The sequence below is a fragment of the Antechinus flavipes genome, chromosome 2 (assembly GCF_016432865.1).
Source record: "Antechinus flavipes isolate AdamAnt ecotype Samford, QLD, Australia chromosome 2, AdamAnt_v2, whole genome shotgun sequence".
Classification (NCBI taxonomy): domain Eukaryota; kingdom Metazoa; phylum Chordata; class Mammalia; order Dasyuromorphia; family Dasyuridae; genus Antechinus; species Antechinus flavipes.
The window spans coordinates 342,915,222-343,137,383 of record NC_067399.1 but is presented as its reverse complement, the minus strand read 5'-3'; the positions used below and the strand labels follow the sequence as shown (position 1 = coordinate 343,137,383).

The window sequence follows — 222,162 nt, the reverse complement described above, 5'->3', positions numbered from 1 at the left end:
GGGATCCTTGAGGGTTGAGAAAAACCACTTCTTGTAATCTACTAATGTAGCATTTTAATGAGATCCTACTATATGCCAAGCATTGCGGATACTTTGGGTATACAAAAAAACAACAGGTGCAAGCAATTATGTTCAAGCATGATAAAATAAATTTGAAATAATAAGTGGAAGTGGAAGGGAAGGATACTTAAGAATTTCTGGGTGTTTTATGCCGAATTCAAAAATACAATAGAATTTCTGTCGCCAACCTTTATTGTATGAAACCGGAATTTTTATATTAAATATTATTCTACATAAGGGGGTTATCAAGTTTATGTCTGGTTGAGGGAAGAGAGCAAAATTGTGAAAAGTTGGTAATTGGCTTGTTCTTTCCTACTGTATTAAGTCCCAGTTTATATGCTTTGTAGGGGGAAAGGAATAAGATTTATATAGTACTTAGTATATTCGAAGGGCTTTAACCTCATGGGAAAGATAGATGCTGTTATTATCCCAATTTTTCAATTAAGAAAAGTGAGTCATGGGGCAGCTAGTTGGTGTAGAGGATAGAGCACCAGCCCTGAAGTCAGAAGGATCTGAGTTCAAATTTGGCTCCGTCGCTACTGGGCAAGTCACTTACCAATTGCCTCAAAAAATAAAATAACATTAAAAAAAGAAAAATGAGGCAAATATCGATTAAGTGACTTCTACAGGGTCACAAAGGCAGAAAATATTTGAGGTGAGATTTGGATCTAGATCTTCCTGACTATAGACCCAGGAACTCTATTCACTGTGTCACCTGGCTACAGTCTCAAATGCCACCACATCATGTAGTAATAAGCACTTGTGATATAGCTATCTTAATTTTCATTGTTTCTGTTGAGATTGTTTTTATTTTAAAATTTTTTTTCCTGGATATACATGTACACATTTCTTTATGAATCATGTTGGGAGAGAAAAATTAGAAAAGGGAAAAATCACTAGGAAAAAAAAGAAAAAGTGAACATTGCATGTGTTGATTTTACATTAAATCTTTTTACAATTTACAATTCGATTCTCTTTCTGGATGCAGATGGTGTTATCTATACAAAGTTTATGGAGATTGCATTGGATCACTGAACTTTTGAGAAGAACCAAATTTTTCATAGTTAGTTGGATCATTGCACAATCTTGATGTTACAGTGTACAATATATTCCTGGTTCTGCTTGTTTGACTCAGCACCAGTTTGTATAAATCTTTCCAGACCTTTCTAAAATCAACTTGTTCATTTTTTATAGAACAATATTATATTACTTTCATATACCATAATTTAACCATTCCCCAAATGATGAGGATCTACTCATTTTCCAATTCTTTGCCACCACAAAAAAAGCTGCTACAAACATTTTTGTACATGTGGGACCTTTCCCCTCTTTTATGATTTCCTTGGTATACAGACCCAGTAGTGGCACTCTTAGATCAAAGGTTATGCACAATTTGATAGTCCTTTGGGCATATAGTTCCAAATTTGCTCTCCAGAATAGTTGGATTATTTCACAACTCCACCAATAGTGCATTAGTGTCCCAGTTTCCCACATCCCCTTAAATATTTATCATGATCTTTTCCTGCTATCTTAGCCAACATAAGAGGTATGAGGTGGTACCTCAAGAGTTGTTTTAATTTGCATTTCTATAATCAATAGTAATTTAGAGAATGTTTTCATATGAATGTAGATAATTTTAATTTCATCATCTGAAAATTATTCATATCCTTTGACTATCAATTGGGGGGAATGAATTCTATTCTTAGAAATTTGACACTTTAGAAATGTGAGCTTTATCAGAAACATTGGCTGTAAAAAAATTTTCCCAACTTTGTACTTCTCTTATAATCTTGTTTGTGTTGGTTTTGTTTGTGTAAAAACTTTTTAATTTAATGTAATCAAATTTGTCCATTTAGTTAATTACAATACTATATAAATATTTGAAAAAATAGGTAAAGGAATCCTGCCAAATTCCTCCTCTTACATAAGTATGGTATTGATGTCTAAACCAGGAAGAGCCAAAACAGAAAGAAAATTACAGACCAATCTCCCTAGTGAATATTAATGCAAAAATTTTAAATAAAATATAAGCAAAGAGATTACAACAATTTATTGCAGGATAATACACTGACCAAGTGGGATTTATATCAAGAATACAGAGCTAGTTCTTATGAGGTTAGTGTTCCTGGTGGTCAGGGAATTAAATGATGAGGTTAGTGGCAGATTCAGGATCCAGGGAACCAAATGAAAAAGTTTGGCTCCCCTAGATTCCCCTAGGATTTGGTGTAGGGCAAGAAATTGTGGGAACCCCTTCTGGCGGCACAGAAGCCCTTTGTAAAGGAATTTACAAACCTGAAAAGCTAGTTTATTAAAGAAGTTTATTATTGGCATCGGGAAGTCAGCCTTTACTATGAATGAATAGGAAAACTGAATTCCTTGGTGGCAAAGTCCCGATAGAGAAGTAAAGTTTCTAGCAGAAAAATCCAGACAGAGAGGTATAAAGTCTTGTTAGAGAAATAGATGAGAAAGAGATAAAAGGTGGGATAATGCTGCTATGCATGGCATGACATATTAGGTCCTCTGCAAGGACTGAGCCCCAAGTTGGCTCATTTTATAATAGAAACCTAGGCTAGCAGCTCTTGATGGGGACTGGATGTAGTTTGAGCTGGAATCTGAGAAAATCTTGGAATTAAATGAGTGTAATCTCCAACTCAGAACTCACCCCCACAGAACTAGCCCCACCTAGATAACAGAATGAAGATGTTTGTCCTGTTTCCTTTGGGGTCTTTTACAGAGGCCAGAATTCAAGGAGGATTTTCTCCTTGAGAAAGATAATATAGGGATAAAGGGAGTTTTCCTTAAAATAATGAGCAGCATCTATCTAAAACCATCAGCAGGCACTATTTTAATGGAGAAAAGCTAGCTACATTAAAGGGTGAAACTAAAGGATGTCCATTATCACCACTGTTATTCAATACTGTATTAGAAATGTTAGCTTTAGCAATAAGGAAAAAAAGTTGAAGAAATTAGAATGGGCAATGAGGAGATAAAACTATCACTCTTTGCAGATGATATGATATACTTAGAGAAATCTAGAAAATCATCCAAAAACCTTCTTGAAATAATCAACAGCTTTAACAAAGTTTCAGGATATAAATTATCAACATTTCTATGTATTACTGCCAAAGCCCAGCAGCAAGAGATAGAAAAAGAAATCCCACTTGTGGCTCAGAATGGTGAGTGGTCACCATTTAATAAAAAATGCTGGGGATATCTCTCGGAACAAAATGGAAGTTTAGTATGGCTTCTTGTGAGAAGCAGGCAACCCTCCAGTTGGAGAAGCAATCAAAAGAAAGAGGTACTTTTTGGAACAGATTTTACACTTTAAATAGTCCCTAACGAAAATACCCCTCCTACCATTGTCCATCATCCTTACTGTCTGAGGGTCTTACATTCTAAACTCTGGAACTACCCAGGAAATTGAACTTTGGCCAATAAGTACATATTATCTGATCGAGGTAGGAAGAAAATGATGTCATGAGAGGGTAAAAAGAACCTTCAGGCCTACTCCAACTTTGAAGTAGATGAAGCCTTACTCAATTTTCAAAACTGTCTTGAGAGAACTCCATCTTGTTCACATTTAAAATAACAAAATATTTGGGTGTTTACCTGCAAGACAATCCCGGGAACTATATGAATACAATTGCAAAACACTTCTCACACAAAGTCAGATGTAAACAACTGGGAAAATATCAGTTGCTTATAGGTAAATACAAATGACAATTCTGCCTAAATTGAACTACTTGAGTGTCATACCCATCAAACTGCCAAAAAAAAAAATTTATAGAGCTAGAAAAAATAACAATATTCACATCTGGAAGAACAAAAGGTCAAGAATATCAAAGGAATTCATGAAAAAAAAAATACTAAGAATAGTAGCCCAGCAGTACCAAACCAAAAACTGTATTATAAAGTAGCACTCATCAAAACCATTTCATACTAAGAAATAGTGTTAGATACACATGACACAATAATACCTAGTATTAGTACTAGTCACCTAGTATTTGATAAAGTCCTAAACTCCAGCTTCTGAGATAAGTACTATTTTACAAAAATTATTGAGAAAACTGGAAAATAATATGTCAGAAACTTAGCATAGAACTACATCTCACATAAGTATGTGATTTGGGCATAAAGGGTGATACCATAAGCAAATCAAGAGAGCAAGGGAAAGTTTACCTCTCAAATCTTTGGAGAAGGGAGGAATTTATGACTAAAGAACTAGAGAACAATATGAAATGCAAAATGGACAACTTTGATTACATTAAAAAGTTTCTGTTGAGATTCTTAACTTTTTTTTTTCATCAGAATTTATAATTCTATAAAACAATCCTTTGGGTTTTGTTTATTGATGTGGCATTGAATAAATATATTAATTTTGTTGGTGTTATAATTGTTATTATACTGGCAATTCTACCCTTGAATAATTAATATTTTAAATCATTTAGATCTATATTTCTATAAAGGAGGAAAGGGCATAAATAGCAAGCATTTATTAAGGGCCAACTATATGCCAAACCTTGTGCTAATACGTTAAAAATATTAGATCATTTTATTTGTAGTTTTATTTATATAGTTCTTATGTTTATTTTGGAAGGGAGACTACCAAGTATTTTATATATTCTGTAATAATATATATTGGAATATCTTGATCTCTTCTTGCTGGATCTTATTATTATATTATCTAGAAATGCTGAACATTTGTGGGGATTTATTTGATAATCTGCAAGTTTGCTGAAATTATTTGATTGAATTAATTTTTGCTTAAATCTAGAATTCTTTAAATACACCATCATGTCATCTGCAAAAACTGATGATTTAGGGTTTTTATTTTGGTTATTCTCTATTTAGTTATTTTTTGTTTTGGCTATTTTTCCAACTCCTTTTTCTTGTTTATTATTATATGAAGTATTTCTAACACCAAGATAGAAATAAATGACAATAGTTATTTTTTTCATTATTGTGTCATTATTGAATTTACTGCCTATTGATTAAGCTAACAGTGCAAATAATGAACTGCCTAAAGGGGTGCACTATTCAAACTGCATGTTTTCCCTGACTTGGAAGCAATATTATATTTTACTTAAGTATAATTTCAAATAAAGTAAATTCAAATATATGACCTGGACATAATGATATCAGAAATGATATAAGAAAAATTGCCCTATGTACAAAAATATTTATAGCAGTTCTTTTTGCATTGGCAAAAAAAAAAAAAGAAAGAAAGAAAAAAAACCAAAGGGATGCTTATAAATTAAAGAATGGTTGAATAAGATAAGTTTTATAATTGTGAAAGGATACTACTGTGATATAAAAAATGAAGAAATAGATGATTTCAAAAGGACATGGAAAAACACATTATAGCTGATGCAGTGTGAAGAAAAAAATTATATTTAGATCAGTATTTTTTAAATGAAAAAATTAAGAAGTTATAAATTAATGAATAAAATGAACAGAACAAGAATAGTCATACTGTATAACCTCTGTGAAATATTGTTATAATTAGCTTGCTAATATTTTATTTTTCCATCAATATTCATTAGAAATACTGGTCTATAAGTTTTTTTCTTTTGTTTTGATTCTCTCTGATTTAGGTTTCAAGAAAATATTTAGGTAGAAGGAATTTGGTGGAATTCTTTTTTTTTCCTATTTTTAAATTATCTTTTAAAATTCAATTTTATTTTTATTTTTATTTTTATTTCCAAATTCTCTCTCTCTTTCTAACCCTCCCAAAATACATGTGGTCATATTAGATGAGCATCCTACCAGTTTGCAATTCTTTGCCATCACAGAAAAAGCTATTGTAAATACTTTGGTGAAAATAGGCCATTTCCCTTTTTTTAAATCGCTTTGGAATACAGACCTGGGAGTAATATTGCTAGGTCAAAGGGTATGCCTAGTTTTATTGCATTATAGCAATTTCAAATAGTTGACAGAAGATAAGTTCTAATAGTTCACAACTCCACTAACAGTATATTAGTGTAGCTCTTTTTTCACATCCTCTCCAACATTTGTCATTTATCGTGTTAATTAATTTTATATGTATAAAATGGCACCTCAGAGTTATTTTAATTTGCATTTCTTTAATTATTAATAATGTAGAGCATTTTTATGACTATTGATAATTTTGATTTCTTTCTCTAAAAACTGCCTTTTTATATTACTTGCTATTCACTAATTGAAAAAGCAGCTTTTATTCTTATAAATGCCTCCGTTCCATATATATACATATATATTTATATTAAAAATAACTCTAACAGAGAAATTTGCTTCAAAAATATTCCTCACTTTTCTGTTTTTCTTCTAATTTTAGCAGCATTGTTTTGTTTATTTTTTAAAAAAACTTTTAAATTGGATGTAACCAAATTTATTCATTTTACATTCTGGGAACCTCTCTTGTTTGGGCATGAACTTTTCCCAAAGATTTGTCAGGTAAATTTAACCATGCTTTCCTAATTTTTTTTTTTTTGACCTTTTAATGTCTAAAATAAACCCAATTTGGGCTTATTTTGATATATCTTGTGAGCTGTTTGTTAGTTTATGCCAAGATTCTGTAGGCTGCTTTCTGGTTTTCCATAACAGTTATTGTCAATAATGAGTTCTTCCTCTAACTACTGGAATCTTTGGGTTTAACAAGTATTAAGTTACATTTATGCTCATTTGCTTTTATATAATAAATTTTTCCATTGATCAATCACTTTTTTTTTTTTTAGACCAGATCACCAAAATGATTACAATTTTATAGTATAAAAATTTGAGATCTGGTACTACTAACCTTTCTTCTTTTACATTATTTTTTTACATTGATTTCCTTGATAGTCTTGCCCATTTATTCCTCCAAATAAATTTTATTACTTTTCCTAACTCTGTAAAGTAATTCTTTGGTAGTTTGATTGGTATAGTACTGCATATGTAAATTTAGGTAGTATTGTCATTTTTGTTTTATTGGCTCAATCTACTTATGAGCAATTAATATTTGCCAATTATTTAGACATTTTTATTTGTGTAAAAAGGATTTTAATTATGTTTATATATATATATATATATATATATATATATATATATATATATAAAAACTGTTTATATAGTTCCTATGTATGGCTTGGCAAGAAGTCCCCCAAGAATTTTATACTATCTGTATCTATTAAGTGGAATTTTCTCCATTTTATCCTGTTGGGGTTTGTTTGTTGTTAATATAATGAAATGTAGGTTTATTTTATATCCTGAACCTTTGCTATCATCTGCAGAGTGATTGTTTTGTTTCCTCATTGGCTATATTTATTCCTTCTATTTCTTTTTCTTTTGTTATTGCTATAGTTATTGTTTCTAGTACAGTACTGAAGAAGAATAATGGTGATAATGGCCATCTTTGTTTTACCCTTGATTTTGTTAGAAAGATTTGTCCCTATTACAAAGAATATTTGCTCATAATTTTACATAAGTATCCTTTCTTGTTTTAAGAAAAAAATCTATTTTTATGTGTCTGTGTTTTAAGAAATGGATGTTAGATGTTGTCAAAATCTTTTTCCCCAACTGATATTTGCTAATTATCTCATATTTTTTGATTTTGTTGTTAATGTGGTCAATTAAGTTTATAATTTTCCTAATATTAAACCAGCCTTACTTTTCTGGTATACATTCAGTCTGGTCATAGCATATGATCATTGTGATATATTTATGAGTGCCTTGATAGCATTATTCTTTAAAAATTTTGCATCAATTAGGGAATCATTAGGGTAATTGGTTTGTGCTTTTCTTTCTCTGTTTTTGTGCAACATTTTAATACATTTTTTTTTTTGAGAGGCAATTGGGGTTAAATGATTTGCTCAGGGTCACACAGCTAGTAGTAAATATTAAATGTCTGAAATCTGCTTTGAACTCAGGTCTTCCTGATTCCAGAACTGATACTGTTATCTACTGTACCATCTAGCTATCCCTCTGTAACATATTTTAGATATCAAAACCATATTTGCATCATAGATGAAATTTTGTATGACTCCTTTATTTTTTTAAATAGTTTATATAGTATCAGAATTAATTGTTCCTTAAATGTCTTATAAATTTTGCTTGTAAGTCCATCCAATCCTAGTTGTGATTTTTTTGGCCATTGGGAATTCATTTATGATTTATTCATTTCCTTTTTCTAAGACAGGATTATTTAAGTATTCCATTTCCTCCCCTGATAATCTGGGCAAATTATATTTTTGTAAATATTCATCCATTTCATTTTTATTAGCATAAAACTGAGCAAAATACCTCCTAATAATTGCTTTTATTCATCTTCATTGATTGTGAATTCACCTTTTCCATTTTTAATACTGATAATTTGGTTTTCTTTTTTTAAAAATCATATTACCCATTGGTTTATCTATTTGCTTGATTTTTTTTTTCTTCATAAAACTAATTCCTACTTGAACTTCATTTTTTTTCACTTATAATTTTTATTAAACTCTCATTTGATTTTTAGTTTTTCTATTTTGGTGTTTGAGGATTTGTTGAATTTTTTTAAGGGTTTTTACTTGCATGTCTAATTTGTTGATCTCTTTTTTCCTTTATGCTATTTATAAGCACTTAGAGATATAGCTTTAGTTGCATCCCACAGATTTTGATATATTGTTGTATTGTTATTATCTTTAATGAAATTATCAATTGTTTTTGTGATCTGTTCTTTGATCCACTCATTCTTTAACTACGAGTTAGTTTCAATTAACTTTTCATCCCAGCTTCAAAGAATTTTATCAAATGTCAGTTTTATTGCACTGTGATAAAAAAAAAAGCTTTTAATATTTCTGTTTTTCTGAATTTGTTTGTGAAATGCCCAAAGATCTGGTTACTTTTTATTAAAGTATCATGTATATCTGAAAATAGGTAAACTCCTCTTTTACCATTCATTATTTTATGGTTTGACTTATCTAAATCTAAGAGATATAAATTTGGATTCTCTTCCTCCAGTAGCTTTATTATGATTTTTAAATTAATTTTATGAATTATTATTAATTTTTTACTGAAATTAATTTAACATTTACTTTAAAAATTTGGATACTATATCATTTGGGGTATACATTCATTATTGATGTTAATTCATTAACTATAGTACCTTTTACCAAAATGCAATTTCCTTGATCAACTCATTTAATTAGGTTTTAATTTTTGCTTGTATTTATTTCATGATTGCTACCCCTGAATTTTTTACTAAAGCTGAAAAATAATTGATTCTGTTACAGCTCATTTTAATAGTGTATCATTTCGTTTCAAACATGTTGATTATACATAATATATTGTTGGATTCTGGTTTTTAATTCAGTCAGCTATCCTTTTTCATTTTATGGGTGAGCTCCTTCTATTCACATTCATAGTTATGATTGCTAAGTATGCAATTCTATTTTGTTCTCTTCTATTTACTTTTTTCTATGAAATTATATACATTCTATATAATTCTATAAATTATATAATATATAAAGTCTCTCTTACACACTTCATTTACATGATAATTTTCCTCATCCTTCCTCTGTTTTCTCCTGTGTATCTTTCTCATCCTTCTTTTCTTCTTTTGAGATCATCTCAACATAAGAAACTCACATAAGGGTTACATGTATCATCATATAGAAATATAAATATTTTAACCTTATCAAATTCCTTATGATTGTTCAACTATTTTTTTTAATGCTTCTCTTGAGTTATGTGTTTGAAAGTCCTCTATTTTCATTAAATATCCATTTTTCCTTAGTAGGATAATAATTTTGCTAGATAGATTATTTTTGGTTATTATTATCATTTCATGGCCATATGGAGAATCACATACTTTTTTTTAAATATAAAATTATAGTAAAATAGTTATTTTTTTAGGTTAAACATGTGCAATTCTTCTAAACATATTTATCATGCTACAGAACAAAAAATCAGATCAAAAAGGGAAAAAAATGAGAAAAAAAAAAAGCAAGCAAGCAAACAACAACAAAAAGGTAAAAATATTGTGATCCACACTCAGGGCCCATACTCCTCTCTCTGGATGCAGAGGGCTCTCTCCATTACAAGTCTACTAGAATTGCCCTGAATCACCCCATTGCTGATGATCTTGTCGTTCCTGTGAACAATGATCTCCTGGTACTGCTCATTTCACTTAGCATCAATTCATGTAAGTCTCCAGATGTTTCTGAAATAATTCTGCTGATCATTTCTTATAGTACAATAATATTCCATAAAATTCATATACCCATAACTTATTTAGCCATTTCCCAACTGATGGACATCCAGTTTGTGGTTGTTCTTCTTCTTTTGTATAATATATAATCATTCTCTCTGGTTTCTTGCGGCAGGTTTCTTGGGGAGGTTTCCTGGAGGCAGTCTTAGTTTCAGTTCCAAGTAATAATCATCTCAAACACAGCCAGCTGATAAAAGTTCAAATCTTTTATTGTCGCTTCCAAAGTAGCCCAGTTAGCTTTCTTTGGTTCTGAGAGCTCTTATTGCTAGCTTCAGTCTCCAGCTCTCTCTGAATCTTGGTTCTGCCTGACTTCAGATTAGCTTTTCAATCTCCTTAACTGACCAACTAACTGACTGAAGCTCTAAGAGCTTCTTATATATGATCTCTTAAAGGTGTGAACTCAAAGGTTGACTCCTCCTCTAAGAGAGTGGGATTATGGGAGGTGTAAATCTCCGGACTTGTGAACTCTAATGTATGAACTTTTATGTAAACTCTCTTAAAGGTATGAGCTCCAAAGATGTGAACCATAAGCATTGTTTCTATCAACTCTAATGACTTAACAACTTGTAAGGATTCTAACACAGTTAATTTCTCTAGTTCCTTGCCATTACAAAAAGAGCTGCTACAAACATTTTTACACATGTGGGTCCATGTTTCTTTTTTATGATTTCTTTGGGGATAGAGACCCAGTAGAGATACTGCTGAATTAAAAGATATGCACAGCTTGATAGCTCTTTGGGCATAGTTCCAAACTGTCTTCAGCATGGTGGAGCATTATATTCTTAGACTTCTATTCTTTTACTGTAGTAACTGCTAAATTTTGTAACATAGTTATGGCTCAGCTTTTGAATTTTTTTTTCTTTCTGGTTAGTTGTAGTATTTTTTCCTTGACTATGAATTTGAATTTTGGCTTTAATTTCCACTGGTCACTCTTGAAAAAAATCTAAAAATGAGTTTTCATTTTTAGATTTTTTTCAGAAATGACCAGTAAGATGTTCTCAATTTCTACTTTGCCATCAGGTTCTAAATATCTTGGCATTTTTCTTTTATATTTTCTTGAAATATGATGTGTAGGATTTGTTGTTGTTATTGTTCATTGATTTTAGGTAATCTAATAATTCTTTAATTATCTCGCCTCCAATTTATTTTCTAGGTCAGTTGTTTTTCCCATGAGATATTTCACACTTTCTTCTATTTTTTCGTTTGGTAAAAAAAAAAAAAAAAAAAAAAAAGTTGTAATGACCGCGTATTTAAAATCATCCGGAGTCAGGAATTCAGGTTAAGGGAAAAAATCTTCAATCTTTATTGAAGTGAAGAGGTGAATAAGGATTGCAATAGCAATATGGGTAAGAAAGATTGCGATAGCAATATGGGCAGCTGCAACAGGAAGCCAGCTAACAAGGGGGGGCGGGGTCTACGCTGAAAAACCGTCGCAATCGCAATGCAAGCAGTTTCTCCTTTTCCTTCCTTTTCTACTCCCTTGCCTCCACCCACCAAAATCGTCATTTCCTATGCAACACATCAAGACTTGCACAAAGAGTGGGTGGGGGCCATTCTTTCTCCAAGCTTATATATTAATAGAGTATGGTCCAATTACTATTTAGCCTCATGTGCTTGGGACCTCAGTGCATCAACTTGAGCCTCAGCCCATTACAAAAAGTGTCCAACACACAGAGAAAAAGTAAAAAAGAAAAATCTTCCAGAAATAGTTAAATGATAAAAGAGTAAAACTTTGCTAAAGAAATTTTTTTTAAATTAAAAATTAAAATATATGAAATGAAACCGTATGCAGTCATTTTTTACTTTTTTACCAAACTGTTACTTCTCATAATTTTTTTGCAGAGTTATAATTTCTTTTCCCATTCCCCTCTCCCCACATTTTGATTTTTAAAAATCAACTTTGGTTTTTTTTAATCTTTCTTAAGGGCTTCTGGATATTCTTGGTGGATTTTTTTCCAATCTGCATTTTTCTCTCTGGCAGATGCTTAGCTTGTAGATGTTTTCAAATCATTATCTACCTCTAAATTTGTGTTTTACCCTTTACTGTCCCCAAAATATTTTTATGGTCAAGTTCTTTTTTTTGCGTTTAATCATCTGTCAGCTTACTTCTTGATTTGAACTTTTATGTTAGAGTTAAGTTTTGCCCATCTCCAATATGTCTTCCTGTTGCTTCCATAACTCAATTGGGAAGAGGGGCACTCTAAGTTTTCATTGTTTCTAATATGATGTTATCCAGGAAGAGATCTGTTCATTACCCTCCTGATGAGTATTCTACTACTTATACAGATACGGTTTCTGCTGCTCCACAACTTGTAAGCTCTCCTTTATGCCCTAGAATCTAGAACAGGACAATGAGTGACATAGCTGCAAGATGGCACCCATTCCTGTTCCTAGTGCAAATACAGCACTCTTTCAGTATAAGAAATCACTTCTTTTACCTTCTCAGGGTATTATGTTGCTCCCTAGCACTGCCTTTTCCACAATCTGGTGCTATCTCTTCTCCCTCAGCCACTCTAATCTCAGTTTCTGTAGGCTTTTTGTCTTTTAAAACTGCCCTGACTTGGAAAAAATGACTTTTTTTTTTCCCCCCCTTGGCTTTTCCACCTACAATTTGGCATTTTCTGTAGTCATTTTTGTAATGAACCTCTTCTACAGAGGTTTGAAGAGGCCTATAGCAAAGTTGTACTTCTCACTAAGTCATCTTATCTTTAACTAATTTAACTTTTTTAAATGATTTAAAGACTTTAATCTATGTGGTATTGTGTTTTTATTATTTTCTGTGTCACTTCATTTTGTAACTTGATTTCAGTCTGGGCATATTATATTTTTATAAATATTCATCCATTTCATTTACATCATCAGTTTTTATTTTGATGAAAAAGTTCCTATTATTTTCTTTTAGTCTAAATTGGTGAATTCAACTTTTTAATTCTTGATACTAGTGATTTAGTTTATTTTTTTTAAAAAATCAGGTTAGCTAATGGTTCCTTTTTTTTTCTTTCTCAAAATAACTCCTAATTTTATTTATTAACTCAGTGAAATTTTTTGCTTTTAATTTTTGTTAATTTCTTCTTTTATATATCCATCACTTGGGTGTTTAATTGGGGATTTTCAGTTTGTTGTTTTTTCTACTTTTTAAACTTACATGCCCAATTCATTTATCTTTTCTTTCTCTCTTCCACTAAGGAAAGTATATAGAGATATACATTTTTCCCTAACTCAAAAATTTTGCTATATTGTCTCATTATTGTCACCTTTAATGAAATTGTTTTTAATTATTTTTTGACATTTTTTAGGATTTTCATATTGAGTCTCCAATTAATTTTTTATCTTTGTTTCAAAAACTCTCATTAAACATGCTTCTTTTATAGGTTACATGCAATAAAAATATTTAATGTTTCTCTTTTTCTGTATTTTTGTCAAGTTTTTAGTACTTTAAAATATAATGAATTTTTGTAAAGGTGTTATGCTGAGAAATAGGCATATTTCTATCCCCATTCAATACAGAGATGTGTTAACACATACTCTCTGGGGGGAAAAAATGGAAGCATGACACATTCAAATTTTAATTTTCATGAACATTTTCTCCATCGTTTCTTTAAGTCTAGATAGTCATCAAAATAAATCAAGCCCTGAATGTCAGTATTTGCTAATTTCTGAGGTATAAATATTTACACTGAAAATTTAACAGTTCTCTTAAGCTAGTTCAAGATGATTTTAGAACATTCCTGATCATATCTACTTGTAATATTCTTCTCTAACTTCTCAATTCATAACAGAACCACTTCCAGGTCCCCTGTCTAATAAGACTAGACTATTTTTGATGATGATGGAGCTCTGAAGGGATATATTTACCATCTTTCCAATTTATATATATGTAAAACAATCCCTTCTGATCATTCACTCATATTTACCTTGTATTTTAGTGCTTCTATTGGTTTCTGTATTTATATTTTCTATTCAACTCTGGTTTTTTCATCAGAAAACCTTGAAATTCCTTTATTTCCTTAAAAATTCACTTTCCCCCCCACCTAGAGGATTATTAAGTTTTTCTTTGTTATAACCTATATTGTTTGTCTTGTGGAATACTGTATTCCAAATTTCTTTTATAATAATGACTGATTTGAATTTCTTCTTTCTGGCAACTTCCAATATTTTTCTTTGACCTGGATGCTCTGGATTCCGGCTATAATATTCCTGGGAGTTTTTTTCAAGGAGATGACTAATAGATTCTACTTCTTTTCTTTTTTTAAAATTAAATTAGTAGTATTTTATTTTTCCAATTGCATGTTAAGATAGTTTTCAACATTCATTTTTGTAAGATTTTGAGTTCCAATTTTTTCCCCTACCTTCCCTACCTCTCCCCTTGGCAAGACAGTAAGCAATCTGATACAGGTTATACATGTATAGTCATTTCAAACATATTTCCATATTAGTTATGTTGTGAAAAAAAAAAAAAAAGAACAAAAGGGAAAAACCATGAGAAAGTAAAAGCAAATACAAGCCAAAAAAGGTGAAAATAGTATTCTTCAATCCATATTCAGTCTCCATAGTTTTCTGGATGTGGATGGCATTTTCGATCTCAAATGTTGTCTTAAAATCACTGTATTGCTGATAAGAGTCAAGTTTATTATAGCTGATCATCACATAATCTTGCTATTACTGTTTTATAATGCCCTCCTGGTAATAGATTCTATTTTTACTTTGCCATGGGATTCTAAGAAATTTGATTGTCTTCTCTTAGGATCTCTTGAAATATGAGGTTAAAGTGTTATTTTGGCAATAGATTTTTGGTGATTGAATGATCTGTTTTTTGTCATTTCTTACAGTGGACTTTTACATTCCATTATTGTCATATTGTCAGATTTTGTTCAGACATTCCCCATTTAATGCACACACACACACAATTTTAGTTCTTTGCTTTCATTTTCCTTCTTCATCCTACCTTAAGTTTTTGTTCATAGAAAGTTACTGTGGTGAAAAGGAAGCTCAAAACACACGCTCAGGAGAAGATAACAAAGTCAAAGCTCCCACATCCAAGTTTGCAAAAAAAAAAAAAAAAAGAACTGGGTTCAGGCTATGGAAGAGTTCAAAAGGGATTTTGAAAATCAAGTAAGAGAGATAAGAGAAAAAACTAGGGAAAGAATTGAGAGTGGGTCAAAGGGAAATATAAAAAGTTAATGAGGAGAATCATATTTTAAAAAGCAAAATTGGCCAATTGGGAAAAGATATACCAAAGCTCACTAAGGGAAATAAGGGGAAAAAAAGTGAACTATCTCATTGGAAAAAACAAATGACCTGGAAAATAGATCCAAGAGAGAGAATTTTAAAATTATTGGTACCTGAAAGTCATTAAAAAAAAAAAAAAAGAACATAGACATCATCTTTCAAGAAATTATCAATGAAAACTGTCTTGATATAATAGAATAAGAGAGTAAAATAGAAATTGAAAGAATCCACCAAATTCTGAAAGAGATTACAAAATGAAAACTCCCAGGAATATTATAGCCAAATTTCAGAACTCTCAGGTTTAGGAGAAAATATTACAAGCATCTGGAAAGAAACAACTCAAGTATGGTGAAGCCACAATCAGTATAACACAAGATTTAGCATCTTCTACATTAAAGGACCAGAGGACTTAGAATATGATATTCCAGAGAGCATTTAAGGTTAAAACCAAGAATCACGTGCCCAGCAAAACAGGTTCAGGGAAAAAGGTACACATGCAATGAAATAGAGGATTTTCAAATATTTGTGATGAAAAGACCAGAGCTGACTGGAGAATTTGCTTTTCAAATAACAGGACTCAGGAGAAACATAAGGAGGTAATCAGCAAAGTGATATTATAAGGGATTTAAGAAGGCTTATCTGTTTACATTCCTACATGGGAGGATGATACTTGTAACTCATTAGAATTTTCTCATTATTATGGCAGTTAGAAGTATATATAAACAGAGGGCACAGTTGTGGGTTGAATATGAAGGTTTAATATCTTTTATTAAAATAATGAAAATAAGGGGTGAGAGAAGAATGTATTGTGATAAAGGGAAAAGGAAAAAGTGCAATGGTGTAAATTATCTTCCATAAAAAAGAGGCAAGAAAAAGCTTTTACAAAGTAGGGGAAGAGGAGAAAAGAGAGAGTAAGTAAGCCTTACTCTAATCAAAACAGGCTCAAAGAAAAAATAACATACACATCAAATATGGAAATACAACACACACACACACACACACACACACACACACACACACACACACACACACACACAATTTTACCTTGCAGGAAAATAAGAGGGGAATGTGATATGGAAAGGGGGAAGGGTGAAAAAAAAGAGGGCATATTGGGGAAGGGTTAGTAGCAAAACACTCGAGGAGGGACATATTGTTACCAATAGCAGTTGTTAAAAGAATCTAGAAGCAAATTTTTCTAAAAAGGTCTTATTTCTTAAACATAGAGGAAACCGAGTCAAATTTATAAAAAATAAGAGTCATGCCCCAATTGATAAATGATCAAAAGATATAATCTATGCCCAAAGAAATATAAATTCATGCATATCCTTTGATCCAACAATAGCATTACTAGGCATGAATACCAAAAGAAATAATTTTAAAAAAAAGAAAAAAGAAAATAAAAAATGTAAAATAAATTGTGATATATGATTGTCGTGGAATATTATTGTTCTATGGGAAATGATGAGCAAGATGCTCTCAGAAAAAACCTGGAAAATCCTCCATAAACTCAAGCAAAGTGCAATGTACTATATACAAAATGATAGCAATGTTCTGAAAAACCAGCTTTAAATAACTTTGCTATTCTCAGCAGTACAATGATCCATGACTACTCTAAAGGACTTGTAATGAAAAATCCTTATCATACCTAGAGAAGAAAACTGATTGGGTCTGAACAGAGATTGAAGCATATTCTCTTTCTCACTCGTTTTTATTTTTCTTGAAGGTTTTTTTTTTTTTTTTAATTAAAGTGGGAGATACATGGTTTCTTTCACAACATGATTTTTATGGAAATGTTTTCCAAAACTTTACATGTGGTTTCTTAATTGGGATTGGAAGTGGGGATTAGGGAGAGAATCTGAAATTTAAAAGTTTAAAAAAAAACAATTATTTTAAATGTAGGAAAAATATTAAATATTTTTCAAATGCATATTTTTTAAAAAGCCCTCTTTCACTGTCCTCAAGACAATACTCGGGATTACATAGAATTTTTTTTTTTAAGTAAATTAATCTTGGTTGTAGGCCTTTTGGAATCTCATACTCTGTCCTCTTTATTCTTAGTTAAATTTTATCTGAACCTGATTATGGTCCCTTAGGACTTGAATTCACTTTTTTCTAACTTCTTGTAGTATACTTTTTTGATCGGGAAGCTTTGGATTTTGGCTATGATATTCCTGGGAATTTTCATTTTGGAATTTCTTTTAAGAGGTGGATTCTTTCTATCTTAACTTTGTCTTTTGGTTCAAAAAAGTCAAGTTTTCATTTAAGATTTCTTCATTGCATTTTTTTCCCATTTCACAAATTTTGTTTTTCAATGAATTGGTGTCTTTTTCATACCTATTTTGTAGGGCATTATATGCTTTTTCCATTCCTTTTTACAATGATCTCATTTCCTTTCCCTATTTTTCTTCTCTTTTTTAAGATCTTTTATGCAATCTTCCAAGAAAGCTTTGTGAAATGGAGACCAGCTGATATCTTCCTTTGGGGCTTCATCTGGAGTTGCTTTGCCTTTAGGAACCTCAGGATTTGAGGTCTGTTCTCTCTCTCCATAAAAGCTGTCTATGGTGACAGTTCTTTTTGGTTTTTTGGTTTAACATTTTTTTTAAGGCTTGAGGTCTGTTCAATGCAAAGGAGTGACAGCTGCTTTAATTTACCCTGGGGCAATTCTGCTGATTGATTTCAGATGCTGGGTAATGGCAGCTAGGTCCACAGTTCTTTTGGGGCTCAGTGGTTTACAATTTGCCTTTTATAAAATGCAAATCTGCCAGACAACCTGCTAGCAACCAGGATAGAGTGGCCTAAGAGGTTCACAGAAGATTCCCAGGTGAGTGGAAGCTGCAATGCTCTGACTCCTCTGCCCCAGTTTCTTGCCCCAGGCTCCCTGTGCTGTGGTCTGGGCTCAGAAAACTATCTCCCTGCCTATTTGAACTCTCTGTTCTGAAGTATCGTCTACTAGAAATGTGTTATACTCCAAATATTTGTGGGTTCTTTGACTCTAAAACCAGTTTAGAGGCTTAATCTGCTATTGGCTTAAGAGAAAAGTCAGAGGATGTCACAGAAAGTCATGTCTACTCTCTGCCATCTTGGCTGCGCTTCCCCTTACCCCCAAGATTTCTTGAAATACAAGGGTTAAGACTTTTGAAAAAAAAAAAAAATTATTTTGTGAGAAATAATTCTATTGAACTTGGGAGGGGTGAAGTTAAAAGTCTTTAATTACACAACTGCTCAAGTGGGTATCCTATCAAATAGGAGTTCTTGGAATTAATACTTGTCCTTTTTTTATATTGAATTGCAAGTCCCTCCCCCAATTCCCCCTTGGCCAAGTATCAGAGGTCACAGTCTATCAAGACTGTCATTGTACAGAGGAAGAAATGAACCTTTAATTGTAAAGGGCTGAAACTCTTGAGTTCATGCACTGAGATTCGGACAACCAAGCACTTAAAGCTGATTACTTATTGAACAGTACTCTATTAGCATATGCTTGGAAAGTGGCCTGCCCCACTATTCTGTGCTGGCTTGATCTGTTGGTGTATACAGAGAATTGGAGGAGGGATTAGAGGATGGAGAAAGACAAGACCGAGTGACTTCTGGCCAGGAGACAAAGAGCAGAGGTGTGGAGATTCCTGTATCCATTCCTCTCACTTTGACAAAGAATAAAGATCAAGGACTTTTGCTTATCCTGACTCCAGCTGATTCTAAGGTATCCAGGGTGCTAACTTGGTCTTCACATTTAATGAAACAGAGGATATCTAAGCATTCTGATAAAAAAAAAAAAAAATCAAAGCCAAGTAGAAAATAACATACAGAAACTATTTTTCTACCTCCCTTTCCTGTAAAACCATATAAATCATTTCTTAAACTCAATTTCAGGAACAACCAGATTAGGTTCTATTGCTCCCCCACCCCATGTTGTAGACTTGCCCAATAAATGTTTCCAGATTTTGCAGTTGAACTGTGCTTCCATTCCCTCTGTTCAGGCAGATATTGTACCTCAACTAAACAAAGTTACACAGTTTATATTTCTATATGGAAACATGATACATGCGATCCCATAGAACTCATCATTATCAGGAGCCAATGAGTAGTCTAGAAGTTTTGTTTTTTTAAATAGTATTTTATTTCTCCAATTACGTGCAAAGATAGTCTTCAATATTCATCTCTGTAAGATTTTGAGTTCCAAATTTTTTGTCTCCTTCCCTTACCTCTCCCCTTCCAAAAGAGCAAGCAATCTGATGTAGATTAAACATGTACAATTATTTTAAACATATTTTCATATTAGTCATGTTGTGAAAGAAGTGATTATTTTATTTTGATGATATTAAAAGAATGGAAAAATAAAGAGAAACTCATTGGGAGATGAAGTCAAAGGAAAAGGAAACAAGGGGAATTTTATCTCACATAATTGGAACAACAAGGAAGGGTTATAGGAGGGAGTAGGGAACCTCACTTTCATCTGAATTGGTCAAAGAAAAATATATCTTATGCAACAAGGAAAGAAAGAAAAGGATTAAAGGAAAAAGAATAAGAGGGAGGGTAGGCCAAGAAAGGGATTAGTCTTTTTTTAAAAAAATTTCTTACAAACAGCTAGATGGCACACTGGATAAGAGCACTGGCACTGAAGTTAGGAGGACCTAACTTCAAATTCAGCCTCATATACTTGACTCTTACAGTGACCGTGGACAAATCTTAACAGTTTCTCCCTCCCTTTTTTCCTCCCTCCTTCTCTTCTCTCTGGCGCACGCTCTCCTCTCTCTCTCTCTCTCTTTCTCTTTCTCTCTCTCACATACACACACATGTATTTGCTCAGTCACTTAGCACCAGTGCTCTACTCATAATCACCACCTAGCTGGCCCAAGACAGAGATTATTCTTAAACAGACTTCTTCCAAGTGAAGGGGAAAAGAAGCAAAGGGCTTTTTGGGAAGATGGCAAAGTAGGTCAGAAATTTCCAGGCTTTCTAGATTTCCTCCACAGGCAGAAAAACTGCCTGAAAAAAAAAAAAAGCAGAATACCAAAAATAAAGAGATAAAGTAGTTCTCCTCCTAAGACAACTTGAAAGGAACCCCGGAAAACACAGGATTTCCAAGGGCTGACATTTGGCCAAATTGTACATGGTAATTTGCAGTTTCATATGGAATCATGTTTTTTATTGTACTTGTGTAATGGAAATGCTTATTTTGTTTCATGAATTGAAAATATCTTTTTTTTTTTTTTTTTAAAGAGGAAAGGGAGGGAAAGAATGAAAAATATAAAAGAATAGGATGGAGCAAAGTACACAATTAGCAATCATAATTGTGAATCTGAATGGGATGAATTCATTCATAGAATGACTGAAGGTAACAGAATGCACTAGGATTGTTGTTTATAAGAAACATATTTGAAACAGAAAAAAAAAAAACACAAAGTTAAAATAAGGAGCTTGAAAAGAATTTATTATCCTTCCAACTGAAGTAAAAAAAATGGCAGGGATTGTGATCATCTCAGACAAAGCAAAAGTAAAAATAAATCTAATTAAAAGAAATAAGAACAGGCAAATTATATTTTACTAAAAAGTGTGAAAAACAACATATGTAGCCAATGGCATGATATCTAAATTTTTAAAGGAAAGGTAAAATGAGTTACAAGAATAGCAAAAATATAACGGGGAAGAACTTCAATTTCTCTTTCCCAATCTGTATAAATCTCCCCCAAAAGAAAAAAAAAAAAGAAAAATATTAATAAAATTTGAGAAAAGATAGATAAGATAGACCTCTGGAGAATATTGAATGGGAATAAAAAGAAGTATTACCGATTGTCAATTGTGCATAATACCTTCACAATTAATAGCCATGGATTAATTAAGCAAAGGCTAAAAATTAGAAACTAACGTAATCCTAAAGAATGGACTGAAAGAGAAAAAAAATCATAGAAAGAATGATTTCATTAAAGATAATCACTATTTCTAAATTGATTTATCAATATAAAGAGCAAATCAACAAACTGAGTATGCAATTTTTAAAAAATTAGAAAATCAATAAATTTTAAAACCTCAAGCACCAAAATGGAAATTCTAAAAATCAAAATGAGAGATTAATAAAATTGAAAGGAAATAAAATAAAACCCCAAGTTAGTATTAAAACTAGAAACTTTTAAAGTTTGATTAAATCTTATTAAAAAACTAAATTACTAATATAAAATTCTTAAAAGGTGTCTTTACAATAAAGAAGAAATTTTTTAATAGTGTTAGGAGTTATTTTGACCTGCTGTTTGCTGATAAAACTATCTTAAATGGATGAATATTTACAAAAATATAAAAAGCCCAGATTAATAAAACAGGAAATAGAGTATTTCTATTACCTTATTTTGGAAAAAGAAAGTGAATAAGCTCTAAGTGAATTCTCAAAGGAAAAAAGTCCCAGAATGAGATGGAATAACAAGCAAATTATAGCAAACATTTAAAGAATAATTCAAAAATTTCATGAAGTGTTTGGAAAAAAAATGAAGAATCAATCATACCTAGTCCCTTTAAGAAAACTACATGCCAATATCCTTATGATTATCTATGGAAAATAAAATTTTAAAAGTCCTAACAAGAAGACTACAGCAGTTTATCACAAGGATCATACATTGTGATCAGGCTGATTCAATATTTTTTAAAAAAGAAAGTATAAGCACAATTGAGAGTATCAGTTCCCAACTCAGTTGAGGTTCAAAGGAAGATCCAAAAAAGTTGGGGTTGCAGACCAGTGTTGCTATGTATCTCAAAAGAATTTGCAGAGTTGAACCCATCTCCAAGTAAAGGGGCAAAGTTTATTGTAATTGTAACCCAAATTAAAGGGGACTAAGTTTCAAAAGGATTTATCAAAGAACCAGGAGCAAAGAGACAAATTTATATACTTCATGTCACTAATATGCTAATTTTATGGCCCAGAGGTAAAAATGAGGAGTAGTCTGTTCACTATTGTCTCAGGAATTTGGTTATTACTGATCAGATTATCTCTAATCTGACAGTAAGCAATATTTGCAGGACTATCCTCTGACCAGAAGACTTTAGAATCCTTGACAGACATATTTATTGCCAGAACAAAAGCATTTGAAGGTCAGGAGACCTCATCCCTGCTATGTTTCCCTTAAAAGCTGCATGCCATCAACTCCACTAGCAATGCATTAGTGACCAGTTTTCCAACATTCCCTGCAACATTTAACATTATCTTTTCCTGTCATTTTAGCCAATCTGAAAGGTATGAGATGGTACCTCAGAGTTGTCCTAATTTGTATTTTTCTAATCAATAGTGACTTAATTTCTTTATCTGAAAATAGTTCATATCTTTTGAACATTTATCTATTGGGGAATAACTTATATTCTTATAAGTTTGACTCTATATATTTTAGAAATAAAGCCTTTATCAGAAATACTGACTGTAAAAATTGTTTCACAGCTTTCTTCTTCCCTTGTAATCTTAACTTGACATTGATTTTGTCTGTGCAAATCATTTTTAGTTTGATGTAGTCAAAATTATCCATTTGTTCATGAACTTTTCCTACTTATAAATATAACAAATAATTTCTCCTATACTCTTGTAATTTGCTTATGATTTCACCCTTTTTTAAAATGATGGGATCATTTGCAGGTTCTTTCTATGTGGTAAGAGATGTTGGTCTATGTCTGATTTCTGTCAGATTTTTTAGTTTGCCTAGCATTTTTTGCCAGATAGTGTTTTTGCTCCAATAACTGGAACTTTTAAATTTATCAAACAATAGGTTACTATATCCATTTATTTCTATCTGCTGTATACTTAATCTATTCCATTGATTAATTACCCTATCTCCTATCAAACAGCAAATTATTTTGATGTTTTGATGATTACAGCTTAATACTATAGGTTGAGATTTAATGCTAGGTCTACTTTCTTCCCTCGAAATTCTTGATCTTGTGATCCTTCAAATAAATTCTATTTATACTTCTATAAATATTTATCTAGTTCTATAATCTTTTTATAATTTGATATGGCACTTGAATAAATACATGATTTTAGGCAATGATATAATATAGCATCTAGAGAAGACAGCTGTAATTTTAAGGTCCCCTGACTTTAGGGGGCTTCTATTCTAACAATCTGTCAGTGATCCTAAAGTCTGCTGGCTTTGGAGTCTATGACCCTGAGGTCTCCCACCCCCAATCTATTGTTTTAACAATCTGTCAAGAAACAGATTGTTTGTCTGCTGTTCAGGGATAACCAAATTCTTGAGACCACTCCTTGATTCTACCATAAAATCAGCATATCTATAACATGAAGAACTAGATAAATATGTCTCCTTGCTTCTGTGTCTTTGCTAAATTCTCTTGGATTTTAGACCACTTGTAATGGAATTACAATTACAATAAACTTTACCTCTTGACTTGGATACAGGTTCAAGCCTGCAAATTCTTTTGAGATACCTTACAACATAAGTTTGTGATCCCCAACCTTTTGGAGTCCCTTCCCAACTAAAACAGTAGTATTGTTTTTGTTATATTGGCTTATATATATTGTAAGTATCAGACTGTTTTAATGATTGATGCTTCCTAATATAGTTTTTTTAAAAATAGCTTTTGTGCTTAGAATGAAAGGCCATATTCTCAGCCAATGAAGATGAGCCAGCAGGGATGAGATGGGGCATAATATTGCATTAGGAAACATATATATTGGCTTAAGCTACAGATGAGCAATGACTATTTCTTCAGTTATTTAGATCTGTCTTTGTGTAACGAGTTTTGTAATTGTGTTTATTTATATTTTATATAGTTCCTATGTCAGGTAGTGTCTGCATTTAGTTGACAATATCAAGAAATGTTGATTTTTTTTCTGGGTTTATTTTGTATCCTGCAACTTTGCTGTAGTTGTTAGTTGGTTCGATTAGTTTTTTAGTTTGTATTCTTAAGTATACCATCATGTTACTGCGGAAAGTGATGACTTTATTTATTCTTCCTCTGCTTAATGATTCTGAAGAGGTGTGAGAAAAGTGGCAAGGCCTGAAAAACCCTAAAACTATTCCAGACAATCTGGCCTTGAGTGCCACAAACAATGCTGGCCAACAGCAGTAATTCTATACTGATTGTGTTGGTCCCCAAGCTGTAGAACTCAATGGTGAGAATTACTCCACCCCTAACATTCCTCAATTATACCTCTAAATCATAATACTAGCATAACAACTTAATCTTTGTTTTTCTTTCCTATGAGTTATCTCCCTGATTCTGCCTCTTTGCTAGACTCCTCTGAAATTAGCCCACTTTCAAGTAGCATAATAAATATTTGCCCCTTCACCTGGAAACTGGGAGTGCGAATTCTTTCACCAAACCCATAAGAGAGGGTGCCTAATCTTATTGGGATGTCTTTCTCCTCGACATTTCTTTTTGTTTTATTGTTATAGCTAGCATCTCTAATATACTGAATGTTATAGTGATGAATAGGAAAAGTTTGATAGTTCTTCAAAAGGAAGCTATAAATTAACCATTGATGCAGTGTCAGTGATGGTGAAGACATGCGAGAATTGGGGTGGGGAATCCCCTCTGGTTGATGCAGGTCCAATGCCAAAGAATTTGCAAACCCGAAATCTGTTTGTGGCAAAAGAAATTTATTGTTGGCACTGAGAAGCCAGCTTTGCTAGAAAGTCAGACTTCTTAGTGGATAAGGTCCTGTCAGGGAAATAACAAGAGTTAACACAAAAAAGAGAATATCAATTTAAGATGCATATAATTTATCATTGTAAGAAAAGCTCCATTTATTCCACTAAATACAATCAGACCACTAAAACAATCAGAAGTCGAAATGTGAGTTGTAGGTAAAAGTGAAAAAGTGTATTTCTTTCTCATGAGAAAGGGTTTGAAGTCTCTGACATACAAGGAGTGGTTTTAAAGAGAGAGACACATCCAGGCAAAGGGCATTCCTTCTTTTATTCCCCAACCAAGCTCCACTCCTCAAACCTCCCTCACCCACCCACCTTTTCCTAATGGATGGGGTTTCTCTAAAAATGAGGTAAGAAAGCCTGAAGCTCTCATATGCTTAATAGTGCAGGGTATTTTTCCACTCAATCCAGTCCCTGCCCCCAAGGAGCTTCCATTCTAGAAGAGAACAAGTGGAAAGCAGAGGGACAAAGAACAAAAGATTCATTTCAAATCTAAGGTTACCACCCCCATTACAAAATCCAGTCCCTGCCCCCAAGGAGCTTCCATTCTTTCTTTTGGGCAAGCTAACCCTAACTCCTGACCACCCTATGGGCTTAATTTTCAAATTGTTTCAAATAAGTTTCACTTACCCTTTTAAATTTTTTTAATTGTAAAAACAAAATAAATCCATTTCTCACACTTGCCAGTATTTTAATAGGAAGGGGTATTTTGTTAAAAAGCTTTTTTTCTCAAAACTTCAAAGGAAGGTGGCCCAACTTTTACCATACCTAAAACTATACTATATTATGGTAGTCACAGTCAGCAGAATCATTTGATACTGGCTAAAAAATAAAGTAGTGGCTCAGTAGAATAGGTTAGATACACAAGACACAATAGGTCAATGACTATAGTTATCTTCTGTTTGATAAAATAAGAACTCATTATTTGAAAAAATGGCTGGGAAAACTGGAAAACATTATGGCAGAAACTTGGCATACACTAATATCTCATAACCTATACCAAGATAAGGTTGAAATGGGTTCATGATTAAGCCATAAAGGGTGATGATGCCATAAGCACAATAGAACAGCAAGAAAAAGTTTATTATTTCACTGGAAAAGAGAGTAATTTATAACTAGAGAACTAGAGAACATTATGATGCAAAATGGATCATTTTGATGACATTAAACTAAAAGGCTTTTTCGTAAACAAAACCAGTGCGGCTAAAATTCAAAAAAAAGCAGGGGTGAGAGGAAGGGAAGCCTTTTCAGAAACTTTCTTTGATAACCTTTAAGCTATTGACAAATGGTCAAATGATATTGTTGAAGTTTAAAAAGAGATCCCAAAAGGTTGAGTTCACAGATTGATGTAATATAGCAATGATTTTGTGGTCTCCTAATTTTAGGGGGGGTTCTAACAGTCTGTAATCCTAAATCTTGTGGCTTTGGAATCTGACTCAGGAAACTCCGGCGCCCAATTGTCTGATTCTGAGTAGACCACTCCTCAATTCACTGCTGACTGATAATCTGGTTAGTGATAATCAAATTCTAGAGACCACTTCTCTAAGCTATAGAATTAGTATGTCTATGATAAAAAGCTGGATAAATGTATTTCCTTGCTTCTGTTTCTATGCTAAATTCTCTTGAAATTTAGTCTGCTTGTGATTGACATTACAATTACAATAAACTTTGCCCCTTGTAAAAGAAATGGGTTCAAGCCTGCAAATTCTTTTGAGATACCTTGAGACCCTGACCCCAAACTTTTGGGGTTCCCTTCCTAACCTTAACATTTGATGGCGTGTTTGGGGCTCTGCTCTGAGGCCAGCTAAAAGAGTATCCACAGGATTATCTTGACCTTAAGTGGACATCTGTCGTCCTTACTATGGGTCCTTGTTGAATTCCTTGCATTGACAGGATTATCTTGACCCCACAGATACAGTACCAATCTGGAGGCAAAGCTACAAATTCTTTTAAGGTCCTTTCCTCACTCACTAATTTTGAATTATTGGAGCTCTGCAGATCTTAAGGCATCCTGAGTTCTTTTGGAACTTTGCCCAATTATTATACATCCAATAGCAAGTTCATTAGGAGCTTGGCTCTCATTATGGCAGCAAGTTCTCTGTGAACTTGATTTGCCTTATGGCATTTTTCCCATTGTTTGAAAATAGCCAGTTCTTTAGGAACTTTGTCCAATTAGTGATTCAAGTTATTCCCATCTTTGTCCTTTGTAATGGTGAGGCTAGCTCCTTTTTAGACCTTAGCCCACTGCCAACAGTGTAATAAAATCTCTGCCTCTTGATCTGGTAATGGTCCGACCTGTGAAAATAATTATGATTTCCATAATTATCTAGGTGATATGTGTAATGTCTATGCCTAATAATTTAGATTTCTCAAAGTTGCCTTTTCTGACATGGGGGTCAAGATTCTTATAATGTAGCTTGAAATGAGTATTTAATTCTTGTTGGAGGCTATGGAGACTGACTGTGGATCAAACCATACTATTTTCACCTTTTTTGGCATGTTTCCTTTTTCTTTCTCATGATTTTTTCCCCTTCTGTTTTGATTTTTCTTTCAAAAGAAGACAAATATGGAAATATATTTAAAAGGATTGTAGATGTATATCATATATTCCTTGCTGTCTTGGAAAGGGAAGAGGCAAAGGAGGGAGGAAGAAAAACTTTGGGACTCAAAATCTTACGAAAATGAATGTGGAAAACTGTCTTTATATGTAATTGGAAAAATAAAATGCAATTGAGAAAAATAATTGACATTTTCACAATGATGGAGAAAATAACAGCTTTGTGAAAAACTCCTAAAAGGGAGACTATAATTTTGTTGCCAAAAATGATATGTCTGTTATCTATAAATACTCATGTTAACACATTTCAAAAACTTGGAAAAATAACTTTCTAATTTGTTTAAAATTTTTCCAGATGAAGAGTTTCAGTGGATTTTGAATCCACTTGTTTAAAATATAAAAATAAGGGGAGCAGAGACAAAATGGTGGAATAAAAGCAGGGACTCGCCTGAGCTTCCCTCAAACCCCTTCAAATACCTTTAAATAATATATCTAAACATATTCTAAGTAACAGAAACCTCAAAAAGAGTAAAACAATTTTCCAACCCAAGACAACTGAGAAAATCATCAAGAAAGGTCTGTTGCACTAGGTGGTGAACGTAATGCAGTCTAGCAGCAGACCATGCTAGCACAGACTAGAAGCAAACTAGAAGCAGGTTTTAGGCTGAATCAATGGCAGTACTGGCAGTTTCCAGACCTCTCAGCCCACAGATGCCAAAGGCACTTTAGAAGGTTAGCAGCAAAGATCTGTCACACATAAGTAGATGGACACAATGGAGCACAGGCTATGCCAGCACAACCCCAGGCCTTAGCAAACCAGGAGTTTTGAGAGTCACTGAATCAGCAGGGGCAGCTACTGCTTCTGAAGCTCTCAGACCACAGATGGTAAGAAGGTTGAACAGATAGAGAAAAGGAGATTGCAAGGGGTTCTTTGCTAGCATGGAGGAGGGACTCTTGTTTCATATATAGATCCAGGGCACAGTCCCAGGTGGCAATCCCAGGTGATAAGTACTAGCACACCAGAATTTGGTGCCACAAGTGGAGTAGGTATCTTCTTCACAATTCCATGCCAGAAAAGAATGTTTGTGGTCACTCACATGCAGAACACAACCCACGAACATGTCATTTTGGAAGAACTGTTCCTTAGAAATATCTCTGAAAACAGCTGCACAAAATCTCTGGAAACAATTGCACAAAACTCAAGTTTGGGATACTGCCCCCTCTACCCTGGAAAGAGCCTTTTTCTAACAGTTAAAAGTCAAGTAATAAGCTGGGAAAATGAGCAAACAACAGAAAAAAAATTCTGACCATAGAAAGTTACTGTAATGACAAGGAAGATCAAAACATACATTCAGAAGAAGAAAACAAAGTCAAAGCTCACACATTCAAAGCCTCCAAGAAAAATACGAATTGACTCAGGCCATGGAAGAGCTCAAAGAGGATTTTGAAAATCCAATTAAGAGAAGTAAAGGAAGAATTGGGCGGAGAAATTAATGCAAGAAAATAATGAAAAAAAAGTCAACAACTTAGTAAAGGAGCCAAAAAAGAAAAATATTGATGAAAATAACACCTTAGAAAAACAGATAAAGCCAAATGGCAAGGTTTTAAAAAAAGCCAATGATATCGTAAAAAGCAGAATTGGCCAAACAGAGAGGCACAAAAATTCACTCAAGTAAAAAAAAAAAAAAAAAAAAAAACTAACTCCTTAAAAAGTAAAATTGGCCAAATTGAAAAGGTACCAAAACTCACTGAAGAAAATAATTCCTCAAAAATTAAAATTGGATATGTGGAAGTCAGTGACTATGAGAAATCAATAAACAATAAAACAAAACCAAAATAATGAAAAAGTAGAAGCCTGTTGTGAACTATCTCATTTGAAAAACAATTAGCCTATTATACCCCAAAGAGATAGTAAAGAAGGGAAAGGGACCTGTACGGGCTAAAATGTTTGTGGCAGTCCTGTTTGTAGTGGCTAGAAGCTGGAAAATGAACGGATGTCCATCAATTGAAGAATGGTTGAGTAAATTGTGGTATGTGAACGTTATGGAATATTATTGTTCTGTAAGAAATGACCAGCAGGATGAATACAGAGAGGCTTGGAGAGACTTACATGAACTGATGCTAAATGAAATGAGCAGAACCAGGAGATCATTATATACCTCAACAACGATACTGTTTGAGGATGTATTCTGATGGAAGTGGGTCTCTTCGATAAAGAGAGCTAATTTCATTTCAATTGATCAAGGATGGACAGAAGCAGCTACACCCAAAGAAAGAACACTGGGAAATGATATAAACTACTTGCATTTTTGCTTTTCTTCCCAGGTTATTTATACCTTCTGAATCCAATTCTCCCTGTGCAAGAACATCTAGGATATACTGTAACCTATTTAAGATGTAAAGGACTGCTTGCCATCTGGGGGAGGGGGGGAGGAGGGAAGGGGAAAAATCGGAACATAAGTAAGTGCAAGGGATAATGCTGTAAAAAATTACCCTGGCATGGGTTCTGTCAATAAAAAGTTATTTAAAAAAAAATTAGCCTAGAAAATAGATCTAGGAGAGATAATTTAAGAATTACTGCACTACCTGAAAGCCATGATCTAAAAAAGGGCCTCAATGTCATTTTTAAAGAAATTATCAAGGAAAATTATCCTGATATCCTAGAGTTAGAGGGTAAAACAGAAATAGAAAAGAATCTACTGATCACCTCCTGAAAGAGATCCTAAAAATGGATACTCCCAAAAATATTATAGCCAAATTCCAGAATTCCCAGGCAAAAAGAAAATATTACAAGCAGCCCAAAAAACAAATGAAACATCCTAAAGCCACAATCAGGATAGACAAGATTTTAGCAGCTTCTACATGAAAGGATTGGAATATGATATTCCAGACAGCAAAGGAGGTAGGATTATAACCATCTTCCTAGCAAAACTTAATATAATCCTTCAGAGGAAAAAATGGATATTCAGTGAAATAGAGGATTTTCAAGCATTCTTGATGAAAACACCAGAGCTGAATAGAAAATTTGACTTTCAAATACAAGACTCAAGATAAGCATGAAAAGGTAAACAAGAAAGAATTTCATAAGGGACTAAAGATTAAACTGTTTACATTCCCACATGGGAAGATTATTCTTGTAATTCATAAGAACTTTCTCATTATTGGTGAAGTTAGAAAGGAGTAAATGTAGACAGAGGCACAAGTGTGAGTTGAATATGAAGGGATAATACCTCCAAACACACAAAATAAGAAGTGTTAGAGGAATGTCATGGGAGAAAGGGAAAATTAGAATGGTGTAAATCATCTGCCATAAAAAAGGCAAAAATTTTTTAAAGGGGAAAAAAGGGGAGAACTAAACCAAGGAACCTTAGCTCTCATCAGAATTGGCTTAAGGAGGGATACAGAAATCTATCTTACTTTACAGTAAAGTAGGAGGGGAAGGGCATAAGGGAAGAGATGGGGTCCAGGTAAAGATAGATTGGAGGAGGAGGGGATAGTCAGAAGCAAAATACTTTTGAGGAGGGACAGGGAAAAAATAGAGAATAAAATAAACAGGGAGAGGAGGAGAGGAAACTGGATGGAGGGAAATACGATTAGCAAAAGTAATTATGAAAAAAATTTTGAGCCAAGTTTTTATGATAAATGCTTCACTGCTTCATGTAAAGAACCAAGTCAAATTTTTAAAAATAGGGGCCATTCCCCAATTAATGAAGTAATCAAAGTTATCTATAACCATAAGCAAAAATGCTTTACTATTCATTAGAAAAATTCAAATTAAAACAATTCTGAAGTACTGGAGAATGGCTAAATAAATTGTGATATGTAATTATGATATATTACTGTGCTATAAGAAATCAGGAAGATGATCTCAAAGAAATCATGAGTTGATGCAAAGTGAAATATACTGTGTGCAAAGTAACATCAGAATTGTAAAATGTGCAGCTGTGAATGACTAAGCTATCTTCCAGTACTACAATGATCCAAGACAGACTGGAGTGGAAAAAGCACCCCAAATGGGACCATGAGAAACATAATCTTGAATCTTTGTAGTTAGCAGTTTATTACTAGTTCTTCACTCCCTGAGGCAGATGATATTTTTAACAACCCAGATGTACTGTCCTGAGAGTCCTGAGTCCTTGACAACTTGATAAGCTTAAAGAAATACTGCTTGTTGCTGCCTGAGAATGACCCCCTTAGAGTGATAACTTTTTTTGCCTCTTGTTTAGAATAGAAATTCCTTTATTATGACAAATGTATCAAGAAACATTTTGATGTCTCTCTCTTCTTTCTATAAATATATGGCCCTGAGGCCACTCATCTTGGTGTTGGGGTTCAGTCGCTAGCTAGCAAAAAATGCTCTTAAAACTTCATTATTTTGGCAGCCCTGTTTTTCTCTCACCTGGGCACTTCAAGACAACTATGAAGGACTTATAATAATAAATGCTATCCATCTCCAGAAAGAATTGATGGTATCTGAATATAGATTGATGCATACTTTTTCCTTTATTTTTCTTGAGGGAATTTTTTGTCTAGTTTTTGTCATTTACAACATGACTGTTATTGAAATGTTTTGCATGATTACATATATATATGCAATTGTTTGCCTTCTCAGTGAGGGGTTTGGGAAGGGAGGAAGGAAGAGAATTTGGAACTAAAAGTTTTAAAAACAAATGTTAAAAATTGTCTTTATATATAACTGGAGAAAAACAAAAAACTAAACAGATTTTTAAAATAAAATAAATATTTTATTTTTTCTTGAATACTGTTCAAAATAAAGAACTTTTCTAACCAAATATCAACAAAAACCTTTGTATGATTGGTATAATACACTGAATTATCACTGTTTACTAAGAATAGCTAGCAACATATTTCTTTCATCTGAAGTTACGTAACTTTGCTTAATGTGAAGGACAACAGGAAATAGTGAACAGAGAGCTAGTCCTTAAGCCAAGAAGAATTATGTTCAATTCCTGCCTCTGACAAAGGCTGTGTGTATGACATTTAGCAAGTCACTTAATCTGTCAGCATTCAAAGATGTCAAGCTGTGTTGGAAGTTTCCTTATCAGGAAGTTTCTTGTTATCAGTCAAATAGAAAGTCGGCTTCTTATTCAAATCTTTGTGAGATGTCTTTTTTTTTTTTTTAAACCCTGACAGCCATTAAAACCAGATAGATAGATATAAAAATAAACAGAACTTAGAACCATTTAAGAATTAAATGAATATGCACATATTGGGGACAAATTTTTTTCTAAATTTTTTTTTTAACAAGATGAAGTGTAAAATAAAAAAAAAAACATTTGGAGCCTACTGGCATCTTTGATAATATATATGTTTATTAGTTTTAATATCAGGCTGACTTTGTTGCAAGTGCCTTTAACACATATTGGACATATGATTCCACTGAGCAAGGGCATAAATCTTTCTGTCCTCCTGAGGAATTCCAATGAAATTAAAGGTCCAGATGAAACAGAAACAATTACAACAAAAACTTCTATTGGCATTGTATAGAATACTGTGCTTGTCAAAACAGTTTGGGAAATACTTTTCTTGATGTCATCTCTATATCAAGAGATAACCATGCAGGTCTTCCAGTTTTCTAAAGAATGTAAGCAACCATGCAGGTCTTCCAGTTTTCTAAAGAATGTAAGCAAGTCCTAACTTGGCATATAATCTTAGAAACTTAAATGTTTTATGTTCCCTTTAAACTAATATTTCCAAATTAGCAAGAAAAGCCTCAAGGGATTTTGCCAGCCATTTTGGCAGTAGAATTGTATCCTGTGTCAGGAACCTGGTTTTGAAACTCACTCTCCCACTTCCTATCTATAAAACTTTTTAGAAACCACTTTGACTCTTTTTGCTTCTATTAACTCATCTATGACAATATGAAAAAGTAAGCCTTCTGGGCTTCCTAAACAGGTCTTAAATATATTAGTCTATGTAATTATAAAAATTTCATTAAAAAATACATTTGCCACTCTGAATTAGTTATTAATAAAGCAAATTATTTTATTTCATTTATAATTGGTAACTAAGAAATTACAGATTTTTCAAACACGTTTCTTAAACATTGTATAAAAGGCATTTCTGATAATGGTTTTTAAAAATTTCTTTGTATTTTGGGATTAAGGACATTTTGAGTTTTCTTTTTTCCTACATAATAGACTCCAAAAATTCTTATATCATCTTTTCTCAACTTTGTCATTTATTCTATTTTTGTTTTTGTATATGTCACTTTCCCCCACTTAACACTGTTTTAACACAAAAAAAAATCACGAAAAAGTCACTAAAAATCCTAATCCTTTTCTATGCTTGTGAAATATTCATTTTCAGTTTAACAGAATGCAGGAATCTTATTACTATTTCTTTGACCAAGATTATTGGAGGATTAAAATAAAGATTTTTAGTTGAGTAATTTAGAATATTACTAATAATCCTGCTAAGTTTCCTAGTGTAGAGGATTCACATATAATACTTTTGGAGTGTTACTTGAATGTGAAGAAAATCCTAATAGACTGAAAATTCTAAAAGAATAAAATCACATATAGATAAATGGGAAAACATTTAAAAGTTGTAAAAGTATGTCTTTCCTTTATTTCTTACCAAAAATATTTTTAATCCAACTTCTTCATTCAATAGAATGCACAAACATACTAAGCATCACTATTTCATTTCTGTAAATTTGCTTTAAATCATTTCTTTTGAGAGGGGGTATGAGAAGCAGAAGTAGAGAATAAGGGGAAAGAGGAAGCAAACCCTACAATATTAAGTTTTAGATAGTACAAGATTCTGATGAGAGTATGATGGTCATGGAAACAAAAGCTGGAGACATTACTTGAAAATTAATATTAGCCAACTGATTATGAGCATCTAAATGAGTTTAAACCTTTATAATGTGACCACTACACCATATCCTAAATGTATAGTACCACGAAGAGATGGTTTTGAGGACAGGAAAACCTACAGGAATACAGTATTAAGACTTATAGATACCCTGTTCTTTATGTCAGGTTAAGGGAACCTTACTTATTATGTAGCCTTGCAGGAACCATCAACACCAATCTTCTAAGTTTCTGGATCCATATTAGCCAAAGAAGTAGAAGAAGAAATTAAGCCTTCTAGAACTAGCTACAATACTACTTCAAAAACAGAACTTAAAAATTGGCTTTGCAGGTTTCTAGAGTTCTTACAGGCCTATTGACATTAAGAAAATCTTGACTATTTGGGCAGTGAAAGTGGAGAATGGAAAGAAAATTCCTAATCACAAGCTACTTTAAATTTGCAGGCTATCAAACGCCTTTTCTGAGTAACAGCATATCTCAAGTCACTAATATGACTTGTCATATAATAGACACTTATTTTAAACAGGGATTACTACGTTTTAAATTTAAAAAAACAACAACAACATAAAAATAAAGATCTTAAGTAACACAGTTTCTCCTGTACAAATTAAAATGCTTATTTTGAAAACAGGTATATACTAAAATAATTGGGGGAAAAAAAAACTTTTTAAAGCCAAAGAAACAGCAATTAGACTTCCAATCACTTTCCAAAGAATATATAAATTCAAATGCTTTTAAAAGAGGTTTCATTAAAACTGGGGCCACACCTTGGTTCCCACTCCAAACCCCTTAAACACTAATTTCATTTCTATTAAATAGTTTTTTAGTCAAATTTAATATGAAAATATGGCCCAACTATATTATGTAGCCATAAAAATTTCTTCTAAGATATAAATCACTTATAAAGATCCTGCATCCAAAATCTGCTATTCAGACTACAAAAATAAAACAAAAAAAAAAATTAGGACTCAAAAATTCTTTGCTCAACTAACACTAATAATGACTCTTAATACTGACCAAAATTAGAAAAAATAGTAATTTCCTATATCTTACACAATAAATAAATTTAGACAAAATATTTCAATGCAGAAAATATAAATTTTATACATTCAAATACACTATTATATATAAAATATATCCCTAAAAACTTTCAGTGATTAGAGATACAACAAACTATATTACAATTTGCATTGTTAATTATATTTCAATGTAGAAATATATAATGCCAATAGATTTCAAAAATAGTTTGGATAATTTCAATTCTGGAATAAAGATCAAGAATGTAGAAGACTCAAATAAAATGGAAGGCTGTGGTCACACATTAAACCTTTAGCACATTCTTTAATTAGGCCTAATTGGTATTACTCTAACCTGCCATTTTCCCATAAGTGGCAATATCAGAGATTAAAGGAAAGATACTCTATGTTCATCACCCGAGCATCCTGAGCATCTACTTCTTATTATTTTAGAGGGAATTAAGGAGAGGAACTTATTTGGAGCTGTTATTGAGTTATCACCTTTCATTTAACATAAAAAATTTACAGGAAGCATTTTTATGAAGCAAATCATATGTTTATAGGACTGTAGATTACTACAAAAATTACTTCTTAATGAACCCACATTACTCACCTAATTTCTACTTTACCCATGTTATCATGTTGTTATACACAAAATTAACTAAATATCTGATACCATTCATCATATCTGCTGTTCTCAGAAACATATGTAAAAAGGCAGATCAGTTCAATGTTTGATATCATTCATCCCAATATTTTTTCATGGCTAACATTAGCAATATTTATTAGGTTATAAATAAAAACTTAAAGATTGTTTGTTACTTGAGAGAATTTATTCTCTCCAAAAATCAGTAACAAAAAGTAAAATATATAACATTTCAGGGCACATGTGTTTCTTCACATTCCTGAAATCCTTAGACAAATCACTCATTTTCCTGAATGTTTTGCATAATATTTTCAGTGAAGATTGAACAATGGAATAAATTCTTATTTTGTATTAGTTACTAGTTTTCTAGAAGAATAACCTTACTACACACACTTATTTGAAAGGTAGCCTGTTCTTAAAATTTTAAGTTCATCTGCCATTCTTATATCTAACATCCATCATTATTATATAATCCCTTCAAAAGTACTTTTTTTTTTTTTTTTGCTGCCAAATACTGTTTTTTCAGGGGGAATACCAGAATTAAAGCTATTAATAGCTTTTCCAAATGTTTTTTCTTTTCCAAAATGTTCAACATATTAAGTGTATATATAGTATATAACAATAACAATTCAAAGATATTTGTCTGTTTCTTCAGTTTTAGCTCTTTGTTCTTGTCGATGATTAGCTGCAGTCCAAAATGTTATTTTTTTGAGAACTTGCTGAAGAAGCTTTGGAGGTAATAAAGTTATCTGACTTTCTAAGATGACAGCATTTTTACCAATGCAGTCGAGACATAACCTATAAAAAATTAGTCATAAGTCTTTAGACTCAGTTTTTAGGCAATCAACAAACATTTAAAACAACAAACATAGTACCCACTATGTGGTAGGCACTGTACTTGTCATTTGGGAAACAAATATAAAAGTGAGATAGTTATTTCTATCAAACAGCTTGCACAAATAAATAAATGCAAAATATTTATGTAATAAATACAAAATGATTAATAGTCATGGGGATTCTAGTACTTCTTCATTCCCCAAAGTACCAAGTCAATACTTGGTACAACTGTAACAGTTTGCATTGATTTGCACATCTTGAGGAAAATAGAAAAATTTTCCATGCTATTCACAGACTATTCAAAGAAGCATATTGTTCTCCAGCAAGAGAAAAATATACCAATTCATTCATTTAGGAAAACTTATGACATAGTTATGTATATATAAAATCAAGAAATAAAGATTAACTTACCTGAGAAGTGAATAAGGTTGAGTTTGAAATATCAATAAATCATTACAATGACCCTAAACAAAACATAATATAAAATTATGTTAAAAGGCAAATAGTGAGAGACAGCCTGATATAAGAGAAAGAATACTTAACTTTGAATTACAAGTTAAGTACAAGGAAGTTCAAGAAAGTACAAGAACTTGAGTTCTTAAGCTGTTTCAGACATCCTGGGAAAAGTCATTAAACCTTTCAGAACCTTAGTTTTCTCAACCAACCACATGGACCAGACTTATTTTTTGTGTTATCAATCAACCACCAAGCATTTGTCAGTTGTTTTCTTATGTCAAGCACTATGTTAGGAATTAAAGAAACAAATACATCTGATGGAAGTGGATCTCTTCGATAAAGGGAGCTAATTTAGTTTCAATTGATCAAAGATGGGCAGAAGCAGCTACACCCAAAGAAAGAACACTGGGAGATGAATATAAACTGCTTGCATTTTTGTTTTTCCTCCCGGATTATTTATATCTTCTGAATTCAATTCTCCCTGTGCAACAAGAAAACTGTTCGGTTCTGCACACATATATTGTATCCAGGATATACTGTAACCTATTCAACATGTAAAGGATTGCTTGCCATCTGGGGGAGGGGGTGAAGGGAGGGAGGGGAAAAATCGGAACAGAAGTGAATGCAAGGGATAATGCTGTAAAAAATTACCCTGGCATGAGTTCTATCAATAAAAAGTTATTTAAAAAAAAAAAAGAAAAGAAACAAATACAAAGCATGAAATGGGGAAGGGAATGAGAGAAACACATGATTTAGGTAGATCAGTATAAAATAAATATAAAAAGAATAAATATGGGGTAGTTGAGGGATAGAATAAATATGGGGTAGTTGCAATGGCAACTACAAGATGACAAAATACTGGGAGACAACCTGTTTTCCAGAGCTAGCTGGAAAAACGATCAAGCTTAATCATAATAACAATCCTTTGCTTTCTCATCCTCTGGATAACTTTAGCCACAGCAAAATCCCAGAATTATTTCATATAATTATTGTACTGCTTTGACCAGCACTGGATGTTCTCTGATCTCAGACAAATACTTCCTGTATCCATGTTCTGATCATGAAGCCCAGCTCTGAATCAAACTTATCTCATTTTTGCTGTTATCTTTCTTGTCGGAATTACAACTCTGTGTGTAGTCATTGGTATAAGTAGTGAGATTTGGCCCCAGTAAAATGGGTCCCCCAACTAGGGATTGGGGCCTGGCACATATGTCTAGTTTGCTAGTTTGCCTCCTTGCTTGCAAGTCATTTCCTTCACTATGATTATGACTATGCATCTCTAATCTCCTCTATTTAGCTCTGGACATCCATAGGTTAGAGGCCAGTTCAGTTTAGTTGACAGGAAAGAATCTGGAAAAACTTCACATAGAAGGTAATGCCTGAGCTGTATCTGGAGGAAAGAGGTGGATTCTATGAGGCATTCTATGTACCTTTAAAAATGGCTATTCTCTTACATATAGCAACTAAAGAAGGGACTATCTGATCTTGAAGGGTTGACTTGAAAATGGGCCTTTGGCCAAGTAACTCTTTGCCACTTTTTTTTTTATTTCCCTCAAGCAGGCTTAAGCACAGTTTTAAGTTTGAGAAATCAGGAGCATCTGGCTCTCAACTGGAGTTTTCTGGCAGAAGGAAAAGTTTTTGCATTTCTATATGATCATCAACAGATTTTTAAGTTGAACAACATGGAAGCAGAGCCAAAATGGAGTAAAGGCAGGGCTACCTGCCCGAGATTTTCCCTAAACCCCTCCAAATATCTTTGAATAATGACTTTAATGTATTTTAGAGCATCAGAACCCACAAAAAGTGGAGTGGAACAATTTTCCAGCCAAGAACTACCCAGGAGGTCCCCAGAAAAGGTCTGTTGCACTAGGGTGGGTAAGCAGTGCAGTCTTGGCCCCAACTATTCAGGAACAGGCTATGGGGCCTCTGATTTAGTGGCAGCACTGAAGATATCCAAACCTCTTAGCCCACAGATATCAAAGATGACTGGGAAGGTTGGCGGGAAGGGTTTGTCTCACTAGGGTGAGAGGGCCTTGGAAAACCAATGGGCCAGGAGCAGGCCTTAGGAGCTATTGAGTTAGCAGTAGCAGCTGAGGTGTCCAGAGAGCTCAGCTCTATAGTAAGGGAGTCAAATAGCTGGTCAGAAGAAAACCTCTTCACTAGCACTGAAGCAGGCTTCTGTTGTTTTGCCCATATTCCTATCTGGGATGTAGTCCTGGCTCACAGTCTCAGGACAAGAAGGAGCACTCAATACTACACTAGAACTTACAGCCAGAGTAGATCAGGGACCCTCTTCAAAGTTCCAGGGAAGAAAAACGGTATTTGTGGTCACTCATAGACTAGAGCAAAGATCAAGAATGTAGTATGCAAACTTCTTGGATCATATCATCTTAGAAGCATTGAAAACGTACAGATCCTTAGAAGAATCTATGCACAAAATCCCTGAAACTGTTGTGCCACAGTTCTCTTTTATTATCCTGACTCAGTTTCCCTAAACTGTCCTGCCTCAGTTTCTCTAATTGTTCTGCCTAGTTTATAATTGTTCTGATCAATCCTGCAAAACCATCTCTCCTTCTTAGTTAGAATATTTGATAAGGATAAAATATCTTATATTTTAGAATATCATAATGCCTATCCCCATACCAAGCTATCAGAATATCAGATACTGTCTTATCAAGATGCCTCTCCCCATCTCCAGGGTGCCTTCCCCCATTATGTCATTCCCATCTCCGGGTGGCTCTCAGAACCCTGACTTCACTCCTGCCTCAGTCTACCCCCTGGGTCTGAGCCATGTGTATATATGTCATTGAGAACTCAAATTGTTTTGCTGGATTCTTGGAGATGATAGTCTCATTCAGCCCTGGGACCAAACCATGGATCCATTTGGTCCCAGTAAATCTCTCGCTTTCAAATAAAATATTAAATACTCTCTAATCTCTATCTTGCCTCAGTTTCTCTGGCATTACAAAGCTTAACATATTGCACCCTCTACCCTGGAAACAGAGGTATTTTTTATTTAATAAAGAGTAAAAAGTCCAAAAAATAGGCTGGGGAAATGAACAAACAACAAAAAAATATTCTGACTATAGAAAGTTACTATGGTGAGAAGAAAGATCAAAACACCCTCTCAGAAGATTAAAAAGTCAAAGCTCCTACATCCTGTAGAAGGCCAGTGGATCCATGCCCATATCAGCTCACCATCTTTTGACCTGTAGAGGGCCAGTAAGTCCATGCCCATACTGGGGTAAATTTAGGAGACTACATGCCACAGGAATGAAGCATTTCAACTGTACTGTTTACTCCTTAACAATGAATTAAGGACATAATTGAGGTAAATACATTTTGATAATTTCTGCTATTTACTACTCTATTTTGACAGGTACTTTGGTATTAATAAAACATCAAAACTATTTGCAATTATGTTGATGAGCATCACAATTAGGCTATTTACAATTATGTGTTGGTAAGATTTTGGTACTGATAATTAAGGTGATTACAGAAATGTCAAAGTATGGAATGTACATTAACCATGGAGGGATATGATGAAGCCAGCTGATGTTGCAAAAACTAGGCTAAATGGGTATATTTAAGCTGGCATTCAAATTAATAAATGAAGATTGCAAAGCCTATCTTCTGCCTGGCCTCGGGTATTCATTTCACACTCTCAGTATTCAGTGGAGCTGGACTCCAATATATCCAAAGCCTCCAAAAAAAAATAAGAATTGGGCTTAGGCCATTAAAAAGCTCAAAAAGGATTTTGAAAATCAAATAAGAGAGATGGAAGAAATATTGGGAAGAGAAATGACAATAATACAAAAGGAAGTTCATAAAGCTCCTGAGGAGAATACCACCTTAAAAAGCAAAATTTTCAAAGGAAAAAGAAAGTATAAAAACTTACTAAGGAAAATAATTCTTTAAAAATTAGAATAGAGCAAATGGAACCTAATGAATTTATGAGAAAGCAAGAAACAATAAAACAAAAGGAGTGAAAAATTAGAAAAGATTGTGAAATATCTCAATGGAAAAACAACTCATCTGGAAAAAAGATCCAGAAGAGATAATTTTAAAATTACTAGTCTCCCTGAAAGCTGTGATTGAAAAAAAAAAAAAAAACCAAACCTATTGTGCCACAGTTCCCTTTTAATGTCCTCACCCAGTTTCTCCAATTGTCCTATTTAGTTACTCTGTCTCAGGTTATAACCTTTTCCTCTTAATGTTTGATGAGATAAAGGTTTTTTATATTTAGGCTATAATCATTCCTTCTTAATATTTGACAGGATAAAGGTCTATCCATTTTAGACATCATTAGATTATCAGTAACCTCTCCAGTACCTCCCTCCATTATGTTATTCTAGATGCCTCCCCTCATTAAGTTATCCCCATCCAGGTACTTCTCCCATTATGTCATTGTTCTTGTTATCCTATAAAAGAGTCTTGCTGTCTGATATTCAGGGTTGGACTCTTTGAGACAATAGTCTCGTTTAGCCCTGAGACCAAACATGGATCATTTGGTCCCAGTAAATCTCTCCATTTAATAAACTATTAAACTGTTCTCTAATCTCTGTCTTGCTCAGTTTCTCTGGCATTACAAAACTACACATCATCTTTCAAGAAATTATCAAGGAAAACTTCCTGATATTTTAGAATCAGAGGGTAAAATAGAAAAGAATCCATTGATCACTTCTTGAAAGAGCTCCCACAATGAAAAGTCCCAGGAATATTATAACCAAATTCCAAAACTCCAAGGTTATGGTGAATATATTACAAGTACTCAAAAAGAAATAATTCAAAGATATTGGAGCCACAAGATTTAGCAGCTTCTACATTAAAGGATCAGAGACTTTGGAATATGCACTGCAACTAGGAATACAACCAAGAATCACCTATTCAGGAAACTGAGTATAAATCCTTCAGGGAAAAAGGTGGTATTCAGTAAAACAGGATTTTCAAGTATTTGTGATAAAGATACTGAATGGAAAATTGATTTTCAAATACGGGACTGTGGAGAAGCATAAGGAGGGGATCAGAAAAGTGGTATCATAAGGGACTTAATAAGGTTTATCTGTTCACATTCCTAGATGGGAGTGATGCAAATTGTGTCCCCCTTGACTTTTGGGGGGAAACAGTGAACTCTGAAACTCTCCCCTGACAGAGAGCCATCCTTCAAGGCAGTTAAATGGTTTCATTAAGATCAGCCCAGGACCACTCCCAGTAGCTTGAACTCCCAGTTATTGAGTGGTTTGAAACTCCCAAGATAAGTATTTTCTTTTCAATTGGAAATCTAGGCCTGGGGGCAATGACAATATTGAAAGAATCTCATTCAATGGAAATCCTATCCCAGACTGCCAATAAAAAGACAATTTTGAATCTTTGCAGAATCCTGAAGCAGGATTATGCTTTGCCAAGAGACTTCTCTACTTGGAAAAGCTGCCTACCAGGAACTCTTGTCTGCTATGAAGACATTTTGGCAGGACCTCTTGCCACTGAAGAGTCTGTCTTCCTAACAAAGGTGGCTTGTCAGTGCCAATAAAAATTGCTTTTCTTGCTACATTCAGATTTCAGGTTTGTGAATCATATTGGACCTGCGCCTGAAGGAATTCCAAAACTCTAAAACTCCTCGAAGGACAAATTCTCCTTGAATCCTGTCTTTGTGGGGACCCCATCTGAGGGCAAGCAGCTTCATTCTGTTATCTGGGTAGGACTGGTTGAGTTTGGAGCTGGAGATACCAACCTTATTCAATTGAAGATTTTCTATTCAATTTCAACTCCACCCACCAGCCTTATCGGGAGGGAGAGCAGGTCTTGGATTACAGCCAAAAACTTCCTTATAAAAAGGGCAATTTTAAACTCATTTCTTTGCAAAGGTCCTAACATGCCATGCCATGCCACGCCATACTATACCAAGGAAACTTCTGCCCACTGGAATAATATTCCCTTTCAGTGCCACCATCTCTTTATCCTCACCTATTTCCTAATGAGACTTTATGCCTCTGTCAGGATTTCTCTAAACTTTACTTCCCAATTGTTGGAATCTTTACAAACTATTAAATCATTAGAGTTGATAGAGACAATAATTATCTAATTTAGCATGGTTCAATATCCTTGATCTAATCTTACAAGGAGATGTTTTAGGCCAGAACCTGAAACAAGGTACTAATTGATATAATGCTTGTGTTCACACCTTTACTCATTGGAGTTCACACGTTTGGGAGATTTCAGAATTTAGTATGAGATATCTGAATTCACACCTCCCTTGAAGCTCTTAGGACCACAGAGCACTATGGGAGAAAACCCATAATTCCACTCTCTGATATATGAGAAGAAAGCAGAGGCCTAGTTAAGGGAGTTCAGCTGAATTAGATTGGAGTGGAACATGCTGGGACAGACACAGAGCACTCTGGGAGATTGAGAGCCAGAAGCCCTCTCTCAGAGGCAAGAGAGATTTATTCCATTTTCCACTTTGCTGGCTGGAAGCTGGAGAAAGCAGAGGCAAAAACAAAGGACAAAGCTGCAAGAGCTCTTAGAACCAAGCAGAGAGATAGGCCTCAACTAACTGGGCTATTTTGGAAGGAGAAAATAAACATTTACATTTTTACCAGCTGGTTGCATTTGGGTGATTATTACTTTTAACTGAAACTAAGGCTGCCTCCAGAAAACCTCCCCTGAGAAACCTGTTCTCTCCCAGAGAGAACTATTATATTTTAAAGAAGAACACCACACCCAATACCTAGAATAAACCTTTTTTTATCAATCTAGGTTTTCAGATTTGTAAATTCCTTCACGAAGAATTTTTGTGCTGCCAGAAGTGGGTACCCAAAATTCCCTATTCATACACCGAATCCCAAGGGGGTATAGGGGAGACTAACCTCTCCATTTGGTTCCCTGAACCCCGAACCTGCCACTAGACCTCATCATTTAACTTCCTAACCACCAGGAACACTAATCTAATCATTTGGTTCCCTGACAATCCTAAACCTAAACCTCATCACATCGACCAGAGAGGATTCTCACACCCCAATTCTCTACCAGGAGGATCCTATATCAGGAGGATGATATTTGTAACTCGTCAGAACTTTCTCATTATTATGGCAGTTAGGAGTATATATAGACACATAAAGAGCAATGGTGTGAGTTGAATATGAAGGGGTAATCTTTTTTTTTTTAATGATAAAATTAGGGGTGAGAGAAGTCATCTTTTAATCATTTATTATTTGAGAAATGACTTATTGTTTTATAAATTTGACTCGATTACCTATACTTTTGAGAAATGAGGCCTTTATCAAAAAACTTGCTTCAAAATTCTTTTCACAATTACAACTACTAATTTTATTTCCTGTTTATTCTATTTTCTCTCTCCTTTTACTTTGCCCCTCATCCAAAGAGTTTTGTTTCTGACCATTATTCCCTCCTTTCTATCATCCTCCTCTGTTCTCATATCCTCTTCTACTTGCCCAACAAGGCAATACAGATTTCTATACCCAACTGAATATGTATGTTATTTCCTCTTTGAGCCAATTCTGATGAGAGTAAGGTTCAGTCACTCTCTCATTTCCCCTTCTTCCTCTCCACTGTAAAAGTTTTTTTTTTTTTTTTTTGCATCTTTTATGGCAGATAATTTATTCCATTCCACTTCTCCTTTTCTAACCTATGACATTCCTCTCACCCCTTAATTTTATTTTTAAAATATTATCTCTGCATATTCAACTCACAACTGTGCCTTCTGTCTATATATACTCCTCCTAACTGCACTTTTGATTGGAGAAATGCAAATTAAAACAATTCTGAGGTATCACCTCATACATATTAGACTGATTAATAGGACTGAAAAGGAAAATAACAACTGTTGGAGGGAATATGGGAAAAATGAAACCTTAATACATTGTTGGTGAAACTGTGAACTGATTCAATTATTCTGTGGAGCAATTTCTAAGTATGTCCAAAGAGCTCTAAAACCATGCAAACCTTTTGACCTAGTAATACCACTACAAGGTCTGTATCCCAAAAGAGATTTTTTTAAAAAGGACCTTCATATAGAAAAATATTGGCAGCTCTTTTCCCAAGGAGAAAAAAATTGGAAATTGAGAGGATAGCCATCAATTGGAAAATAGATGAATAAGGTGTGGTATTTGATTGTGATAGAATACTATTTTGTGAGAAATGATAAGCAGGATGCTCTCAGAAAAATCTGGAAAATCCGACATGAGCTCATGCAAAATAAAATGTACTATGTACAAAATAATAACAATGTTATGGGATGATCATATGTGAATGACTTAGCTATTCTCAACAATACAATGACTCAAGATTACCCTGAAAGACTTATGATGAAAAATGCTATCCATCCCCAGAGAAAGAATTGATTGTGTCTGAATATTGACTGAAGCATACTATTTTTCCCCCTTTATTTTTCTTGGAGGGTTGGGGTTTTTTTGAAGGGAAGAGAAGATTTATATTTTCTTGAACAACAAAGAGCCAAGTACTCCACCAAAGGCCTCACTCCAAATTGACATCCATTCACTAATCAATTTTTTTTTTGGGTCCAAGCCATCAAACAATCTGAAATATTTCTCCAGCTTAACAACAAGGAAAGCTTGGGAAACTTTTTGTTTTATGATGAGTATGATAGAATTAATAGTCCTGCTTTTATTTTACATTATTTTATAGAGAGCTTTATTTGAAATGCTTCCACAAAAGCGATTAGCTCTGAAAGACAGCAATTCATTAAAAGGAGCCATTACTTCATCTGAATTCTTGCTAATTTTAGCAAGAGAACTATAATACTGCATTTTCAATGTCTCATTCTATAGCCTTTTAATTTTAATATTAAATAATCAAAAAATACCTAAATGTACTTACTGTATCCATAAAAAGTAAATCATCTTTGCTCCCACCAAATACCATTACTTCATTTTCTTTTCCCAGACAGGCAGTATGCCATAACCTATGAGTGAAAATTATAAGGAATGAGTTACTAATAACAAACGGATGTCACGATATCACAAAATAACAAAAGGCCATCTATTTCAATAAAGTAGAATGTTTACTTGAATTAATTTTTACTTTTGGCATGTCCTCAAAGGAGTTAGACTAAAGTATTCCCTCCACAGTTCATTTGCTCAAAAGATTTTAATTATAAGCCTTGGAAGTAAATCATTCACTAATGGCACCTTACTGTGTTAGAAAGAACCTTGGACCTGAAATCAGGAAACCTGGTTCAAAACTCAGCTCTGACATTTCCCAGCTGTGTAACAGTAGGAAAGCCACACAATCTCTATGAGTCTCCACTTCTACATTTGTTAAAAGGGGGAGAGAGATAATATTTAGCTATTACCTCCTAAGAATGTTTATGAAGAAATTATATCATAAAAGTGTTTTTAAAATGGGTTACTATTATCATCTCAGCTCTGCCTCATTTTTTTGTCTCTTTTTTCATGACATGTATCTTAAAATTTTGAAAAGTGAACTCATTATCTTTGAGAAAAAAAATGCATGCTTTTGAATTTCCTTTTCAATGGCACTATCTTTCTTCTGATTAATTTCCAGACTTAATATCTTTTTGTCATTTCTAACAGTTTTCTTTTCCTGCCAGATACAATCAGTTATATTTTCTTTGCAGATTCTAATTTGCTCTCCTTCTATTCCATTCCACCACTATAGTCTAAAATCTCTTTACAAGTATGCACTACTACAACAGCCTCCTAAGTCTTACCTTTATCCTCACAATATCCTTCTATTTTCTCATAATTCCAATAAAGAATAATAATCTTCAAATAAAAAATAAAATGATCCTCTTGAAATACTTGTGTGAAGCCATATAGCTGCTCAAGAATATTCAGCATTCCCTAGCATTCTGAGAAACTTTAGCTTTCAAAATTCAATGAATTATAACTTTTCCTCTAACCAAATTTATTTCTTGTTATTTCTCCACCATGAATCTTCCACTCTAGCTGAATTTATCTACTTGCTAATCCCAGCATAACTTATTCATTTTTCTTTCTGAAATATCCAATAGTTTTCCTTTCACTTATCCTGTACTGCCTTAAAAATTTGCTCAAAAATTACCCTCAGAAAGCAGTCAGTACTTTACCTCAACCTGATTTCTTTGTTTACTCAGCTATTTGGTACTTAGCATTTTTGTACACTATCAATTTATATTTTTGATTTGAGGATCTGTAAACATGTTCCTCTCTTGGCCCCACCAACCTTCCAGTCTCCCAGGTTTATTATGCCAGCATTTTCTTCAATTTGTCAATCTCCTTCACCCTATCTAGTCAAACTGTTGTCATTTTGCTGATTCTACAGCTACAACATATTTTGAATCTCACCTTTCAACTCACAGCTAATATTTTAGTTTAAGTTTCTTACCTCTCACCTAGATTATTCCAATAGACTATTAATTGATCTTTTTGCCTCTCTAGCCCATCCTCCAGCTCCCAAAGTGCTTTTAAGTTGAGACCTAACTTTATTACTCCCTAAATTAATCAATTCTAATAGCTTCCTATTGTTTGTAGGATAAAATATAAACTGCTTTTTTTTTTTTAAAAAAACCTTTTAAAGACCTTCAAAACCTGTTCTCAAACTGTCCTTTCATAATCAATGGATATTAGATTATACTCTGCAATACAGACAAAATGGACTTCTCTGTACTGCACACACATGACACTCCATCACCTATCTTCACACCCTTGTTTTGGTCATATTCCATTGTGTAAAATGTAATTGCTTTGTACCTCCTAAGAGTCCTAAAGAAACCTTTAAGACACAACTGAAGCACTCTTATACACGAAACTTTTCCTGATTTCTGCCTCTAAATGCCTAAATCCTAGTGTTCTCCCTCCCAAATTACCTTGTATTTAACATATACATACATACATACATAATGTATATATGTATGTACTTCTCTCCCCTAGTTAGTCTTTCTCTTATTAGAATATATGCTCCTTGTGATTGTTTTATTCTTTATATTTGTATTCCTAGTGCCTAGTCCTACATAGCAGAAGCTTAATATATGCTTGTTAGCTGGTTGGTTGATTTACTTTTGGAAGGAGAAAACAATTTGTTTTTGTATTTCACTACCATATATATTTTAAGTGCTTAATAAATGTTGCAGATAACAAAAGCAACCCAAAAAAAGACTAGTCTTATTTATTTTATTCAGTGTTTTAAATTAGATAATTCTTTCTACAAATCTATGTATAAAGGAGCAGATCATCTTATACCTTGAATGGGGGGTGGGTTTGAAGACTAATATATATCTCTAATTTCAAGGAATATACTTAGGAATTAAAATGTGTTTTTTTTAAAACTTATTTCACATAACTCACCAAGAACCAATTTCACAGTTTTACAGCAACATTATATTTCAGCAAGTTCCAACTCTCAGGGAAAAAAAATGCATGCAAGATTTTAAATGTATTCTCCAATTTTAAGGAATAATTAAAACTTGGATAAAGCCACTGAAAATGCATCTTGACAGCAGAGACCTTTTGAGAAGACTCTTTTATACTTTACTTAGAAATTAATCAAAATACTATTGCAACAATCCTCAAAATAATCATATTATTTCTTATTTTTGTTACCATGTAATTTGAATAGATTTTTTTTTTTTTTGGCTTAGCCTTCATAATAGTACAATACATACAATTTGTACCTCAGGCTAAATTATTTTTTCAAACACTAAAGCACAAGTTCAATGGCAAGTAAGATCACAGATTAGAATTAAGTCATAAGAGTTTACTTTGGGGAATATTCTGCCCAATTCTCCAATTCACAAATCAGTTCACGTAAATCTTCAGTGAAAACTCATCATAAATTTTTTTTTTTAGATTGATATATTTTGTTTTTACATAGTAATAACTTTCTCATCCCCCTATCCTCAACCATTACCACCACCTTAGCTATCCCAAAGCTTCTTTAGTACAAGGCAGAAAGATAAAATGGGGGAAGGAAGGGGGAAAAGCCCACGTATGAGTGGGGTATAATTCATTATCACAGAAAAGAAAACATGTACCTTGGGCATAATCTTTGGGGCAGAACAATGATTCCCAAGGACCTACTCCAATATTTTACTGAGTATCTCTTAGGGACAAAAAGGAAAATTTCATAATTAGTAGTTGTATCAGCTACTATTCAGCTACTGTCTACTCAAACCAAGCATAAACTCTGGTTTAAGAGAATTATGGGGAGAAGAACAAAAGAAATTTCTTCATATTATATATTCTGCTTTGTAAAGCCACAAAGGGAGAATTGGGCAGATTATATTTTTAATTACTTGAAAAAAATTAGCACAAACTGAATTTAGACAAACTAAATTTTCTTTTTCATTAAAAAAATTTTTTTCAGTAAATATTCACTGTTCTCCTTACACTAAACTGTATCCCACCTTTTCTCTTCCTCACCTCATACCTGAAGATAGATCTGCCTCTGTCTTATCTGCCTTAGGAAAATTCTGGCCTGGACTTGATCTTCGAAGAACACTGGAAAGCCTTTCCTGCCTTGATTTTGGTGACATTCTAGCTTGCAACCTGATGTTTTTTTCTACAGACTCTGACAGTTTATGTCCTCTCACAGCTGCTCTAACTTATCACCTAAACATTCTAATAAAGCATATTATTTACATGACATGTCAGCTGAATTAAAAGAAATCTTTTTCTTATAGCTCTTCTACCTAGGATTATATTGATAATAGTTTTGTTATTCTAGTTAATAATCTCTTAATAAGTTCTTAACAAATAGTAAAATATGATATCCCAGGAATAATTAACTTTAAAAAAATACATTTATTTCTACTACCAATCTTATACTTAGCACCATAAATTAAGGAATAAAAAAATGACTGAATTTTCTAGACAAGTTAAAAGATACATTCTGAACAGTTATTACAAATTAAAAACAATGCAGGAATCACATTTCTATAGGCAATGAAAATATGAAAATCTCATTGTGCTTCTGAACTTGATGTATAATTATTTAATGTTAAAGATTTTCAGGCCCTTTTGTTAGATTAGTAAATAATATAATAAATTAAAAATGCTAAAAAATTATTACAATATTTATGTTACTTCAAAAACCTATAGTAAAAAAAAAAGTTTTTGAGAGATATGACATGAAAAAAATCTAAACCAAAGTCCATTACTAACACAATAACAATTCTCAAGGCAGCTAGATGGCACAGTAGATAAAGCACCAGTCCTGGAATCAGGAGAACTTGAGTTCAAATCTGGCTTCAGACACTGAACACTTTCTACCTGGATGACCCTGGCAAGTCACTTAACTCCAATTGCAAGAAGAAAAAAAAATCTATAACAATTCTCATACCACACTTAATAGATTTAAGTTAACATAATTTACTATTAATTATACTAGAAAATTATAAAGCAGAATACAGTCTCAAAATGTTTTTTTATAGTCTAACATTATTTCCAAGATTTTTATGATTTCTAATATATACTTCAAATTTTCTATTCAAGTAATTCAGTAGGATTAAATGTGTTACACAATTATTCAGGAATTATATATATAGTAACGTGCTTTTCCAAATCTAAATTGATTTAAATACAAATTTCTCAATTGATTAGACCTCAAAACATTTCAAAAAGCAAATTTCTACTGCCACCACCCTAACCAATAAAAATTGCTTTAAGAATTGCACATGTTTAATCTATATTGGATTATTTGCTGTCGGGGAGGGAGGGAGAAAAATATGGAACACAAGATTTTACAGTGGTGAATGTTAAAAACTATCTTTGCATGTATTTTGAAAAATAAGCTATTATGAAAATGCTTTAAATATTAAAATCAGCAAAAATTTTCAACATCTTACTGTCTTTATCAAATATGATTATCCACTTAATCTCAAAGAATAACATACTTAAGTATGCAATAAATTAAATGTGGGTCAAATAGTCCTAATAATGGACTATAACTATCAAATGAATTCTCCAGATAACATCAAATTAAGCATTCTGACATTTTATTTTTATATTAACAAATATTCGGATTTTGTGCTATGCTTTAAAACTTTTCAAACATATTCCACTGTGTGTTAACTTTTTAGACTTACCTGGGCCTTGTCTTAGGTAAATGTGTAAGCTGTCTCCAACCATTTGTTACAACATTGTGAATCCATCCATCACCTATAATATCATGCATGACAATTAGAAATAAAGCTTAAGTTACTTTACACAGTTTTTATTTTTCTCTCAATTTGCCTATCATCTTGTCAGAATATGCATATATGAATATATATGATCTTAAGTGTAGATGAGAGAACTGAATAGGACTAAAACAGCAATGAGTCTTTACAATTTATAAAATATTAAAAATTCATTCTCCTTAATTCATAGGTCAGTGACTAGGAATGGAAATGCTAGTTTAGAACAACAGGTAATGTTTCAAATAATTCTTTCCCAAAAAAAAGGGGGGGGGGAGAAAAGAAAAAAAAAAAAAAAAGGAAAAGAAAACCCAAACAATCCTTGCTGAAATGTTGACTGAATTATTTATTATTCTCTAACTTTCTACAAGCGTTGACATATTAGTAAATAAAAAAAAAATAAAATGAAAAAAAAAGGACATATTAGTAAATCACTATTCTATTTCCAAGAACTAGAAAGCACATCACTAAAAAATAACATACCCTAATTTTGTATTAGCTTTCATTTTTTGAATTTAGTATTTCATGATCTTTTTTTTTTTTAATTATGATTCTTTTCTTTCATTAGTAGTCATTTTCTTTCATCATATATTCCCTTTCAAATTTCTCAAATTATGAACCTGCCTCTGATTCTTTGTTACTTAAACTGCTTCTGAATGAATGTAGTGCTTTTATTTCATATGGAAGCTCTACATTAGGCTATGAAATTTCTAGGTTTTTCAGGAAGCGATCAATGGCATTCTACCTTCCCTTTGCCACCTGGCTCAAAAGATCTCTATAGTTTTATTATTTTTTAACATGTAGTGTCTAAGCTTTATCACGATTTTTAGGGAGTTCAATGATTTAAAGTATGTCTTGACTTTTCCTAGTTATTTTTGATATAAAATATTTTATATTTTCTAATTTCCCACTGCACTGTGAGCACCTTGACAACATTTGCTGTTGGTTGTTTTTATTTACTTTCTTGATACCCTCAGAATTTAGCACACTTTCTAGCCCATAGGAGGCATTTAATAAATGCTTGCTGATTTAATGATTGATTGAAATAAGTTAGTTTTCTTTGGTTTAATCAGTCTCTCTAGTTTTAGTTCCTGAATTAGAGCTTTGTACCTGGGCCAGCCTTTGCCCTTTGTTGTACTTATGGTAGTATGGTTGGCTCTGCTTGGTCTTGACCCCAGGCACTGAGGTCTGTCTCTGAGTTGACCTCTACTTCCTAAGGCTAGGAATATCTCTGGATTTTTGAGGATATAAATAGTGCATCTTTAGAGGCCTCAATGTCATCTCAGGACAGGTCCTAAAGGTCCTTAGAATCTTTGGATGTTGATGCTATTCCAGTCTAAAAGACTGCCATACTGCATGGTCAGGCAGTCAGTAGGCATTTATTAAGAACCTTGTGACAGGGACTGTGTAAAGGCTCTGGTTAAATTTTTTTTTTAATTTTTTATTAAAGCTTTTTATTTACAAAGCATATGCATGGGTAATTTTTCCAACATTGACCCTTGCATAACCTTTTGTTGCAAATTTTCCCTTCCTTTCCCCCACCCCCTTCCCTAGCTGGCAGGTAGTCCAATACATGTTAAATATGTTGAAATACATGTTAGATCGAATATATGTATACATATTTATAGTTATCTTGTTGCACAAGAAAAATCAGATCAAGAAGGAAGAAAGAGAAAAACTGAGAAAGAAAACAAAATGCAAGCAAATAACAACAGAGAGAGTGAGGATGCTATGCTGTGTTCTACATTCTGGTCCCACAGTTCTCTCTTTGCGTATAGATGGCTCTCTTCATCACTGAAGCAAGTGGAACTGGTTTGAATCATCTCAATGTTGAAGACAAGGCTCTGGTTATTTAAAAAAAAAAAAGTCTCTGTCCTCAAGGAATTTCTAATCTAATGGGGAACAACATGTAAACAACTATATACAAAAAGCTATATACCTAATAAAAAGAAAATAATCAACAGAGGAAAAGCATTAGAATTAAGAGGAATTGGGAAAGCCTTCTTGTAGAAGGTAGGATTTTAACTGAGACCAGAAGGAAGTCAGGAAACCTAGGGAGGGAAAGATGAGGAGGAAGAACATTTGGGGGTGCCAACGAAAATGTCTAAAGCCAAAAGATAGAATGTCTTGCTCAAGAACAGGAAGGAATCATGCCACTAGATCAAGGAGCATCTGTGGATATTAAGAGAACGAAGAAAGGAAGGAAGCATTGTATAAGGGATAAGAAGACTGGAAAAGTAAGAAGAGAACAATAGAAAGTTCAGAGTTAAGGTAACACAGAAAAACTGCTTTAAAACTAACATTGAATGGAGATTCATAGTTTCATATACAATCACTTGTTCTTTCTATAAGGAAACATTCATGATTCTTGGCAGTTGTCAAATTATAATAACAAAAAATTTAAATTTAAAAAAGGACACTTAAGAAAAAAAGGCAATTCATAAGGGGACATGAACAGGATAATTTTATTATTGTGATGTTAAACTTAAGATATATTTTTAAAAATATTTAATTCAAATATAATTATTTTTTCTTATTTATACACTAAAGTAATCATCTTTATTAATTACTAAGCTCCTAACAAAAACAAAAATGTTACAGATTTTTGAAGCATAAATAGAAAACTGGCTCATTAAAATCTTCTTCAATGAGTCTTCGGAAACATACTAAGTTTCTAATCCCCCATTCTAGTTCCTATTACAATCAAATAGGAGTCACAATTTCCATTTTTGGAAGCAGAGAATCTGAACCAAATTTTTCTTCTGCATATAACGACTTGTCTATTACTACAAAATGCATTCTGTATCTAATTTAATGGCCATTACATTATGTGGGGGAACAATAATTGGAAAGGTTAAAAAAAAAAACCAGGAAGCAATTATAAAGATAGTTTAAAAAAAAAAAAAAGAACTAATGATGGCCTAAAGTTAAAGGGGAAGTAATAAAATAGGAATTAGGGACCAAAGAGCATTTTTACTTACTTAAAGGAATATTCTCTGAACTTAATCCACCAAACAGAAAAAGCTGATCATCAGCAATTGGTGTCAAAGTATGCCAAGACCGATGTTTTGGTTTCTCTCCATTAGTATGAATCCTACATTGAAAGGGAAAAAATTAAGGACAGTGCTTTAATCATATTAACCAAAATGAAAGTGTGTGAATTACCTTATAATTTTTTAAAGTCACTATTTCTTTGAAAATAAGAAAATTTGCAAAATAATCTAAAATTCCTCTTACAAATCACACAAATAAGTGTCAAATAAAACATTTCAAACTCATGTTGAGCTGTCTAGTTATATACCATTTCTGTCTTTTTTTAGTATAATTATATTTCTCTAATTCTAATATTCTCTAATATTCATTGTTCTAAAATATGACATAGTAACAATGCAGTCAACAGAAATGTGGGTTAGATCTTTCAGCAGTATTTCAACTCATTAGTAACTAGACATTTAAAAAAATGCTCATAGATAGTCTAAAAATTACATGACTTTTAAAATATTATGTTTCCTTTTCCATGATTCCTCTACTGTCACTGAAGAATCAGAAGTAACTGAGGGCCAATTTCTATTTCTTTGTTTCTTTTTCTTTTTTTTTTTCTTTTGGCCACAGTCAAACAATTTGTCATCTAGTAGCCACAAACCAACAGGGACTTCACTAAGTTCACTTTTGAAAGGCAGATTCAGCAAACAACTTAATTAAAGGAAAAGAAAGCAATGTAGGTAAATTCTCATATAGGGATGACGAGAGGATAGAAAGCAAGCAATTAATCAACTACTTTAAGTGTAATTAGAATAAAGATGCAATAATTAAAATTTCTTATTAAAGTTCCACTTTAATACTGCATTTTGACATGATAGTGAACTTCTGTTCTTGACACTGAACCACTTTAGCAGAAATTATGGCAGATTCTTTCAAGTGAGGCAGTTTTCAAGGAGGGGCCCAACAAGACAAATTATTGCCTTAGGACCCACCAAATTAAGTTCAGAGAAACTTATCCACAGAGTTGGCCAACAAGAGTTTTTTTGGCCAGAATGACTTATCTACTAAGGCATAGAAGGATCACTTGCTATCTCAGTCAGTAAAAGGTGTTTTCATACTAAAGAAATAACAAATCTAAAGTCATGAAGTAATTGAAACAATTCAAATCTAAAAAAAAATTATGCAGGTCAAAATAAGCATAAAATGACTAGAATAATAATCAATATAAGCACATTATAAACCTACCATATTGCACATATGTATAAATATTAAAGAAAATACTGGTAATAAACTTTTAATATGAAAGCGATGCTCAAATCCACTCACTTATATTAAAGGAATGCATTCTCCAAAGAGCATACTGATACAGCTATCAATACAAAAACAAATCTCACTCGAGTACACCAGCATATTTCTTTTTGCAATTTTCCCTAACAATCATTTTGGCCTATAATTTAGTTAGGGAGCTGGACATTAAGAGATAACTAAGAAGTAATAAAGGTACAAACACATTGATAGAGGAATTTCTTCACTAAAAAGTTCCCTGTATCATTAAAATCACAAGCTGAATGCACACACACACACACACACACACACACACACAAATGTATATGTTTGTAGTATATATATGTATATGTAAATATACAGATATATATATACACATACATACACACATACTGATGGAACTAAAGCCAAATTAAATATAAAAATCATTTGGGGAGTATTCTTAAATTATATGTTTCATATTTAACAAACAAGCGCAGTTAAATATATCTCAACATTTTAAAAAATATTATTGGCTATGCATAAAACCTAGCCTTTCCAAATACTATCTTTCCCTAATCTTTTCCAATTGACAGTTGGAACCACAGACCTTTACCCAAGCAGGGATCATCTAAATTTTGGCCCAAAGTGAAACCTTAATAATAATTTTGCTGTTCTATTCAATTTTGTTATCAATTTAAACAGAACAATAAATTCCAGTCATTCCCCTTTACTTACCAGTGAAATTCTATTGTTTTTCTCAGTGATAGAAATAAAAAATTTATTTTCATCACAATTATTTATTTATTATTATTTATTTTATTTAGAACAATTATTACAACTGTCATATTGCCATTTCAAACTTACCTTCCAGACCAAGTCCAAGTATCTAAGTTCAGACAGTGCAAATCATTCATCCTAGTTTGCTAAAATAAAATAAAGTTAAATTGGGTAGTGAACTAGACAATGTGCTTTCTAAATATTACTAACACACATCCTCATATTATAAGGAAAACACCTTACAAACTTTAAAGTGTGATATGTATGAGTATAGATATATATGTGTGAATAAAGATCTCTGATTTCTATTCAGATTCTGTGAAAGAATCAAATGATTAGAAATGGGATGTCATTAAATTCCATATATAAAATTGGAAACAGAACTAACATTAGTAATATTTTTTAATTATTAAAGATTTTTATTTTAAAAACATATGCATGGATGATCTTTGCATAGTCTTATGTTTCAAATTTTCTCCTCCTTCCCCCAATCCCCTCCCCTAGATGGCAACTAATCCAATATATGATACACATAACATTAGGAATATTAAATTGGGGCAGCTAGGTGGCTCAGGGGATAGAGCACCAGCCCTGAAGTCGGGAGGACCTGAGTCTCTGACCTCAGATAATTAACACTTAATCTGTGTGACTCTGGGCAAGTCACTTAACCCCAATTGCCTCAGCAACAACAACAAAAAAAACTAACCAATACTCGTCCTCCAAAAATATAGCCCTTATTTCCGAGTACTGCACATGTGTGAGCTGCTCGAGGCTGTGGTGGGATTCCATTCTATAAAGAATATAAATAGAACATCATATTTGAAATTAACCATGAAAAAACACAAAACTTTGAAATGAATGTTGCAAAACATGTAATTACATGACTACTTTACACGTCATAAAAAATATTTATAAAAATCCTTCATGTAAATGAGTAATTAAAAATACATTTTAAAAAGTACATATTATATATAAAGGCCATTATTTAAGAATTACTATCCCTGTAGTCTATGTTTTCTTCTTATATATTAAAGATTTGTCTTCATCAGTTATTTTGGCTCATGAATAGCAAAATCATAACTAATTTCATTTAAAAATATGAGGACTTTCAGAGCCAAATAAGCAATGATAAAGAGCTACTCTAAGGAAAGTAAGCCTGAAAGTAACTCTGCTTAATCAGATGATTTGTCTTTGATTAAAAGTACAATGCTACCACAAAAAGCTAATATCTTCATCCTTGCCAACCATTGGTATGAATGAGTTTAACAGCTTTTATCCTAAGGATAGGTCTTATCAGAAAATTTTCCTGCTTTACAATTTTGCCCAGCGCTAGAAAAGCAAACATACATTTGTTCCAGTTATACAGTGACCTGTTTTTGCCAACAACTAGCTTTTTGGTTCTGAGATGGAAACCACTCCAATAAGGGATAATTACTGTCCTACATTCATAATCACAAACATTCAATCCTATACAAATTTTAGGATTTTTTTTTAATTCTGTTCAATTAGCTGCAAGTTAAGAAATTCAGATGCTGCTTGCTATGAAACTTGTACGGCAATAATCAAAAGAAAAGTTTTAACAGAATAATGTCTCTATTTTTTATAATAGCTTTTTATTTACAAGATATATGCATGGGTAATTTTTCAGCATTGACAATTGCAAAACCTTTTGTTCCAACTTTTCCCCTCTTTCGGCCCACCCCCTCCACCAGATGGCAGGTTGACCAATACATGTTAAATATGTTAAAGTATAACTTAAATACAATATATGTATACATGTCCATAGATATTTTGCTGTACAAAAAGAATCAGACTGAAGTAGTATACAATTAGCCTGTAAAGGAAATAAAAAATGCAGGCAGCCAAAAGAGGGATTGGGAACTCTATGTAGTGGTTCATAATCATATCCCAGAGTTCTTTCGCTGGGCGTAGCTGGTTCAATTCATTGCTGCTCTATTGGAACTGATTTGGTTCATCTCATTGTTGAAGAGGGCCACGTCCATCAGAATTGATCATCATATAGTATTGTTGTTGAAGTATATAATGATCTCCTGGTCCTGCTCATTTCACTCAGCATCAGTTCATGTAAGTCTCTCCAGGGCCTTCCTCAAATCCTCCTACTGGTCGTTTCTTACAGAACAATAACATTCCATAACATTCATCTACCACAATTTATTCAGCCTTTCTCCAATTGATGGGCATCCAGTTTCCAGTTTCTGGCCACTACAAAGAGGACTGCCACAAACATTCTTGCACATACAGGTCCCGTTCCCATCTTTAAAATCTCTTTCAGGTATAAGACCAATAGTAACACTGTTGGATCAAAGGATATGCACAGTTTGATAATTTTTTGAGCATAGATCCAAATCATTCTCCAGAATGGCTGGATATAGTCACAATTTCACCAACAATGTATCAATATCCCAGTTTTCCCACATCCTCTCCAACATTCTCCATTATATTTCCCTGTCATTCTAGCCAATCTGACAGATGTGTAGTGGTATCTCAGAGTAATCTTAATTTGCATTTCTCTGATTAATGACTTGGAGCATCTTTTCATATGGTTAGAAATAGTTTCAATTTCTTGATCTGAGAATTGTCTGTTCATATCCTTTGACCATTTATCACTTGGAGAATGGCTTGATTTCTTATGAATTTGAGTCATTTCTTTGGAAATGAGGCCTTAATCAGAACCTTTGACTGAAAAAATGTTTTCTCAGTTTATTGCTTCCCTTCTAATCTTATCTGCATTAGTTTTGTTTGTACAAAAACTTTTCAATTTAATATAATCAAAATTTTCTATTTTGTGATCAATAATGACCCCTAGTTCTTCTGTGGTCATAAATTCCTTCCTCTTCCACAGGTCTGAGAGGTCAACTATGCTATGTTCTTCTAATTTATTTATAATCTCATTCTTTATGGCTAGGTCATGAATCCATTTTAACCTTATCTTGTGTACAGTGTTAAGTGTGGGTCAATGCCTAGTTTCTGCCATACTAATTTCCAATTTTCCCCACAATATTTGTCAGTGAGTTCTTATCCCAAAAGCTGGGGTCTTTGGGTTTGTCAAACATTAGATTATTAAAGATATTGACTGTTTTGTCTTTTGAACCTAACCTATTCCACTGATCAACTAGTCTATTTTTTAGCCAATACCAAATGGTTTTGGTAAGCACTGCTATATAATATAATTTTAGATCTGGTAGAGCTAAGCCACCTTCATTTGATTTTTTTTTTCATTAGTTCCCTTGAAATTCTTGACCTTTTGTTTTTCCATATAAACGTTGTTATTTTTTCTAGGTCACTAAAATAGTTTTTAGGAGTCTGATTGGTATAGCACTAAATAAATAGATTAGTTTAGGTAGTATTGTCATCTTTATTATATTTCCTCGACTTATCCAAGAACACTTAATATTTTTCCAATTGGTTAGATCTGACTTTGTATGGAAAGTGTTTTGTAGTTTTGCTCATATACTTCCTGATTTTTCCTTGGCAGATAGATTCCTAAGTATTTTATACTATCAGTAGTTACTTTAAATGGAATTTCTCTTTGGAACTCTAACTATTGGATTTTGTTAGTGATATATAAGAATGCTGATGACTTATATAAGTTTATTTTGTATCTTGCAAGGTGTGGATTATTTCTAATAGTTTTTAGTAGAATCTTTGGGGTTTTCTAAGTTTACCATCATATCATCAGTAAAGAGTGATAATTTGGTTTCCACATTACCTACTCTAATTCCTTTCATCTCTTTCTGAACTCTTATTGCGAAAGCTAGCATTTCTAATAAAATATTGAATAGTAATGGTGATAGTGAGCAAACTCCTGATCTTTATGGGAATGGTTCCAGTTTATCCCTATTACATATGATGCTTACTGATGGTATTAAATAGATGCTACTGATTATTTTAAGGAAAAGTCCATTTATTCCTATCCTCTCAGGTGTTTTTATTAGGAATGGATGTTAGATTTTATCAAATGCTTTTTCTGCATCTATTGAGATGATTATATGGTTTTTGTTAATTTGGTTATTGATATGGTCAATTATACTAATAATTTTCCTAATATTGAACCAGCTCTGCATTCCTGGTATAAATCCTACTTGATCATAGTGTATTATGCTAGGGATGATTTTCTGTAGTCTTTTTTGCTAATATCTTATTTAAGATTTTAGCATCAATATTCATTAGGGAGATTGGTCTATAATTTTCTTTCTCTTCTTTTCAACCTACCTGGTTTAGGTATCAGTACCATTTCTGTGTCATAAAAGGAATTTGGTAGGACTATTTCATTCCCTATTTTTTCAAATAGGTTATACAGCACTGGGGCTAATCTCTAAATGTTTGGTAGAATTCACATGTAAATCCATCTAGTCCAGGGATTTTTTTTTAGGGAGTTGATTACTAGCTTGTTCTATTTCTTTTTCTGAAATGGAACTATTTAAGGAATTTACTTCCTCCTCTGTTAATCTGGGAAGCCTATATTTTTGGAGGTAGTCATCCATTTCATTTAGGTTATCAAATTTATTGGCATAAAGCTGGGCAAAGTAACTCCTTATTATGCTCTAATATCCTCTTCCTTGGTGGAAAGCTCCCTTTTCATTTTTTCTCCTTTTAATTTTAGAATTTCAAGTTTAGTATTTGATTGGGGGTTTTTAATTTGGTCTTTTTCTGGCTTTTTAAGTTGCAAGGCCAATTCAATGATCTTCTCTTTCTCTATTTTATTCAAGTAAGCTTCCAAAGATATAAAATTTCCCCTTATTACCTCTTTGACTGCATCCCACAAATTGTGGTATGATGTTTCATTGTTATCATTATCTTCAGTGAAATTATTGTGTCTACAATTTGCTGTTTCACCCAATCATTCTTTAAAATGAGATTATTTAGTTTCCAATTACTTTTTGGTCTATCTACCCCTAACTTTTTCTTGAATATAGTTTTTATTATAGCGTGATCTGAAAAGAAAGCATTTATTCTTTCTGCCTTCCTGAATTTAATTTTGAGGTTTTTATGTCCTAATATATGGTCAATTTTTGTATGGGTTTCATGAACTGCTGAGAAGAAAGTATACTCCTTTCTGTCACCATTCAGTTTTCTCCAAAGATCTATTATACCTAATTTTTCTAATATTCTATTTATCTCTTTAAGTTCTTTCTTATTTGTTTTGTGGTTTGATTTGTCTAATTCTGAGAGTGCAAGATTGAGATCTCCCATTAATACAGTTTTGCTGTCTATTTCTTCTTGCAACTCTCTTAACTTCTCCTTTAGGAAATTAGATGCTATACCACTTGGTGCATATATATTTAGTATTGATATTGCTTCATTGTCTATGCTATCCTTCAGCAAAACATAATTTCATTCCTTATCTCTTTTAATTAGATCAATTTTTGCTTTTGCTTGATCTAAGGATGGCTACCCCTGCTTTTTTCACTTCACCTGAAGTATAATAGATTCTGCTCCAGCCTTTTACGTTTACTCTGTATATATCTCCCTACTTTAAATATGTTTCCTGCAAACAGCAATATTGTAGGGTTCTGGCTTTTGATCCAGTCTGCTATCTGCTTCCACTTTATGGGAAGAGTTCATCCCATTCACATTTACATTTAAAATGACTAATTCTGTATTTCCTGCCATCTTATTATACCCAGATTATGCTTTTCTTTTTCTTGCCTCCTGAACTCCCTTTCCCAATATTGAACTTGTGGGCACCACTTGCGTCACGCAGCTCTCTCTCTTTAGGATCCCTCCCCTACCCCCTTTGAATCCCTTCCCCTTTCTTGTACTATTCCCTTATTACACTTTTCCTTTTCCCTTTTTCTCGCCCACTTTTTAATGAAGTAAGAGCAGTTTCTGTGTAAATCAAATATGTCAATTATTTTCTCTTTGAGGCAACTCTGATGAGAGTAAGATGCACACAATGTTCCTCCCCCTCTCTAGATTCCCTCAGATATGATAGGTTTCCTTTGTCTTGGGATGTAGTTTCCCTGTTTTATCTCCCCCTTTCCCTTTTTCTGACACTATCACCTTTCCATTTCTCCTTTCTTTTTTTATGTTATATCAGTAAAATCAAATTATACAGTTACTCTTTATGTATATCCACAACAGAAATATAGTTCTCAAGTTCTTTTTACCTTTTTCTGCTTCTCTTGAGTCCTATGGTTGGAGATAAAAATTTTTTTATAGTTCTGGTATTTTCCTTAGAAATAAATGGAATTCATCTGTTTCATTAAATGGTCATCTTCTTCCATGGAAGAAAATGCTCAGCTTAGCTGGATAGTTTAGTCTTGGCTGCATTCCAAGTTCTTTTGCCTTTCAGAATATCAGATTCCAGGACCTTCAATCTTTTAATGTGGAAACAGCTAGATCTTGAGTGATCATTATTGTGACACCTCAGTATTTCAATTTTTTTCCTGGCTGTTTGTAATATTTTTTCCTTAGTCTGATAGTTCTGAAATTTAACCACAATATTCCTTGGAGTTTTTATTTTAGGGTCTTTTTCAAAAGGTGTTCGATGAATTCTTTCAATGACTATTTTACCTTCTGATTCTATTACATCCGGCCAGTTCTCTTTGATGATTTCCTGTAAAATAGTATCTAGGCTTTTTTTTTTCATCATAATTTTCACAAACTCCAATAATCCTCAGATTATCTCTCCTATTTTCCAGGTCTGTTGTTTTTTCCAAGTAGATATTTAACATTTTTTCTAGTTTTTCATTTTTTTTTTTTGCTTGACTGATTCTTGATGTCTCAATGAATCATTCATTTCTATTTGTTCAGTTCTGATTTTTAATTAGTTATTTTCTTCATTAGCTTTTTTTACTTCTTTTTGTATATGTCCAATTGAATTTTTTATTTTATTTTATAGTAACTTTTTATTGACAGAACCCATGCCAGGGTAATTTTTTACAACATTATCCCTTGCACTCACTTCTGTTCCGATTTTTCTCCTCCCTTCCTCCACCCCCTCCCCTAAATGGCAAGCAATCCTATATATGTTAAATATGTTGCAGTATATTCTAGATACAATATATGTATGCAGAACCGAACAGTTTTCTTGTTGCAAAGGGAGAATTGGATTCAGAAGGTAAAAATAACGCGGGAAGAAAAACAAAAATGCAAACAGTTTACATTTTTTCCCCAGTGTTCTTTCTTTGGGTGTAGTTGCTGTTTCTGTCCCTCAGTGATCAATTGAGACTGAGTTAGTTCTCTTTGTCAAAGAAATCCACTTCCAAAGGGACTTGTATGTGCCAAAAATGTTTGTTGCAGCCCTGCTTGTAGTGGCTAGAAGCTGGAAAATGAATGGATGCCCATCAATTGGAGAATAGTTCAGTAAATTGTGGTATATGAATGTTATGGAATATTATTGTTCTGTAAGGAATGACCAGCAGGATGAATACAGCGAGGACTGGCAAAACTTACATGAAGTGATGCTAAGTGAAATGAACAGAACCAGGAGATCATTATATACCTCAACAACGATACTGTTTGAGGATGTATTCTGATGGAAGTGGATCTCTTCGATAAAGAGAGCTAATTCAGTTTCAATTGATCAAGGATGGACAGAAGTAGCTACACCCAAAGAAAGAACACTGGGAAATGAATATAAACTGCTTGGACTTTTGTTTTTCCTCCTGGATTATTTATACCTTCTGAATCCAATTCTCCCTGTGCAAGAAGAAAACTGTTTGGTTCTACACACATATATTGTATCTAGGATACACTGTAACCTATTTAACATGTAAAGGACTGCTTGCTATCTGGGGGAGGGGGCGGAGGGAGGGAGGGGAAAAATCAGAACAGAAGTGAGTGCAAGGGATAATGCTGTAAAAAAGTACCCTGGCATGGGTTCTGTCAATAAAAAGTTATTTAAAATAAATTAATTAATTAATTAATTGAAAAAAAAAAAAAGAAATTCACTTCCATCAAAATACATCTTCATACAGTATCATTGTTGAGGTATATAATGATCTCCTGGTTCTGTTCATTTCACTTAGCATCAGTTCATGTAAGTCTCTCCAAGCCTCTCTGTATTCATCCTGCTGGTCATTTCTTACAGAACAATAATATTCCATAATATTCATATACCACAATTTATCTAACCATTCTTCAATTGATGGGCATCCATTCATTTTCCAGTTTCTAGCCACTACAAACAGGGCTGCCACAAACCTTTTTGCACACACAGGTCCCTTTCCCTTCTTTAGTATCTCTTTGGGTATAAGCCCAGTAGTAGCACTGCTGGATCAAAGCATATGCACAGCTTGATAACTTTTTGGGCACAATTCCAGATTGCTCTCCAGAATGGTTGGATTTGTTCACAACTCCACCAACAATGCATCAGTGTCCCAGTTTTCCCGCATCCCCTCCAACATTCATCATTATTTTTTCCTGTCATATTAGCCAATCTGATAGATGTGTAATGGTATCGCAGAGTTGTCTTAATTTGCATTTCTCTGATCAATAGTGATTTGGAACACTCTTTCATATGAGTGGTAATAGTTTCAGTTTCATCATTTGAAAATGGTCTGTTCATATCTGTTGACCATTTATCACCAATTGAATTTTTAAATGAGTTGTTTTGTTCTATGGAATTTTTTTTCCATTTCACTAATTTTTTTTTTTTTTTACTGAGTTATTTTCTTTTTCTATTTCACAAATCCTACTTTCTTGGGAGTTCTTTATTTTTTTCAATTCACAAATCCCACTTTCCTGGCAGTTCTTTACCTTTTCCAATTCACAAATTTTATTTCCCTGCACTTACTGGGAGTTCTTTACCTCTTCCAATTCACATTTCAGGAAGTTGTTACTCTCTTGCATAGTTTCTCTTTCCTTTCCCCATTTTTCTTCTAGCTCTCTTTTAAGATTTTTTAATAGTTTCTTTTAGGAGAGCCTTGTGTTATGGGGACCAGGTTACATCCCCCTTTGCAGTTTTGTCTGGAGACTGTCTATTATTAGTCTCCTCAGAATTGAAAACCTGTTCTCTTTCTGTATAGAAGCTATCAATGGTCCTTTTGATTTTTTTTTTTTTACTAATTTTATAAAGCCTGTAGGGCCTGCCTTCAGGGCAAGGAGGTTATCAGCTTCCTGTGCAGAGCAAGGATAGGTACAGTAACTATCCTGCCAATGGGCTGTAAAGAGCGGTTGGGCTGCGGGAGTGCTCTGGGAAAAGCTCCACTGGAAGTGACTCTGGACTGCACGGGCTAGCTATAGAAATGCCCTGCTAAGAGTCCTGCTGTGCAGATTAGCAACTGCCCTGGGGCTAGAGAGTGAGAAACGAAAGTGTCACTACTCCTGCAAAAGCCCACTGTGGGTATTAGCAGTTGCCCTTCCCTGCTTAGCCCATAAGTATCTCTGCTCAGGGGAGCACAGTCTTGCCGTGGAAGTTCTATTGCCCCAGGCCAATCCCCCCACTGGGCAGATTAGAGGCTGCCCCAGGCTGTGCCCCCCTAGCGTGCAGATTTGCGACTGTCCCAAGCAAGCCCTTGCTGCAGAATGCAGCTGCACAGCTGTGCTTGACCTGTGCTGGTTCCCTCACTTCCGGGTTTGGGTGAGTATAGCCTGTAAGGTTCTGGCAGTTTTTAGAGTACCCTCTACCTTTGGCTTTAATTTCTCTGCTGGTCTCCTGCTATCTACCAATCTATGGTAGAGTCCTCTCTGTAAATTTTCCAACCATGGATACTATCCCTGCCCACAGTCTGCTCCGGATGGTAGCTTCTCATTCTATCCCTGTTTGCACTGGTCTACTTCCCCTGCTCAGGACAAACCTCTTCTGGAGATCTTCCTGATTATCTTCAGTTGGTGAGTTGTTGCACTTCCAATCTTCATTAATTTTACCAGTCAAGTGCTATTTTTGAGGCTGAATTTAGTAATTAGTAGTGAGGATATGAGAGAGCTCAGAAAATCACATGTGCCTTCTCCATCATTTTGGCTCCACCCCTCTTCCCCCCAAATAATGCCTCTATTAATAAAAAAAAGATGAGTTCTAGTGCCATTGAAAGATCATATTCTTTGTTCTAGAGATAGGAATAATGCAAGTGGCATAGAGGTATAGAGTTTCAGATAAGATGGGCAATAGTACAAAAGCACCATTAAACATCATTCAAAGTCACAACAAATATACACCTGGAAGTGATGAGACATAGAAAAGAATTGCATTAAAGTTCATTGAGAAATTCTAACCTGTGTTTTAGATAGAGAAGGAAAGAATATGTGTCAAGAAATCTCCTGATCTATAGTTGCCAGGACCCAAAAGCCAGCAACAATAAACACAGATTCCTTTATCTTCAGCAATTAGCAAAAAAAGAGGATGTAAACCTTTATACTGCTTCCCAGCTGTCCTTACTTCCCCAAATTTCTCCTTACCTACTCACTAATACCTAAAATTGAAATTTAATTCCATAATAAAAAAATAAATCTTTCAATAAAAACACTATTTGAAGCAACATCCTGAAGGGAATTCATACTAAAAAGAAATTCCTTAGTAATATTAAAACTGATGATAAATTTTCTCATATTGATAATGGAGAGTCAAGAGGTATAAAGAGTATTGCGAGTCTCACCCAAAATAAACCAACAATGTGGGAAAAGGCAAAATCTAAAAGCAGTTCAATTGAGCAGGACAAATCGAAGGTGTGCTCAAAAGTATTTTGGTCATTTCTTTTACTATGAATATTTACAGATTGATTTTACATGACTTAAGTTTTTTTTTTTTTTAATGAACTTTATTATATAAAGGAACATTGTTTCTACAATACTATTAAATTTAAGTACAAAGGGCAGGCAAAGATAATGGGAGCTTGTTTAAAACATCTTTTCATTAAAAAAAAATTAAACTCAGGGTGCTTTTCCACATTACTGACAAAGATACTCAGGCAAACTAAATTTTCCATTAGAAAATGAGATCTGATGAATTGTTAGTACTAAATAGAAAAACAAATAATGAATATAAATAAAGCTAATAAATATAAAATTCAAAGTTCATTTTACTCACTTTTATTTCTGGTTGAAACCAAGTCTGTGTGTTTGTATCAAAAACATGGACATCATTATGCCAACCCCAAAATATTTGTCCTTCCTAAAACAAATAAAAAAGGAAATAATATTTTAATTCTTATAATAATTATATTACATAATGAATATATTATAATAATTATATAATAATCTATGAATATGTGAAAGAAAAATATAATCAAATCATTATTATCATGGTCACAAAGCTAATGACCATATAAATTTTAAAATTTAGAAAAGGTACTATGTAATCTTCTTAACTGTAAACTTCTTGTTTCAGTTGCAAAAAGCTATGATGGCAACTGTATGGATCAAGTCTCCCCTAAGAAAGGGATATAGAGAATCTAAAATTTATCTGATAAATTTGGCTTGAATAACAAGAGGAAGAGACCTCAGAGGTCATCTAATATGAACTGTTTCTAATCAAGAAAACCCTCTCCAATATGCTCAAATAATCATCCACCCCTTCCTTTAAAATCTACAGTGATGTATAAAGCCCACTGCTTCCCAAAATTAACCATTCTATTTTTTGGATATTTCTACACTTCAGGAAGTTTTGGAGTTTTTTGGGTTTTTTTTTAAACATCAAAACTAAATTTGCTTCTTTTCAACTTTTATCCATTATTCCTAGTAGACCAGCAGAACAAGTGTTCTTTTCACATGACAATCTCCCAAATATTTATAGAATTGTTGAATTTATTTTTTTATTATGGCTTTTTATTTACAAAACATATGCATGGGTAATTTTTTCAATATTGAGCCTTAAAAACCTTTTGTTCCAAATTTTCCCCTTCTTTCTCCCACCCTTCCCCCAGATGGCATAGTCTAATAGTCTAATACATGTTAAATATGTCAAAATAGATGTAAAATCCAACATATGTATACATATTTAGAGTTATTTTGCTGCACAAGAAAAATCAGATCTAGAAAGAAAAAAATCTGAAAAGGCAAACAAAAATACAAGCAAATAACAGGAGTGAAAATGCTATGTTGTGGTCCACACTCATTTCCCATATGCTCTCTGGGTGTAGATGGCTCTCTCTTCATTACTGAATAATTGGAACTGGTTTGAATCATCTCATTGTTGAAGAGAACCACATCCCTCAGAATTGATCATTGTACAATCTTGTTGTTGCCGTGTATAATGATCTGGTTCTGCTCATTTCACTTAGCATCAATTCATGTAACTCTCCAGGCCTCTCTGAAATCATCCTGTTGGTCATTTTCTACAGAACAATGATATTCCATAACATTCATATACCATAATTTATTCAACCATTCTCCAATTGATGGGCATCCATTCAGCTTTCAGTTTTTAGCCACTACAAAAAGGGCTGCCACAAACATTTTTGGCACATGTGGGTCCCTTTCCCTCCTTTAAGATCTCTTTGGGATATAAGCCCAGAAGAAACACTGCTGGATCAAAGGGTATGCACAGTTTGATAACTTTTTGAACATAGTTCCAAATTGCTCTCCAGAATAGTTGGATCTGTTCACAGTTCCACCAACAATGTGGTGAATATAGAGAATCTAAAATTTATCTGATAAATTTGGCTTGAATAACAACAGGAAGAGACCTCAGAGGTCATCTAATATGAACTGTTTCTAATCAAGAACACCCTCTCCAATATGCTCAAATAATCATCCACCCCTTCCTTTAAAATCTACAGTGATGTGTAAAGCCCACTGCTTCCCAAAATCAACCATTCTATTTTTGGATATTTCTACACTTCAGGAAGTTTTGGAGTTTTTTTTTTTAAACATCAAGATTAAATTTGCTTCTTTTCAACTTCCATCCATTATTCCTAGTAAACCAGATCCAATGTGGTATCAGTGTCCCAGTTTTCCCACATCCCCGCCAACATTTGTCATTATCTTTTCCTGTCATTTTAGCCAATCTGAGAGGTGTGTAGGGGTATCTCAGAGCTATCTTAATTTGCATTTCTCTAATCAATAGTGATTTGGAGCATCTTTTCATATGACTAGAAATACTTGCAATTTCTTTGTCTGAAAATTGTCTGTTCATAACCTTTGACCATTTATCAATTGGAAAATGGCTTGATTTCTTATAATTTTGAGTCAATTCTGTATATATTTTGGAAATGAGGCCTTTATTAAAACCTAGGAATGGAAAAATGTTTTCCCAGTTTATCGCTTCCTTTCTAATCTTGTCTGCATTAGTTTTGTTTATACAAAACCTTTTTAACTTAATATAATCAAAATTACCTATTTTGTGATCAATAATGATCTCTAATTCTTCTTTGGTCAAAACTGCCTTCCTCCTCCACAAGTCAGAGAGGTAAACTATCCTATGTTCTTCTAACTTATTTATAATATCATTCTTTATGTCTAGATCATGAACCCATTTAGACCTCATCTTGGTACGGTATTAAGTGTGAGTCAATCCCTTGTTTCTGCCATACTAGTTTCCAATTTTCCCAGCAGTTTTTGTCAAATAGTAAATTCTTATCCCAATGACTGGAGTCTTTAAATCTGTCAAACACTAAGATTGCTATAGTTATTGACTATTTTGCCCCGTGAACCTACCCTATTCCAGTGATCAAGTAGTCTATTTCTTAGCCAGTACCAAATGGTTTTGATGACCACTACTTTATAATATAATTTTAGATCTGATACAGCTTAGGCCACCTTCATTTGATTTTTTTTTTTTCCATTAGCTCCCTTGTAATTCTTGACTTTTTGTTTTTCCAGATGAACTTTGTTATTTTTTTCTAGATAATTAGCGATTCTTGAATTTAGAGCTAGAAGTGACTTTAGAGGTCATATAGTCCCAACTTCCTTATTTTGCAGAAGAGGAAATAGGCCCAGAGAAAGTAAGTGATTTGCCCAAGGCCACATAAGTAGTAAGCGTAACAGCTGGGATTTGAACCCAGTGCTCTGACTTCCAAATCCAGAACTCTTTCTACTACACCACACTGCCAGCTATCATGTACCCTCCCTCCAGAATAAACATTCCCAGTTCCTTCAACTGATCCTCATATGGCATGATCTTGAGGCCCTTCACCATCCTGGTCGCCCTTCTCTGGATGCTCTCCAGCTTATCAATGTCCTTCCTAAAACGTCTTTCCACAGCCTGGGTGCCTCAGACACACTAATATACTGTTGGTGGAGCTGTGAATTGGTCCAACCATTCTGAAAAACAATTTGGAATTATGCAAAAAAAGTCACTAAACTGTTCATACTCTGTGACCATATACTAAACATTCATAACTCCATTCTTTTTGGAAGCAAAAAAAATGGAAACAAAGTGGGAATCCATCAACTGGGAAATGACTGAACAAATTGTTGTATAAAAATGCAATGAGATATTATTGTTCTATAAGAAATGGTGAATACAGAGAATTTGAAGAAACAGTAAGATATGTATGAACTGATACAGAATAAAGAAAACATAACCAGAACATACACAATGACTACAATAATGTGAATGAAAATATTAAAAAGAGGTTAAGTCTAATTAACTGCAATGACCAACCTTGGTACCAAAGAAGAGATAAGGGGATCATGAGATTGGGGGGAATGGGGAGGGGAGATAAGTATGATATCTTGCATATATACTGTAGGCATAGTTTCTTTGTGGATCAATTTTGTTTAAATGTTTCTGTTACAAAGGAGGAATTGGGGCAGAGGGACAGTATATCAGAAAATAACAAAAAAAAGCATCAATAAAACTTTAATTAAATGAGGTGCCCAGAATGCCCACAATATTCCAGATATAGTCTGATCATCACTGCACAAACAATATCACCCTAGTCCTATATACTATACCTTTTTTTAATGCAACTTAATAATACATTTGTATTTTTAGCCATGCCATCCTACTGACTAAACACAAATTCTCTGTGTTGCAAGGCCCTTCTTTAAATTTATGTACAGAGAAGTCTATTCCATTCTCTGAAAATTACAAACAAACCAAGCAAAAATGAGTTATCTAAGGAAATGCTCTGAATTCAGAAACTTTAGGAAATATTCACTAAAAATTCTCCTAGATAAGGAAAAAAACTTAGTGATTCTACTGAAGAAGAAAAAATAGATTTAGATTCAAACAATGAGGAATTAAAATCCTTTCAATTAAAAATTAAAATAATTTTAAAATCAATGAACCCTAAAAATTTGTCTTATAAATAATGTGATATATTTGAGCATGATTCCCTTGAACCAGGAGGAGGGGACAATTAGTCTTCTATCTCTAAGCCCCTAAGATACTAAGGAGGTGTCATTCTGACTCATGAGTAAATCTAATGGCTAAAAAGACCTCTATCTGTTTAATGCTTATTTATGGGTAGATTCTTTTAGTTAGAACACTGCTACCATCTTTCTACTTAGCAGCAGACTTTGAATAGCTTTTGAAGGAAGAAAAACTAAAGTATTTTGCTGGCAGGTGTAAATCAGCTATAGATCTAATTTTAGCTCTTAGCCAAAACTCCTATTGTCTACAATGTATATTGTTATTTCCCATGAATGCAAAGAAGGCTCACTGTTTCTAATACATTAAGCATCCACTTAAAACAAGCAAAAAATGGAGTAAACTCAGATTGGCTAAGATGACAGGAAAAGATAATGACAAATGTTGGAGAGGATGTGGAAAAACTCGAACAGTGATACATTTTTGGTGGAACTGTGAACAGATCCAACTATTCTGGAGAGAATTTAGAACTATGCTCAAAAGGTTATCAAACTGCACATTCCCTTTGATTCAGCAATATTTTTATTGAGCTTATATCCCAAAGAGATCTTAAAGGAGGGAAAGGAATCCACATGTACCAAAAATGTTTGTGGCAGCCTTTTTTGTAGTAGCTAAAAACTGGAACTTGAATAGATGCCCATCAATTGGAGAATGGTTGAATAAATTATGGTATATGAATGTTATGGAATATTATTATTCTGTAGGAAATGACCAACAGGATGATTTCAGAGAGGCCTGGAAAGACTTACATGAATTGATGCTAAGTGAAATGAGCAGAACCAGGAAATCATTATATACGGCAACAAGAAGACTATACGATGATCAATTCTGATGGATGTGGCTCTCTTCAACAATGAGATGATTCAAACCAGTTCCAATTGTTCAGTAATGAAGAGAGCCATCTACACAGAAAGGACTATGGGAAATGAGTGTGGACTACAACATAGCATTTTCACTCTTTCTGTTACTGTTTGCTTGCACTTTCGTTTTCCTTCTCAGGTTTCTTTCTTTCTATCTAGATCTGATTTTTCTTGTGCAGCAAGATAATTGCATAAATATGTATACATATATTGGATTTGACATATATTTTAATATATTTAACATGCATTGGACCATCTGCCATCTAAGGGAGAGGGTGGGGAGAAGGAGGGAAAAATTTGGAACAGAAGGTTTTGCAAGGGTCAATGTTGAAAAATTACCCATGCATATGTTTTGTAAATAAAAAAACTATAATAATAAAAAAAATTTTTAAATTTTAAAAAATGGAGTAAAGTTTCTTACCCAAGATGCATCATGAACATCAAAACAGTCTTGGAGTTCACTGTGTTTCCTACATCCATAACCACCAAAATATATTAACCTAAAAACAAAAATATAACAATAGGATGATGGGTAGGAGTGAGATGGATGAAAGTTAACCAATCTCCTCAAAAATAGAGGTTTTTAGTAACAAATTAAGATTATGGGAAATTAGTCTATTAAATATTAGCCTTTCTTTTCTTCCTGAACTCTAGTCCTATGTCACACAAATGGCTGATAATAATAACAATTAGATATCCCAAAAAACTTCAAATTCAACAGATACAAAACGGAGATTATCATCTTACCCTTCAAATCATCATACCTCTCTTTCTGATTTCTTTTCTGTTCAAGATACTATTATCTTTCTAGTCACCCAGATTCACAATTTCAGAGTTATCCTAACTTTTCATTCTCCCTTACTTCACATGACACATCAATCATCAAGTCCTATCAATTCTACCTCCATATCTCTGACATCTCACCCTTTCCCTCCAATCACACTAGATCTTCTAGTTTAGGACCTTATCATCTCTTACCAGAATTATTGCATTAGAAACAGATATGAACTTCTTTATTTGAAATATAAAGCCCCTTAGCACTTCACACTTCTCAGATTGGCCAAAATGACAGGAAAAGATAACAAATGTTGGAGGGCATGTGGGAAAACTGGGACACTGATACATCAAAATTCAATTTAAATGTCACCTCCTACATGAGGCACATAATGAACTAATACCTCAACAGCAAATGCTTCACACCCAAAATACTTACTGTTTTGTATATTCTTATCCGTGAACATATTCTCTCTCCTAAAATGATGTGAACTCCATGAGGCCAGGGACTGTTTATTTTTATTTATTTATATTACCAGACTGAATGAAATCTTATATGACTTATATGACTAAAATACACTATATAAAGTTAAGGCAGATTAAGCCTCAGAAATATAAAATCGGAACATCTTTGTGACATCTAAGAGGAAACCTTAGTTTTGTGTTTTTTTAAATAAACCTTCAGTGTGTAGAAAATCTCCATGCTCTTCTCTCCTACTATTTGAAACCAAAAGAAGGTTATTTTTATATTACATGATAAAACTTAAAGCTATGTGTCACTGGGGTCCCCACAAAAAAATGTAACCTTTTTCCTTCTGTAACTGTCAAATGTAACAGGATCAATATCTAGGAAAGTCACAACTATGTAGATTGGTTTTTCCTTAAAAAGGCAATCCTCAAGACTTAATTGGCCTGGGGTACTAAAGTTCAACATATTAATGTATCTTCTTATTCTCCCCAGGCATAAAATGCCCCATGTAAAATTAGTTCATTCTCCTCTTGTAATGTACTGCCTATTGAAATGCAAGTCAAAGACCTGATTAAGCTTATCTCCATTTGGAGATTTGACTTATGAACTGAAGATATATTTGTGCTACATTATCCTTTCCATACAAGCTAATTAAATTTCCTTAAATAAATATTATAGACATACCAATTAAACTCCCAAGAAATTATTTTACACATCTGGAAAAAATAATAACAAAGTTCCTCTGAAGGAACAAAAGGTCAAGAATTTCAAAGGAATTAATGAAAAAATGCCAATGAAGGTGGCCTAACTATGCCAGACTTAAAACTATATTTATAAAGCAGCGGTCATCAAAACCATTTGGTCCTGGCTAAGAAACAAAGTAGTCTATCAGTGGAATATGTTGGATTTACAGGACAAAATAGTCAATGACTATAGCAATCTAGTTTTGACAAACCCAAAGACCCCAGCTTTTGGGAAAAGAACTCACTCTTTGACAAAAACTGCTGGGAAAATTAAAAACTAATATGGCAGAAACTAGGCACTGACCCACACCTAACACCCTTTACCAAGATAAGGTCAAAATGATGGGTTTATGATTTTAGACATAAAAAGTGGTATTATAAGCAAATTAGAAGAACAAAGGAATTTTTGACCAAAGAAGAATTAGAGATCATTATTGATCACAAAAAAGATAATTTTTATTATATTAAGTTATAAAGATTTTGTACAAACAAAACTAATGCAGGCAAGATTAGAAGGGAAGCAATAAATTGGGAAAATATTCTTCCATTCAAAGGTCCTGATAAAAACCTCATTTCTGAAATATATAAATATACACATATTTAACATGAATTGAACTACCTGCTACCTAAGGGAGCGGTTGGGGGGAAGGAGGGGAAAATTTGGAACAGAAGGTTTTGCAAGGGTCAATATTGAAAAATTATCTATACATATGGTTAGGAAATAAAAAGCTTTTGTTAAAAAAAAACGATGAATTAAAAAAATAAAATCAAGAGCAGCCCTAAATAAAAGCTGGATTATTAGCATAAGAAAAATTAAAGCTGTCTCTAGAGATTTAGAGATTTTAGGGACATTTAGAGATAGATATGCTTTAGGTCTTTAAGAATCATATTGTGACAGCAGAGGTGCTACTCAAAGATTCAGTCCATATGGAGGAGTTTTTAAAAATTGCTTGGATTAGGACAGTAACCTATGATAAATGTAAAATACTATTTGTTGAATTTTTATGACTTTATATTTTGAAGTGATTATAATCTCTAGGTCTGGTAGCCCTAATAAATGTAGGTCTTCCCTAAAGGCTGTATAATTTTGGAATTAAAAACAATTCTGAGTCAATTGCCTAAGTTCTTTATTAAGACTTTTTCTATATTTGCTTTAAATTTTTTTCAATCCTTAGAAGTACTTGGCAAATATTACATACTGAAATATTTCTTAATTAATCAGAAATCTTTGATGCAGGGCACTGAATACTTGAAAGGACAATGCTTTTTAGGAATGTCTAGTTTAGGAACTCCTGTGTCTCTCAATTGGTTGGCATGGTCTCACCATGAGTGAGAGGTTCCCTTACAGTGACTACATTTCTTAGTGAATATATTGGCAAGAGGAGAAATGAAATCTCTGGTCTTTCAATACTAGAAAACAAAGACTTTTGATAGAGCTATTCATAAGTTGCAGAGATGCTATGTAGCCAGTAGAGAAACACGTTGTAGCTCACAGACAGGTAGACAGATAGAAACAAACATATATTAAGAATTTATTATGTGCCAGGTATTGTGCTAAGCTAAGCAATTCAAAAAGGGCAGTCCCTACCCTTAAGATTATATTCTAATAAGGGAAGATTACACATAAAAGTCAGCTGAAGGGGTGAAGGAGTGTAGATGGTGGTGAAGTCCAGAGAATCAACAGCAAAAGAGTACAAGAATGAAGTATGGCCATCCACAAAATGAAAGCCCTAGAATGAACTCACCATTGGGAAAAGTTAAGATAGCATGGTGCAAGAATATTACAGGATGAGAAGGCCCCAAGTGCTAATGGAAGTTCCAGGGTAAGAAGGCAGCTGAATAACGGTGACTAAGACTTAGAAAGTCAAAAATACAGATGTGAGGAAAATGAGACTCATATTTGGAGAGTAACAGAAGGGGATGCCAGAATACAGGAGACAGCAAAACCATGGAGATTCTTATATTGGAGGGAAAGATAACAGCAGCTCTTTCCCAAGTGAAGGGAAACAGCAACAGTACACAGACAACCAACATAAATGGTTACAAAACTGCTTCCAGCAAAGTGGGCTGTAGTTGAACCAAGATAAAACCCCAGTAAAAGAGAAAGTCATGAGGATACTGGCAGCAGTATTGGCCATTTAAATTACTATAATCAGAAATCAATGATACTTTCTTTTCTTTTTTTTATTATAATAACTTTTTATTGACAGAACCCATGCCAGGGTAATTTTTTACATTATCCCTTGTACTCATTTCTGTTCGGATTTTTCCCCTCTCTTCCTCCATCCCCTCCCCTAGATGGCAAGCAGTCCTATATATGTTAAATATGTTGCAGTATATCCTAGATACAATATATGTATGCAGAACTGAACAGTTCTCTTGTTGCATAGGGAGATGAAGAAGATACTTTCATGCTATTGCCAATATGAGCTTATAGTCAATGGACAACTACTTCCTAAGCTTTCCTCGAGAGACCAATTAATGGAAGATGTCTTGCTTATACAAACAAGATGTAAAATTGTCATTGAATACCAGTCTTTACAAAAGTAGAGACAGACCTATAGGATAATACCATCACAGATTTATATTTGAAAGGGACCTAATTTATCTAAGCAATCACTCTGCCTCACACAAGAGCTTCTTATGGGCAGATACTTTGTATTTCTCCTAAAGGATGCATACTCAAAGGAAGTCAAGGTTAATGGGCTGACTGAGAAGTGATATAAAGCAAATTTTAGTAGTCATTTAGGCCCTAGGACAGTTTGGATGGTCTCTTAGCTACCTACTACAGATGACTTTGACCCCTGATGAAGACTGGTGACTATGTCAACAATCAAGGTCATTCTGATGTTTCTGGTGTAGTATTAGTTCACTATTACTGCTTTGCATCAAAAAGTCTATTACAAAATGTGACTAACTTCACTCTGTTCACAAGGACTGCATTCCTTTATGAAAAGTTTACATTGATTGTGGTCTTTTTTGTTATCTTTTCTATTTTGCCCCTTCCTCCAGTGTTGCCTACAACAAGCTTTTCAAATCCCTAAAATCAAGGTTGTTCAGAAATGCCCCTAAGGCCATTTGGTGGTGAAAGACCCCTGGGAGACCCTTAGGACCTTGTCATCAAATGTGGGACATGGTGGGAGCATTAATTACTAAGGGTTGAAAGTTCCTCTTATGTAGGCTAGGCAAGTCTTTCCCTAAAAACAATTCTCAGTACATGTTTGTATAGCGATAATAGGACCTGAAGCAAAGGTGAATCTCTGCTGAACAGCCTTTCCATACTATTAAGTAATGTTCCTTTCATAAAATGCTGTGTCTCATTTCATTCTAGTCCTGAGTCTGAACTATAGGCTTGCCTATAGTTCTAGAATACCAACATTTAGCTGAGCACTCTGGTACTCCTAGATAAAACTCTGAAATAATTTGCAAAGACTCTTTCATCTATCTTTTAGAAAGCTTAAAGGGAGAAAAAGTACCCAAACCAACTGTACCTAGTGCTTATTTTTGAAGGTTCTATTAAATAGCAAAAAATATGTTTAGTCTAAGTATTTTAACTGTAGTTTTTATTTGCAGAGACAATAAAAGTTGGTAGCAGTATATAAAGAGAGTAAAATTAGGGTTGGATTAGCTTTCTTATCTTTCACAAGTATAGACAGGATAAATGAAGATAAGATTCTTAGAATGGAATTTGGAGACAATTTAAAGCAGGAGTTCTTAATATCCCATGAACTTAAAATATTTTTATAACTATTTCAGTATAATTTATTTCCTTTGTAATACTATATATTTCACTTCATGAATTTAAAAACATTCATAGGCTTCACCTGACTGCCAAAGGAATCCATGACATTAAAAACATTTTTTTTAATTTAAAATAAGTAGGCATGATAAAAAACAATCTAGAAACCTTATATGCAGAGCATTCCAGAATTTATGAGTCCCCAAGAGTAGCATCCAAATGTCACTATCTTAATAATGTTTTTCTTCTAAAACAAAATCTATAATTAGTTCTGGTCTATGATAAACATATTATAAGCATGTATTTGTTAATGATTACTTTCAAACAATTAGACTTAAATAAAATACAATTTGAAATACCACTACACCAAATAATTTATAATGAAGTAGCTGCTACTATCACATCTATTTTCATGATTGTAAATTTTATTGTCTTCAAATATGTCCTATAATTTTTAATATCAATTTTGATCCCAATCACAAGCCCAAAAATTCTTAGTTTGGGGGCTTTTTCTGCCATATGCTGAAATCCTTATTACAGAAATCCAATTAATAGTAAGTAGAGTTAGACAAAACTTTTAAGCATTACCTGTCTTTATATACCCAGCAAGAAAGTTTGTCTCGTGGTGTAGGTGGCTGTCCTTTAAAGTCAATGATTTTTTCCCATTGGAATGTTCCATCTCTTGTTCGTAAATTAACAAAATAGAGCTTTTAAAAAAGGAAAACACTATTGTTATAATTCAATATACATCATATAGGATCTGCAATTAAAATAGCAAATGGTAATACAATTACATTTCTACTCTTTTCAATAAAATAGAAAACTTTTAAAATAATAAAACTAATTAAAAAGAAACAAAATAATCATCATAAATTAATGGCATTATAATAAGCCATCATAAATAAATCATCAATAAATTAATGAATAAAAATAAGTAAAAATAAAAATAAAAATCATGGCATAGAATCTTTTCCCCCATGTTCTAATTATATGGGAGTAAAATCATAGTAAAAGAGTATTTTAAATGCTTATCTTTTTGGACTTATAGTCACATAGTTAAGCATTTATTTTATCTTTAAGTTTAAAGTATCTGCAATTTTATGAGATGAAGTTTCTACATTTTATATTCTATGTATACTTCCTGAATTAAGCAATGTATTACTCGATTGCTATATCCTTTGTCATCATATCCTCCAAAAACATAGAGTTTTCCATTAATGCAGGCACCACAACTTCCTGACATGGATGTAGGGAGTTCTCCTTCCATAAGATGCATTGTCCTGTAACAAAACAATATAGAATTCCTTGACTTTCCAGAAAGGCACTCCATCAATCATTTTATTAAACTAAGTTAACAATCCTATTTTGTAAAATATTATAAATCTCCATAGAAAGACCATTAGACATATGCCAAATACACAATGTTTTCATGTGTACAACCAGATCTGAGAATTAATGGAATTAAAGACCACAGAGGCACTGAGGATAAGATAGACTTGGGAGAAGGAAAAAGTTCAGTATTTATAAAAATTGAGACCTGAGAAAAAGAAAGAGAAGTTAAACATTTGTAATAACAGTACACATACAATCTTGTAACTTTTAATCAAATTCTACAACAGTTGCAAGATTTGGCATACTGCATGATTTAAAACACATATAGCTTACCACAAACCATTGTCAATTTCATAGATCCAAATTTCATCATTAGGCAAATACACTTCATTGTCTTCAATAGACTAAAAACATAAGATATATAAAAGACACATTTGTCAATTAAATACAACACATATTACTAATGTTAGTGGGTATGAAAACTGATGGGCAAAATACAAAATAGAATCAGATATAAAAATCATTTTAAACAGAAAATATTCAAGAAATAAAAGGGAAAAGGTAAGTTTTTTTTTAAGGAATATGGATAGTAAACTGGTAATTTGGAATATCTAGACGTCTAATCAAATGGTCTCATGTAAGAAAAGCTTTTGTAAATCTGAGAAGAGATCTCAAAAGTGAAATTTGAGCTAGAGATGCTATTTAGAGCTAGGAATCAGAGTCAGTATGAAGGGTAATGGTTAAAAAGAAAGTATGTAAATTCTGACTTAAGGGAATTACTATGAAAAGAAAGACATGTAAAGAATATTACAGCCCAAGAGGATCATGCTTGATGAACTAATTCATTCAAACATTTATTGTGGATGATATATAAAACAAACAATAATCTGAAAAAGTTTAAAAATTTTTTCTAGAGTGCAACCAAGAACTCTCTAAATAAAAAGATAATATGAAACATGAAAAAAATAGCAGTAAGTAGAATTCTAATGTTATTTAAATTGCACATGTAAGAAAAATTATAAGAACTACCTTAAAATCTTCAAGAGTACTACCAAAAATTACCCTCAACAATGACCAAAAAAAAAAGTTTTTGCTGACAACCATAAAAATAGATGAACCTCAGAACATTTTTGTGTAGATTTCAAATACAGCTTCAGATTTTGTCTCTCATCAAATTAGCAAGAGGATCAAAATTTTTAAAAGATTCTTAAAAATCCTTTTGTTAAAAAATTTAAATTGTGCTCATTTAAACTCGTCTAAAATGTAGCTACTAATTCTTTCCTGTTACATTTCACTAGGGGAATATCCCCCAACAAAGTCTGATAGCAGTCATTAGAATGTTAATTTAAGACTTACTTTGCCCTAGGCTTTCTTTTTTATTATGGTAATTTTTAGTGGAAGCATTCCACACATTCATCACTATTAGCAACTAGGTTTTCCCTAAATAAGTTCAAATATGAAATTTAAGAGATCTCTGGAAATTTTTTTATCATTCCAGGTACTGTCGTTTCATCTTTAATCATTTTTCTCTTTAAGGACTTTCATTTATCTACCTCTGACTTTAGCTCCATTGATATATCAAAAAATTTATTTTTCAAATTAGGAAAATCTATAATATTTTGACCTACTATTTTGATTAACTTTTCCATTAAGCCAAAATTTAATTTTCAGTGGTTGCAAGAAAACTTTTCAAGAAAATGTTGGCTTATTACATTTCTATTCTCTTTCCCCTCCCAAATGGAATCAGTTCTTTCCAAAATTTTTTTAACGTAGTGCCTATCCACACTGCCCCATTTATAAATAAAGCAACAATATTTTATATATCCAAGTTGCAATTCTAGTAAAACAACTATCATTTTAAGATATCTCAAGACAACTTTTCATAATTGGTGTTTTTCGAGAAAAGTTTTCTATTTTAAACATATTTTGGTCCTTGAGATTCCATTAAGTCTAAAAGCTTAAAAGTTCAGTTTCGCTTTGGAATAATTTAATATCAATGACAGGAACATGTGCCTACATCATTATAGGCATTTCAATACTACTTAACTGACCATCAATAAAATCATTTAGGTATGTTTAAATTATTAGATTAAGTTCTGAGAATGGAAAGGATACTTTAAATGGGCAATCAACACCATGATGGTCATTAATATTATAATACTGAGCCTCATTATTACAGTAAGAACCTCAGGTTCACCTTCAACCAAATCTTAAATTTCTAGAAATTTGTTATCGTTTTTCACTAAATAAAATAGATCTTAATGCTGATGGCAGATCTGGATAATCTACAGTATGTTCATGTGTTAAGGAAAAAGAACAATATGTTGAGAATGGGGTTTTTTCCTTCTTTCCAACTCAATGGAACCAGAAATAGCATGTACCAAGAACCATGTATCCTGCCAGTTAATATTCTAACAAGAGTGATAAAGCCCAAGTGAGACTAAAGTCTTATCCTGACAACTATTTTACAACAAAGATAGAGTTCATATGCTCTAAGGAATAAAGTTTTACCGCTAAGATTTGTTACCTGACTGGATATAAGACTAATAGCAACATCTACAAAACACCTGAAGACGATAAGTAAAAATAATTTTTACCAAAGAATGCCTGGCATATAACTATCAAGCAAGAAAAGATCCAATGAAAAGAGCCCTGACTCATAAGTCACTCAATCTAAATGGACCTTAGTTTCCTCATATATAACATGAAGTTGCAAAAAAATCACTAAACTGTTAATGCCTATCTATTAGGGAATGATTAATAAATTATGATATATGAATATAATGGAATACTTCTGTGCTATAAGAACTGATAAAAGTAATGATTTCAGAGACTCCTGGAAACTATGAACAGATAAAAATAATGGTCAGAACAGTGACATCAACACTGTAATGATAACTTTGAAAGACATAAGAACCATGCAATGACCAACCATGACTCTAGAGGAATAAAATAAAAGTTAAAAAAAAAATTACCTAGAATGAGAGCTTAGACTAGATGAAATATGAGGTTCCTTTAAGCTCTAGAAAACCTGAAATTTTAAACATATTCTGCTACATATTTAGAATTTTGATGCATGAGTAAATATGCATCATTTTTTTAGTCTGCCCTAACACATAGCATACAAACTGAGCCTTCACATAAGTTGCAAGAACATGTCATCTGGTTGAATTCTCATTAGACACTGACATCCTTGCCCTACTCCACAAATGAACCTCACTTTTTTATATGCAAATTCACACACACATCCGTCAACAAAGTAAGTAGTGAAGAGATTCTGGTTGCATTTTTTAAATTCAGCATCAAAAAATATATAACCTTGGGAAACTTCCATGGGATAAATTCTATGTTGAATAGTATTATGAACAAAGTGAAAAATTATTGATTTTGATTTCCTAAAGCATTTTAAGAAATCATAAAATTTAGATATATACATAATAAGACTAATCTTCTAATGCTTATGTCCCTTATTTCTTTGTCAGTTGATAAAAATAGTGTTTTGAACTAGTAGCAAGATATTTAAAAGTGGTACAAAAATTGAGCTAAGAATTTTTAAATTGTAGAATATCTTTTGTGGAGCAGCATTTGATTTTAGAAAAAATGATTACTTGTTCTAAAATTGATATATCTCTGATTCAGGAATAGCAGTTTTATGCAGTAATTTAGAATATTAAAGACACCATGACATACACATTAACTTTTAGTTTGAGTTATTTACTTTTGAGTATTTTCTAATTAGTGTTTGTATCCACAATACTAAATACATAAAGATGTGTATATTTATGCATAATATTTTCAAAAAAATGTTAGAAAATCTTTATCAAAACAAAACTCTTCTTGAGGGTCATGACTGACAGAAGTTATAATCAATTAAGTAGAGTTGTAAAAGTTGCAAAGTATACTGAATTATATAAACTTTTTCCCCACAGTTGTGCTAGCAGTAAAACTTCAGTTATATATAAAGGATCATAGAGTGAGGAATACTCATGTTTCATTTTAGTTTCTGAATTACCCACATCTAAAATGGGGCTCACAATGTTTTGTATTGATTGGTTGATGGATAACCCACATAGTTTGTTTTGTACAGTATCTTTCCCTTACCTTTAGAGGGCACTGCAGTTTTGAAGCACGGTTCACCTAGAGAACTAGCTTAGTCCTGTGTTGTTCCCTGTTTAAAGAATACCTTTGAGAGGAGATATTCAGGGACAGAGGTGAATCTAATTTAGTCCAAGACACCTACAGCCTTCCTATGACTTATTCTAGGAAAAAAAAAAAACAAAAAAAAAAAACGAAATAACTGGAGCAACTCAAGAATCCCAGGAATCCTTTAAGCCATGATGATCTTGAAAGCTATTCTCAAACTCTGGTCTCAGGACCCCTTTTCACTCTTAAAAATTATTAAAGATTCCCAAATGTTTTTGTTTACATGTTATATTTATCAGTATTTACTATGTTATAAATTAAGACATCTTAGTTATGAAAATAGTTTTGACCATAAGGACCTCCTAAAAGGGTCTCAGAAGTTCCCCAGACCATAGTTTGAAAATTGCTGACCTACATCAATTCTAGGCAACTCAGTGGCACTGAAATAATTCTTGTTGACACTCTTAACACTCTTCCTATCCACGTTTCTTTCTTCCCTCTTATTACTTTTTTGTTTCTTTCCTCTCCTGCTTATAACCAACTAAAAACATCTATAGGCCTTAAAAAACTGAGTCCTATAAACACATGACTTAAACTCAGAAGTTTCTCTGACAGAACCTATGTTCCCGAATTGGGCTTGTATAGTAGGTGACTTTATCACCCCACATGAAGGAAATAGTAACTGACATTCAACCTTTCAGGTGAGATCCAAACCTTTTATCATTTAAGGAACAGTGTAGGGATAGAGAAATCTTTTATTATTAGGTTGGGGGACTGATATATACTACCAATGCAATTTCAAATGAAAACTTCTCCATTTGACTTCTAAAGCATCAAAAATCAAATGTCAAAATAAGGTTAGTTTTCCCTTGATTCAGAATGATGAAACTCCACAGCCTTCAAAATTTTTCTTAATAAACCGGAGGTCTGGCTATCTTTAGGAATGGAATCCCTCCCCCTGGAGAACTGTTGCAGAAACTTGGTCGAACAGCAGTGCTAACACACAGATGTTACCCAAAGATCCCAGGATTCCAGGGCTTTTAGTTTGGGAAACAATTTGCTTTTGCCAAAAAAGCAAAGATACAGAGAAGAGAGAGACAAGCAGAGGATTGTGACCTGTACTGATTCCTCCATGCTTCTTCTGCCAAGTCAGCATGGAATAGAGGCACTAGGTGCAACTCCTCTGACAAAACGAAGGAAAAGCAAATGGATCTAAGTCCTGTAGCAAAGTAGAGCATGGAGGAAGGTAGGGAGAGATGCAACTGAGCATACTAGAAGACTGAGTTTGGTGACAGTACTAGAATTCAGGCCACAAGATTGTTATCTTCCCTGGTAGGAGAGGAAGGCAGGAAATTCACACTCCCTTCCTCACAGCAGCTACTACAACCAGAAAAGAAAAGCTTGTTGATTTAAAAGCTTATTTCTATTATCATACTGTCGAAATTTGCTATTTGAGTGGATGAACATAGTAAATTACTGGTTAAAAACCTTTTAAATATACAGTTAGGGATAGAGAAAAACCAAATCAAACAGCAGCAGACACTTGTCTAAATTTAAACTGAGGTAGAGGATTAGCCAATAAGAGAATTCCTGTAATATCAGTAGATATCCACTACTCAGAAGAGCTTTAGTAAGGAAATAAGCCAGAAGTACTGTTTATCATGGTAATCACATTTCTCAGAGCCGTCAGCCAAAATTCTACCTGGCTACAGGAAGAAACATGTTTTGCAAAAGATAGAATATCAAATCATGTTTGAAATAAATTTTGATTTGGCCATCTGCCATCTTAATACTCTCTATAGATGTAGTCTTTTACAAATATTTAATTTTAAATGGATAACTATATGTGTTTCCATGGAACAGAAAGACTGATATCAGATTACAGATTTGTCATAGATTGTATGTTAACTTTTAACATGAATTCTATACAATAAAACAGATTTCTCTTGGGATTCTCAAAAAGATAAAATGAAAATACTGACAAGAAAAACACATGGCATAAAAACCATTTAGTAATACACTAGAAATTAAGTGTGGTCTAGCAATTTTCTAAAATCTTCGATTTTAATCACATCTCTAATAGGTTGTGAGACTCGGCAACAATAGTACAATACTGTGGTCCTGCTGGAGTACTTTAAGGCCGAGTCAATTTTTGATGCAGAGAAGTTACTGGTGCTGGAAGAGGTAGCTGAGAGGAGAACCAACACTGTATAAAGAGAAAGAAAGGAGGGAAAATTGAGGGTTAGGGAAGGTTAATGGGAATGGTGGGGGAATAGTGGCAAGACTACCACAAATAGTGGAGATAAAGTAATAAAAGGAATGGAGTATGGCACAGTGTAACGCACTCTGCCCTGGGAGTCTAGGGACATGGGTTCTAGTCCTGATTTTTAGGAGTTACTTAGCTGAGTGCCCTTAAGCACGTTATTTCACCTTTCTTAGCCTCAGTTTACTCATCTGTAAAATGTTAAAGTGGTCCCTTCAAAGGTCCCTTCCAGGCCTACACTTTAAGTGACTTGGTGTGCCTAGCTCATCTGGGGAGGTCGGTGTAGAGGGCCTCGTGTCAGAGGAGAAGCAAGCAACTCGGTTTTTCCAGGGAAAGACCCTCCATTGGTGCATCCAAACTTGAGGACGAATAGACGGGGTTTAAGGAGCCTGTGAACCCAGGCCACTTCCAGGCCGGTAGACTTCAGAAAAGAAAGGACTACAGAGTACGTAAAATACTCAGGGGTCGCCCTATCAAAACGTCAGTGGGTCCGAGCGAAACACACCCCCGGCCAGACCCTGACCAAGCGTGCTCACCTCCGCCAGGAGCTGGTTGTGAGTGCTCTCCCTCCCCCTGCAGGAGCTGGCCGGGAGTGCGCCACCACGCCTCTCCAACCCAGGGAACCCTGCGTGCTCCTGCCCCTCTCCTCCGTGCCTTCTAGGACCAGCGTGCGTGCTCTTCCCCGCCCCTCCCACCGATCTTTGGGCTGGTCCTACGCTCTCCCCACGCCCCACTTTCTAGTCCCCACCCTTCCCCTTAGCTCAGGGCTAGTCTGAGTCCTCCCCCACCTCTCCAATCTGAGCTCTGGGCTGGCCCTGTGCCCCCTCCCTTTCAGTCCCCGCCCCTCCTACCTGCCTCAGGCTGGCACAGGGCAGTCTCCCCAACCCTCCCACCGAGTCGCCTTGGAGGTCAGGGCTCCTGGTACCCTCGACCCCTTACCACATATCCTCCCCAGACATAGAGGAAGTTCCCGTCCACTACAGCGCAATGTCCACTTCGCTCCTCGGCCACACAGTACCGTTCGGTCGCTGCCATCGCCGCCGCCATGCCTCCCAGGACCCGACCTAGCGGATAGCGCTAAGCACCTCACACCCCTTTCACACGGAGCGACCTGTTTGGAGGCTCCCTTCTCCACAGAGGGAAAGACGGAAAGCGGAAAGGGTCTAACCTGGGGAGGCGGAAGTGATACGTTCCGCTTCCCCCACAGCTCCCGCGAAGTGACGGGCAGCATTCGAAGTAACTGCACTGTGACCCCGGGAGCAGCCACGGCGCTGGGAAGGCTTAGCGCCTCCGGAAAATGGAACGCAACGGCCACCGTCCTGCCTCCACATTAGCTTCCAAGGTTGGGCTGCTGCTGCTTGTTAATCTTTAGCTATCTTGTCTATAGCGCTCTAAGCTATGCAAAGTGAATTTTCACAGGCTGCCTCCCCCACCCCCACCTAAAATTTCAACCTTTATGAAAACCTTTTTCCTATCAGTCTTAATCTAATGTCTTCCCTCTGTTGACTAGCTTCAGTTTGACCCATATGTCATGTTCTTTACATGTGCTTGTTAATACTGCCTTTTGCCTTGTTATGCATATACTCCCAGCGCTTTACTTGTGGTTGCCAATTAAATGCTCGGGACTGACTGACTTGTCAGTCTCCTATCCACAACTTGTGGTGTCTCCATTTGGCATTTGAAGAAACTGTAGTACATATAAATGTTGATAATTGGATTTCTTGATTTTAGAACTGCCTTTTTATATCCTTTGAACAACTATTGGGGAATAGCTATTATTCTTTTGGGGGGGATAGTAACCTTACTACTTAAAAGCAGAATCCTACTTTATTTTTTATTAAATCCTTTTATTTTCAAAACATATGCATGAATAATTTTTCATCATTGATCCTTTTAAAACCTTGTGTTCCAAGTTTCCCCCCCTTCTTTCCACTCCTCCCCTCAGTTTGCATGCAATCCAATATATGTTAAACATGTTAAAAAATATGTTAAATCCAATATATGTATACATATTTATACAATTATCTTGTTGCACTAGAAAAATCAGTCAAAAAGGAAAATAATGAGAAAGAAAAAATGTAAACAACAAAGAGTGAAAACAAATAGCTATTATTCTTATATATTTGTGTTAATTCTCTATATTTCTAATCTCTATAGCTCTCTTCAGAGATATTTTCTAATGCAAAGATGTTAGCCCATTGACTGTGTTCATGGAAAAGCATTTCAATTTAAGGTAATTGAAATGATCTCTTATCTATTGGATATCTTCTATTCTTTGTTTGGTTTAGAATTTTCTTCCAAGACACAGTTGTTAAAGATACCCTATTCTGTTCTCTTCTTATTCCTTTTATGTGATGACCTCATGCATCCTCTTTGAACTTATTATTATTATTATTATGAAGGTAAAATGTTGGTCTAGCAATTAATAGTTTTGTCAAATGTGTTCTTGAATCACTTAAGAACCATTTTATTAAATTCAATTGTTTAGGATACTTGCTTATCTATTCTGTGAGTGCTCTCCCTCCCCCCTGCAGGAGCTGGCCGGGAGTGCGCCACCACGCCTCTCCAACCCAGGGAACCTTGCGTGCTCCTGCCCCTCTCCTCCTGCTGTCCACTACTGCGCCAGAAGCTGGATGGAGATGACAGTTGTCCGGCGAGGAGTAAGTTCAATGAGTTAAGTAGAATGGTTTGTCCTAACACAGAAGCTCCAGTCAATAGGAATTAGCTGAAAGACAACCTGATTGATTTCAGAACCTGCAATGATAGAGTTCTTTCTCATGGTTTTTCCTTTTTATTCTAATTCTTCTTTTATAACATAACTAAATTGGAAATTTGTTTAATATGATTATTCAATTCTAGGAACAATTTAGGGAGAACACTGATAAAACTACTGAAAGTCCAGAAAACTATAATGGTAAAGGGCTTCAAGATCATGTCAAATTAAAAAAAATGGGACTATTTGGTCTCAAAAATGAGAGACTCATAGACTTAAAAGCTACAAGAAATCTTGGGAAGAAAAAATAAAACACGGCAGTAAGGCCACGTACCACATCACACCCCTCTGTCTATCAGCACAATTGTTCATTTATGAAAACTGTCATGTTGTAAGTTTGATACTGAAAACTTTTTTCACTTGTGTCTAATGGAGAAGTTTTTATAGTTTAACTTGTGTACAATGAATTACCAGATTTTTAAAACCATTTTGTACTCTTACTCTCTTTATGGAAGTTGCAAGAGTGAAGGATGGTTGATTACTCATACTGGTTCATTGTAAGCTCACACCTAATTTAACTAAGTTGAAATTTGTTATTACCTGTTACTGCTTATTACTCTTAATAAAACAGATCTTTTGTCGTGTAGTGTTTCTTAAAAAACAAAACAAAACAAAAAAACCCTGTAGTTTATCCAGGAAGTGTAGCAAGCAACCTTTCTAGTGTATCAGGCAGAACTGAACTATAGACGTTCTGCTTACCTGTTACCTAGCTATTAAAAAGCAGACTCTTGCGTACCTATTTTGGGCCAGGCCTGATTGATTCGTTCAAGATAGAAATTAAATAAGACACTTGTAGTGTAATGTTCGAGAAACTGAGGGAGGATAGAAATTGGAGGGTTTTTAATATTTTATTTGGATTTCTGATGTTATGCCACAGTTCCCTTTTAATGTCCTGACCCAGTTTCTCCAATTGTCCTATTTAGTTACTCTGCCTCAGGTTATAACCTTTCCCTCTTAATGTTTGATGAGATAAAGTTTTTTTATATTTAGGCTATAATCATTCCTTCTTAATGTTTGACAGTTTATGTTTTGACAGTTAATGTTTGTCTATCCATTTTAGACATCATTAGAATATCAGTAACCTCTCCAGTAACTCCCTCCATTGTGTCATCCAAGGTACCTCCCCCCTCCATTAGCTTACCCCTATCCAGGTACCTCCCCCATTATATCATTGTTCTTGTTATCCTATAAAAATCTTGCTGTCCTGATACTGGGGGCTGGATTCTTTGAGACGATAGTCTCGTTCAGCCCTGGGACCAACCATGGATCCATTTGGTCCCAGTAAATCTCTCCATTAAATAAATTATTAAATTGTTCTCTAATCCCTATCCTGCTCAGTTTCTCGGTCATTACACTGAGAGGGAGAGATTGTGCTGTGGGCATATTGCCCCCAGGGCTGATGTCCAAAGCATCCAGCAGCTAATGTGTGCTTTCCATAAAGTATATGTGCATGTGACTCCAAGCTACCAGAAGGTAGACCAAGGCAGGGGCGGAGTCAGAGCACTGAGAGCAGGAAGGACTGTCAATCTGGTTCTGACAGGGTGGAGGGAGGCACCAGACATTCTGATAAGTAGGGAAGGTCTGGGGTCATGAGATCTAAGATTGAAAGTCTTTCTCCTTAATCTGGATCATGATGATTAAGAGGGGGGATGTTGCAACCACGCAGAACAATTCAAGGAAATTGAGGTAGAACAGTTAGGAAAACTGAGGTAGAATAATCAAAGGAAACTGTGGCACAACAGTAGAACATGTTACATTTAGCAAATGGGAGTCTACTTAGCAATAGCTTGGAAATTATATTCTTCTTCTTGTCCTTCGTTTTCAAAGAGGACCAAAATGACATTGTTAGAATCGAGTTACAGTATGCCGTCTGTCCAATCAGACCAATACAAGCTGGAAATGTTCTGCCACAGGTTGGACACAAAATAGTCTGTATGCAGTGAAAATATAGTTTCCCATTTATAACTCAGAAATTGGCAAACAACAATCAGGACCTGAATTATTTTGTTGATTGCCAGGGCAAAGCTAAGAATGATTTTGACATGTTTAAATACAGTAACACCTTATTTAAAATTTAAAAAAAGAAAAAGAAAATATAGCTTCCCATACGTCTCCATATGAGATGTGCCTACTCAAATAAATCAGCCCCCAGAAAAGAATCAAGATGGCAAAAGTGAGAGGAGCATTAGACTCTCACTAGAAAATGCTTTAGATTAAATTCTGATTGAAAAAGTCAAGCTATCACAGTGAGTCATTTTTCCAATTGAGGGCAATTTAGGGAAACACGGGTGTCTGCAGACACAGAGGACAGGAACTGGCAAGAACACAAAGCATCTGTGGTGGGGAGCATTCCAGTGCCCAGAGACTAAGACAAAAACACTCTTAGAGATCCCAGTGTTTACTTGAGCAGAAACTAGGTACAGGTGCCATCTGACAGGTCTTTCTCCTACCACTCAGGCCCAAATGACTAACCCAGGATGGAGAGGAATGGTTTGGAACTTTGACCCTAACTGAACATGAAACAAGTACTAGGAAGGAAATGATAACTGTGTGGCTCTGACCCATGAACTAGAAAACAGTATTCTGTACAAAAGAGGAACCTGCAGTTCAGTCAACTCTGAATGCATAGAATATCCCAGTGGAACAATAGTGACTGAATCAAGCAGCAGTCTGATGAAACTCCCAACAAAAAACAAGCTGATATGACCAAATTTAGGTCAGGAACCCTCAGAAATCAGACCAGGAGGACAATGAACAGACACTCCCCTGCAATCTCACTATCTTAGGAGCCAATACCAGTCCTTTTATCTTCAGAAGTAGACAGAACCTAACACTAACAAAATTCATAGTCGAGAAGTAAATTATCAAAAAGGAAAAATGAGGAGGAAAATCCCACCATGAAGAGCTATTATAATAAAAGAAGTACAAGACAAAAAGACAATGACTTGAAAAAATTCATATGGAAAGTCTCAAAAATAAATACATCTTGGACACAAGTCCAACAAGAATTTCTAGAAGAATTAAAGCAAGTGTTAACGAAGGAGCTTTTAAAAAATAGAATTTTAAAAAGAAAAGAATAGTAGAGGAAAGAATGAGAAAAAGGACAAGTGGAAGGAACATGAAAGAATAAGATGGAAAAAGAGATATAAAGCCTCATCAAAGAAAATGACTCCTTGAAAATTGTGTTGCTGAGTCACATTCAACTCTTTGTGACCCTGTGAATCGTACTATCCACAGAATTTTCATGGCAAAGTCATTTTCTTCTCCAATAAATTATAGCAAATGGAAGCTAATTAACTTGTCCAGGATCACACAGCCGTATGTATCTGAGACTGGATTTGAACTCAGACCTGACTCTAAGTCCAGCACTCTATTCACTGGGTTCCTAACTGCTTTGAAAAAGAGAATTAGCAAAATGGAAGCTAATGACTCAATGAAATCTCAAGAAACAAAACAATCTGGGGAAAGACTGGGGAGGAGGGGAGAAGAGAATGTGACATGTTGTAGGGAAAACAACTGACACTGAAAGAACCTATCAATTATCTCCTGAAAGAATCCCACAAATGAAAACTCCCAGAAATACTGTATTCAAAATAAAAAAACTCCCAATTGAAGGAAAAAATAATTCAAGTACCCAGAAAGAAAGAATTTGAGTACAAAGGAAGTACAGTTAGAATCACACAAGATTAAGCAGCTATGAGCATAAAGGGAATGGAGACTCTAGAGAATATGATATTGTAAAAGGATGAAACAACCAAGAATAACTTAACCAGAACACTAAGTATAATCTTAGAATGGAAAAAAAAATAATCTTTAAAGAAATAAAGGACGAATAAGCATCCCTGATGAACAGATAGATTTGAGTTAAAAATTTGACATACAAACCCAGGAATGAAGAGAAACCTAAAAAGTTAAGTAATCACAAGGGACTGAACAATATTAAATTATTTACATTTTTATATGAAAAGATGACACATATAACCCCTTGACTTTATGTTCACTAGGGGTTAGAGAGGGAATCTAATTGAACAAGTTATATTTGGATGTTCTCAAAAGAAGAGGACACTGAGATAAAGGGGAAGGGAGAAGAACAAGGAAAATTATCTCACATAAATAGGATGTAATAAAAGGACTTTGCACAAGGAGGGAACAATTGGGGTGGAATATACAACACTTGAAACTCACTGTTACCTGAACTACTTAAAGGAAAAAAAACATAACACACAGTTGGGTACAGAAATATGTCTTACTTAACAGGCAAATAGGAAGGAAATGGGTTAAAAGGAAAAAAGAGTGGGAGAGGAAAGTAAGAAGTGTAGCTTTTCTAGGCATTGACCCACACTTAACACCTTACACCAGGATAAGGTCAAAATGGGTTCATGACCTAGGCATAAAGAATGAAATTATAAATAAATTAGAGGAACACAGGATAGTTTACCTCTCAGATCTGTGGAAGAGGAAGGAATTTATGACCAAAGAACTGGAGGTCATTATTGAGCACAAAATAGAAAGTTTTCATTATATCAAATTGAAAAGTTTTTGTACAAACAAAACTAATGCACTCAAGATTTGAAGGGAAGCAATAAACTGGGAAAACATTTTTACATTCAAGCGTTCTGATAAAGGCCTCATTTCCAAAATATATAGAGAATTGACTCTATAAGAAATCAAGCCATTCTCCAATTGATGAATGGTCAAAGGATATGAACAGACAATTTTCAGGTTATGAAATTGAAACTATTTCCACTAACATGAAAGAGTGTTCCAAATCACTATTGATCAGAAATGCAAATTAAGACAACTCTGAGATACCACTACACACCTGTCAGATTGACTAAAGTGACAGGAAAAAATAATGATGAATGTTGGAGGGGATGCGGGAAAACTGGGACACTGATGCATTGTTGGTGGAATTGTGAACAAATCCAACCATTCTGGAGAGCAATCTGGAATTATGCCCAAAAAGTTATCAAACTTTGCATACCCTTTGATCCAGCAGTGCTACTACTGGGCTTATACCCCAAAGAGGCACTAAAGAAGGGAAAGGGACCTGTATGTGCAAAAAAGGTTTGTGGCAGCCCTGTTTGTAGTGGCTAGAAACTGGAAAATGAATGGATGCTCATCAATTGGAGAATGGTTAGGTAAATTGTGGTATATGAATGTTATGGAATATTATTGTTCTGTAAGAAATGATTAGCAGGATGAATACAGAGAAGCTTGGAAAGACCTACATGAACTGATGCTAAGTGAAATGAGCAAGACCAGGAGATCATTATATACTTCAACAACGATACTGTATGAGGATGTATTCTGATGAAAGTGGATTTCTTTGACAAAGAGAAGACCTAACTCAGTTTCAATTGCTCATTGATGGACAGAAGCAGCTACACTCAAAGAAAGAACACTGGGAAGTGAATATAAACTGTGTGCATTTTTGTTTTTCTTCCCAAGTTATTTTTACCTTCTGAATCCAATAAGAGAACTGTTTGGTTCTGCACACATATATTGTATCTAGGATATACTGTGACATATTTAACACATATAGGACTGCTTGCCATCTGGGGGAGGAGGAAAATCAGAACAGAAGTGAGTGCAAGGGATAATGTTGTAAAAAGTTACCCTGGCATGGGTTCTGTCAATAAAAAGTTATAATTATTTAAAAAAAAAAAAAAAAGATGCTCCAAGTCATTATTAATCAGAAAAATGCAAATTAAGATAACTCTGAGATACACACCTGTCAGATTGGCTAGAATGACAAGGAAAGATAATACAGAATGTTGGAGGGAATGTGGGAAAACAGGGACACTATTACATTGTTGGTGGAGTTGTGAATACATCCAGCCATTCTGGAGAGCAATTTGGAACTATGCTCCAAAAGTTATCAAACTGTGCATACCCTTTCATCCAGCAGTGTTTCTACTGGGCTTATATGCCAATGAAATCTTAAAGAAAGGAAAGGGACCTGTATGTGCAAGAATGTTTAAGGCAGGTCTCTTTGTAGTGGCCAGAAACTGGAAACTGACTAGATGCCCATCAATTGGAGAATGGCTGAATAATTTGTAGTATGTAAATATTATGGAATATTGTTATTCAGTAAGAAATGACTAGCATGAGGATTTCAGAAAGGCCTAGAGAGACTTACACAAACTGATGCTGAGTGAAATGAGCAGGACCAAGAGATCATTATCTACTTCAACAACAATACTATATAAACATCAATTCTGATGGAGATGGCCATCTTCAGCAATGAGATGAACCAAATCAGTTCCAATGGAGCAGTAATGAACTGAACTAGCTACACCCAGCGAAAGAACTCTGGGAGATGACTAAGAACCATTACATAGAATTCTCAATCCCTATATTTTTGCCTGCTTGCATTTTTTTATTTCCTTCACAGGCTAATTGTACAATATTTCAGAATCCAGTTCTTTTTGTACAACAAAGCAACGGTTTGGACATGTATACTTATTTTGTATTTAATTTATACTTTAACATATTTAACATGTATTGCTCATTCTGCCATCTAGGGGAGGGGGTGGAGGAAAGGAGGGGAAAAATTAGAACAAAAAGTTTGGCAGTTGTCAATGCTGTAAAATTACCCATGCAGATAACTTGTAAATAAAAAGCTATTTTTAAAAAATTAATAAGTATAGGAAGGAAAAAAAAGTATAGATTTTCACTATAAGAGAGACATTAAGCAGAAGCAACACAGATTCTTAAGTAGGAGGAGGCATGAGAAAAATAGGATAAATATAAGAGACTAGGGTGGAAGGAAATACAACGTATTTGTACACAAAGTATACAAATACTGTGATTCTGAATGGAATGAATTTATCCATAAAATGGAGTAGGATAGCAGAATGGATTAGAAACCGAAGTCCAACAAAAAGTTCCCAAGAAATGAACTTCAAACAGAGATACACACAGAGTTAAAAATAAAGGGCCAGAATAGAATCTATAATTTCAGACAAAAGTAAAAATTTACCCAACTAAAAGAAATAAGTGAAATCACATTTTGCTAAAAGGTCCCATGGACAATGAATTAATATCAATACTAAACATATTGCCAAATGGTAAGGCATCTAAATTCTTAAGGGAAAGGTTAAATGAAGTGCAGAAAAAAACCAGCAAATTATGATAGTAGGGGACTTCAATTTATCTCCTCCTAGATCTAGATTCATTAAGACAAAAAAATAAATAAGAAAATAAGGACCTAAATAGAATTTTCGGAATAGAAAGAAGCATGCCTTTAACTGTACATTACACATTTGCAAAAATCAACCATGTATAAGAGCATGAAACTTAACAATCCTCAAAGAAAAGTATTTTTACCAATCATAATGCAGTAAAAATATATTTAAAGAAGGAACCCTGAAACTCTAAAACTCCTTGAAGGAGAAAACCTTCAACTCTGCCTCAGTGAGGAACCCCGCTCAAGGAAACAAGACAAACAGTTTCATTCTGTTATCTAGCAAAAGAATTCCAATCCTATTGAATTAAAGGAACTTATTGAATTCTATTCAAATTCTGGCTCAAGCTGAAACCCAGCTAGTAGATGACTCCACACACTAGCCCCCTTCACCTTGTAGCCAAATCTATTATAATAGAGCCAAACTAAAATTCTCTCTTTGCAGAGGTTCTAAACATACCATGCTATACCATGCTATGCCAAATAGGCTTCTGCCCACTGGAATAATATATATGTTTAGCTTAAACATATATTTTTTAAATAGCTTTTTATTTACAAGTTATATGCATGGGTAATTTTACAGCATTGACAATTGCCAAACCTTTTGTTCCAATTTTTCCCCTCCTTCCCCCCACCCCCTCTCCTAGATGGCAGGATGACCAATACATGTTAAATATATTAAAGTATAAATTAAATACAAAATAAGTATCCATGTTCAAACTGTTATTTTGCTGTACAAAAAGAATCGGACTCTTAAATATTGTACAATTAACCTGTGAAGGAAATTAAAAAAAAAAAAGCAGGCAGGCAAAAATATAGGGATTGGGAATTCAATGTAATAGTTCTTAGTCATCTCCCAGAGTTCTTTCACTGGATGTAGCTGGTTCAGTTCATTACTGCTCCATTGGAACTGATTTGGTTCATCTCATTGCTGGAGATGGCCATGTCCATCAGAATTGATCATTATATAGTATTGTTGTTGAAGTATATAATGATCTCCTGGTCCTGCTTATTTCACTCAGCATCAGTTTGTGTAAGTCTCTCCAGGCCTTTCTGAAATCATCCTGTTGGTTATTTCTTACCGAACAATAATATGGAATGATATTCTTTTCCAGTGTTATCCTCTCTTTATTCTCACCTATTTCCTTAATGAGACTTTATGCCTCTCTGTCAGGATTTCTAACCTTATTTCCCAATCCCTATAATAAACCTCTTTTATCAATCTTAAGTTTTTGGAGTTTGTAAATTCCTTTGCAGAGAATCTCTGTGCCACTAGAAGGGGTTTCGCCAAAACTCCCTATCCATGCGCTGAATCCAAAGGGGGTGCAGGAGAGCCAAACCTCTCCATTTGGTTCCCTGAACACCAAACCTGCCACTAGACCATATCATTTAACTCTCTGACCATCAGAAACCTTAATCTCATTTTGGTTCCCTAAATCTAGATCTTATAATTAAGTTCCCTATGAAAGGGAACCTCCAAACCTAAACCTTATCATATTCACTAAAAGGCTTTTGAAGCAAAGATTGAAAAGTTAATTAGATATTAAATAACAACCTGTCAGAATGAGTGAATCAATGAATTATAGAAACAACCAAAAATAAAAATAATAACACTTAGAAGACATATCTAAATTTGTGAGATGTAGTTAAACCAATAATTAAGAGAAAATTTCTAACTCTTTAAAAAGTTTCAATGTAAATTGTGTTCCCTTTAATCTTGGGGGGAGGGGGCGCGCGCGCACGCGTGTGTGTGTGTGTGTGTGTGTGTGTGTGTGTGTGTGTGTGTATGTGTGTGATGTAAATTGTGCCCTTTTTTGGAGTGAAGGGTCAGAAAGGAATCTTTGAGAGAAGGGTGTAGCTGACTCTCTGGGAGGGGCCACATCCATTCTTAAGGAAAACTTCCCAGATATAATCTCATTCAGTTATAAAACTGAAAGCCTGGTGAATCCATCTCTGCTAATTCCTAATCTGGAGTTTGCCTGCTAAGAAAGCTGTTTTTTTTTTTTTTTAATGTAAATAAACCCATTTTTGCCACAAACTTCTTGCCTATATTCATTCAGGTTTGATAATTCTTTGGTTCTCATAGCTGTTGGGCCATGTCTCAACCCTCAATTCTCACACCTTATCATCTAAGCTCTTTTAGCAGTAAGAGAAACAATAGCTCAATGAACTGGGCATGCAACTAAAACAACTGGAAAACCAACAAATTAAATTTTAAAACTCCAATTAAACACCCAAATAGAAACCTTGAAAATCAAATGAAAGATGAACAAAATTGAAAGTAAAAAATAATTGACTAATAAATTAGATAGATTTTTTTAGAAACAATAAAACAGTTAAGCTGTTAACTGATTTTGATGTTGCTGATATAAATATCAGATGCTGGTGAAGAGGGGACCCCCAAACTTGAAAAATCCTGGAAGGAGAAAATCTTCAATTCTGTCTCAATAAGAGACTTTGCCCCATGTCTTTTTCCTTAAATGAATTTAAGTTCCAACTGCTTGAGGGGGGAATGATGCGGGAAAGATTCCTTTCTAGATTCCCACCCTCTCCTAGTTAATAATGTAAATTGTTCTTTAACTCACAAATCCTGGTCCCTTTGAATTCCAATAGAAGATCCGGACCTGTCCCAGCCCCACCCGGATCTGAGCCAACTTGGGGGCTACACCTAAAAGCCCTTTGAGCTAAGTCTCCTATTATAAAAAGGCCATGCTGGGAACCCCTCTTTGCAGAGATTCCAAACATGGCTACCATGTGAGGACCCTCTGTCCACTGGACCCTCTGTCCAGTGCCCTCCTTATCTCTATCTTCGCCTATACTTTAACTTTGCTTATCCAATAATAAACCTCTTTTATCAATCTAGCTCTCTGGGCCAATAAATGCTTTTATTGGGAACTCGCGCCACTACTAGACCCCCTTACGCCGAATCTGTACCCCAAACTTGCCACTAGACCTTAACCCTAATTTCATTTAGGTACCCCAAATCTAGACCTCAACACTGGTAGCCACCAAAAGTTGGGTTTTGGTCACGTGAAGAATTTATAGTGGTCATTCTCTTTGGCAAAAGGTAGGCTTATTTAGGGGAAGAGGTCACAGATAAAATGACGGTGTACAATAAACACCAGGAATGGTAAATATGAAATAGAGTTGGGAGAGCATCCTTAGAGGAATACACAATTACCTAGGACAAGGTTGTATGAAGTTGGGAGACGTCCTTAGTTTACAGGCTAAATCCTGAAGACGATCTATATGCAGGAGAAGTGAGATTGAGTGTATAATGGGGTTAGTGAAGACACACATGGCATACGGGAAGGGGAAAGACACCCCAAATCAAGACCATTGTGGCGGATTGGCCCAAAGGAGGGCAGTAGCAAAGCCATGGTCCATTAGCTGTTTTATAAGGAAATTTTAACCTCAGGGACATGACTGCGATTTTTAACAGAATGTGGCAAAGTAAGGCTGCCTACCACAAACTCCACAAAAAAATGGGACCACAGAGCTAAAATGATCTCAATCAGAGCCTTCTCCCTGCCTGCCCTAAAGAATCATTTTTATCAGTGCTTCAATTTCTTTGTGCCAACCACACCTACCATTTAGGACTGATGAGGTTCGGTGCAGGGCAGAGAGTTGTGGGAACCCCCTTCTGGTTGGCACAGGTCCTTTGTAAATGAATTTACAAACCCAAGAAGTTTACTGGCACTGGGAAGTCAGCTTTTTGCTTGGAGGCTGACTTCCTTAGCAGCAAGGTCCCAACTCCCAAGTAAAGGTCTAGCAAAGAAATCCTGCCAAAAAGGTAAAATGGGATAAGGTCTCCCAAATAGGGTAAAGAAGGGATCATACCAAATTCCTTCCTTCCCAGACAACAACCTCCCCAAGTTAAGTGATTTTATTCAGTTAGAGGTAGAGGCCTGATAATCCTGTTGAGTGACTGGAAACTCCCAAGATAAGTACTCTCTTTTCAACTGGAAATCTAGGCCTGGGCATTGATTGAAGCCAGACCCTCAGACTGATAACAAAAGACAACTCTGAACTCCAAATCTTTGCAGAAGTCTGAAACAGGATTAGGCTTGCCAAGGAAGCTCTCTTCTTTGCAAAGCTACCTGCCAGGACTTTTGCCTACTGTGAAGATATTGTCTTCTCAGTGTTAACCTTTGTTATTTCCCTGACAGGACCTTACCCATTAAGAAGTCTATCTTCATAATAGGCTGACTTCTTAGTGAACAATAAAATTCCCTTTTGCCATACAGACTTTTTGGATTTGTGCACCAACCAGAGGGGATTCCCCACCCCAGTTGTCACATCTCTTCACTACCACTAGCCTCATCATTTGCACCTCATCACTTCTATGCAAATTTGATCTTGATAGCTAAGCCAGAGAGTTAAAACAGAAAAAGAAAACTAGACCAATTTTCTTAATGAATATGAGTGCAAACAAAAATAAAATATTAGCAAGGAGACTACAGTTTTTTCACAAAGATCATATGTGATGACTAAGCTTATAAGAGGGCGTAGGATTGATTCAATATTAGGAAACCAATAAGCATAATTAACTATATTAATAATGTGTGGAAAGGTGAAGAACTTAACAGATTAAGCACATATTGATCAGAGACTGTTAACTAAAGTAGATCAGGCCTATAGGCCCCAGTCACATGATTTTAGATGAGACCTGGACTGCATTCCATTGTCCAAAGAAGGAATTAAGTGGTCAAAGCTGTATATCACCTTTTTCACTGCATTCTACTGACCAAATAGGGAGATAAAGGTTTATGTAACCAATCTCAGCTTGTAAAGGGTGGAATTTTGGGGGTTCTTTGTCTGAAATGTATAAAAGTTGTAAGCATCTTCAAGTGAATGACTCTCCTCCTGTAGATATCTTTGCTGTCCTTTCGGGCCCACAGGCCAGGACGGTCCGCTTCTCGAGATTCTAATAAATTCTTTCTGTACATCATTTGAAGTGACTCCTGAGTAGTCAATTTGGGTAGGTGCAATTGCCCCAAACAATAAAAAAGCCCATAAAATAATATGATTGTTCCAATAAATGCACAAAAGCTTCTGAAAAAACATAGCCACCATTCATTCCTCTTTTTAAAAAAATACTAAGTATTAAATTAAATTAATGTATCTATCTATAACCAAAAGCAAGCATTATCTTTAGTTGGGAATAAATTACAGTATTTTCCAATAAGATTGGAGTGAAGCATGGATGTCTTATCACCATTACTTTTGAATGTTATGCTAGAAATGCTAGTTATAGCAATAAGAAAAAGAAATTGAAGTGATAAGCATTGGCAAGTAGAGAAGGAAATTATCACTCTTTTTGAAGATAATATGATAGTTTACTTAGAATCAACTAAAAAAGTAGCACTTGGTATAACTCAACCATCAGCTTGGCTAAGATGACAAAATAAGAAAATGGCAAATGCAATAGGAGCTATGTGAAAACAGATACATTAATGTACTACTATTGAAATTGAATTGGAGCAAGTATTCTGCAGAGAATTTGGAACTACATCCAAAATTTATAAAACTCTACATATCCTTTGAACCACTACTAGGTCTTGACTTCAAAGAGATCAAAAGAAGACTAGATACCATATGTATAAAAATATTTACAGCAGATTTTTTTTGTATGTTGACAAGTGAAAATTGAAAGAAGGCCTATTAATTTGGAGAATGACTGAACAAGTCATGGTATATGAATATATAATGAAATACTTTTATATTGTAAGAAATTATGAAGGGGATGATTTCAGAAAAACCTGGCAATGCTTTTATGAACTGATGCAAAGGGAAATGAGCAGAAGCAGAATAATTTTTGCAATATCAGCAAAATGGTAAAAATAACTTTGAAAGACAATAATTTGATTCATGATAAAACTTGCTACATCCAAAAAGAGATCACAGAGGGCAAATTCAATCATATTTTCTTCTCATACTCTGTGTGTGTCTCTCTCTTGTCTCTTCTCCTTCTCTCTCCAATTTGATATAGGTGATACAATGAACAATCATCCAAAACATATTTCCATATTAATCATGTTATGAAAGAAACAGACCCCCCAAAAAAAACCCTCAAGAAAAATAAATAAAAAAAAAAAGTATAATCTGAATTCAGACTCCATCAGTTCTTTTTATAATATTACTATTATTGTGCACACAATTCTCCTAGTTCTTCTCACTTCATTTTACATCTGGTCATGTAAGTCTTACAAAACATCAGTATTTTATCCCCCCCCCCCCCCCTTGAGAAGTGCTTGCCTTTTGGCAAGCACGTCATATAGATTATATCTGTGTGGTCATGCAGAACATTTCCATAGTAGTCATGTTGGAAAAGAAAACATAAACTAAAAAAGGAAGAAAGAGAAGGAAAGAGAGAGTGAGGGAGGGAAAGAGAGAGGAAGGAAGGAAGAAGAATATAAGGTAAGAATAAAGGAAGGAAAGAAAGAAGAGAATTAAAAAAAAAAAAAAACGTGCTTCATTCTGTATTCAGATACCATCAGTTATTTGGGTATAGATAGCATTTTTCATTATAAGTCCTTCAGAATTGTCTTGGATTCTTGCACTGCTGAAAATTGCTAAGTCATTCATAGTTGATCATCTTACATTATTGCTGTTACTTTGTACATGGTACATTTCTTTTTACATCAAGTCTTTCTAGGTTTTCTAAAAACATCCTATTTGTTATTTCTTTTATTCCCCTCAATACTAGTTTACTTTTCCAAATACATGTAAATATAGTCTTCTTTTCTTTCTTTTTTTGGCGAGGTGGGGTGGGGCTAGGCAATTGGGATTAAGTGACTTACTCAGGGTAACACAGCTAGTAAGTGTTAAGTGTCTGAAGTCACTTTTGAACTCAGCTCCCTGATTCCAGACTGGTACTCTATTCACTGCACCATCTAGCTGCCCCTGTATATAGTTTTCAACATTCATTTTTGTAAGTTTTTTTCCCAAAATTTTATCCCTCTCACATTCACCTCCCTCCACCCCAACATGTGAACAATCTGATATAGGTTATATATGTACAATCTTTTAAAACATATTTCCATATTTGTCATGTTGTGCAAGAAAAAATCAGACTAAAATGGGGGAAAGAAAAAAAAGTGAAAATACCATGTTTTGATCCACATTCATTTTCCATAGTTATCTCTCCCTGGATATGGTTAGCATTTTCCATCACACATCTATTGGAATTACATTGATCACCTCATTGTTGAAAAGAGCCAAGTTTATTACAGTTTGATCATCACTTAATCTTGTTGCTATATACAATGTTCTTTTGGTTCTACTCATTTCCCTTAACATCTGTTCATGTAAGTTTTTCTAGGCTTTTCTGAAATCAGCCTGCTCTTTGTTTTTAATGGAATAATATTCCATTACTTTCTTAAGCCATAGTTTATTCAGCCATTCCCCAACTGATAGGCATCCACTCGATTTCTAGTTCCTTGCCACTGCAAAAAGATGCTTGTTATTTCAGAATCACATGCTTCAACATGTTCAGTCATTTCCTAATTGATAAATATCACTGCAATTTGCAAATCTTTGCCACCACCAAAAAGAGCTGTTATAAATATTTTTGTACACATGTACCCTTTTCCCTTTTTTTATTTATTTTTTAAGGGATACAAATCAAGTAGTGGTACTGCTGAGTCAAAAGGAATATGCAGTTTTATAGAAAGTACTTCTGGTATCACTCCAAATGACTTTCCAAAATGATTGGATCAGTTCACAACTCTACCAACAATGTATTAATGTCCTAATTTTCTTACATGCCTTCCATTTTTCTGATAGGTGTCAGAATAACTTTAATTAAATTTCTCTAATCAAGAGTTATTTAGGGCTTATTTCATATAACTACAGACTGATTTCTACATCTGAAAACTTCCAGTTTATTTCTATTGAGAATGGGAGGAAGGGGAAATCACCCTAGATGACCAAAAGAGAAACTGAGGCAGAGCTCCAAGCCAAGAACACTTTATTAGAGAACCAACCAAGTGAACTCCAGACTTCCCTCTAGATCAGAGTTACCACCTCCACTCAGAACTCAATGTACTCATCCACTTTTCTAATTCATTGCTTCCACAAAAAGAGCTGCTACAAACTAAGACACAAAACAAACCCAATGCACATGTGGGACCTTTTTTCCCCTCCTTTATGATTTCCTTAGGATACAGACCCAGTAATGGCACTGCTGAGTCACTGAAACAACGATTCTTAAAAATTAAAAATTTTTAAATAGAAATTTTTTTTAATTTAAAAATTAAAAGAAAAAATCTTCTAAAAACTCAAAGATGAGGATATGCATTGTTAGTGCATTCCAACACAAACATTTGTTTAGTGCCTTCTCTCACATAATTCCAAACTCTTTTAAAGTATTTTTTCCTTAAAAAAAACAAAAAACAAAAAACGATTGGTCACTACGATTCTTAAAAGTAGTAGTCCCTAAAACCAATGTACTCCAAACGCGAGCCTATATAAACGTTAGTCCAAAGGTCTTTTCCTTCAAAATGGAAAAGACATGCTTTCCAAAAGAGATAGAGGGTGAAAAATAATAAAAAGAGCTGACATAGTTCGGCGAGACCATAGAGAAAAGAAAGGACACAGTGGGAGAGGCGCCTGGTTTATGGATTCTCCCAGAGCTGCCTCACTAGGTTAATCTCTCGGAAACATCTTCGGAGGGAGGGGGAGAAAGGAGGAGGAGGCTGTCCTCTAGTCACGTGGGGATGTCCTGGGGGAAAAGGAGGCGGGACCTTTTTGCCGCCAAAATCTGAACATGGCTCCGGATCGAATGCATAGCAAAGTGGTTTCTGCCTTTAAATTGCGGGGCTACCTGCTCCGGGGGTGAGTGCTCAAGGGCTACGTTTCATGAAGAGGGTGTTATGGGAAGGAGTCGGGTCTGGCGAATGCCCGAAGCCTGTCGAATCCTTTATACCTCTAACCTGAACACTGCAGGTCCCCAACTCAGCGTACTGAAATCTTACCCTGTCCTGGGAAGGAGGCTTAGGGCGTCGTGGGCCTTTTTCGGAAGCATTTATTAAGCACCCACTGTTATCAGCACTAACTATACAAAGCTAGGCAAAGCCCTCCTCTTCAGGAGCTACCAGTCTAATGATGGGAAGCAAAAGGCAAATGGCTAAGTACATACAATATACAATAGTAGGTTAAATGGAGGTAATTAACAGAGGTAAGGATGTTCGGAGCTGGGTTGAGGTGAAGAGGTTTTCTCCTCATTCCAGATAAGGCCGGCCTGTGCAAAGGCACGGAGTCCGGAGAAGGAGTGAGGCCAATGATACTAGGATCCAGAGTTCGAGGAAGGGAGTAAAGATGACAACTGGAGGGGTGGGAAAGGCTAAACTGTCAGGGACTCTAAAAGCCAGAGGATTTTATATTTCATGAAGTCATTGGAGTTTACTGAGATGTAAGAGTATAAACTGGCCAAACATTCCCCTTCTTGCGGCAGAAGGAGGGAGCAAAGAAGCATGTATTTTATTTTTGTACCTTTTAATTTTATTTTTTTCCTCCTTCAGGTCCTCCTGACTTCAGGGCTGTTGCTCTATCCATTGCGCCACCTAGCTACCCCTAAGTTATCTATTTTCAAAAAATAAATTTCCTCTTTTTTTTCCCCTCCTATTAGTGAAGCCACTAAATATCTCACTGAAGCTCTTGAGCTTGTCCCTGAATTAAAGCTTGAAGATGCATTGGAAAGTATCATTGATGCTGTTGAAAAGCAGCCTTGTAAGTAACTCTTAAATTGTTTTCATAAGTATAAATTTAATTTGCCCCTTAAATTTGGTGACTTAATATTTGTTACAGCATAATGTACTTTCTATATTAGACATATTTATTATACTTTTCTTAATTTGACAATAGCCAAAGTATTAAACTTGAACTTTGATCTGCTTCCTAAGGGCCTCTGTTAATTTGTATAAATCATAGATGATATTATAGCTCTATTTTTTCATCTTTCCTTGGCTTCTGGTTTTGTTATAAGTATGAAAACTAACTGCAATATTACACCAGACTTTCTTTCTTTCTTTTTTTTATTCTTTAAATAACTTTTTATTGACAGTACACCAGACTTTCTAGAAAACTGTCATCAACTTAGGTAGCACCCCTCAGACATTCACATTTCCTTGGATGTCCAAGCTGCAGATAGTAACCAACGACTTTTATGTTAGTTATCTTGGCCCTTCTAAATGTGCATCAACTTTTGTTATTACAAAAGGCACACATTTGTAGTGTAAGTGTCCTGGTTGTAGTTTTCAATGACTCTGCTCTCTCATCTATTCCTTTTGCTATTATTGCAAGAGAGAACCCAGTCTATGATATAAACATATTGTGACAACACAGGTAGGAAAAGTTTGCATATCTCATTGTAAAATCTGTAGATATAATGGAACCACTTTTGCACGTATATTTTAGTGATTGAAGATGTAATACAGGAGTAAAATGACTCCAGATCATAATTTTTTAAAAATAATATTTTTTATTTTCAGATTATATGCAAAGATAGTGGTGAACATCCACTTTTACAAATCTTGTGTTCCAAATTTTTCTCTCTTCCTTTCCCTCAACCCCTTCCCCTACATAGCAAATAATTCAATATATGTTAAACATGTTCTATACACATTTCCACAAGAAAATCCACAAGAAAAATCAGATCAAAAAGGCAAAGAAAAAAAAAAACCAAGCATACAACAAAAAAGGTGAAAATACTATATTGTGATCCACATTCAGTCCCCACAGTCCTCTTTTCTGGATGCAGATGGCTCTATCCATCATAGTCTGTTAGAATTGGCCTAAATCACTTCATTCTTGAAAAAAGAGCCAAGTCTATCAGAGTTGATCATCACATAATCTTATTGTACTGTGTTCTCTTGGTTCTACTCACTTCATTTAGTATTAGTTCATGTGCTAAACATTTCTTGTAGAACAATAATATTACATAACGTTTATATACCATAACTTATTCAGCCATTCTCCAACAGATAGTCATTCACTCAGTTTCCAGTTCCTTGTCGCTTCAAAAAAGGCTGCTAGAAACATTTTTGCATAGGTGTGAAAAATGCTTTTCAAATGAATAAAAAAAAATATGTAAAATTACAAAGGAAACCAATTGTATTAAAATATGGTTATTAAATATTTTAAAATAAATGCCAAATTCACAGAGCCCAGATTAAGAGCTCTTATCTTAAAAGATTTTTCTTGAAAGTTGAAATAATTTTTTGTTAATATTTTTCCAAAAAAATATTATGCCAATGTTTAAAAATTAAGAACCATTTAAAAAGTTTAACTTTTAAATTGTTTTTGCAGTGTCATCAAATATGATTGAACGATCTGTAGTGGAAGCAGCAGTCCAGGAATGCAGTCAGTCAGTAGATGAAACTGTGTATGTTGACATAAGTAATCATCTTATAAATTATTGAAAATTAATTTTCATGGATTTTTCCAGAAATATGTGATGCTCAGTATTGTCATAGAAAGTTTAATTATTTCTAAACATTTTCATTCAAAGGATGTATTTTTTTCTGTTCTTTCATCTGTTATTTTTGGGGGGGGAGTTAAGGTTTTTAAAATCTTTATTATGAAATGACTAATTTGCATTTTGAAGTACGAGGTACATTTTTATATTGACTTTCTGGTGCCACGTTTTTGTGTGTTAATTAGTTTAGACATCTAAAAAGATAATTTGTCAGTATTAGATTGGTAATTTTAAATTAGAACTTTGTTGTGTTATATGTGGGAATTTTTGTATTCCAAGTCTTGTTTCTCCTGTATTTAGTAGAGTCTGGGCAGTTTGGGAAAACTGATAGAAGACAGTTTAATAACATATTAAAAATGCTCTTTTTTCCCATATAGGGGAATGTATTTGGGAAATAAAATTAAGATCAGAATGTTTCTTTCTAATTAGAAAATTAAGGGTAGGAAGTTCTTAGAGCTGTTTTAATTCAAGTTATTCAACTGGACAACCAAGCCCACCTTCCTTACTTTAAAACAAAACAAACAAAACCCTAGTAACTAAAGCCTTTTATCTTTAAACAGGGCTTTCTGAAACACACCAAAAAAATCTCCAAACTTCTCACTCCTGAATGAACATTTATTTGTAAAAAGAAAAACAATTAAATAAAAAATATCTAGTAATCTTGACTATATATAATAAATATTTAAAAGTATTATTTACTACTACTTCCCTCTTTTTTTTTGCTTTTCTGTCCTGAAGGTTTTCAGTAGTCAAAGTTTAGCTTATAGAAGTGATATTTTCATTTACATTGTTATAATCATTGTGTATATTGTTCTTTTGGTTCTACATATTTTACTCTGCATAAGTTCATGTAAATCTTCACCAGTTCCTCTGATTATATTTGTCATTTTTTTAACTGCATAACAATATTCCATTATTAATGTCATACTTTTTTTTTTTAATTATTCTTCAATCTGTGACCTCTCATTTTCTTTCTGGTTTTTTGCTCCCAGGAGAAGTGCTGCTATGATTACTTTTATGTCTTTGACTTCTTTGAAGTATATTCCCATTACTGAGGTCACTGGGCCAAATGATATATTCAATTAGTAACTTGCTTTTGTATAAAATCTAGGCTTTATACTTTTCTTTGAGTTAATAAGAATCACAATTCTTAAAAATAGTATTTTATTTTTTGTAGTATATGAAAGACAATCCTGTCCTCTTTATTCTGGCTATACTGACTTTGCTGCCTTCACACATGATATATCATCTCCCAGATCCATGTCTTTGAACAGACTGTTCCCCATACTTGGAATGCATTTCTTCCTCTTCTAGCCTCTTTTTTCCTTCAAAGCTCAGCTAAAAGAACACTTATGAACCTTTTCCTAATTCTTTCTACCTGCTTATTAGTCTTTTAATCCTGCTTTGCTTTGTATTTATTTGATTTATATGTAAATATATACATGATGTTCCCATTTGAATATTACTTGAAGACAAGGAATATTTCATTTGTCTTTTTATAGTCAGATCCCACTAGCAGCTGGCACATAATCAGTATTTGATAAAAGTTTGTTGAGTGGAATATATAAATAACAAGTTTCATATGTAAGAGAATATTTTTCAAGTTATATATTGTTATCTTGAAGTAGAATCTTACAGATTTTTTTTTTATTTTGTGTTTTATTTTTTTCTCCCCAGAGAACATATTCTTAATATCATTGGTGCATTTGATGTTCCACACTTTGTGTATAATCCAGAAAGAAAGAAATTTCTACCGTAAGTTTGCTTAAACATTAATTTTCATATAAAGAATAATGCCTCTCTAGAAAAAGAACTAAGAAGACTGAATGTAAATCAATACATGCTATGTTCACTTCTTATTTATTTTTTTTAATCTCTCCCATGGTTTTTCTTTTTTCTTCTGATTTTTCTCTCCCCAAATGATTCATAAAACAATGAGTATTAAAAATAAATAAATTTACTAAAAAAAAGAAGAAAAAAAAATAATGCCTCACATTTATATAGCCCTCAAAGATTTGCCAAAAAAAAAAATTTCTTATTAAAAGCCCTGTAGAACACTTTTGTTTTATTCTTTTTGTAAAACAAAGCCAGAAAAAAGGTGGAGAGGGCAGTGGGACAGGCAACTGTGACTCATAGGAATAGAAATAGAACCAGTGTTTGATGCTAGTAAGTATTTAGGAGCTTTGCAATTATGGTACAATTCCCTTCCAAAGATCAAAGGGCTTATGAAATACTTTTTCATTGAAAAGAAATCAAGTCTGTAAATGTCTCCATTTTCAGATGGAAAAACTAGGAATCATAGATGTTATAAGTGACTTTCTCATGAAAGTTAGTTCTTGAACTCATGTCCTTTGCTTTTGTGCCCCATGTTCTTTTCCTATACCTCATTGCCTTTCACAGACTGAAGTATCCTCTTGTCTGTGTTCATTTCATATAGTACCTAGCTTTAAGAAACAAGAAAGATACTTAGAAAGAATAAAGATATTTTTTCTTGTTCCAGGCTGCCAATGACCAGTCACCCTTCACCAAATTTGTTTGGGAAAGCAAGAGACAAAGCAGAAGTGTTTCGTGAACGTTACACCATTTTATGGCAGGTGAGTTTAAAAAAAAAAAAAAGCAGAAGGGAGGCAGACTTTGGTTCCTTAGTATTTACAGTTTAAGTTGAGGATTTTCATAATATATTTGTAGAGATAAACTTAGGGAATTAATATTTCAGGATTTTGAAATCTTGAGTTTTCTATATGTCAAGTTAAATTTTTTAGTTCTTTCAACAAATCTTCACAAAGCATTATGATCCCAATGCTATTATTATTGTTTTCTTTTAGAGGTTTCCAACTTATGGATGTCCTTTCTAAAATGTGAAAAGTAGTCTCTTTCACTAGTCTCTCTGACAATATACACTTTAATTTTATTATTCCTGGAAACTCTACTTATCTTGATGAAGCTTTAATATTGTATTTTGGCTATCATATCTTACTATCGTCTCATTGAGCTTTATGTTTACTAAAATTCCCAAATCCTTTTTTCAAATAAATTGATGTCTAGCTTCATCTTCCCTTGTAACTTCTAAAGTTTATTGTTTTAAGCCAACCATACATGTCTCTCCATCTTACACATTTAACTATACATCTTTGTTTGTTAAATTTTTTTTTATTCTAACTCATTTATCCAATGTATTTGATATCCTTCCAATTTTGTGGTATATGCAAATTTGATAAGCACATAATCTCTGCTGTTATCTAAATCATTAAATAAAATGCTAAATAGATAGGACACTCCACTTGAGACCTTATTCCAAGTGGACATAGACCCATTAATGACTGACTACCATTTGGTTCTGGCTACTCAGTTCTGGAATTAGTGTGCCATCTAGCCCATACCTATCAATCTTTTTCTTTAAAATAATATGATGGACTTTGTCAAAGGATTTCTAGGTAAACTATATTTACAACATGTCCTTGAAGTTAATGTCATGATTTTTTCTGGAAGATGCCCAATATCTTGGTTTAACTTTATACATTCTTTGCTAGATGGTTTAATAATACTTTGAAAATTTTTGCCAGAAATCAGATTAATCCACCAGCCTGTAGTTTGCAGATTTGCTTCTCTTTTCTTATTTGAAAATAAATCATTTGAAAATTGAGATATTTCTCTTAATTGAATCCTATAGCACCTGTTCTATTCCTTAAGTTTTTTTCAAAAAACATTGATAGTGGGACTCAGCCATCACATTTGCCTATTGTGTCATTATCCTAGCATGTAGTTCATGTGGACCAAGTAATATAAATTTATCAAAGAAAGCTAAGAGTTATTTACTTTTTATTTGTTTATCTCAGGTTTCAGCTACAGTAGGTCAGTAATATTTCTTAGACATTTCTGTTTGTCCTTTCCATCCCATAGAATATGTTTATTACCAGATAAAGCAGAAATAAAACAGGAATTGAATGGTTCTTTCTTCTTTGTTATCATCTTATCTGTCCTCTACTGGAGTCCTATTCCCTTCTCTGCTTCTTTTTATAAAACATCCTCCCATCCCTTTTTAATATCTGTAAACTTTACTTGCCAGTCTCGGAATATAATAAATAGTTTTAGTGTTTCTGATAGTGTTCTTGTATTAATTCTCTGTTACCTGCTCTTGGATCCACTTATGTATTTCTTTTTAAAAATTAGTTTCTGAATGAAAATGTCTTGTTTAGTAGCCATTTGCATTTAAATTAATGAATTTTGTTGCACAAAGTTTCACTACAATCTTTTAATCACTTCCTCCAAGTCCCTGTAGAATTCTGTCTCTTGTTCTCTCTGGCTCTGCTTCTCTCACTGAAGCTCATTCTCTTTGACCTTAACCGAGCCATTTCTTTCTTCAGACTTGCCCACCTGTTCCACTATGCCTTTGTGGATTCTGGTTCTATAATGCACCATTGCTTCTGATTTTACTTTACTTTACTCTTTTCCACAATTTTCACCCTAACTAAGCCAAATGAATCCCACAGTTTTCTTTCTTTCTTTTTTTTTTTAATGGTATTTTATTTTTCTAAATACATGCAAAGATAATTTTCAACAGTTACTTTCACAAAACCTTGTGTTCCAAATTTTTCTTCCTGTTCTCCCCACTCCTCAAGACAGCAAACTGTCTGATATAGATTAAATGTCCACACTGTTTTGTTTTAGATTCCTCACTGCCTTCTCTTACTGCCACTCATCCTGCCACACCTCAGTCCTGGATAACTCCATGCATTTTGGTGACACAATCAATAGAGCACTGAGTCTGGAATCAGAAAAACCTGAGATCAAATTTAGCCTCAGGTGACCCTAGGGCAAGTCTCTTTAATTTCTGTGTGCCTCACTTTTCTTAACTGTAAAATAAAGATCATTTTTTTGAGGAGAATGAAATAATGTTGGTAAAGCATGTAGCATAGTGCCTGATATATAGTAAGCACTTAATAAATATTTTTCTTCTTTTTTTTCCCTCTCCTTCCTTTTTTTTTTAACTTCCTCTTTTCTCCCTTGCTCTCTCCTCTCCTCTTTCCTCTAGCTCTTCCCCTACAATTTTGTTGGCTGGATACACTTATAAATTCAGCTTTGACTAGGCCTTCACTACAGCAAAGCAATTGTTTTATTGTTTCCTAATTGTTTTCATGTGTCAGAAACTTTCTAGCCTCCTATATCTCTCCTCTCCCCATCTCTTTTAAGTAAGGACATCTTTTACTTTAATGAGAAAATTTAATCCATTTGACATGAGAACCCTCTCCTTAATTAATGAATGGTCATTGCCTTAGTCAAACTGAGACTTGATCTTGCCAGGTTGATTTGGGTTTAAGGCGAGCTCCTTAGGGAAAAAAAAAATCTAGCCTGGAAACTGCAAGGTGTTTTGCAAGGTTTCAGTGATCAGAATTTTTATTCCTTTGGGCAAAGCACTGGCAAATAAAATATTTTTATGTAGACAGGTGAGACCCAGATGCCTCCAGAAGAGAAAGGCAGGCTGGTGACTTTGTACAGCAATGTCTTACTTAAATCCAATTCACTTGCAAGTCAGATCCTTTTAGAGAATGAAGGAGAAACAATTTGTAGAGTAGTAGCTGCCCGAAACTAGGCATTGACCCACACTTAACACCGTACACCAAGATAAGGTCAAAATGGGTTCATGACCTAGGCATAAAGAATGAGATGATAAATAAATTGGAAGAGCATAGGATAGTTTACCTCGCAGACCTGTGGAAGAAGGAGGAATTTATGATCAATGAAGAACTAGAGATCACTATTGACCACAACATAGAAAATTTTGATTATATCAAATTGAAAAGTTTTTGTACAAACAAAACAAATGCAAACAAGATTAGAAAGGAAACAATAAACTGGGAAAACATTTTTACAATCAAAGGTTCCTCATTTCCAAAATATATAGAGAATTGACTTTAATCTATAAGAAATCAAACCATTCTCCAATTGATAAATGGTCAAAGGATATGAATAGACAATTCTCAAAGAAATTGAAACTATTTATAGACATATGAAAATATGCTCCAAATCATTATTAATCAGAGAAATGCAAATTAAGACAACTCTGAGATACCACTACACACCTGTCAGATTGGCTAGAATGACAGGGAAAGATAATGGGGAATGTTGGAGGGGATGTGGGAAAACAGGGACACTGATACATTGTTGGTGGAATTGTGAACACATCCAGCCATTCTGGAGAGCAATTTGGAACTATGCTCAAAAAGTTATCAAACTGTGCATACCCTTTGATCTAGCAGTGTTTCTACTGGGCTTATACCCCAAAGAGGTACTAAAGAAAGGAAAGGGACCTGTATGTGCCAAAATGTTTGTGGCAGCCCTGTTTGTAGTGGCTAGAAGCTGGAAAATGAAAGGATGTCCATCAATTGGAGAATGGTTGAGTAAATTGTGGTATATGAATGTTATGGAATATTATTGTTCTGTAAAGAATGACCAGCAGAATGAATACAGAGAGGACTGGCGAGACTTACATGAACTGATGCTGAGTGAAATGAGCAGAACCAGGAGATCATTATATACCTCAACAACGATACTGTTTGAGGACGTATTCTGATGGAAGTGGATCTCTTTGATAAAGAGAGCCTTAATTGATCAAAGATAGACAGAGCAGCTACACCCAGAGAAAGAACACTGGGAAATGAATATAAACTGCTTGCATTTTTGTTTTTCTTCCCGGGTTATTTATACCTTCTGAATTCAATTCTCCCTGTGCAACAAGAAAACTGTTCAGTTCTGCACACATATATTGTATCTAGGATATACTGCAACCCATTCAACATATAAAGGACTGCTTACCATCTGGGGGAAGGGGTGGAGGGAGGGAGGGGAAAAATCGGAACAGAAGTGAATGCAAGGGATAATGCTGTAAAAAATTACCCTGGCATGCGTTCTATCAATAAAAAGTTATTAAAAAAAAAAAAAAGAGTAGTAGCTGCCCCACTGGAGATCCAACTGGCCACTTATTGGACAATACTCCCTCCCTCCCTCCTTCCTTCCTTCCCTACCTTTCTTCTTTACCTCCCTCCTTCCTTTTTTTTAATCTCCCTTCCTCTCTTCCTTCCTTCCTCCCTCCCTTCCTTTCTTCCTTCCTTCCTCCCTTTTTCCCTCCCCACTTGTCTTTCTCCCTTTCCTAAATTCACTTTATGACATTCTTCTCACACTCCAGATTTCTTTCACAATTCTTTATTAAGCTCAAGTTCTTTTCCCACACATCTTTTGCAAACCAAAGACATAGGTCTCTTCCAATTCAAAGATTCTTTGATATTTTAATTTTCAAAATGGTAATTATCTAAAACCTGGCCAGATTTGACCAGAACAAATCTGTCAGACCCAGATTCCATGACTGAATATTACAAGGAGCAAAGGATAATAAACCTTTGTTTTAGAAAAATAGAGGCTTAAAAAAAAAAAACTGTAGGAGTAGTTATTCTTCCTACAATAGCTAAGGCATTTAGTATATTTTTAGTTACCTTAGAGAACTAAATATTAGTGTAGAATAAGTCATGCAATGAATTCTCCTCAATTTTTTAAACTATGACATTTGAAATTGCAGATTTGGCAAATTTTTACTATGCAATACCAATTTTTTTATTTAAAAATAATTTTGATTCATTTTGCTCTGATTCAATAGAAGGTTCCAAACAAATTCCCTTTCAAAGTACATTCCTTAAGAAAATTAAATTAAAATTAAATTAAAAGAAGTGATGGATGTTTCTTTTAGTCCTTTAAATGAAACAGTATGTTAATAAGATATTTTGTAGTACTTTATCAAAGTTTTTTCTTCTCCATGTTTACTCCTTTAGGATTCTAAAATTATTGTAATGCCAATTATAAAATTATTTTTAAGCATATTTCTATAGTGAACCTCAGGGATTAAAAAATGTTTGCATTATTAACCCAAGCAAATCTTTTTTCATAGAGAACGCAAAGACATGAATTGTTTACTCCTCTAGCAACAGGTGCTCATCCTGATGAAAGCAGAAGCAAATTCCAGGTTAGAATATTTTATTAGAAATTTGGTGTGAGTGAATTGAATAGGTTTACTGTTTAGTCATTTTTGTTTGTTTCTTGAATGTCTAGTGAAATTGAAGGACATACTTGTCTTTTTATTAAGTATCATCATGTTCTTTTCATTAAGACAAAGGGAAAGCAGAATTATAATAAAGATAAGAAATAATAAGAAATAAATAATGCAAATAATAAATTAAAAAATAATAATAATAAGGCATTCATATTAGAACTTTAAACTATATTACAAGAGTTTACTATGGTCCAAATTTATTTGTGGAGTTTTGGAAACAGATGTTACTTACTCACCAACATGTACTTTTACATTTAGTATAGCTGTATGTCTGTGGAACTTGAATGCTGAGTTGTGAAACAGTTTGAAGTCTTCTCTTTGTCTTGTTCTAAACATTCTCATAATAGTTTTAAATCAATTTAAATGAGATAATATTGTATTTATTGCCTCTCTAGTCTTATTAAAGTTTGCCTCTGTATTTCTGGATTGATTTTCTACAATTAGAGTATCTATATGAAATGGGCAGTCACTGTACATAATTGCCAAAACTTATTGCTCAGAAGTGGTACAGATAAAAAATCTGCTTCTAGAACTGTGCTCTTTCAGGGTCAGATTTTAGAAAAATGAGAACCCCATTCCATACTTATCCTTTTCATTGAAATATGATGATATGATTTTGCTTCAATAACTATCATAGCTTTTCTGAAAATATCGGAAAACTAATAACGCATTCATATACACTAAGTATATAGATATTAAAATGAATTATTTTTATAATGTACCTGTTACTCTGAATAATTTATATGCTGGCTATTTGCAAGGTTATGAATGGTTAAGATTATTTCATATATTACTAGTTGATTCATTGATTCTTCATGTATGATATCATTTTATAAAATGTTGCTTAATTCTTTATTGAGGAATACTTAAAGCTGTTAGTAATCCATTGTCAAGCTATAGCTTTAGCTGTTAGAGCTCAATATGTATTCAAATGGATGTATTTTACAGCCTTTTCAGGCCTACCCATTTTGTGTGATTTATTCATGTCTAACTAATAATTTTACAACTTGTAATATTCAACATTCTGTGAGTCTTCCTCATTTTATCTTGATTACTCGTGAATGGGGTGAAATCACAGAGGATGGTTCTTAATCCATGATGAAGCCATTTTCTTTTTCGTTCATGTATTTGTTTTTTCTTATTGAGTTTAATTTCATTGTTATTGCTATATTTTGTTTTCATATTGCCTTTTCTTCCCCAAAGAACTATAGCTTATATCAAAAAAGAAAAAGGAAGAGAAAAAAAAGCAGTTCAGCAAAATTAACTAGCACATCCATGAGTCCAGACAGGAAATGCAGTAGAACAAGTGTACACTTCTGTAGTGCCTGTTCTTTGTTGCCAGGTTTCATCATTATAATGTGCAGCATTCAGTTTTGATTTTTTAAATTGTTATTATTTTTATTTTATCATAGTCACTGTATACTTTTTTCTTGCTTCTACTTAATGTTGCTTTTTAACTTTGTGTTCTTCATGTTCATCATTTCTTACTGCACCATAAAGTACATACTTTCATGTACCTTAATTTGTTCAACCATTACCTAATTAAGAGATATCTACTTAGTTTGTAGTTCTTTGATTTTTATAAAAATGGTTTATATATATTTTTTCCATATTAGACTTTAGCAGATGTATATTACAATTGGTATTTCTGAGTCAAAAGGTGTGGCCATCCTAGTGATTTTCCCTCCCTACTTGCCTTCCCCCCAGGTATTTGGGATTAAATGACTTGCTCGGGATCGCACACAGCCAAGATTAAGTCTCTGAGGTCAGATTTGAACTCAGGTACTCTTGACTTTAGGGCTGGTGCTCTATCCACTGCACCATTTAGCTGCCCCTCATTCTACTGATTTTTTTTAAAGCATGATTCTAATTGTTTTCCATAAAATTGTTTCCATAAAGATGAGACCAACTAGTTCATCAAATTTTTTTAAACTTTGCCAGTTTGTTAGAGTAAGGCAAAACCTCAGGATTGTTTCAATTTCATTTCTCCTATAGTAGAACTGTTTTTCACATGGATATTAATATTTGTAGTTCTTTTGAGATCTATATGTTCATACCTTTTGAGCACTTATCCATTGAGGAATGATTCTTGCTCTTATATATTTATTTGTGTCCTAGCTATCTACTGGGGGGAAGGGGAGTGTAACATTAGACCCTTATCAGAGATAAAATATTTTTTCTAGTTGACCAATTTTTTTCTTAACCTAAATGCATTAGTTTTTTTCAATTTCATGTAATTGAGATTATCTATTTTATATTTTGTGTTTATCTCTTTCTCTTGTTTGGTTTAGAATGTTCTCAATTACTATAATAGTAAAAAGCATTGGTTCTCTAATTTTTTATGGTGTGATTTTTTTATATTCAGGTAACTCCTATTTTTTTAATGTCACTAGAGTATGTGATTCAAGATATTGGTTTGTATATTTTTGATGGCATGCTTTATACTATTTTTCCCTCATAATGCTTCATATTGTTTTCTAATCTGTTCTTATCCACTGCTCTGTACTACCATTTCAATTTTAACTCTATGTAGATATTGTTGTATGACTTTCATCTATATAATAAGGGGAATATTAGTATTAAAAAGATGGATCCTTGTTTCAGGGAGAAAAAACTTGACTTCATCAAAAAGAATATTGTAATTTCCTAAAAGTAATCCAACCTATTCATCTCTTGTTTAATTCTAAGCTCAATTTAATATATGGAAGCCCTTGCTTCTTTTATTAGGTACTCACTGTGCTGGGGGTCCAAAGAAAGGCAAAAACAGAACCTTTATACTTTCCTTTTGCCCTGCCCTTGAGCTAATGGAGGAAATAACATGAAAATAACTATGTATAAACAATCAGGACAAATTAGAGGAAATTAACAGAGGGAAGGTATTAGCATTATGGGGATCAGAAAAAGCTTCTTGAAAAAGATGAGATTTTAGCTGAGATTTGGAGGCAGCCAAAAAGCCAGAAATTATAAGATGACAAGGGACTTTAATGAGATCAGCCAGAGAAAATGTCTGAAAACAGGAAGTGCAAGGAACTACAAGGAAGCCAGTGTTACGGGATCACAGAATATATAGAAGGGAATAATGTGTAAAGAAAACTGGAAAGGTATCTTTATGAAGGCTTTTGAAGGCCAAAAAGAGGATTTTACATACATACATACTATATATATTTGATCCCAGAGGGTATGTGGGGAAGCGGGTACTCAAATTTATTGAATGTGAGGGGTGACAATGTGGGATGGTGTTTGACAGGATCAGATCCATGATTTAGGAAGATCACTTTGACAGCTGAGTGGATAATGGAATGGAATAGGGAAAGACTTGCAGCAAATAGACCCATTAGCAAGCTATTTTATTGAAATGTGGCATGAGGTTCAGGCATGACTTGATGAGATCCTGGATCAAAGTGATGGTTGGGTTGTGTCAGAAAAGGAAAAGAGGCATGTATGAGAGCCGTTATGAAAGAAAAATTGACAGATCTTGGTAACAGATTGACATGCAGGTAAATGAGGAGTCAAAGATGATACTTAGATCTTAAACCTGGGTAATTAGAGCAATAGTAGTAATAGGGTTTCTGGGGAAAGATAATGTGTTCAATTTTGGGCATGTAGAGGTTAAGATGTCTACAGAATATTCATTTCAGGATGTCTAATAGCATTTCTATGTGTGAGACTGGAGAGTCATTAGAGGGGGGGGACTAGATAAATAAATCTAAAAATCATCTGCATTAAGATGATTGGATCTATAAGAGAAGGTAAGATCATCAAATAAAATAGTATAGAAAGAGAAGAGGGCCCAGGACAGAGTTTTAGGGAACACTTATAGTTAGAAAAGTGTGATCTGCATAAAAATTCTACAAAAGAGACTGAGAAGGAGCAGATAGATAGGGGACCCAAGAAAAAATAGTGTCACATAAACAGAGACAAAGAGAGACAAAGGTGACTGACAGTATTAAAAGATACAGAAAGATCAAGAAGGATGTTTTTTTTAAATCCATAAAATTAAGAAATCATTTGTAATTTTTGAGTAAGCAGGTTTAGTTTAATGATGAGAATAGAAACTGGAAAGAGTTTAGAGTAAGAGATAAGGAAGTGAAAATACCATTTGTCTTCTCAAGGAGTTGAGCTGATTGTGTGTGTGTGTATGTGCGTGTAAGTGTGTGTAATTGTTGATGCCCTTTAATCTATTTCATAATTTTGGTCAATAACAAGTCACTTTATGTCTGGTAAAATATTTTCAATTTCATCTTTATTGTGATGTCATTTGGTTTGGCACACATTTAGGTAAATTTATGTCAATAGGTAGTCTCTATGATTCTTAGTATCCTCTTTTATTCTATTGCTAACTTTAGTAAAGAATCACATAATTGAGCACCATTTTGAAACCAAAGAATTTTTCACCAATGACCAGCCAACTAATGATAAGATTCTTTGTACCAATTATGCTGGTCCTTAAATAAAACACATTCTAAGACAATAATCCAACTCTTTCCAGTATGGTAAGACCAGCTAGAGCTTGAATAATAGTTTTTGAGAATCCAGGATCAGCTTCATGTCATATTGAGACATTGGATTAAATGTTTTTTTGAAGGCATTGGAGTACACATAAAAATTTTTAAACAGACAATAATTATATTGTGTTCTAAAAGTCTTAGTGCAGATTTAGAATTTTTTAAAAAGTTTATCATATGATTTTAATAATTATTTGTTGATATATGGTTTTTAGAGGTAAATTTCTGGAATGTGTACATTTTTTAAATCTGAAAAATATTTTCTTTTTAGCTTAAAACAATAGAAATCTTATTGGGCAGTACTGCCAGAATTGGAGAAGTGATTGTTCTTGGGATGATAACTCAAATGAAAGAGGTAGGTCAAATTTAAACTGCTTTACATTCACCATTCTGATTGGTGCGAGGGGAGGTGGGGGGCGATTTTTTTTAATGTCAATTTAAAAAACCTACATACCTCATAGTTTCTTTCTTTCGCATGTCTGTTGCTTAATCTTTTTTTAGAATTGATAATATTGCATGATCCCAACTTAGCTAGTAAGTGGTACAGATGGATAATCTTAAATGTTGCTAGAATTGGTCAATAAATAAATATGTACCATAAATCTTAGGCTTTAAACTATCTCACTTTTCCCATATTGCATGCATAAGCTTAATCAGAATCTTAAGAAACAAAAAACTAGAATTACAGTATGTCAAGGACAGAAGGAACCTGAGAGATTTGAATCAATTCTTCTATTTTTCATGTAAGGAAAAGGAAGTCCAATGAGATCAAATGACTTATTAAAGATGTTAAACCCAGTTCTGTAGATATGTAGTACTATTTTTCCTTTATGTTAGTCCATGTTCCCTAAATTGTGAAAAGCAAAAATAGCATGTGCTTGAATCCAGGTAACGTGTAAGAATCAGCTGTAGACATACAGGTAATGTAGACATTACCTGGAGAAAAGTCAGTTTGTGAAAAGCAATGTAAAGTAAACTCACACATGGTTATTATGTAAGTGTATAATATAGAGTAAACTTAAATAGAAAAGGATTCCTATGGGCTATATATTGATTTAGAAAACCACAAATTAATATTATCTTTGTTGTATTTTTGTTGTTGTTGTTGTTTATTTTTTTTAAACATTTCCCAAATACATTTTAATCTGGTTAGAGCTACACTGGGGAGTTTTGCTGGTGTAAAAGTTTAAAAACTGGTGTAAAAGAGGTATGCTGGACATGAAGTCAGGAAGATTACATTTCAAATATTATTGCAAATACTTTACTAGCTGTGTGACTATGGGCCAATCACTTAACCATTCCGACCGTCTTTTTTGAACTATAAAATTGAAGAATAAATGGCACCTTCCTTCTAAGTTGGCTTTGAGGAGAAAATGGTGCATGCTATCATCCAAGAAAAATATAAAGAATATCCTTCATAACCATGTATGATACTTGAAGTTTGGATACTTGAAGTTTCAGGTCAATTACCTTTATAATATCCTCAATATGTATACATCTGCGTTTGAAGACCTTCAGTGATGGGGAAATCACAATTAATATGGTAATCCATTCTATTTTTGAAATTATTAAAAGGCTTTTTCTTCTGTTGAGCTGAAATATGCTTTTCTACTTCCTGATTTTTATTTTGTATCCTGGGCATGTCATTATATGACATAGTTTTGTGTGCTTTGACTTGAAATTATCTCAAAAAACTGTTATCTAGAACAAAATATTCCAGATGTGTTTTGTTCAAGGTGGAATTAGGTGAAGCTTTTGCTTCTTTTATTATTTTTCTATCAGGGCAACATAAGAGAGCATGAATTTTTTGTTGTTTTTTTTTTTTAACTTAATATTTTTTTCCAATTACATGATAGTTTTGCGCATTCATCTTTGTAAAATTTTGAGCTCCAAATTTTTCTCTCTCTCCTTTTCCTCTTCCTCTTCCCTTTCTTCTCTTGTGATGCACATTCAGTCCCCACAGTCCTTTTTCTGTTTGCAGATGGTTCTCTCTATCACAAATGTATTGGAATTGGTCTGAATCACTTCATTGTTGAAAAGAGCTAAGTTTATTATGGTAGATTGTGGTTTTCTCTTCTTTTTTATAATATGATCGTTCTCTCTGGGAGCAGGTTTCTTGGGGAGGTTTCTGGAGGCAGCCTTAGTTTCTGTTCAAAGTAATAATCACCCCAAATGCAGCCAGCTGTTAAAATCCAAACGTTTATTTTCTCCTTCCAAGTCTTGTCTCTTTCCTTGGGTTTGGGTAGCTTTCTTAGAGGCCTATCTCCCTCCTTAATAACAAGAGTTCTTGCAGCTTGTCTTTTACGTCTTCCAGCTTCTGCCTCTAGCTCAACTCCAATTTGTGGCTTCTCAATCTCCAACTGACACTTCCCTCTCAATCTTTTCAACTGAACTCTCCTGATTGAGCTCAGCTGTTTTTATGCTCTTTAGAGGTGTAAACTCAAAGGTTGACTCCTCCTCTGAGAGTAGGATTATAGGAGATGTGAATTTAGATATCTCATAATGAATCCTGAAATCTCCCAAACATGTGAACTAATGTGTGAGCTAATGTGTGAACTCTAAAAGGTATTAACATTGTTTCTATCACTATTAGTGACTTAACACCTTGTAAGGATTTGCTCTAATGTGTGAACCAATAAGCATTGTATCAATTCCATTGAGTTAACACTAGGATTCTAACAGTAGATCATCACATAATCTTGTTTTGCTATGTACAATGTTCTTTTGGTTCTACTCACTTCAGCTAGTATCAGTTCATGTAAATCTCTCCAGACCTTTCTGAAATCATCCTGCTAAACATTTCTTATTCTTATTTCTTATAATATTTCATAACATCCATATGCCATAACTTTTTTAGTCATTCCTCAGCCGATGGGCATCTACTCATGTTTCCAGTTCCTTGCCAGTACTAAAAGGACTACTACAAACATTTTTGCATATGTGAGTCTTTTCCCTTTTTTATGATCTCTTTGGGATATAGGCCCAGTAGAGGCACTGCTGGATCAAAGGGTATACATAGTTTGATAATCCTTTGGATATAGTTCCAAATTGCTCTCCAGAATGGTTGGATTAGTTCACAACTCCACCAGTAATGTGTTAGTGTCCCAGTCTCCCCACATCCCCTCCAACATTTATTTATCATCTTTTCCTGTTATCTTAGCCAATTTGAGAAGTATATAGTGGTACCCCAAAATTGTCTTTAATTTGCATTTCTCTAGTCAATAGTGATTTAGAACACCTTTTCATATAAATAGTTTTCTATTTCCTCATCTGAAAACTGCCTACTCATATATTTTGATCATTTATCAACTGGAGAGTAGAACCCAAACTTTTTTCACATAAACTACTGTCTGGTTATCTCTTCTTCATTATGCATTTACACAGCTGATTTTTAAAAGGGGAAATGTAGGATTTTATATTTATTCCTGTCCAATTCTAATTGGAATATCCAATTCCTATCCAATTCATCTCACTTAATTTTATAGATATTATTTTCCTTGTGGGATAAAATTAGATAAGATCTAGTTACTAAACTTATGGAGCTTACAATCTATAATAGTTAATTGGTAGGTAAATAATACTTTACTATTTGAGATCTCTTCTAGCTCTAGATCAGTGATTTTATGAATCTTATTTGGCTCTTTCATAGCCTTATAAGGTTGGTATTACAAGTACTGTTTCTGGGGGTCAGATAAATTAGGTAATTTGCTCTTGGTCTCTTAGCTGATAAACATCAGTGATAGGATTTAAACATATGTCCCTTCTAACTCTTAAATTTACCATTCTTTCCTCTGTATCATGATGGCTTTACATAACTACTTTTTTTAAACTTTTGTTTATAATCTTAGTTTAATTCTCATAACCATGTCAAGTTCTACAGGCATCATCCCTATTTTATAGCTGAGGAAACTAGGTGGGGGGATATGCCTCTAAAGTTTGTAATACTATTTGCCCAATCACAGCAAGATTATGATTTTTTAAAATCTTAATTGTGATTATATCTATTAACTATCCCATCCAGCTTCATATCATCCATAGATCTGTTAAGGAGGTCCTCTAGCCTTCATTGAAATCATTGATAATCAACACAGTTTACTAACCTTGTGCCTGGGACTGCCCTGGGCACTAAGAATGTAAAAACAAAAATGAAATAGTCCTTTTCCTCAAAAAGTTTATATTCTAATAGGGAAGACAAAGTGCATATATTTAGGTATATAGAAATCTGTTTTTAATATACAGAGTAGATTGAGGGGGGAGGGTACTAGCTGCAGAAGTTTAGAGGAACAGAATAGCCTCATATATAAGGCAGTGCTTATGATGAGTCTTAAAAGAAAAAAAGAGATTCAGACGGAGGTGAGAAGAGAAGGCACTCTAAAGCAAAGGGGATGAAGAATTACAGAAGCACAGAGATGGGTGGTGGGTTTTGTCTGTGATGAACAGTAAAAGGGCCAATTTGGCAGGACCATACAAAAGGAGAAAGTAATTAATGTATGAGATTGTATAGGTGAGGCTGTGTTTTGAAGGCATTAAATGCCAAGTGGAATAGTATCATATTTATTATAAAAGCAATAAGGTAGCTTTAAACATGATTTTTGAATATTGACATGACATGATAAGATTACTTTGCAATGAAAAGTAATTAAACTCATAGTGAAGGATTGATTGAAGTGATGAGAGACTTGAGGCAGAGACACCAATTAGGAGGCTTTTGTTCAGTTGAGATGGGGATAGAAAGTAATACAACTTTTTCTCAGTAGTGCATAGCACCTACACAAAAACTGACCGTGTATTAGGATATACAAACCTTACAATCAAATGCAGAAAGGCAGAAGTAGTAAAAAATTTATGTTGCCTATAATGACCACCCATAGTTCAAGAGTTGATTACAGTTGATTCCAAAGCTTTATTGAGTGACTCTCCCTCCCTCTTTCTCAAGTAAATAATTGTGTGAGTAATGATAAGAGGGCATGGGTGAGAGAGTTTGTTGAGGCAAAAATAACATTTAGAGATGTGTAGTGAATAATCAAGCAGAATGACAAGGTTATAAACTTGAAAGATTAGTTAGATGGTAGTACCTTCAAAAGAAATGAGAAATTTTGGGAGAAAAAGGATAGGTTGGATTGAGGGTGAAGAAGATAATTCAGTTTTTGACACATTTAGTTTGATATGCTTACAGAGCATGCATTTTGAAATACTCAGTAACCAGTTGGAAATATGGGACTGGGGCTTAGGTGAGAAAGGATATACAAATCTGAGAATCACCTTCATAAAGCAGGTAATTTAACCAATGGGAACTCTTTTTTGTTTGTTTGTTTGCTTTGTTTTGTTTTGTTTTTAATTTAGGTGTTCTTTTTTTAATTAAAGCTTTTTGTTTTTCAAAACATATGCATGGACAATTCTTCAACATTAGCCCTTGTAAAACCCTGTGTTCCAATCCCCCCTTTTCCTTTGTGCCCTCCCCTAGATGGTAAGTAGTCCAATATATGTTAAACATGATAGAAATATATATTAAATCCAATATATATATGCACATATATACAATTCTCATATCGCACAAGAAAAAAAAGAGAAGCAAAGTAAAATGCAAGCAAACAACAACAACAAGAGTAAAAAAGCTATGTTGTGAACCACACTCTGTTCCCACGGTTCTCTCTCTGGGTGTAGTGGCTTTCTTCATCAGTGAACAATTGGAACTGGTTTCAATCATCTCATTGTTGAAGAGAGCCATGTCCATCAGAATTGATCATTGTATAATCTTGTTGCCATGTGTAATGAGCTCCTGGTTCTTCACATTTCATTTAGCATCAGTTCATGTAAGTCTTTCTAGGCCTTTCAAAAATCATCCTGCTTATTGTTTCTTAGAGAATAATAATATTCATATACCATAACTTATTCAGCTATTCTCCAACTGAAGGGCATCCATTCAGTTTCCAGTTTCTTGCCACTACATAAAGGGCTGCCACAAACAGTTTTGTACATGTGGGTCCCTTCTCTCCTTTAAGAGCTCTCTGGGATGTAAGCTCAGTAGAAACATTGCTGGATCAGAGGGTATGCACAGTTTGATTGCCCTTTGGGCATAGTTCCAAATTGCTCTCCAGAATGGCTGGATCCATTCACAGTTCTACCAACAATGTATCAATGTCCCAATTTTCCCACATCCCCCACAACATTCATCATTATCTTTTCCTGTCATCTTAGCCAGTCTGAGAGGTGTGTAGTGGTATCTCAGAGTTGTTTTAATTTGCATTTAATTTAATTCTCTGATCAATAGTGATTTAAAGCACCTTTTCATATGACTAGAAATAGTTTCAATTTCTTCATCTGAAAATTGTTTGTTCATATCCTTTGACCAATTGGAGAATGGCTTGATTTCTTACAAATTGGAGTCAATTCTCTATATATTTTAGAAATGGGGCCTTTATCGGAACCTTTGAATGTAAAAATGTTTTCCCAATTTATTGCTTCCCTTCTAATCTTATCTGCATTAGTTTTGTTTGTACAAAAACTTTTTAACTTAATATAATCAAAGTTATCTATTATATGATCAATAATCTCCAGTTCTTCTTTGTTCACAAATTTCTTCCTCCTCTACAAATCTGAGAGGTAAACTATCCTATGTTCTTTTAATTTGTTTTTAATATCATTCTTTATGTCTAGATCATAAACTCCATGATTTTTGTATCTTTAGGGCATAGCATAATGCCTGGCACATAATTATAATAAATGCTTTTTAATTGATTGGTGAGGCTACCAAATGACACAGTATAGAGAGAGATGGCCTCCAGGACAGAGTTTTAGGAATATGGTTCATGAAACCACAAAGGAAATGATAAGTCTGCTCAAATGGATTGGAGAAAAATCAGGAGACAGTATTACAACGAAAGCCTAGAGAAGAAAGAATATCTAGGATCACTATCAATTCGCAAACTATGTGTGGTCATTATGGGTAATATGCATTTTTACTATTTCAGCCTTTCCGCATTTGATTGTGAGATTTGTGTGCCCAATACATGGTCAGTTTTTGTGTAGATGCCATGTACTTCTGAGTAAAAGTTATATTCCTTTCTATCCCCATTCAGTTTTTTCCAAAAATTCTATTCACCCAATAACATACATTTTTAGTGAATCCAGTTAGTGTCATTGGGTGACTTTCTCTCTCTCTTTGTATATATGTATACATATGCATACATATGCATACATGTGTACCTTGAGCCCAGCATGTTTCTCTCTCAGAATATTTTTTTCATTGGTCATCTCCTGGAACTGTATTTGATCATTGTGGATAATGCACATTTTTAGTGCACCCAGTTAGCTTCATTGCATGACTTCTCCTAGCTCACAAATAATTAATGATGAAATTAATCCAGGTTTGGAATTTGATGAAACATGAACAGTGAAAGGGCAGAGGGCCAAGAGATTTGAAAGGAGAGGGCAAAAAAAAAAAAAAAAAAAAAAAAAAAAGAAAGGAGAGGGCAGAAGGAACTGAATTTGTTAACCATAGGGTAAGGATTAGAAAAGGTGGAAAGTGAAGTCAGAACTTGAGTGGTGGCATAAAAGAGTATTGAGGGATAAAAGAACTTGATGTTGCAATAAGGACAAAAAATAGGTTCAATATAATAGAATAAAGGAAAGAACTCTGTTTAGAAAAACAAGCATGAAATACAATGATTAAAGACGATTTCAAAAAGATTCATGATGGAAGATGTTATATGCATCCAGAGAAAGAACTATGGGGTCTGAATATAGCTCAAAGAATACTATTTTCACTTTTTTGCTTTTTTCTTTCATGTGGTTCTTCTCTTTTGTTCTGATTCTTCTTTCACAACATGACTAATATGAAAATATGATTAATATGACTGTTTATGTATAATATCAAATTGCTTATTGTCTTGGAAAGAAGAAGGGAGAAAAATTTTCTTATAAAAGTGAATGTTGAAAATTGTCTTTACATATAATTAGGAAATAATAATAAAATATTAAGTGGGGGAAAAAGAAAAGGATTATTGAATTATCTTTTGCATGCTTTTGTTTAAGTGTAAGAAGAAGAATATACCTTCCATTTATTTAGCCCTTTTTTGTTCCTTCTGATAGCTAAATGGCACAGTGGATAAAATGCTGGGCCAGGAGTCAGGAAGACTCATTTTCTTGAGTTCAAATTCAATCTTAGACATTTAATTGTGTGATCCTGGACAAATCACTTAACCCTGTGTGCCTCAGTTCCTCTTTGTAAAATGAGTTATAGGAGGATATGGCAACCTACTCCAATATCTCTGCCAAGAAAACCCTAAATGGAGTCACCAAGAGTTGAACATGACTGAAATAATCAAAGAAGGTGTTTCTCCATATATTTTCTCGTATAATCCTCAAAACTGCCTGTGAGGTAGGGATAGGGCATAAAGTGTTATTTCTATTTTATTGATGTGGAAACTTGAGGATGAAATTAAATTAAAATTAATTAAAATTAAAATTCTCATGGCTAATAAAGTCCAGAAATGCAATTTATATGTTCAGACTGCTAGTTCAATGCCATTTCACTATTCTGTATCATGATAATTATTATTTTTGATTAGGAAACAGTTAATATTTGCACATGATTTTTTTTTTCTTTTAATATTTTTAGGGGAAATATTTCTTGGAAGATCCTACAGGAACAGTGCAAGTGAATCTTAGTAAAGCCATATCCTTTATATCTTAAGAAGCAATATTTTTTTTTCAGAGGAACTTACTCATAAATTGAGGAGAAATAATTAAATTTCTTTCACAGAATGTCCTATATGGATTATCAAGATAAATTCTGTAGAAAAAGGGAATAAAAATGTTTTGCCCATACTTATATATATATGCTTGGTCATCTTACTCTCCATCCACAAAGAAATCTGACAAGTCATTCTAGGGATGCTAAAAATTCTCTTTATCATTTTGATAAGGTAAGCCCCTTAGGATTAATCATGTAATACAAGATGCATATATATTCAATTTTCTTTAGTTGTGGTATATTCACAATTATAAATATTAAATGTATCTGAAATTAAAGTTTGGCTGTGTTAAGACCACTATTGTAGCACTATTAGGGATATCTTGTTAGCTCAGAATGAACGTGATGTAATGGATTGATTACTGCCTTTGGAACAAGGGAGACCTAGGTTCACTTTTTTGGTATTTTTTGTTTGTTTGTTTGTTTGTTTGTTTTTCCTGATATACATTGTCTCTGTATATGTGTAGCTGTGTGATGGTAGGCAAATCACTTTTATCTCATTGCCTAAGACATCATTGTGAAATATATTTCATCTGGATCTCTGAAGGCAGTTTTCCTTATCAGGGAGATCCTTGGAAAAAATCATAGATTTTGATCTTTTACCTCACCCAAAGAGAGATTTCATTATTTTCCTGAGCTAATGAGTACCAGTTTCACAGTGGTTTATATACAGAGTCATGTTTTGTCTTAGCAGAAGGTAAGTTTTTTTTAAAAATGTATTATTTTTTCCTCCTGACTATTCTTAGGTGGATTAAAATAATAGAGCAATCAATATAAAATAACTTGAGTAAGAAAAAATGTAATCTGGGGAGCTTGAATTTAATTTCATTTAAGATCACATAAAATATTTTCTTGATAATATTTTATTGGTCTGAATATAGGTCCTATTTTCTACTAATTTTTTTTTTTTTTTTTTTTTTTTGATAGGGAGGGGAGGGTAGGCTGGGAAGTGGCAAAGCCTAGTGATTTGCCCAGCTAGTAAATGTCAAGTGACTGAGACCAGATTTAAACTCAGGTTCTCCTGACTCCAGGACCAGTGTTTTATTCCCTGCACCACCTGGCTGCCCCTTTCTTCCAAATTTTAACTCAAACAAACCTGAGTGAGCATATCATTAAGAGAATGACATTGATCTTTTGTACCACTCTTATAGGATGTGACTATGTGATACTTCACTTTGACATAAAATTAGGAAAAGGCCATGAGAGCCCTCACCTCCCCATACCCACACCCACCATGTTACTGGTTTCAATTTCTTATTATTTTCTCTCTAGTTTTAAAGGCAGTTTAGTGGTTTTGTTCTGTAATATTTACAGAAATTATTTATATTGCATAAACTCTATTTGGTTCAGTCTGATTTCAGAATAAAACTATGGGAGATTTTCTTCTCACATAGATTAACTTGTCCTCCTTCAGTATTAAATCACTAACTTAGGTGAAATTATTGTTAAAGGTTATATTACCTGTATTATATGTAATATTGTATATGGTGTTATATAAAATATATGGCCTGTGTATTATATATAATAATAATTCAGATAAACATTCAAAAATCAACTAAGCCTTTCTGAGGGTGGTTTCTAAATAAAAGGGTTAAGATTTAAAATCTGAAAAGACCAAGTAGAAGAAAGGAAATATTGACTGAATTTCACTCTCTGTCATATTCCCTTTTTTCTCTTGTAAACATTTAGCATATCCTGAGAAGTTGGATCTAATGTGACTTCTGGTTATTATTTTCTTGTGTTGATATTGTTAAGCTCCCAACCCTGCTTTAGGCCTGGGTAACAAGTTCAGACTTGCCTGTTTGAAGTTTCAGTAAACTATTAACTTAAATGAAAAAGGTGAATCATTGCAAAAACCTTAAATAGCCAAATTATCAAAACAAGAAAGAATTTAAAGAAAAGTTTAAGAAAAGAATTTGAAGAGCCTATAAATGAGATCCCTAAGAAGAAAACTATAGGACCAAATATATTTACAAGTAAATTCTACTAAAATGAAATAAATTTCCTAATGGATTGAGTACTAGATAGGGAGTCAAGAAGATCTGAGTTCAGTTCCACTTCTGAGCAACCACATGATCTTGACTTTTACGGTTTCACTTAATCTCTTGAAGAATCATGTACCTTGGTGGAGGACATACCCAAACTAATGAATTCACAAAGCTTTGATATGTTAACATACTCTAGCCTACTCTCCTCCTCCTCATACATTTTGTGGTTCTCATTCTATTTATCTGTATTGATGTATTTTAATGGATTGATTTTCCAAATCTTTTTCATTTTCTATGGCATTTAAGTGCAGACTATATACAAGTCATTGTGCCAGGCATTAGAGTTGCAAAAAAATCCTTAATAGGCCTGGAGAACCTAGAGTTGACTGGAAGTTAGGGGCCAGAGGAAGGTACCAGAGTAGTCAGGTCAGTGTAGGATAATTTGAGAAAGGAGAGAGCATTAAAAAATAGGAAGATCAGAAAAGGCAGAATTCTGGGTCATGAAACTGTATTGGTGGACTGTAAGAATGTAAAATGTACTCTTAAGAGTACAATTGCTTCGTTTTTTTCCTTTGTATTCCCAGTGAAAGATAGTAGGTTCTCAATAAATGCTTACTGATTGACTAAGCAAAGGACACAAAGTAGGAACTGTCAGATAAATTGTAGAACCAGGAAAAATCAGTGTCACAAAAGCCAAGAAAAGATGGTAGTCAGCAGTGATAAAATCATCTGAGATTTTCAATAATCTTTCATAGAACAGTTTTAAATGAAGCATGGGATAAGAAAGCATATTCCCATAGGATTGACAAGTAGGTAAGAATTGAGAAAGTAGAAACAATGATGGCAGATAGATTTATGAGAAATGTGTCTATGAAAAGAAAAATTGATAAAGGATAATAATTTGAAGAGTGGCAGGGTCAGATAGAGTATCCCTTAAAAATGTATTTTCATCCTATTTTTGAAGGAAAATAATAATAATGAAAGCTAAAACATGTAGCTCTTAGCCAGATACTGTACTAATAAGTCCTTTACAAATATTATCTCATTGAACCATATATTGGACCTTAGATTGAACCTTATTGAACCAAATAGTAAGATGGTGCTTAATCCCATTTTATAGATAAGGAAACTGAAGCAAGTAATTTGAGTCATATAGCTAGTAAGTATTTGAGGCTAGATTTGAACTTATGTCTTCCTAATTTCAGGCCCAGCACTCTATCCACTCTGTCACCCAACTGTTTGAATTCTCCTTTGTGACAAAGAAACCAAACCAACAAACCTTTATGTTTGTTTGTTTGTTTTTAATAGTTTCTATATGTCAGGCACAGTGCTAAGCGCTGGTTACGCAAATACAAACAGAAAGAAATAGAACAGCTTCTCTCAAGATGTTTACATTCTAGTAGAGAAGACACCTAAAAGGAGTCTGAAATGAGGAAGGGAGAGGTACTGATCCAGTTGTATCAGATTCTGAGGGGGCATAGTTCAGAGTGGGGAATATTAGCCTGGACAGGAAGAAAGACTGGTTGGCTTGGGTCTTGGTATATTACATTGGATAAGCACATAGACCAGCTTTGTGTTACCTAATTTTAATTTTTTTCCAATTTCAATATAGCTGATTGTGTCTAATATAATATTTTTTAGGTTGGTTTGAAGATCAGATTTTTCATGTTAATGCCTTTGGATTTCCTCCCATTGAACCTTCCAACACTACTAGGTAAAAATTTGGTTTTTGACCCATCAGCAATTATATGGATATTGTAAATGTGACAATAGCATATGTGAGACACAATATTATCAGACATGATATTAGCATAAGCTTTGTGACAGATGTAAAAATAACCATTGAGAAACTGTAGCTTAGTACAAAGCCTTTGTACCTAGTGAACCTAGATTCTAGTATTATTTCTGTCTCTGTCTAGCTATTAGTTTTGATCCTGTTTCTGTATCTTTGGGAAGAGGGAGTTGAATTTACTTAAATCCCTTTCAGCACTAATTCCTATAAATTTCTGGGCCCCTCTTTTATCATTTGAAAAAAGGTCATAAAAATACTTGCCCTGCATATATTATGGGGTTGTTGAGAAAATCAGACAGAATGATAAATGTGAATGTAGTTTGAAAAATATAAATTGTTGTATAAGGGTCAGGGCATGATTATATTTGCATTTACCTCAGAAGATACCTGTTAAATGAAAAAACAAATACACAATGTCTTATTGACCTTAAAGCCTGATTTGAGTGCCAGAGCCCTCATTTTACTCCTAAGGAGTTACAATTAATCTTTCTTAGAGATAACTAAATAGCGCAGTGTATAGAGTACTGGCCTGGAGTCAGGAGGACCTGAGTTCAAATGTGGCTTCAGATACTTAGCACTGCCTGGCTTTGTGACCCTAGGCAAGTCACTTAACCTCAATTGCCTTGCAAAAAAAGAGGTGTCTTGCAGGGTTTTGGTGGTTAGAGCAACTAGAGACATTTTTAAAATAGTTTTTTGCATTGAGGATACTATATATTCAGTAAACATTTATTAAGCACTTATTTTAGTCATTAGGGAAAAAGACTGACAAGCACAGATAAATACAAAATAGAGAATATTGGTGCAATGGAAACATTCAGACAAAATAAGCTGTAAAAATTTGAGTAAGGAGAGAATGGTGTCATTTAAGAGTGGGAACAGAACATCACTCAAGATGGCTATGTATAGTAATTGAGATAAGAAATGCAGAGAAGTGCATTTTAACTGTGGGAGACTTATCTATATCAATAAACAAATAATGAACCAATGAAGGATACTTAAGAATACTTATGATCAGAAATAAGGAGAATCAGTGGACAGTATCAGAAAAGTCACACAAAGAGAAAGCATAAAAGGAAGAAGAGAATGTAGGCAACTGTAGTAAAAGTTGCATAAAGATGAAGAATGATAACAAATATAGGAGAATGCAAGTCAGTATAGTATAGCATACTATACTACTATATATATCTAGTGGAAAATCATTAAGAGGTTTTGTTGTGTGGCCTGCTTCAGATTCTGTGACTCTGGGTTAGGCACCTTTCATATACTCACTTCCCTCATTTGCAAAATGGGAGGATTATTATGAGAAAAGTGCTTTATAATTTTTGAAGTGCTACGTTATATATTATATGTAAGTTCTGATAATGATTATTAAGAAAAAGCTGCTAAATTAGGAATTAATGAGTCAAGCTGTTAAATAAGTTGTTGGGAAGAGCCTAAGTAAAGGGGTAGCCTTGATAAGGAAAAGAATTGCTCTGTACTCCAGAGACAGGAGCAAAGGAGGAAAGAATAATGGATGATATAACCAAGTTTTGTAATATTAAATAAAAAGACAAACCTTATGAGTGACATTTTTATATAATCTCATTCTGTTTTATCCATCAACTTAAGTGCTTGTTACATCTATTCACTGCTTTCCTTTTATAATTTCAAAATTAATTTACTCCTTTTAAAAGTAACAAAGACTAAAGTAAAATCTGGGTGGAAGAGCAAGAAATAGTCATTGAATTTGTTGAATATGGACACCATTATATCAAGGCAAATAAAATTTTTTTATGTTAACATGTTTTTGCTGGGGAAGTTTTCACTTATTTCCACACTCTTCTTTTTTTCTCTCTCTGCACTTGTACAGGCTGTAGATTAGTTTAATTTTTAATTGCTACAAATTGTATATTTTCTTGAAGTAAATGGGAAAACCTGCAAGTGGAATAGGGCAATAATATAAAATGAGGGAGGAACTTATCCAGATCTAGAGTGTAATAAGGAAGAAAAAGAAAATAATGATGCTATTTCTATTACATAGAGCGTACTATGGAAATGTAAATTTTTTTGGTGGACCAACTTCTACATCTGTAAAGGCTTCTGCAAAACTAAAACATTTGGAAGAAGAGAATGAAGACACTATGTTTGTATTGGTGTCTGATGTTTGGTTGGACCAAGTAGAAGTATTAGAAAAACTTCACATTATGTTTTCTGGTATGTATTTTTTTCCATTGTACTGAATTTATGCATCCTATTCTTGCTATTTCATGTAATAAGTCTAAACCCTCAGAAAATACATCCTTTGATCATTCTTTTTTTTTTTTTTTTTAATAACTTTTTATTGACAGAATCCATGCCAGGGTAATTTTTTACAGCATTATCCTTTGCACTCACTTCTATTCCGATTTTTCCCTTTCCTCCCTCCACCCCCTCCCCCAGATGGCAAGCAGTCTTTTACATGTTGAATAGGTTACAGTACATCCTAGATACAATATATGTATGCAGAACCGAACAGTTTTCTTGTTGCACAGGGAGAATTGGATTCAGAAGGTATAAATAACCCGGGAAGAAAAACAAACATGCAAGCAGTTTATATTCATTTCCCAGTGTTCTTTCTTTGGGTGTAGCTGCTTCTGTCCATCCTTGATCAATGATCATTCATTTTTGATGATGATTTAACAATGAAACATTTTTTAAAGATTTTATTTTTGAGATTAATAAGAATAAAAATTTCTATTAAAGTGATAACACAATACCTCATAGTGTGGAAGTGATGTGGAATTTTACAACAGAAGATAATCAGATTCTGTCAAATTGTAAAGTAACATATGTATTCATATATATCAGTTCTCTAAGACTTAGTGTTCCTAGAAATCCGAGATTCAGTAGTCTCAGGTTGTTCACCAGATGGAGATTTTTATTAGCTTTAGCAGTTCATGAAGGCCATTCACAAAGTATAGAAGGATCCATATCTGTTGACAGAAGCACCTAGTGGCATTGTTATAACATATAATAATATATTGTTATAATACAATAGATTATTGTATTGAAGGACTAGCGTTTTATTTTTCTAGATTTTAACAAAACAGTTGTTAGTGTCCTTAGGAATAATAATTTGTATAATTGTTTCATATTTCAGTTTATCAATTTATTAGACTTTGAAAAATATCCTTACCTAATGTCATAAATAACCTCCTGATATACATGCTAATTTGTTTTTAAATAGACTACTTATTGCATTGAAAAATAATCTTTATCTTTTCTTATACTTCTTAGGTTATTCTTCTGTACCTCCAACCTGTTTCATCTTCTGTGGAAATTTTTTATCTGCACCATATGGGAAAAATCATGTTCAGTCATTGATAGGTATTAAAGATCTTTCTGAGACAATTCACAAATATGAAATGCTTGAATGTTTTTATTAATCAAATTGGTATAAAATGTGATAAGTCATCCCTGATTTCCAGCCTTTTTACATTGTATGATAGAAAAATCACAAGATTTGAAATCAAAGATCCTAGTTTCAAATTCCACTTCTACAACTTAATATGCATGCCTCATGCATCAAGCAGTTAACAAGCTATTAAGCACCTACTATGAGCTAAAAAATGTTGATGGCCAGTGGTGCCTACATAAGGAAACAATCCTTTCCCTCAAGAAATTTATATTTTACCGTCCCTCTTGGTCTGAATTTCCTTACCTGCAGAATTAGGGGAACAGAATAGCTGATAATCAAGATTTCTTTTCAATTTTGTAATTATGTTTTATATACTTAAGAATGGCTGATGCCTGAAATTCTTCATTTTCCTCTGCAACACCTGGCATTCCCTTTTTCCTCTTCAGATAGTTATATAGTATCTCATATCATTTATGGTATCAAGAATTGGTTTTGCTCAATAATATATTTTTGCTAACACTACTCCTAGCTCCCTTTCTTTCCCTCTAGGGGATATCTCCAGCAATCTTGATTTATATCTTGTCACTAGACCCAGATGCCTTTCAGGGAGAGAGTGAGACTGGTAACTCTGCATGACCCAGCTTCACTTAAATCCAGTTCACTTGCAAGTCATGTCATCACATTCTTGATGTCATCAGTTCTCTTCAAGAACAAAAGACAAACAAGGAATAAATGAACAATTACTCTCTCCAATTCAATGGCTTCCATAAAGTGGGAGCAATGTCCTAAATGCAAGGGTATTGTGACCTTACACAACCACATCTACATTTAGCTAATATACCTAAAACTCCTTAAAAAGTGTTACTCTGGTTTTTGCTTTTAAGAGAGGATCTTAAATATGATAATCTGTGGACCACAGAAGAAAAAAAATTCTAGTTTGAAGCAATGGTTATGCCAAAGAAAAGGAATATGATTCATCCAGTTATTACTAAACTGCCAAAAAGGAGGTTTACTTTGCTTGTACCTTAGCTCAACATCTTTCTTCTTTGCCTTTGCGCAACCTGTTTCTAACTTGCTTTGAGCCAGGGCCATCAGTCTGTCCCTGAGACAAGAGTTAGAGTCCTTGTTTTCCTTTTATTTATCTATTTGTTTGTTTTTTGCTGGGGCGATTGTGGTTAAGTGACTTGCCCAAATTCATACACAGGTAGGAAGTGTTAAATGTCTGAGACCAGATTTGAATTCTTGTCCTTTTGACTTCAGAGCTGGTGCTCTATTCACTGCACCACCTAGCTGTCCCACTCCTTATTTTCCTAAAGAAAATGTGTTCTTGTTGGAATTTTGAACATAGGGACTTTTCCATAGAAAAATTATTGCAAGTAATGGTTAGATTTGGTATCATTATTAGGAAAGTACCACACTTGATCTCAGTTATAAGTTAAACAGGTTTTTGTGAATTGATTTATACTCTTAACCATGAATTTTATATCTTGGGAAAATACATTTCAGATTTCAAATAGTTAAAAAATTAAAGCCATTTTTATGTTTTCATTATAAATTAATGACAATTTGAGTCATTAATTTAAAAGTCTCAAGACATTGCTGTATTTTGATATGATTTCATTTCATATCCAAAAGCATACAAAATTGATTTTTAATATCCTCTTAAAATTGTAGATTCTCTGAAGGCTCTCGCAGACATAATATGTGATTATCCTAATATTCACCAAAGGTAATGACATACTTTTCCATGCTCTATGCTTCTATAGTCTTTCTTCTTTCTCAACAAAAGGGAAATTCTATTAGTTTAAAAATTAATGAAATTAAGAAAAAAGATATGGTATGTACAGACATTGAAGGCAATGTATTAATATGATGACATCTTTATGAATGCACATTCAAAAAGCATATATACTTTTAATGCACATGTATTATATATTTTTATAGAGCAGTTACTATATGGCCAATACTTAAAACTTGTTTCCTTTTTTTTCAACTTTGTCACTACTTTATATAGACTTTTTACCTTATTTCTGAATAACAAGATAATTTGTCAATTTTTTTTCTTTTTTTGCTGAGGCGATTGAGGTTAAGTGACTTGTCCAGGGTCACACAGTTAGGAAGTGTTAAGTGTCTGAGTCACATTTGAACTCAGGTCCTCCTGAGTTCAGGGCTGGTGCTCTATCCACTACACCACCTAGCTGCCCCTGTTTGTCATTTTTAAGATCAGGTATTCATTGTATTGATGCACCAAGGTTCCTTTATCCATTCTCCACTCATTAAACATTTAGGTTGTTTTTTTATTACTGTATACATAACTCAGCCTTAACATCTTCATACAAATGGCTCATTTTTCTTTTTAATTACTTCCTTGATTTATCATGTCAAAAGATACCATCACTTAAGTAACATTAATAATTTGTACTGCCTCCAGCTATTGGAGCCTGTTTTCCCACAATCTAATTAATAGGAGATTTTATAATTTAAATTTTTAAAAATTTTATTGGGTTTGAAGTTGTTTTAAAATGCATTTCCTTAAATAATAGTGACTTGGGACATGAAATATTATTTAATATTTGTTTCCTTTTTTATTTATATTTTATGGATGCTGGATATGGACCAATTTTTTCTTAGACCTTCCTATAACTTCTTAAAATAGAGCTTTTTATTTTTTGTATGAATTTGTTTTATATTTACATAGTTGAACCCATGAAGAACTTCTCCTTTCCTCACTTGGAATAATATTTCATTATCTTGTTTTCTGGTTTAGGGATTATTGAATTTTTTCCTTTTTTTTTTTTTTTTTTTTTTAAAGAGTAAGTGTAGGGAACCACATGATTTCACTAGTATAGGAAACTCTTTATTAATATAATTCAATACCTTTTCTATGATTTATAATTCTTAAAAGATAGAAGGGAGAGAACAAGCATTTATTTAGTGTCTGCTAGATAACTAGGTATTGTGCTAAGCTCTTTACAAATACCTCATTTGATCTTCACAACAACTCTGAAAGGCAGGTGCAATTATTATTCCCATTTTACAAATGGGGAAACTGAGGCCAACAACAGTTAAGTCACTTGCCAGGGTCACAGCAATCAATTCTTCATGGTCAGATTTGAACCCATATCTTTTAAACTTCAAGATCAGGTCTCTATCTACTGCACTAAGCTGCTCTTAGAGTACTGCTGGAAGCAATGAGTGTTTAAATACATTACACTCAGGGGATTGTCAAGAGTTTCTAATTAGGAAATTAGGACATTGATGAGTAATGGTGAGATCTATTGTATGACCATCCCTATGTGTGCCTAAGGCGAAATGAAGGAAGTAGATTATGGGATTTAAAGGAAGTTAAGGTGCTTGTAAGAGCATCTGACCGTTAAGTCTCCTAATATAAGAGCAGAAGTTGAGGATTAGAAAAATTGAGCAAGGTGTTGAACTTCTTGAGAAAGAAAGAATGTGAAGGATTTTAATATTGTAGCCATCATAATTTGAATTGGGTGAGAAAAGTCCAAGACCCACTTCGTAGGTCACTTAACTTGTCTGAATGTAAGTTTCCCTATGTGTTTAATAAACTGGTATAATAAATAGGAATGATAAAACTTGTATTGTGTAACTCATTAGGTTGTTATAAAGGTCAAATGAGATTAAAATATATAGTACTTTGCACTGATAAAGCCTTACATACAGTGTAAGTCATTAGCAATTTACATGAAAAAGATCTGCAGTTTTTGATGGACTGTGTGAGTTGGTAATGTCAGATGACAGCCAAAAAAAATGACACAATCTTAAATGCATTAAGAAAGGCATCGTTTCCAGGAATAAGGAGATAATTGTCCAAGGTTACTTTATCCTAATGGAACCACTTCCAGAAAATTGCACTCGTTCCTGGACTCTAAATGTTAGAAGACCATTCATAAAGTTTGAGAACATCCAGAGGAATACAACTGGCATAAACTAAGTGCTCACTGTTTACTCCGTGGGGTTACAAATAGAAAAAGAAACTCTGCTCTCAAGGATTTTGCATTCTAAAGGGAAAGATAATATACATAGAAGTTTGCTATCTGAAAGTCATATGGAAAGGTCTCCTGAACCTCTCAGTGAAACAAGCAAAGAAAATGACAACAGTTTTTAATGCTATTTTCTACTCATAAAAATTCTGTGTGATGTTGAACGAGGGTTTGTAACTGAAGTTACATTAGGGCTACCTGCAGATGGATGCCTTAACTGCAAATGGGTAGAGTCTCTGAAATTCATTCATTCTTGAAGGATTCATCCTTTTCATGAATTAGGTAGACAGCTTCTTGTGAGCCCATAATATTTTATTTTTATTTGCATCCCAGTGCTTTGCACATAATGAGCAAAGAAATGCTTTTTTGTTAATTCATTCAAAGGTTAATAGCAAAAGGGGCCATTTCTTTCTCCTTAACTGCCATTTGTGGAGGGTGTTGGTTTTTCAAGAATGCTTCACATGACTGTAACAGATGTATGAACTTCTTTTAAATGTGTGACCTTAAGATAGCTAGGTGGGGCAGTGGATAGAGCCCCCGAGTCAGGAGGACCTGAGTACAAATCCAGCCTCAGACACTTGAATCTGGACAAGTCACTTAACCCCCAATTGCCTCAGGGGGAAAAAAAGTGTAATTTTACTAAAAATCTCCCCAAATAAAAGTCATCTTATTTGATTACTTATATGCAATAATCTATAAATTGATCTCTATATAAGGGAGATATGTATTGTCATTTCTTTGTTTATGACAAAAACAGACTCAACAATACATTCTTTTAAAAATTGTAATAGTCTAAATTTAAATAATTTCTGACGTGAAGTAGTTTGCTTGTTTTTATGTTTTTAATGTTGTTAAATAATTGTAAAAATAACAAGTCATGTTGCATTGTGTTTATAGCAGTCGTTTTGTGTTTGTACCTGGGCCAGAAGATCCTGGACCTGGTTCTATTTTACCAAAGTGAGTTAGAGCCATTTTTTAAAATGATTTTAAAGAAAATTTGAGGAGCTTTTAACAATCTATACCATGAAAATTATTTTTATAGGCCACCACTTGCTGAAAGCATCACTAATGACTTCAGGCAGCGAGTACCATATTCAGTTTTCACTACAAATCCCTGCAGGTAAATTTTACTATTGTGTATTTTATAGTAGTTTTTGATTTGTTTTTTGTTTTTTTTTTTTGCTGAAATATTAAAATGTTTTCCATATATTCATTGATTTTAAATGGATGAATCAAAATGATTTTATCATAAAAGAAAAGATACTAATAGAATTCAAAGCAGTGTTGAGAGACAGTATAGAATAGTGGAAAGAACAGGATTTGGAGAACTTAAATTACAATCCTGATACTTTCTACTTGTACTTTTTGTACAGCAAAATAATGGTTTGGTCATGTATATTTATTTTGTATTTAATTTATACTTTAATATATTTAACATCTACTAGACTAGGGAGGGGGTGGGGAGGAGAGGAAAAATTGGAACAAAAGGTTTGGCAATTGTCAATGCTGTAAAATTACCCATGCATATAACTTGTAAACAAAAAGCTATTTTAAAAAAAAGAAAGAAAAGAAAAGAAAACTTATCAGGACAGATAGGTGGCGCAGTGGATAGAGCACCAGCCTGAAATCAGGAGGACCTGAGTTAAAATCTGGTCTCAAACACTTAACACTTCTTAGCTGTGTGACCCTGGGCAAGTCACTTAACCTCAATTGCCTTGGGTAAGTTTTTTTTTTTTTAAAAGCTTCAGTTTCTTTAGTTGTGTCTAATTGTGGGGATTGAATTTGTTGATTTCTGAGCTTCATTCTAATTCTAAAACTTCTGATGAAGAGTAGTATTTTATATATCATAAATTATTGAAAACAAAATAGTCAAATTGCTCGCTGAAGAAGGAGGAAGAAAGATAATTTGGAACTCAAGCGCTTATAAAAATAAATGTTGAAAACTATATATGTAATTGAAAAAATAAAATGCTACTGAAAATTTTTAAAGTAAATGTATGATATTATTGCCTGTGTGTGCACAAATTGTCTTTATAACCCACCCTTTAAGAAAACTTATCGGCTGAACCATACACCCAGTGAAAGAACTGTGGGAGATGATTAAGAACCATTACATTAAATTCCCAATCCCTATATTTTTGCCTGCCCGCATTTTGGATTTCCTTCACAGGCTAATTGTACAATATTTCAGAGTCCAATTCTTTTTGTACAGCAAAATAATGGTTTGGTCATGTATATTTATTTTGTATTTAATTTATACTTTAATATATTTAACATCTACTAGACTAGGGAGGGGGTGGGGAGGAGGGGAAAAATTGGAACAAAAGGTTTGGCAATTGTCAATGCTGTAAAATTACCCATGCATATAACTTGTAAACAAAAAGCTATTTTAAAAAAAAGAAAGAAAAGAAAAGAAAACTTATCAGGACAGATAGGTGGCGCAGTGGATAGAGCACCAGCCTGAAGTCAGGAGGACCTGAGTTAAAATCTGGTCTCAAACACTTAACACTTCTTAGCTGTGTGACCCTGGGCAAGTCACTTAACCTCAATTGCCTCAGCCAAAAAAAAAAAAGAAGAAACTAATTAAGGATGAATGGATACATTATAACAATTTGCATATCACTGATAATTATTGTGGTGTATAGTATGGTTTTCTTCAAGATTAATGTTAAGAGTTAGCTTGCTGTGGCATAATGATATTGAATTAAAAATCAAAGAAAGATAGCAGGGCATAATAGATGGAAAGTCAGGCTTGAAGCCAAGAAGATTTTGATTCAGGCCCCTTGTTTTGACACATTCTTGCAATGCAGAGGTGATGACTCTACCACAATAGTAAATAGTATTATTTCACTTAGGAGTTTGCTAAACAAATGAAATTAGATGTATTCTCTATCCCTAAACAAAAATAATTTTTTAAAATCCCTGTTAAATATTCAAAATTCAACCCATGTTTTCATTCTAGAATTCAGTATTGCACACAAGAAATCATTATCTTTCGTGAAGACTTGGTGAATAAAATGTGCAGAAATTGCGTCCGTTTTCCTAACAGCAACATGGATATTCCTCATCATGTAAATATATATTTTTAAAATTGTATTATCATATTGAATCAAATAAAAATAATTATACCAGTCATATACTACTTATCTTTCTTATTTTTTTTTTTAATTTTAATGCTTTTTTGTCACTGGCTAAACCATGACTTCCTGAAGACTGCTTTAATGAATTATATGTTTTTAATTGCTAAATCTTCACTATAAAATGAGAAAATTAAACACATTCATTTTTAAAGCTTCTAGTATAATTTCATATCTTAGGCAATTGTGGTTTTTGTTTAGTTGATTTGTGCACTATATACTAAAACATAAGTGTTTTGATGGCAGTGGTCTAATTATATAATGATCTATCAAGTAATATAAATCTTACTTGTTTTTTACCTGATTTGAAACACTTGATTAGAACATATTTTGAAATGAAAAACCAAAGTTCTTTTTTTCTTATTTTTTTTCTATTTCTTTTGTAGTTTGTAAAGACTCTCTTATCGCAAGGACACCTGACTCCTTTACCACTTTATGTCTGTCCAGTGTATTGGGCATATGATCATACTTTGAGAGTGTATCCCGTTCCTGATCTACTTGTCATCGCAGACAAATATGATCCTTTTACTATTACCAACACAGACTGCCTTTGCATAAACCCGGTAAGAATTCATTTAATTTTACATTATTCACTACCATTTAAATGATTTTTAAAAAATATTTTTTAATAATAGCTTTTTATTTTCAAACCACATGCAGATAATTTTCAACATTCACCTTGCAAAACCTTGTGTTTAAAATTTTTCTTCCTTCCTTCATCCTACCCCTCACCTGGACAGAAAGTAATCCAATATATGTTAAACATGTACATATTTGATACATATTTCCATATTTACCATGCTGCACAAGAAAAATAAGATCAAAAAGGAAAAAAACCAAGGAGACAACAAAAAATGGTGAAAATATTATGCTGTGATGCAGTTTCTATAGTGCTCTTTCTGGATACAGATGGCTCTCTCCATCACAAATCTATTGGAATTGGCTGATTCACCTTAAGCTGAAAAGAACAAAGTCTCACAGTTGATTATCATATAATCTTGTTGTTGCTGTGTACAGTGTTCTCTTGGTTCTACTTACTTCATTTAGCATCAGTTCATGTAAGTCTCTCCAGGCCTCCCTGAAATCATCCTGTTGATCATTTCTTATAGACTAATAATAATCTATTACATTAGTATACCATAACTTATTCATCCATTCCCCAGCTGATTGGCATCCACTCAGTTTCCAGTTTCTTGTCACTACAAAAAGGACTGCTACAAACAAAATATCTTTAACTTTAAAAATTAAAATTTAACTCACTTAATCTGACTTCACAATGTGTAGAAACATAGCAACAGAACTAAGTTGTTTTTGCTATAACAGAGAAAGAAAGATGTTAAGCTTACTATCTTTCCAATGTGACTATTAAATATGTTATCCACCCATACATATTTACAAATATGGCAGAACTTTTACATATAAGTTAATGTTATTCCAATAGATACACAAACTTACCTCCTTTCTAACTACTGCTATGACTTTGTATTGACTGAAAACATTTTTTAAAAATCTTTTTATTTGCAAACATCTACAGGATTTTCAGAACTTAAAAAAAAGTATTTCAAACCTTGTAGAATGTATAATTTTTTTTAAATTGCCAAAAATCATCAGAAGATAAGTTGGATAAATAATTGGAAAATGACACTTTTGTTTTTGTTAAAAACTTACAAAGCATGTGAACCAATCATGGGACAACTCCTTGGATTAATTTTTCTTTATAGCACAGAATCCCACAAATGCTTCCGATTTTTTATGTAATATAATTGAGTAACTCCGACTTTAGGAGATGAATATCAGATAAGCATTGTTCTTAAGAGAATTATAAATATTTGTCTTTTTATTGTTGTTTATCCCAAATAAGTAGAACAGTCTTTGAAAAACTTTTCTTGTATTCAAATTTTCTTTTAGAAATAGACTTCTGAATTGACTTTTTAACTATAGCAGTCTTTTTGGTTGTCTTCCCCCATTAGAATGTAAACTCCTTAAGGAGGGAAACTTCCTTGCTTGCTTGTACTTGTATCCCCAAGAGTAAGAACAACACTTAGCATATAGTAAGCATTTAATAACTTTTCCTTTTGTTATCTGTTATCTTCATAGTTAATTCTTCTTAAATGAACCAAATTTTTATTATACTATTTTAAAAAATGCACTTAATATATCTTAAACAGTTTCTCTTTCTTTTTTCAACTTTTTGTGCCAGTGAGAAACTTTGCTAGATATTTTTTTATTCTTCTCATTTAAAATACTATGTAGAACAAAGGTGCTATACCCCCTTTATCCTAATTGACTACTGGAAGGCCTCTCCAGATACAAACAGAAAGCCTTTCTTCAGTTCTTACAATAAGAAAGCCAGCATACCTGGGCAGTCTAGCATAGTGTGGCCTAGTACAGAAGTGGAAACTGGATTATATAGCAGAAAAGACGCAGGTCCACCTCTCCTCCTGTTGATTTTTAAATTCATTGGATGGACTGAATTCTTCAGGAACAGGGAAATGGCTTTTGACCAGTAGACAACAACATTTTCAACTTCCTGGGGATCACATGGCTTCTTGAAACTTAGACTTAGGATCTGATTCACTCCACTCTATAGTCTTCTGAGAAATCTTCACTTGTCCCATTCAGTACCAAGTGTCTCCCTTGCAGATACCCCTAAAATCTGATTTTTCCTCTAAATAATGACCGGTTATATTTATGCTGACATGAAAGAATATGGATTTTTCTTCACAGTAAATGCTAGCACAAGCCTAATTACTTGACTTTAAAATTATTTCTTTTGCAAATTTAAACTTGTTGCAATTAAGTATAATAATGTTCACTTGAATTTTTTAAGGGCTCTTTTCCAAGAAGTGGATTTTCATTCAAAGTTTTCTATCCTTCTAATAAGACAGTAGAAGACAGGTGAGTATACTAATAATTCTGTTAACAATTCTGTTCCATACATTTTCTTTGTAGTATGTAATAGCAATTACAAAAGGTAAAAAGTAACTTTAATTAGATGATACATTTCCTCCTCTCTGTTACCATGTGGTCCTCTAGATAGGGGACAGGACAGGGAGGAAAACCCAAAGGTTCTGATCTGTTTCTAGCTCTGAATTTCATTTTTTATGATGTTAATTAGATATTCGCTTACTAGGCTTCCTTCCTTTCCTTTTTTTTTTTCCATTACTTTCCTTTCTATTGATGTTTTGTTCCTCAAGTCTTCTAGGTTTAAATATCCATTCAGCCTTATTTTACTTTCATTCATTCTACTCTTCTTTATAAAAATCTACATTTCAGCCACTTTGCCTGCTTAACACCACATTCCCACCTCTTTTTACAAACTGTCCCATGTTTGGAATGCACTACTTCTTCATCTCTACTTCTTTCAGTGGTCTGCTTAGGTGCCATTTCAACAAGAAGCTTTTCCTTCATTTCTCTTCCCTTTTTTTCTCTATAGTTTGCATTTTATTATACTTGTTTACAAACTTAATCATGATATCATAGGTTTAGAGCTGAAAAGGCAAGAGAGGCTACTGGGTCTAGTCCCCTCATTTTACATATAAGGAGACTGAGGTCAAAAGGTGAAACTACTTGCCCAGGGTTCCTCAGGGGTAGTAAATGGTATCAATGGAATTTAAACCCAGATCTTCTAGTTTCAAATTTAGTCGTCCTTGTATTGTACCATACTATTCTACACTCTTATAATGATGTAGGACTCTCAGAATAGAACAGGAACTATTTTGGTTTTAGATTTTCCATTCATAGTATCTTATATATGGTCCATATATAGTATTTTACAGATGCTCCTTAATATATTAGTTGAGTCAATCAACAAAATATTTTTAAGATTCATAATACGTTCTACTTTTCTGGCCTTTTCAATGGATGGGAAGGGAGAGAGACAATGCAGAATAGCAAATAAAACTGAATTTTAAAGATTATAAAGAACAAAAATAAATAGAAGAAAAAAGATATTTATTATACTTACTCTGTGTCAGGTACTATGCAAATCCTGAGATTACAAAGAAAGGCCAAAAAAAAATCTCTTTCTAGCTTTCTCTTCCTCCTACTCATCTCCCTCATTTAAAAAACAAGAAAAACAAAATCTTAATTACAAACATAAACAGTGGAGCACTACATGGAATGTTGAAGCCTGAGATTATAAAAATTGAATATTTGGAAGGAAGGAAAGCTTTATAGTCAGGAATACAATATCACAAAGTGATATTGTTTTAATTGGTTATTAAATATTTAATTTTATTAAATGAAATGAATTTTTTCTCTGTTTCAGCAAACTTTAAGACTTCTGGGATTCTCTAAGAAGAAGCCTAATTTGCTTAACTTGATTTAAAATGCTATAAAAATTATGTTAATCTTCAGAAAGAAATTTTATATGACAAAAAGTTTCAGTACATTATGTGCCTACTATGTACCAGACACTAGATAAACTATGAGGACACAAATAAGAAAGTCCCTTTCTCCAAGGAGCTTACAATGTGATAAAAGTAGACAGCACACAAAAGGAAGCTGAAAGGCAATAAGGAGGAGTATCATCTTGTTCCATGGAGTGGAAACCAAGTAGAGTAGTTGATGAAAAATGGGAGTTACCTTGAAAATTCTGAGCCTTTTTATCAACAATGACAAAATAAAGTATTTCAATTTTATATTTAATAATAATATTAATCCAATACATTTTTTATAAAACATGAAATAAGTATACAATAGTGTTAATAAAAACTAAAACCAACCATATCTGAGTCATTTTAATGAGTTTTCTTGTATTTTCCATTATTGTTGGTACAAATTAATAAAAAAAATTTAAGTAATTTCCATGGTTTCATTGTCTCTAGACTATATTTGAATTATAACGTTCCACATATAAGCCCATTTAATAGCAAAAAACAAAATTACAGAATACTCCCTTTAAGGAAGTAACAAACTGGGAAAACATCTTTACAATTAAAGGTTCTGATAAAGGCCTCATTTCCAAAATATATAGAGAACTGACTCAAATTTATAAAAAATCAAGCCATTCTCCAATTGATAAATGGTCAAAGGATATGAACAGACAATTTTCAGATGAAGAAATTGAAACTATTACCACTCACATGAAAGAGTGTTCCAAATCACTATTGATCAGAGAAATGCAAATTAAGACAACTCTGAGATATCACTACACACCTGTCAGATTGGCTAAGATGACAGGAAAAAATAATGATGAATGTTGGAGGGGATGCGGGAAAACGGGGACACTGATGCATTGTTGGTGGAGTTGTGAACGAATCCAGCCATTCTGGAGAGCGATCTGGAATTATGCCCAAAAAGTTATCAAACTGTGCATACCCTTTGATCCAGCAGTGTTTCTATTGGGCTTATACCCCAAAGAGATACTAAAAAAGGGAAGGGGACCTGTATGTGCCAAAATGTTTGTAGCAGCCCTGTTTGTAGTGGCTAGAAACTGGAAAATGAATGGATGCCCATCAATTGGAGAATGGCTGGGTAAATTGTGGTATATGAATGTTATGGAATATTATTGCTCTGTAAGGAATGACCAGCAGGATGAATACAGAGAGGCTTGGAGAGACCTACATGGACTGATGCTAAGTGAGATGAGCAGAACCAGGAGATCATTATACACTTTGACAACGATATTGTATGAGGATGTATTCTGATGGAAGTGGATTTCTCTGACAAAGAGACTTAACTGAGTTTCATTGGAGAAATGATGGACAGAAACAGCTACACCCAAAGAAGGAATACTGGGAAATGAATGTGAACTATTTGCATTTTTGATTTTCTTCCCAAGTTATTTTTACCTTCTGAATCCAATTCTCCCTGTGCAACAAGAGAACTGTTCGGTTCTGCAAATATGTATTGTATCTAGGATATACTGCAACATGTTTAGCATATATAGGACTGCTTGCCATCCTGGGGGGGGGGGGGGAGGAGGGAGGGAGGGGAAAAAACGAAACATAAGTGATTGCAAGGGATAATGTCGTGTAGAAATTATCCTGGCATGGATTCTGTCAATGCGAAGTTATTATTAAATAAAATAAAATTTATATATATAAAAAAAAAAAGAATACTCCCTTTAAAATAAGTTCTATTTTCAAAAAGCTGTGAGATTACCATTTCTTCTACATGGCTTCACTAATTTGTTTTTCACTTCCACAAACTTTAAGCTTCCTTTCTGATTAAGAACTTCACACTATTTTTTCATCTTTTTGAAAAGATACACAAACAGTCTTGCTAAATATGTAAATCTTCAAAGATAGGCAATTAGATGCCCACAATGATTTTAACTTTCTTTTTAAACAGTGGCAGAACTGCCAATAAAATAGGACACATGTTCTGCCACCGTTTAAAAAGAAAGTTAAAATTTAAGTAGTACAGCAGATTGATCTCTGCATTAACATATAGGATAAGATCAGCAGAATCAGGGATTTTCCACAAAAAAAGTTATTTTAAAAAGTAGAAAAACCTAATCACCAATTTTGAGACATCTCACTGAGCATCTTTATCTCTTATATCATGAATACCTTAACATTAGACTCTAAAATATTTAATAAACATCCTATTTTTCCATGAAGATTAAGATGTATTTAGGAAAGAAGGCATTGATAAAAATCTGGCCTACCGTAACCATAACCATTGTAAGATATTCATAGCTGTTTCAATTTCTCATTTTTTCCTGGCTAATCACAAGGTTTCTCTCTTTTCTTTTTCCTTCATTAAATTAAGTCTTCTCCAGTGAAAATAATGGAGGTTATAGTCAATTCCAAACCAATATAAGTCATTCTTCATGAATCTGGTTCATCGTGTTGAGGGTGAAAGACACCCCAACAAAATTAGAATCTCCAGGTCAGTGTTGTAGGTATGGCAAAAAAATTTGCAAACTCAGTTTGTCTTCAAGTTAAGAAGCAAAGATTTATTATGCTGCTAACAGTGGGCTGTTTCAAAATAGATTAGCAAAGAATTAGGAGCAAGAAGACAAACTTATAGGGAGAAAAGAGATCTGGTTCTTCATGTCACTGATAATGGTAATTTTATTATGCTCAACATTGAATTTTATGGTTTAGAGGGGAAAACTGAAGACTCTTGATATGCACCTTGCCATCTGTCTCAGAAAACCTGACCAACAGATTGTTATCTGGCAGCCATCATTATCTGTGGAACTACAGCACTGCCAAAGTCCAGTGGCCTCAGGGATACTTTTCCTGTAGAAACTGTATCTCATCAGTCTCATTAACTCATTCAGGTGAATCAGCTTAGATGACAACAGAGAAACCATAAGCCAAGTAACACAACCTTCAATTCTGAAATATTTCACATCCCACACAGGCAGTGGGATTCAAGTAAAACTTTTCTAGTGTCACCTCTGTTATTGTTTATTAGAAACTGTATAGTATATTCCATGAGGGAATGCCAATCCCAAAATTTTTAAGGGAAGATTTAAAATTATTCATAGGGATTCACCTCACTAAAATTTTTTGAAAACTTTCCTCTTAAGCATAAGAATACTGATTTGCTTTGTTCAGTTATTAGGAAGTTGAGCTTCAGGGTGATTCCAAAACCCTACTAGGCAATCAGCTTTTCATTTATCACCTGAGATTCTTACTATTTCCCTACATGGGTAAGGTGGTAAATTAGGGCAGAGTGTCAAGGGGAAAATATGCACAATTATAGTCCTAAGCTATTTTTACATAAAACTATAACTGATGATTTCTTTTTAAAAGAATAAAAATGTTTTGGAGCTATGCCCAAAGAGCCATAAAACTATGCGTATCCTTTGATCCCGCATAGTCACTATTGGGTTTGTGTCCCAGGGAAATCATAAAGGAGGGAAAAGGACCTACATGTGCAAAAAAAAAAAAAAATTGTAGTAGTTCTTTGGGGTGACAAAGAATTGGAAAATGAATAGATGCCTATTGATTAGGGAATGGCTGAATAGGTTATGGTCTATGAAAGTCATGGAATATTATTGTTCTATAAAAAATGATGGAAAAGCTTATTTTAGAAAGGCCTAGAAAGATTTACACAAACTTGCTGAGTGCAACAAACAAATAGAAATACATTGTACACAGCACCAGCAAGTTTGTGGCATAATTTATGACAGATTTGGTTCTCAGCAGTTCAGTGATCCAAGGAAATTCCAATAAACTTTGGGAAATGCTATCTGTATCCAGAGAGAACTGTGGACATTGAATATAAATCAGTACATATTATGTTCCCTTTGTTTTTTCTTCCTGTTGTTTTTTTCCCCTCTTGGTTTTTCTCTTTTGTTCTGATTTTTCTTTCCCAACATGATTCATAAAGAAATGCATTTTTTAAAGTGAATGTACATGTATAACCAGAAAATAAATAAATAAGCCTTGTCTCTTCCAAAAAAATTGTAAGAGGAAAAAAAGATACCTGAGAATATAAGCATGCAACATCACACTTGGCTAAAATCTGTAAATGAAACTTGTGTCTGGGGTGATAAAAACAGAGAAAGCATTAGCTAATCTGACAAAGAAAAAAACTATTTTGCTAGTACAACTGATAAGTGAAATATAAGTGTCAAGTTGTATTTATATTAAGAAATCAGGGTTAGTTCAATGTCTGGAAAACCAGAAACAACACTATTACATAAGAAAAATAAAAATTATACAATTATATCAATGGATGCAGAAAAAGGTTTTGACAAAATACACGGCCTTTTATGTTGAAACTACTAAAACTTGGACAATAAAAGGATTTTCTTAAATAGTATCCAATATCAAACCTAGCAGTAACATTAACCATAAGTGAGAGGAATCTTTCCAGTAAGAATAAAGTAATAAAAAAGGATGTCCACGTCATTAGTCAAGTCAAATCAAGTTGATCAGCATTTATTAAGGGCTTACAGTATATATATATATATATGCCAGGCATTACATTAAATTTTGAGGCTAACCCCCGCCACTCCCCCAGAAAAGGCAAAAACACTGTTCTCAAGCAAAGAGAAATAACATGCAAAAAACTGCACATAAAAGATGTATACATACAATATACCAAGATAAGGTCAAAATGGATACATGACTTAGATAATAAAGGGAGATATTACAAGAAAATTTGAGAAACATGGAACATATTACCTATCAGAATTATGGATAAGTGAACAATTTGAGCAGGGATACCCTTAAGAGCCGGGAGGGTAAGATTGCTCGTTACCGTTTTCCTTCTTAAACTTGTCTCTACCTCACTAGCAGAAAGAGATTCAAGCTCTTTCTCCTGCCAGCTCTCCTCATCCGCAAAGGGTTGGGCACGGGTGTCACTCATCCCCATGACAACTGGTACGCGGCGCTTCCCCTTCCCTCCGCTGTTACCAACGGGCAGTCTCCGGCAACTCTCTAAAGCCGTCCTCTCCGCCAGTCCGGCTAAGGGCCTGCTCCGGACCTCGCTGTGCCCGCAGGCTAGGGGAGAATTCCTCCCTCATGTACTAATAAAGAACATGGCCTCGGAGAAACCCGATTCGCTGCTACAGGACCTGGACCTGAGCGCCGAGGAAGTGAAGAAGCTAACTAATGCCTTCGAGGACCCGGAGTTCCGGCGGCTCTTCGGCGAGTATGCGGCGGAGTTGTCGGATCCAGAGAATCGGAGGCGCTACGAAGAGGAAATTACGGCGCTGGAGCGGGAACGCGGTGTGAAGGTGCAGTTCGTGCACCCGGAGCCAGGCCATGTGCTGCGCACCAGCCTTAACGGGGCTCAGCGATGCTTCCTGAACATCTGCAGCAACCCGTTACTGGACCAGCCCAGCAGCCAACCCAGCATCGGCGGCCCACACGGCTCCTCGCGGGGACAGCTCTGGTCCCTGCCTTACAGCCTGGCTCCGGGCCGCGAGTACATGGGCAGCCAGGGGGCCCGCTACAAGGTCTACGACATCATCTTCCATCCGGACACGCTGTCGCTAGGCAAGCGCCACGAGCGATTCCGGAGCATGATTAACGCCACCGCCCTAGAGGCTGTGGAAAAGCAGTTCGGCGTAAAACTGGACCGACGCAATGCCAAGATCCTGAAAATCAAGTACAAAGGCACGCCGGAGGCAGCAGTGCTGCGGACGCCCCTCCCTGGAGGTCCCCCACCCGCGCCTGAGGGGGAAGAATCAGGGGACAGCCCTTTGCCCGCCTTCCCCTATCCCTACGCCTATCCTGATGGCGCGAAGGCTAGCGCCACGCAACCTCACAGCTACACGCCTCCCCGGGAGGAGCCTCCAGATCCGGCCCCTACCGTGCCGCGTCACAGCATAGTGCAACGACACCACGTGGATCTGCAGGATTACCGGTGCTCCCGGGATTCCTGCCCCAGTACTGTACCCCGAGAGCTGGTAGTTACCATCGAGCTTCCCCTGTTGCGCTCCGCCGGACAAGCTGTCTTGGAGGTGACCGAGAAGCAGCTGTTGCTCGATTCCCGCAAGCCCGACTACAGTCTTCATCTCCCGCTTCCTTATCCCGTAGAGGAGAGCCGAGGTAGTGCTCAATTCAACAAGGCTAAGCGGCAGCTGATCGTTACCTTGCCCGTGGTGCCTCCAAAGCACAGCATAGAGCACCTGGACCTGCAGGTAGAAGAAGAGGTAGACGTGGAGGAAAAGGCGAAGGAAGAGAAGAAAAAGGAGGAAGAAGACAACAAGAAGGAGGAAGAAGAGAAAAAGAAGTTGAAAGAAGAGGAGAAAAAGAAAGAGAAGGGGGAAAAGGAGGAGGGAGCTGCCTGGGGAAAGGGACTACAGAAGCAAGCAGGGACGGAGGATTTGGTGAAGTCTTTGTCATCTAAAGGCATGCCGGAAACGGATGGCTCTCAGTCTGTTTGCACTTCTGAGGAAATAGGAAGCCAGTTTGATAAGCTCTTAAGGGATACTAGAATGTTTAAAGATTGGAGCCAAGACATTTCTTCAGATGCCCTCGTAACTTTCCAGTCTTGTCCTGAGAATTCCTGGACTTTATCTGGTAAAGAAATGATAGACTCTCAGGAGGGTACTATGGAGGACCCAGCTGCTGGGATTGTGGCCGTTCCACTAGATACTTCAGAGCTGTCACTTGTTACAAAAGCAAATCCACCAAGTTGCACTAGAGAGGAGGATCTTCTTTCAGAGACTATGATCTTACCCGGGAGAAGTAATGAAATGCCAGCTTCTGGGGTACTGAACGTACCAAGGAATGCAGGTCCATCTGGTACTTCAGGGCAGCCACTTATTAGTAAAGCAAATCTATCAAATGGTACTATTAGTAAGGAGCCTGCCTTACCTGGGGGCTGTAATGAGGTACCATCCTCTGGGACTCTGAGCTTTCCGGGTAATACAAGTTCACTAGAAGAATCCAAAAAGAAAACTAATAGAAAGGAAAGTTTTCCAGAGAATCCGAATAAAGTTCAACCTAGAGAAGCAGTTTTTTCAGAGACTAAAAGAGGGAAAATCTTATGCCCTCCTTTGCAGTGTAATCAAGATGAAGAATCTCTAATTTTGTTGATCCAAGTGCCTCAGATCCAACCACAAAGCCTTCAGAGTGATTTGAGCCCCCATCAATACAAACTTTGCTTCTCCACGCAAGATGTTGTTTCTTATTCATTCATTTTGCAGTTTGCTCCTGAAAATAAGTTGAGCTCTAAGGAACCGAAAATTAATATTTCTTCATTCAATACAGTGATAGAATTTGCCAAGTCTCCAGAGAGTTATGGGCACTGGAAAAAGTGGTATTTTGGTTTGAGCAACAACTGTTTGCAGGTAACAGTACTCTTTTCTACTTAATAACTTTTATAATCCCATTTTTCAAAATTAGCATGCATTCCCCTTACATCATAAATACATCTTTTCATTCTGAAATTTTTTAGTGATGTAGAATATAAATTATGGGGAAAGCCAATGTATTTGCTTTTTTAAAACGTGTGGTTTATATAATTTAATTGTCCAGCATGAACAAAAATTGTTTGCTGAAACATAAAGTATATATATATATATATATATATATAATTGTCCTTTTCCACCTTTCTTTTCCAAAATAATCTATGACAGCACAGGTGATGCATGTAATGATGATACTTGACTTGCATGTGAATTGAACTTAAGTGAGACAATTTTTTGAAAAGTCATCAGCCTCACTCTCTTCCTGAGTCATGGATTTTTAAAAATCTAGTTCTTGCCCAATGGTTTACAAATAAAGAAATAGAGGCCCAGGAAGTTGTGATTTGCCCTTGTCCAAGGAAATATAGTTTAGTCAGCTATAGCTGGGATTCAAAGCCAGGGTCTCTGACTCCAAATCCAGAGCTCTTTCCATTAAAATAAGTAGAAATCAGGCAGGTAGGTGGCACAGTGGATAGAGCACCAGCCCTGAAGTCAGAAGGACCTGAGTTCAAATCTGCTCTCAGACTTAACAATTCCTAGCTGTATGACTCTCTGCAAGTCACTTAACTCCAATTGCCTCAGCAAAAAAAAAACAAAAAAAAAAAAAAACAAAAGAATGTTAAAGTAGAAATCAACTTAAATAATTAGAGAGAATGAAGAAACATTGCACTCAATATATTATTTACAATTAATGCAAATAATAAGTAAAGGTAATTCTAAGCTGAAAGTGCCTGTGCCTCAGTAGATAATGTGAAGTCATCAAGCATTTATGTACCTTAATATGTTCCAGGCACTCTGTTAAGTATGGGGGATATATAGAAACATAGGCTAAAAAAAAAAAAAAAAAAATCTTCCCCTCTCAAATAATTGTAGTTTTTTTCTGCTACTCCTTTATGTGGGAAAGAGAAAGGAATAAGTATTTTTTAAAGTGCTTACTATTACCAACTACTTTACAAAATATCTTACTTGATCCTCATAATAACTTTGTAAGATAGGTGCTATTATCACCCCCATTTTACATTTGAGAAAACTGAGGCAGAAGTTAAATAACTTGCTCAGGGTATAAGTATCTGAAGTTGGATTTAAACTCAAGCCCCGAGATCTATGCACTTCATCACCTAGCTGCCTTAATGAGGAAAACAAGATAAAAACCATTATTTTCAAATACGATGTATACAGGATTAAATAGCTGGCCCAATATCACCCAGTTAGTGTTTGAGACCTGATGAAAATGGAACCTTCCGTATTCTAGGCCTTAGGCCCAGCATTCTATTTACTATCTATACCACTTAGCTGCACCTGTATTTAGGCAGGTGAAGCTTAATTACAGAGTGCATGAAGAAGAGAGAAGGTATGAGAAGACTGGGAAGGTATGAAGGAGCCAGATTTTGAAGAGCCTTAAATACCAAAGAGAGGACTTTATATTTGGATCTAGAGATAATAGGGAGCCACTGGAATTTATTGAATTAGGAAGATGACATCATCAGATTCAAGCTTTAGAAAAATCCTTTTGGCAGCTGTGGGGATGGAAGAGAGACTTGAGTCTGAAGGCCTGTCAGAAGGCTTTTGTAAGAATACTCCAAGTTAGAAATGATGAGCACCTGATTGAATTAGAGACATGGAGAGAAAGGCATTTCTCTGAAAGTTGTGAGAGTAGAAAACATTTAAATATGCTAGTTGAGAGAGCATGAGGAATCTAGACTAGAAGCTTGAATGACACTGGCTGGGGCCCTAGGTGAAGAATTGTGCCAAAGAAAGATGGTAATGGAGACATTGGCGAGTTATGACTGGAAAGGAGATTGGCTAATTTTGAAACAAGATCTCATTGATCTCAGTGCATTATAAGGCTCTAGAGAAAGTCCCCAGCATAACAAGTGGACCTCCTGGGGAGGGTTTTCAAAAGAATAAGAAGAGTACAGGAAGGTGTGAGTTGTATGTAATCTCCACCTTTGAAGAGTATTCCCTTCATTCCCCTCCCATCAGAAATCCATCAAAGTATTAAAGAAATATTTACCCCATAGAATTATTGTGAGCATCAACTAAGATAATGTATGTAAAACACCTGGCCTACATTTACATCAAACTTTTTAAGGTTTACAATTATTGCTGGGGGGAGGGAAGAAGAGAGAAGGTAGTTAGGTGGAGATCTGGGTTTATTTTTGTGGAGGAGTAGGCATTGAACTGGGTTTCAATGAATAGGGATTCAGAAAAGGAAAGGAAAGGAGCAAAGTTTAGGAAATAGTTGAATGGCTTAGAGAGTAGCAGTCTAGTCTAATTTAATCATGTTGGGGAATAAGATGAGAAAGACTGGAAAATAAGATACAACCAGAGTTTTCCATGAAACTGCAACTTGCGATTATTGAAAATTTTTCCTTTTAAGTATTTAATAAATATAAAGTCTAAGATTTAAAGCTGGACGTTTCTCTTCTGTGCATCTTTTAAAAAATGTTCTGGGTTTTTTTTTTTTTTTTTTCTTCTTATTTGGCAACTCTGTTGCTTGTTCTCCTCTATCACAAATCTTTTGGAACACTTGAATACAGCTGTTATGTTCTTCAGTCTTCTCTTCTCCAAGCTAAACATCCCCATTTTTTCTAAAAATTCTTATGACATAATTGCAGAACTGTTCATCATCCCAATTGCTGACCACTGGCTTATCAATGACCTTTTAAAACTATGATACCTAGAACTGAAAACAATACTTAAGATGAGTTTTGTTCAAGGATTATCATCTCTTATTCCTGTAAACTATGACTCAAGATTTCATGACTTTTTGACTCTGACATTCACAATCTCTAGTTCAGCTCTGGATATAGTTACTAAGTGTCCATAACCTTTTTTGAATTTTTAGACACTATTGTTATCAATGACTTTTTATGCATTTTCCATTAAAAAAGCATATTTCAGCAATGAAATATATTATATACATAAATATAGCACATACATGGTGTGTCCGTGAGTATATATATGTATGTAAAAAAACCACTGATATAGACTATAAATACCCATAGAACAATCACAATTCTTATGCATTTTGACAATTTTTCTATGTAAATTTAATGTAAACTATTGACAACTTTCTTGCTTTCTTTTCTGTATTACAAATTCTTCAAATCTTTCAATACAGTTGTCATGTCTTCTATAATATAGGACTTCAAAAAAAGAAAGTTTCTAAAATCAAATGAGGAAAGACAACATACAAAAGAAAATGCGGGGGAAAGGTGGGAAGGCAAAGAAAGGATGAAATTGCAAACAAGAAAAAAATCATTAAGTCTGTTCTGGGTCATACCTGATGCAAGCCAATCTTGTGTTTCAGGCTTGGAATTGGAAAGAAATGAGCCTCTCATACCATATAACCTTTAATAAAAGAATTATCTTAATATCATAGGATAATCATCAAAGATATATTTTTGGTTCTGTTGAACATAATTCTTCTCCAATTGAATACTAGTCAGCTGTGTTGATTCTTATAGCAGCAGAGAATCCTTCCACAGAACAGATCATAAATCTGGAATGATATAGTGGTAATGCAAGGATTCAGTTTTCCTGACATCTGCTGGAGCTCTCCCTCTATCAAAAGCAAAACAACTAATAACTTCTTGATTTCCTTTAATGATAATTTCATACTTCAAAAAAGCAAAGAATGAAATTCTAACCTGATTCATTCCCATTTAACAGAAAAGGAACCCTGTTGTTTGGATGGAAAAGATGGAAAATTTTGGGTGGAAGTGACCATTTCCTCTTAGAGATATGATAGAATAGAGGAAATCTGAGCATACTTTGAGCATGAATGCCTAATTTTGGAAAACCAGATTTCAGAGATATAAGAGGAAAGATAACACTTGAGGAATTTTGCCCAAGGAGAATAAGAAATGCTTAGGAACAAAATTGGATACACTAAGAAAAACTACTCCAGTAAAGAGGAAAAATGAGATTTTTGTGGAAAGACCAATGTGGATTCATAAAGACCTCACCAAATAACTTAGATTTTTAAAAGAAATATAGAGAAAATGCGAGGCAAGGACAGGAAACAGAATCCTTAATATAAGAATGGGGAAGGACCTATTAACATATATGACCTGAAGCTTAAAATAAGCTGATACTGGTAAGGAAAGCTCAAGATAACAAAGGGAATTAGTTTTTTTGGTTTTTTAGTTTTGCAGGGAGAAGAAGAGTTCAAAAGGAATAGCTTGGACTTTTTCCCTGCTTGAAACAAACCAGACTAAACAACAGAGACAGGAAGAAGCAGGTCTAGTTTCTGTTTTCTTGGCAAAGAAAACTATGATCTTTGTATTGGAAACAAAATAAAACAAAAATAACTTTATAAGGAACTGATATTAAGATAAGTAAGGAATTTGTAAGAGCTCTTATCTACCTTTGATGAATTCAGGTTACCCCCAGTGTATATAACATCCTTATGTCCTAGATTGGTAACCAGTGTTGAGCTGTTTACCTGTAATATTAGAAAGGTGTTGAGCTGTTTACCTGTAATATTAGAAAGGTTATGATTAACAGGGGCATACCACATGATTAGAAAAGGGCACAGAGAACAAAAACTGTCATCTATAGGTCAATGAATTTGCCTTTGATACCTAGAAAAAGAATGTATCATTGTTGAGGTTGGGAAAGGGGAAAAGTTTATTTTAAATAACACCATTGCAAAAGCTGGCTAGAATTCTATTTTTTTTTTAAATTTTATTTTATTTAATAATAACTTTGTATTGACAGAATCCATGCCAGGATAATTTTTATACAACATTATCCCTTGCAATCGCTTATGTTTCGTTTTTTCCCCTCCCTCCCTCCACCCCCCCCCCAAGATGGCAAGCAGTCCTATATATGTTAAATATGTTGCAGTATATCCTAGATACAATACATATTTGCAGAACCGAACAGTTCTCCCGCTGCACAGGGAGAATTGGATTCAGAAGGTAAAAATAACTCGGGAAGAAAATAAAAAATGCAAATAGTTCACATTCATTTCCCAGTATTCCTTTTTTGGGTGTAGCTGTTTCTGTCCATCATTTATCCATTGAAACTCAGTTAAGTCTCTTTGTCATAGAAATCCACTTCCATCAGAATACATCCTCATACAATATCGTTGTCGGAGTGTATAATGATCTCCTGGTTCTGCTCATCTCACTTAGCATCAGTCCATGTAGGTCTCTCCAAGCCTCTCTGTATTCATCCTGCTGGTCATTCCTTACAGAACAATAATATTCCATAACATTCATATACCACAATTTACCCAGCCATTCTCCAATTGATGGGCATCCATTCATTTTCCAGTTTCTAGCCACTACAAACAGGGCTGCTACAAACATTTTGGCACATACAGGTCCCTTTCCCTTTTTTAGTATCTCTTTGGGGTATAAGCCCAATAGAAACACTGCTGGATCAAAGGGTATGCACAGTTTGATAACTTTTTGGGCATAATTCCAGATTGTTCTCCAGAATGGCTGGATTCGTTCACAACTCCACCAACAATGCATTAGTGTCCCCGTTTTCCCGCATCCCCTCCAACATTCATCATTATTTTTTCCTGTCATCTTAGCCAATCTGACAGGTGTGTAGTGATATCTCAGAGTTGTCTTAATTTGCATTTCTCTGATCAGTAGTGATTTGGAACACTCTTTCATGTGAGTGGTAATAGTTTCAATTTCTTCATCTGAAAATTGTTCATATCCTTTGACCATTTATCAATTGGAGAATGGCTTGATTTTTTATAAATTTGAGTCAGTTCTCTATATATTTTGGAAATGAGGCCTTTATCAGAACCTTTAATTGTAAAGATGTTTTCCCAGTTTGTTGCTTCCCTACTAATCTTGTTTGCATTCGTTCTGTTTGTACAAAGGCTTTTTAATTTGATATAATCAAAATTTTCTATTTTGTGATCGGTAATGGTCTCTAGTTCATCTTTGGTCACAAATTTCTTTCTCCTCCACAAGTCTGAGAGATAAACTATCCTATGTTCCTCTAATTTATTTATAATCTTGTTCTTTATGCCTAGGTCATGGACCCATTTTGATCTTATCTTGGTATGTGGTGTTAAGTGTGGGTCCTTGCCTAATTTCTGCCATACTAATTTCCAGTTATCCCAGCAGTTTTTATCAAATAATGAAATCTTATCCCAAAATTTAGAATCTTTGGGTTTGTCAAACACTAGATTGCTATAGTTGACTATTCTGTCTTGCGAACCTAACCTTTTCCACTGATCAACTAATCTATTTCTTAGCCAATACCAAATGGTTTTGGTGACTGCTGCTTTATAATATAATTTTAGATCAGGTACAGCTAGACCACCTTCATTTGATTTTTTTTTTCATTAATTCCCTTGAGATTCTCGACTTTTTATTGTTCCATATGAATTTTGTTGTTATTTTTTCTAAATCATTAAAATATTTTCTTGGAAGTCTGATTGGTATAGCACTAAATAAATAGATTAGTTTAGGGAGTATTGTCATCTTTATTATATTCGCTCGGCCTATCCAAGAGCACTTAATATTTTTCCAATTATTTAAGTCTGACTTTATTTGTGTGAAAACTTTTTTGTAATTTTGCTCAAATAATTCCTGACTTTCCTTTGGTAGGTAGATTCCCAAATATTTTATGCTATCAACAGTTATTTTGAATGGAATTTCTCTTTGTATCTCTTGCTCTTGGATTTTGTTGGTGGTGTATAAGAATGCTGAGGATTTATAGGGATTTATTTTGTATCCTGCTACTTTGCTAAAATTATGAATTATTTCTAATAGCTTTTTAGTAGAATCTCTGGGGTCTTCTAGGTATACCATCATATCATCTGCAAAGAGTGATAGTTTGGTTTCCTCATTGCCTACTCTAATTCCTTTAATATCTTTCTCGACTCTTATTGCAGAGGCTAGTGTTTCTAATACAATATTGAATAATAATGGTGATAGTGGGCAACCTTGCTTCACTCCAGATCTTACTGGGAAAGGTTCCAGTTTTTCCCCATTGCATATGATGCTTACTGAAGGTTTTAAATATATGCTCCTAACTATTTTAAGGAAAAGTCCTTTTATTCCTATGCTCTCAAGTGTTTTTATTAGGAATGGCTGTTGGATTTTATCAAATGCTTTTTCTGGATCTATTGAGATGATCATATGGTTTTTGTTTGGTTGGTTGTTGATATAGTCAATTATGTTAATAGTTTTCCTAATATTGAACCAGCCCTGCATTCCTGGTATAAATCCTACTTGGTCATAGTGTATTATCCTGGGGATGATTTTCTGTAATCTTTTTGCTAATATTTTATTTAAGATTTTAGCATCAATATTCATTAGGGAGATTGGTCTATAATTTTCTTTCTCTGTTTTCAGCCTACCTGGTTTAGGTATCAGTACCATATCTGTGTCATAAAAGGAGTTTGGTAGGACTCCTTCAATCCCTACTTCTTCAAATAGTTTATTTAGCATTGGAGTTAATTGATCTTTAAATGTTTGATAGAATTCAGATGTAAATCCATCTGGTCCTGGGGATTTTTTCTTAGGGAGTTGATTGATAGTTTGTTCTATTTCTTTTTCTGAGATAGGAGTGTTTAGGATATTTACTTCTTCCTCTGTTAGTTTAGGCAAGCTATATTTTTGGAGGTATTCTTCTATTTCATTTAAGTTGTCGAATTTATTGGCGTAAAGTTGGGCAAAGTAACTCCTAATTATTGCTCTAATTTCCTCTTCGTTAGTGGTGAGTTCTCCCTTTTCATTTTTAAGACTAACAATTTGATTTTCCTCTTTCCTTTTTTTAATCAGATTTACTAAGGGTTTGTCTATTTTGTTGGTTTTTTCATAGAACCAACTCTTAGTTTTATTAATTAATTCAATAGTTTTTTTACTTTCAATTTTATTGATCTCTCCTTTTATTTTTTTGAATTTCAAGTTTAGTGTTTGATTGGGGGTTTTTAATTTGTTCCTTTTCTAGCATTTTTAGTTGCAAGCCCAATTCATTGACCTTCTCTTTCTCTATTTTATACAAATAGGCCTCTAGAGATATGAGATTTCCCCTTATTACCGCTTTGGCTGCATCCCATACATTTTGGTATGATGTCTCATTATTATCGTTTTCTTGGATGAAGTTATTAATTATGTCTATAATTTGCTGTTTCACCCAATCATTCTTTAGTATGAGATTATTTAGTTTCCAATTATTTTTTGGTCTACTTTCCTGTGGCTTTTTATTGAATGTAATTTTCATTGCATCATGGTCTGAAAAGGATGCATTCACTATTTCTGCCTTACTGCATTTGAGTTTGAGGTTTTTAATGTCCTAATATATGGTCAATTTTTGTATAAGTTCCATGAACTGCTGAAAAGAAGGTGTACTCCTTTCTGTCCCCATTACATTTTCTCCAGAGATCTATCATATCTAATTTTTCTAGTATTCTATTTATCTCTTTGACTTCTTTCTTATTTATTTTGTGGTTTGATTTATCTAATTCTGAGAGTGCAAGGTTGAGATCTCCCACTATTATAGTTTTACTGTCTATTTCTTCTTGCAGCTCTCTTAATTTCTCTTTTAAGAATTTAGATGCTACAGTACTTGGTGCATATATGTTTAATATAGATACTGCTTCATTATTCATTCTACCCTTTAGCAAGATATAGTGCCCTTCCTTATCTCTTTTGATTAGACCAATTTTTGCTTTAGCTTGATCTGAGATCAGGATGGCTACCCCTGCTTTTTTGACTTCACCTGAAGCATAGTAGATTTTGCTCCAACCTTTTACCTTTAACCTGCATGTATCACCCCGCTTCAGGTGTGTTTCCTGTAAACAACATATTGTAGGATTCTGGCTTTTAATCCATTCTGCTAACCACTTCCTCTTTATAGAGGAGTTTACCCCGTTTACATTTATGGTTAAAATGACCAATTCTGTATTACTTGCCATCTTGTTAACCCCGGTTTATGCTTTTCTCCCTTCTTACTCCCTTACCCCGCTTCCCAGTATTAAGCTTGTGAGCACCACTTGCTTCTCACAGCCCTCCCTTTTTTTAGTATCCCTGCCCCCCCCTTAGAGTTCCTCCCCCTAACTTACCCCTTTCCCTCCCAGTTACCATATTCCCTTCCACTTAGCTTATTCCTTCGCTTTTCACTTTTCCCTTCTCACTTTTCAATGAGGTGGGAGAAGTTTCACCATAGATTGAATATGTCTAAAATTTTTCTCTTAATGCCAATTCTGAAAGCAGTAAAATACTCACTATATTCATCCCTCTCCATTCTTTCTCTCAGATATAATAGGTTTTCTTTGCCTCTTCATGAAATGTAGTACCCCCACTTTCCCCTTTTTCTGGTACAATGTCCTTTCCATATCTAGTTTCTAAAACAAGCTGTACATGTATTCTTTATACATCTTTATAGCTGAAATATAGTTCCCAAGATTAATCTTTACCTTTTTAGATTTCTCTTGAGTTCTGTGCTTGTAGATCAAATTTTTTGTTAAGTTCTGGCTTTTTCATCAAAAATAGGTGAAATTCGCTTACTTCGTTGAATGTCCATCTTCTACCCTGGAAAAAGATGCTCATTCTCGCTGGGTAAGTTATTTTTGGTTGCATACCAAGTTCCTTAGCCTTTCAGAATATCATATTCCAGGCCCTTCGATCTTTTAATGTGGATGCTGCCAGATCCTGGGTAATCCTTATTGTGGCTCCTTGATACTTGAATTGGGTTTTTCTAGCTGCTTGCAGTATTTTTTCCTTCGCCTGAGGGTTCTGGCATTTGGCCACTATATTCCTTGGTGTTTTGATTTTAGGATCCCTTTCAGTAGGGGATCGATGAATTCTTTCAATGTGTATTTTACCCTCTGTTTCTATGACTTCTGGGCAGTTCTCTTTGATAATTTCCTGGAAAATAGTGTCCAGGCTCTTTTTTTCATCATACTTTTCTGGGAGTCCGATGATTCTCAGATTGTCTCTCCTGGATCTGTTTTCCAGGTCTGTTGTCTTCCCCAGAAGGTATTTCACATTCTTTTCCATTGTTTGATTTTTTTGGATTTGCTTGACTGATTCTTCTTGTCTCCTCGAGTCATTCAATTCCATTTGTTCGACCCTGATTTTCAGTGAAGTATTTTCTTCACTCACTTTTTTAAGATCTTTTTCTAATTGTCCAATTGAGTTCTTTTGTTCTGTGGAATTTTTTTCCATTTCGCCAATTTTGTTTTCCAGTTCACCAATCCTATTTTTCCAAGGATTTGGTTTCTTTATCCACTCTCTCTTTAACTGACTTCTACAGGCTCTTTTGCCAAGCCTCTCTCTCCTTTTGCCAAGTCTCCCTCTCCTTTTGCAAAGCCTCACTCTGCTTTTGCTAAGTCTCCCTCTCCTTTTGCAAAGCCTCCCTCTCCTTTTCCCATTTTTCTTCTAGCTCCCTTGTGAGAGCCTTTTTAATTTCCTCCATGAGATTCATCTGTGCTGAGGAACATATGATCTCCTCCTTTGGGGATTCACCTGGGGACTGTTTGTTTTTAGTCTCCTCAGGATTTGGAGTCTGCTCTTTATCTGTATAGAAGCTGTCAAGGATTAAAGTCTTTTTCAGTTTCTTGCTCATTCTGTCTAATAATCAAAGACAAACTATCATAGAAACAGAAGAAAAAAACCCTTGAATGGAGGCTGCTTTCTTTGGGGGAGGGGCAGGGTAGCCGTGAGGCACGGGTCCTACTGTGCTGTGGCGCCTGCGCTCTGAGATCCGAGAGTGGGCTGAGACACTGTGGGGAGGGGTGGCCAGGTCCCGAGAGACTCCAGCTGTTTGGGGTTGTATTCTTCACCCTCGGTGTTTTTAGCTTCTCTGCTGGGCTGCTGACTTGCTGCCGGAGCAAAGTATCTAATCCTGTAGCAAAGCTCTCCCCTCAGAGACGGCTGCGATCACACCCCACCCCCTCTCCGCTCTGCTCGGCTCTGAGCTGCTTTCTGTGCTCTCGCTGCAGCTGTTGCCCGCAGTCTGCTTCTGATCTAATAACCGTCTCCGCCCTCGCGAAAAACAGACCTTTCTTGACGAGTCTCAAGGATGGTTTCTCTTGGTAAGTAATTGTATGTTTTTTTTTCAGTCGAGCATTAATTCAGAGGCATGAAATGAAATGGATAGTGAGAGAAAAACACGGAGGTTACACAGCAATGTGCTTCCTCTCTGCCATCTTGACCGGAAGTCCAGCTGGCTAGAATTCTAAGAGAATTTAGCAGAAAAACAGAAGCAAGGAAACACATTCATCCCACTTCTGCCATAGACATGGTAATTCTCTGGCTCATAGGCAGGAAGGAGGAATGGTCTCCAGTTCTCATTAATCAACAAATTATCACTTTTTTTTTTTAAGATCTTGGTCCCAGGGCTGGACAAGACTATCATCTCAAAGAGTCCAGCACTAAGTATCAGAGAGCAAGCTTTTTTTTTTTTTTTTTTTTAATATAACTTTTTATTGATAGAGCCCATGCCTGGGTAACTTTTTACAACATTATCCCTTGCGCTCACTTCTGTTCCGACTTTTTCTCTCCCTCCCTCCTCTTCCTCCCCCAGATGGCAAGCAGTCCTATACATGTTAAATATGTCACAGTATATCCTAGATACAATATATGTATGCAGAACAGAACAGTTCTCTTGTTGCACAGGAAGAATTGGATTCAGAAGGTAAAAATAACCTGGGAAGAAGAACTAAAATGCAACCAGTTTATATACATTCTTTGGGTATAGCTGCTTCTGTCCATCGTTGATCAACTGAAACCAAGTTAGATCTTCTCTTTGTCAAAGAAATCCACTTCCATCAGAATACATCCTTATACAGTATCGTTGAAGTATGTAATGATCTCCTGGTACTGCTTATTTCACTTAACATCAGTTCATGTAAGTCTCTCCAAGCCTCTCTGTATTTATTTTGCTGGTCATTTCTTACAGAACAATAATATTCCATAACATTCATATTCCACAATTTACCCAACCATTCTCCAATTGATCAGCATCCATTCATTTTCCAGTTTCTAGCCACTACAAACAGGGCTGGCACATACTGATACCTTTCCCTTCTTTAGTATCTCTTTGGGATATAAGCCCAGTAGTAGCACTGCTGGATCAAAGGGTATACACAGTTTGATAACTTTTGGGGCATAATTCCAGATTGCTCTCCAGAATGGTTGGATTCGTTCACAATTCCACCAACAATGTATCAATGTCCCAGTTTTCCCACATCCCCTCCAACATTGCGCATTATCTTTCCCTGTCATCTTAGCCAATCTGACAGGTGTGTAGTGGTATCTCAGCGTTGTCTTAATTTGCATTTCTCTGATTAATAATGACTTTAGAGCATCTTTTCATATGGCTAGAAATACTTTCAATTTCTTCATCTGAGAATTGTCTGTTCATATCCTTTGACCATTTATCAATTGGAGAATGGCTTGATTTCTTATAAATTAGAGTCAATTCTCTATATTTTGGAAATGAGGTCTTTATCAGAACCTTTGACTGTAAAAATATTTTCCCAGTTTATTGCTTCCCTTCTAATTTTGTCTTTATTAGTTTTGTTTGTACAAAGGCTTTTTAATTTGATGTAATCAAAATTTTCTATTTTGTGATCAATAATAATCTCTAGTTCATCTTTGGTCACAAATTTCTTCCTCCTCCACAAGTCTGAGAGATAAACTATCCTATGTTCCTCTAATTTATTTATAATCTCGTTCTTTATGCCTAGGTCATGGGCCCATTTTGATCTTATCTTGGTATACGGTGTTAAGTGTGGGTCCATGCCTAATTTTTGCCATACTAATTTCCAGTTATCCCAGCAGTTTTTATCAAATAATAAATTCTTATCCCAAAAGTTAGGATCTTTGGGTTTGTCAAACACTAGATTGTTATAGTTGACTATTTTGTCTTGTGAACTTAACCTATTCCACTGGTCGATTAATCTATTTCTTAGCCAATACCAAATGGTTTTGGTGACTGCTGCTTTATAATATAGTTTTAGATCAGGTACAGCTATGCCACCTTCATTTGATTTTTTTTTTATTAATTGCCTTGAGATTCTTGACCTTTTGTTCTTCTGTATGAATTTTGTTGTTATTTTTTCCAGATCATTAAAATATTTTCTTGGGAGTCTGATTGGTATAGCACTAAATAAATAGATTAGTTTAGGGAGTATTGTCATCTCTATTATATTTGCTCGGCCTACCCAAGAGCACTTAATATTTTTCCAATTACTTAAAACTGACTTTATTTGTGTAGAAAGTTTTTTGTTATTTTGCTCATATAATTCCTGACTTTCCTTTGGTAGATAAATTCCCAAATATTTTATGCTATTGACAGTTATTTTAAGTGGAATTTCTCTTTGCATCTCTTGCTGTTGGATTTTGTTGGTGATGTATAAAAATGCTGAGGATTTATGGGGATTTATTTTGTACCCTGCACCTTTGCTAAAATTATGAATTATTTCTAATAGCTTTTTAGTAGAATCTTTGGGGTTCTCTAAGTATACCATCATATCATCTGCAAAGAGTGATAGTTTGGTTTCCTCATTACCCACTCTAATTCCTTTAATCTCTTTCTTGACTCTTATTGCCAAGACTAGCGTTTCTAATACAATATTGAATAATATTGGTGATAATGGGCAACCTTGCTTCACTCCAAATCTTACTGGGAAAGGTTCCAGTTTTTCCCCATTGCATATGATGCTTACTGACGGTTTTAAATATATGCTCCTGACTGTTTTAAGGAAAAGTCCATTTATTCCTATCCTCTCAAGTGTTTTTATTAGGAATGGATGTTGGCCCCCTCCTATTGAATGTAATTATCCTTTAACTCACAAATCCTAGTCCCTTTGAATTCCAATAGAAGATCTGGACCTGTCCCAGCCCCACCTAGATCTGAGCCAACTTTGGGGCTACACCCAAAGGCCCCTCGAGCTAAATTTCCCCTTATAAAAGGGAGACACTGGGACCCCTCTTTGCAGAGATTCCAAACATGCTAGCCATGTGAGGACCCTCTGTCCGGTGCCCTCCTTATCTTTACCTTCACCTATCTCCTTACTTCCAAACCCAATAATAAACCTCTTTTATTAATCTTTAAAAAAAAAAAAAAAAAGGAATGGATGTTGGATTTTATCAAATGCTTTTTCTGCATCTATTGGGATGATCATGTGGTTTTTGTTAGTTTGGTTATTGATATAATCAATTATGCTAATAGTTTTCCTAATATTGAACCAGCCCTGCATTCCTGGTATAACTCCTACTTGGTCATAGTGTATTATCCTGGGGATGATTTTCTGTAATCTTTTTGCTAATATTTTAACATTTTAGCATCAATATTCATTAGGGAGATTGGTCTATAATTTTCTTTCTCTGTTTTCAACCTACCTGGTTCAGGTATCAGTACCATGTCTGTGACATAAAAGGAATTTGGTAGGACTCCTTCAATCCCTATTTTTTCAAATAGTTTATATAGCATTGGAGTTAATTGTTCTTTAAATGTTTGGTAGAATTCACATGTAAGTCCATTTGGTCCTAGGGATTTTTTCTTAGGGAGTTGGTTAATAGCTTGTTCTATTTCTTCTTCTAAAATGGGACTGTTTAGTCTATTTTCTTCTTCCTCTGTTAATCTGGGCAAGTCATATTTTTGAAGGTATTCTTCATTTCATTTAAGTTGTCGAGTTTATTGGCATAAAGTTGGGCAAAGTAACTCCTAATTACTGCTCTAATTTCCTCTTCCTTAGTGGCGAGTTCTCCCTTTTCATTTTTAAGACTAACAATTTGATTTTCCTCTTTCCTTTTTTTAATCAGATTTACTAAGGGTTGTCTATTTTGTTGGTTTTTTTCATAGAACTAATTCTTAGTTTTATTAATTAATTCAATAGTTTTTTTACTTTCAATTTTATTGATCTCTCCTTTTATTTTTAGAATTTCAAGTTTAGTGTTTCACTGGGGGTTTTTAATTTGTTCCTTTTCTAACATTTTTAGTTGCAAGTCCAATTCATTGACCTTCTCTTTCTCTATTTTATGCAAGGAGGCCTCTAGAGATAAGAAATTTTCCCTTATTACTGCTTTGGCTGCATCCTACACGTTATGATATGATGTCTCATTATTGTCATTTTCTTGGGTGAGGTTATTAATTATGTCTGTGATTTACTGTTTCACCCAATCATTCTTTAATATGAGATTATTTAGTTTCCAATTATTTTTTGGTCTATTTCCCCCTGGCTTTTTGTTGAATGTAATTTTCACTGCATCGTGGTCTGAAAAGGATGCATTTACTATTTCTGCCTTACTGCATTTGAGTTTGAGGTTTTTCTGTCCTACTATATGGTCAATTATTACCAGTTCTTAAACCCAAAGCAATCTGACTCTTAATGGGTCACCATTAGATCCTGGGCCAAGTCCATTTAATCCAAAAGTCTAAGGGAAGAAATGTTATTATATTCCTAGGCCAGAAGACTTTTATAATCATTGACAGATTGTTAGAACAATAATACTTAAAGTTGGGAGAGGGAGAGGAATGGAACTTCTGGATCACTAAATCTAAAAAGTCTAGAAGACTTTAGAATCATTGGCAGATTGTTAAAACAGAAACATTCTAAGTTCTGGGGACTTTTAAATTATTGCTGTTTCCCTTAAAAGCTATATTTCAGCTTTGGAGGAGAAAGTATAGCAGGTGACCTTGCACAGCCCTCCTTTACTTAAATCCAATTTACGTGCCTGTTATGGCATCATATGAAATGAAAGACAACAAATTTCACCTGAAATCCTGTCATCTTGAAAATAGATTAAAAATTATTATTTTTTTTTTTTGCTGAGGCAATTGGGATTAAGTGACTTGCCCAGGGGCTGGTGCGCCACTTAGCTGCTTCTAGATTAAATTTTGATACTGAGCACCCTAAATTAGTAATAATAATAATAATTTTTAGCCCTTACAATGTGCCAGGTACTATGCTAAGCACTTTATAATTATTAGCTCATTTCTTTTTTAGAATTTAATATTTTACTTTTACCCAAGTGATAAGATACAGCTTCTAGGGGAAATATAGCAATAATCCTAAAGTTCCCTTGACCTTAGAGTGTTATTATTCTAACCATCTGTCAATGATTTTAAAGTCTTATAGACTGCTGGTCTTTGATAAGCAAATTCTTGAGATCACTCCTCTGTTCTACCTCTGAGTCATAAAATTAGCATATCAGTGACTTGAAGAACCAGATAAATTTATCTCCTAGCTCCTGGTTCTTTCCTAAATCCTTTTGGAACTTAACCCTCTTCAATTACAAAAAAACTTTGCCACTTGATTTGGAGATGAATTCAAGCCTGCAAATACTTTGGGAACATTTCATGACCCTCTTTTGGTCTCCTTTTGATCCTTAACACAATTATGTATAAAAACAAATTTTAAATTATTAGCTTATTTGACCTTCACAACAATCCTTTGAAGTAGATATTATCTTCCCATTTTACAGATGAGGAAATTTAGGCAGATCAGGATAAAGTGATTTCCCCAAAGTTATACAGCTAAGGGTCTGAAGCTTGATTTGAACTCAGGTCTTCCTAACTCCAGAACTAAAACTATCCACTAGGAGCCAGTAGAGCCTCTGCATCCAGAGAGAGGACTATGGAGTCTGACTGTGAATCACAACATAGTATTTTCACCTTTTTGTTGTTTGCTTGCTTTTTTTTTTTCTTTCTCATTTTCACCCCTTTTGATCTGATTTTTCTTGTGCAGCATGATAAAATATGGAAATATGTTTAATTAGAAGAATTGCACATGTTTAATCTATATTAGGTTATTTGCTGTTTAGGAGAGGTGGAAAAAAGGGGGGAAGGAGGGAGAAAAATGTGGAACATAAGATTTTGCAAGGGTGAATGTTGAAAATTACCTTAACGTGTATTTTGAAAAATAAAAAGCTGTTATTTTTTTTAATTGCCTCTTCATAAGCAGGTGTTTCAAATGTAACAAGGCCAATAATCATTAATACTTTAAGGTTTATAAAGTATTTTGAGTATTTTATTTTGTTCTTACAACTGCTTTTATGTTCCTCACTGCATAGCTGAGTTAAATAATGGTTTGTGTACAATACTGAAGGGACATTTAAAAATACACAATGCTTTTTTCTCTTTTTTTTTTTTTTTAGGAAAGATTTTTTGTCATTGAAGAAAATGTTGATAAATTTCTTGAAGGTGTTTTCAATTTTGAAAAACCAGCCCCCAAAACCCAACCATTAATTGAAGTACTTGAAGTTAGTGATAAGAAGACTGAAATTCAATTAAAGGTAATATTTTGGTGAACTCTCTAGAGGAAAGATTTATGAAATTAAAAGTCTAATAATCCCACCCTTGCCATTTTAGTGTCATTAATTAATGTATTAAACATTAATTATTATGCTGAATTTTCACTTATAGGAAAGATGCATAGTCCTAGATGCTGCAATTATAATGCTATCTAGGCTATATTTTCTAATCCTAGATTCAAATTCATTTGAATAATGTACTATTCAGTCTTACAATTCTTTAGTTATTTTAATAATTATTAATATTAATTTTATGAAGTACTTGCTTAGCATAGTGCATCAGGAATACACAATACTTAATAAATGCTTATTGATTGATTGCTGATCTTGAAGTAGAAAATTCATGAGTTTCAGATAGCTTAAGTCTTTCTGTAGAATTTGACACTGGTGTATAATAGAAGCTAGAAATTGACCTGGAATTTTTAGATTCCTGGATCATAGAATTTTGGAATTTGAAAGGGATTTTAGATCATCTATTATAATTCCCTTATTTTTCAAATTAAGAAATTGAGACCCAAGGAGTTTAAAGTGTTATATACAGCAAGCTAGTATTGATCCCCAAACAGTGCTCTTAACTTTCAGTTCATTTTCTCATTCCACTATCAGTCTACCATGTTAAAAAAAACAATTAAATAGAATATCTTAATTTTGATTTTCTCCAGAGAAAATATTTGATTTATGACAGGTGATAAGTCTCTTATAATCATGCACAAATTATATTGTAATTTACATATATGTTAGTTTACAAAGAACTATATATATGTTATCTCATTTGAACTTCAGAATATTCATTGTGAGAAATATACAGATAAACATTGTGATATATATTCAGAACATTCATTGTGAGACTATAGTTATCTCCAATTTACAGAAGAAAACTGAAGCTGAGGGAGGTGAAAGGGCTTTCTTTCCCAATCATTGTGAAAGATAAGATTTGAAAGCAGGATTATCTGTTTCCAAATCAAGCATTTTAGTCATATGCCCTGTGTACCCATTTTAGCTATACATGCCACAGAATCTAGGATAGAAAGTGATGAGTAACTGATAGTAAACAAAATAATCAAAATCCTATAGTCACATAGATACTTTAGTTTAATAGACATCACATACAAAACAAAAATAATTAAACTTGGACTTTTTCTTAAGCTTCTTATCTCCTGCCTAATTGAAACCTTTTCTAGATTTTGTTATTAGAGTTAATACTATCTGCACTTTTTATTTTATCAAACTTTAGGTTTTTGGCCAGGCTAGCTTTCATTTGGGGCATATGTTATAATAAAATACAATAAACTTGCCTGTTATATGTAGGCCCTGGAAGAGAAACAAAATTTAGACAAGATTTTTTTATATTCTGGTATTGGCCCTTCTAGAATTTATGTGCCTGCCTCAGGTTTATGAGGTACCAGTTTTCTTGATCTTCTTTCCTGAAATTCCAACCTATAAAGATTTTTCAGTCACTTCTCTCAACTTTATTAATCATATATGATCATGGAAGCTTTTTATCCCTTGATATCTGAATGGCAAAGAATTTTCCTTATTTGTCCTCCAAAAATTAATCCTCTGGGCTTTAGACTGGGATATGTTGCACTAGAGAATGCAATGCCTCCAGGTTTTAGAATCCTTTTCCTTACATTGACCAGGGATCTCTCTCCTTAACAGTTTGCCTGCAATAAGTTTATTAGTCTGACATAAAGATTTAGTCCATCCTAAAAGCAAAGTGTTGGCTTCTTGAACTGTTTCTCTGAACTGACTAAATGATCCTTCTCTTCCTTCGAGAACATGCTATCTAGGAGGAAGAAATGTTGCCTTTAGGATGACAGCTTCCCTGAGTTTCAAGCCCCCATACTTTTCCTAAAGTAGACTCTCCTCATCCTAGCCTAAACTTTCCTAACCCCTCTTCCTCACCTTGGTTGTAAATCTCTGATTTCTATTCCTAACTTGTCAGCAGGACCGAGACAACAGATACTTCAAGGGTCAGTAGAAAATTGACATCTTTCTCCATTCCAACATACTTTCCTATAATATGAATTTTGAATCACCACCTTCCTGTAGGATAATAATTTATTAAAATCCTCAAGTTCATAACAACAAAATATAAAATAAACAATAACAGACCACTTCTCCCCAATAAGGGTGTCAGTCCCACATAGGTCTTCAATAAATGGGCTGTAAATTGTGAAATGAAAATAATCATTTAGATAATTTTTATATTTTGCCATTTGTTTTTCACTTTTAAACATTCATTTAGTCAAGCCAATCATTTAACCACCTATTTCAAGAATTCTGAATGAAACCTTATGTTTTGTTGATTTGGTCTCTGATTAATCACACACACACTCACACACAAATAGGCTAACATTTTAGTTGCAGTACTACAAAACTCCTTATTCTTTCATTTATGAATTTTATCTGTCACTTTTTATATTGCCAAAAGTATTTTTGATATTGCAAAATTATGGAGAAGATAATAAAGGTTCTAGAAAAAGAATGAGTTATTAAAGAGAACTGAATGAAGTGGATGAGGCTGGTAATCTGAGCTAGCTTTATCATTCCTTCATTGGGTCAGGGTATTTTGAAAGCTCAGGATGTGTATGACATTTCTGCAAATTAGCTGAGAGAGAGCAAATAGTGGACAGCACAAAAGGTAACTTGGATTGTTGATTTCTTTTTATTGTGATACAAATAGTCTTCAGAGAAATAGTATTTGCTCATCTAAGCCACACAACCACCAGAGAAAATAAATAAACATGTTCAAAAGAAAATGAATAAAGATAAAGGTACTGAAGGTCAGAGTTCATAAGCTTTTCTAAGAATGATGGAATTGTATCTATTCCTAGAAGAATACACTTTTAAAAGCCAGATAGGAAAGTGCCTCAAAAATTGTTTTATTCAGGTATCTGAGAACAAAAACAGTAACTCATAAAGGCCAAGGGTAGTCAAAGAATACAAGTGCAATGCGTTTCTAAGGCTTAGAGAGCAGCTTACATAAGTTCTGGGTGTGCAACATATACCTCATGGTAGAATTCTGTGTATTTTTGTTTAGGATCCAAATCAATTTTGAAACTTATACTTATTAAAACTTGTCTTCCTTATGACTTAATTTATCTTACATTGTAAGCTTTCTTGTATTTTTTCTAGATTTCTTTAGTTTACCTTAATTTCTTAGGTAATTTCCTCTTTAAATATTTAAGAGAAATTAGCATTAATATTTAGTTAATATTTATATATATAACTAAACCATTCCCCAAACTGAAGTACTTGTTGTATCTATATTAATTTTTCATCATGACTAGATCCTATTTGTGAGGTTTTTGGTTTTTTTTTTTTTTACTTAGTCTTATTTCTATATTTAAATAAAAGATTATTTTAACTTAAATAAAAAAGACAACAAGGAAATAGGAAAATAATCTTCAATAAAGATTAAGGAACAGTATACTTAAGGCAACAGTAAAATTTAAACCAACTCATCACCCTAGAGAAGAACTGAGAAGAGGTAGTGACTGGGAACCTAAGAGAGATAAAAGCCAAGGCTAACAAATGAAGCTGAATGAAGTTTTTTGTTGCCTGGACTAGTCCTCACAGCTTTCTACAGACATGGATAGGTTGGCATCAACATAGTTGGGGGCAATGATATTACACATCTAATTTTACGTGAAAGTTGATAAAATTAATTTTTGCTACCTTTTATATCCTGGCATTTGAGGTGAGATGCTGCTGTTTTATTAATGAGATGGATTATGTCTCAATAGAAACTAAATGAACAATTTAGCTTTATTAATTAATAAATTACTGCGTTATCTAAAAATTACACATCTAATAGATTAGAGAATTAACTTATTGCCAATTCAGTTCTAAATCTTCTTATTTTTTGACACATAGAATTTATAGTAATGTATTCTTTTAGAGATGATTTATGTTCTAATATTTAGTCATTTTAACAAAGCCCTACCATTTAATTGTTTTTGTTTCAAAAAGCAATACATTTATTTCTTTTGACAGTCAATAGATGGAGAAGTAGAAGTACAAGAAGTAGATGGCCAAAATCAGCATAATGAAAAAGAACAAAGAATTAAAATAAGAAGCCATCTGACTGAAAAAGAAAATAAACTTCAGATAAATACAAAAAGCAGTAACAGTAAAACTGATGTTGAAAAAGAACATACAAAAGGAAACATCAAACCTTCTGATTGTTATACAGCAGATAAAGCATTAAAAAAGAGAAGCTGTGGGTCAGCCCTCTGCTTGCAACATGACCCTGCTGGTGCTTCTACAGAAGTTATTGGAAAATTTCAACAATCTGACTCCATGACCAAACCTGTTTTCACAAAAGAAAAAATCGCCATTTATTCAAATAATGAAAAACAAAATTTAAAACAACCAACATTGGTGGAAGAGAAAAAACCAGATAAAGATCACATACTTCAAAATATAAAAGAAACCGATATGAAGGATGGAAGTGTACAGATTATTAAAGAACATGTGACTGATTGTGCATTTACTTTTCAAAATTCTTTGTTGTTTGATTTGGATTAATTTGGAGATTTTATCACATTCAAGATGGTACTATAAAATCCTTAGATTTATAATAGAGATGATATCTAACATTTAGCACATATCTAAATTCTTAGCATCAAATTCAGAATCTGGCAGGAACTACTGGTTCTAAGTAGTTCTGATGCTAAAAGAAAATGGTAATAAAGTATTTACCTGTTTACTTTCACAAGTGACTAATTATATAACTGAGCAGTTTCAACCATTAGCTATACTAAATCCTTTTAGTTTTTAAATTAGTATTAAATACTAACATTAAGTAGATTAATAAATTCCCCTAAGTTTTTTCTAAATTATCATGAGTGCTTTGAATTTTAAAAATTTAACACTACATTTTTTTCCCTCTGTGGATAGTTTTTTGTCTTGAAATATTCCCAAAATTGGAATGTTTGTTACTCATTATAGTTCCCAAGAAGTTAGGCATCAACTAGCAATACATAGGGCAGAATTTTGAAACTCTGATTATCTTAAACCAGATTTTATCTAATTATTCTAGACTTGCATTATATCCTAAAGAACTTCTGTCCTAGCTCAGAAGGGATTAAAAAAAAACTTTTTTTTTTTAACCCTTGACAATCACCAAAATAAAATATTCCCTGAACAAAATAGTAGTTAATATTTTTGCTTCAGCTCTGAAAATGCTTTTTGCCTTACCACATATAATAGGATATCAGACACTTTTTCTAATGATTACTTAAAAATTTCATCAGTCTTTCTTAGAATGTATTACTAAAGTATTAAAATGTCTTAGTTTCACATAACAGTAACTTTTTTGAAGAAAAATATTTAAAAATTGAAGAGGAAAATTTGTTATATTCCACAAAACAAAAATAAAATCTACATAAAGTAAATTTTTCATGCCTCCTGGAATGGGAGAAAAATAAAGTCAAAGACATGAAATGAACATTCAATTAATTCCCTGCAATACAGTCTGGTATCATTAGTCTTTTGACTAAAACTTTAACTCATTTGAATCCAAGAAGCAAGGGACCCTACTTTAATAAATTGATGGAACAGCAGGAACAAGAAGTTTAAAAGTACTTATTTGCTGGCCAACAAATATTGAGTTCAGAAATGTGTTACTTTTTGGACTACACATAGTGGCTGACCCATTGAGTCATTGAAAATCCCAGAAAACTGATCTGGGCTATTGAGAGAGCTTTTTGAATGAGAATTTTAGGCCAAACCTTTAGGATGATGGGCAAAATGATGCATAAAAAGTTTCTTCTCAGCTGGATAGAATGTGATAGAGACTTTCTAAATCCATGTAATTAGTTTATTTTTGTTTTATTTTCTAGCATTTATTTTGTATAGAATCTAGTTTTCTTTAGTCAACTGCAATTGGATAAAATTGAAATTTTTTACTTGTAACAACTACATGTATAAATATTTTAAGTAAGCTTCTGGATCTTTATAATTTGTCATTTTAAGTTTCATTTCTATTAAAGTCTTATCGTTTTCTGTGTTTGGGTAATTTGAAAGTTAAATATTTTCTTCCAAAAAGGACTGATTCATTGGTATTCTTTTTGGGAAAGGACGAATTATTTGAAATTAAGAATCATTACACAGTCTTAGTAGTTAATTCAAACTCACATGCTTAGCTGATCTTCACAACCTCCCTATGAGGTAGTTCAGAGAGGTTACACACAACTCCTCCGATTTCTAATCTAGTATTCTTATGTTTTCCAAATAACATTAGATTTTTAAATACAAAGGTCAACTAAATTTTGACATTGAGGTTATAAAATTGACCTAAAAAATATCAAGAATTCTTAAATGCAAACATGTGGATTTTTATTTTGGCAAAATTAAAAAAAAAAAAAAACACAGATATTTCTACATTAAAGTAGAAACAATGTTTCAAGTTTTCTATACCAAAAGAATGTTCAGTTCAGGCAGGTCTTCATGTAATATTACATAGTTATCTGTCATTCTGAAAATAACTTGATTTGGACTATAAAACCAGTAGTACTTTTACTGTTTTTATAATTTAAAAAATGATTTTCAGTGTTTAAAAATTTTCAAAGTGGAAAAGTACACAAAGATAAAAATTTGTAATAGATGAATTTTAGTAATGTTTTCTCTTATTCCGCAGCCCTTCCAATTTAATTTTTTGGTAGTTGGCATTTTGGACTTTGGAATACTACCCTCAAAACAGAATTTGTTCCAGTTTAAAATGTAAAAGATGCGATTAAAAAAATTACTATTTTTTTCAACACTTTCAACAAGAATGTTTATTTGTATTAAAGCAGAAACCAATTCCTAAATCATTTTATACAGTTTTGTGTCCTTTAGACCAAAAAGATCCCAAGTTTTAAAAACTGTCATTTTTATTTTTGCAGTTCTCACTGCAGTCTTCTATAACTTTTACAGAGTTCATGGTCCCTAATATCTCCCCACCCTCCATTTTTCCCATGTGGGAGGAGAGGAGCCAAAGCATATTTTTTAATGATACTTAGACTTTTAGGAAACAGATACTGTTTGTTTTTGTTTAAGAGCAATTCAATTTGGGCACTCTGGGTGGATGGTCTACAGGGATCCTTGTGGTGCATACCACAGTCTCCAGCATGATAAATCCTAGGAACTTCAGGAACCATGACTTTCCAGAAATTTTTAAGACAAGTTGTAGTCAAATATTGAAGAGTCCAGTCCCAGTTATAATCATCATAAGTACAGAAAGTATCTGTGCACTCAATCAGTTTCTCATATGTATCTCGAGTCAACACTAGGCCCATATTGTGCTCCGTAGATTTCCAAGTTTTCACTTCCACCTTGTCTGCTTTGCCAAAGAAACTTCGACTAACAGAATAGGACCCCAGGGAGAGCACATCACACTCAGGGCATTCCTGCGGTTTCAATTTCCACATTTTTTTGAGCACGTGAAAAAAGTCTGGGGATAAATAGTGATCCTCCTCCAGAAAAACTATAAGACCAGCATAATTATGGAGAATCTTGACCCTCTCCCAAACGAAATGCAGCTTCCACCACCAGTGGTGTTTGGTCTGAGAAAACTTGGCCTCTCGGTAATGGCCGAAGGAGTCCGGATATTCCGCATTGATGCAGCCCATTTTCAAAGCTGCTTTCTTCTGCAAGTCTCGGGGACAATCTTTGGGGTCATTGCCGGGGAACTCGTTGGGATACAGCTGGATGCTGAAAGGGAAAAAGACCTGCAGCACTGGGCAGAAATCTATTCCGGCGATCAGCTGATTGATCTCGGCCGACCAAAAATCGTGGCTAAAGATGACTAAGAGGTTACCTATGCCCTGGACTCTGCGAAGCGAGTCCAGTAGCAGCTTGAGGTAGTCGGGCCGGTTGTGCACCTGGACCACCAGCACAAGCTCCGGCTCCAGTTGCGCGGGGTCCCCGGCAGCACCGCCGCCGGCCTTTTCGCCGCCAGCTCCCGCCGCTCCCGCTCCCCCAGACGCCGCGTTTCTCAGCGTCTGGTCAAAGTTCACCTGATACACTAGCGACCGGTACACCAGTGTCATGTTGTCCACCTCGGGCGGCGGGGCTGCCGTACCGTTGGGAAATCTGCGGAGATCGCCTGGGCCTGCAACCCGCGCCGGAGCAGACGCCGAACCGGCGAAGGCCTCATTCTTCCGCTGCCGCCCGTTACTGTTCCAAAAGACGAAGCCGCAGGCAGCCACCACCAGCGTCAGAATCAGCACCTTCCGCTTGTAGATGCGGAACCTCATGGTCCCCGAGGTCGCGGGGCGGGGAATAGGGAGCGGGCTAGCTAGTGGCTTCCGAACGCGGGGAACCTTAGCTTCGGCTAGCGCGCTGGACCGCCGTAATCCCCGCCCGTAGCAGCACCAAGCTCCCTTCAATCCCCCGGGCTAACTCATCCCTGGCCCGATGGGAGATGGGCACTGGGGCCGTCTCGAGGCCCGAAGCAACGGAGCCGCAGCCTCAGCGGTCCTCAGCGGCTCCACGCCGCTTCGGTGCGGCCCATTCTCCTTTTCAGCAGCAGCAACAGCAGCTACACGGCCGCTAAGAGACCCGGCTCTCGGTGCTCTGTGCTCTCGCCATTCAGCATAGAGGGTCCAGTAGGAGCGCGCCAGTTTCAGTACCTTCACCCAGCTCTTCTCCGGCACGCCGAGCCAGCCTGCGCTTCTTCCGCGCTCATTCTCGCGCAGCCCCCTCTCCTTGCTGGCAGCGGAGCGACGCAGGTGGCAGCTGGGTTCGAGCCTAGGCGGCGTAGATTGTGACACAGCTGGCGAACGTCTCGGCCTCCGGCCCCACGCCCCGCCTCCTTGCCTCCTGGTTGGTTCCTTTCTGTCACGTCTCACGACGCCTTAACCGGCCTCCTGTACCCATTAGGCAGGAGCACCGTCATTCAGTTTTAGTCGTCCCGCCCCTTCCCGTCAGGCGCGAGGTGATGAGTTGGAGCGCAGGTACCCAGGTAGTATTTGCATAGGAGCCGGGCTGAGGGGAGCATTCTATTTCAGATGGATGAAACCTGTTCTGGGAACCCACACGATGAAGTGACGGAATACTAAGATGAGGGCCTTCTTGGCTTTGTCGCTGATATTTTGCAACAATGACACGTCATCTTTGAAAGCCTAGTTTCTGGGGAAACTTGTATGAGTGTAGTAGGAATGTGGCATCTCTGGACTTCTGAAAAGGCATCAGAAATGAGAAAGTGTAAGGGCACGAGAACAATTAAAAACCCAGTCCTCGGCTTTCTTTGATGGATAAAAAAATGAAATAAAAATACATTTAGCGTTTGGGCTTTTCTCGTTTTAAAAGTTACAATCAGGTGCCACCTCTTCAAGAAACTTATGAGTCATAGGATAAGGATTGACTCTCTGCTCGATCATTTACTTCCTAAATTGTTTTTCGTTTTCCAATTTGTACCTTATACAGTTATATTCTTGTGACTTTGAGGAGTCTGTTTCTGAATTTGTTTCTTCATCGCCTCTAAATCTTTGATCCTGTGACATCACGTGTTATTTTATTATGTTCCATTATACATTAATTTATGCAATACCATGTTAATAGTAATGCTCATACCCAGACTGTAATGGTGAATTCCCAGAAGACTTACCCTATTCAGCACATTCCCCATTTCCACCTCCCTCTCCAGCAAGTAGAATGACTGACTACTTCGGAGAAGAAATATAATAGTAGGTGACTTGATTGTTACAAGTCTGCTGTTATCCCATTCTACAAATGAAGAAGTGAGGCTCTAAGAGAGTAAATGACTTAGTGAGTGTCAGATACCTAGTAAGTATTAGAGACAGAATGGAAAGGCCAGAGCTCTTAATTTCTATATCACCAATGTCTCAACAAAATAATGTATGTACTGCACAGCAAAGGGAAAGTAGGTACTACAAAATGGCTTTTTTTAATATGAAAAAAAAAAAAAAGAGTTGCTCCAATGAGGTCAGAAAATTTCTTTTTGAAATAATCCAAAAATGCAAAAAGAGGTCAAAGAAATTAAACTTTTTTGAAGATATCCAAATATGCAAAGAGGTGATAGAAATTAAACTTTTTTAAAGGGAGAAATTAAACTTTTTTAAGGGTAATCTAGATTGGATGAAATTAAGGTATAAAAGATAGTAACTACTAGCCTTAAGGAGGCAATTAAGAATATTGGAACCTCTGAGGCATACCTAATAGATGGTATAATATTTCACCTAATTGAAATAACAAAGATTTGGAATTTCAAAAAGAACTTGAAACTTGAAAAGGAAAAGAACAAAACTGGGACATGCTGATGAAATGAGGTGGGGAAGAAGAACAAAATTTCTTGAAATTGAGAAAGTGGGGAGGGAAGAGAGGAAGAAATATAAGAAAGATAACAAAGAATCCTAGGTTCTGTCTTTGGGCAATCAACTAGCATTTTTTTTTTCAGTTGTTTTTTTTTTTTTAAACTTTTTATTGACAGAACATATGCCTGGGTAATTTTTTACATTATCCCTTGCACTCACTTCTGTTCTGATTTTTCCCTTACCTCCCTTCACCCCCTCCCCTAGATGGCAAGCAATCTTATACATGTTAAATATGTTATGTTATATCCTAGAAACAATATATGTGTGCAGAACTGAACAGTTCTCTTGTTGCACAGAGAGAATTGGATTCAAAAGGTAAAAATAACCTGGGAAGAAAAACAAAAATGCAAACAGTTTACACTCATTTCCCAGAGTTCCTTCTCTGGGTATAGCTGCTTCCAAAAATGATTAATTGGAACTGAGTCAGATCTTCTCTTTGTCAAAGATATATTCTTCCATCACAATACATCTTCATACAATATCGTTGTTGAAGTATATAATGATCTCCTGGTTCTGCTCATTTCACTTACCATCAGTTCACATAAGTCCAAACCTCTCTGTATTTATCCTGCTGGTCATTTCTTACAGAACAATAATATTCCATAACATTCACATACCACAATTTACCCAAGCATTCTCCAATTGATGGGCATTCATTTGTTTTCCAGTTTCTAGCTACTACAAACAGGGCTGCCACAAATATTTTGGCACATACAGGTCCCTTTCCCTTCTTTAGTATTTCTTTGGGATATAAGCCCAGTAGTAGCACTGCTGGATCAAAGGGTATGCACAGTTTGATAACTTTTTGGCATAATTCCAGATAGCTCCCTAGAATGGTTGGATTCTCAACTAGCATTTTTTTAAGAGTTTACTATGTTGGAGGCACTGTACTAAACATTGGGAATAAAGCACAAAACACAATTCCTAGCCTCAAGGAGTCCACATTTCATTGGAGGACTTAACCTACAAACTACTATGTGTGTTAAAGATTTGTAATCTCAGAATGAAGGCAATAGTAATTGGGAACTGGAAAAAAGGTCAAATTTGAGATTTCTGAAGGAAGCTAGGGGAGGCAGAAGATATATTTTTGGAGAAACAGCATTCTGGGAATAGAAGAAAAGGCAGTCACATTTATGAAAAAAAAATCTCAAAAAACCCTAAACAAAACTGTACATGTACAATATAGACAATATAAATTTAAGGTAATCTGTGACCAGGCACTAGCAGTAAGTGGAATTATTAAAGTATTCTTGCAGAATGTAAAATTGAGCTAAGATTCGAAACAGGCAAGAAGTGGAGATGAGGAGAGAGGACATCTAAGTGACATCCATCTGTAGTCCAGAAGTTGAAATTATAAGGACAATAAAGTGTAACTAGAAAAGTAGGCAGGGGCCAGGTTGCAGATGTCTTAAAAGCCAAAACGGTGATTTTATATTTAATCCTGGAGGTAATAGGACATTTGATAGAATAATAGAACATTCTTCATGGGTAAAATGTTTCTAGGAACATAGATACCATCATTGGGATGAGTGAATAAATACAGAGATCATTCATGAGTTGACTATAAGGGAATACAATAAGAGGATAAACAACTTGCATATCAATGCTTCCCAGCCATTGATATCTTCTGGTGATATTCACACAATTCTACTTATTGGGTAAGATATATGGGCTACACATGTTATTCTGTAAGGACTCATTGGACCTGATCTCTGCAGGGCATGTTGCTCTCCTGGGCTCACTTGATCTTTTCAGTGCCTATTGCTTAGCTGGAAAGCCATAGCCTCTGAACCATATCTGGTTAGGCTTTTTTTTTTTTTTTTTTCCAAAAAAGAACGAGAGCTCTTATCCTAAAACCAGTGGAAGGCTTCTCCAATTCTGATCCTATGGAGTTTTGTCTGCAAGGCCTGCCATCTTCCGAAGAGCAGGATTCTGTAACTAGGTGTTATCTCTCTTCTTGGACCTCTCTTCTCAAGAGGTTTGGGTTCAAGAAGCAACATCCTTGAATTTTCCATTTAGGTTATATACAAGAACATATCTCCCCTATAACCACTATGTTTCAGTAGAAGATGCCAGTGTTAATGGGTGAAAGGAGAGAAAGAGAAAACTTTTTTAAAAAAATTACAGCTTTTTATTTTCAAACATATGCATGTATAATTTTTCAAAAAACCCTTGCAAAACCTTGTTTCCAATTCCCCCCCTCCTCCCACCCTCTCCCTAGATAGCAAGTAATCCAATATATGTTAAACATGGTAAAAATATGCTAAATCCAATATATGCATACATATTTATACAATTATCTTGCTGCACAAGAAAAATCAACTCAAAAAGGAAAAAAAATGAGAAAGAAAATAAAATTCAAGCAAACATCAAAAAAAGTAAAAATGCTATGTTGTGATTTTTCTCGGGGTGTAGATGGCTCTCTTCATCACAAGATCATTGGAACTGGCCTCAATCATCTCATTGTTGAAAAGAGCCATGTCCATCAGAATTAATCATCATATAATCTTGTTGTTGCTGTGTACAGTGATGTTCTGATCCTGATAATTTCACTTAGCATCAAATATACTTGATATTCAATCCTCTCTAAAATCATCCTGCTGATTGTTTCTTAGAGAACAATAATACTCATATACCATTCTCCAACTGATGGGCATCCACTCAGTTTCCAGTTTCTTGCCACTATAAAAAGGACTGCCACAAACAGTTTTACATATGTTCTTCCTTTAAAATCTCTTTGGGATATAAACCCAGTAGAAACACAGCCAGATCAAAGGGTATGTACATTTTGATAGACCTTTGGGCATAGTTCCAAATTACTCTCCAGAATGATTAGATTAGTTCACAAGTCCACCAACAATGTATTAGTATCCCAGTTTTTCCACATCCAACATTCATCATTATCTTTTCCTGTGATCTTAGCTAATCTGAAAGCTGTGTAGTGGTATCTTAGAGTTGTCTTAATTTGCATTTCTCTGAACAACAGTAATTTAGAGCACCTTTTCATATGACTAGAAATAGTTTCAATGTCTTCATGTGAGAATTGTCTGTTCATATCCTTTGACCATTTATCAATTAGAGAATGGCTAGAATTCTTATAAATTTGAGTCACTTCTCTATATATTTTAGAAATGAGGCCTTTACCAGAACCCTTGAATGTAAAACTGTATGTCCAGTCTATTGCTTCCCTTCTAATTTTGTCTGCATTAGTTTTGTTTGTACAAAAACTTTTTAACTTAACATAACCAAAATTATTTATTTGGTGTTCAATAATGAACTCAAATTCCTTCCTTCTCCACAGATCTGAGAAATAAACTATATTTTGTTATTCTAATTTGTTTATAATATCACTCTATGTCTAAATCATGAGCCCATTTATACCATATCTTGTTATATAGTGTTAGGTGTAGGTCAATGCTTAGTTTCTGCCATCCTAGTTTCCAATTTTCCCAGCAGTTTTTGTCAAATAGTGAGTTCTTATTCCAAAAGCTGGGGCTTGGGGGTTCATCAAACACTAGATTACTATAGTCATTGACTGTTTCATAGTGTGAATCTATTCCACTAATTGATTTACTCTATTTCTTAGGCAGTACCAAATGGTTTTGATGACCACTGCTTTTTTTATATATAGTTTTAGGTCTGGCACAGCTAAACCATCTTCATTGAATTTTTTTTTCATTAATTCCCTTGAAATTTTTGACCTTTTGTTCTTCCAGATGAATGTCAGTATTTTTTCTAGATTTGTAAAATAATTTCACGGGAGTTTGATATGGCACTGGATAAGTAAATTAATTTAGCTAGTATTGTCATTTTTACTATATTCTCTTGGCCTCATACCCATGAGTACTTGATATTTTTCCAATTGATTATCTAACTTTATTTGTATGGAAAGGTTTTTGTAGTTGTATTCTTATAGTTCCTGACTTTGCCTGAAAAAACCCTTTCTTAATGCCTTCTATTAAAAGTGCTCCTAAATTTCACTGTCTCAGAATGAAGCCAAGTGCTTAATTTGTAGCCAACAATAACAAAGGGAATATTATAAAAGACAATCCAAGCTACTTTGGTAATATTTAAAAAAAAAAAAAAAAAAAAAACCAAAAACCTGCACACGCAATAGGAATGCAACTAAGGTAAGAAGAAAAGTTACAACATGGGAGGAAATCTGCACCAAAAAATCTCTGATCAAAGTCTGATATCCAAAATCTACAAGTAATTGGAACAACTCTATATATTTAATCTTTTCTCACAGATAAGAGATCAAAACATATGACAAAAGAGCTCTCAAAAGAAGAAATGCAAACTATCAACAATCATCTTTAAAATTCTGAAAATTACTAATAGAGAAATGTAAACTATTACAACATAACACCTATTTATCAAAAAGTAGAAAAATTTGGGGTAAGTGAAGCTATTGAAAAACAGGCAAATTTTCCATTTTTTAGTAAAAAAATTGGAATTATGCAAAGAAAATGAGAAAATTGTTCATATTTTTTATATAGTATTTTCATTATTAGGTTTATGCCCCTGGGGAAATTAATGACAACAAAAAGGACTTGTATTTATAAAACTATTAATAGTGGCACTATTTATAACAGAATCATTTTTTTTAATATTTTATTTAATTTAATAATAACTTTATATTGACAGAATCCATGTCAGGGTAATTTTTTTACAACATTATCCCTTGAACTCATTTCTGTTCCGATTTTCCCCCTCCCTCCCTGTATCCCCACCCCTAGATGGCAAGCAGTCCTATATATGTTGGATATGTTGCAGTATATCCTAGATACAATATATGTTTGCAGAACCGAACAGTTCTCTTGTTGCACGGGGAGAATTGGATTCAGAAGGTAAAAATAACCTGGGAAGAAAAATAAAGATGCAGATAGTTCACATTTGTTTCCCAGTGTTCTTTCTTTGGATGTAGCTGCTTCTGTCCATCATTTATCAATTGAAACTCAGTTAGGTCTCTTTGTCAAAGAAATCCACTTCCATCAAAATATGTCCTCATACAATATCATTGTCGAAGTGCATAATGATCTCCTGGTTCTGCTCATTTCACTTAGCATCAGTTCATGTAAGTCTCTCCAAGCCTCTCTGTATTCATCCTGCTGGTCATTTCTTACAGAACAATAATATTCAATAACATTCATATACCACAATTTACCCAGCCATTCTCCAATTGATGGGCATCAATTCAATTTCCATTTTCTAGCCACTACAAACAGGGCTGCCACAAACATTTTGGCACATACAGGTCCCTTTCCCTTCTTTAGTATTTCTTTGGGGTATGAGCCCAGTAGAAACACTGCTGGATCAAAGGGTATGCACAATTTGATAACTTTTGGGGCATAATTCCAGATTGTTCTCCAGAATGGTTGGATTTGTTCACAATTCCTCCAACAATGCATCAGTGTCCCAGTTTTCCCGCATCCCTTCCAACATTCATCATTATTTTTTCCTGTCATCTTAGCCAATCTGACAGGTGTGTAGTGGTATCTCAGAGTTGTCTTATTTTGCTTTTCTCTGATCAATAATGATTTGGAACACTCTTTCATATGAGTGGTAATAGTTTCAATTTCATCATCTGAAAATTGTCTGTTCATATCCTTTGACCATTTATCAATTGGAGAATGACTTGATTTCTTATAAATTAGAGTCAGTTCTCTATACATTTTGGAAATGAGGCCTTTATCAGAACCTTTAACTGTGAAGATGTTTTCCCAGTTTGTTGCTTCCCTTCTAATCTTGTTTGCATTAGTTTTGTTTGTACAAAGGCTTTTTAATTTGATATAATCAAAATTTTCTATTTTGTGATCAGTAATGGTCTCTAGTTCATCTTTGGTCACAAATTTCTTTCTCCTCCACAAGTCTGAGAGATAAACTATCCTATGTTCCTCTAATTTATTTATATTTTCATTCTTTATGCCTAGGTCATGGACCCATTTTGATCTTATCTTGGTATATGGTGTTAAGTGTGGGTCCACAGAATCATTTTTAAATAAATTCTGTCCAGAATGATTAAACATAATGTGGTATGTGAATTTTTTTTGAGTTATATCAAACTCTTTGTGACCCCATTTGGAATTTTCTTGACAAAGATACTGGAATAGCTTTGGCATTTCCTACTGCTTTCATTTTACAGTTGATGAACAGGTAAACATCCCTTCCAACATTCATGATTATCTTTTCCTGTCATCTTAGCCAATCTGATAGATGTTTAGTGGTATCTCAGAATTGTCTTAATTTGCATTTCTCTGATCGATAGTGACTTGGAACACCATTTCATATGAGTAGAAATGGTTTCAATTTCATCATCTAGAAACTGTCTGTTTATATCCTTTGACGATTTATCAAATGGAGAATGGCTTGAATTCTTATAAATTAAAGTCAATTCTCTATATATTTTGGAAATTAGGCCTTTATCAGAACCTTTAACTGTAAAAATGTTTTCCTGTTATGGTCCAGAACTCTGGACTTAAAACAAGGATCTTACAAGGTGCTAAGTCAGTGGAATTGATAAATACAATAGTTGTCTAGTTTAGCATGGTGCTTAATAGTTCTCTAAGTTCGGTATGATTGATTTACTCTTACAACAAATAATGGTTTCCTAGTGATATAATGATTGGTTTATACTTAGAATAGAGTATATAAGCCAGGTGAGATTCAGAGCCAGAGAAGACAAGTAGACTGCAAGCAGGAGCTCAAGCTCTCAGAGCCAAGGAGAGACAGACTCATTCACTTCATCTCACACCACAGTGGTGGCTAGGCTGGCCTCCTGCACTTCCCCCACTGAAACCAACTCTGGAAGGCCTCTAAGAAACTAGCCTGGGTCCTAGGCAAGGAAACTAGATTATGAAGGAGATAATAAAGGATTTGTTCTTTAACATGTGGCTATTCATGTGGTGATTACTGAAAAGAAGGCTGCTCCCAGAGACAAGGCCTCCAGAAAACCAAACACGAATCCTATGTTTTACCAATTTATTGCTTCCCTTCTAATCTTGTCTGCATTAATTTTGTTTGTACAAAAGGTTTTTACTTGATATAATAAAAATTTTCTTCAATTCTAATTTTAAAGGAATTATTTTCCTCAGTAAGCTTTTGTACCTCCTTTCCCAATTAGTCAGTTTTACTTTTTAAGGCATTCTTCTTCTCATTAGCTTTTTGTATTTCCTTTTGCACCTCTCTCCATTTTTTCCCTAATATTTCTCTTTCTCTTGTACTTGGTTTTCAAAGTCCTTTTTGAACTTTTCCAAATCCTGAGCCCAATTCTTATTTTTTATAGAGGCTTTGGATACAGGAGCTTTGACTTTGTTCTGGTTCTGATGCAGTTCTAGTGGTTGAGAAGAGGTGTGAGAATTGAGGTGAGGAATCCCCTCTGGTTGGGTTCAGCTTCATTGGCAAAGCAAATTCCTATTTCGGATTTCTGCAGAGATTTGGGTTCAGAATTGTCTTAAAAAAAGACAAGATTAGCAGTCTGAGGCTCTGGCTTCCATTCACAATTGAATGATATTTCTTCAATGTTGTCACTACCAGGGGCTTAGATTTCCAGTTGAAAAGAGAGTACTTATCTTGGAGTTTCAAGCCACTCAACAGGAATATCAGGCTCAGATCTCCAACTGAATGGGACCACTTAACTGGGAGTTTCATCTACTGGCAGTGGTCCCAGGCTAATATTCAACTCAATAGAGGGTGTGATCATATCTCTGGTCAGATAACTGGGAAAGTATGCTTTTCCCAAGGGACAGCCTGAAACCCCAATCTCCCCTCTTTTACAGATGAAAGGGGATACAGATTCAAGGTTCACCCCCATCAGTTCCACAGCCCTTTTCTGCTGACCTTCTAGCTCCTGTTTGGTGTCTCTGGGCTGAGAGTTCTGAAAGCCATCAGTATAACTGCTGGTTCAGAAGTCAGGCTGGGGCTGCGCCGATGTGCACTCCCTCAGGACTCCCACCCTGGTATCACAGACCTTTACTGTTGAACTTCTATATTGTCTTCAGCTAGAAAATGTTCTACTCCATTTTTCTGGATGTTCTAGCACTCTAAAATTTGTTTAGAGTCATTATTTAGTGCTAACTCAAATACAAACTGGGGATTTCTAAACATAAGGATGCTTGTGTGTTTCATATTGACTTGTTATTGTTTGTCTTTTGTTCTTGAATAGGACTATGACATCAGGAAGGGATGCCATGACATATAAGAGAACTGAATTTAAGTGATAAAGAGGTGTGCAAAATCACCAGCTTCACTTTTTCCTCAAGAGCCTCTGGGTCCAGTGATAAGATATAGATCAGGATGATCTATATAGATCAGGAGATAGTCCTGGATGTAGTGGGAGACCTTAGCTTTTTTGCCATTGTTTTAAAATGATTTAGTTTTGAAGTGTAATATTGAAGCAGGTTGTGGTCCCTTTAAGAAACTAGTCCTTTCAGATTGACTTATTCCTTTCTGATTCCCAATCCCTCCTAGCTGATACATTATCAATTCAGGAGGCTAGGACCTTTGATTCACAAATCCTGGTCAAAAGCACCCCTTTTGAATTCCAAAAGGAGATCTGGACTTGTCCCAGCCCCCACCGGATCTGAGCCAACTTGGGACTCCACCCACAGGCCTTTTTAGCTAAATCTCTCATTATAAAAGAGCCAAGTTGGAGTCCTCTCTTTGCAGAGGTTCCAAATATGCCAGCCTTACACCTAGCATGTCAAGGATCTCTACCCATTGGAATAATATTTCCAGTGCCCTTTTCTCTTTACCTAACACTTTTTACTAACTAGACTTTAACCTTACTTCCAATCCCCATAATAAACCTCTTTTATCAATTTAGGTTTTCGGGTCTGTAAATTCCTTTACATAGGACTCTCTCACCACCACTAGACCTCATTTTTCTCTCTACTCTTGCAACGAATCCAAAGGAGTTGCAGGGGAGTTCTATTTGACTCCTTGTACCCCGAACCTGCCACTAGACCTCATTTTCATTTGGGTACCCCAAATCTATACTTCATCAATATTACTTATGTTTTATTGTATTTGTATTTATTTTGTTAAATGTTGAAGTCCAGTTCCAATGAACATACTGAGAGGGTGAATGAATATCCCAGACTAGATAGAAGATATACTTTGCAATCTCCATTTATTAATCTGAGGGCTAGGGTTTATAGTCTCTTAAAGCTAGTATTACATTATTACTAGTTACCTTCAGGTGACGTCATATACCTTCAGGATTAATGTACAATCCATATTTTGACATTTCAGTATCCAATTTAACTATAAATACCAAGGTACTTATCAACACAGAATTGTAAATAGCATAGTTGTGATGTTTATCAATACCAAAGTACTTGTCAAAACAGAATAGTAAATAGAAATGATCATACTAATGTATTTACCTCAAGGATGTCGTTAATTCATTGTTAAGGAGTAAATAGTATAGTTAAAATACCTTCTCCATCATGCATTCTCCATCAAGATTATTCTGAATTCACAGCTGTGTGACCCTGGGCAAGTCACTTAACCCCAATTGCATCAGAAAAAAAAAAGATTATCCTAAATTTATCAAGTATGTCTTTATAATTCACTGTTAGGGAGATGGTGAGGCAATAGTGTGAATGTCTTACCCTAACTTGAGATCAGGTCTCAAGTAATACCTGGACCAGACTTTTTGCTGTTCATATTAATACTGGCCCTCTTACAGTTAAATATTTGCCAAATACTTTTTAATATGCTTCAGTCTGCTTTTAACAGTGTTGTGGACCCATTGAGGTCTACCACCTTAGTTTTTGACATTTCTGGACTATAGAGTACTGTGATTATTACTTCTGTTTCTGTCTCTGTTCATTTTATTCAAATAAAATGTTTCTCAGCTATGGATCTTTGTATTTTCTCAGATGAGTTGTGTATTTTTTGGAAGATGTTAGAGAAAAATGAAGAAGTTGCTTGACCTCTCCCAGTTTCCTCCAGAAATAACATGAAACCAGGCCTCTAAACAGATTCTGGAATGATAGAACCTGCATAGAAACAGAAGGAAACAATTTTCCAGCTCAAGATAGCTTGAAGAACTTCAGGAAAGGTCAGTCTCACTTGAGTAAAGAGGAGTACAGCTCAGTATCCAGGAAAGCTAGAAGAAAATTTTAATGACAGCAAAGATCAGCAACTGACACTCATCCCCCATCCCTCAGTCCTGATTCAATAGAACAGTAGCACAACAGACCAGTGAGGCAGCTTCTAGTCCAAGCCTAGAAAACAAATTGCCAGGTTCAGAAACCAGGCAACAATAGGCATGCCTAGGCTAGGCTATCCCCAGAACTGTGAGCAAGTCACCAAACACAAGTGATCTCAGAACTTGAAATCAAAGCTCAAAGTTACACAAGAAATGTGGGACCTCCTTTGTACCCCAAGAGCAAATCTCAACTTTAAAAATCACAAAATGCATCTGGAAAAACAAAAATGTCAGTAATATCAAGGGAAATGATAAAAAATTATTCAAAGGACGGTAACTTACCAAACCTAAAACTGTATTATAAAGCAACAATCATCAAAATTCTTTGGTACTGGCTAAGAAATAGAGAGGTTGATGCATAAAACAGGTTGGGCACACAAGACACAATAGTCAATTATTATAGTAATCTAGTGTTTCATAAACCCAGTGACTCTAATTTCTAGGATAAGAACTCACTATTTGATAAAAAACTGCTGAGAAAACTTAAAAATAAGTAGAAACTAGGCACTGACCAACACCTAAACAACTTATACCAAGATAGGGTTAAAATGGGTTCATAAGTTAAATATAAAGGGTGATGCTAAAAGCAAATTAAGAGAACAAGAGATAGTTTACCTCTCAGATATGCGGAAAAGAAAGGAATTTATGGCCAAAGAAGAACTACAGAACCTTAATAAAAGCAAAATGGATAATTTTTATTATATTAAATTTTTAAAAATTATGCACAAACAAAACCAACGCAGCCAAGATTAGAAGGGAAGTAGAAAACTGGGGGGAGGGAAATTTTTCACCCTAGAGTTCTGATAAAGGCCTCATTTCTAAAATATATAGAGAATTGGCTCGAATTATAAGAATATAATTGATGAATGGTCAAAGGATGTGAACAATTTTCAGATGAAGAAATTAAAGCCATTTCTAGTCATATGGAAAAATGCTCCAAATCACGATTAATTAGAGAAATGCAAATTAAGACAACTCTGAGGGACTACTACACACCTCTCAGATTGGCTAAGATAACAGGAAAAGATTATGATAAATGTTGGGAGGGATGTGGGAAAATTGGTAGAGTTGTGAACTGATCCAATCATTCTAGAGAACAATTTGGAATTATGCCCAAAAAGCTATCAAACTGTGCATACTCTTTAATCCAGTAATGTCTCTACTAGGCCTGTATCCCAAAGAGATCACAAAAAAAAAAAGGGAAAAATACAAAAATGTTTGTAGTAACTCTTTTTGTGGTGTTAAGGAATTGGAAACTGATTGGATGCCCATTAGTTGGGGAATGGCTGAAAAAGTTATGGTATATGAATGTAATGGAATACCATTGTTCTATAAGAAAGGATAAATGGGCTGATTTCAGAAAAGCCTGGAGAGACTTACTCAAACTGATGCTAAGTGAAGTGAATAGAACCAAGAGAACATTGTACACAGCAACAAGAAGATTATGTGATGATCAACTATAATGGACTTGGCTCTTCTCAGCAATATAGTTATCCAAGACAATTACTATAGACTTTGGATGGAAAATGACATCCATATCCAGAGAAAGAATTTATGGAGATTGAACATAAATTGAAACATATTATTTTCATCTTTTTTTGTTGTTTGTTGTTGTTTTCCTGTGGTTATTCCCTTTTGTTCTGATTTTTCTTTCCCAATATGACTCATGGAAATATGTTAAAAATTGATTGCTCATGTACACTTTATTTTTTAGAAGTCATAAAATAGGCGGGGTGGGGGTGGGGGAGAAAAAGAAAGAAAATAAGCAAGAAACAAAAAAAAAAACCTTGATCATAGAAAACTACTTTGGCGATAGAAAGGACCAAAACACTGACTCAGAAGTTAGTGAATATAATGCCTACATGTGAAACTCAATGTGGGATATGAATTGGTCTCAAACCCAAAGAGCTTTTGGAAGAGCTCATTAAGCATTTTAAAAGTCAAATAAGAGAAAGAAGAAAAGTTGGGAAAAGAAATGAGAGAGGCATGCAAGAAAGAGTTAAAACTTGGAAAAGGACCAAAGTTGATTGAAGAAAATGACACATTAAAAACTAGAACTAGGTAAATTGAAGCTAATGATTATAAGACATCAAACAAACTAAAAAAGATGAAAAAAATTACAGGAAAGTGTAAAACACCTCATTAGAAACACATGGAAAATAGATCCAGGAGAGACAATTTAAGAATTATTGGACTCCTCGAAAGCAATGATTAAAAATAGCAAGCATAAATAGCATCTTTCAAGAAATCATCAAAGAAAACTACCCTGATATACCAGAACCAGAGGGCAAAATAGTCATTGAAAGTATCCATCCATCACCTTCTGAAAGACTCTACAACAAAAACTTCAAGAAATATTGTAGCAAAATTCCAGAATTATAAGGTAAAGGAGAAAATACTATAAGCTGCCTGAAAGAAACACTTCAAGTACCAAGGAGATACAGTCAGGATTACTCAAGATTTGGCAGCTTCTAAAATAAAGGATTGGAAGGTTTGATATACTATATTCTAGAGGGCAAGGAATTTAGGTTACAACCAAGAATCAGCCACCCTGCAAGATTGAGTATAATCTTTTAGGGGAGGAGATAGATCTTGAATGAAGTAGGGAACTTTCAATCATTTCTGATGAAAAGACTAAACAGAAAAGTTGATCTTCAAATACAAGATTCAAAAGGAACATAAAAAGGTAAACAGGAAAGGAAAAAAAAATAACCATGTCATTTAAGGCTTAAACTTTTCATTTCTATATGGAAAGATGATACTTGTAAATCTTAAGAACTGTATCTTTTATTAGGGCAGTTAAAAGGAGTATATATAGATAAATGGTGTAGGTACATGTTGACTTTGATGTGATGATATAAAAAAAGACATTAAGGGATGGGGAAAGAATTGTACTGGGGGAAGAGAAAAAGGGAGGTAAATTTGGATAAATTAGATCCCAAGAAGCAACAAAGAAGTAGAGAGAAAGAAAGCATTTTTTAAAGCTTAATCTCATCAGATTTGGCTGAATATTCATTTAGTTGGGTATAGGAATTTATCTTACCTTACTGGAAAATAGGAGGAGAAAGGGAAAAGTAAAAGGAAGGGCTGGATTAGATAGGATAAATAATAGGAGAAAGGGATAAAAGAAGAGAGGAGGAGTGTTAGAAGGGAGGACTTCCCTTCTGATTGAGGAAGGAGGTAGTCAGAAACAAAACACTGCTAAGGAGAGACATGATAGAAGAAAGTATGAATAGGGGAGAAAATACAATGGAGGGAAATAGCTGATGATCATTACTGCAAGTATGAATTGAATGAAACTCTTCCATAAAATGGGATTAGAAACCAAAATTCTACAATAACTTGTTTAAAATAATTAACAACTTTAGCAAAGTTGAATATAAAAAGTAGGAAATAAAATAAACCTGCAAATATTGTCAGCATTTCTTCTTATTACCAACAATGTCCAGCCGCAAGAGATAGAAATTCCATGTAAAATAACTGTAGACAATATAAAACATTTTTGAGTCTATCTGCCAAGACAAAACCAGGAACTATATGAACATAACCACAAAATACTTTTCACACAGATGTAATCATATCTAAAAAATTGGAAAAATGTTAATCGCTCATTGTTAGGTTGAATCAATATAATAATGACAATTTGACCTAAATTATTTATTTATTCAGTCCCATAGCATTCAAACTATCAAAAACCATTTTATAAAACTAGAGAAAATAATAACATTCATCTGGAAGAACAAAAAGTCAAGGATATTAAAAGGAATCAACTAAAAAAAATGTAAAAGGTACATTTAGCAGCGCCAGATCTCAACCTGTACTATAAAGAGGTAATTATCAAAATAATATGGTACTAACTAATAGAATGGTGGATTAGTAGAATAGAATAAGTAAACATTACATTATAGTAAATGACCATAATAATCTAGTACATAATAAACCCAAAGAAACCAGTTTTTGGAACAGACATTATTTGATAAAAACTGCTGGGAAAACTGGAAAACGGTATGGCAGAAACTAGTTGTAGATCAACTTCTTAACCCATATACTATGATAAGGTTGAAATGAGCACATGATTTACACCTAAAAGGTGATACCATAAACAAATTAAACAAGCATGAAATAGTTTATCAGATTTGTGGATAAAGACCAAATAAGATATGGGGAGAATTACAAAATGTGAAAGGGATAGTTTTGATTACATAAAATTTAAAATATTTTGCACAAACAAAAGAAATATAATCAAAATTATAAGGAAAGCAAAAAACTGGGGAAAATTTTGTTAGAAGTATCACTGATGAAGGTCTCACTTCTTAGATATATAGAAAACTGAGTCAAATTGATAGAAATAATTGATAAGAAATTGATTCCCCAGTCAATAATGGTCAAAGGATATTAATAAGCAGATTTAAACAAAGTAATCAAAGCTACCTACAGTCATATGAAAAACGATTTCAAATCACTATTGATGAATCACTAATTGCCTTGCCAAAAAAAAAAATTGTTGAAAACCATCTTTACATGTAATTGGAAAAAGAATATAATAAATAATAGAATAAATATAATAATAATTTTAAAATGTATTTGACTCAGGAGATTAGAGGTTCAAGCTATTGATATCATTTCCTGATTATATGAGTACAAAATAGGAAAAGTTCTAGGATGTGGACATAGCAAACAAGTTTAAAGGTGACATGAAGAATTCCAATATAGAGACACTGCAAATAAAGCACTGGAATTTTAAGATTGTCTAACAGTTGTGCTGAAGAAAATGTTTTGAGTTTTTTGTTGTTGCTGTTTTTCAATTTGGTATTTAAGAAGCCAACTGCACTTGTGCCATATGGAATTTGCTATGACTTTAAGGTAAACCATTGAGGAAAACATGTGAAAGGATTAATTCACCATAGGAGCACTGAGACATTTCTGGAATTGGGGCTATAGACAAATGTGTGTATTGCACACCAATTGGTGAGGACTGGGAAAATGCTGCATCAGTTTGAAGTTTCCATTCTTACCTGTTAATTGTGGAACTTCCAGTGAGTAAGCATCCTTCCCCATATACTTTCAAATGGCAAATACTCAATATACTCTGGTTTTGTATTTTTGTTTTGCTTTGTCTTTTCCTGAGCACAAACTATTCCTTCCTAGTCTTGGTGGAAATGTTAGGAGTTCCTAGGTCTTTCAACTAACTGGAAGCAGAAGGAATTTCTTGCATTGAGAGGATGTTGACAGGAAGAAGAAACCAAGCACTGGCATGATTAGCTAGAAGCCTTTGAAATTACCTCAACCATCCTATTTGACAATTTCTGACCTTATAAACTATGGCAGATCAGCCAGGGGCGATGACAGTTTGGACCCTGTCATAAGAAAGCCCCAAGTAGTAGCAACACCCATAGCTTACCAGTAACAATGATTACTCTAATGACCAGCTTCTTAAACTGTGGTTTTTCAACTCCATATGGGATCTTGTAATTTTGTGTTTCTATTTTTCTCTATATGTTTATGAGACAAATTTTATTCCTTTGTCTATGGTCAATTTTTGTGAAAGTGGACTGCTAAGAAATATTCAGGTCCTTAGTTCAGTCTCAGCTTATCTCCTTGGACTACTCATTGAGATACAATATTGAAACGGGGAAAAATCAATCCATTTAGCAAATTTCATTGTTGTCTTATCTTTAAAAATTGCCACAGCCACCCCTACCTTTAGCAACCACAACCCCAATTAGTCAGGGGCCATCAACATTGAAACAAGATACTCCATCAACAAAAAGATTATGACTCACATTAAGCTCAGAATTTTTTAGTAAAACTTTTATTTTTTAAATAGCTTATTTTTCAAAATATATGTGAAGATAATTTTCAATATTCACCCTTGCAAAATCTTGCATTTCAAATTTCTCCCTTCTCCCTTTCCCCCTCCTCTAGACAGCAATAATCCAATATTGGTAAAATATGTGCTATTATTCTAAACATATTTCCACATTTATCATGCTGTACAAGAAAAATTAAATCAAAAATGAGAAAAAAACCCCAAGCAAACAATAAAAACTAAAAAGGTGAAAATACTGTTGTGATCCACATTCAGTCCCCATAGTCCTCTTTCTAGATGCAGATGGCTCTCTCCATCACAAGTGTATTAGAATTGGTCTGAATTACCTCATTGTTGAAAAGAGCCAAGTCCATCACAGTTGATCACCACATTGTCTCCTTGTTTCTGTGTACAATGTTCTCTCGGTTCTACTCACTGCACTTAGCATCAGTTTATGTAAATCTCTCCAGGCCTTTCTAAAATCATCCTACTGATCATTTTTATAGAACAATAATATTCCATTACATTCATATATCATAACTTATTCAGTCATCCATTCCCCAACTGATGAGCATTCACTGTTTCCAGTTCCTTGCCACAAAAGGGCTGCTACAAACATTTTTATACACGTGGTTCTTTTTCTCTTTTTAATGATCTCTCTGAGATATAGATCCAGTAGTGAGCTGCTGGATCAGAATGTTGAAGTCCAGCTCCTGTAGTGAATTAAGGGTCTGAATTTTACCAGGGCCAGGCAGAGAGAGTCTCAAATATACTTTTCAAAGTTTATTGATTAGAGATAAATATTCAAATACTTCAAATGTTCATAGACTTGATACAACATACACTCTTTTTTTTTTTTTTTCTATCCTTTTCAAGGTGGGAAACCTTCAGTTTTCTTTTCTTTTCTTTTCTTTTTTTTTAATTTTAATATCTTTTTATTGATAGAACGTATGCCAGGGTAATTTTTTACAGCATTATCCCTTGCACTCACTTCTGTTCTGATTTTTCCCCTCCCTCCCTCCACCCTCTCCCCCAGATGGCAAGCAGTCCTTTACATGTTGAATAGGTTACAGTATATCCTGGATACAATATATTTGTGCAGAACCGGACAGCTTTCTTGTTGTACAGGGAGAATTGAATTCAGAAGGTATAAATAACCTGGGAAGAAAAACAAAAATGCAAGCAGTTTATATTCATTTCCCAGTGTTCTTTCTCTGGGTGTAGCTGCTTCTGTCCATCTTTGATCAATTAAGGCTCTCTTTATCGAAGAGATCCACTTCCATCAGAATACATCCTCAAACAGTATCGTTGTTGAGGTATATAATGATCTCCTGGTTCTGCTCATTTCACTCAGCATCAGTTCATGTAAGTCTCGCCAGTCCTCTCTGTATTCATCCTGCTGGTCATTCCTTACAGAACAATAATATTCCATAACATTCATATACCACAATTTACTCAACCATTCTCCAATTGATGGACATCCTTTCATTTTCCAGCTTCTAGCCACTACAAACAGGGCTGCCACAAACATTTTGGCACATACAGGTCCCTTTCCTTTCTTTAGTATCTCTTTGGAGTATAAGCCCAGTAGAAACACTGCTGGATCAAAGGGTATGCACAGTTTGATAACTTTTTGAGCATAGTTCCAAATTGCTCTCCAGAATGGCTGGATGTGTTCACAATTCCACCAACAATGTATCAGTGTCCCTGTTTTCCCACATCCCCTCCAACATTCCCCATTATCTTTCCCTGTCATTCTAGCCAATCTGACAGGTATGTAGTGGTATCTCAGAGTTGTCTTAATTTGCATTTCTCTGATTAATAATGATTTGGAGCATATTTTCATATGTCTATAAATAGTTTCAATTTCTTCATCTGAGAATTGTCTGTTCATATCCTTTGACCATTTATCAATTGGAGAATGGGTTGATTTCTTATAGATTAGAGTCAATTCTCTATATATTTTGGAAATGAGGCCTTTATCAGAACCTTTGATTGTAAAAATGTTTTCCCAGTTTATTGTTTCCCTTCTAATCTTGTTTGCATTTGTTTTGTTTGTACAAAAACTTTTCAATTTGATATAATCAAAATTTTCTATGTTGTGGTCAATAGCGATCTCTAGTTCTTCTTTGGTCATAAATTGCTCCCTCTTCCACAGGTCTGCGAGGTAAACTATCCTATGCTCTTCCAATTTATTTATCATCTCATTCTTTATGCCTAGGTCATGAACCCATTTTGACCTTATTTTGGTGTACGGTGTTAAGTGTGGATCAATGCCTAGTTTCTGCCATACTGATTTCCAATTTTCCCAGCAATTTTTGTCAAATAATGCATTCTTATCCCAGAAACTGGTGTCTTTGGGTTTGTCAAACACTATATTATTAAAGTTATTGGCTGTTTTGTCCTTTGAACCTAACCTATTCCATTGATCAACTAGTCTATTTCTTAGCCAATACCAGATGGTTTTAGTAACTGCTGCTTTATAATTTTAGATCTGGTACAGCTAGGCCACCTTCATTTGATTTTTTTTTCATTAATTCCCTTGAAATTCTTGACCTTTTGTTTTTCCATATGAACTTTGTTGTTATTTTTTCTAATTCATCAAAGTAGTTTTTTGGGAGTATGATTGGTATAGCACTAAATAAGTAGATTAATTTAGGTAGTATTGTCATCTTTATTATATTTGCTCGCCCAATCCAAGAGCATTTAATATTTTTCCAGTTGGTTAGATCAGACTTAATTTGTGTGGAAAGTGTTTTGTAGTTTTGCTCATAAAGTTTCTGATTTTCCCTTGGCAGATAGATTCCTAAATATTTTACACAATCAGTAGTTATTTTAAATGGAATTTCTTTTTGTAACTCTAACTGTTGGGTTTTGTTAGTGATATATAAGAATGCTGATGACTTACGTGGGTTATATATCCTGCAACTTTGCTGAAGGTGTAGATTGTACAGCATACACTCTTTAAAGTTACTATAGTTTTCTCTAACAAACAAGATCTACCGAGATGTAAGTGATTAAACCTTGGATCTTGGTTATTTAGACAGAGATGCAAATAGTTGAGATACACATCAGGGTAAACTTTATCATACCATTGTCTCAAGTATCTTTCTCCCAAATATCTTTAGTTTCTATTATGGGCTGTTTTTCCTGTCCTAAATTCACAGGTTTGACTTTAATCCAAAGAGTAGTGTTTGCATTTTGCTTCAATAGCTAGATTATTAATTTATTATATTGACAAGCAGTCTCTGCTATTTCAATAAGAAAAAGAAGTTTTGGTGAGCCAAGTTACCGTTAAGATTCAAGACTTGGAATGGATTCTTACCTCTGACCTTCTACAAAAGAGTATGTACAGTTTGATAGTCCTTTAGGCATAGTTTCAAAAGCAATAGTCTTTTTTAATTAAGGTAAGTACTACAATATAATACAAGTATAATTTTCATATGCAAAAACCTTGTGTGATTTGCTTCATTGCAATATTAAAATGGTTTGGAAATGAACCAGCAACATAGTTATACCTGTGATGATTCAATACTTTGAAATAAAATTTGGACAAATGTACTACTGTAAGACATAAAGGTATGATTAAACATCAAACTGAATTTATACCAAGAAAAGAAATATGATTGGTTCAATATCAGAAAAGTAATTAACAATCATAATACAAACCAAACATCTGGACCATATCACATGGATGTAAAAGAAATCTTTTACAAAAAACAATACTCATTTATGTGAAAAATGTAACAAGAGATAGGTGTAGATGGACTTTAAAAAATGAAAATGAATGTACATATGTATGTACATATGTAACATGGTAGTTTACTTGGAAATCCTGGAGAATAATCAAAGAAACTAATTGAGACAACAGCTTTAGTAAAGTAGCATTATACTAAAGAAAACTACCAAAATAAACATTTCTAACTAGCAATAACAAAGTAATATAATAAAATAAGTCTCTTTCAAAATAACTACAAAATCTGTCAATAAAAAAGTTATTATAAAAAAATAAATAAAACAATCCTTATTAAAAAAATAATAATAACTACAAAATGCATAAGTGGGAGTAACAATACTCACTGAAGATCTGTCCAGAGTACATAGATGACAAAATACTTCTTAAATAGATAATAAATTGAATTTTTAGTTCTCATGGCTGGGCCTCATTAATATAATAATACTAGCTAAATTTGCAGATCTGGAGTTAGACAATTCAAAAGATATTTTTTGGCAAGAATTTTTGTATTAACAAGAGCTACAAAGAAGATCCATTGAGCAATAATTAAATAAAATTAAAACATTCTTGGTACAGGAATGTCCAAGTCTGTGCAATGACAATGACTGTGATGAATACACATTAGCTTGGGAAAAGCTAAATGAACTGATGAAAAGTGAAAAGTCAGGAAATAATATTAGAAAAATTGCAACAAGCCCTCTTTGTAGTGGCCGGAAACTAGAAACTGAGTGGATGCCCATCAATTGGAGAATGGCTGAATAAATTGTGGTATGTGAATGTTGTGGAATATTATTGTTCTGTAAGAAATGACCAGCAGAATGATTTCAGATAGGCCTGGAGAGACTTACATGAACTGATGCTGAGTGAAATGAGCAGGACCAGGAAATCATTATATATTTCAACAACAATACTATGTGATGATTAATTCTGATGGACATGACCCTCCTCTTCAACAATGAGATGGACTAAATCAGTTCCAATAGAGCAGTAATGAATTGAACCAGCTACAACCAGCGAAAGAATTCCAGGAGATGACTATGAACCACTACATAGAATTCCCAATCCCTCTATTTTTGTCTGCTTGTATTTTTTATTTCCTTCACAGGTTAATTGTACACTATTTCAAAGTCTGATTCTTTTTGTATAGCAAAATAACTGTATGGACATGTATACATATATTGTATTTAATTTATACTTTAACACATTTAATATGTATTGGTCAACCTGCCATCTGGGGGAGGGGGAAAGGAAAGGAGGGAGAAAATTGGAAAAAAAAGTTTCCCAATAAAAAGCTATACTAATAAAAAAAGAAAGAAAAATTGCAACAACCCAAATGTAAAAAACAAAACAATCAAAACTGAATTTTGTGAAATGATGCCAACCAGCTTGTCCTAGAATAGTCAGTGAACAGGTATTTTTTATTATTATTATTATAGCCTTTTATTTACAAGATATATGCATGGGTAATTTTTCAGCATTGACAATTGCGAAACCTTTTGTTCCAATTTTTTCCGTCATTCCCCCCATCCACTCCTCCAGATATACTCTCTATATTTTGGAAATGAAGCCTTTATCAGAACCTTTGACTGTAAAAATGTTTTCCCAGTTTGTTATTTCCCTTCTAATCTTGTCTGCATTAGTTTTTTTTGTACAAAAGCTTTTCAATTTGATATAATCAAAATTTTCTATTTTGTGATCAATAATGATCTCTAGTTCTTCTTTGGTCACAAATTCCTTCCTCCTCCACAGGTCTGAGAGGTAAACTATCCTATGTTCTTCTAATTTATGTATAATTTCATTCTTTATGACTAAATCATGAACCCATCTTGACCTTATCTTGATATATAGTGTTAAGTGTAGGTCAATGTCTAGTTTCTGCCATACTAATTTCCAATTTTCCCAGCATTTTTTGTCAAACAGTGAATTCTTATCCCAAAAGCTGGGGTCTTTGGATTTGTCAAACACTAAATTATTAAGGCTATTGACTATTTTGTCCTTTGAACCTAACCTATTCCACTGATCAATTAGTCTACTTCTTAGCCAATACCAAATGGTTTTGGTGACCACTGCTTTATAATATAGTTTTAGATCTGGTCACCTTCATTTGATTTTTTTTTCATTAATTCCCTTGAAATTCTTAACCTTTTGTTCTTCCAGATTAATTTTGTTATTTTTCTAGGTCATTGAAATAATTTTTGTGGAGTCTGATTGGGATAACACTAAATAAATAGTTTAGGTAGTATTGTCATCTTTATTTGCTCGACCTATCCAAGAGCACTTAATATTTTTCCAATTGATTAGATCTGACTTTGTGTGGAAAGTTTTTTGTAGTTTTACTCATATAGTTCCTGGCAGATAGATTCCCAAATATTTTGTACTTCAGCAGTTACTTTATTTTTTTTAACGAATCAATAAAATAATTAATTCAAAGGATATGATATATCTCTGAAATATATATTTTAATAGCTTTTTATTTACAAGTTATATGCATGAGTAATTTTATAGCATTGACAATTGCCAAGCCTTTTGTTCCAATTTTTCCCCTCCTTCCCCCCATTCCCTCCCCTAGATGGCAGGATGACCAATACATGTCAAATATATTAATATATATATAATATATTATATAAGTATAAATTAAATACAAAATAAGTATACATGTCCAAACCATTATTTGGCTGTACAAAAATAATTGGACTCTGAAATAGTGTACAATTAGTCTATGAAGGAAGTCAAAAATGCAGGCGGACAAAAATAAAGGGATTGGGAATTCAATGTAATGGTTCTTAAGTCATCTCTCAGAGTTCTTTCACTGGGTGTAACTGGTTCAGTTCATTACTGTTCCATTGGAACTGATTTGATTCATCTCATTGCTGAAGATGGCTGGGTCCATCAGAATTGATCATCATGTAGTATTGTTGTTGAAGTATATAATGATTTCCTGTTCCTGCTTATTTCACATCAGTTCATGTAAGCCTCTCTAGGCCTTTCTGAAATCATCCTGTTGGTCATTTCTTACAGAACAATAATATTCCATAATATTCATGTACCACAATTTATTCAGCCATTCTCCAATTGATGGGCATCTACTCAGTTTCCAGTTTCTGGGCACTACAAAGAGGGCTTTGGAAGTTACTTTAAATGGAATTTCTCTTTATAACTCTGTTGGATTTTGTTAGTGATATATAAGAATGCTGATGACTTATGTAGGTTTATTTTGTATCCTGCAAATTTGCTAAAAGTGTGGGTAGCTTTTTAGTAGAATCTCTGGGATTCTCCAAGTATACCATCATATCATCTGCAAAGAGTGATAATTTGGTTTTCTAATTACTTACTCTAATTCCTTTAATCTCTTTCTCAACTTAATGATGAAGCTAGCATTTCTAATACAATATTGAATAGTAATGGTGATAATGGGCAACCTTGTTTCACTCCTGATCTTACTGGGAATGGTTCCAGTTTATCCCCATTACATATGATGCTTACTGATGGTTTTAAATAGATGCTACTGATTATTTCAAGGAAAAGTCCATTTAGCCCTATACTCTGAAGTGTTTTTAATAGGAATGGATGTTGGATTTTATCAAATGCTATTAATTTGGTTTGAACAGGCATTTTTAAAAGAGCCTACTATGTGCTGGGAATTGCATTAAGTACTAGGAATACAAAGAAAGGGAAAAAACACTCTCCAGTAGTTTAATTTGATGGAAAAAAAAGAACACATGAAAATAATTTTGCACAGATTGGAGCTAATATAAGGGGGCTACTAATATTAAGAAGGGAACAGGAAAGACCTCTTGTAGAAGATAGAATTTTTAGCTGGGATCGAAAGCCAGAATGAGTATGAATATGGCTCTTCCCCAAACGTGGTTGACTGCCAATAAACATGGATGGTTTATCTTGTGTGAGGAACAACAGGGAAGTCAATGTCACTGTCAACTATACAAATGCTCAAAGTCTAAAAGTAGGAGGGATTACGAAGGATTTTGAACACCAGATTTTTTAAAAAATGTATTTATTTAAAACTTAAATGCAAAATAAGACCAAAACAGAAAAAGATGGAAAAAGAAAAAAAATTCATTGTCATATGTCCAGCAGAACATCAGAAAGGATTAAAAATATAATAATAAATTTCCATTTCAACAATATATAATAGAAGACAATGTATTCATAACTGTCCATGTTTATTTTTTTTTATTCTCTGCTATGCATTTTTTAGTTTGTTTTTCCCCTCACCTCCCGCAAGCAGAATGCAGTTAAGCATAGATATATATATTTCTGGAACACTAGATTTTTTATTTCATCTTGGAGGTGACAGGGAGCTATTTTAGCTTATTAATTAGGAGCAGGATGGAGGGGAAGGAGATGCTATCATGATCATAGCTGTATGTTAAAATCAATTTGATAACTGGGCAAATAACATACTACAGTGTGGAAACTGAGGGAGACAAATCAGTGCTGCAGATACAAAGAAAGACAAAATAGAATCATTGCCCTCAGAAGTTCACATTACTGGGGGAAAGAAGCAAACAACTACATACACATAAAATATATCAAAATAAGTGTGAGTCAATTCTAGAAGGAAGGTACCAACACAGGGATGTAAGCAGGAAACCAGGAAAGGCCTTTCAGAAGGCGGAATTTGAATGTTGAAGTTAGAAGATGGAGGTGAGGAAGGAGAACATTACTGGCATGGTGTATACTTGATTGAAATGGAGTTTTGAGTAGGAATAAGAAGAAAGCCAGGAAGAAGTAGTATGTAGGACTCAATTCTGTAGAATTCTGAAAGTCAGACGATTTTAAATTTGATCATGGAGGTAATAAGGAAGCATTGGAGGGGATAACATGATCAATCTAACAGGTTTTTTTTTTCCCTTATCAATATTTTAGAAAATCATTTTGGCAGGCAGAGTAGAAGGACTAGAATAGAGACACTTAAGGCAGGAGACCAAATAGTACACTTTTGCAATACTATTAGCCACAAGATGATAAGGGTCTAGATCAGGGTTCTGGTTATTTAGAGAGAGGGACTTATGGGACAGATGTGAAAGTAGAAGCATAGGAGTGGAAGATAATGGGGCAGGCTTTTAGAAGAGCTCTCTCCTAGTGATATGCTGGGAAATGTACACATATAAAAATGTACATATATATTAATAAAAATTAAGAAAAAAGTTGTTTTGATAATTCTCAGTGACCTTAAGATACACTGTATTAAGAGACCACAAAATGACCTATTACATATGCAAATTGTTGTGAAATACTTTCAGTAAATTAAATTCATTCCCACTTTAACAGCATTGAAATAGTGATTAATGAAGTTATAGAATAACTCTACAATTTAGAACAAATAAAAAATTCTATTAGAGTAAAATGGTGATGGGAAAAAACAAAGGAAATTGAAATAGGAAATATTTAGGCAAAAATTATTCTTAGTCATTCATAGTCTTCCAAAGAAAATGTTAATAAATATTATATTTACAAAATGAAACCAAACCAACATGTAAAATAAAACTGCACGTGTTTTATTCCCAGGAAAAATCACACCAAATCAACTTAATGATTTATGTAGAAATTTAGATTTCTACAATACAGTTGTTCCAGAATTAACAAACAAGATATTGTCTAGTTACTTCCTAAAACCCTAATATATTCATAAAAGTAGGAGAATAGGCACATAAAGAATATTTCTATAGAATCAGTCCTTTTTCTACATATTACAATGCCTTTATTTCTCCTCATCCTGGAAAGAGCTCAACATATGTGAATCTAAGATGATTCAGGAACTAAAATAAAATTAATAACAAAACAAAATTAGATATTTATTTCAAACTCACAAAGGTTTGAAAATAATTCATCCTACTTATTATATCAAATAAATATTTAGTTAAAGCCCAGAAATCATGATAAGAACAAGATGAATGTGAAACAGAGTGAATCAATGTAACAAACATAATAGGGGTTTTGGATGAAAATACAACAGTACTTCCTACTTCCTAGTTGGCTATCACATATTCAATAATATCCCTGAAAAATAATTTACAACTATTTACATTTATAATCCTTTATGTAGTGTACTTCATTTAAAATTGTATTAATGAGTTTTCACTGCATTGAGAACTCATGTAATTCTCTATTTTTGCTGTGGACACAAAAATTGTTATAGAAAATAACTAAAAGTTTAACTAAAAAAAAAGTTAAAGAAAGTAAAGATTAATACATGGGGGCATGAAGGTTCAAAACAATACAGATGTAACCTCCAACTCAAAATGCTAATATATTATGCTTTAGGCTAAAGTTAGACTCATTATAAAAGCCTAATTAGATAGTTACTTCAAAGTTACAAAAATACATTTTTCAGTTTGAAATTGATAAATCTATTTGAAATATATATTACAATTTACAATGGAATTCATACAACACAATATAAAATTAAAATTGAATCTCTAAACCCTTACCTAGATGACCCTATTATCTATTATTACTTTTTGTTGATCGATCCAAGAATTGAGAGTAACATGTTAATGAACAAAAGTAACAGAGAATGGGTGCTTCAGTGCCACCCATATTATCTACTAGAACCACAGTATGGGCAACATAGTGTAGATTCATAGTAACAGTTGCTTGAATGAAAGAGTTTAGACAGGCTTTTCCACAGTCACAGGATTTTGAAGTATCCAAATCTTGACAAAGATGAAAAGGAATGATATGAGGAGCATAGGGAATTCTGTTGGAAAGGCAGATTTTAAAAAATGTCATAAATCAGGGTTTGACTTTGCAATGAAATTATATAAAATCCAAATACAAATGTAACCAACATAAATAATGCAAAGACAGTTCAATAGTTCACAAATTTATCAAAAACAAAAAAGTCCCCTTAACTTTTTAAACTAGAAAACTATAGACCACAAATCAATTCCTTTCTATTTGTTCACTCTACTTCTAACAGATTTAAGACTTTCAAAAAGAACTTTTAAAATATAAAGTAAATTAGGAACACTTATTTGTGGCACTACAATAAATAGACTTTAATGGTTAAAGAGGTATATAGTTAGTCCAACTTATTCTTAAAAGATTGTTCCAGAATTAACAAATAAACAAGCTATTGTCTAGTTAGTATGTACTATCCGAATTAAATTCTCTCTTATGGCAATTTACAGTTCTATCTCATGTTTCTATTCATGGAGGAGATATGCAACCTTAATTTCCATTTTTCAGTCTAAGAAATCAAATAGTGGAATAATAACCAGAACACCTGGCAAGCCTGGAGTTTGGATGATCCTAATTCAAATCTAGCTTCAGACTCTTACTAGATGTGTGTCAGGCAAGTCACTTCACCCTGTTTGCCTCAGTTTCCTCATCTATAAAATGAGTTGGAGAAGAAAATGACAATCCACTCCAGTATCTCTGTCAAGAAAACCCCATGGGTTTCATAGGCTACTAATGCTTCAATTACTTCTAATTCTCTTTAAGACTAAAATGACTGTTTCTAAGTCTCTTTTTAAACACAATGTGATAAGGCCAAGTTCATCACCATTATCATGATGAGCATATTGACCCCTTCCTTTAAAAAAAACTTAAAACTTAATGCACCTATGTCCTTCAACCTATTAATCTTTTTTTAAACTTGTGTCTAAACTACATTTCAATTGTTTTTGTCTTTCCTATAATGTACTTACATCTATAAAACTCCATCCTATTCTTTAATAATTTCCTAATTTGGCAGATTTATTCTGAATTCTTCAAGTAGTAACAACTTCTTTTTAACATGGGTATGATATTGAAATTTAAATAAAAAGCTTTCTTTTGCTTCATTCAAGTCAATGGATAAACTAAAGTCTAATTTCAACTACTCTAAGCCAAAAAGTAGTTTTCTAATAGCTACTAATTATCTTTATAGTATCAACTTCTTAGTTATATGTTAATAGTAATTCTGTCCAGATCTTATCTTCCTAGCTTACTGATAAGACCTGGAGAAAAATAGCATATGCCATCACCAAATTTTATAAAATTCAAAAAAACCCACCAACTTTGATAATTCAAGATTCTTACCTATAATCTAATATTGCCCGTGCAGAAATTTCTAATAAAGTTAATGGTACTGTCAGTTGTATATTAGGAGCTAGCAGATTAGGTTGTTCAAAAGCATTTCCAAAAAGATCCAAGTACTCAAGGGATAACTTTTTAAAATCACTGGGCAAAAATGGAAGCTTGTTTCGAGCAGCTGACAAAAATCGAAGGTTACTCAGTTGGCCTATCTTGAATGGGAAACGTATCAATTCATTGTCATCAAGTTTCAAATATATGAGTTCTTGCAGCTGGCAAAATTGCAGAGGGAGAGCTTTAATTTTGTTTCGGCTGAGGTCCAAACTCTGAAGAGACTTCCGGAGTGTGGAAGAACATAACATTTCATTGAATGTCTCTAAGTGATTGTCATTCAGGTTAAGCTCTTGAAGGTTGACAAGGTCTCCAATTGTTGCTGGTAGTTTTTTTATATGATTATGACTCAAGTCTAATTTCTTAAGTTTTCTGAGGCAAAGCATTCTCATATCAATTCGGGCAAGTCTACAATAGGAAGCTTGAAGATGTTCTAAGGAATAAGGAAAGTTCTTGGTTAAGGGATAATCTTTTTTTGATGTAATGACCATTTTAGTTTTTGGTTTTTCAACTTCTGAAGTCTTCAGTGGTGCCAGAGTTAAGAGTGGTAATGTTTCAACAGCACAGCCTTGGTGAGCCAGTCTCACAGCACCCAAGAAATTCTTTAAGTTGCTGGAATTGGCCTACAAAACATATACATACATAAAAGCAAAATTATTGAAAACTTTCAACATAAAATTCATGTATCTATGCTAATATTTCTTATAACATTTTGTGAAGATATTCTGGGTCAAGGAATATACAGAAAATGTCTGAGAAATTAAATTCAATTTCAGCACAATAAAACAAAGTATTTGTGTGTTTTAAAAATCAGCCTCTTAGAAGAAAACATCTCAAAATAAAACAACTAGTTCTTAGTATGGAAATATTTCCTTCTCCAACTCATTTTGCAGATGAGGAAACAGGCAAACAGGGTTAAATGACTTAATACTAAATGACTGATGGGAAATGAATATAAACTGCTTGCATTTTTGTTTTTCTTCCCGGATTATTTATACCTTCTGAATTCAATTCTCCCTGTGCAACAAGAAAACTGTTCGGTTCTGCACACATATATTGTATCTAGGATATACTGTGACCTATTTAACATGTAAAGGACTGCTTGCCATCTGGGGGAGGGGGTGGAGAGAGGGAGGGGAAAAATCGGAACAGAAGTGAATGCAAGGGATAATGCTGTAAAAAATTACCCTGGTATGGGTTCTATCAATAAAAAGTTATTTTAAAAAATATTAAAATTACCCTGGCATGGATTCTGTCAATATAAAGTAATTATTAAATAAAAATTAAAAAAAAAATACTAAATGCCTGAGACTTAATTTGAACTTATCTTCCTGACTTCAGCCTTGGTATTCTATCCACTGCACCCAATCCACTATAACAAGCTCTGAAAGGACAACAAACAAACACAAGATCAAATAAGACCAGGAAAAGTATTTTTAAAAATATGATCAATAGCATAAAATGCTGTAGAAATCAAGAAAGGGGTTGCCAGAAAAGGGCTTGGAACTTTCAAATTAGGATATTATCAATGATTGATGAGATTAGGTTAAGAGCGATTAAGAAAGAACAGATTGCAAGGGATTATATTCTCAGAGGGTGGTAATGATAGAATCAATAATGTAGACTACTCCTTTATAAGAAGTTTGGTAGTAAAGTTAAAAAAAGATGATGGGAAATGCAAGAAGCAATATAGTGAGCTCCTCTCCGAAAATTTCTCCAAATGGATCTAGAAAATTTACCAGATAGAATCCTGATGGATCTTTCTTAATTCAGGAAAAAAAAAATCTAAGAAAAGTGTAATAGGCTGAGGCTCAAGTTGATACACTGAGGCCCCAAGCACGTGAGGCGAAATAGTAATTGGACCATACTCTATTAATATATAAGTTTGGAGAAAGAATGGCCCCTGCCCACTCTTTGTACAAGTCCTGATGTGTTATATAGGAAATGACGATTTTGGTGGGTGGAGGCAGGGGAGTGGAAAAGGAAGGGGAGGGAGAGACTGCTGGCTGGCGTCTTGACACAGCTGCTCTCATTGCCATTGGGATGGCCCTTCAGCTCAGGTCTCTCTCTGCTAGCTGGCTTCCTGTTGCAGCTGCCCATATTGCTATCGCAATCCTTCTTGCCCATATTGCTATCGCAATCTTTTTTCACCTCTTCACTTCAATAAAGATTGAAGATTTTTCCCTTAACCTGAATTCCTGACTCTGGCTGATTTTAAATACGCAGTCATTACAGAAAAGATCACTTTTCTAGATCATAAAGGAGGAAGAGAATTCTGTGGATCCTGAGGATAGAGTCTGGCAAGGATATACTACTCATGGAACACTCCAGTGACAAGCTGTATACCAAAGCAGGTGGAGATGCAAGATATATACCAATGCTCATTAGCAGATTAAAAGTCCAAAGTTTGAGATAGTATCTGAAACAAGTTCAGAAGCAAACAGCAACAGTGTGACCTCTATCTCAGGAGCAAAACAGGGTCTTAGTTTCAGCTTCTAGCCCTATGTTATTTCTCTCTCATTTTTTTGCTGAGGCAATTGGGGTAAAGTACTTGTCCAGGGTCACACAGCTAGAAAGCATTAAGTGTCTGAGGCCAGATTTAAACTCAGATCTTCCTGACTTCAGGACTGGTCCTCTATCCACTGTGCCACTTGGCTGCCCCTCTCTTTTATTTTTGAATCTCACTTGCACATGCATTAGATTTAAGTGAGAAAGAGTTGCACAAACTAGTCAGTCTCGCTCTTCCAGAATCACTGGAGTCAAGGGGCAGGCCAAAAATGAAGATGACTTCTTGGAATGCAATGGATGACCTTGATTTCTCAAGTCTGACCAAGCTCTAAGCACTCCACAATGCCTGCTTTAGATGCCTTTGTGGCCACTGGAATAAACTGTTCTCTTCTACTCACTGAACCAGACGAAATCTTCATATGCTTAAGGTAGATACTTCCTTAATTCACTGAAGGGTTTGAGGCTTATTGGTTATATCCAATCTGATCTAACACATCTATAGAAATGGTTTTATGGCTATGTGACAGCTACATTATGCTACAGCTTCTGAAACTACAAGTGGATCAGACCACTTTGGGAAAAAGAAAAGATTTAACATCTCATGCTTGACCTACTCCAAGATCCTTGAAAAATATAACTCAATATCCCAAGAAAGGAGCAACAGGAACAGTCCAATTCTTCCCTAAAAAAGTGTATCAAGACTGGTTCTAAAACCAAATCAGAAACAGGTTGGATGAATACCTATCTTCTACCCTCAGGGAAAAAAATGATCTAAGTATAAAAAATTATTATAGTGATAGGGATGTTCAAAACGGCAGCAGCAGCCAAAGATGATTCCAAAGCCAGCAAAATGTCAAAGGAAAAAAAAAAAAAAAGCTTGAACACAAATTTTACTACAATTACTGGAAAAGATGAAACACAAATTTTAAAAATTTAAAAATGTTTTTATAAATGAAATCAAGCACCAGATGAAAAAATTAGAAAAATGAGATATAAAAATTGGAAAGGAAATTAACAGCTTGGCACAATAAAACCTTGTTTATGCAACAAACTTCCTTAAAATCACAATGGACTAAATACAAAACAATAACTTCACGAGGCAACTTTGATATATTAAAGTCAAAATTCTAAAAGACTCATGATAGAAAATAGTATCCATATCTAGACAAAGAACTATGGAGTCCTACTGCAGATTGACAGAAAATATTTTCACTTCATTTTTGTTTGTTTTTTTCCTTTCTCATGGTTTTTCCCTTTTGTTCTGATTCTTCTTTTATAAACTAATGTAAACATACATTTAATTTGATTGTACATGTATAATCTATCAGATTGAATGTGGTCTTGGAGAGGGATGAGGGGAAAAATAGAAAAAAATAAATGTCAAAAACACTTTAAAAAAAGTTACATATTGACTATATTGTGTACTTAAAAATAATAAGTTATATGTAATTAAAATTTTGAGTTTCACATGCAATTCTCCTTTCTGTTTTACTTTATATATGTTAATACTCATTTTATTTGGAATTTGTTTAAGTCCAGAATATAAACAAGTAAATGAATGAAAAAGAAACCAAAAAAACAAAGTCGACAGACTTAAAAATAGATGAGATAAAGGTTATCACAATACAAAAACAAGTGACCTTGAAAACAGATCATGGAGAAGAACGATAAGCATCACTGGACTGTCTGAAGCCTATGATCAAAAAAAGCCTAGACAACCTATTTCAAAAATTTTTTAAAGAATACTGTCCAGATCTTTTAGAACAAGAGGGCAAACTATAAGCAGAAAAAAAATTCATTTATCACTTTCTGAAAAAATTCCCAAAATGAAAACTAGGAATATGATAGCCAAAATCCAGTTTCTATACTAAAGAAAAAAAATATTGTAAGAAGTCAGAAAGGAGGTGGGGGGGGAAATCCATCCAGTAATTTTAATTAGGCAGAAGGCCTGGGAAGGTTTCCATTATGTGTGATCACCTTTAAAAAATGTAAAGAGATAGAGAGGAAAACAGAAATAAGGAGATGGTGGGGAGAGGCAAAAGGGGAAGGAAGATTAGGAAAAATCATCTTTTACATAATCAAGGCATTTATACAAACAAAAAGAAAGTTGAGAGGAGTCTCTGATACATACACAACTGGATACAGAAAAACCTCTCACTTAACAGGGAAAATAGGAGGGAAAGAAAAAATTAGATGGAGGATAGTTTAAAGGAGCGATTAGTCCTAAGTAAAAGAAAATTCAAAAAAAGTACAAAAATATTTATTGCTCTTTTTTAACCAAAATCTCTCTACAGAGAAGGAAACTGAGCCTTACAGAAGTTACTTGTCTTATATATGTCACAGGATTGCTGAAAGGCTCAAATGAGACAACATATAAATAGCTTTACCATAGTGCTATATCTGTAAACTATTATTCCAATTAGATGCTAGATGCTTTTGAATGTGATAGATAATTAATTTTAAGTTTCTATCTGCTCCAGGTAAATGTTAAATTATCACATACAAATATCAATACAATTAGCCATAAGATATTATTGAAGATAGCTATTAAATTATGAATTTTAAATGATTACACATACCTCCTCCCCTTCATTTTCTAAATTCAAAATATCTCAGATACCAAAGACATCAAAGATACCAAAGCACAAGCACCAAAAAAAATTTTTTTTAATTAGTCAAATCTTTTTTTTATGGGACAGACTGAAAATTTTGATCTTCCTAAACCTATCTATTCCTACCCTCTACATTTTCTAATTCTGGCAGGTTAATTTTTCAAAAGAAATTTCCAATACAATACCTTACTGAGGCAGACATCCAAAGCAGGTTCCTTTAACCGAACAGTAGCTTTCCCCTCTTCCACAAATTTAGTAAAAAACTGCTCAATATTTTCCTTTAGCTGCTTGAAACAAAAGTAGCAAAGATTAAAAAAAAAAAAGTCTGGAGAAAATAAAAGTCCATTTTAATTTTCTTTAAATCTGAAAGTTTGGGCATTATTGTTTTGAGATTTTAAAGATTCTTTTTAAAATTGGATAGTTATCAGTTTTAATAAGAATTCAATCTCATAAAAGTTAAAAAATAACTTTTTAAAGATTTTATACCTATTATAAAATTCTGCCAAAGGAGTTAGTTATATACACCTTTATTCAGGCCTGCTTGATCAAGAGGACTTGATCCCAATATGTCTTATTGGCACATATTCTTTTGAATCAAACATTAACTAATGTAATGATAAATTAAATTTGTTCCAAAGCACACAAAAGATTACCATAAGTTTAATTATAAAGCACTCCTAAAAAATTTAGATAATCCTGAAGGAATTTTCAGAGCTTATGGGAAGGTCATGCCAATAAAATTAAAGTGACAATACTACAAAAATTTACACTTTTACAAATTATCAAGAACTTATTCACAGATTGTGTTAAAATAACGACACATTTGATAAACAATTCAATACTAAGTGAAACAAATTTTTTATTTTAACCATAGAAGCTACATCATTGTAATCATAAGGAGAAGTAAAATTCAAATTTAAGATTTTCAAGTTCAAGTAGCATTTTTTTAATAGGGAGAGGGAAAAGCTCTAGAGGAAACATGAAAACAGCCTGGAAAGAATGGGAACCTGGGTTCTAGTTGTAGTTTTGTCATATTATATGACTGAAGGCAAATTATTCAGTCCCTCTGGATTTCAATTTTTTATTCATAAGATGAGAAAATTGGACTAGAAATAATATAAATCTTTATTTCTATAACAACTACAGAATTTTTGAAACAAGTATGTGTTAGTGGTCAAATATTTCAATACTGCCGTGAAAATAGGCATAAATATAGCATTAATGAATTATTAAATTATAGGGATCCATTTTCAATAAAAATCAAACATAACCAACTGTATCACTTTAGCTCCTAATAAACCTCAACACAAAGCAGCGTTCGTGTTATTTACTTGGGTATTTGTGATGAAACCCCTAGAAGAATGTAAATACCTGGAACTTCACTTTTTTTTTTTTTTGACTGAGGCAAATGGGGTTATGTGACTTGCCCAGGGTCACACAGCTATAAAGTATTAAGTTTCTGAGATCGAAGTTGAACTCAAGTCCTCTTGACTTCAGGGCTAGTATCTATCCACTACACTACCTAGCTGCGCATGGACCTTGACTTTTACGTATGCCAGGTAACTCCTCAGTGCCGTTTTTTGCCTACAATAACACCAACAGGATCAGGAAAACTCAAACGGGAAGCCAGCCCAGCACCGGAACTGTGTTAAGGCCATCCGCTCAGCCTGAAATTTTTCAAACGTTTTCAGGATCTAGTCTCTGAGAAGGTGCTCTTACTCTCAGCAACTCCGTCAACACAGATAAAACTTGCGCAGACGATTTCACTTGGGAAAGAACGACACTTTTGCGGGATCTCGACCTTTTCAAAAATAACCAAAAAGGCTGACTTGTCCAGAAGGTGTATGTGGGGGAGGGGGAAGGGAGACGGGAGAGGGGAGACCCGAGTTGAGAAAGAAAGAAGGGACAGTCCCTGTACCGGGCGCGTAGGGCATCCACGCGAGAAGCACGGACTTTCCCCACGCCGCTAGGCCGGCTCTCGGCAGACACTCACGGGAGGGATACTCACCCTGTACCTGCTCCCAGTCTTGTCCTTCAGAGTATAGATAACTAGATGGGCGGCCCCAGCCTGGGACTGGGACAGCGCCCTGTCCGATGAACGGCACAAGGACAACACCGCCCTGGTGCCTTTGCCCCGGCCCCTTAGACCAAAGGTAGGGAGGTGGCGGTTAACCAACTCTACCTCACAGCGGAGCTTCATCGAGCAAGAGGACGAAGCGATCCAACACACAAGCTCCCCCCAAGTGCAGCTTTGAAAGTTCCTCTTCCCGCCAGCCCTCGCCGCCAAGGTCCTCTGAGCGTAGAGCAAGGGTGTCTAGAGAACTGCCAGATTGATGAAGCAAAATATATATATATATATATATCTCATATATATTTACAGAGGGCGTAGTCTATATAATTTCTTTAATGTCTCCACCTTCAGAAGAGCTACTTTTTTCAGGGATTCATTTTAGGGTGAAATAAATTTTTGTAAATGATGATTGAAGGCCATCAATGAGGACCTCTTATGCATTCGCATGGGCAAGGATGTGAGGTCAGCTTAGGCAACTTTGCTCGCGTAGCGTATTTTTATTTTTTATTTTCTGGTGCCTTTCCTCCTTGACCAATTGTGATTTTTAACTCTTTTCTTTTTCTTTTTCCCCCCTTAGAGTAGAGGATGGGGAAGGAGTTGTTAAAGATGAATAAAACGGGGACTTCCAGTAGATGTTTAAAGGATTAGAAAACAACTGGTGTGTTGTGACCAGAAAGTTTCTAGAGAACGCTAAGCGGACTCTAATTGCAAAAATCCTCAGGAGTAGGTGATGTCTGTGTCACACTATCTCGGTTAAGATGGCAGGACAAGTGAGATACCTCTAACCAGGGGACAGAGCGCTGGAAGTTCATCTATTTCTTACACTTCCTCACAAGTGTCTCGCAAGATTAGCTTGCCAAGGCATTGCTAAAAACTGCATATGAGCCCTGAACTTCTTTCCAGATCTAAGTCAGGAATCCTGCTATCTGTATGGTTCTCCCATACCATTGTCACAGAAGCAACAAAATACTAAATGTGTAGCAAAAGTTCTGCCAATTGCTGAGAATTCAGAATCAAAAAGGGATACAAAAGAATGGGAAAGAAGGGGAAAATATATGATTGATTAAAAAAAAAAAGGTAGGGTCAAGAAGAGGAATTGTGGATAACAAATATTAAATAGAAGAGGTTGATCCTGGTAACTGATAGAAAGTCAATTCATACTTTGTTTTTGTCTTTTTGCCCTAGTGAGGTGTGAGGCTGAGCTCTGAGAAAGAGGAAAAGAAAAAGAGACAGAACAGCAGATCCCCAGATCCACGTGAGAAGAATTCATGAACCTGAGAATCTGTGGCAAAAAAGGGAAAGTTTATTTCTTTTTTTTTCACTAAGAAAAGAATTTTCTTAGTGTACAAAAACCCTAATTTAATCAGGAGATTTTGTAAAGAGGTTAGGTGACAGTACTTTGTTTTATGGGCAGATACTGGCCTAGGGCTAGGGACAGTTTGAGTTGAAATCAGACCACAATCTTTGATCTGAATAGAGATTTTTCAATTGAATGAGTAGACTAATCTTCAACTGTGAAACCAGAGCCATGCCAGGAAATTTAATTGCTTCCATTTGAATTGTCTTAGGAAGATTCTGAAGATCTCTTGGCGGGACAACATACTGATGCGGTTTGAATGCTCTCAATTCCTGGTAGTCAAGAGGTTAGTTGGACAATAAGAGAGCTGTTAATATCCCCTTTAATCCGTCACAGGTTTAGGAGTAAAAGAATTCACTCATTCCTGAATTATTAGTTGCAAAATGAAAGTTTATTGTTGGATAGAAATCAGTTTGCTAAGGTACTGACTTCTATAGTGGCAAAGATCTATTGGGAAATGGAATTTTATGCTGAGAATGCTTTCGCAGAAGGGTCCTAGCAAAGTGCATGGGCCATCTATGAAGCTGCTTAGCTCTAGGAAGCTGTTATGTTGGGTATCCTGGTGGGGTTTGGGACAGCCTGAACTGATCAGAACTGGATTCCTCAATTGAATGAGAATTTAGAATTTCTATGGGAGTTGATTTGTCCCTGAATCGTATTGCTTCTCTTATCCTGGGAGGATGGGCTTTGTCTGGACTCCTTAGAGTCTGGGAGATCCTGATCTCTGAGATCAGGAAAGGGGACACAATCTCTTAAGAGTGATCATCTTAAAGGGACTACAGCTTCAGTAAAGAGAACAGAGCAGTTACGAGAGCAGAACGAGAATTATGGACACTTTTTGCTTTTAGATTACAGTCATTTCTGAATAAACCACTGTCTTCTCACTACATCTACTCTTTTTTTTTTTTTTTAAACTACATCTATTCTTGGAATTTAACTGTTCCTTGTAATAAAGAAAAATAGTCAACAATGTCTGCACTGTTCTGTCCCTGTAGTCTCCTGCTTCTATGCTGGAGGTATACTTCATGGTGTCTTAATGTAGACTTAGAATAGTTTGGAACATCAAGGAAATATCTAGCACACAGCATGGCAGTAAAGAAAGCCAACTTTATTGCAGGAACATAAAATATGAAATGCAGTCAGGGAGAATTATGGAAATAGGTGAGGTCCCCCAGGATGCTGCTAAAATTGTTCACATCCCACTGGGACCCTAAAAGGAATGGAGACACCCCAAACCAGTAAAGTCTGGTACATTTTAATAAAGTGTTTATCTGGGCCTAGAGGGAATCAGTCAATGGGAGGACAAGGGAAGAACGGAGACCTGGGGACTGGTTCTGCTAATTCATGGTATTGGATAGGAAGGGAAGAGACTCCTGGGAATTTGTAACTGGTTGAAATTCAAATCCCAGAGGTTTGGCTCATTATTGAATTTTTTTATTGTGATTGGGGGTAACAGGAATTTTGAGCTTATTGTGAGCTTCTTCAGTTAGTGGGGTAGGAAAACTGCTGTGGACCCCTTCTCCAATTAATGTTTTGTTGCTTACATTTGTAGTTGAAGGAAATGCAAATTTAAAAAAATTGTAATTTTTATTTTCTATGTTTTTGATTCTATGTGTTTTTGAGTTTTGCTTATCTTTGTTACTGCATATCTTTGCAATGTCATCAGGACACTTTTTGGATGATAACTTATCAGGGCTTGCAAAGATTTCAGAAAGATACTTCTAATTTCAATAGAATCAAATATCCTTTTAATCCTCATTCCTTTTGAGGTTCTAAAATCTTTGGGATTGGAATTGAAGCAATTAAAATGCTAACTATGGGATTATAGCCAGACAGATGTAAAGTGTTTTGCATTTCCCCCCTCAAATTTGTCCTTTCTCTTTCTGAGTTTAAGGGGAATAAAAGAAAAGACAGATGGAAGAGAAAAAAAAAATCTTTCCTATGCTGCAGAGTCATTCAGAAGATTTAAGAAGTAGCTTCAGGATGGATATTGATAGTTTGCATTTGAGAAACCAGATCTTCAAAATGTGTGTGAGGTAGTTTGTAAGAGTGGTTAATTAATAGGTTATAATTAGATTGGATTGGAAGAGAGTAGTGTATTTTAGAGGAATTTGTTATTCTAGGATTGTCATGGGACTTATGAGTGAATGAGTCAGTGGCTGCCACTACAAATACAGAAGTTGGGAGCTTTGCATGTGCATATAGACTTGATATGAGAGACTGATTACTTGTGAAATAAATATTTTTTACATTAAACATGGCAAATATATATGTAAATCCAATATAGGTGTATATATTTATACAACTATTTTGCTGCATAAGAAAAATCAGATCAAAAAGGGAAAAAATGAGAAAGAAAATAAAATTCAAGCAAACAACAACAAAAGAAGTGACAATGCTATGTTGTGATCCACACTCAGTTCTCACAGATGGCTCTCCCCATCACAAGACCATTGGAACTGATCTGAATCACCTCACTGTTGAAAAGAGCCACTTCCATCAGAATTGATCATTATATAGTCTTCTTGTTGTCATGTTCATGTAACTCTCTCCAGGCTTCTCTAACACCATCCTGCTGGTCATTTCTTCCAGAACAATAATATTCCATGATATTGTGAATTAAATCTTTAATCCAGTTGCTAATGTCCTTCTCCCAGCATTACTCAGTTTCCCATTGGCAAGGAATAAGATTAGGGGTGTGTGTGTGTGTGTGTGTATGTGTGTGTATGTGTGTACATGTGTGTACCTGCCCCAAATGACCTACTGTGTAGGATATAATAATAATAGGACCTGCTAGGATAGTCTTTTGATTTAGCCTTGCCCCATCCCATGTTCACCTTCACACCATGATAACACCCTGAATAGAACTTTAGTAGAAGACATGCAGAAAAAGTGAAAGTGCTGATGGTGGGGTGGTTGGGGGATGCTTTCCTCTCCATCATACAGTGATCTCTAAATACACAATGTGACAGCAACAAGTTTGGTTTGCCCTATTATCCATCA

At 34.3% G+C, this 222,162-nt stretch overlaps 5 protein-coding genes and 1 long non-coding RNA gene across 9 annotated transcripts; 3 read left to right on the top strand and 3 right to left on the bottom strand.

The window, feature by feature from the left end:
* Positions 1 to 36,077: 36,077 nt before the first annotated feature.
* KLHDC1 (kelch domain containing 1) lies at positions 36,078 to 87,352 on the bottom strand. Of its 3 annotated transcripts, XM_051977928.1 has the most exons (14): positions 87,139 to 87,237; positions 83,895 to 86,142; positions 80,127 to 80,197; positions 79,624 to 79,741; positions 79,050 to 79,168; positions 73,158 to 73,236; positions 67,650 to 67,733; positions 57,366 to 57,449; positions 56,747 to 56,805; positions 54,616 to 54,728; positions 51,545 to 51,617; positions 46,339 to 46,423; positions 37,438 to 37,490; positions 36,078 to 36,987 (listed from the first exon to the last, which is right to left on the bottom strand). In XM_051977928.1, exons 4-14 carry the CDS (start codon positions 79,735 to 79,737, stop codon positions 36,819 to 36,821), a joined length of 1,032 nt encoding a protein of 343 aa, XP_051833888.1. In that variant the 5' UTR covers positions 79,738 to 79,741; positions 80,127 to 80,197; positions 83,895 to 86,142; positions 87,139 to 87,237; the 3' UTR covers positions 36,078 to 36,818. The 3 variants fall into 3 exon arrangements, with proteins under 3 accessions (XP_051833888.1, XP_051833886.1, XP_051833887.1); XM_051977926.1 differs by lacking the exon at positions 83,895 to 86,142 and having other exon boundaries at positions 87,139 to 87,352; XM_051977927.1 differs by having other exon boundaries at positions 79,624 to 80,197.
* A 103-nt stretch (positions 87,353 to 87,455) lies between these two features.
* On the top strand, positions 87,456 to 97,389 carry LOC127549693 (uncharacterized). The gene is made up of 2 exons (XR_007950692.1): positions 87,456 to 87,541; positions 88,357 to 97,389. It is a non-coding gene; the product is annotated as an uncharacterized LOC127549693 (long non-coding RNA).
* Positions 97,390 to 104,911: 7,522 nt separating this feature from the next.
* Positions 104,912 to 149,556, top strand: POLE2 (DNA polymerase epsilon 2, accessory subunit). The gene is made up of 19 exons (XM_051977919.1): positions 104,912 to 104,999; positions 105,793 to 105,893; positions 107,472 to 107,547; positions 109,318 to 109,395; positions 110,141 to 110,234; positions 115,577 to 115,651; positions 120,515 to 120,598; positions 128,864 to 128,920; positions 129,647 to 129,695; positions 132,628 to 132,700; positions 134,799 to 134,971; positions 136,034 to 136,123; positions 137,829 to 137,883; positions 141,056 to 141,115; positions 141,201 to 141,278; positions 143,121 to 143,229; positions 143,682 to 143,858; positions 146,126 to 146,193; positions 147,566 to 149,556. Exons 1-19 carry the CDS (start codon positions 104,932 to 104,934, stop codon positions 147,573 to 147,575), a joined length of 1,575 nt encoding a protein of 524 aa, XP_051833879.1. The 5' UTR covers positions 104,912 to 104,931; the 3' UTR covers positions 147,576 to 149,556.
* A 2,175-nt stretch (positions 149,557 to 151,731) lies between these two features.
* Positions 151,732 to 178,399, top strand: DNAAF2 (dynein axonemal assembly factor 2). 2 transcript variants are annotated; one of them, XM_051977891.1, is made up of 4 exons: positions 151,732 to 155,008; positions 164,605 to 164,670; positions 172,219 to 172,356; positions 176,374 to 178,399. In XM_051977891.1, the coding sequence occupies exons 1-4, from the start codon at positions 152,579 to 152,581 to the stop codon at positions 176,905 to 176,907; spliced, it is 3,168 nt and encodes a 1,055-aa protein (XP_051833851.1). In that variant the 5' UTR covers positions 151,732 to 152,578; the 3' UTR covers positions 176,908 to 178,399. The 2 variants fall into 2 exon arrangements, with proteins under 2 accessions (XP_051833851.1, XP_051833852.1); XM_051977892.1 differs by lacking the exon at positions 164,605 to 164,670 and having other exon boundaries at positions 151,733 to 155,008.
* A 732-nt stretch (positions 178,400 to 179,131) lies between these two features.
* Positions 179,132 to 181,841, bottom strand: MGAT2 (alpha-1,6-mannosyl-glycoprotein 2-beta-N-acetylglucosaminyltransferase). The gene has a single exon (XM_051977901.1). It carries the CDS (start codon positions 180,618 to 180,620, stop codon positions 179,271 to 179,273), a length of 1,350 nt encoding a protein of 449 aa, XP_051833861.1. The 5' UTR covers positions 180,621 to 181,841; the 3' UTR covers positions 179,132 to 179,270.
* Positions 181,842 to 207,958: 26,117 nt separating this feature from the next.
* Positions 207,959 to 217,996, bottom strand: LRR1 (leucine rich repeat protein 1). Its single transcript, XM_051977902.1, has 4 exons — positions 217,740 to 217,996; positions 215,917 to 216,015; positions 210,507 to 211,234; positions 207,959 to 209,181 (listed from the first exon to the last, which is right to left on the bottom strand). Exons 1-4 carry the CDS (start codon positions 217,929 to 217,931, stop codon positions 208,926 to 208,928), a joined length of 1,275 nt encoding a protein of 424 aa, XP_051833862.1. The 5' UTR covers positions 217,932 to 217,996; the 3' UTR covers positions 207,959 to 208,925.
* Between the last annotated feature and the right edge of the window lie 4,166 nt (positions 217,997 to 222,162).

Bases quoted from the DNA above. Each gene is read 5' to 3' on its own strand.
- KLHDC1 (XM_051977926.1), bottom strand. From the start codon at position 87,246: ATGGCGGCGGCGATGGCAGCGACCGAACGGTACTGTGTGGCCGAGGAG. The intron at 80,198-87,138 runs GTAAGGGGTCGA...TTATGTTTTTAG, and splicing joins ATGTCTGGGGAGGATATGTG to TCTATTGAAGACAATGAAGT. The intron at 57,450-67,649 runs GTGAGTAAAATG...TATTCTTTATAG, and splicing joins GGTTTCAACCAGAAATAAAA to AATGGAATCCCACCACAGCC.
- MGAT2 (XM_051977901.1), bottom strand. From the start codon at position 180,620: ATGAGGTTCCGCATCTACAAGCGGAAGGTGCTGATTCTGACGCTGGTG.
- LRR1 (XM_051977902.1), bottom strand. From the start codon at position 217,931: ATGAAGCTCCGCTGTGAGGTAGAGTTGGTTAACCGCCACCTCCCTACC. The intron at 216,016-217,739 runs GTGAGTATCCCT...TGTTTCAAGCAG, and splicing joins AGACTGGGAGCAGGTACAGG to CTAAAGGAAAATATTGAGCA. The intron at 211,235-215,916 runs GTATTGTATTGG...TATGTTTTGTAG, and splicing joins TGGATGTCTGCCTCAGTAAG to GCCAATTCCAGCAACTTAAA.
- POLE2 (XM_051977919.1), top strand. From the start codon at position 104,932: ATGGCTCCGGATCGAATGCATAGCAAAGTGGTTTCTGCCTTTAAATTG. The intron at 110,235-115,576 runs GTGAGTTTAAAA...CTTTTTTCATAG, and splicing joins GTTACACCATTTTATGGCAG to AGAACGCAAAGACATGAATT. The intron at 129,696-132,627 runs GTAAGTTTTTTT...AATATTTTTTAG, and splicing joins ATGTTTTGTCTTAGCAGAAG to GTTGGTTTGAAGATCAGATT.
- DNAAF2 (XM_051977891.1), top strand. From the start codon at position 152,579: ATGACAACTGGTACGCGGCGCTTCCCCTTCCCTCCGCTGTTACCAACG. The intron at 155,009-164,604 runs GTAACAGTACTC...CATCAAAAATAG, and splicing joins TGAGCAACAACTGTTTGCAG to GTGAAATTCGCTTACTTCGT. The intron at 164,671-172,218 runs GTAAGTTATTTT...TTTTTTTTTTAG, and splicing joins AAGATGCTCATTCTCGCTGG to GAAAGATTTTTTGTCATTGA.